Source organism: Podarcis bocagei (assembly GCF_964188305.1).
Source record: "Podarcis bocagei genome assembly, chromosome: 14".
NCBI classification, from domain to species: Eukaryota; Metazoa; Chordata; class Lepidosauria; order Squamata; family Lacertidae; genus Podarcis; species Podarcis bocagei.
This window is the reverse complement of record NC_138139.1, coordinates 47,056,579-47,316,578: the sequence shown is the minus strand read 5'-3', so window position 1 is coordinate 47,316,578 and position 260,000 is coordinate 47,056,579. Positions and strand designations below refer to the sequence as shown.

Below are 260,000 nucleotides of genomic sequence, written 5' to 3'. Positions count from 1 at the left end.
CTTGCGTCATTTTCCTTGTCTGCGCTTGGATACATCAGGTGGCTCCCCAAGGCAGGCTCCAACAACATGGAGAAGGCCTCTGGCTCCCAGCTCTTCCTGCATTCCTCGCCCTTGCCATCAGTCCCAGCTAGCATGGCCCATGGGCAAAGGATGATGGGAGATGTAGTCCGGCAACATCTGGAAGGCCACAAGTCATTGTCCTCCTGCCACACGGGGACCTCATCTGAACTATACGGAGAAAGCAGTTGTTGTTGGCATGCATCTGTCTCGAGAGACAATGGAGTGCGCTTCCGGGGGTGAAGTCAAACTGCTGTGTTAGCAGCCCCAAAGTGACCTCCCTGAGGCGCAAGCCTAGGCAGTGTTTATGGAGGTCCTGGTCTGCCCAGACAACAAGACCCCCTTCTCGGCCTTGCTGAGGTGGTCCAAAGGAAAGGAAAGCAAGAAGAAGAAGAAGAAGAGTAGTAGTAGTTTGGATTTGATATCCCACTTTATCACTGCCTGAAGGAGTCTCAAAGCGGCTAACATTCTCCTTTCTCTTCCTTCCCCACAACAAACACTCTGTGAGGTGAGTGGGGCTGAGAGACTTCAGAGAAGTGTGACTGGCCCAAGGTCACCCAGCAGCTGCATGTGGAGGAGCGGGGAAGCGAACCCAGTTCTCCAGATTACGAGTCCACCACTCTTAACCACTACACCACACTGATGTTTGGCACCAGCTTGGCTGTAGGAACTGCTGGAAGGAGGTGTACAAGGCACCACCCAACCGTCTTCAAGACTCCATTCCATATTGTGTAGGGTTTGCTCTTCAGACTTGTCTTCTTTCAAAGATATCCCACAAGGCACCAGAGATTTAGGATCTGAGTTTTGCTTCTTCTAGATGGGCTACCAGCCCCTCACTCCCCTCTACAGCACTTGGAGAAACCGCTTTCTTGACTGTTGGACCCACTCTTAGTCTTGTCCGCTTAATCCACCAGAGACTGTCTTCTCATGCAGGGCAAGTCCCTAACGCAGCGAGTGCTTGAGACCCATCAGCTACCCTCACCTGGTTTAGTTGGCCAGTCAAAGCCTTTCCCAGGGTGTGAAAACAGTATCATGCCACTTTAAACAGTCATGGCCTCCTCCCTCCAAAAGACTCCTGAGAAGTGTAGTTCATTAAGGGTGCCGAGAGTTGTTAGGAGACCCCTGTTCCCCTCACAGAGCTACACTTCCCATGATTCTTTGGGGGAACCAATGACTAAAGTGGTTCAATACTGCTTTAAATGTATAGTGGGGATGAGTTCAGGGGAAGGGCGGGGATGGAAGGCTAAAAATGAATAAAGCATGCTCCAAGTTGTGGAGGTGTTGAAGCTGAAATGAATAAGGGAGACGAGATTTAGCCGCTGGGGCAGGAGGGACGTTGAAGCCCTGAGAGGCACCTTTCTGCTGCTAGGAAACGTGGGCAACAAGGAGCCTTTTCCTTCAATCTATCCAGGTTAGGGTGGGGCAGGAGTTCTCCTTAATGAGAACTCCTTGATGAGTGTCTCCTTAATGAGCTTGGGAAACCCCAAGGAATGAAGAAATAAAATATTTCAAGGCACTCTGCCAGCATGGGAAGGAGGGTTAGCCTTCTCTGCCTGCCACCAGGGGCAGACTTTGGTCTTCCAAATTTCAGCGGAACCCTGTGCAAGGCCAACATTTACTACCCCCTGCCTCTTGCCTTCTGTTCTCCTCAATTCACTGCATCATAGAAGAGGAAGAGAAGAAGAGTTTGGATTTGATATCCCGCTTTATCACTACCTGAAGGAGTCTCAAAGCGGCTAACATTCTCCTTTCCCTTCCTCCCCCACAACAAACACTCTGTGAGGTGAGTGGGGCTGAGAGACTTCAGAGAAGTGTGACTGGCCCAAGGTCACTCAGCAGCTGCATGTGGAGGAGCGGGGAAGCGAACCCGGTTCACCAGATTACGGGACTACCGCTCTTAACCACTACACCACACTGGCTGTCCCCTCCGCTCGGCACCCAGTGCAAGTTTCAGGGGCTGGGCAGAGGAGGAGGAGTGGTGGAGACCGCCTCCCAATCCTGACCCTTCCAGGGAGGAGGAAGAGGAAGACAGTATAGATTTACAACGGGGGTTTGAGGGAGGTCACAGCTCAGAGGCCGATGAGGGGGAAAGTTGGGAAATAACGGGAGAGGAGGAGCAGGCAATGCCGTAGCAACATCTGGCTGACACGTCGTCACTAGAAAGCATTCCAGACCCTCCATCGCCCAGAACCTGGCAGGCCTTAAAAGTAGGAGAGCAAAGAGCTCAAAGACAGAGGGAACTTAGCAGCACCCATAGAGATGATGATGAATGAGAAGGTGGGAGAGACAGGGATGGAGATTCACCCAGGACAACAAAAAAAACACAATGGAGTGAAAGGAGGGGCTACCTAGAGGACTGTGTCTTAAAAACAACTAATGGAAAACAACATGGAATAAAAATTTTGCCACTTGCAGGTTAGCAGATATATGGACTTTGTTAAATAAGATAGTGAGTCATACACCAGTGGCTGATGGACAAGATAAGAATGGTTAAGATCGGAATGATGAAAGTGGAAAACAACAAGGAAGAAAAGCAGAAGACTAATGAAGAACATTATCTCTCAATATCCAGAACATGGGAAGCCCCCTTCTGGTTTTTGTTTTTAATTTGGAATGTTCAATTGGCTGTACTGTTTGTACAGTGGTACCTCGGGTTAAGAATTTAATTCGTTCCGGAGGTCCGTTCTTAACCTGAAACTGTTCTTAATCTGAAGCACCACTTTAGCTAATGGGGCTTCCCGCTACTGTCACGCCGCCAGAGCACGATTTCTGTTCTCATCCTGAGGTAAAGTTCTTAACCTGAGGTACTATTTCTGGGTTAGTGGAGTCTGTAACCTGAAGCTTCTGTAACCTGAGGTACCACTGTATTTTGATTTGGTAGGATTGGAATTGATTTTTTCATTAATTGGACGGTTTTTAATTGAAAATGAATAAAAATTATGTGTGGTTTTTTTGGTGTGTGTTTTTTAAATAAAGCTGTTGGATGAGAATATCTGAGAAGCCCTGATTGATCCAGCCAGTGTCCCATCTTCTTCTTCTTTTTTAAATATCTTTTTATTGCTTTTTCCAGATATAAATATAAAGTCAAATAGCAAAAGAAAAAAAGAAGAAAAGAAAAACAAAAGAAATCCAACTTTCCATTACATCTTTCCATAACCGACTGGACTTCCCCACGTCTCCCTCACCCTGCTTTCTTTACAATAAAAATATCAGCAAATTAATAGCTTGTTTCATGTGTTATTAATACTTTCAAATAATTCTCTTTTGGGTTCAAAATACTTATTATCAATTTACTTTTGCCCTAAAATAAACACAATATTATTTTAAACTTTAGTCCTTTCATAGTCATATCTTAATTTCCAATATACAAAATCTTATTGCTGGAGCTTAATTTTTCAATTCATGCAAATTATTGGCATTCATATAACTTATAATATTTTTGAAAATAGTCCTTAAATTTTTTCCAGTCCTCCTCCATTGTCTCTTCTCCCAAATCACGGATTCTGCCAGTCATTTCGGCCAGTTCCATATAGTCCATCAATTGCATATGCCACTCTTCCAGTGTGGGCAAATCTTGTGTCTTCCAGTGCTTTGTGATAAGTATTCTTGCTGCTGTTGTTGCATACATAAAAAATGTTCTATCCTTCTTTAACACATTCTGGCCGGCAATGCCCAAAAGGAAGGCCTCTGGTTTCTTGGGAAAGGTATACTTAAATACCTTTTTTAACTCATTGTAGATCATTTCCCAGAAGGCCTTCACCCTTGGACATGTCCACCAGAGGTGAAAGAATGTCCCTTCAGCCTCCTTACATTTCCAACATTTATTATCAGACAAATGGTATATTTTAGCAAGCTTGACTGGGGTCATGTACCACCTATATATCATTTTCATAATATTTTCTTTCAAGGCACTACATGCCGTGAATTTCATACCGGTGGTCCATAACCTTTCCCAGTCTTCAAACATGATGTTGTACCCAATGTCTTGAGCCCATTTTATCATGGCTGATTTAACAGTCTCATCCTGAGTGTTCCATTTAAGCAGCAAGTTGTACATTCTCGAAAGTACCTTAGTCTTTGGTTCTAACAGTTCTGTCTCTAATTTCGATTTTTCCACCTGGAATCCTGTTTTTTTGTCCAACTTAAAAACCTCTTGAATTTGAGCATAATGAAACCAGTCTTGCACCTTATGCTTTAATTTTTCATAGCTCTGTAACCTCCAATTGTCGCCTATTTTTTCTATTATTTCCCCATATTTCAGCCAACTGGCCTCCATATTGGGGGTTTTTCGGGCCTTGGCCTCCACTGGTGATAGCCACATCGGGGTCTTACTTTCTAGTAAGTCTTTGTATTTTGTCCAGACCATAAATATTGCTTTTCTGACAATATGGTTTTTGAACATTTTGTGAGTCTTTACCTTGTCGTACCACAGATATGCATGCCATCCTAGAGAGTTATTGAACCCTTCCAGATCTAGGACATCAGTGTTCTCTAAAAGTAACCAATCTTTCATCCAGCAGAAGGCTGCAGCTTCATAATATAACCTTAAGTCTGGCAGGGCAAACCCCCCTCTTTCTTTTGCATCAGTTAGTATTTTAAATTTTATTCGGGGCTTTTTGCCCTGCCAAACAAACTTCGAAATATCCTTCTGCCATTTACCAAAACATTCCACTCTGTCCACAATCTGAAGGGTTTGAAACAAGAACAACATCTTTGGCAATACATTCATTTTTACTGCTGCAATTCTACCCAACAAGGAAAGTTTCAATCTTGACCAAATTTCTAAATCCTTTTTAACTTCTAACCAACATTTTTCATAATTGTCCTTAAATAAATTCAAATTTTTGGAAGACAAATTGACCCCCAGGTATTTCACTTTTTTAACCACAGTTAATTCTGTTTCCTTCTGGAACTCATCTGTTTCTAAAGGTGTCAAGTTTTTACCCAGAACCTTGGTTTTTTGCTTATTCAACTTGAATCCCGCCACCCGACCAAACTCATTAATCAGTTCTAGAACTCTTTTTGTACTAGATTCTGGCTCCTGTAATGTTAAAACCAAATCATCTGCAAAAGCTTTCAGTTTATATTGTTTCGCTCCGACCTGTATTCCTTGTATCGACCGGTCCTCCCTTATCATACTCAAAAGCACCTCCAGGACTGAAATAAATAAAAGAGGGGATAAGGGACACCCCTGTCGTGTTCCTTTTTCAATTTTAAACTCATCTGTCACCACATTGTTCACTATCAGTTTAGCTTTTTGTTCTGAATAGATTGCTTCTATACCATTTTCGAACCCCTGTCCCACTCCCATCCCTTCCAAATTTTTCTTCATAAACTTCCAAGAAATGTTGTCAAAGGCCTTCTCCGCGTCAATAAAAATTAAAACTGCTTTTGTATTGATATTTGTTTGCAGAAGTTCCAAAATATCAATAATGTTCCTAGTGTTATCAAACAAATGTCTGCCTGGGAGAAAGCCTGCCTGGTCCTTGTGAATTACTTCATTTAACACTCTTTTAAGCCTGTTTGCCAAAATGTCTGCAAAGATTTTGTAATCCACATTTAGGAGTGAGATGGGACGGTAGTTCTTTAGTTGAGTCTCTTCAGTTTCCGATTTAGGAATCAATGTGATGAAAGCTTCTTTCCACGTTTCCGGTGCCTTCTTCCCCTCCATAATCTGGTTGCAAACCTCCATTAGTGGTTGTATCAAGTAATCTTTTAAAGTCTTATAGTACTTGGAGGTAAGTCCATCTGGGCCTGGAGATTTGCCTAGTTGCATATTCTGGATGGCACTCTCGATTTCCTGTTGTGTTATTCGATGATTTAAGATTGTTCTCTTTTCTTGAGATAGTTTTGGTAGTCCATTAGCTTTTAAAAATTGGTCTATCTCAGTCACTTCCCGAGGCCCTTGCGTATAAAGTTTTTTGAAATATTTCTGGAAACACTTTCTTATTTCTTCCGGTTTCTGTATATTTCTCCCTTCAACCTCCAGATTGGTAACAAAGTTCAATTTTTGTCTCCTTTTCAACTGCCATGCTAGCAGTTTTCCACATTTATTCGCCGATTCAAAAGATCTTTGTTTCATTTGTTTAATTTTCCATTCCACTTCCTGATTTATTAATTTCGCATATTGTGCTTGATAAAACTTGATTTCTCTCAGAATCTCTTTAGATTTTGGTTTTAGTCTCAATTTCTTCTCTCCATCTCTTATCTTCTCTAGTATCTTATCCTTTTTTCCATTCCAGAGTTTTTTCTTGATCGTGTTCTGTTGTATCAGAAACCCTCTCATTACTGCTTTACTTGCGTCCCAGATTATTCTCTTTTCCACCGAAGTGTTCAAATTTATTTCAAAATAGTCTTTTAAAGCTTTTTGGGCCTTTTTCACAATCTCTTGATCTCTTAGCAGAGTGTCATTCATTCTCCATCTGAAGGAACCAGCTGGAGTAAGTCTCAGTTCCACTTTCAAAGCGTTATGGTCGGAGCAGGTTTTTGGGCAGATTTCCAATTTTATAGTCTTAGGTGCCAATCCTCTAGATGTCCAAATTTGGTCTATTCTTGTCCATGACAAATGAGCCTCAGAAAAGAATGTTCCTTCTTTACCTAGGGGGTTCTTTGTCCTCCAAATGTCAATCAAATCCATACTGTCAGTCAGTTCAAAGAAAGTTTTAGGTAGCCTGCCATCTTTGGTTAAATTTTGGTTTTGCGACTTATCCATATACGTAGAGACCACCCCATTCATATCTCCCATCAAAATGATGTTAGAATAGTCCAAATAATCCAGCAATATCTCATGCAGCTTCTTCTAAAATTCTGACTTCCCTTCATTTGGTGCATAGATTCCTACTATCAAAAACTTTTCTCCTTGTGTTTGTATCTCAGTTGTCAAAATTCTTCCATGCTCATCTTTAAATAGAAATTTCGGTGACAGGTTCTCCTTTGCGTAAATCACAACGCCTCTTTTCTTAACTTTGTCTGATGAAATAAATTCTTGGCCTAGTCTTTTGTTAATTAATACTTTCCTATGGAGCCTAGTCACATGGGTTTCCTGCAAACAAATAATGTCCAATTTTTCTTTTTTCAATATGTGAAAGATCCTCCTTCTTTTTTCCAGGGAATTCCCGCCATTTATGTTCCAACTAAGAAGCTGCAGAGACATCCTGGATCAATCTAAGAATCCTCTTGGGGTAGGTCTTCCTTTTCGTCCAGACCCAGAGGTAGAACAGGTGTTGGTTCAGGCAAAGATACTGGCCCGGCGCCAGTGTCCCATCTTCGATCAGCATCCTGCTTTCCCAGTGGCCCACCAAGATACCCGTCGGAAGCCCACAAGCAAGACCTGAGTGCAAATCGTGCTTGCCCCACTTGCAATTCTGACCAACTGATCTCCAGAGGCACTTCTTGCCTCTGACAGTGGAGGTAGAACAAAGCCTTTGTTTCATTTCATTTCACATTTCATTTGCAATCCACCTTTCAATATTACCAAACGGGGTGGTTTGCAACAAAATAGACAGGAAAGATCAAACACATAATAACAATCTGATCCAATACAAAAAAGTCACGATAACTTTAACATAAACAACTTATACCAAATAAAGCAATATTCAGTAATCCATTAGAATATAATAGTAAACAGTAAAATTAAAGACCAGCAAATAATAATTAAACAGTTTGCACTTAGCAGTTGCAATAAAGAATTACTGAACTATAATCAATAAAAACAAGTCACAATGCGTAAAATAGCACAAAACGATGTAAAAGGGTCAAACTGAAGAACAAGGACTCACAGCTTATAATTGTATTTTATCTTTTAATATCCCTGAACTCCCTTCTCTCTTCCCAGCTGCTTCTGCTGTCCTAAAAGTCATGGTCTGGGAAAGGCTCCTAGGGCTGGAGAGAGGGGCAAGGCAGGTGGGAAAAGCCACTGCCTGGTGGCCAGCACAAAGTCTCCCTCCCCTCCCCTTGCGGTTAATAGCCGCTGACATACACACCCTTCATCAATTTGCCTAAACCTCTTTGAAAGCCATCCAAGCTGTTGGCCATCGCTCCATTGGGGATTCACTCCCGGTTGGGGCAGGGAGAGATGGGTCAGGATGACCCTAGATGCTGCCTGCGTGAGTCACTGCTCAGGGCTGGGTTCTTTGGAATTCAGAGCCTCGCTCCAAGCAGTAACTCATGCAGAGTCTCAAGGGGGTGAGTAAGTCTTACCTTTCCAAGATTACAAAAAGTTTAGGGGTCAAGACAGAACACTGTGCCTACTATCTTCGATGACTGAGGTGGCAGAAGTTTGTGACGTGGCAATCTGAAGTTTCAGGAAAAAACGTCTGTGATTCATTCTGAAAAGTTGAGTGTGAAAAACAGAGAGAGATGCAATTTCCAATTTCCACAGTTTTGTTCCGAAGAACTTGTTGTACTAGTTACTTGATACTTCAACACTCCTGGGACAAATGTATGAATTGGTCTCTTTCCCATGGAGATGCCTGGTATTTGTGTGCTGTTTGTACAATTCCCAGAAGCTCATTTGCACACAGTTCGGGTTTTTGACACCCTTCACTGACACCAGTTACCAAAATGGCTGCATTTGGACACCATTAGGGATGAAGGAGGGACTCGATTTGCATTGGGAGGTGAGCCTAGCGAACTCACATTTCCTGAAACAATACATGAACTGAAACCTTGCTACCTTTCAAAATTCGCACTTGTCTGAAATTTGCATTGCAGCCGTCCAGTTGCGTAATTTGTACGCAAATGCATATAATAGGATAAAGTGTGTGTAGAAATGTACCGTATTTTTCGCTCTATAAGACGCACCAGACCATAAGACGCACCTAGTTTTTGGAGGAGGAAAACAAGAAAAAAAAAAATCTGAATCCCAGAAGCCAGAACAACAAGAGGGATCGCTGCGCAGCAAAAGCAGCAATCCCTCTTGCTGTTCTGGCTTCTGGGATAGCTGCGCAGCCTGCATTCGCTTCATAAGACGCACACACATTTCCCCTTACTTTTTAGGAGGGAAAAAGTGAGTCTTATAGAGCAAAAAATACGGTATATGTTGGTGGAAAAAATAACCTGCAAAAATGTGTTACGTTAAGGACACTTGCTTTGTAAGAATGCGGACGTGAGGCAAAATTGTGTAAAATATATATACTGGGAGTAATTCACACCAAAATGCTGATGAATTTCTGTGAGGCAACTATTTTTTGCAACCTTGGTGTGGAAATGTGTAGAAGTGAACGAGAATGGAAAAATAAAAACCCTCAGAGAAACTGAAGCTGACAGATTCATGCGTCCCTAGATGTCATGATAACAGTTTTCAGCAAAAGTGGAGAATCTCAGACCTAGAGCCAGAATGTGGCCCTTGTTGCTCCTCTGTCTGGCCCCCAGGTGGAAGTATGGAACCTTATCATAGGAAGGCAAGAGTCTTGTTATTCTCCGACCCACTTTCCCCTCTGACCCACCACTGGCATGGAGTCCGTGAGGGGATTCAGTCCATGGGGCTGAAAATTGTTCCTCATCCTTGGTTAATCCTGACAGGAGGTAGCTTATAGTCTTCCCCACAGCTCACATGTCTTCTCTTCCCTCACCTCTTTGGCGCAGCTGGGATTCCACTTTCAATTTGACCACAGTTTAGCGTTACCTTTGAACCCTAAACTCTGGCTGATGGTTACTTGTAGCCGAGCGAAACAAGCCAGCTTTATCAAACATGGTTTGACATCCAACTTTCCCCCTCAACCATAAATAAGATTAACCACAGTTTGTCAGCTTCAGGCTACGCCAACAGCTGCAGTTCATCCGAAACAGAAGCAAAAAGTCCCCAAGCTCCTCTCACAGTTCTGTCCAAGGATCTGGTGCAGCATGGGACCACGCAAGGCCTGTTTCTTGTCCAAAGACAGTGTGTGTGGTGCAAGGCAGGAAGAGAACTTTAGGTCAAAGCTAGCAAATGTGGGAAATCTGGTTTCATATAGTTCCTAGAATTCCCTGGAAAGAGGGGCTGACTGTTAAGCCGCTCTGGAAATTGAAGCTCTGTGAGGAGAGTTCTCCTAACAACTGTCAGCACCCTTAACAAACTACAGCTCCCAGGATTCTTTGGGGCAAGCCACGGTCGTTCAAGTGGTTGTTGGCATCCGTCAGTCTCGAGAGACAACGGAGTCTGCCTCTGGGGGTGAAGCCAAACCACTGGAGAATCACAGCACCTGCTGTGGCTGCAGAGACCGGTAACTCATAATGGCTGCCTCCTGTCTTGTTTTTGCTGTGTTTACAGCACCAACGTGACCTCCCTGGGTTGCACGCCTGGGCGGTGTGTATGGAGGTCTTGGGCTGCCCAGATGACAAGACCCCCCCCTCCCTCTTGGCCTGCCTGATGGGGTCCAAAGGAAAGCAGAGCAAGATGTTTGGTACCAGCTTGGCTGCAGGAGTTGCTGGAAGGAGGCGCGCGCACACACACACACAACAGTCTTAGGGTCTCCACTCTGGAGTTGTGTAGAATTTACTCCTGAGCCTTTTATTCTCCAGAAGAAGTGCTTTAAAGACACAATGGGGCTGTGACCTTGGTAGAGTCAAGGCCCTGCAGCCTGAACCTCCTTTAATGTCCTGGTGCAATCAGCGGAAATGCTAGAGATTTCCTTACTGTTGCGTTGAACTGGAGATATGCAAAAAGGTCCCGTCTATTTCCCCCAATAAAACCTTCACTCGCCGTGATCTTGGAAATGAGCCCGTGCAGCAGAGTCACCACCCTGAATTCTGTTTGCTTGAGCCTTTTTTTTTGGTCCACCACCTCCTTTTGCAATTAACTCTGCATAACTGTTTTAGCAAGGAAAGCTTATGCTGGTTTTGGAATTTGCTTTGCAGAAGTGGGCATAGCTGGTTCTTCGGTGTTCTTGCAAGGAAGGCATTAGAGCGGTTACGGTTTGTTAAAATGGGTGTGTGTGTGTGCAAATTTCGAAACCATATGATGAATAGGGACAGAAGAAAAATTCAATTTGGCGCACATTCAAAGCCAAAATCTATCAAATCCACACTTCCTGAAACAGCACGAGAACCGGAACACAACCATTCTCCGAAATCTGCACTGATCCGAATTTTGTGATGGAGTTCTCCAAACAAAATGTGTCTATTAAGGGAAAGATGAGGATGTTAATGAACAGAACATACATAAATGCACGGTATGCACCCCCAAAAATGTGTTTATCGGGAGAAATTCACTCTAAAATATACTGGTGGGTTTTCATGAGGATTAAAAAAGCAAATTGCAAAATTGCTGGAAAATGTGGAGAACTGAAGCTTGAAAAATGCGAGGAAACCAAAAGTTGATAGATCTTCCCATCCCTAATAAGCCACAGAAGTGAATCTCGTTTCTGGAAATTCACCACATTTGATTCACAGTCAGAGCAAGCAAAACTATTCCTTGAGGCAGGAAAATGTGTTTAGAAGAGGCAGGAGTCTTTTTGAAGTATAGCTTCTCAGTCTTCCTTCCCTGCAAGAAAGCCAATATCCAAGTGCCTTAGAAAATGGACTTCTGCCTGTTGAAGGGGATCTGATTCTAAGATTTCTTCCTGAGACCCACTGCTGGTCAGAGTCCAGCACAGAGACCCAGAATCTGTGTCACACTCTGGGTGGTTGTTGGACCCCGACTCCCATCCCCCCCTGACCATTGGCCACGCAGACTGGGGCTGATGGGAGTTGGAGTCAAAATGTGCAGGCTAGCCGGTGCCACCGATATAGAAAGTGACAGGGCAGTGTTCTGACCTGAGATAAGGCAGCCTGAACTACTCCGCAGGGTTGTTGTGTTGACAAAATGGGGGTCACGTCCATCTGTCCTGAGCTCCGTGAAAAACCTGTGAAATCAGAAAACTCCTACCCATTTGTTGCAGGTTTTGGCTTCGCTTATCAGCCTCCTTCTGCTGTATTACACCTACATCTGTTATCAGCTGGAATCTGACTCCTCTGGCTTTTCCTGAGAAAAGAGTTTTGTTTGTAGCTGGTGATAAGGGAGGCACATTCTGAGCTGGCCAAGTTACTGGGAAAAAGAGGATGCTGTTTGCTTAGATTTCCTGTCTACTGTTGAACAAGTGCGGCTAGTTCTGGGGCAGCTGTTAGAGCTTGGAGTGATTCTGCCGTTCTCTGTTGTGTGTGTGTCCTGAGGTCAACTCATTTCTGAAGGCAGAGGCCGCTAGAGGGTGGAGCAATTTCAACTCCTGATGGGTTACTTTTTAACCCATTACCCATTAACCCATTACACATACCATACCATTAAAGCACATTCCCTTCTTTAAAAAAAGTTAAAGACTTATATTGCAGACTTATAATTTGCCATGAAATTTGGACTGTTTGGTCGTACTATAATTTGGAATGGTTTTAATGTGGTTTAATTTGGACTGTTAAAATGGAAAATGTAATAAATATTATTATTTTTAAAATAAAAAATAAAAGAAGAAGGATCCTGGGAACTGTAGTTCGTCCCTCAGCAAGGATTGAAGGATTTGTCCATTTTTGTTCTCTCAATATCTCATTTTCCCAACATAAAATTAAGTTCTCTGCATTCTGTAGCGCTATGTGAATTGTTTGGTTTTTTTAAAAAAAATCTGCATGAAAATTCACCAGCATTTTTAGTGTGAATTTCTCCGAAAATAACACTTTTAGATGCAGCTTTGACTAAACCACATTTTTTTTTTTGCAATTTCCACAAATATTTTCATTTTTATGCACACTCTCTCCTAAAATATGCACATTTTTTTTTGCAAGTGTTGCTTATGCGGGCAACCGCTTTGCAAAATCCAGGCAGGTGTGAACTTCGAAGGATAGCTGTGTTTCAGTTTGCTTATTTGTTTCACAAGATCTATATACCACTTGATTGAAATGAAACCTCAGAGAGGTTTACCCCCCCCCAAAAAAAAAGACTATAAAATTATCAGTATGGTAAGTGGAAACTGCAGCTTTGATAGATTTGGTCTTAAATGCACCCTGAAATGGAATTTCTCACTCACCTCTGCTTCTCACAGAGCTACAGTTCTTAGCAACCTTAACAAACTACAGCTCCCGGGATTCAGGGTGTCTGTGTGTGTGCAGATGTACTTTCAATTAATGGTGACAAATCTATCCATTCTGGCTTCTCATTTTTCCAACCTGCATCAATTTGCAATTTCTTTTTTTCTTTATTTAAATTCCTTAGGAAAATTTTGTTGGCTTTCTTAGGCACATTTCTCCTAATATACATACGAACATTTTTGCACGTGGCACTTTTCTGATAAGCTGCATGTATACCATTTTGTTTATCATTTGCCTTTTGCTGCTGATAGCCTCTTCTGGAGCCAGTTGTATGGGAGCCAGTTGTATACCGTCTAGAATCATAGAATTGTAGAGTTGAAAGGTATCCCCAGAGTTCTCTGGTCCAATGCAGGAATCTCAGCTAAAACATCCATGCCAGATGCCCATCCAGTTGTTATAAGAATTCTAAGGTCTCAAATATAGAATAAATGTTCATAAATGCACAAGGTAAACACACATGTCTAAACCACATGACTCAAAGGACCTCAAATATTTATCTGCAGAAAGCCAGTGTGGTGTAGTGGTTAAGAGCGGTAGTCTCGTAATCTGGGGAACCGGGTTTGCTTCCCCGCTCCTCCACATGCAGCTGCTGGGTGACCTTGGGCCAGTCACACTTCCCTGAAGTCTCTCAGCCCCACTCACCTCACAGAGTGTTTGGTGTGGGGGAGGAAGGGAAAGGAGAATGTTAGCTGCTTTGAGATTCCTTAAAGAGAGTGAAAGGCAGGATATCAAATCCAAACTCTTCTTCTTCTTCTTCTTCTTCTTCTTCTTCTTCTTCAGTAGGAGGAAAGAAATGGGGAGAGCTTCCCAATTGTCTTTTCACTTGCAAATCCAGTTAATAAAATGGCCTGAAATGTAGGGGCTTACACCTCCCTGCAAATCCAGTCTGGCAAGTATCTGTTAGGCTGAGGAGACTATCAATACAGTCGGTGCAAGTTTGTAAATAAGAGATTCAGGAACTAAAGTATTTACCATCTTGAGGGAATGAACGTGCTACCCAGACAAGTGAGTCCGTAAATGACTTTGGTTTACTGAATATTTACAGATAAATTGTAAACAGATAAGTACATTGGCAGGATTATTGTAATAACCTGCAGTTCTATAAGAGTATATATTTAAAGTAGATGAATAAATGAGCAAATTAAGTCAATTTGGATATGCAGAAGACATCTGAAGGCAGGGAAGCTTGTAATGTTTAACAGACCACTGTATTTTAATATTTTGTTGGAAGCAGCCCAGAGTGGCTGGGGAAACCCAGCCAGATGGGCCGGGTATAAATAATATATTGTTGTTGATGTTAATAATAATAAATTTAAGGAACCATAGAAAGAGGGGGAAGGAAGTCAAGTTTTGAAATGTTAAAATGATTGTAAAATTAAGGAAATGAAAAACCTGAAAAGGATAAATAATTTATTTTATTTTTAAAAAGAGGATTGGCAACAATTGTATCATCCTCTTGGCAATAGCAGGTTGCCCAAACTTTACCCATCCACCCCGTCTCAGCCCCACAAAATTTTCCCTGCTGCGAAAAAAGTGGGTTGTGAAAGAGCTTCACCAATAACATGACACGCCGGTTGTGCGAGGGTCTTTTGTGCTGGGTTTCCCAGGTCTCCCTTCCGCATAAGAGTTGGCCGTTTATAACGGATCCTGGAAGCGGGAAGAGGATCACCTTGGGATCAAAAGTTCACAAGGCCACTTTGCTTCGGGAGCCAGACCACAAAATGTAATCAAGAAGCAGTCGATGTGTACAGAGAAGCCCTGCTTTGGGCTTAGTCACAAGAGTCCCTCTTCTCGCTGTCACGGTGGCTTTACAGAGAAGAGCATGCGAGGGAACATTGGGTCATCTTCTGCAGGCCCCCTTCCATGGCTCATCTCTGGAGAATAGGAAGCTGATTCATGCATAGTAAGGGAGCATTGACCACTCAGGACAGTTCTGGCTAACTGTGGCTCTGCAAGGTCCCTGGCTAAGCTCACTCCCTGACTTATGGCTTCAGATTCTTTGGAAATGGGGACATCAGGAGTTGAACCCGGGGCCTTATGGGACATAGGAAGGTCATGCTGTTTACCAGGCATGGGCAGGGCCAGATTTAGGTTTGATGAGGCCCTAAGCTACTGAAGGTAATGGGGCCCTTTCTATGTCCAGCTGTCCTTTGTCAACAACAATTTGTCACTGTTTTTTTGTCTTGAATATATGCTATACAGTAATTTATGGACCTAATAGGTATCTAAAGCCATTTGTACATGTTGCTATGCAACCATTCCATGCAGAATGTTGTTGTTTAGTCGTGTCCGACTCTTCGTGACCCCATGGACCAGAGCACGCCTGTCTTCCACTGCCTCCCGCAGTTTGGTCAAACTCATGCTGGTAGCTTCGAGAACACTATCCAACCATCTCGTTCTCTATTGTCCCCTTCTCCTTGTGCCCTCCATCTTTCCCAACATCAGGGTCTTTTCCAGGGAGTCTTCTCTTCTCATGAGGTGGCCAAAGTATTGGAGCCTCAGCTTCAGGATCTGTCCTTCCAGTGAGCACTCAGGGCTGATTTCCTTCAGAATGGATAGCTTTGATCTTCTTGCAGTCCATGGGACTCTCAAGAGTCTCCTCCAGCACCATAATTCAAAAGCATCAATTCTTTGGTGATTAGCCTTCGTTATTTCTCATTTCCATACATCACTACTGGGAAAACCATAGCTTTAACTATACAGACCTTTGTTGGCAATGTGATGTCTCTGCTTTTTAAGATGCTGTCTAGGTTTGTCATCCCTTTTCTCCCAAGAAGCAGGTGTCTTTTAATTTCGTGGCTGCTGTCACCATCTGCAGTGATCATGGAGCCCAAGAAAGTATAATCTCTCACTGCCTCCATTTCTTCCCCTTCTATTTGCCAGGTGATGGGACCAATGGCCATGATCTCAGTTTTTTTGATGTTGAGCTTCAGACCATATTTTGTGCTCTCCTCTTTCACCCTCATTAAGAGGTTCTTTAATTCCTCCTCACTTTCTGTCATCAAAGTTGTGTCATCTGCATATCTGAGGTTGTTGATATTTCTTCTGGCAATCTTCATTCCGGTTTGGGATTCATCCAGTCCAGCCTTTGACATGATGAATTCTGCATATAAGTTAAATAAGCAGGGAGACAATATACAGGCTTGTTGTACTCCTCTCCCAATTTTGAACCAATCAGTTGTTCCATATCTAAACCAACTGAGCTATCGACCTGTGTTCCCTTCACAGAGCTATTATTCCCAGAGTTCCCTGCTAAAGCACTATGGAAATGATAGTTACAGTCCGAGTAGGCCGAGTTGCAAACTTAGTTGGTCTCTAAGGTGCTACTGGAAGGAATTTTTTTATTTTGTTTCGAAATGATAATTCTTTGAGGGGATTAGGGGTCATGTAACAACTCTCAGCTGACTGGATGATGGCTGGAGAGGGCGGCTGACTGCCAGATGAGGGCAAAGCTTTGCAAAGAGAAGTGTTGTGCCGTCCAACTTTTCCAAAGCATCTCCAAAGCTCCTGCTGCCGGCCATTTTCAGTTTCATTAACTGCTAGTCAGAGCAAGAGTGGCAGTGGGCCCAGCCAATCAGGCACCACCTAGGGTGTTGCCGGGCCAATGAGAACAGCAACCAATTGGTTTTGAGGCCTCCCCTCCCCTGATGTTAGCCATTTTAAAAAATTAAAATATCCAGCAGCTAGAACATCAGTGGCCAATGCAGCCCATCATTTTTAACATTTAATTTACACAGAGTGTTTGTTTATATCCTACTTTATATTCCCGAAAGGCTTTCAAAGCACAGTGTACAAGTCCTCCCTTTGTCCACTAAACTGTGGTTCAATACCTGAAGGGAGTAGGCCGAGTTAACAGAATGCATTTTTCTGCCAGTGGAAGCCTGTGGGGAAATTGCTCAACATAACACATGAAATCTCCAGGGGTAGGGGTGGAATCCGCCCATTTATTCCAGAACAGACAGCTCCCTTTTTAGGAATCTTGCTTGATCAGAACATCACACTTGACTGGGATGCAGGGAACCCAGTTAGGTCTTCCGTCCCAGAGAAGTTCCTCGCTTGCATCACAGCCAAAGCTTGAGCAATTTGCCAAGCTGGTTTCTGGAAGATTTGCACATTCTGGGGGTGGGGGTGGGGAGAAGGAGGAGAAGAAATAATTGCAACCCACCCCCATCCCAACCAATCAAATCTGCACACACATGATATGGTGTAATGCAGAACTGTGATGATTTCGACACTATTGAAGTAGCTGAGCATTAGGGAAGGAGGTGGGGAAGAGCCAGGAGTTCCCCATCACTAGGAAATCTCTAAATGTCTTCCTCCTCCTCTCCATTCTTCCCCAGAAAACCCCTACTGTGCAGGAAGCTGATGGGAGGAACGGGAAGCCACCAAGTTCCTCCCAGATCTTCACACTGACAGCTCTCCTTCTCAGGTTCTGCATGCTGTCTGCAGAGACCTCTTTGTTCTTGGCTTAAATGAGGGGCAAGGACCCTCTAGCTCAGGGGTCAGCAAACTTTTCCAGCAGGGGGCCAGTCCACTATCCCTCAGACCTTGTGGGGGGCTGGACTGTATTTTTTTAAAAAGAAAATGAATGAATTCCTATGCCCCACAAATAACCCAGAGATGCATTTTAAATCAAAGCACACATTCTACTCATGTCAAAACACGCTGATTCCCGGACTGTCCGTGGGCCAGATTTAGAAGGCAATTGGGCCAGATCCAGCCCCCAGGCCTTAGTTTGCCTACCCATGGTCTAGCTCTCCAGATGAGGAACAGTTGAGGGAGTTGTGTATGTATGTATGTATAGCCTGGGGGGAGGGGGAGGAGGAGGAGGAGGAGGAGGAGGAGGAGGAAGAAGAAGAAGAAGAAGAAGAAGAAGAAGAAGAAGAAGAAGAAGAAGAAGAAGAAGAAGAAGAATTTATACCCTGCCCAGCTGGGTTTTCCCATCCACTCTGGGCGGCTTCCAGCAAAATATTAAAAACACGATAAAACATCACACATCAAAAAATTCCCTAAACAGGGCTGCCTTCAGATGTCTTCTGAAAGTCAGATAGTTGTTTATTTCCTTGACATCTGATGGGAGATCATTCCACAGGGCAGGCACCACCACTGAGAAGTTCCTCTGCCTGGTTCCCTGTAACCTCACTTCTCACAGTGAGGAGACTGCCAGAAGGCCCTCTGCGCTGGACCTCAGTGTCCAGGCTGGACGATGGGGTGGAGACACTTCTTCAGGTATACAGGACTGAGGCCGGTTAGGGCTTTAAAGGTCAGCACCAACAATTGACTTGTGCCCGGAAACGTACTGGGAGCCAATGTAGGAGATTGAGAGGAGAAAGGCTAGCCATCTTCAACTATCTCAAGGGCTGTCACCTGGAAGAGGGAACAAGCTTGTTTTCTCCTGCTCCGGTGGGTAGGACACAAACCAACGGATTCAAGTTCCAAGGAAGGAGATTCTGACTAAACACCAGGAAGAACTTTCTGATAGTTAGAGCTGTTAGACAGTGGAACGGACTCTGTTGGGAAATGATGGACTCTCCTTCCTTGGAGGTCTTTAAGCAGAAGTTGGATGTCAGAAAGTTCTTGCCGACGTGCTTGCTGAAAAGCAGGATGAAAAGTCGCAGCTGAACCATTGAATTCTCCTGCAAGTATCATTTTGGTCCAGGGAGGAGAAGGCTTCACACTCCCGCTTTCTGGCTCCTGCGCTGTGGTTCAGCTGCGCTTGAGGGGACGCTGCTAGCGATGGGCCGTGGAAGCAATTATTGTGTGAACCTGTCTGTGTGTGCGTAAGGGAGACGAACGATGATGAAGCCTGTTTTAGTTCTATGTAACTAAAGCCTTGAAAGGTCTCTGGAGCCCCATCAGAGGCACTTTGAAATGAACAAACCAGGAGGAGTGCTGAGCTTTCGCGGCAAACCGACGCTCATTTTCCTTCCCCTCTTGCTTCTGCTGTGTTGAAAGCTAACCAAAATAATATTGACCGTTGCCTTTGAAATTGTAAGGAACATGGGAAGCTGCCTTATACCAAGTCAGGTCATTGCTCCATCTAGTTCAGTATTGTCAACACTGGCTGGCAGCTGCTCTCCAGGATTTTAGGCAGGGGTCTTTTTTCCAGCCCTACTTGGGGATGCTGAGGGTTGAGTCTAGGGTTCTTTGCATGCAGGCCTGATGCTCTGCCCCTGAGCTAAGGTCCTGTCTCTGAAAATGGAATAAGACTCTAGTCCTCAATAAAGGGCCAAATTTGAAAGGAAGTTTCCTTACACCAGTTCAGACCATGTATTGCTGTATTTGTTTATAAGAAATATTTATAGACCGCTATTCATAAAAGATATCTAAATTCCCTGGCAGGTTTTGATTGACCCCTGCATGACAGTAGGAAATTTTTACAAAACCAAGACAATTTGAGACAATTTAAGAGGCAATGAAAAGTGTGCAGTTGATAATATAACCCAGGAAACATGTTGGGGTGATAAGGGAATCTGTGATGTATGAATTTAATTTTTTCTTTTCTTTTTGTAATTTCTATTGATCTTGGATTCTGTTTTTTTTTTTTTTTTTTGCAAAATTAATAAAGCATTTTAAAAACATAAAAGATATCAGAGCGGTTTACAAATGTGCAATAAAACCATATTAAAATGTTTATTTAGTTACAGGTATTTCATAAAAAAATTACACCACTTGGATGTTAAGAAAACAATAAACCACACTCACAAAGCAACTTGCAAAGAAAACTTTACAAAGTGAAAATGAGAACTCTGCTAACTATTGCATGCGACAACCGCCAGCAGTCTTTTGCCGCAAGGTGGTTAGAAAGAGGGGTGTGTCTGTGTGCAAAGGTAAATGCTCCACCCACTTTTGCCTCTGGCCCCACCCCCATGGGCATGTGTCCCCCATAAGATAGCCCAGGAAGGAATAAAACCCCCATTTGGAAAAAGGCTCCCCACTCCCAGTGGCGTAGCATGGGGGAGCCAGAGGGGCAGTTGCCGTGAGCACAAAATTGTTAGGGGCGCAAAATTTCAGCACCCGGTGCTGCCTCAATACAGCTTCATGCTTCCATCGCTGGGCTCCATTGAAAACGGCTTCTCCATGCGAATCAGGAAGTGATCTCTCTAGACAATGGAACAAGTCTTCCTTTATGATCACTGCGGCTGAGATCTCCCGTATGACGTGGACACCATTAGGCAATTGAATACGCATGTCCATTTCCCTCCCTCCCACACTCCCTCTGGGCACTGGCAACCCATGCTATGCTACTGCCAGCTCCTGATTTATAGGGCCTTGTGAAAAGCAGAGAAGACTTGAAGCCTATTCTGTTGTTGATTTATCAATGCATGAGCTCAGCAGGGTGCAGGGACCAGACAGACTCCCAGATTAATTCCTCTTAAAGCAAATATGCGTTTGGAACCCCGTCAAGGCGGCTCATCACAAGCTATTTGTAAAAACTCGGCGGCTGCCTCTTCCTTTGCCGGTTTTTCATCAAACAACCAGCAGCTCTTGAGGCTCAGTCTTCTAGCCACCAGCACTGAGCAAAGGAGCACCTTTCGTTGCAAAAGCCTGGAGCAAGGGCCTTTTGTCTGTTGTGTTGCAACATGACACCCTTCTTCTCTGCCCATTTCTTTGGAAAGGAGTGCTGGGGCATCCATCACAGACTGTAGCATTCATATGCAGTCTCCCTTCCACCACCGTCCCTGCCAATGCACAGAGATAAACACATGAAAGTATGTTTTTCCCCATTGTAGATTTCTTAGGGAGAGGCTGGGGAAACAGCTGCCAATTTGGGAAGTGCGTTCCCTGAGAAGCAAGCTGATGCAGCAGCGTAATCCAAGTCATCTTTCCACTTCTCAGTACGGCAAAGGACGTCCTGTTGATGCATTGCAACGTTTTTTGTTTTTCCTTTTAATGCTTCCTAATCCTTAGTTTGTGACATCTTGAGCAAAGAACATATTGTCCAGAATGTTGGATTGGAAAAGAAAAACTTCAGAAACCTCAAAAGTCTTAGTTGGGGAAAGGAAATGAGTGTCGTTTGTGGCTCAGTCAGCACCCAACTCTCTAAAGTGCGGCCCTCCAGACCTCTCTACCTGGCCCTCAGAACCTTCCCAGGCCACACCCCTCTTCTTTGGCCATACCTCTCAAGGATCTGCTTTGTACCCCGAGTGATTTTGCCTGGCTGGACTTACTTCCTTGAATTTTGTAGGTTCATCTTTCATTACATGCGGTATAGAATCTCTCCAGCATCGCTGTTGTTAACTGGAGTGGAGGAGAAGATGACTCTTAAGCTCAGCTCTCCTTCAGCAAAGAACACATACTTCCGTCTCGCCTAGAAATATATTTGCTCAGCTCTGGGTATTTTTCTTCTGCTGCTGACATGCCTGGGAGGCATGAATTCCAGTTGACCCCAGGTAACCAATCCCAGGTCACCGCTGCCTGCCAACGCTGCTCCGTGATGGGTCCATTAAGCCCAGGCTCGTTGCCAGCAAAAATGTCAAACAGAGTCCTGGTGATGTTTCACTAGAGAGGTTGGCAGGATCTTGGAAAGAGAGCGGCTAGCCCCAGTCAAAACACATCTGTCTCCCATTGGAACTGGATGGTCTGTTGAATGACCTCAGAGTCACTTTCACCATGACACCTCTGATAGATTTGGAAGATAATTCGAGGGAGGCTAACCTTGCCGCCACCACCAAGATCTGAGGAGGAAACAGGCATTTTCCTGCCTTTTCCTAACATGTCTAAAATGTTTAGATGATGTGAGCACAGACGTGACTTTGTAGACTACAAGTTGCCACCTTGTTTTACCTAACTCGCTCCCAAGCTTTTTGAGTCAGGGTGGTACAGTGGTTAGAGTGTCGGACTAGGACCAGGGAAAAGAGACGGCAGAAGAAGATTGGAAGAAATTTAAGAATTATCTTAAGAAATATTGTAAAATTTATGAATTTTAGAATGATGTCGTTTTTAAAATCAAATGGAGTACACCTGTAAAGATTAAGTGAAAGGAAAGTGAGGATAATAACTAGATAAAATTAAGGGAGAGGATTTGCTGAACTAAATTTTTGAAATGGGAATGCAGAAAGGGGAGGTATGAGGAGGTCGGTGAAATAAGTTTTAAGAAAATAAGGTATTGAAATTATACTTAGGTTTTTTTTCTTTTTCTTTTCTTTTTGTTTGTGTTTGTATGTATTGATATGTTTGTTATAATTTATAAAACCTTAATAAATATTTCTTTTTAAAAAAATAGAGTGTCGGACTAGGACATGGGAGACCAGGGTTCAAATAATAATAATAATAATAATAATAATAATAATAATAATAAAATTATTTATACCCTGCCCATCTGGCTGAGTTTCCCCAGCCACTCTAGGCGGCTCCCAATCAAGTGTTAAAAGCAATACAGCATTAAACACTAAAAACTTCCCTAAACAGGGCTGCCTTCAGATGTCTTTTAAAGATAGGATAGCTGCTTATTTCCTTCACATCTGAAGGGAGGGCGTTCCACAGGGCGGGTGCCACTACCGAGAAGGCCCTCTGCCTGGTTCCCTGAAACCTCACTTCTCGCAATGAGGGAACCGCCAGAAGGCCCTCGGCGCTGGATCTCAGTGTCCGGGCTGAACGATGGGGGTGGAGATGCTCCTTCAGGTATACAGGACCGAGGCTGTTTAGGGCTTTAATCCGTGTTGGGCCATGAATGAAACTCGCTGGGCGGCCTTGGGCCAGTCACTGCCTCTCCGCCTAACCTACCTCACAGGGTTGTTGTGGAGATTAAATGAGGAGAATCACAGAAACCACCTTGAGCTCTTTGGAGAAAAAAGTATGAGACATAAATGCACGAACCAAACACCAACCAAACACCCAAGGAATTAAGCAGGAAGACAGACACACACTCCTCGCTTTATCTCCATACTGGGAAAAGCAGCGTCTGCAAAATGACTGCGGTCTTAAAAGGTGAAGGAGCGGGACAAGTGAAAGTGGGGGTGGGGTGGGGAGTTGGCAACCGTGTCGCCAGGTGTACAGCTGGCACACAAGGCAGGGACTGGGCTGGCGCCAGGCTGAACAAGGGGGATATTTATTTTCGTAGTCTTCAAAGGATATGCTGCCTGTTCCACAATCGCAGAAAGTACACAAGAAAATCAAGACACGGCAGCAATAACTACAAACAGCTAAAACCTGGTGAAAGGCAGTGTGATAAATTTATCAAGAGAAGCTTTCATGTTATTTAATTTTTTTTCCTATTTGCATTTTGAGCTCTGCAGAGTATAGGCAGCCCTGTTTAGGGAAGCTTTTAATATTTGATGAATCATTGTATTTTAATATGGGGAAACCCAGCCAGATGGGTAGGATATAAATAAATTATTATTATTATTATTATTATTATTATTATTATTATTATTATTACTATTAGGGCTGTACACCAAAGGACCTTCAGATGTGCATCTCCAGGAGCCACATATCCAGACAGGTAGGGCTGCAATGCTGAATCAATTACTCTGCAGCAGCCAATGGGATGCCCTCCAGACATGGTTGGATACAACTCACAACCTGACTACTAACTATGGCAACTGGGACTGATAGGATTGGGAGTCCAATATTGACTGGAGCACACCAGGTCACTAACCCAAACTAATCAGTCAGATGAATGGCTTTTAAACACTTTTTGCCATCTCAAAACATTCACTTATTAATGCACATCGGATTTTTTTTAAAAAAGTTATTATATAAGAACATATTAAAACTGGCGAGGGAAAAGTGCCATCATTTTTCGGCCCTGCACATGGGCTACTTCAGATATTGGTGTCTGATAACGGGCCACATTAATCTAAAAACTGGCTCAGATGTTGGTGGTGATGACAAAAATGAGGCAAGTCAAAGTAGACTCGGCACTGAGGTGGGCAGAGAGATTTGTGCGTGTGCCAAGGTGTATAGGGTGGGTAGTGACACCCACTTTTGCCATGTGGCCCCTAGAGCATGGGTCGGCAAACTAAGGTCTGTGGGTCGGATCAGGCCCAACTGCTTTCTGGATCCAGCCCACGGACAGTCCAGGAATCTCCACGTGGATCGCCAGCGTGCGCATTCTTGTTGAGATTTCCATTCCACCTTAAGGAGCAGACGTGTGGAACTGTTACGTGTCACAGGTCTGTTTACATTCCAGCACAGCTTGCTGGGAACTTCCGTTGTGTATAGCTTTTGCTTTTCCTGTTCTCTCTGAAAAGACGAGAGAGAGAGAGAGAGAGAGAGAGAGATGATATGTTTCTTTATCCTGATTTATGATTAATAAATCTGTGGTTGTAGTATGCTTCCACAAGCCTCATGCCTATTCTGTGTGCGCAGTTTGCTCTGCTGATAGTGTGCCCTGGTTCTGAAGCCCGGGTCACTGATTTATGTCAGAGCAGAGGTCGATGGAAGGAGTCGGCCAAACTGGGGCTTGCCAGCTGGCCTCCCAGCCCTCTGCATGTCAACAGTTCTTTCCCTCTCCCTCCCTTGGCGCCACCGCTTCCTCCCTCCCTCCTCCTGGCTTCTCCCCGCCCTGCCTAGAGGAAGGGGGCTGGGCTTTGTTGGTGTCAGCAGCAGGCCTCTCCGGAGCCCTTTCACATGTCGCTCATCGTCCCTCCGCCGCCGCCAGTCCCTGCCGCTCACAAGTCACAGATAAGCAGCGACCGGGGCTCGTGGTGCTCTTGCATCTCCCCTCCCCCCCCCAAAAATAGTCTGGCCCCCCACAAGGTCTGAGGGACAGTGGACCGGCCCCCTGCTGAAAAAGTTTGCTGGCCCCTGCCCTAGAGGGTTAGCCAAGGGTGATTCTGACCTTCAGGGGGGGGGGGAAATGGTTAGTCAACCTCGCGCTACAGTCTTACGAACTGCCACTGTCTAGGGATGGGTGAATCTGGGCTTCTCTCTGCTTCTAATTTTTCCAGCCTTAAATTCAATTCGCCACAATTCTCCACCAGCTTGATAATTCTTTCTAAAGCCCCTGTGGAAACTGCCCAGCGTTTCCGTGCAAATTTCTGCGGACATGCACATCTTTACGAAATGACTATCCCTTTCTCGTGTCCCTCGACTTCTAGATCTTGCTGCTGAGCCTGTACTGATATTAAGCCCAAACAGAGATTTCTGTTAGAATTCCTGCTCCGTGATTGCAGTCATGGGATTGTTATCTATCGCATGACAGTATATGTTTTGACTCCACAGAGTGGGAAGTGACGGAGACAGGATGTTTGTGTTACTGTGTTCCGTGAAATGGGACTATTGTTCTTTGTTCTTTTTGCTGTCTGATGCTAGAGAGAGAGGGAGCCATATTGCAGTGCTCTCTGTGTGTTTATATGTAAATAAAGTAGATTAGCCAAAATGCTGAGTTGCTGAGGTCTGTTACGCAAGCTGCGAAGACTCTGCAGATCCCTAGGTGTGCCGATGTCTGTTGGCATTGGTCGCTGTGATGTTCGGGCTGAAGAAAGCTTTTGAAGCTCCCAAACGATCGACCAGGAGGAAGAGAACATGCTAGTCGGGCATGTGTCTCTGCCAGGGTCCTACTTGAGTGTAGGCTGAACTCCTGACAATCTCCTCCTAACTTTCAAGTCCGAGTCGCTGCTGTGGTTTGGGGGCAGGCTGGTGGCATTTAAAAGAACATAACCTTACTGTGGTTACAGAGGAACTTGAAGCGGGTCCATGGGTGCAGATCAGACAGAATAGTGCCAGGAACACTTTCTGAGTAATGCTGACATGTGTGATCAATGATACTATAATGCTGTCGGTGGAAGGAGAAGGAGGATGTATGACTAGCAGATTGTTGTTGATCTTAAGTTGATGACTAACTGGTGAGGTTAGTCAATTAGCTGGCCAAGGAGCCAGGAGCCTGCTCCACAGAGAGCCCCCCTGCAGTGCTGCAAACGCTATATTTACTGCTGAATAAACAAGGCTGTTTTTCAGAAGCCTGTCTTATTTACAGGGAACTCAGCGCACCACCAGCAAAGCTGCAGTCATCTCGTTCATCTGCGAAGCAACTTGCTGCTCTTAGCTCAGTGACGGCCAAACTTGGCCCTCCAGCTGTTTTGGGACTACAATTCCCATCATCCCTGACCACTGGTCCTGTTTGCTAGGGATGATGGGAGTTGTAGTCCCAAAACAGCTGGAGGGCCAAGTCTGGCCATCACTGTCTTAGCTCAACACCTCTCTACAATCTATCTCCTGTAATCATCCATCCATCGTTCCCACACAGCAAATCCAGTGCTGGTCTTACGCAGGGGTCTCCAAAGTGGTGCCCTTCCGCCTTTGGGGAGGGGACTGGAGATGGTCCCTGCATAGGATGAAGTGAGCAGCACTGGGGGGCTGTGGATGGGCCTTTTCAGTGGTGGCCCCACATCTGCAAAACAAGAGGTGTCTTCCTGCAAGCGTTGTTTTCTTTCAGGAAGCAAGCAAAGACCTTCCTCTTCCAGCATTCTTCTGGATGAGGATATCAGTGACTGAACTAATCAGTGGATCTTTCGACAATGCCGCTTATTGCGATTTGCATTTTAGCTTTTACATTTTATGGAGATTTTGCTTGTTCATTTCACCAAATCGATCGCCTGCTTGATTGGAGGAGCAACCCGAAACAGTTTACAAAAATATAAAACAAAACTTGAAAGTTCCCGATCAAAAGAAAAACCATTTAAAAACAAGTATGCAAAAACATTCAAGAGACTAGTTGTAGTTTAAAAAGTAGCTTAAAACATAGGTAATCTCTGCATAGGCATCAGGTTTAGTAATAACTGGGCTACAGTAAGAAGCATCAGTGCCTTCCACCTTCTAATAATAATAATATAATAATAGCAATAATTTATTATTTATACCCCGCCCATCTGGCTGGGTTTCCCCAGCCACTCTGGGCGGCTCCCAACAGAATTAATGAGAATAAAAATAAAAAAGCAATACATTAAAAACTTCCCTAATAACATAAACTAGAGGGGATGCTAAACTGTGGCCTTTGAGAACTTGCTGGACTACAACTCCCATCAGCCTCCAGCCAGCATGGCTGATAATCTGGGGTGGTGGGAGTTGTAGTTCAGCGACACCTGGAGGGACACAGTTTTCATACCTCTGATATAAATACACATTAAATTGTACCAGAGCCAGGCTCTGCAATTGAGGCTTACAGATCCATTTGTCCTGGGTCTGCAGTGGGTGGCGGGCAGCAACCCTGCTACCTAGCTTAGCAGTGTGGTTAAGGCCAGAGGTGCAAGGACACATATTTTGATGGGGAAGAGCCCAGCTCTCTCAGACTTCACCCAGAGGTTGTTGTTGTTTAGTCATTTAGTCGTGTCTGACTCTTCGTGACCCCCTGGACCATAGCACACCAGGCACTCCTGTCTTCCACTGCCTCCCGCAGTTTGCTCAAACTCATGCTGGTAGCTTCGAGAACACTGTCCAGCCATCTTGTCCTCTGTCGTCCCCTTCTCCTTGTGCCCTCCATCTTTCCCAACATCAGGGTCTTTTCCAGGGAGTTTTCTCTTCTCATGAGGTGGCCAAAGTATTGGAGCCTCAGCTTCAGGATCTGTCCTTCCAGTGAGCGCTCAGGGCTGACTTCCTTCAGAATGGAGAGGTTTGATCTTCTTGCGGTCCATGGGACTCTCAAGAGTCTCCTCCAGCACCATAATTGTACTCCAGCACCATAATTCAAATTCACCCAGAGGTAGCAGAAGGGAAATACCTTCCCCCTGAGTCATTTGCGGTGTCCAGTTTCTGAGTGTTTTTTCGTTGGCAATTCTTAGCTTTCGTTTGCTCCGAAAACTTTGGTGAGTAAGATTGCTGGAGAGAAGGGGGAGGGGGAGAAGAAATTTGGCTGGTTTGAACACCCCAAAACGGAGCCTGGTTAGCTTTCTTTTTCCTGGAAAAGGGGAGTCAGTAAGCAAACTCAAAAGCCTGTGGTCAACTTCAAGAGCAAAGGATTATCAGCTGTGCCCCAGCTGATTGTTGGGTTTAGGGTCTCGGTAGAGATGGCAGGATCTCTCAGTTTCGATTCTTTCGCTTTCTCGTTTTCCCAACCTTGATTTCTCCAGCAACTAGAGGTTCCCTTTTAAAGCCCTGGCAATAATTCATCAGTGTTTCAACACAGGCTTCTCTGAATGTGCCCATTGTTACGAAGCAACTGCCTCACCACCCTCTTTGATAATGCATTTTGGGAAGTTGTTTCCACTAAACCATGCATTTATATGCACAATTTTCTGCGGTGTGTGCATTTGAATACCCATGACTCTTCTGGAGAACTGCGCTGCAAAAATTAGGAGAAGTGCAAATTTCAAAGGGCAGCTGTGTTTCGATCTGAACACTGTTTCAAATTTGCAAAGTGCAAATTATATAAATAATCATTTGAATGCGAACTGGGTTGTTTTCTTTTTTAAAAAAAACAACCAAAAACCCTTCATGAACATTATTCAGCATTTAAATATGAATTCCTCCTGATAAATTTATCACAGGATCTGGGTCAGTTCATATGGGGAGAAATGGTCTTTGAGGTATTGGGGCCCTGAGCCGCAGAAGGCTTAATGTTAAATCTTACCTTAAATTTTGTTCTCTCCATCTCCCTCTCAGTAAAGGTAAAGGGACCCCTGACCATTAGGTCCAGTCGTGACCGACTCTGGGGTTGCAGCGCTCATCTTGCTTTACCGGCCGAGGGAGCCAGCGTACAGCTTCCAGGTCATGTGGCCAGCATGACTAAGCCGCTTCTAGTGAAACCAGAGCAGTGCACGGAAACACCGTTTACCTTCCTGCTGGAGCGGTACCTATTTATCTACTTGCACTTTGACGTGCTTTCGAACTGCTAGGTTGGCAGGAGCAGGGACCGAGCAACGGGAGCTCACCTCATCGCGGGATTCAAACTGCCAACCTTCTGATCGGCAAGTCCTAGGCTCTGTGGTTTAACCCACAGTGCCACCCGCATCCCGTCCTCCCTCTCAGTACGTGATTTCAAAAAGAAAAGAAAAGAAAATGAAAAACTGCATGAATATTCATGTTCATTTCCCTATGCAATCTTGCCTAATGCCCACAATTCTTTGGCAAGAAAGTCCCCCTAAGAAAATGCATGCTTGTGCATTATTTTCAGGAACACGAGAAACTGCCTTATCCTTAGTCAGACCAATGACCTGTCCAGCTCATGTTTGTGTGCACTGACTAGCTAGAGATGTCAGGCATTGAACCTGGGCAGGGTCGTAGTGGGGAGGGGGAGGGGATGAGGGCCCTAGGCATATTTTTCTGGAGTGCTGCTCACACTGCCCTGCCAGCCCTGCAAATTATTCAGATCAGATCAGATGCCAGCATTGCAAAGCAAAGCAGCTCAGGGCTGGCATCACTCTGGTGGCATCGACAGCAAGGACCGGGCTGGCGCAGTGGGCTCCATTCACCCTCCATGCCCCGTCCCTCTGGCACATGCCCAGTCCCTCTGGCACCCACCCCGGGCACCAGCAAACCACGCTACGCCACTGAACCCGGGACCTCCTGCATTTCAAACAGGTCCTCCCTGGCCCTTCCTCTCATTTTCACGGATGCACACACTTTTTTGTGCACTCCTTGTTTGGGGCATGCATTATTATTTTTTTGCTTGGAGAACTGCATAGCAACATTTGGAGAAGTGCAAATATCCAAAAGCTAGTTGGGTTTCAGTCCATACATTGTGGTGCCGATGAGACAGGTTTGCATTTGGATGAGGACTGAACGAATTTCTTCCTCTTGTGACCTGCTGTGCCAGGAGGTGAGCAAGCTACCGTATTTTTCGTCCCATAGGACGCTCCATCCCATAGGACGCACCTACTTTTGGGGGGGGAAAATAAAGGGGGGAAATTTCCTTTATTTCCCCCCAAAAAAACCAGGTCGGGGAACAGTGGGATGGCGGTGCTGCGCCTCCCCGCTGTCCCCCGAGCTTGTGGGGCTGGCCGATGACTGCCCGGCGCAAGGGGCGCTCTGCTTCAGGGCGCCTAACACGCCGGGCGGCAGGCTGCGAACACCTGCGCGAAGCACGGGGCGTCCTCTGGAGGGCGCCCCTTGCTCCGCGCTGCAGGCTTGCGGACACCTGCGTGAAGCACAGGGCGTCCTCCGGGGGGGCGCCCCGTGCTCTGCGCTGCAGGCTGCTGCCTGCAAGCCTTGCGTGCCCGGGGGAACTCCCCCCGGGTGCGCAAGGCTTGCGGTTAGCTTCCTGGAGCCTGGAGAGCGAGAAGTGTCGACGCGCACCGACGCCTCTCGCTCTCCAGGCTTCAGCGAAAGCCTGCATTCGCCCCATAGGACGCACACACATTTCCCCTTCATTTTTGGAGGGGAAAAGGTGTGTCCTATAGGGCGAAAAATACGGTAGCTTATGGGGCTCTCAGGGGTATCTGCTGCCCTGCTCTCCCCCATCACCTGCTGTCAGAGCCGGGTGTCAGTCATGCCCAAGCAGCCTTAAGCAACTTAGATTTCTGAAGTGTGGGCTTGCATCCAGCATTCTATGCACGAGACGCTTCACAAGCAGCTTTCGTTTCCCTTCAAGTCTCCCCAGCTCCCAACGATCTCTTCTGTTTTGAAATTTTAGGCTGGCAAATACACAAGGGGGTGTGTACAAACAGCTCCAATCCCCGGACTTAGCTAGGATGGGCAAGTCACCTCCTCAACAAATCCTGTTATGCCAAAGGCTCTGTTCTCGACGAGCCTGGGAACTTCTGTGAACACGTTAAGTTTCACTTTCGGGTTCCTGGAACTCCTTGCGTTGAACAACCGCAGCTTACAAGGACAAAACAGCTGCCGGGACAAAGATATCTGTGGCATTCCCTTTCAAATGGTGCACGGGTACCAAGATCTGCAGGAAAAATACTGATCTCCTTTAAATATGAGATCATAGAACTATGCTATGAACTCCAACATTGTTCATCCTCATCCCTTCTTTAATCGTTTGGCAAAAACGCTGCATTTTGAGCACGCGTTTCTCTTAAAATACACATTTTGCTGTGCAATGTTTTTGCAAGCACTTTCCTTTAACATAATGCAACCTTGTATTTTTTTTAATGCACATATGCATTTTTGCACGTGCCTTTGAAAATGATAATTTCCTTTAATTTTGATAAAATATGAACCGAACCAAATTTCTTCCTCATTCCCTCCATCCATCTAATGGAAAAGGACTAGGAAAACTTTGCTCTCCTTTTCTGCACTTTTGGCAGGATCTTATAAGCTCGCATTTAGCTTGCAGGATTTCATCTGGCGGCCTTCAACTACTTACAGGTGAAATCTTGCCAGTTAAATGCACATAAGATGCGATCGTGCTGTATCTATTTTGCAAAGTGGTTTGCCTTTCTGTCCAAGTGTATGCTACAGGTTCAGCCGCCTCTTGAGATCTCGTTGCCAAATTTGGCACGAGGGTCCCTGAGGTGGGTGCGTCAATTTTCATCATTGTTGGGATGCTCAGCAGCGGGTAGGCTTGAAGCGCCAGGTGAGCAATGCACGCAGCTTGTGCATGCAGCTTGCATGCGCCAACCTAGCAAGAGGGGGCTGCAAATTACAGTCATACCTCGAGTTGAATGTGCTTCGGGTTGAGCGCGTTCGAGTTGCGCTCCGCGGCAAACCGGAAGTAATGGAGCGTGTTACTTCTGGGTTTCACTGCTTACACATGCGCAGACGCTCAAAATGACATCACGTGCATGCGCGGAAGCAGCGAAACACGACCCGTGCACGCACAGATGCACTGTTGCGTTCCATTCGGGATGCGAACGGGGCTCTGGAATGGATCCCTGTTCACATCCCAAGGTATCACTGTATAGCATGCACAACTGGGGGGCAGGAACCTGCCTTCCTCCCCTTTCCCAATTAACCTCCGTCTCCAGGGGCTGCCCCATGACATCATCAGGAGGCAACCCTAGGTCTCAGGTTTGGGCCCTGAAATCTCAGGGTCTAGGGTGCTCCTGACCTGACAACCCTAAGCATGTCTACTGTGCCCCCCTTTTTTACCACTGTTTCTTAAACTGATGCACATTTGGGCAGGCATAAAAATTGGCTGTGTTGGGGGCACATCAAGCCCTCTGGGCATGGGGTTTGCCACCTCTGCTCTGTTGAATCAGGGCCCTACTCAAACATTAAAAACTGCACAATGAAGGATGGCAACATTTGCTTAGGTTTGGGGCAAAGATGAGAGGGAGCCACCCTTTTGCCCTTCGCTGGAATTCTATTTTGAAACCGTTCTTGCTTAAACCTGCCTGGGTATACAGTGGGCATGGACTTTGGGGCGTGCCCCAAACAGCGGGAGTTGAAGGCAACTCCCTGGCCCTCTGTGCCCACATCTCTGCGTGGTTATAAATAACCCCACGATTTCTGTGAAAAGGAAATGTTTGTTTTTCTTTTTGCTCTCTGGCAGAAGGCCATAGAGAGACACACACCCTTCTGGCTGACAGCCAACTTTCCTTAGACATCCTTGAGATCCGATTCAGGGATTGGCGTTGGGCAAAAAGGCAAGATTGTGCCTGGCATTCTGGGTAGGAAAGAAAGAGGAAAAGAACCAGGGAGCTAAAAAAAAGCTAAAGGAAGAAAGAAGATAAGCCAGAAACAAGATAAGCTGAAGATATCAAACTGGGGTGAGGCATGGATGAGAGATTCAAGACAGTTTGCAAAGGCAAAAATACCTGATCTGCACCTTCTGAAACAACCTGCGAGCCAAAATGCACCCACACTCTGGCATTTCAGCTTCTCTGAATTTTGCAGTGATGCTCTTCAGCCAAGCACTGCGTGCAAAAATGCACCACGCACTGGGGTAAATTGTGCATAAAAATGCATATTTTGATGCAATGCAATTTGTAAAGCTGCGTTATATGGAGGAAAATATGCTTTACAGAAAGGTGCCCATTAGGCAAAAATGCACACACAAATGTGTGCACATTTGGGGAAATTTGCAGCAAAATGCAGGTGAATTTTCATAGGGATTAAAACTATATATATATATCTCAAACGGATGTGAAAATGTGGAGAACTGAAGAGTGGGGAAAAATAAGAAATCAGGAAAAACAGATTTGCCCATCCCTATGGCTAAAAGCAAAGGGGGAGCAGATTCCACCCCAATTCACTTTCTCTTGCACTCAGTTGCAGGTCAGTTCCATCCCATCCCATGCAGATTTTCCAAATGAAAGCACAGAATGTTGCATTTAAGTCATATGCCTGGTTACAAGCATTTTATTGCGTTTGTGTATTTCTTTAAATAGAGATTCCCCCCCCAAAAAAATCCTTTATATTGTACTCTATGTGCAATATAAAAAATGATATCCAGTAAAACAAATTTGTTGTTGTTGAGTCGTTTAGTCGTGTCCGACTCTTCGTGACCCCATGGACCAGAGCACGCCAGGCACTCCTGTCTTCCACTGCCTCCCGCAGTTTGCTCAAACTCATGCTGGTAGCTTCGAGAACACTATCCAACCATCTCGTCCTCTGTCATCCCCTTCTCCTTGTGCCCTCCATCTTTCCCAACATCAGGGTCTTTTCCAGGGAGTTTTCTCTTCTCATGAGGTGGCCAAAGTCTTGGTGCCTCAGCTTCAGGATCTGTCCTTCCAGTGAGCGCTCAGGGCTGACTTCCTTCAGAATGGAGAGGTTTGATCTTCTTGCGGTCCATGGGACTCTCAAGATTCTCCCTCCAGCACCATAATTGTACTCCAGCACCATAATTCAAATTCACCCAGAGGTAGCAGAAGGGAAATACCTTCCCCCTGAGTCATTTGCAGTGTCCAGTTTCTGAGTGTTTTTTCGTTGGCAATTCTTAGCTTTCGTTTGCTCCGAAAACTTTGGTGAGTAAGATTGCTGGAGAGAAGGGGGAGGGGGAGAAGAAATTTGGCTGGTTTGAACACCCCAAAACGGAGCCTGGTTAGCTTTCTTTTTCCTGGAAAAGGGGAGTCAGTAAGCAAACTCAAAAGCCTGTGGTCAACTTCCAGAGCAAAGGATTGTCAGCTGTGCCCCAGCTGACGGAGGGTTTAGGGTCTCGGTAGAGATGGCAGGATCTCTCAGTTTCGATTCTTTCGCTTTCTCGTTTTCCCAACCTTGATTTCTCCAGCAACTAGAGATTCCCTTTTAAAGCCCTGGCAATAATTCATCAGTGTTTCAACACAGGATTCGCGAACACTGTCCAGCCATCTCGTCCTCTGTCATCACCTTCTCCTTGTGCCCTCATTCTTTCCCAACATCAGGGTCTTTTCCAGGGAGTCTTCTCTTCTCATGAGGTGGCCAAAGTATTGGAGCCTCAGCTTCAGGATCTGTCCTTCCAGTGAACAGTCAGGGCTGATTTCCTTCAGAATTGAGAGGTTTGATCTTCTTGCAGTCCATGGGACTCTCAAGAGTCTCCTCCAGCACCAGAATTCAAAAACACCAATTCTTCGGCGATCAGCCTTCTTTATGGTCCAGCTCTCACTTCCATACATCACTACTGGGAAAACCATGGCTTTAACTATACGGACCTAAAATCAGCAAAACAGCATTATAAAAGCTTATATAAGCAAAACAACATCAAAGATTGGGAGATTCTCTAAGACATTAAATCAGGCTCCAATCTTAAGGGCCAGGGAAAGCCTGGGCAAAAAGATAAGCCTTTACAAGACGATTGAACTATGAAGCAACTGATTGGATTACTGCTTGAGGTATTGCAGAGAGCAAGGTCTTCCATAATGCTGGGTAAGAATAGAAAATGCCTATTGCCCCAAGTTCCCCCAAATATGCATTTTCAATGCGTTTCAATGCCTTGCTATTGAGCATACAGTTTGCATAAGCACTTAAGCAATCGAAATAAAATTTATGCCCCGAAAACCTTTGGCACAAAGTCCAGGCCTAACCCTGTAGTTTCTTTCCATTTCTCTTGGCAAGTTCTGGACGACTGACCTGAGTCAGTCCACTGTGAAAAGCAGACCCAATGAATTTCTCCTCTTTTCCTGCTGAGAACAACCTGTCTTTCTCTTTCTGTTTATAGAGAAGTTTTGGAATAGCTTGACTTCGCTTCCACAGAATAGTTTAATACGCAGACAGAATGTCGGAGGAATCCCAGCCAAGTGATACTAAACACGTCTTTCCTGAGGCTAAGCAGATTTGGGATCTGGTCAGTGTCTGCATAAGAGGCCGCCTAAGCAATCCAGACCAAGTTGTTGCCTTGGAATTCCATGGAAATGGCAGGAGGGCAAGATGTGATTGCAATACCATAAATAAGGCGAGCTGCCAGTCAGCCATCGTCACCTTGATTTGACTAGCCCAGGGTTTTGCAGCTTATCAAGCTGTCATCAAACCCAACCCGAATTCTTAGGAACTGAGATGAAACAAAACTTAATTGGTTAAATTGTTTAAGTCATGGTTTAAAAAGTGAAACTCTGCACCTGAGAATCCTAGTGTACAGTGGTTACCTTGGTTCTGGAATGGCTTGGCTTCCAAACAAATCGGCTCCCGAATGCCGCAAACCCGAAGTGTTCCGGTTTGCGGACGTTTTTTGGAAGCCAGACGTCCGCTTCGGCTATCGCCATTGCTTCCGGGGCCAATCAGCCGATTGGAAGCCGAGCCTTGGTTTGCGAATGTTTTGGAAGTCAAACGGACTTCCAGAACGGATTGAGTTTGGGAACCAAGGTACCACCGTATTGTGGAATCATCTTATTAAATGCAGAGGTTCCTCACTGGCAATGGAGGTGCCCTCTGCCCATGCCTTGATTTCTAAAATCCGTAGTGCAGTTTTTCGCTCCATAAGAATCTTTCCCACCCCTTTTGGTCCCCCTTTTGACCTCCACCCTAGACCTTTATTCACTCTCAGCACAGTCCCATCAGGCCCAGGGGGTCATAAAAACACAAGAAAAGCACTGCAGGATCAGGCCGATAACCGGTCTGGTGGGGCATCGTGTTCTCGCAGTGGCCGGACTTAATGCTCCAATGAGAAACTAGCCAGCAGGACCTGAGCACCAGAGGCCTCTTGTCTCTTGTGGTCTCCAGCAACTGTGGAAAGCTGGCTTCAGGCATCAGACCAACTCTGCATTGCAAAGATGCCTGCAAACGAGACAGGAAGGCTGGCAATATCAACCCTGCCACGTGGGAACCTCTTGCAGACAACCACACTGCTGGGAGACAGACAGTCAGGTTGTGCATCCATAGCAGTGACAAGAGAAGGAATGACAGCTGAGAGGAGTACAGAGAGAAGACACTCCGTGGTGCATCTGCAGCAGCCTTCATTCCAACATTTCTCCGATGAAAATAAGCGGTGAAAGATGGAGGGCTCAAGGAGAAGGGGACGACAGAGGACGAGATGGTTGGACAGTGTTCTCAAAGCTACAAGCATGAGTTTGACCAAACTGCGGGAGGCAGTGGAAGACAGGAGTGCCTGGCGTGCTCTGGTCCATGGGGTCATGAAGAGTCGGACACAACTAAATGACTAAACAACAACAAACGGTCAGGGGTCCCTTTTTATCTAGCTGTTATACTCAGGGTAGACTGACTGAAATGGATGGACCTGAGTAACTGAAGTCCACCGACTTCTGTGGCTATACTCTGCAAGTTGCGTATATTCCAAGTTGGCGTTCTTCTTTGGATGGGACCTCGCTCATTTTCCATTTCAGATGCTCCCAGCTCTTGACCTGTTGGTACAATTCTCTATTTCTCAAAATCAATTCAATAACAACAACAACAACAACAACAACAACAACAACAACAACCCTCCTAATACAAAAATCCATTACAGTTACTACCACCCTGAAAACTTCATTCATTTCAGCAACGTAATGGGGGAATTGCTGTTACACAATTTTATACAGTTTTGTCAGTGATAAATCCTGGCTGATCTTCAAATTTCCCAGACATCTGAGGCTGGATCCCAATCTGCCTACCCCCCCTTGCCCTGTGCTAACTATCCCAAATGATATTTCAATTTCTCCAAGTTTCTTTGCAGCATCAGCTTAGAAGGCTCTTCTATTGGACGCCGGGGAGGGGGAGGACGCAAGCATTCTTGATTGGAACAAGATGTTAAAGGCTAAACAAACCGTTTCGCAATAATGTTCCCCTTTTAGTTACACACTCCATCTGGCTCAAGTTACAAAAATATCACTGGGAGAGGGGAACCTGTTTGCATTCGTCACACCGACATCGCAAGAGGCATGATTTGCAAGAGTCGTTCAAGAGGGGCGGCGCTGTGTAGTGGTTAGAGCGCTAGCCTAGGACCTAGGAGACCGAACTTCAGCCATGAAGCTCACTTGGGTGACCCTGGGCCAGCCACTCACTCTCAGCTTAGCCTGTCTCGCAGGGTTTTTCTGAGCATAAAACCAGGTGGGGTGGAGCACTATGCATGCCCCCTGGAGCTTTCCTTGGAGGAAAGGTGGAACATAGATGCAGGCTTACATCCCTCAGAAGCGGACATGGAGTTGGTGTTATTTACGATGTGCTGAAAGGGGCATTGTTGCTTTCGTACGAGGCTCAACGGCTCAGGGACTTCTCCATTTCCCATGCCACAGAAATGAAAACATTGGCACAAGGCTGATGAAGTTGGCCGGGGGGCCTTAGCCAGAGCTGCTCGATGGGCAGGCAGTGATTCAAGCGCATTGCAAAAGCATTTCCTGACCCCTTTTTCTTGGCTTTTCCTGTGGGTCAGCTGCAGGGCACACTCGTTGCATAACGGGGATGCCTTCCTGCCTTATGAAACGGCCGTACCTCGCATCCATTTAACACCTGAAGGGTTGCAAAGCCTCTGCGAAGCTTACCACGGCCTCGGCATTCAGCAGCAGCCATGTGAAGGGACAGCGAACTCCGTACGGGTGGAGAAGCGTTTTGGACTCAAGGGGTGCATTCCCTTATAAGCAGCCTTTTGGAAGTGCAACAGCAGGGATCATTCAGTTTGCAACCTAAGGGTTAATTCTGCTATAACCAGGCAATGGGGAAACAGAAGCAGGAGAGTGGAATGAGGGAGGAGGCCAAGAAGCATGAGATGAGTCCGGCTGGTGAAGATTCACAGGTGTCTCCCTCTACTGCTGCGACAAGCTCCCTTCCCTCCTGGTCTCCCAGAACCAGAAGAGGCATGAAAAGGACGGAGGATAGGTTGGTTGGCTGCATGCAGGCATAGTCTTCTATTGCCTGGGGAAAGCCCTGGTGAAGAGGGGGCTTAAATAGCTGTGTGGAGGCGGGGACCTTCAATCTCAGCAACTGATTTCATGAAGCAAGACCCACCAGGTCTGCGAAGATCGTGTTTTTGCTAACCAAGTGTTAATTCCAGCTTCGAGCAGTGTGATTTACTGCTGGCTCGCTCTTTGACGCCAGAGCTGGACCCATAACAGCTAGCCAAAACCCCTCAAAGAGAACAAGAAGCAAGGGCAGTGAGGGCTGTGGCCTGGTGACAGTTCCAAGGGCCAGATATATAAGCCTAAGGGGCCACATTCAGCTCCTGGGGGCTGAAGTTCCCCACCCCTGAAACAGCCCTTGGGCCTAATCCAGAGCAGCAAATCTTGTTCTGGCATACTGTTTAGGGGCTTGGGTTGGGAGAGGAGGTTGTTGTTGCTGCTGCTGTTAGCTTTTTGTATCTTTGTTTTGGATCTTATGATTCATGTGGACATTGTTCAATTTGGTTGTGATTTTTTTGGATGTTTTGTCTATGACTACTTTTATTATGTTTGTAGTTATGTATTTTTTTCTGTCGCAAGCCGCTTTGAGCATGGTTTTAAAAATGTTCCCAGGCAACTTCCTTGGAAGAGCTTAACGAGATTGTCTCTACCCATTAAACAGTTCAGTAACTTTGGACAGCCATTAAATGTTCTGAGGAAAGAACACGGATATAAAACAGGGGCTGGGCCATGTGCCCTTCCTGCCCGTGGCGCATGTCAGCGCATGTTGAGCTCTCCAGCTCTGAAACCATTTATTAGATTCCACCATTCCTGTAAGGCCCCATCTTGAATTCCCAGAGGATTCTGGGAACTCTAGGAACTGACAGACCTCAGCGCCCTTCATAAACTACACTTCCCATAATCCCTTTGGGGAAGCCGTGGCTGTTTAAGGTGGTATGGCGTCCAGATGAGGCCTGAGTCACAACCCCTCCAGCAACTGCCAGGGTGGAGAACCTTTTCTGAGGGCCTCATGCCAGAAGTGGGTGTGGTCAAAGTGGGCATGGCCAACACACATACCTACATACTCAACCCAGATATAGAGTAGACACTGGCAGAGGAAGAGGAGTGCGGGGGGAGCACACCACCCCCGGCAGCGCGATCCCGGTGGGGTGCCATTGCGGCTGCCCCCCGCCCGTATTGGGCACCGCGCCCCTGCAGGCTGCACACCCCGCCCCCGCCTGCTCTCCACACACACACACACCCCGGTGCCGGAGCATGAAGCTCCGCTACTGAGTGGACATGCCAACACTGGAGGTGTTGCCTAGCAACCAGTCAGAACGGCACAGCCCTTGCTGAGGCAACTAGTGCTCTGATTGGCTGCGTAGTCCTGAGGAAATTTCCCCCTGTACGCTTGGTTGCTGCGTCTTTCCCTGCTATGAACAAGTCCTGACCTAAGGAAGAAAGGCAAAACCTCATGGTTTGTTTCTCAAGTTATGCGCTGTTCTTGTTCATTTTGCTGAGCAAAGTATTATCAGTTTCTTTTCTCTCTGGACTGCATCCATGCTATCAAAGCGACCTCTCTAATGGCAAGCCTGCTTAAGTGACCATTTCACCCTTATCTTCTGTGGACCTTCAATTACAGGACTAAGATGAAGGGGTTCTGCTAACCGCACTCTAGGCTCTGCAGTCAATACATTGTCAGTGGCTGATGGTTGCTGTAAGTTCTGAAGCCTGTGCAATAGGTCTGTCCTAACTGAGAAACACCTCTGGACACCGGGCAGTCAGCCACCCCACTAAAGCTGCAGCAATCGAAAAAGGTGAATTCATTGCTGCCATCCCCGATGGCCACTCCACTGAAAATTAGAAGGGCGATCCATACTGTACTTGGACCGAAGAAAACCCAACACTATTGAGAAGGCCTATAGCAGGGGTCGACAAACTTTTTCAGCAGAGGGCTGGTTCACTGTCCCTCAGACCTTGTGAGGTGCCGGATTGTATTTTTTGGGGGGGTGGAATGAACGAATTCCCACAAATAACCCAGAGATGTATTTTAAATAAAAGCACGTGTTCTACTCATGTAAAAACGCCAGGCAGGCCCCACAAATAACCCAGAGATGCATTTTAAATAAAAGCACGTGCTCTACTCATGTAAAAACGCCAGGCAGGCCCCACAAATAACCCAGAGATGCATTTTAAATAAAAGGACACATTCTACTCATGTAAAAACACGCTGATTCCTGGACCGTCTGTGGGCCGGATTTAGAAGGCGATTGGGCCGGATCCAGGGATCCAGCCCCCGGGCCTTAGTTTGCCTACCCATGGCTCAGTCCAAGGCTGACTGGTGCTGAAACAACATCCAGATCCTGCTTCCAGCTTAAGCTTTGAATGGAGCTGTCCAGGGCGCTTGGACCTCTTTCCTGGCTGGAACCAAGACCAAAGTTGTCTAACTGGTGGCCTTCCAGGTGCTATTGTACGCCCCACTCCCATCAGCATCACCAATGGTCAGGGATGATGGGAGTTGTAGTTCATCAGTCTATGGAGGGCCACAGGTGTGGCTGCTGCTCAGGTGTGCACCTCTTGGGAAAAGGTACATGTACAATCTGTGATAAGTGATCCAGAGCCCATCCAAATACTGAAGGGATTTGAGGAGGCGGGTGTCTCAGGGTGCCCCATTATCGCCCGGAGCCACCGCTTGGCTGGCTTGAGCTTCTGCACTGGCGCTGAGCATCCAGACCGTCTGGAGCCTAGTCAACCTGCTTTATCAGCTGGGATCTCATGTTAGCCTAAAACTCCACGCTCTCTACCTGAAGCTGTCGCAGACATTAGTTTGTTCTGCAGCTTACTAAGCAGGTTGGTGGCGGTTTCCTTCAGGTGCGCGACGGATTCTGGCTGCAGCTACTCCTCAAACATTGTTTTCCTTGGTAAAGCTGCTATATTGCTTCATCTGCTGTTTCCAGCTATGTTTACCTCCGTTTTCTTTCGATAATCACTTTCTTTTCTTTTAAGGGATTAACCTTGCACCAGGAGGGAGGGGAGGGGAAATAGGATCCGTTTGGTATTGTTTACATCAGCTGCGGCACGCAATGCGAGCTACGCTGACATTCGCTTGAGCTTGCCAAACTTGCATCGCCTGTCCTAGAGGTCTTGCACCGACTTGCAAGGCCCTGAGCACGGCTGATCTGAGCATTTGCAGGAAATGTTTCTCTTTTGCTTGGAGAAAAGAGGAAGGAAGGAATAGGGGACGTGACAGGTCTGCAAAACTGGGTGGATAAAGAGAAAATTTTCTTCCTAGGGAATTGGAACATGGGATCTTCTGCACGCAGAACAGATGGTTTGCAACCAAATTATGGCCCTTTCCATCTGCTGAGGGCTGGGCCAGATGAGCAAGGCGTGATTTGCTCTATGCATGGAAAGACATTAACTAAAGCAGTTGTCCTTTTTGTTTGCGGATATATTTGAAACACGCCATTGCTATAATTGTGCAATGCACAACATTGGTTGGTACCTTGTTGCAGACTGCAATGGTGCAGTTCCTCCTGGAGCAACAACATTGCGCCACAGTGATCCTATATTATTTTTATTTCCCTGCTTGCAATCAAAAGAATTCACAGGGCAGTTGTTATGGAGAATAAATCCTACAAGGAAAGGTTGCAGGAAGAGAGCATGTTTAACTAGGAGAAGAGACTTTAAATCAAAGGTGGGGAACCTTTGGCTTTCCAGACATTGCTGAACTATAACTCCCAACATCCCCAGCCAGCATGAGCAATGGCCAGGGGTTATGAGAGCTGTAGTTCCTCACACCTGCTTTAAACATCTCAAAGGATGTAGAAGAGGGCAAAGACTTGTTGTCCGCTCCCCCAGAAAGCAGGATGAGATTGAATGGGTCTACACTACAGGAGAGTAGATTTGGGTCAAATATATTTTGTACAGGAGGACAAATTTGGGGTGAACATTAGGAGACAAGAACGACGAGGCTGGGTAAGGGTGAAAAAGGTAGCTTACTGCTGCTAAAATACTGTAAACAAATGAACTTTTGTGCTATGAGGGAGAAACCCTACCCAGTTTTCACTGCACAAAATAAAAACACAGTCATCCTTCGGAGTTCTGGATTCTGCAATGCAGCTCTCTGACCAAGCAGTGCGCACAAAAACACATATACTAAGGGAAGATATGCAATGAAATGCATTTGTTAGTTAAAATAGCACCCAAAAATGCATTACAGTCATACCTCTGGTTACAGACGCTTCAGGGTGCGTTTTTTCGGGTTACGGACCTGCTGAAACCCGGAAGTACCAGAACGGATTACTTCCGGGTTTCGGGGGTCACGCATGCGCAGAAGCACTAAATTGCGCTTTGTGCATGTGCAGAAGTGCCAAATTGCAACCTGCATGTGCACAGATGCGGCGCTGTGGGTTGCGGACACTGCGGGTTGTGAATGTGCATCCCGCACGGATCACGTTCACAACCTGAGCGTCTAGTGAATATGAATGTCCAAGAGGACTTTAAAGCGAAGAAGAAGAAGAAGAAGAAGAAGAAGAAGAAGAAGAAGAAGAAGAAGAAGAAGAAGAAGAAGAAGAATTATTATTCAAAGACTGATACAGAAACATGGAAAATTGAGCTCTGGGTTGGAAAAAGGAGAAACTAAATTGGATATCCGTAGCAACCACACCATGATTTCACCCAGCCTCTGGGTCTGCAGAAAACAGCCGAGACCACATCCCGTAGGCCCCTGAGCAACCCTGACTCGCAATTAATTTTTCTTCAGAGTTTCTCAGGGACCCTTAAGAACCGTAAAACACTTTCATTACAGGGCGGGGGAGGAGGATGTGGGGAAGGATGAAGCGAAAACGGGGCTGACCAATATTTTCCACACCGCTCTGAATGCAAACGGTGCCTGAGGGTCTTCTTCCCACTTGGTGAGAAAATATCTGACTGTACCTGTGAATGTGTGGTGCAGGGTATGCAAAACGGGGAGGGGGGAGGCTGCCGCTGGGAAACCAGTCAACACAGCAGATTCCTGGTGTGGCTAGCCATTCGCACAACCCTACATGTGTTGTGGTTTGTGCTGTTTCCAATGTGGTGGGTTCCTCCGGATGTTGGGGAGGGAGATCATTGAGCCTGCAATCCCCTTTAGATCTTTCCGAGCGCAGTGGGACTTATTTCTGAGTGAAAATGTGCCAAAACAGATTATACATTTCAAGGAGTATCCTATCATGGCTTCCCCCCAAAGGATCCTGGGAAGTTTCATTTCCTTAAGGGCGCTGAAATTTGTTAGGAGATTCCCAGTGCTTTTTTCTGAGGATACACAGGGGTATGCATTCCCCGGAACATTTGGGGAATCTAAGTTTAGCCTCGTTGAGGGGCAGTATTTCAATATGAGTAGGAAAATGAGAGTACCCCAAACTTTTTTTTTTTTTTAGAAAACAAAGCACTGGTTATTCCCGTCACAGAGCTACAAATCACAGGGTGGATTACTAAACCACACAGGGAATTATATGCCTGTGAGAGGAATTGGGGTTTCTAACAACTCTCCATTCTTAAGGAAATCAGCCCTGAGTGCTCACTGGAAGGACAGATCATGAAGCTGAGGCTCCAAGACTTTGGCCACCTCATGAGAAGAGAAGACTCCCTGGAAAAGACCCTGATGTTGGGAAAGATGGAGGGCCAAGGAGAAGGGGACGGCAGAGGATGAGAGGACAAGATGGTTGGACAGTGTTCTCGAAGCTACAAACATGTTTGATCAAACTGCGGGAGGCAGTGGAAGACAGGAGTGCCTGGCGTGCTCTGGTCCATGGGGTCACAAAATCGGACACGACTAAACGACTAAACAACAACAACTCTCATCACCTTCAGAAAACTGCAGTTCTCAGGATTCCTTGGGGGAAGCTATAGCTGTTAAAGTGGTTTAAGGGTGCTTCAAATGCATAGAGAGGATGTGGCCTGTATCTGGTCAGAACACGGAATGGGAGTGGGGCGCCATCTTGTTCTTTCCCTCAGGCGATGAAAAGTCTTGGCCCTGAGGAAAAGGAGGGTGAAAAGTCAGAGGCCATTGAGGAGAGGGTGGCCTGAGGAGAAAATAGAAGTAGAAAATAGAATCTGAGGGCCAGATAGAAGCCCAAAGGCCCCCACTGAGCCATTAAGGTTCTCCATCTCCGCTGAACAGGATGAGATAACCTCAAAAGCTTTGTCATCCTCAGAAATGGTTTATTTGTATGAAATTGTTACAAAACCAAAATGCACAGGGTGCAGCAGAGAAATTGGAAAGCAGGAACATGTCCCAAAAAAGGATTCATGCAAAAAGTAATGGTGATGATATTTATACGTACTAAGTGCTCAAGAAGCTTCACATTAGCTCAGCAATCCATGCAACAGTCCTGTAAGGAAGGCCAGAAATATCATCTTCCACATCCATTTCGTGTTTCTCTGCATTTCTGGGGCACATTGTGGTGAGAGCCAGGATGGTGTAGGGGTCAGTGTGTTGGATTAGGACCCAGGAAAGACCTGGGTTCAAATCCCCACCTGGTCATGAAGCTCACTGTGTATAACCTCAGGGTCAGTTTCTGCCTTTCTCAGCCTGGCCTACCTTGCAGGGGCAAAAGAGGAGGGGGAAGAACCATGCATGGCACCTCGAGCTCCTTGGAGAAAAAAGCGGGATAGATATGCAGTAAAAATAATAAAGATATTTAAAACACAGAAGGGCAAAGACACCCCTTTCCGTGTTCTCTTCTCCCTTTTTAATGGGATCAGTTCTGATGCAGAAAAGACCTGCAAGGAAATAGCTGTGCAAAGCAACTTCAGAATAAACAAGGGAGGTTTAAGCAGCCTGGGAAAAGTTAGAATCCTTGTATGAGCTGATGAAACACCAGCCGGTTCTTTGAAAGTGGTGGTGAGGCGAGATTTGGCCACCCAGCAGAGTGTGCTAATTTCTGGGCAGGGCGAGCTTTTCCAGCGAATTTTCGCAGAGCCTCTTAATTGACAAGAAGCCATTTTATCTGTTTACCTATCCAGAAGAGGGCCAAGGGCATCTCACCTTCCAACACCTGGATATTTAATATTGGCTTTCTGTGTGAAGCTCGTTGTGGCTCGTCCCATCTCAGAGGTCACATAGGGCGGCAGTTTGTTCACAGGCATTGGTGCGCATAGTAGGGAGCATGGAAAAAGGCGTATCTAATTCAGCACACTGTTCTCAACAGTGGCCAGCCTGTAGGAATCCGGGGCAGGGGGGGGGGAACACACCATTGGCGTCAACACACTATTTGAATAGCAATGCCCATCACCTTTTGGGGGGCCTAGTAAGGTAAAGGTAAAGGGACCCCTGACCATTAGGTCCAGTCGTGGCCGATTCTGGGGTTGCGGCGCTCATCTCGCTTTACTGGCCGAGGGAGCCGGCGTACAGCTTCCGTGTCATGTGGCCAGCATGACTAAGCCACTTCTGGTGAACCAGAGCAGCGCACGGATTTCCGTCACGGTGTTCTGTTGCGCCAGAAGCGGTTTAGTCCTGCTGTCCACATGACCCGGAAAGCTGTGTGTGGACAAACGCTGGCTCCCTCGGCCTGAAAGTGAGATGAGCGCTGCAACCCCAGAGTCTCCTTTGACTGGACTTAACCGTCTAGGGGTCCTTTACCTTTTTACTAGAAAAGCTAACAAACAAACTGAAAATAGCACAGGGTCAAACAAAGGAGGATGCCTTCACCCTGGTGTGGCTCCCCTTTTTTTACATATACAGCTTACAAGACAATTACCAATTCCCCCCAACAGCATACGAATCGACGAGGCTAATCTGACTCAATAATAACCCCCACTCTCACACACAAATAAAAATAACCGGCTGCAACCAACCATGCCCTGGGCCCTCTGGCCTATTCCACCACCAGCAAAATCAAGATTCCTATTCATGCAATGCTGACACAGAAAGCTCTGCTCACACACTGTGTAAATAATTGTTTACTGTCTCCCTCCTGCTTCTTCTTCCTCCCCTCTGTCTCCCCACTTCTCTTTTCCCATCCCATCCTGCATAACAGCAGCAATGTCTCACACTGTAGAAAGGACTCTATGATCTGTAAACAGAGGCACTGGATGTACTTTTGTTACCCCAAAAAAATCTTCTAATAAAAACATGGTTTTGATATTATTATTATTATTATTATTATTATTATTATTATTATTATTATTATTTATTTTTAAAAGCCCCAAATGCTGCAACCTTTCCTTCTAGAGTTGTTCCATCCCCATGATCATTCCGGCTGCCCATTTCTTGAAGCCTTGGGAAAGACAAGCATTTCCCACAAATCCCTAAGTTCAAATCCATTTTTTAAACTCCTCGGTGATTACTTGCAGCCATTGTTTCTCCTCTTTGTTGATTTACATATGGCTGGAATTGAGCCTCCTGTACAAAAGTAAGATTTACATCCATCACTCCTTCACTCTCTGTGGTGGGCATGAGGCCCCCAAAAGTCTCCTGTGGGAGGAATGTGGCCCTCACTCTGCTCCCGGCCCCTGGGATAAATGCACAAGAGGAACCCAGCTGCGTTGTACCAAATACACCCAACTCATTTCCCATGGAAAGCTCCAAAAACCTCCTACTTTCTTTGTTCCTTGGCAACTGATAATTGAGGTAGATGATGTCTGAACTTGGAGGCTCCATTCAGTCATAGTGGGGCAGTGCCCAGTTTGCCCTAATGGACTGCCCCCCACTGCTCTGAATGTAGCAATGCTGGGAACAACCAGCTGCAAATACCAACACTCGCACAACCACTTTTTTTGTCACTGCTTCATGGGGAAAGGATCGTCTGGGATGATCACACCCGCATTTGGCCGCAGCCACCAGTGGCACGTAGATTCCAGGAGGTTGCCCATGAGCAGAACGCAGCCCTCAAGCTAAAATTAAAAAAGAATGTTCTTGCTATATGAATAGAAATGTAAGACTGTCGTCACGCAGCCCCCGTTGGAGGACTTGCTGTGCCGCATCACAATCGGGGATTTGCCTGAAATCAAAGCACACACACCCCATTGGAGGACTTGTGGTGCCGCACCACAATCCTGGATTCATGAAGTCAGGGGACAGGAGTAAAAGAGAAGGCAGGTTTCGAAATGGGAGTTTTAAACAACAGCAGATGTTTGAGTGTAGCAAGAATGGAGGGGCACAGAGGGGCTATGGGTGTGCTGAAAGAGTTGCGAGGATATGGGTGGGTCTTGAAGGAGCTGAGGGGGCTTGGGTGCAGTGTGAATGGAGGAGGTGGGGGTAGGCATGGAGGGGTGAAGGTAGGCAGGGTTGATGAGCAACACAAGCAGCGGTGGGAGCGCCTAGTCGGCGTCACTGAACTAAATGGACAAAGTGCCAAACTCCGCTGCCTATGACTCTGTGGCTTCCTGGCTTATTTCCTAGAAAGGAGCCCCTTGCAGAGAAAACACAGCGCCCTGCTCCAGAGATGAGAGATTAGATGGCCTTCCCAGAATGCTTTTCTTTCAGAGAAAAGGGCTGTGAAACTCTTATCTGGTTAGAACGCAGAAGGGAGGGGGAAAGGTTTGATAAACAGAAAAGCTAAATGGGGACAGGGTGACTAGGAGGGAGCACAGAGGAGAAAGCGAAAGCTACCGAGGGGAGGAGAAAAGGGACCGTTTATAGCAAACAGCTGCAGAGTGAAACAGAAAGCAACCCTGTCTTGCAGTCACACACACACACAAAGACAGAGGTCATCTCAAGGAGAGTCGCATTTGAGTCCATTAAAGGGAGAAGCTAGCAGCAAAACTCTTTTTATTTTTTAATGCATTTGTGGAGGAACTGCAGGAAAAGCAAAGTGAACATCAAGAAAGAAAGAGAGAGAGAGAGAGAGAGAGAGAGAGAGAGAGAGAGAGAGAGAGCCCACATTGTTGTCCAAAGAGTTCTGCTGGTTTAAATGGCTTGGCCACGCCAACCATTTCCATGTTACAGCTTGAAATTATTTATCTGATTGCAAGTTCCCTGAGTAGCTTATCTGACCGGCCGGCCTGTGATATATCTCCATTGTGAAATACCACATATTGATTCCAAGAAACACCCTCCCCCCATTTTCCCAGTTTGCTTGTCAATAGAGGCTCTTGCCCTGTGATGCTTTGGGAGGAAAAATATGGACGTGAAGACAGAGCTGAATAGCTATTATTGAGGAGGCTGGTTTTATTTGCTCCTGGGGATGCTGTTGTGGCTGACATCATTTTCTGGAACATGGGCTGGAGGAGTCTCAGTGTCTGGTTCTCTGGGAAATGGGCTGTGTTTCACCCCTTGACCCCTGGGATGGGGGTTCAGTGGCCAGGAGTGCCCACCTTATTGAGCGCATCCAGGCAGGGAGATGGGACCCATTAGTCACGTTATTTATTATAATTTAGTGCTCGCTCTTGATCTTTCCCCTTCTGATGTATAAAACTCACATAATGCCAATGGAGCAAAGAAACAAGGCAAGCGATAAAATCACTGGAACCAAGTCGTGCAACTCAGCAGAAACAATGGGCCTAAAATTAAAATTAAAGAAATATAAGACGCGAGTGATGAAGGAGATAAGAAATGGAAAAGGGAGAGCAAGTCCCCGGAAGGACGAACTCAGAGATGTGAAGGACGATGGTGAACAGCCAGATTACTAAAAAAAACCTGACCCTCTACAGCATAACTTCATCCCCTCCGACATTTCTCCAATGAAAGTAGGGACATCCTAAGGAAAAGTGGGACATTCTGGGATCAAATTACAAAAACTGGGACGGCTTCTGTAAATCTGGGACTGTTCATGGAAAACAGGGACACTCGGAGGGTCTGGTTGTGAAACTCTGATCTGGTTAGAATGCAAAAGGGAGGCGGAAAGGTTTGATAAAGCAAAAAAGCTAACTGGGGGGGCAGGTCGTGGTGGGTCAGTAGGAGGGAGCACAGAGGAGAAAGCAAAAGCCGTCAAAGGGCGGCTGTTTACAGCAAACAGCTGCAGAGTGGAACAGAAAGCAACAGTGTCTTACAGACACACACACACAAACACACAGGTCGTCTCAAGGAGAGTTGCATTTGAGTCCGTTCAAGGGAGCAGCTAGCAGCAAAATTCTTTTTAATTCTTTTTTTTTTAACACACCCTTATGACATCTTTTGCCTAACAATAGGAGCGGCCCTGCCTGTTTATGAACCGACCCGGAGACTTCAGTCATCATCTGAGGCCCTTGCTTCCTCCATGAGATGTCCGGAGGGTGGCAACACAATAACAGGGCCTTTTCTGCAGTGGCTCCTCATTTGTGGAATGCTCTCCCCTGGGAGGTTCGCCTGGTGCCTTCGCTACATATCTTTGGGTGCCAGGCAAAAATGACCAGGGAGGCCTTTGGCCTTTAACTACCTGTGGCTTTTAGAAGTATTTCTATTTTCCTTTCGATTTTAATGTATTTTGGGGGTGGGGGTTGTCTGTCTGTTGTAAGCTGCTTTGGGTTGCCCTGGGAAAGGTAAAGTGACTAGCAAATAATATTAATATTAATATTAATATTAATATTAATATTAATATTAATATTAATATTAATATGTAGAAAGGATGTGGCAACGCTGAGAGTGTTGAAAATCCCTTGCTGCTCCACATGTACCCTATAGCTGACACAACAGTGGCAAATGGCTATTACTGGAATTCAGTGGTCCGAAAATATGATGGATTATAGCAAAAGGGCCCTTTGCCGATCTGCCTTTGGAGTGAACCTGGCCAGTTTTGAGTTATAATCAGATTTTTTTGAGTCCTTCGGGGCAGGAGAGTGGAGCGTTGCTGCTCAAAACAGCCCTCCGAATTTGTCTGAAGCCTCCTACACTTGGCCAAGTCCACCCCCAGTTTCTAAGAATACTTTGTGGTACTTTCAGCTTTTCCGTCTCTGTCTCTCCAGGAAATATTTTGGTGGCTTAATACACCAGCCAACATCTTTGAAGTGTGAATCTCTCGTCAAAAGGTGTCTCTTTCTCTGTGACGCCTCGGAGGGCAAGGCCTCACAAACGCAAAAAATAGCATTAGCGATGAGAGATGCCGTTTCACCTCGAGATTACACTTCACCCCACACCACCTCACTCATTTCGGAATTCTCTTTCTCCTCTTTATCTGACAGCTGCGGCCTTCCCTAATGCTTTGCCCAGAGAGACAGTGTGGTGCAGTGGTTAGAGTGTCAGGCTAGGACCTGCGAGAGGCTAGGGTTCGAATCCCCACTGGGTGGCCTTGGGGACCAACCACTGCTTTTCTCAGAAGAAGAAGAGTTTGGATTTGATATCCCGCCTTTCACTCCCCTTCAGGAGTCTCAAAGCGGCTCACAATCTCCTTTCCCTTCCTCCCCCACAACAAACCCTCTGTGAGGTGAGTGGGGCTGAGAGACTTCAAAGAAGTGTGACTGGCCCAAGGTCACCCAGCAGCTGCATGTGGAGGAGCGGAGACGCGAACCCGGTTCCCCAGATTACGAGACTACCGCTCTTAACCACTACACCGCTCTGGCTCTCAGCCTAACCTACCTCACAGGGTTGTGGTGGCGATTAAATGCAGAGGGTGAGAACCATATGCAACCCCTCAAACCTCTTGGACGAAAAGGTGAGATATAAATGCAATAAATAAAACAAAGATAACATTCTAAAGCACTGTTCCTCAGCCTGGTGCCCTGCAGACGTTTTGACTCTGCCAGTTTTGGTTTCTCTCTCACACACACACCCCAATCTTAACTTTAATTCTCCACCTTTCCTCACCAAATCAACCTAATAAGCACATTTTTGCAAATCAATTTCCCCTCATATAGTGCACGGTTACATGCTTATTTTACTAATATATTATTATTTTACTAGTATAATATGAGCAGCTTTGTACATGTTGCTTGGCTGGAGAAGGGCACTGTAAAATTCAGAGACCCGCAAGTCTTGAAGGATGGCTCTGTTTCGGTTTTCTTCTTGTTTCAGAAAGTGAGACTTAGTACAGTGGTACCTCAGGTTACATACGCTTCAGGTTACAGACTCTGCTAACCCAGAAATAGTGCTTCAGGTTAAGAACTTTGCTTCAGGATGAGAACAGAAATCATGCTCCGGTGGAGCAGCAGCAGCAGGAGGCCCCATTATCTAAAGTGGTGCTTCAGGTTACGGACAGTTTCAGGTTAAGTACGGACCTCCAGAACGAATTAAGTACTTAACCCGAGGTACCACTGTAAAGGCTAACTGAATAAACTTTCTCCTACCTTGCTAACTACAGCACTCATCAGTCCCAGGCCCACACATCTTGCCGTGTGCTTGTGTGTTATCCTGGGCACATTCTCCAGGATTTCCTCCAAGTAATCGGAGACTGTGCCTGCATTTAGCCAACCTCTCCTCCGCCCTTTTCATGCCTCTTCTGGTTCTGGGAGACAAGCGGGGAGGGGAGCTTGTCGCAGCAAGAGGAAGAGACACCTGTGACTCTTCACCAGCCTGACTCCTCTCTGCCTCTTGACCTCCCTCCTCTCCCGCTTCAGCTTCCACCTCTGATTCTGGACTGCTCTCTGCTACAGACTCTCCCCGCTCACTAAGTCCTGTTATCCCTTCAGCTTCCGACACCTCCTCCTCCCAGTCTTCTCCCTCTGACCACTCGCCATCGTCCCACCACCACTCCCCAGGCTCTGAGCCTTCTACCCTTGGGGGTTCCCCAGCTGGTTCCTCCCACCATTCCTCTGCGTCCAACCAGTCCATGACAGATGAGAGGCGGGGAAGAGGGATTTGAGCATTGCACCGGGTGCCACTGAAATTTGAACCACCAAGGTCCACCATTGCTAGATGGACCCGATGGCCTAGCTCAGTATAAGACAGCTTCCTATGTTCCTAGTATTTGTTGTTGTTGTTGTTTAGTCGTTTAGTTGTGTCCAACTCTCCGTGACCCCATGGACCAGAGCACGCCAGGCACTCCTGTCTTCCACTGCCTCCCGCAGTTTGGTCAAACTCATGTTCATAGCTTCCAGAACACTGTCCAACCATCTCGTCCTCTGCTGTCCCCTTCTCCTTGTGCCTTCAATCTTTCCCAGCATCAGGGTCTTTTCCAGGGAGTCTTCTCTTCTCATGAGGTGGCCAAAGTATTGGAGCCTCAGCTTCAGGATCTGTCCTTCCAGTGAGCACTCAGGGCTGATTTCCTTCAGAATGGATAGGTTTGATCTTCTTGCGGTCCACGGGACTCTCAAGAGTCTCCTCCAGCATCATAATTCAAAAGCATCAATTCTTCGGCCTTCTTTATGGTCCAGCTCTTACTTCCATACATCACTACTGATGTATGGTTAGCTTTAACTATACTATAGCTTTAACTATATGGACCTTTGTTGGCAAGGTGATGTCTCCTGCTTTTTAAGATGCTGTCTAGGTTTGTCATTGCTTTTCTCCCAAGAAGCAGGCGTCTTTTAATTTCGTGACTGCTGTCACCATCTGCAGTGATCATGGAGCCCAAAAAAGTATAATCTCTCACTGCCTCCATTTATTCCCCTTCTATTTGCCAGGAGGTGATGGGACCAGTGGCCGTGACCTTAAGTTTTTTTGTTCCTAGTATAGGAAAGGGTCATCATTCAGCGGCAGAGCATCTCTCTACAGGCAGACCTTTGCTGTGTCCAGGCTTGTGAAGAAAGATGGAAATGATCCCGTTTTACAGTCAGGAAGACTGAGGCGCATAGAGAACATGTTGACCCAAGGACATGCATAGCAAGTCCATGGCAGAAGTGAGGTCAGCCCTTTCCCCAACTCCCCAGCCATCTTTGCCCATCTGCTACATTACAACCTCTGGAATTTACCGAAGAAGGAAGTGCGATTCTTGCTAGCCAATGAATCAGAGAAGTGAAGTTGAGTTAGTAATAGTAGCCAGACAATTCATTGCAAAAGAAGAATTTGGGAGAAGTGAGGTAGGGAGTTTCCACCTTTTGCTTTCTTCCCGTCTGTCAATGTGATACAACCATCAATGGTGTATTCATAAGAAAATGGATGTTTCCCCCCACTCCTATTGTTCCTATAACAGTAAAAGAGAAATGAAAGGCTGAACCAGACCCGTTTCTGGCTAAAGGGGTGTTATTTTTAAAAGGAAACCAACCAATTTGGTTGAATTTTGAGATCCTCTAAGTCACCGCCGCCTCAAGACGTGTGACCCTCAGCATGTGTCTGGGGGTGGAGGGTGTTCTGACTCCCAGGCCTTCATCTTGGGACAAGAGTGCCGCAGGCTGAGTCGTGTCAGGTCCAAAACAAAGGCTGCTTTCTAAGCTTGGAGACAGAGCTTTCCTGTCAAGAACATGAAATGTCATTGTTTGGGGAAGGGCTGTGGCTCTGTGGAAAGACGAAAGGGTTTTCCGTTTTTCGATGCGCTTCGCAAGACGAATTTCCCTATGGGCTTGCTTCGCAAGACGAAAATGTCTTGCGAGTCTTGCGATTTTTTTCGCTCCCCCCCTTTTTCTAAGCCGCTAAGCCGCTAATAGCCTTTTAGCCGCTAATCCGCTAAGCCTTTAATAGCTGCTAAACCGCTAATAGCGCTAATCCGCTAAGCCGCTAATAGGGTTGCTTCTAAAGAAGAAAAAACCGCTAGACGAAGAGACTCGCGGAACGGATTGTTTTCGTCTTGCGAGGCACCACTGTAAGAGCCGCCTGCATCAGGCCAGTGGCCAACTGAGTCTGGTACCCTGCCCTTCCAGTGGTCAGCAAGATGCCCTTTGCAAAGCCCAAAAGCAGGACGTGGCAGCCTCTTCGACTGTGATTCCTAGATATTCAGAGGTTTCTTGCCCCGGAAAGAGGATAAAATGGGAAGAGGGAGAAGGGCAGCTGGCCATGACTGCTTTCTTCTGTTGCTGTTTAAAAAACCCTCATACCGTTTCAACAAGATGGGGGCAGCGAGTGCTTATTCAACTTATTGCCAGTTTCCGTTTTGGTGGGCGACCTCCTGTCATGAGAGGGAGAGGCGGAAACCCCTCTGTTCATGGGATTCTTCGACAAGGGAAAGTGGAAGATCCAATTCTGAGCACCTTTCTCCAGAGATGAGGAAGTGAGCTCAACAAGGGGAAGCCTACTTTTCCGGGAAAGTCTTGCAGCCCAGTGGTAGAGCAGATTATGAAATTCCTGGGTTCAGTCTCCAGCATCACCTGTGTTATGTACTGAGTTGAATAGGATCCAAAAGGCAGCAGTCTGATTGGTCCTAGAACAATAGGGTCCAGAATGCAGCAGTCTGATTGGTCCACAGGAGCCACCCAATCCAGCTCCAGGTGGAAGTGAATCCGCAACCTGATTGGCCTACAGGTGAATCCCGGAATTAGCCAATCACGTGGGGCCCATTGTGTAAATAATGTATGTAAAGCAGACATTCTGGGGGAACTTCCATTCCTCCTCACCACTATGAGCTGAATAAAGAGCATGAAATCCACTCTCGACTCTGAGTATATTTCAAGCAGTTAAAAAGAGCAGGTAGCACAAGGCAGTGAGCCTCAGGCCTGGGTGGACCCAATGCGGCCCTCCAAGTCTCCCTTTCTGGCCCTCGGGACTCTCCGCAGACCATACCCCTCACTGGCCCTCCGCCGCTCCCTCCTTGAATGTTTATGCCTAGCTGCAATGTGTCCTTGAGCTCTGTTAACACCTCTTGCTTGCCTAAACGGAGCATCGGGGAAAGTGTGTGTGAAAGGGAAGCCACCACAAAAAAGGCCCCGTTCTCATGTTGACATACTGGTGTCGGACTGTTTCCTGGACTTATTTCTGGATCATGTTTTGCAGCTCGGCTGATTCTGCGTACTTGACTTTGGGTTGAATGCTCCTCTCTTGTGGGGAGGGGGCAACTTCCTCACCTTGGAAGAGAAAGACCCAGTTTGCTTGAAGACCCTGAAGCCCTGTCACCAATCAGAAGAGACAACGCTGGGCCAGACAGGCCAATGGCAGCTTCCCAGGCGTACTCTCCAGCTAGGCCCTATGCAGGGTAGACCCACTGAAACCAATGAGCCCAACTTAGTCATGCCTGTTAACTTCAATAGGTCTACTCTGAGTAGGGCTAACATTAGATAACAGCACTACCATTCAGTTTCTCGACACCCCACGGTGCACAGAAGCTTCCAACCTTTCCTTGGCACGAAAATTCCTTTGATCGTTTCTCTTTCTCTTTTCAGAACTTTGCCCACTTCTCTTAAATCCATATCTGAAAGCCAAATTACGCAATAGTCTAAAGTGTGTGGTGGCAATCACCGTGTCCTGGTTCTTTTATTGCTTTTATTTTTATACAACAGTCCTGCTGTGCAGGTTCCTAACTTCCTTCTGCCTCGCCAGCACTGCAGCCCCAACTAAAAAACAACACACACACACACAAACACACACAAATACACCCTGCTCTTTGCAATGGGGGGGGGAATCTTAATGGCCCCAGTCCCCCGATCCCAGGGAAGAAAACAGGAGCAAAACACTAAGGGGCGGTGATTTAGCAGGACTAAGAAACAAAGACTCAGAGCTAATGATTTTGGTGTCAATAAAATGTACCCTATTTTTCTTTGTATAAGACGATGCTTTTTGCTATAAAAAAAATTACGCAAAAATTGGGTGTCGTCTTATACACGGATAGTGAATGCAGGGGAGGATGTGTGATTCATGGCAGCAGCAAGCAGGAAATTGGCAGCAGTGATTGGGCAGGTGATTGGTGGCTGCGGCAATTGAGCAGGCGATTGGCGGCTGTGGCAAGGTGTGTGATCGGCAGTGGCTGTGACAAGCAATCAGCAGCGGTGGGCAGGCAGGTGAGAGACTGGTGGGAGTGACCTCCCCACCCCCCAAAAAAGCTAAACAACTTAATTTGGGGTTTAAAAAAATAAGGGTCATCTTATACATGGGGGTGTCTTATACACGGAAAAATACGGTAATTTGCAGATTGTCTTCAAGACACTTTTGAAAAGCCCTGGGTCAGAAAAAGACCGTTTGTTGTTGATTTAAGATGACAATGCAAAGTAAACAGCAGAGCTGGGTAGAAAGCGAAAATGACTGTTTTACTGGAAAACATTAAGGGTTTTTCCAGCCTTATGGACTTTTGTGGCAAGGCAGGAGAGATACCGGAGCCCAAGTCTGACTAGGGGGTGTAGGACAGCACAGCAGGGTTTTGCTTTTGGCGGAGTTGCCAGATGACCGTCATCTGAGCAAATTGGGTCAAGCTCATAGCTGTCAACTTTTCCCTTTTCTTGCGAGGAATCCTATCGGAAGAAGGGAATTTCCGCTAACCCAGAAATAGTGCTTTAGGTTAAGAACTTTGCTTCAGGATGAGAACAGAAATCGTGCTCTGGCGGCGCGGCAGCAGCAGGAGGCCCCATTAGCTAAAGTGGTGCTTCAGGTTAAGAACAGTTTCAGGTTAAGTACGGACCTCCGGAACGAATTAAGTACTTAACCCGAGGTACCACTCTATCTATCTATCTATCTATCTATCTATCTATCTATCTATCTATCTATCTACAGTGGTGCCCCGCAAGACGAATGCCTCGCAAGACGGAAAACTCGCTAGACGAAAGAGTTTTCCGTTTTGGAGGTGCTTCGCAAAACAAATTTCCTATGGACTTGCTTCGCAAGACGACAATGTCTTGCGAGTTCCTGCTGGTTCCCCCCCCCCTTTTCTAAGCTGCTAAGCCACTTATCAGCTGATCCGATCAGCAGATAAGCCGCTAAAAGCTGCTAAAAGCCGCTAATAGCGCTAATCCTTCAATGGGCTTGCTTCGCAAGACAAAAAAACCGCTAGACGAAGAGAATCACAGAACGGATTCTTTTCGTCTTGCGAGGCACCACTGTATCTATCTATCTATCATCTATCAATTCAGGGTTCTTGTAAAAGCTGCCTAAATTCTACCAGTGCATTTGAGAGTGAAGAAGGGCTGTTTCCCAGGAAGAGAGAACTGAGTCACAACAGCCTTCACTTCCTCTGGAGTTTTGGGGGAATGTGCAACCTCAGAGGTGAAATATGTCCTCCTCCTGAATGTCAAATATGTAGGGATTTTAGGGAGGCAGGAGAGGATATATTATTTTATGATATCCTTCCTAACTTGTGTCAGCAAGTTCTATGACTCAGCAGAGTTGTTAAACAATCCCCCTTTTAAATTACACAGCGGTTAACTAGTTGCAGGCTCGTCTCACTATTTAGGATTCCTGCTTTCCCTTTTTATATCCCTCCTAAAAGAATAGACACGACCGTCTGGTTAAAGTTAACATAAAACTAGTTTACTTACAATCCTCCAGTTCACAACAAGATCCCTGAAGGCAGACTTAATTTACAGAAGAACATATAACTATGTGAACTGTGCCATAAGGGAAATAGTCTCAAGTGACTGCAACTCAGCAGTCACTTCTCCTAACTCTTAGGAACACAAAATGGAGAACACACAGAGCAGAACATGGAGGCCATGTGCTCCTCTGTCCAAGAAGAGGCCATACCCACATTAAATCACCTGCAAAGGAGGTCTGTCCCAGCTCAGGAGGAACTAGGAAGTTTTCTCCTGAGTGATACAAAGCATTCCCCAGCATGTGCATTGTAGGAATGTTGTATTTGACTGCAATGCGTTTTTACATCCCACAGGATAAGCTCCCAGAACGATGTTCTCCACACCATTCCTGTCCCTACTGGGTGTGGGGAGGTGTCCACAGCCACCAATAGCCATGTATTTGCTATCACAGAGATGGGGGACAGAAATTTTGTTCCTTGGGATGTTGAAAGAGTGGAAATATAGCAAGAGGAGGAGGAAGGGGATACTCTGCATTTATGAAACATAGGGGCAGAAGGTGGGGAGAGAGACTGTTCTCCATGGTTGGGCCCATGTAGGAGGGCCAGAGGTGGTCCACCATTTTTCCTGCGTTCCAAGGGTCACGGTTTAGTTATGGGGGCTCAGGAAAAGGTACATGGGACACACACAGCTCTGTCCTCCATCAGAAGGATATAGGAGGAGGAACCAAGGGGGTGCCCCAGCACCTGCCACCTGAGGAAGTCACCTCAAGCTGCCCAATGATAGGACTAGGCCATGCATTTAAGTGTTGGGTGAATCCTCTATTTCTATTTCAATTCCGCTTCCGGTTAAAATTTCCTGAAGAGCAAGGGCTGGGTGGAAAGGTCCATCAGAGGTCGCCGAGCTGTTTCGGCCACTGAGCGGATTTGGAATTTCAAGGTAGCGTCATGGGCGCCAGCCGCAAAATGGCTGCCGCAGGGTCTGTGGCATGGTACAAAATGGCCGCCACATCTAAAAGAGCAGAATCAGAGAACAGGGCCACGGATTGGTGCGTTGACATGCTCCTTGCATCTCCCCCCTTCAGTGGGGCAGGAGGAGTCAACCCTCACACTTTGAACTTCTGGCCTACTCAGAACCAGAAAGAAGAAGGATGCCCAGTCCTGTCACACAGTGAAATGTGGGCATGTTTATAGGGATGCATTCAATTCAGGAGAGGCCAAGACACTGCAAGCAGGAGCTAAGCAGGAAGACCCAAACAGTCTTTTTGTGCATGGTGGATTTTTGAGGAGTTATTTACTGATGGTACTGGTAGATACATTGAATGCATGTGGGCACCACATTGCCAACCCCTGTCGGGCCTAGTAAGCCTCCTGGATTCCCTGCAACAGAAGTGGAACTGCAGTGCATAAATAACAGCTTTTTTGAGTGAAACCAAAAATTCTTTGGAAAGACCAGGGGAGGGAATGTGTTAGGAGCGGTTCCAGAGAAACCCCGATGCTTTCTGCTTTATTTATGCAGTATGGCTTCTGTTCTCCTCTGGCCAGCGTACAAACAGGATCTGGCACACATCCTACAGCTGCCTTCTTCCCCCGACATGCCAAAGGCAATGAAAGGAATTTCCTTTTACCAGAAAGGAAAAACTGTTTCAGGAACAGATTGCTGTGCAAACCGGAATGAGTGAACAGCCACAGCGCAGGGGCTGGCTGGTGCCCATTGAGATGGGCAGAGCAGAAGGAGGTGGCTCTGGAACCAAGGAAAGGCAAAGCTGGGATGAGACCAAGAAGGAGGAAGTTGGCAGTCAGTGGGCCAAGGCTCTACTAAGAAGTAGGGTTTTCACACCAGCAGCATCCCAGACCCTGAGATTTCAGAGCCCAAACCTGAGACTCTGAGGAGGCCCCTGGTGATGTTACAGAGAAATCCCCTGGAGACAGAGGTTAATTGGGAGAGGGGAGTGTAAGAGGGCAGAACCCACTCTGGAGGGTCTATGCTATAATTTGAAGCCGGCTCCTGCCAGGCTGAAGCATGCAAGCTGCATGCACAGTCTTCTGAATAATTCTTAAAATTAAAGGCTTCTGCCCGTCACCTGGAGGGGGCCATGCAAACCTGGAGGCTTCAGGTCAGACCTAGAGGTCCGACAGTCCTAGTGGGAAGGCAGATAGGTGGGGGCTGGCTGAGGACCAGCTGAAGCAACTCCTACTGGTTATAGAACCAACTCCGACTAGTTATAGGCCAGGGCAGGGGAATCTGGTGGCCTCCAGATGTTGGATTCCTCCACCACCCCATCAGTCCCTCCCCAGCCAGCATGGCCAATGGCCAGGGATGATGTGCGTTGTAGTCCTGTGGAGCTTTCCATCAAAACTGATAAGGTTCCCTGAACAGCAGAGGGCTTGTTTGTCTCCAGGGATACCTTCTATGGAAAAGTCACTTTGCCGAAACTGTGAGCTTTCAAACGACGCATCGGTGCAAGCGAGCAATTAAAGGCCTCTCCAAATAACCGGTTTACCCCCTTATTCATTTATTTTTAAGCATAACATTTTTTGGGTTTTCAAAAAAAACCACCCAGCATGCAAACAATAAAGAAGCAAAGCATGACAACTGTGTGGAGCACATTATGGCAGCTGGAATAAAACGAACAGAAGGCTTGGTCGGCTTCTGCAAACGTCATAATAAAACAGAGTTTTGGAAGTCAGAGCACATATCAATAAGGTAGCGTCGCCACATAGAGGCAGGTGTTGTTGGGGCCTATGAAGTGTGCTGTTTTTATTTATGAAGCATGCAAATGGGTATCAAAACGGTCTTGTTTTCAAACACCACCATGAAGTCTCCTGTGAAGCTCAGTCGAATGCTCAGCCAAGGCCATGCCCCACACTAACCCAAACCATCCATCCCTAGAAGAGCTTAATATGGGCTTCCAATTAGAGGTGCCAAGTTGCAGAGAAGATTGGGGGGGACAATGTTGTTGGGGTGTTGTGCAGCGTCAGGGTGTTGGGAGGAGCCAGGGGGCAGAGCCGAACGTGGCAGCAGCAGCACTTCGGCAGCTCAAAAATAAATATTGGGGGGCAAAAGTGCTGCTCCCCTAGGAGTTGGTGCCTTTGCTTCCATCTTTAGGCAATGTTGCACCTGGCTGCAGCCAGCAGCAGAGCTAGCAGCTCCTTGCGAACCAAGTGAGGTATCTCAGTTGCTTTCAATAGTCAGGAGAGCTAATGCTGGAACAGGGTTTAAAGACTGCAGAAAGGTCTGTGAATATAGTCAGCCGATAAGCTGTTATTTTTTCCTTACTGTATTTATCAGAGTATTCCTCTACTGCCTTGTCATAAACCCATCAAGGCGGCGCAGAATGTTAAAACATAATTCTGCCTTAAAAAAAATAGAAATACAGATAGTCATTAAGGTCACCGGGTGATCAAAAATGCCAATTAAATCAGATACAAAGGCTTGTCAGCATAGAAGGATTTCCAAGAGACTCCTGAAGGTCAAAAGTGACAATGCCTTTCTGTTGCGCAACCCTTTTGTACTCATACAAAACCCTGCAGAGGTGGGAATATAGCCAGTCTAGCTGAGCAGATTGTTCAGATTTGCTTGTGGGGAAGGTTATACAAGGATAAAATCCTGCAGTCATCCTGATTTCCCAATGGGTTGTTTATACTGTACATCGCCCCATTAATTATTCCTTCACCCCCCACTTTCCTAACTGCAAACACACCCTGTTTCTTTGTTTAAGTAGATTTGTTGCAACGAGGTGTCAGGCCGCTTTTATTGCACAAACCTAAATTTCGTGATATGTGCTTGAATCCCTCCCGCACAATGCAGACAGACCACATTGCTTTCAAAAGCATACAATGCAGCAGGTGTTTCCTTTGAGGCACAGTGAAGAAGACGTGGAAATCAAGCGTGCCAGAAGCGCTGTAAGAAAGGGATTGACTCAGCGAGGGCCTGCCCTGCCATTAGGCAAAGGGAGGCAGCTGCTTCAGGCGGCAAACTATTTGTGGCAGGGAGAGTTGGCGAAACCTTGGAGGACAGAGCTGGGTGGCCGTCCAGTCTGTTCTGCACTGCTGGCTTCAGGTGTGTCTGAGGCCACCAGCGTGGAAGTAAAGCCCAGTCTGTAACAGAAAGCCCCATCTATAACGTCAAACAGTATGGCTTTCCCCAAGGAATTCTGGGAACTATAGTTTCTAAAGGGTGCTGAGGCTTGTTAGGAAATCTCTATTCCCCTCATGGGAATAGGAGTTTCCTAATAGCTCTCAGCACTCTTAACAAACTATAGTTCCCAGAATCCTTTGCAGGAAGCCATTGCTGTTTAAAGTGGTGTGACTCTATTTTAAATCTCTACCGCAGATGGGGCCTAGGATTTGACAGCCAATCTGGTGGCTTCTGTACACAGAACTATGGATTGGGGCGGGGGGCGACTTCTTGTCCTTTGCCTCGGGCAGCATAATGTCTTGAGCAGCTGCCAGTCAGTGTCAATAATACTAAGGTAGATTCCTTTGTCAGATCCGGCCCATTATGCAGGCATGACTGAATCAGAGAGCCAGCATTCACCTTCTTGGCCATTTTCCCGTTTGTTGTTGGCAGGATGTCTCCCCTTGGAAAGCTCAGAAGCTAGTCTGGAGGTTTATTAATCGAAGAACTGGGTCAAACTCCAGATTTATCTGGATCACTCTCTGAAAGGGGCTATGAGGTAAAATCTCTCTGAAAGCATAAAAAGGAAGGAAAGAATTGCCGTCTTAAAACAGCCCGAGCCCTTTCACTCTCATCACATCTGGGCTTGCCATTAAACAAATGATTTCTTGTTACAGCTGAAATAACCCGTCCCAGATTTCATTTGTCAGAGAAGTTCTTTGGGGTTATTTTTTCCTCCTGCCAATGCAGAGCAACAGTGAGATTGAAGCAACGTGATTTCAAGACCAGGAACCGTTTCATCAAGGGACCGTGGGCCTTGGTACACAGGGCCTGATCCTGATAATGTTCAGCACTTCTAAGGCTGGCTGTGGTCGCAGCCACACAACACCTTTGAAACACTCTTATACCATTATAGAACTTTACTCAGTCATGGATTCCTCCAAGGAACGGCTAGCAGTGGGAATCATTAGATTCAGGGTCAGTGCACAGTGACATTCGCACCATGATGGTGCTACCTTAAATAACCATAGTTTCCCCCAAAGAATTATGGGAGCTGCAAAGGTCTGGTTGGCCGCAGGGAGATGGTGTTAGGAAGCAGCTGGGGAACCAGCAAGGGAAGAAGGCTCAAAGCCCAAGGAGTGGTGATGGGGCAACAATGAGTGGTCAGAGGGAGAAGACTAGGAGGAGGAGGTGTTGGAAACGGAAGAGGTATCAGGGTTTAGTGGGCAGGGAGAGTCTATGGCAGAGAGCCGTCCAGAATCAGAGGCAGAAGCTGAAGCAGGAAAGGAGGGAGGCCAAGAGGCAGAGATGAGTCTGGCGGGTGAAAAGTCACCGGTGTTTCCACCTCCTGCTGCAACCATCTCCCCTACCTGCTGGTCTCCCAGAACCAGAAGAGGGCTGAAACAGGTGGAGCAGACTGCACATAGGCATAGTCTCTGATTGCTTGGGGAAATCCCTAGCGAGGAGGGGAGTTAGTAAAAGAAACATAGTGCCCCTAGGTTGCACTTCTGACATAGGTTACTTCCAGACCTGTTTATTGAGCCTTCGCCCAGATCTGTTTGCACAAAGTTAGCTGGGAGGTGAGCTGGTGTTACATGAAGCCAATGTTGTCCTGTCCTTCCCGGTGCAATCTTCCTGTCACTTTCCTTACTGCAAGGAGTCTATTGCTGCTGTTGGTTCGGAGTGCTGGTGGAAGGGGTTTGCTGCACAAGATTGCCACATCCATTTGAATTGCGCAACCTGAATTTCCTAGCAATTAATTGAATTCTACCGAAAATAGCAACTGTCTGGGGAGGCCTCATAATCATACTGTCATTTCCTGGCTGCCAAATTGCAACATTTTGTTGTTGTTGGAAAAGGGCAATTGCTGAGAGTCCCCTGCCCTGTCTGTGGTGCTGCACTTGGCGCTGGGTGAAAGGTGATTGACTTAGGATAGCCTTCGTCTGGAGGATGCTGAGGACAATGACTTGTATCAGTCCCAGGCAGCACAATCATCAAGGCTTTAGGGGTCCTGTTTCTCAACCCCCTTCCCAAGTGCCATTTGGTAAAACTCTTGGAAACCATAGGCATTTATATATACTTTACCTTCTTTGGCTCCATGATCACTGCAGATGGTGACAGCAGTCACGAAATTAAAAGACGCCTGCTTCTTGGGAGAAAAGCAATGACAAACCTAGACAGCATCTTAAAAAGCAGAGACATCACCTTGCCAACAAAGGCCCGTATAATTAAAGCTATGGTTTTCCCAGTAGTGATATATGGAAGTGAGAACTGGACCATAAAGAAGGCTGGTCGCCAAAGAATTGATGCTTTTGAATTATGGTGCTGGAGGAGACTCTTGAGAGTCCCATGGACTGCAAGAAGATCAAACCTCTCCATTCTGAAGGAAATCAGCCCTGAGCGCTCACTGGAAGGACAGATCCTGAAGCTGAGGTGCCAATACTTTGGCCACCTCATGAGAAGAGAAGACTCCCCGGAAAAGACCCTGATGTTGGGAAAGATGGAGGGCACAAGGAGAAGGGGACGGCAGAGGACGAGATGGTTGGACAGTGTTCTCGAAGCTACCAGCATGAGTTTGACCAAACTGTGGGAGGCAGTGGAAGACAGGAGTGCCTGGTGTGCTCTGGTCCATGGGGTCACGAAGAGTCAGACACAACTAAACAACAACAACAACTTTTTATTAATATATTTGTATGTTTGTGTCCACCTCACTCCCATGTTTCCGCGTCGGAGGAGCCTTGCTCAATCACGCAAAGCAGATGCCTCGAAGGGAAGCCTGAAAATAGGATCTGAGCACAAAAGCACACTCCCCATTTGTGATTCCCAGCGCCTGGTACTCAGACAGAGACACACCTGCTGCAGAGAGAATCAGGGTGCTGGCCCCTTGGTTCTCAATACTTTTCTCTTGTTCTGAGTCATAGAGTTGGCAGGGACCCTGAGGGTCATCTAGTCCAACCCCCTGAAATGCAGGAATCCTTTTGTCCAATGCTGGGCTCGAACCCACCACCCTGAGAGTGAGAGCCTCATACTGTTAGGGACTGGCCCCCAAGGTCACCCAGTGAGCTTCATGGCCAAGTGAGGATTCAAACTCTGGACTCCCAGGTCCTGGTCCAACACTCTAACCACTACGCAACGCTTCCTCTCCATTAGAATTCTCCACTCTGAGAAACCCAGAGCTCCCACAGATGACCTATTTATTCAGCATTTCTCCTTCCACAAAGCTTACACGGAGGTTAGACTATGTCCAGTTTGCATTGAGCGGTTGTTCTGCTTTGCTGGCAGAGAAATTATATGAGAAAACAAGTATCCATCTTAATTTGCTAGCGGTACATGTGTACATCTTCCCATTAATCATTTGCCCGTCCCACACCTTTTGATGCATTTCCTCATTCCTATCCTAATCACGAAAGGTCTGTTTCTTTTTTCAAAAGTGGATTTGTTGCGATCGGAGACAGAACATTTTAATACTGTTTAATTGTGCAGTTCAAATTTCCCTGTGTTCCTAGAATCATAGAATCATAGAGTTGGAAGAGACCACAAGGGCCATCGAGTCCAACCCCCTGCCAAGCAGGAAACACCATCAGAGCACTGCTGACATATGGTTGTCAAGCCTCTGTTTAAAGACCTCCAAAGACGGAGACTCCATCACACTCCTTGGCAGCAAATTCCACTGTCGAACAGCTCTTACTGTCAGGAAGTTCTTCCTAATGTTTAGGTGGAATCTTCTTTCTTGTAGTTTGGATCCATTGCTCCGTGTCCGCTTCTCTGGAGCAGCAGAAAACAACCTTTCTCCCTCCTCTATGTGACATCCTTTTATATATTTGAACATGGCTATCATATCACCCCTTAACCTCCTCTTCTCCAGGCTAAACATGCCCAGCTCCCTTAGCCGTTCCTCATAAGGCATCGTTTCCAGGCCTTTGACCATTTTGGTTGCCCTCCTCTGGACACGTTCCAGTTTGTCAGTGTCCTTCTTGAACTGTATCCCTCTGGCAAAAGGCCATCAATCTGAAGACCGACCCCACCCAGCGTCATAAAAATTTTGTAGTTGCGATGGAGAGTTTTGGTTTTTGTGTGTGTCTGGATTGGGTGTGACTGGATTGGGTGGCTCCTGTGGACCAATCAGACTGCTGCATTCTGAATCCTATTCTGGGACCAATCAGACTGCTGCCTTTTGGATCCTATTCAACTCAGTACATAACAGTGGCAATCAAATTTTATGAGAGTAATGAAATACTATTTGGCTTCTTAAAGTCTGCAATGTCAGTGTTTGAAAAAGGAAAAAGGCTCTTGCCTCCTTTGCCTGGTCCTCGGACCCTAGTCGGCACAAAGAAAGAAAGAATACTTTGCAGAATGCTGCTTTTATTCTTAAAATCTTCTTCTCCAACCACGATCGACAGCTTTTACACACACCAAACTCAGCCAACTTTCAACCATCCCAACCCACACACAGTCAATGACCACTCTATGTCAGGTATATGTAAGTAAAAGGTTGCATGAGTCATTCAGGCTTTACCAATTAATTGTAGGCCGCTGACTCATGCTGACTCAGTTCCTTTTGTATTAAAGAAACAGCAGCTAATTTTAAGCCGTGATACCCCTTCTGTTTCTTAAATGCAAAAACATATACAGTTATACCTCTTGTTGCGTTTGCTTTACGTTGCGGCTTTTCGGATTGCGAACACGGCAAACCCGGAAGTGTATACTTCTGGGTTTCGGCGCGCGCATGCGCAAAATTGTTCTACATGCTTTGTGCATGCACAGAAGCGCTCTATCACGCTCCGTGCTTGCACAGAAGCGCTGCTTTAGTTGTGGACTTTTCAGGGTGCAAACAGCACCCCAAAATGGATCGTGTCTGCGACTAGAGGTACCATTGTATACACTATTTACATGAACCCAGTTTTGTCATCAATTCGTTATGACATGTTGCTGACAAAGGCTTGGTAAACAAATCAGCTATATTATCTTGTGATTGACAATATTCCAGTTTGATTACCCCATTCTGTACACAATCTCTAACATTTGCATGACGAATAGCAATATGTTTCATTATTTCCGAGCTCGCTAATACAATGCACGATTGACTATCTTCGTACACTTGGATGGGCAAATCCACTTTACAATCTAGGTCTTTTAGTATCTGGACAAACCACATGATTTCATTACATGCTAGCGACAGACTCCCATATTCTGCCTCACAGGATGAGGCTCCGACAAATCCCTGTTTCTTTGACCTCCATCCTATTATGGAATTGGTAAACATCATTACTATCCCGCTTGTGGATTTTCTGGTAGCTACGCAACTCCCCCAGTCCGCATCAACAAATACTTCTAGCCTCACATCTTGTGTACTAGATATCTTTAAACATAGAGGTCCCTTTTAGATATCTGATAAGCCTTTTTAGAACACCAATCGGCAGTACTGGGTTTAGATACACGTTGGCTCAGAACATTTGTAGCACACGCAATGTCTGGCCTTGACCACTGGCTCAAATACAACAATGATCCTATTTTTGAGTGGTACAACGTAAATTATTACGTTATTTTCTGCATTGTTTTTGACTTTCCTTGCACTGAAATTAATTATGTCATTAACTGCGGTTGCAATCAGGCATAAGCAGACAGCCAGACAAATAGCATGGGGTTTAGCAGAAGCCGAAATGGAGCTGAATGGAAACAGTGCCAGCTGTGATAAATAGAGAGTGGGACTGAAATCGCTGCCTCCTTACATCTGTAGGTGTCGTGGACTAGTTGGATGCAGGGAAATGGTGTTAGGAAGCAGCTGGGGAACCAGCAAGGGAAGAAGGCTCAGAGCCCGGGAAGTGGTGGTGGGACAATGGTGAGTGGTCAAAGGGAGAAGACTGTCAAAAACTGAAGAGGTAACAGGACTTAATGAGCAGGGGGAGTCTGTAGCAGAGAGCAGTCCAGAATCAGAGGCAGAAGCTAAAGCAGGAGAAGAAGGAGGCGAAGAGGCAGAGATGAGTCCAGCTGGTGAAGAGTCATGGGTGTCTCCCCATCCTGCTGCAACAAACTCCATTCCTCCCTTGTCTCCCAGAACCAGAAGAGAGCATGAAAAGGGCAGAGAAGAGGGTGTCTGCATGAAGGCGCAGTCTCTTTTTGCTTGGGGAAAGCCCTGGAGAGGAGGAGTCTTAGGCAGCTGTGAAGTGGCGAGGACTTTCAGTCTTGGCAGCTGGTTTTCATGGTGGAAGACCGTCAGGAACGAGCTGCTCTGCTCATAAGGCATGACCCTCAGCCAAGCTTGTGGAGTTCATGCTTTTGCTAATAAAAAAGGTCTACTGACTTTTAAATCAGAACCAGTGAAGGCGGTAAAGGTCCTGTGTGAGTGTCTGGAGGCGGTTGGAGGATGGATGGCAGCTAACAGATTGAGATTGAATCCTGACAAGACAGAAGTACTGTTTTGGGGGGACAGGAGGCAGGCGGGTGTGGAGGACTCCCTGGTCCTGAATGGGGTAAGTGTGCCCCTGAAGGACCAGGTATGCATCCTGGGAGTCATTTTGGACTCACAACTGTCCATGGAGGCGCAGGTCAGTTCTGTGTCCAGGGCAGCTGTTTACCAGCTCCATCTGGTACGCAGGATGAGACCCTACTTGCCCACAGACTGTCTCGCCAGAGTGGTGCATGCTCTGGTTATCTCCCGCTTGGACTACTGCAATGCGCTCTACGTGGGGCTACCTTTGAAGGTGACCAGGAAACTACAACTAATCCAGAATGCGACAGCTAGACTGTGACTGGGAGCGGCCGCCGAGACCACATAACACCGGTCTTGAAAGACCTACATTGGCTCCCAGTACGTTTCCAAGCACAATTCAGAGTGTTGGTGCTGACCTTTAAAGGCCTAAATGGCCTTGACCCAGTATACCTGAAGGAACGTCTCCGCCCCCATCATTCTGCCCGGACACTGAGGTCCAGCACCGAGGGCCTTCTGGCAGTTCCTTCACTGCGAGAAGCCAAGTTACAGGGAACCAGGCAGAGGGTTTTCTTGGTGGTGGCGCCCGCCCTGTGGAACGCCCTCCCACCAGATGTCAAAGAGAACAACAACTACCAGGCTTTTAGAAGACCTCTGAAGGCAGCCCTATTTAGGGAAGCTTTTAATGTTTGATGCATTACTGTATTTTAATATTTTGTTGGAAGCCGCCCAGAGTGGCTGGGGAACCCCAGCCAGATGGGCGGGGTATAAATAATAAATTATTATTATTATTATTATTATTATTATTATTATTATTATTATTATTATTATTTATTTTAACTCCATTCTTTGAACTGTGTGATTGCTGGCTGGCACACTCCTGTGACAGCAATCCTCATTACACATTCTTATATGCACTAATAAGACAATCAGTGGTCCAGTAGCAAGCCAATGCATGAAATTTTCTTAATTTCAGTCCCAAGAGAGGCCCACGTTAGGCAGGGGTGTGTTTGCGTGTGTGCAAGTGTATCTTGCACACCAGGTGCTTGGACGAACCCTGTCGCCCCAGGAGAACCCATCGTTCCACCCGGGTGCCTAAACAGAGAGACGCTTCCTCCATTTACATACCACACCAGGAAGACTCGTCATAACCCTCTTAGAAATTGATTTTTGTGTAAATGCAAACAGCTGGGGGATTGCTAATGAGGATGCACATTCAGCAGCAGCCCTGACTAAGCAGCAGGTGGTTTGGATGAACTGAACCATGCAGATCCGGGAAACTGAAAGTACACAGCAGGGAGAGGAAGGTCTGGGCTGCATTCAGACAGCACTTAATTTTCCTGACATTTAAGGACCTGGCCATTCCTGTGTTTTGCGTGACCCTTCTTCGTGGGATGCAAAAGAATCAAAAACCACTTCTGGAAACTCAGCGGAATGTCGTTGAAATTTGGCGCTCCTTTCCATGTCATTTGCTTGTGGGAAAAGAAATCCATTTGCAACGCTGTCAGTCCGAAAAACCGCAGGGAGTTTTGTGTTGCAATTTCATGTTGTGAAATTTGGACCGGTATCCTAGCAGACGGTCCTTTCCTGCCATTTTTATTTTGGTGTGATGAGGCGGTGTATCGATCAAAAAAGCCACAGTTCCGTAATGCAACTGGTAAAGCCATATTACCAGTTATCATTTGGGATAGAAGAGCTAGCATTATAATCAGGAAATCCCATGCAGTAATCCCCACGTCTGAATGTATCACTAAAGTCAGCCCCTTCCCTCCTTGCAATGTGGCTTGTAGCCATGATGGCTATGGTCTGACCTGATGATCAGAGCCAGTGTGGTGTAGTGGTTAAGAGCGGTGGACTCGTAACCTGGTGAACGGGGTTCGATTCCCCGCTCCTCCACATGCAGCTGCTGGGTGACCACTTCTGTGAAGTCTCTCAGCCCCACTCACCTCACAGAGTGTTTGTTGTGGGGGAGGAAGGGAAAGGAGAATGTTAGCCGCTTTGAGACTCCTTAGGGTAGTGATAAAGCGGGATAGCAGATCCAAACTCTTCTTCCTCTTCTTCTGAATACTGGTTGCTAGGAACCATGGGAGGACAGAGAGCTCTTGTGTTCAGATCTTGCTTGCCAGTTCCTCACAGGCATCTCGTTAGCCACTGTGAGATCAGGATAGGTGGGCCATTGGCCTGATCCATCAAACCTCTCCTTGTGTTCTTAGGATCCTAGTTTCTTTTCCCATCCGAGCAGTGCAGCAATAGCTCAAATTAAGCATTCAAGTGTTTTGGAAGAATCCAGCTCTTCCATTTCACACGGGATCTCAGTGGTCTAGAGAAAGCTGTACACAGCACTGTGCAGATGGTTTTGTAATTACAGCATCAGAAAGACAGGCATTGCTTTCCTCTCCCTTTATTTACTGGGATGGCTTGTGGTCAGAGTGAGGAAAACACACTTTTTTTTTTTTTTTACGAGACGGTTCTCTGCTGCCAGCGAAGCTCTGAGAAAGATCTGAATTCTAACACTGGTGGAACAATAGGTGTGTGTGTGTGCGTGCGTGCGTGTGTGCGTGCGTGCAGAATTGTTCTGGAGCCTCTCTCTCTCTCTCTCTCTCTCTCTCTCTCTCACACACACACACACACACACACACTGTATTGGTTGCTTCCCGGTTCACAACAATTCAGATAATACGTGTTAAGTTTGGGTAAGGATGTCAGCACAGGACCAAAGACTGCTGCCTTCTCCTGAGTCAGAGCATTGGTCGGCTAGCTCAGTATTAGTCTACATTGTCTGTCCCCGGATCTTTGGGATTTCAGGCACAGAACATTTCCAGCCCAGAGAAACCAGGGATTGAACCTGAGGCCTCACCTATGCAAGGCAGATGCTGGACCACTGAGCTACAGGACGTGCTTCAAAATCCAAGGTACATGTAGCAAGATGGGCTGGTTGGGACGAAGGTTGTATCTAATGCTAATCCTACTCAGAGAAGGCCCATTGAAACGAATGGACATGGCTAACTTATCTCCAGTCATTTCAGTGTAGGATTAGCACTGGATACCAACCCAGAGTCGTCTTCTCTGTAGGGTAAATATGAGATGGAGTCGAGGGCTTGAATTAGGGTTCCAAGAAGCCAGGTTCTGACCTCCTGCATGCCATGCGCCAAGCCTACCAGACTGAACTCTACAGTTGGGGGTACCACCAAGGCTGCAGTGCCTACTTGAACATTCTGTCAGCTGATTCCCAAGAGCCAATCCTTGCCCACTAGGCTCTATAAAACCCCAACCTCATCCCTTGCTCTTCAGTTTGAGGAGCTCATCTCTGGTGTGAGGGCACTGCCTAAACTCTTGCAGTGCTGATGTGGCACCTCTGGATGCCATAGTGCTGTTGACATTTCCAACAAAGCCTTTTTTATATAAAAAAAACCTGCCAACACACATGCACCACCTGCTTGGTCACGAGTTGGTGAAGGTGGTGGTGTTTCACCTCCTCTCTTAAAAACTACATAGAGTTGAAGGAGGAAGTTGGAAGTGTGACTCTCTCTCCCACTTCCTCTTCCAGCTCTATGTGCTTTTCGGGGCTCAGATTAGCTCTGTGAGGTCCAACTTGTACCCAGATCCCTTGAAAATGCAAAATGTGTGCACGGGCATGCAACTTTTCTCAGTCTCTTGAGGTGATGGAGACGTGACCAGACAAGTCATGGACTCATGGACTCAAGGGCATCCTGATCAAATCTGCAGATGACACCAAACTGGGAGGGGTGGCTAACACCCCCAGAGGACAGGATCACACTTCCAAACGACCTTGACAGATTAGAGAACTGGGCCCAAACAAACAAGATGAATTTTAACAGGGAGAAATGTAAAGCATTGCACTTGGGCAAAAAAAATGAGAGGCACAAATACAAGATGGGTGACACCTGGCTTGAGAGCAGTACATGTGAAAAGGATCTAGGAGTCTTGGTTGACCACAAACTTGACATGAGCCAACAGTGTGACGCGGCAGCTAAAAAAGCCAATGCAATTCTGGGCTGCATCAATAGGAGTATAGCATCTAGATCAAGGGAAGTAATAGTGCCACTGTATTCTGCTCTGGTCAGACCTCAGCTGGAGTACTGTGCCCAGTTCTGGGCACCACAGTTCAAGAAGGACACTGACAAACTGGAACGTGTCCAGAGGAGGGCAACCAAAATGGTCAAAGGCCTGGAAACGATGCCTTATGAGGAACGGCTAAGGGAGCTGGGCATGTTTAGCCTGGAGAAGAGGAGGTTAAGGGGTGATATGATAGCCATGTTCAAATATATAAAAGGATGTCACATAGAGGAGGGAGAAAGGTTGTTTTCTGCTGCTCCAGAGAAGCGGACACGGAGCAATGGATCCAAACTACAAGAAAGAAGATTCCACCTAAACATTAGGAAGAACTTCCTGACAGTAAGAGCTGTTCGACAGTGGAATTTGCTGCCAAGGAGTGTGGTGGAGTCTCCTACTTTGGAGGTCTTTAAGCAGAGGCTTGACAACCATATGTCAGGAGTGCTCTGATGGTGTTTCCTGCTTGGCAGGGGGTTGGACTCGATGGCCCTTGTGGTCTCTTCCAACTCTATGATTCTATGATTCTAAGTTGGTACCCACAACACTCGTTCAGAAATCCAAACATCCCTGTGGGGCCGAGGAGGAGGATAGTGGCCCCGGCTTTAGTGAATTGCTGGTGTGGAGTTTAACCCCTCAGAGGCAGATTTAAGGGAGTGTAGCCAGTTCTTCCACACTGGGTGCTGAGCCAAGAAGGTGCCCACAGGAGACATTTTAACAATGTTGCAGAACGGAAGGCGGCAGGTTGTGGGGGCAACAAATTCTGGCGCCGCTGAAATTTGAAGGGCGAAAGTCCACCACTGCTGACTCCTGCCTGCCTGGTTTTACTGGATTTGATTTCTTTTCTTTACTTCATAACCTGCCTCCACTCTACTAGGATGGACTTTCTACTCCAAAATCCTACGGCCTGGAGCTTGGCTCCGGCTGAGGCCTGGTGTTCTGTTGGGGAAGCATCTTTTCAGCAACAACCTCTGGGCAGCGTAAGGAGGGAGGGAGGGCATCCTGGGGGGGAGGGCAGCAAAGCCAGTCCCTTCCCCCGCCTACCCCTCATCATATATACTTCCCCCCCTTCACCCCTCAGCTGTCTCTTGCTTCTCAGAAGGTTTATAGTTACTTATCTCCTTGGCTTGAGGGAATAAAATAACTCCATCCCCTCCGGCATTTCTCCAATGAAAATAGGGATGCCCTAATATACCCTCCAAAATTTCATTGATGAAAATAGGGACGCAGGTGGCACTGTGGGTTAAACCACAGAGCCTAGGGCTTGCCAATCAGAAGGTCGGCGATTCAAATCCCCGCGACAGGGTGAGCTCCCGTTGCTCGGTCCCTGCTCCTGCCAACCTAGCAGTTCGAAAGCACGTCAAAGTGCAAGTAGATAAATAGGTACCGCTCCGGCGGGAAGGTAAACGGCGTTTCCGTGCGCTGCTCTGGTTCGCCAGAAGCGGCTTAGTCATGCTGGCCACATGACCCGGAAGCTGTACGGCGGCTCCCTCGGCTAATAAAACGAGATGAGCGCCGCAACCCCAGAGTCGTCAGCGACTGGACCTGTCAGGGGTCCCTTTACCTTTACCTTTTTACCATACCCTCCAAAATTTCACTGATGAAGACAGGGATATCCTAAGGAAAAGGGCGACATTCAGTTTCTGAGAAGCGAGAAACGGCAGAAGGGTGAATGGGGAGAGCATGTGTGTTGAATTCAGGGGCATTTGGAAAGGGGACTGGCGTAAACTGCCTCTGCCTATGTAAGGAGGGCATCCGGGGGGGTTATCAATGCCGTTCGGCGGCAGATGCTTTTAAGGTACATGCTGGCGTTTTTTATTACCGCAAGTGGGCTGAAAACCAGATCGTATGGGATGTGAGTGAACTGAGAGAGGATTAAATACTTGCTGACGGGTATTGATGGCTAGGTACGGTCAGTGTGTGTGTGTGTGTGTGTGTGTGTGTGTGTGTGTGTGTGTGTGCATGTACTGTCTGACAGAATGTGCTTCTCTCTCTATTTTAACTAGAGAAAGAAAGAAAGAAAGAAAGAAAGAAAGAAAGAAAGAAAGAAAGAAAGAAAGAAAGAAAGAAAGAACAGCAGCATCATTCGCAGGAACTGCAAACTCAATTCTTGTAAATGACCTCAGTCATAACAGGATTACTAAGACCACAGGTTTGAACCAGCAAAGGAAACTCATTTTCTTTGCACAGCAGCTTTTATGAGGGATGCGAAACTGCCATGGTTTGGCTGAGGACAGAGGCGGCCAACGGGTGGCCCACAAGGACCACCTCCATTTCCCCCTTTCTCCTTTCGTCACCTCCCTGCAGGCAGGGCTGACACCCTCAAGTGGTTGCTTGTTTTCTTCCCTAGCGAGGATCCGATGGCAACCTCAGGCAGAGGTTTGACGGGCAAAGTGTTTTCCATGGCTGTGCCTCTGTGCTTGCAAAAGCTTTCCTTCCTGAGTTCCTGCCTCCCACAGAGCCTTGGTGGACACGGGCATCTTGCCAGGGGAGCAAAACGGTGATAGTCGTATCAGAGATGTTCCCCACGCTTAACACTAAATATGGCACATGGTTTCAAAAGTGCAAAGGTCACAGGGTCAGCCTGGAGATCCGTTATAGAGAGGCTTTTTCAGTGTGGGTGGGGCCACAGACAAAAGCAAGTGGGGAAATTAATGTAAATTCTACCTTGGTAGAGTAGGCTAGTTTCTGCACTTATCCACACACCCCTTTCTAGCCTCCAAAGCAAAGAATATGCATTCTTATTCTGATTACCACTACTACTATTATTTCATCTCCCACATAAAATTGAATTGAATTTTATTGTTACGGTCACAGACCAGTTCCGGCTCACTTACAATATCAGGAAAATCATAAAACACAACAGGAATGCATTGAATCGCAATTGGGTATAACAGAGACAATTCAGATATAGCGGCAGTTAAAAATATATATCAATAAAATATAACCTAAAGTTGTCATTTAAAACCTTAATCATTTTGGTAGTACAGCTTGTTCCCTAAGTTTTATGGCAGTCGCACAGAATTTGGCCACCCTTAGTGTGATCTCTAGATCCTTGTCCTCTACCAGGAGTTTTAGACATAAAATTGTTGTTGTTATCTTTATCATCTTTATCTTTATCATCTTTATCTTTATCTTTATACTACACCCGTCTGGCTGGGTTGCCCAGCCACTCTTGGGGGCTTCCAACACATATAAAAGCATAATATACTGTATTTTTCCATGTATAAGATGTATAAGATTCATCTGATGGGAGGGCGTTCTACAGGGCGGGTGCCATCATCGAGAAGGCCCTCTGCCTGGTTCCCTGTAACCTTACTTCTCGCAGTGAGGGAACCACCAGAAGGCCCTCAGAGCTGGACCTCAGTGTCCGGGCTGAACGATGAGGGGTTCAGAGGCTCCTTCAGGTATATAACTCCCATTATCTCTGGCCTTTGGGCAAGGGCTGATGGGAGACATCTAATGATGGAGGACTGCAGGTGGGAATGGGGTAGAGATTTGATCCAGTTCACATTCAAAGGTGACCATTCCCCATTCGCACTGTGCAAAACAATACGAAATGTGAGTCGTCCTTCAAAATTTCACACTTCTCCAAATTTTGCAATGGAGTTCTTCAGCCAATCGATGCACACAGAAATCCATATACAGGGGTAAAGTGTGCACTGAAATGCATATGGAAAATAACATAGAAAAATGCAATATATTGGGGACAGTTGTTGCAACAACAACAAAAAGTGTATATTAGGCCAAATTGCATACACAAATATGCAATTTGTATTAGGCGAATTTTGTACCCAAATGCTGATGAATTTTTGTGAGTTGTAATCAAATAGCATCCAATAGCAACATTCAAATATCTCAAGGGCTTTCACATGGAAGAGGGAGCCAGGGGCGTACGAAGTGGGGTGCGGAGGGGGCGGTCAGCCCCGGGTGCCACTCGGAGGGGGTGAAAAGATGGGCCCTGCCTCCCCCCAGTTGTAGAGCAGCCAAGGGTGTGTGCAGTCAGCATGGGCACCGCTCATGCCACATCTGTACAGGCTGCTGCTCTTACGCACCATCCATATGGGCTGCCTCTCACACATGCCACACATGCGCAGTCCGTACGGTTGTCGTGCAAGCGGTAGCCCATACAGACGTCGCACGTGCGCCACCGGGCAGTTCGCCCTGCCCCTCGGTTTCCCGCCCCGGGTGCTGGAGAGGGTTCCTATGCCACTGAGGGAACAAGCTTGTCTTCTCCTGCTCCTTTGGGTAGGACACAAACCAATGGATTCAAATGGTAAGAAATATGTTTCCAACTACATTGGTCCCTCTGGTTGCGAACGGGATCCGTTCTGGAGGCCCATTCACAACATGAAAAGTCCGCAACCTGAAGCGCCGTATCTGCGCAGGTGCGCAGCATGATTTGGTGCTTGTGCGCATGCGCGAAGCACGATTTAGCACTACTGCACATGCACAAGCAGCGAAACCCGGAAGTAACCCTTTCCGGGTCGCCATGGGACACAACCTGAAAAAACGTAACATGAAGCAAACGTAACATGAGGTATCACTGTAGACATTTGGAAGAAATATCTGACAGTTAGGGATACGGGTGGCACTGTGGGTTAAACCACAGAGCCTAGGACTTGCTGATCAGAAGGTCGGCGGTTCGAATCCCCGCCACAGGGTGAGCTCCCGTTGCTCAGTCCCTGCTCCTGCCCACCTAGCGGTTTGAAAGCATGTCCAAGTGCAAGTAGATAAATAGGTACAGCTCCGGCGGGAAGGTAAACGGCGTTTCCGTGCGCTGCTCTGGTTCGCCAGAAGTGGCTTAGTCATGCTGGCCACATGACCCGGAAGCTGTACGCCGGCTCCCTCGGCCAGTAAAGCGAGATGAGCGCCGCAACCCCAGAGTCGGCCATGACTGGACCCAATGGTCAGGGGTCCCTTTACCTTTACCTTTTTATCTGACAATTAGAGCTGTTCGACAGTGGAATGGTCTCCCTCGGAAGTTGGTGAACTCTCCTTCCTTGGAGGTTTTTAAGCAGAGATAGGATGGCCATCTGTCGTTGATGCTTTAGCTGTGATTCCTGCGTTGCAGGGGGTTGGACTTGATGACCCCAGGGGTCCCTTCCAACTCTACAATTCTATGATGCTATGGTTCTACTTGGGAGTCATAAGCAGGGCAGCCGGGGAAGTGAAGGGCAAATTACATTTGGCCCCTTTCTGTACTCTTCCAAACTTCCCAAAGTTCTGATTACGCTTCCCCAGCTCGGTGTGAACCGAAAAGGTTGAGGAAAGAAAGAGGGGGTTAATCCATACCAGTGGCAATGCACAGTTTTGCAATTAGGCTAATATACTGAACATGGTGGAAGAGGGCACTGCGATTAAGTAGACTCCCAGGGAAGGAAGTGGCTTTTTATCACCCAGATCAGAATATTTATGGACCTTTCTTCGCCTCTCATGAAGTTATTGTATCTCAGGTAAGGCGAAAAGCAAGGCTTGCTTTCCCGGCCATGATTTATAACAAGGACGGGAGGGGTTTCCGTGTCGCTGGCGGAGCAGGCCTTGCCTCTGCCAGAGGAAACATCTTTACAGTTCGGGAGGGGTCAGTCGCGCACGTGGAACAAAGGAAGCTGAATCAGACCATGGGACTTCAGTGCCAGGCGGTGTCTCTCCAAGGCAGGAGACTCTCCAAGCCATGGCTGCAGTTGCTGGAGACTGAGGCTGGGATCATCTGAGAAGATGCTCCACCACCTTCCTCTAAAATTAAAGTAAGGTTCTAGTCCTCATGGTTCTGTGTAAACAGCTACTTTTGGCAAGGCCACAGAGAGCTGCTTTGCTCCCAAGTCAGACCGTTGGATCCATCTTAGCTTAGTATTGTCAACACTGACCGGCAGCGTCTCTCCAGGGTTTTGAGCAGGACATCTTTTCCAGCCCTGTCTGGAGTTGCCATTGGGGATTCGAACCTGGAACCTTCTGTATGCAAGGCAGGTGGTCTTCCCTGCTCATGTGGTTGCTCAGGACATCTGCTTTTTTAGGGGCACAGCAGTGATGCAATGTGCAGTCAAAAGGGAGTGCGGCCTGGCAATGTCACAGAGGATCTCATGCGCTCATGTGCAGACTTGAGATTTAAATTACTTACAGGTGCTGCTGGCCGGCTCAATCAATTTCCTTTTCTCTCTGTTTCTCATTTTTCCAGTCTTAAGTCTCCCACATTTCCACATCAGTTTGCATATTTATTACAAAGTCCTCCTCAAAATTCATCAAAGAATGCCTCCTAATATATGCCGTATTGCCCAATATACAGATCTTTTTACAAAGTGAATTTCTCTAATATAATGCCATTTAAAAAGAATTTCCACTCATATATACATTTTTATGAATAGTTTAACCTGGTCTAATGCATTTCCATACACGTGACTTGGCCGGAGAACCACGCTGCAAAATTCAGAGAAGTGTGAATTTGAAGGATGACTGTGTTATTGGTTTGTGTGTTGTTTTGGAAATTATATTAGGATAAAATGCTTTGCAAAATTATTCAGTCAAAAATGCATATGTGTGCTTATCAGGAGAAAGTTGCTGGTGAATTTTCACGAGGACCAATTATTCTAAAGTCACAAATGGATGTGGAAATTAACAGAAATTAAGACAGGGAGAGTGAGAAAAGGGAGGCGGACTGAAATGGATAGATAGGCTCATCACTAGATCAGAGCGAAGGATCGTCTAGTCAGCATCAGGGTCAGATGGGCAGAAAACGCATTTGAGGCTGTCAACACCCTTTTCTTTGGCTAGGAATGTGTGGCGTCTGTGTCAGCCAGCAGTTTAAGCACGGGAACTCCTCCAAACGGATCCCAAAATGGGATCCCAAAAAAGGGAGGCATCTCATTTGTCTCCCTAACTGCATTCTGACAACCGGTCGTGCCCCAGGAATGAACTTAGGTGACTGACAGGTCATTTTCGCTGATGACACTAAAAGGCTCATTTGGGCTCCTTGCCTCTTTTAATGGGAGCGTAAAAGACACACCGTGCCTTTGATTTAAGACTTGCCTCCCCCCCCCCCCACCCGTCCGCTTTCTCCTGTGTGTTAATGACATTCTCTCGGCCACAAATGAAAAGTTCAAAAGTTCTCTGGATCTCCAGGGAGGAAGTGCCCTGAAGGCTCCAACACAGCCTATATTTCACCTGAATTTTCCAAACAAGAATTTCATAGAATCACAGAACTGTAGGGTTGGGAGGGACCCTGAGGGTCATCTAGTCCAACCCCCTGCAATGCAGGGATCTTAGCTGACACATCCATGACAGATGGCCATCTAACCTCTGCTTAAAAACCTCCAAGAAAAAGAGAGTCCACAACCTCAAGAGGGAGACCGTTGGCTTCAAAGGAACCGACATCGCAGGTGGACTCACTCCATCAGACTGGGCTTCACTGCTAAATAAATTCTAGGTTTTCACGAAACCTCTTTTTAAAAAAATATTCATTTTTCTTTTTCATTCATTACATACATTTCAAATTCTTAATGTTATTATATATTCCTCCCTCCCTCCCCTCCTAGGCTTCCCACAACTTCTGGTTTGTTTCTCTTTTCACCCGTTTTGCTATCTCTTAACAGAATAAGTTATTACAGTGGTACCTCGGGTTACATACGCTTCAGGTTACAGACTCCACTAACCCAGAAATAGTACCTCAGGTTAAGAACTTTGCTTCAGGATGAGAACAGAAATCGTGCTCCGGCGGTGCGGTGGCAGCAGGAGGCCCCATTAGCTAAAGTGGTGCTTCAGGTTAAGAACAGTTGCAGGTTAAAAACGGACCTCCAGAATAAATTAAGTACTTAACCTGAGGTACCACTGTAATAACATAGAGGCTCCAATACTTTGGCCACCTCCTGAGAAGAGAAGACTCCCTTGAAAAGACCCTGATGTTGGGGAAGATGGAGGGCACAAGGAGAAGGGGACGACAGAGGACGAGATGGTTGGACAGTGTTCTCGAAGCTACCAGCATGAGTTTGACCAAACTGCGGGAGGCAGCGGAAGACAGGAGGGCCTGGCGTGCTCTGGTCCACGGGGTCACGAAGAGTCAGACACGACTAAACGACTCAACAACAACAAAACCTCAAGACATTAAAATAACAGTAAATACACCATCATCTTTCACTATCTACTAAACATTTTCTGATGCTAATAATGTGAATGGTACTGGGCATGGAGTCCTCAGAGGATGAATTGGACTCCTTACAGGTTGAGGATTTTGAGGCGCTGTCAGTCAGAGGCGGAGCTAGCTGCTCTGGCACCCGGAGTGGCACACATGCTGTGCACCCCGGGGCTGGGCGAGCTGCCCACAAGGGCTGGGTGAACATCCCAGGGGCAGGGCTAGCCACCTGCGGGTGCAGGACTAGCCACCCACGGGGGGGGGGGCGTGGCAAGCATCCCAGGAGGCGTGGCAAGCGTCCCAGGGGGCGTGGCAAGCGTCCCAGAGGTCGCCACCTGCAGTGAGCAACGAGCGTCCCAGGGGGCGACTCCCACATCAAGCATCCCAGAAGGGTGGGGCAGCGATGTCACCCCCCTCAGGGATGACACCTGGGGCGGACTGCACCTCCCGCACCCCCTTCCTCCACCAGTGGGCAGTGTCCTCTGGAACCTGCGCTTAAAATCCCCTTCAGGAGCCCTCTGGCTGGCAGGAGACCTGACAAAGAATGCTTGGAGTTGTGGAGCCACCACCACCCAGACCCCGAGAACAGCAACGCTCAAAGGTCTGGGTTGAAGAGCGATGAGATGGCGTGCATTGACAAACCCAGTTTGTGAGTAAAGGGTCTCCTCAAGAGTAAAGGTAGGGTCTAGGGCCAGCCTTCCTCAACCTTGGCTCTGAAGCTATGGTTGGACTACAACTCCCAACATCCCTAGCTGGCAGCTCAGGGGTGATGGGAGTTGTAGTCCGACCATAGCTACAGATCCAAGGTTGAGAGTCCTACATTGCAGGGGGTGGGGATGGATGACCTTTGGGGTTCCTCCCAACAGGCCTGGAGTTCATAAGTTCTCCTTCAGGAGCTATCTAATTGCAGGAAACATCAGACATAATCCAAACCCCACTGAGACACGAGTAGATACGGATGAATTGATTAATAACCAATGAATAGATAAATGAGTAACAACATTGCTCTTTAGCCCATCTTTGCAAACCCAGAATGTTTGTGCAGGAAGGAACAGGATGCACACATTAGCGATCTCCGGCCCTGGACTTTTCCAGTTCCAGGGTCTTTGGCTCCCGGGTAACTGATTGAGCCGAATTCCTAGGAAATGTTGCATAATAGAAAGCTGGAGGGCATTCGTTGTCTCCAGATCTCATTATAGTTGGTTGGTGCGAGGCAGTGGGGGGGTGGGGTAGATCTTAATGTTTATTTTGTTAAAAGGCTGGCCGTGGTCCCAGTGGGGCTTATGGAAGAAAAGGGGGGGAAACCTCCTGGTATTTCATTTTACGCTTTTGCTATTGGAGCATGGGAAGCAGCTTCAAATGGAGCCAAACCATTGGTCCATTGAGATGAGTGTTGTCTTTACAGGTGGGTCTCCAGGTTGTGGGTCTTTCCCAGCCTTACCTGGTGATGCAGGGGAACGAACCTGGGACATTCTGCATGCATAGCAGGTGCTCTACTGCCGAACTACACCCCTTCTCTGCTGCAATGGGAGTTTCGTTTCTCCCATCATTTCAGAAGATGCCGATTTGACAGATGCGCCTTTAAATGCAAGCTGATTTGAATTTCTCCTCTTGCAGCCCTCTTCTTCCAAAACAAGCAGCGGAGGGAAACTTTAGCAGGATTTTAGACACATTGGAAAAGGAAGTTTCAAATTTGAATGGTACGCTGGCTGGGTCAGCGGAGACAGGAATTCCGACTGTAGCCCCGCAGGTGGACCTGCCAGCAAAGAAACTGAAACTGGTGATGGTTTGGAGGTACAGTGGTACCTCGGGTTAAGTACTTAATTCGTTCCAGAGGTCCGTTCTTAACCTGAAACTGTTCTTAACCTGAGGTACCACTTTAGCTAATGGGGCCTCCCACTGCTACCACATGATTTCTGTTCTCATCCTGAAGCAAACTTCTTAACCCGAGGTACTATTTCTGGGTAGCGGAGTCTGTAACCCGAAGTGTATGTAACCTGAAGCATATGGAACCTGAGGTACCACTGTACATCAAGACAATGGTAGGTCTGAACTCGCAAAGTTCCAGTCGGATTCAGTAGCTAAACAATTATCAAGGTTGGAAATTGAGCTCAGAGTCCTCCTTTCGCACCAGTACGGATGCTCATTTCGCATTCGTGACCTAGGCTTCAGATCCAAGGCTACTGGTGGATATGCCGATAATCTGCTTGCTACCTTCCAAGGAATTGATCTTGGGTGTGCGTGGAGGGGGGGAACCCTGTATCCCCTTCGTTGTTCCCCAATTAACTCCTTGACCCTGAACTCTTGCTACACAGGGAGCTAGCTGCCTGCTTTGCCTCTTGGGCCAGACCAGCACTAAATTAAAAGCCAGTGACTTATGATGCTGGCAAGACAACAGACTCTCTGGAAGTGGGATGCGGAAAGCAAAATGACCCAAAGGCTACAATGCGCTCGCCAATTCCGGTGCTCTCAGTTGTGTGTGGAACAAAGTGCAGGAAGCTAACATCTTTGCTTATTTGTTACTTTTTACAAGCCGACTGTCCTCCAAAGACATTTGGAGCAGCAAACAGGGCCTTCTGCTACCTGCACGACGACCCTGCGAGGTAGGTAAGGCTGAGAGGAGGCAACAGGCCCCCCTGGTCGCGCAGAAGGTTTTTCAAGCAGGGATAATAATAATAATAATAATAATTTATTATTTATACCCCGCCCATCTGGCTGGGTTCCCCCAGCCACTCTGGGCGGCTTCCAACAGAATATTAAAATACAGTGGTCTGTTAAACATTAAAAACTTCCCTATGCCGCTAGGATTCTTGTGGCCCAAAAATGGAAAACCCAGGAGATTCCAACTTTAACGAAGTGGCAGACGAAATTGTTTGAATATGTAGAATTGGCGAAAATGACTTACAAAATTCGACACCAAAAAGTAACAAAGTTTGAAGAGGAGCGGAGTAAATTTGTTGTGTACATACGGAATAACTGTAGAAGTTTAAAAACTGTAGCAGGGCTAATATAAATCTTGTGACGTGGATAGAGTGTGTAAATAAGAATCTGTAAGAGAGGATGTAAATTGTGAAAACCGAAGCGGGGAAGGAAGGAAGTCCGGGCGCGAAATTGCGCAGGGTACATAAGAAGATACAAAAATGTTGAATGTATAAGTTTACGTTTGATTTAATTTTGTTTTAGAAAATCAATAAAAAGCATTATATAAAAAAATAAAACATTGAAAGCTTCCCTAAACAGGGCTGCCTTCAGATGTCTTCTAAAAGTCTGGTAGTCACCACCCCACAGCCTCTCCATCCTTTATCCAAGCAAGCAATGGACATTAACACAGTTCAAGCACACCTTCCAGCCAAGATGGAGCATGAAAGGAGAATGCAGAGGTGTGTCCTGCAGAGAATCCTGGCGGGCAGCATTTGACACACACACCCCAAATCTGAGACTCCCCACTCCTGGATAAGGTGGTGCAACCGCTTGCTCTCCCTCCCACCCACCCCCAGTGCGTCAGAATGGAAGCCACAGGCTGTTAATTCATTGCTGGGAAGTTAAATCTGCTCTGTGGTTTCGGCTGCCCTTATTCTTTAAATGCACAGCTGACGGCGGTGCAGTTCTGTGCATTTTGCAACCCGTGTGCTTATGTCCACGTTAATGGGCAGAGAAACCCAAGCAGCTGCCTAATACTGAACCAGGCCACTGGTCCATCCAGTCCAGGATTCCTTGCACTGACTGGCAGCCTCTCTCTACCCGGAGATGCCCAGGATTCGATCCCAGGACCTTTTGTGTGCAAAGCAAGTGTTCTTCCTAGCTGTGTAGGTGGGCAATGCAGCAGAGCTCACTGGTTCTGAAACTGGCAGCCTGTCTCCACCAGGTAGATGAGGGGAGATTCAGCCATTCCTCCTCCTGAACCCTACGCAAATTTCCATTATGCTTTTAAAAAAAACAAAAATACACTTTGGTGTGCTGCTATTTTGTTCTTTTTTATTTTGCATTTGTTGCATTTTGTTGATCAGCCAGCTTCCCTTAGCCACTCCGAGCATCTCTGTAAAACGTGGATTTTGTATTTTGTTATAAAATGAAAATAATTATAGAGAGAGGTTTGCAAGGCTGCACACACAGAAACAAGCACAAATGCCGTGGAGAGACCTTCTATTCAGGGGTACTGTGGGCCTGGAATGCTTGCAGGTTCTAGACTGCAGGCTCCTCCCAATGTTTTTTGCTCTGTGCAACCTGCGGCCTCCCAGAAGGTCTTGGACTCCACCTCCCATGAGCCCTTGCCAGCGGTCCGGGATGATGTCACCAGAGCAGGTCCCTCGCCCCTGGTGCAGTGGAAGGATGGCCAGCCCCTTTCCCTTGCCCTCTGCAACTTGAACTGGCAAATGTCTGTTCCCAACGGCCTCTGCCCTGAGCCACGCCCTGCCTGTCTCCTTGGAAAGCCCTCCAAGGTTGCAATCCTGACCCCACTCACCTGAGAGTACGCCCCACTGAATGCAACATTACTTCTGGGTAGATGTGGCCAGGCTTGCACAGTACGCTACTAAAAGTCACTGCATCCAGTGGCAGCGAGTTCCGCAGGCGAATGGTGTGAACATGCCCTTCCTGGGGGAAAGGGCAGTAGCTACTAAAAGTCACTGCATCCAGTGGCAGTGAGTTCCGCAGGCGAACGGTGTGAACGTGCCCTTCCTGGGGGAAAGGGCAGTAGCTACTAAAAGTCACTGCATCCAGTGGCAGTGAGTTCCGCAGGCGAATGGTGTGAACGTGTCCTTCCTGGGGGATGGGGCAGTAGCTCAGAGGTTAGAGAATCTGCTTTGACTGCAGGAAGTCGCAGGTTCAATCCCTGGCACCTCCAAGTAGTGGCTGGGAAAGATTAAAAGCCTGGAGAGCTGCTGCGAGTCAGTGTAGACAATACTGAGCTAGGTGGACCCAACTGTCTGATTTGCAGTGTCCTTATTAATTTGTGCCTTTTACACAGAACCATGAAGACTGGAATCTTACTTTGATTTTAGAGAAAGGACCATAGTGCAGTGACAGAGCACCTATCTGCTTTCCAGGCAGAAGGTTCCCCTGTGACATCCCCACATAGGGCCTGAAGTCCCGGGGAGCTGCTGCCAGTCAGTGCGGCCAGCTCCATGCTGGATGAAGCACTGGTCTGACTTCCTTTGTTCCTCTGTAACATCAATCATGGGGGCTGCCCTACTTTCCCTGCATCTTTTCCAGATGTGCATTGTGCAGTGACTATTTGCAGTATTCCTAGCACAGCCACAGCACGGATTTAAATAACAGCACGACGACACTGGCAAGTTTTATTTCCCACCCCTTCCTTAAGGATTCCTAATATGGCCTTCGCCTGTTACAGGACTGAGTCAACAATTCCCTTTCCTGGCCAATGACCACCAGCTCAGACCCCCCCCCCAGTAGTGTACATACCAAGTTAGGCAAATTTGGGTTTCGTTTCGTTTCTCCCTTCTTCTCCATTCAGAGTTTAGAGGGGGGGGTGGAAACCAAGCTTTTTGGAGCAGATTGCAGCCAGCTTGGGAGTTTGAAAACACCCACTTCTCGGATGGGTGAAAACTCTGGTGGCTTAGGGAAGCTTTTAATGTTTGATGTTTTATCGCTTTTTTACTGATAATATTCTGTTGGGAGCCACCCAGAATGGCTGGGGAAACCCAGCCAGATCAGCGGGGTATAAATAAATCATCATCATCATCATTATCTTACAAAGCGCCCTAAGGGGGATCTCTCTTTTTCTCTCTCTCTAAAGTGGGTATATAGGGAACAAAAACTTATATAGGGAAAATAGGGAACAATTCTTAATCTTTTGTTGGAAGTCGCCTAGAGTGGCTGGCAAAACCCAGCCAGATGGGCAGGGTAAAAATAATAAATTTATTAGTATTACAGTGGTACCTCGGGTTAAGTACTTAGTTCCAGAGGTCCGTTCTTAACCTGAAACTGTTCTTAACCTGAAGCACCACTTTAGCTAATGGGGCCTCCTGCTGCTGCCGCGCCGCTGGAGCACGATTTCTGTTCTTATCCTGAAGCAAAGTTCTTAACCTGAAGCACTATTTCTGGGTTAGCAGAGTCTGTAACCTGAAGTGTATGTAACCTGAAGCGAATGTAACCTGAGGTACCACTGTATTCAATGCAGGGTGATAGTAGTGAGAGGGAACGTTATCGCCAATGTCTCCTTCCCTTATGGAAACAGACAGCAAACTCTCTGGAACTGTATGAGGTACCCTCTGGAACTGTATGCTCAGCGCAAAACCGCATGCATGGAGTTATCCCGCTGCCAAGTTCCTCGCTCTCTTCCCAAGACTGAGCGTGCCCAGCCAGCCACAGCAGAGGCCATGCACCCTGCGACTGATGGGACCATTGGAAGCTGTTTTGCCCCAAGCCAGGTGGTTCACCCATCTAACTCAGCTGGCAGCAGCAGAGGCAGCTCTTTCCTACCCCTTGGGCTTCTGGTCCTTTGAACTGGAGAGGAACCAAGGGCCTTCTGCAAGCGAAGCAGGTGTCCTGCCACTGAGCTAAGAGCCCTCTTCCCCTCCATGCTTCCCACAGGGTCTTTCCAGCACTGTTAGCGCAATTCTACAACTGGAGGTGTCAGGAATTGGACCTGGGAATCTTCCGCATTCTGGGCTCTTATCATACGTTAGGCATGGGGAACCTTTGGCCCGCCGGATGTTGCTGAACTACAACTCCCATCAGCCCCAACGAGCCCAGCCAATGGCAAGGCACGATGAGAGCTGGGGTTCAGAAACATCCCATGGGCCAAACGTTTGCCCCACAACTGCTTTAGGTGCTCTGAACTTTGCCTCTTTGAATAAACCTTCTCCACCAAAACGTGGTTAGACGGCACCTCGCATCATCCCTGAGCATCCATCACAGCGCTTGTGAGCGATGGGAGCTGGAACCCAAAATACCCAGCAGGTCAGGAAAAGCCTCTCTAAATATTTTGCATCGCCAGGTCTTCACCGAAGGGGAGACGATGGTGTCAAGATACACCTTGAGATCTGCGTCAAAATAACATCACCTGCAAACCCACATCCTGCCAGCTTGAGACTGTTGTGGAAACTAGCTACATAAAAAGGACCCTCGGGTTGTTTTGTTATGCGTTCTACCATTCGCACATCCCCAAATGGGAATTTATTAGCATTCCACCTTGTTGCTGTTTTTGCAAAGAGTGGGAAGGAAGACCTGGAAGCGCATTGGACGTGTGGAAAAGCTGCTGCATCTATCTGTGCCTGGGGCTTCTGGGGGCATTTCAGAGGTCTTCTCCACATGGTGGATGTAGCACTGAGAAGCTGCCCCCAGGAGCCATTGCGTTTGTCCTTTGGACCGTGGCCAACCTGCTCTCTGCTTGTTATTTGCCATAGATGACCAAGATAGAAGACTTCCAGGTCTCCACCAAACATTACCCTTCCAATACATGGAGAGAGCAGTCAATGGAATGTCAACATGGCTCTGTACTGCAGTGTCGGCCATGAATTTAGAAGGAGCCTCCGGACACGGAGCAATGGATCCAAACTACAAGAAAGAAGATTCCACCTAAACATTAGGAAGAACTTCCTGACAGTAAGAGCTGTTTGACAGTGGAATTTGCTGCCAAGGAGTGTGGTGGAGTCTCCTTCTTTGGAGGTCTTTAAGCAGAGGCTTGACAACCATATGTCAGGACTGCTCTGATGGTGTTTCCTGCTTGGCAGGGGGTTGGACTCGATGGCCCTTGTGGTCTCTTCCAACTCTATGATTCTATGATTCTATGTTTCTAGAGCAGAGCTTCCCAACCTTGGGTCTCCAGCTGTTTTGGGACTACAACTCCCATCACCCCTGACCACTGGTCCTGCTAGCTAGGGATGATGGGAGTTGTAACAGCTGGAGAAACTCTTGCTTTAGAGCACGGGTTGTTAAGAGAACTACATGGGGCCACCATAGCTTTCAGAGCACCATCTCCTTTATGAGACCACACTGACCACCAAGCAATGTCCTGCAAGGAGTTCCGTTCTTTGCGGAAGCAAGATACTCCTAGTACATTCCGCCTGAAGCTGAGATAGGGCAGCCACCTAAGCAGGGATGCTGTGGAAGTGGTTTGACTTCACCCCCAGAGGCGCACTCCATTGTCTCTTGAGACAGGTGGGTGCCAACAAACAGCAGCTTTCAAGCACTGGTTGTGGGCTGGACTAGATGAGGGATTTCCAGGACCCACTTTGGACCCAAACATGCATTTGGGGACCCATTTCTTAATCTCTTGCCATCTATTTCCACGGTGGCAGTGCTCCTGCTTCACTGTTGCTCCTGTTAAACCACCTTGGACCTACTCATGGATCCCAGCCCACGAATTGAAGACCAGTAGACTAGATTACCTGGGAGGTCCCTTCTCTCTCTCTAGGATTTTTGTTATCCATGAGCAGGGCCTTATCTCCAGGGTCTTAGACAAGATCCAGTTGGCTAGGTCCAATTTCAACTTTCAGAAAAGACCTTTGGCAGCTTTCTAACACCCCCATGCAGAGTCAGTGGACCTTATTATAGAATCATAGATAATGGTTGAGTTAGAAGAGAACCCCCATGCAACACAGGAATCTTTTGCCCAGAATGGGGCTCGAACACACAACCCGGAGATTAAGAGGCTCACGCTCTATCGACTGAGCTACATCCCAGGCGTTGTTCTTTTCAGGGGTCAATGTATTATGCTGCTTTAATGTGCAACTCTCAAGTAAGCCCAAAAGGGAGTCACAAATGAAGCCAGAAGCAGATAATGTAGCCCTAGAGAACCTCTGGGTCCCAGAAGTTGCTGAACTACAACTCCCAACATTCCTGGCCATTGGTCATGCTGGTTAGAGCTGAAGGAAACTAACTCAGCGACAATGGGAGGGCCAAAAGTTCCCCAAATCCTGCCCAAATCTGTGGCCTTGCAAAAACTAAATACCCAGAGCCCACAAAGAAACTAGAGTTGTGGGTTTTTTTGCAAAAACGTTTAGAATAAGGTTTATTACCCCGTTTAAAAAAATAGATATAAAATAACAGCACGTTCTGCCCAGCAGAAAACATTATTGTCAAGACTTTCCCGTAGCCTCACTTTGTGCAAACAGTTTTTCAGTTATGAGTTATGTAAACATTAGAAGTCAAGTGTTCAAGTTCCACCCCTCCTCGACATACAGTAGAACTGCTACAAAAATAGATATGTTCACGACTGACACGTTCCCAAAAATCCCGACATCTGCCTGCGTCGTTGCAATCCGCATATCCCAACAGTCACTGCGCCAAAGCCACTCCAAGCTTTCCGTCACAACCGCCTCTTCACCCTGAACAGGGCTCTCCGCGAGCGAGCGGATCGCTTCCGCCCGGCCCTCAAGGTCATAGCTGCGCGCTATTTTAAAAGCGGCAACAGATCAGAGCGACCTCTGGGGACTTGGTTTCCTCCCCCGTCATCGCCTTTCTCCCAGCCGCACTGGCCGATTTAATGCAAACCCTTTACAACTTGAAAGGGAACGATTCCAAGTAATCCTTTAAGACCGGGTTGAGAGGGATGCGCCTTAAGTTCTCTCTGCCGTACGTCGCCACGATGTTTTTCCGGCAGAGTTCCTGCAAGGACCGCATGCGCTCCTTGCGCAGCGGGGCGACCAGGGCTTTCCGCGGGGAGCTGACATAATGCTCCAGCAGCTGGAAGAGACAGTCAAATACCTCTTTGCTGCCGTCCAGGCTGAAGCGGCCAGCCTGGAAGACCACGCGGATGCTTGTGGGTCCCGTGGCAGTCTTAACGCTAATGGTGAAGAAACAGTTCTTCTGCCGGCTGTCCCGGATGAGGAACGTCCCCAGCGACTCGCCTTTGAGTTTCTCATGGGCCGCGTTGACCGACAACGGTCCCCAATAAAACCCGCACTCATCCAGCAAGGCGCTGGTGCGAATGATGGTGCTGAAGTCCGCCTGCGAGCGAAAGGTGTGGAAGTGGGTGTCCCGGGGCGCGGCGCTGGCACAGCCGAGAGCGTGAGGGACTCGGGCTTGCAGGGCGTCCCGCAGCGGCGGCTCAAGTCGACACCTCAGGCCTGTGGCGATCCCATTCTCAGGCGTCACGCTGCTATGTGCTACCATCCTACAGACTGGGTCCGCCGGTGTGGTCTTCCATAGCCTCCGGGGCCTGGGAAGCGCTACTGCGATGGAGCTCTCCTGCAAGGCAAAAGAAAGAAGCCACAAATCAGGAGGAGGTCTACTGGGAAGGAACAGCTTCTTGAGAAAAACCACAAAGCTTTGGCTGATCTGCCCTAAGTAAAGACAACACTCCTGTCTGAGCGAGCTCATTCATGTCGTCCTCCTCCCTCTCTCTCTCGTTTGAAAAGGGAAAAAAGAGCTAAGTAACGTTTACACATGCTCGCAAGTGGTTTCCTCTCCTCAGCCGCAGAATGCATCAGAGGCCCGCTGATGGGAACCGCCGGTTCAGAAGCCCGCCTTTCCCATCAGTTGATTAAACCCGATAGCGCTGTTACTTACACGGCGCTAGAATTTATCTCCAAGGCTGCTCTCCGTCCAGGAACAAACTCACCCCACACACAGAAAAGGTGTCACTTCCGAGTAAATTATTTCACCCCTCCTGCCCCACCGTAGTAAGATGATGCAGTCCACGCTCTCCCTTTTATTTTTTCCAGACCCCCTTTGGTTTTGCTCTGAATGTTTATGAAGAGAAAGAGGAGGAGTTTTCAGAGAATTTTATATATGTCTCTTTCTGAATGAATAAACGCAGGGCTCTAGACGCAGCAGTTCTCAACCTGTGGGTCCCCAGATGTTGTTGGACTACAACTCCCATCATCCCTGAGCTCTGGCCTTGCTAGCTAGGGGTGATGGGAGTTGTAGTTCAACATCTGGGGACCCACAGGTTGAGAAAGGCTGCTCTAGAAGAAGGGGCTTTGGCTTACTGGAGCAGCTGTATGCTGCAGTGGGGAGGAGAGTTGGAATCATATAATTGTTGGAAGGACACCCCAGGGTCATCTAGTCCAACCCCCTGCAACGCAGGAATCAGTGTGGAGTTATGCAAGAGAAATGTCCCTGCGGATCATGCCCCACCATTCCTGCTCTTGCCACAGCCTTTGCTGGCCTGGGACTCCCCCCCTCCAGATGTTTCTGGAGCGCATCTCCCATCCACACTGCTTTGATGGCCGAGGCTGGTGGGAGTTGCTAGCCCCAAACATCTGGAAGCCCCCAGGTCAGCAAAGGGTGTGTTTCGAAGCATGGGAACTCAGGAAAGAGTGGGGTTTCTCCAGTTTGGGAACCAAATCCCCCAGAGCAGAACACAGCTTGCCAATATGAATAGATTCCTTTGTGCAAACCAAAAATAATAATAACGTGCGGTTTGCCTGCTTGCCAAATCACTGAGTAATCCTAGATCGCCTTCTTGAAGAAGTGCTCCGCTCCCCCCCCCCCGCTTCGCAGCCCCCCCCATCTCATGGGATCTTAAGGCTATAATCTCCCCATGCACACACAAATCACCCCCTGTGAACTTGTAAAGCATTATTCCACTTGCTCTTAGACTCGCTCTCCCTCCCTCTTTTTTAAAAAGAAGAATTGCTTTAAGTGGTCCAGTTTAAATGGCTTCCTATTATTGATATATCTTCAGCATCCACCGGTGGGGAGGCAGGCAAAGCCTTTCCCCAGCCGAAACTGCTCGTAACTGCCAGGGATGAGTTCCTAGCCCCCAGCATCCACTAACCCCTGACAGCTCATGGGTCGATACATCTCCTTCACCTGCCTTGACCTTCCTGGCAAGCATAGATTTTAGGATTTATCCCCCCCCCCGGTCAGTTTATAGATCTCGGTTGGCACGTCACTGAGAATGCACAATGCATTCTCAGAAATCGAGCCTCCCAGGTACGCCTGGAGGTCTGCAGCCGGTCAGATTCTGAGTCGTCCGCAACATGACACAGACTCTCTAATTGCTTCCAAGTTGAGGGGAAGCAACAGCTGGCATCTGTAAAGGCTCCATAAAGTGCAGGATTCGGATCTTGCTGCAAGACGGGTGTCAGCAACTACCACTGCCAGGCAGCGATGAATAATATTAGCAGTCATGAAAATTTTACGGGACCTCACGAACGGGAAATGACTGATCTGACAAGGCGCTGAGTTGGCAGCTGGTTGCTGGACCACCGTAGGCTCAAATAGGATGGAGCAGGAAAAGAACCGGGGGGGGGGGCTTATCTCAACCCTCTCCACCTCGCTTTTCAGCACCCAACATGCTATCTCAAGCAAAGCGATCTGGATCATGTGTTGTGATGCTACCATAAAGGTCTCCCATCCATGCCCTCCAATTCTGCAACATTCTTTCTTCTCCAAAGAGCCTTGTGCAACTCCAAAGCTTGCTTCCCTTAACCTGCCCACAAAGGAGCCCTGTGTCACTCAAAAGCTTGCTACTTTGCTCCTGGAAACGGCCTGTGTGGTTTTATTTTATTATATAGTATTGCAATAAATCTGTAAAAGGCCTTGCCTTTGAAAGAGGGCACAGGGAATATTTGGGGCAAGGCAAACACGGATAGGTTATACTGCAGGAGGTGGTTCTTACGCATGACAGGTACATCACTGTAATCCAAATACTAATCCTTTTCTGGACAAGCTTTGAAGAGAACATTTAACTGCCATATAGTTCATCTACATACTGAGGATGAGGTTGCCTGTTCCTCCAGAATTTTAAGGGTTTGGGGGAGGGAGGGGGGAAGGATAAAAGGAGCGAGCCATATCTACCAACACCTCATTAAATCTGCAATAAGACTTCTACAGAAGTTTGGCACAAACTTCCTAAACAAGGAAATCTTCAGGCGAAGGGCCAAAGGAAAGGGAAAAGCAGTTTGGGAAGAGCTTTGTTTTCGTAAAAACAAACGAAGGCGCCCTCCTCAAAAGACCTCTCCCTCTCTCTCGCCGTCGCTCTTTTCCCCACCAACCTCCGTTTGGGAGGAACCGCGGGCCGCTTGCGTTTCAAAGCCGTCACCCTAACGCAAGCAGACGCGAGAGAGAAGACCGAAAGAGAGACGTTTCAAGGCGGCGCCTTTTGAAGCGGCGCTCCAGATCTCCGCGGCTGCTCCGCTCCACATTTGCTAAAGGTCGCTGCGATCCGTTTCGAGTTGGCTTTTTGTGTGCGTTTTTTTTTTTTAAGTGAGCCTGTTTTTTCCCCCCTCTCCAAGCTGCAATTCTGCGCTTTGGGGAGGGGGGCGCGTTTCCTTCCACGCAAAGCATTTTATTTCTATCTGTTTTTTATTTTCTATTTTTTTTGTGCCCGCTCCCTAAAATACCCCGGCACCTAACTTCGCCCTCCCCGCACCAAAATGTCTCCAGAATCCTGCTCTGCCTCCCCCCCGGGAGTTGGAGGAGAGAATCGGCATCTCTGCCTGGCGCAACCCGGAGCGTCCGCCTTACCTCGGGGACGCGCCGCTGCTTCTTAACCCGAGGGGACCGGCACTCCTGAGAAGGGTGGCCGTCGCCGCCTCCGCCGCAGTCGCTGCTGTCGCCTTCCAGCGCCCGGCCGTGGCACCGCCTCCGCTCCGAGCTGCTGCTGCTGCTACCCTGCCGGGACTCGGCAGCCGCATCATCCGCTCGGGCCGCCGCGAAGCCACGTCGAGGGGCGCTGCTGCGCGGGACCGAGGCTGCTGTTCCTGTCGAGGCCGCGGCCGTCTCTCCTGATCGCCGCAGCTGATGGCTTTTTAACCCGCCTCCCTCCCTCCCTCCTCCTCGGTGCTAGCACCGCCCTCCCTCCCTCCCTCCCTCCCGCGGTTCTGCGAAAACACGTGCCTGCGCCTCTTCGCCGAACACTTTCGCTTTCCGTCCCGGCCACATCAAAGGCGCCTCTGGAGGGGAGGGAGCTGGAGGTGGCGCGGACGCGCCCTCGGCGCCCGCTGCCGGGGCAGGGCTGCAACCCACCTTTACCTGCAAGCTGCGAGTGCCGGATTTACGGATAAGCTAAACAAGCTATAGCTTAGGGCCCCACTCTCTTGGGGGCCCCCAAAAAAAATTAAAGGAAAAAAAAACTGGAGGTACCTTTACAAAATATAAAATAAATATAAGATAAAAAACAAAGTAAAACCTGCGTACAGCAACAGTGGCAGATGGCTTATCTATTAGGTCCATAAATTGCCATATATTGCATATATTCAACACAAAAAAACAGCGGCAATCTGTTGTTGTCAAAGGACAGCTGGACATATAAAGGGCCCCATAACCTTCAGTAGCTTAGGGCCTCACCAGACCTAAATCCGGCCCTGCCTGCAACCCCAGGGGTGCAAACCTTAATGAAATTTGGGGGTGGGGGGAGCAGGGCAGGTAAGCCCTGCCCCACACAATCGATCGCACGTCGCACTATTTGAATGGCATTGTCTATCGACAGAGTTGGCTCCTATGCGCGCGCCCCCCCCCACTCCTGTTTCTCCCCGGCGCGCCCAGCCCAGAATTCAGGATCCGGCGCGAGGGCTCCTGAGCGCGTGCAGAGTGCGTTCCCTCACCTCCGCGGAGAAGCTGCTGCAAGCGGGCTGGCACCTCCGGCACGGCACCGGTCCATGGCACGCGCGAATCCCCGCAGCCCTTTCCCGTCCCCCGAGAGGTGCGCACTTACTCGGGAGTAATCCCCGTTGCACTCGGCGAGACATGCCTCGGGTGGATTTGTCGTGTTTGTTTAGTAGGGGGCTCTGAGCTGCGACTGCAGCCCTCAGAAGAGGGAACAGGTTCTCCTGGCCGAAGGGGGACTTGCTCCCGAGTAAAACCTACTCCGGGTTTGGGCTACTTGGGTTATAAATAGAGAGTGTTTCCAGCGCCGCCAGGCGCCGGTGCGCATCTTTCTGGCGTTGTGCGGCGTAAGAACAGGTTGAGAGGGGCTCTGAGTACGTGCAGAGTGCGTTCCTTGAATTCAGAGAGCCGCAGCCACTCCTCCCGGGGAAGTGTCATAGAAATGCACTGAAATGTGCAGGAGAAATGAATGGTGGCCAAGATGCATGATAGCTCAGTTGGTTAGAATGCAGTGCGGATAATGTCAAGGTTGCAGGTTTGATTCCCCTATGGGACAGCTGCATATTTGGGGTGGACTGAGATGATCCTCAGGGTCCCTTCCAATTCTACGAATAAAGAGAGGCACCATCTGACCTCCGCATAAGCAAATCAGGAGGACGAATGTTCAATAAATAAATTTAATCTACTTTTTAAAAAAATGTTATGGAAAGAGATTGTTTTTAATTTCTGTAAAAGGAGGGTCTCGTGAAGAAGGCGGCTTTCTGTTTGAATCTGGAAGTTCTCCCAGTTAGGGAAGGACTTCTCTGCAGTTTTCAAGGAGCAAGAGGAAATGCACTTTGCACATGCACAGAGAGGTCCTTTCAAGTGTTCATGCTGCACATGCATAGAGAGGTCCTTTCAAGTGTCTCGCCAGAGTGGTGCATGCTCTGGTTATCTCCCGCTTGGACTACTGCAATGCGCTCTACGTGGGGCTACCTTTGAAGGTGACTCGGAAACTACAACTAATCCAGAATGCGGCAGCTAGACTGGTGACTGGGGGCGGCCGCCGAGACCACATAACACCGGTCTTGAAAGACCTACATTGGCTCCCAGTACATTTCCGAGCACAATTCAAAGTGCTGGTGTTGACCTTTAAAGCCCTAAACGGCCTCGGCCCAGTATACCTGAAGGAGCGTCTCCACCCCCATCGTTCTGCCCGGACACTGAGGTCCAGCGCCGAAGGCCTTCTGGCAGTTCCCTCATTGCAAGAAGCAAAGCTACAGGGAACCAGGCAGAGGGCCTTCTCAGTAGTGGCGCCCGCCCTGTGGAACGCCCTCCCATTAGATGTCAAAGCGATAAATAACTACCTGACATTTAGAAGACATCTTAAGGCAGCCCTGTTCAGGGAAGTTTTTAATCTGTGATATTTTACTGTATTTTTGGAAGCCGCCCAGAGTGGCTGGGGAAACCCAGCCAGATGGGCGGGGTACAAATAAATTATTATTATTATTATTATTATTATTATTATTATTATTATTATTATTATTAAAAATACGTGTGTGGTGTTGTTGTCCTTGAAGAGAAAACTACTCCAGGGTGGTTTCTAGAAAAGCACAAGCCAATTTGTTCATAATAAAACATCACCAGGCTAGCGATTAATAATATAAATGGCCTGAGATTACTAACGCCTGGCAAAACCAGCCTCTGAGCAAGTGATGTGCAAGACAATGAGGGGAGTCTGTTGTCTTCATGGCCCAAAGTGGACCATCAATTCTGCTGGGCTGGGATTCAGAAGCAGGCCCCCCAGGATCCTCAAGGTAGCCCTCATGAGGACTAATAGCAGTTTATATATCTTTCTCATAGCGTTTTTATTAGGTCTCCAACAATATTTCAAAGCATTTCTCATCATGTACAGTTTTTTTAAGCGTACAATTTTCTTGACTTCCCAGCCCACCTTTCCTGATATTTTTGCTCCTTTTTATCAGCTGTTTTATAACATAGAAAAGGTAAAAGGTAAAGGACCCCTGGACGGTTAAGCACAGTTGAGTTTGACTTTGGGGTGTGGCACTCATCTTCACCTTCAGGCGGAAGGAGCCGGTGTGTCTGCACACAGCTTTCCGGGTCATGTGGCCAGCATGGTTAAACTGTTTTTAACGGGACACTGTGACGGAAGCCAGAGTGCACGGAAATGCCGTATACCTTCCCACCACAGCAGTACCCATTTATCTACTTGCACTGGCATGCTTTCGAATTGCTAGGTTTGCAGGAGCTGGGGCAAAGCAACGGAAGCTCACCCCGTTGCGGGGATTCGAACTGCCAACCTTCTGATCAGCAAGCCCAAGAGGCTCGGTGGTTTAGGCCACAGCATGCATTTTTATTATCTAAACCCCGCTAATGTTAAATCTTTCAGTAATCAACTGCTTATATTTCAAATCCTGCCTGCGATTTCATATGTTGGTGATAATTGGATGGGTAATCCATCTGCATTCCTCCTTAAACACTTCGTCATTTTGCCCTCTTAATTTGGCAGTTAATTTCGCCATTACAGCATATTCCATCCATTTCATAAGCCATTCCTCCTTAGTTGGTAATCCTTTCTATTTCCACTCGACCAGTAGCCATTTATAGACCTTGTGGTTGGCATCCGTCTGTCTCGAGAGACAATGGAGTGTGCCTCCAAGGGTGAAGCCAAACGGCTATGTTAGCAGCACCGAAGTGACCTGCCTGGGGCACAAGCCGGGGCAGTGTGTCTGGAGCTCTTAGGGTGCCCCCAGGACAAGACCCCCCCTGTCGGCCTCACCGATGGCAGGCAGCATCAGAGGAAAGCAGAGCAATGGATTTGGCCCCAGCTGGGGTGCAGGAGTTGCCAGAAGAAAGCGTACATCCAGCTGTCTTAGGCACACACTGGAAACTTAAAAAGGTAAAGGACCCATGACAGTTAAGTTAAGTTATGAACATCTCTGGGGTTGCGGCGCTCATCTCACTTTACTGGCCAAGGGAGCCGGCATTTCTCTGCAGACAGTTTTTCCGGGTCACGTGGCCAGCATGACTAAGCCGCTTCTGGCGAAACCAGAGCAGCGCACGGAAACGCTGTTCACCTTCCCGCCAAAGCGGTACCTATTTATCTACTTGCACTTTGACATGCTAGGTTGACAGCAGCAGAGACTGAGCAACGGGAGCTCACCCCGTCACAGGAATTCGAACCGCCGACCTTCTGATCGGCAAACCCTGGGATCAGTGGTTTAGCAACTTAGGTTGGTGCGATTAACATGGATTTTTACGTTCCATTTTCCTAGTGCAACAAATCAGCGTTATGAACGAAATTGGGTTTCTTGCTGTTAGGAAAGTGACAAGGAAAAATTCAATATGAATGGATATTTAACGGGATGGTGCTCGTTCCCTGCAAACAAATTGGATTCAGTGCTCCCCACTCTCACTTCCGTGTATAAGTTTTGTGAAGGATGAATGCCCAAGAAACGGGTTGTGTGATGGAGCCCTTGTTTCCACCAACAGGGCCCTTTTTCTGTTGTTCTCAATGGACTGCAGATGCTTCCATGGGCTTTGGATCAATGAGCAGCTATTAACAAAGACATCCGAGAATGAAACCTCTGCATCCAGTGGCAGCCTACCTCTGAACGCCAGGTGTTGGGGACAAGCCGCAGGGAAGTGATGTTGCCTCGACATCCCGTTTGCTGGCTTCCTATCTGGCTGGGGGTTTTTTGGAAATCAGAATGCTGCCTTTGATCCAGAAAAGCAATTATTAACCACCACTAAAAAAGGACAGGGCAACTTTCTGCTTAGTGGAAAGGGGGGGGGGAGATCTGCCCCTTTCTGTCTAATTGTGCCCTTCAAGCATCACTTTCTGTTCTACAGAACTAAGGACCCGATAAGTCCAATATAGATCCAAGAAACCAGATAGAGGCAAAGAAAAGGAAAGCGAAACCAGGTCAATTTATGCTCAGAACTGCAGATTCTTGGAAAGCTTTGAGCCATTCAAAACTATCCTATCAGCCCCTGCTGGCAAATGTCATATTTTTTCTCTCTTTCTGTTCATGCAGGAGCACCAGCTTGGTCCCACGACTGGGGGTGACCTGGCGGTGGGTGCCAGGCAGCGTGTGTGGCCCTGGTGCTGCAATTTGTGGGTGCCCGGCCCCTTCATGAGGAATTTTGTGGGTGCTTGGGCACCTAGGGCCCTAGGGAGCCAGCACCTATGTATTCATGCATTATTTTTCCTTGGCAGTGAGAGAGGTTGTGGGGCAAGGGCACTGTCGGTTGTCTTTATTTGACTGCAGTGAGAGTTGTTTGCGTGTGAGAGGGGGAGAGATTGTTGGGTCAATTTAGCCATATTGATTTGTATGTTTTCGGTGGGTACTTGTTGTTGTCCTGTCAGGCTGCGTATGCAATAAAAGGGAGCCACACCGGGTGAAGGAATCTTCTTTTATATGTCCCCATATCAGTTTCAGTCTGTTGATTAGATTATTTAGCAAGGCTCTTTCCCATATGATTTGGTACCAGTGATATGTCTGTCGAAGGTGGGAGAATGTTTGTACAGTGGTAGCTCGGGTTAAGTTCAAATGTGGTACCTTGGGCAGTTCGAAAGCACGTCAAAGTGCAAGTAGATAAATAGGTACCGCTCCAGTGGGAAGGTAAACGGCGTTTCTGTGCGCTGCTCTGGTTGGCCAGAAACGGCTTAGTCACGCTGGCCACATGACCTGGAAGCTGTATGCTGGCTCCCTTGGCCAGTAAAGCGAGATGAGCACCGCAACCCCAGAGTCGGCCACAACTGGACCTAATGGTCAGGGGTCCCTTTACCTTTACTACCTTGGGTTAAGTACTTAATTCATTCCGGAGGTCCGTTCTTAACCTGAAACTGTTCTTAACCTGAAGCACCACTTTAGCTAATGGGGCCTCCTGCTGCTGCCGCGCCGCTGGAGCACAATTTCTGTTCTCATCCTGAAGCAAAGTTCTTAACCCGAGGTAATATTTCTGGGTTAGCGGAGTCTGTAACCTGAAGCGTCTGTAACCCGAGATACCACTGTATTATTCTTAGTCCTTCTGAAAAAGCAACACTTTCTAGGGCAGCGGCTGGCCTGACAGCATGAGCTGTGTGTTCGGCCACTTATCAAATGCAGAAAAAGTGTGTTTGGCTATTTTAGCAGCCTAAGCATATCGGCTTCTGCTTATTCTTTAGAAGCAAGTTCCTAGTCCATAAGGATGCCCAGATAGGCTTGTAAATCTGTGAGCTTTGCTTGGAGAAGAAAAATCGAGAGCCAAGGCGAAGGGCTTAGCAGCACGGTGTTCATTGACCAGGTGACCTGAATGCCCCACATAGTTCTCCTGCGTGGCAAGTTATGCAACGAAAACCTAATATCTAAATCTGGATGTCAGTCCCTCTAATAGCCAACTCAGAAAGCAAGTGCCGGCCGCTGGTGGTGCAAGCACTGAGCCGCTGGGAAACAAAACCCAAACCGTGGAGTCGGTAATGAAACAACAGGGCAAAAAGGAGAAGGTGAGGGTTCGCTGCAGCTTTGTGTTGCAGTTTGCACTTTCTGTTACTGCCGCAGGACACAGAACTTGACTTCTCTGCGTGCAGAAGGAGGGCTGCCTCCCAGGGCTTATAGAAAAAGAGGGTCTGGCGCAGCAGTGTGGCTCCAATGAAACAAAACACCTGGGAATTATTTCCTGGGTGTCCCATAGCACGGCCTGCGTGTAACTAGTGTATATGGTCCAGAATAGCACTTTCCGTCTTTGGAAGCCTAACCACTTGCCAGCTCCTTTGAACAGTTTGATCTGACCATCAGATGCCTTGCTGGGAAAAGCGAATCGGGGAACAGCTGCATGGCAGATCCTGTTAAGAGAGTATGCTCTGGTGAGAACATCTCGGTAACCATAAAAGGCTCAGAAGTAGGCAGATACCGTGTCCGTTGTGATCAGGTGTGCCAAGCAGAAACTGAGATTGAAAGTGTTTCTGCTAAGAGAGTTTAGATGAGAGGAAATGTGCTTCAGCAGATGAGAAGTGAGGCCATTCATTCCCAGCACTTGGTGCGTTGAATCCTAGAAGAGAAAATGAGAGAAAGGCATTAAGTGGGGAACCTCAAGCTCAGTAGCCTAAAATCATAAAATTGTAGTCCAACCCCTTGCAATGCAGGAATCTCAGGTAAAGCATCCTTGACAGATGGCCTTCCAACCTCTGTTTAATTATCTGTTTTAGGATTTTTCCTGGCAGCAGCATCAAGTTGACTGGTCAGCAGTAACCTGGGTCTCCCCCCGCCTTTTGAAGATAACATTTGACCACCGTCAGTCGGCAGGCACCTCACCTGCTCCCCAAGAATTCTCAAATATTAGAGACAGAAGCTCTGAGTTTACATCTGCAAGCTCTTTCAGCTTGGATGCAGCTGGTCAGGCCCTGGAGATCTAAATTCATTTAAAGTAGCCAGGTGTCCCCTCCCCGTCCCCCCCACCATTTTTCCTTACCGTGGGCTCCTTGCATCATTTATTCTGTTATCACCAGGTTGAGCACTGCTTTTGGGTGAAGGCAAAGGCAAAGTAGGTGTTCTCTGTCCCTCAGTAGCACTTATCCACTTCGAACATAGCCAAAGAAACCTGTTGTTATTACAGTGGTGCCTCAGGTTAAGTACTTAATTCATTCCGGAGGTCCGTTCTTAACCTGAAACTGTTCTTAACCTGAAGCACCACTTTAGCTAATGGGGCCTCCTGCTGCAGACCGCGAGAGCACGATTTCTGTTCTCATCCTGAAGCAAATTTCTTAACCCGAGGTACTATTTCTGGGTTAGCGGAGTCTGTAACCTGAAGCGTCTGTAACCTGGAGCGTCTGTAACCCGAGGTACCACTGTATTTCTAACATCTCTTGCAAGCCTGAGTTCATTCTGAGCTTTAGCCCTCCTGACCCTCTCCCTGCAACTGCTGGCTACTCGTGTATACTCCTCCTTTGTGATTTCCCCTTTCTTCCATTTCTTATACTTGCCATTCTTAAATCTCAGCTCATCTGCAAGCCATACCAGTTTCCTTAGATGCCTCCCGCTTTTCTTTCTTGTTGGTATTGTCTGCATTTGGGCCTTCAATAGTCCACCTTCAAGAAACGCTCATCCATCTTTGTCCCCATCTTTTTGGGTGTTTCTGACCATGAGATCTCTCCCAGTAGCTCCTCAAGCTTTTTGAAACCAACCTCCTTAAAGTCCAGAGTGCACGTCCAACTGCACTCAGCTTTCCCTTGCCTCTGCGTCATGAAACCCAAGTAGTGTGGTACTAAATTCAGAAGTGATGGGTCCCTTCTAAGATTATTCAGTGCTGTTATAATTATACAGTTATGCAATAATAATAATTATGGATACTTGACTCATGCACATCTTCATGTCTTGCCTTTCAGCTAGATCTTTTTTCTCTCTCTTTCTCTCTCTCTCTCACACACACAGTTTTATTGCAGTCCATAGACACAAAATACACAGTACAGCAATTCATTCATTCAGTAGTATATACCAACAGTTATTAAGGTGCAAGAGCGGTCTTACTAGCTGACAGAGGAGCATAAGCCTAGGGTTGTCATATTTCAAAAAGTAAAAACCAGGACACCCCCGAAAGTTTTTTTTAGACAAATCCCAAAATTGTTGAGCGTTTCCCCCCCAAAAATGCAAAAAACAAACAAACCCGTGATTTTTATATTGACCTGCCTAAGATCCAACACAAGGTGCAGCCTTTCGGAAATTTCCCCCGGATGTCAATTCCGCCATTCAAATCCTGGTAATGTCCGGGAAAATCTGGACGTATGGCCGCCCTACTTTAGCCTGCACATATTGATTTCTGATTCTTACTGCCTCCGAGAGGAATTTTGCGGCAGCCAGTATCGAGCTAATCCTCAAGAAGAACATGGTCAAATGACTTGGTGCATTTCAACATCTTTCTGAGTGATTTGTGCCTTCTGTGAAACTTCATGGTCCATAGCAGAACTTGCATGCCATTCTCTTGAAACTTGAAGCATTTTGTGTTTTTAAGTGTTCCTAAATGCTTGAACAAACTCCTTCTCCACAGTGACCCTAGGACCCCATCCTCAGTGACTCGGCTCTCTTCACCCTGATTATTGGGATACTTCTCAATGGCTAAAAGGCTCCCCTTTGAGAACCAGTGTGGTGTAGTGGTTAAGAGCGGTGGACTCGTAATCTGGTGAACCGGGTTCGCTTCCCCGCTCCTCCACATGCAGCTGCTGGGTGACCTTGGGCTAGTCACACTTCTGTGAAGTCTCTCAGCCTCACTCACCTCACAGAGTGTTTGTTGTGGGGGAGGAAGGGAAAGGAGAATGTTAGCCGCTTTGAGACTCCTTCGGGTAGTGATAAAGCGGGATATCAAATCCAAACTCCTCCTCCTCCTCTTCTTCGATGCTCTCGGATGCTGGAGGAAGGGACGCTGTTGCAAAAATGATATTGGGACTTTGATCCCCCACACCTCTGGACCGCTACACCACTGTTCTCCAGGCCGCAACCCTCTCCCCAGCCCACACCCCTCACCATCCTTGCTTCCCATCCTCTCCAAGCGGATTTTCCTGGCTGTAATGGTTCCTTGAGCTCTTATAATGACTCTTGCTTGCCTGAATAGAGGGCAGGGAGCAGGGTGTGGAGTAGAAACTTAGCCTGCTATGCAATTTACATTATTGGTTACTGCACCCACTTTTGTCACTGACCCCCACCCACCTCTTCTGTGTGGCCCCCAGAAGGGTCTGTGGCCCTCGAGCTGGAAAAGTTGACGTAGAGCATTGGGTGACGGATGTTCAGAAATTACTTTCAGCAGCCAGAAGCATCATAGCCAGACACTGGAGAGACCTGTCAGGAGTAAGCATGGACCAATGGTACCAAATAGTATGGGAAACAGCCCTACTAGAAAAAGTAACCAATAAACTGAAACTGACACGGGGACAAATAGAAGAAGACACACCCCAGTATGGTTCCCCTTTATCACAGCCCAACAAGACAATGACAGTAATCCACCAACAGCATACAAATCAATATGGCTAACCTGATCCAAAACACCCACCCACCCCACTCACACATGAAAACAAAGACCACCACAGCCAACCACAAATGAACAACTGTACCCTAGGCCAACCCCAACCTCTCTCACCACCAAAGGAACACAAGCGAACAGCAAAGAACCTGCACAAGCCACGCTGACACCAAACCCTACATATAGTAAGTGAAATAGAAACATCCATAGGCGCCGACTCCATGGGGCCTGAGGGGGCCCGAGCCCCCTCAAAAATTCGTTTGGGGGGGCTCTGCCCCCCCAATAATCTCGGGCGCCCCTCCAGCATTAATCCCCACGCCCGCGCTGCCAGCCCCCGGCGGGCGCCCCCTCCCCGGCTTGCCAGCTCCGCGCGCGCTCCGCCTCGCCTGCCAGCTCGGCTCCCTCCTTCCCTCGCGCAGCTTGTTTTGAAATTCCCCTTCCAGCTCCGCCGCGGCTCGCCCGCTCCCTCCGCCCTCGCCGCCGCTGCCTCCTCCTCCTCCAGTCCCCTCCCCTCGGCTGTCCCCGGCACAGGCTGCCTCACATACGCGGCTGCAGACAGCCCCCGGAATGGAGTCCCCGCACGCGGAAGGGAGTGGTGGGCGCGCAAAAGGAGAGAAAGCCGCCGGCGCGCGGAAGGGGCCGGTGGATGGATGGACCGGTGGGCGGCGGAGTCACCTGGCTGGAGGGAGGTGGCGTGCAGCGGAGCTTCCAGGAGCGGCGGCAAGCATAGGCGCCGACTCCATGGGCCCTGAGGGGGCCCGAGCCCCCTCAAAAAATTCATTTGGGGGGGCTCCGCCCCAATAATCTCGGGCGCCCCTCCAGCAGAGCGCCACCGCCGCCCCTCCCCCAGCCCAAAATGCACAGGGTCGGGCTGCATGCCTCCTGCCCTCCCTCCCTCCCGAGCAAAAGCTCCACCCAATTTCCTTCGGAGCTGATTAATAGGCGCAGCACGCTCTCCCCTATTCGCTCACGAGGAGGCGGCGCCACTTTATCTGCATATTCATGAGCTTATTTATTATTCATGAGCTTTCGCGGGCTCCCCCAATGTTTTTTATAAGTCGGCGCCCCTGGAAACATCGCCACCCCACCCCCACCCATCTTCCCACCCTCCTCCACCTCTTTCCCCCTTTTCTTCCTAATGTCTCAACAAATGAAACTGATTTGTAAAAATGTTACATGGGGGGGGGGGAATACGAGAGAAAGACATTGCAAACACTTTTGTAAATCAAGAAAATCTTTCATAAAAGAAGAAAAGAAATGCGTGGCATCGTTGCGCCGGTGGAAGAGGTACTGCTGTTTCGATAGGAAAAACAGCAAATAGTGAATGGGAGGAAGGCGAGGCAAAAACAGGTGAGTTGATAAGCGAGTGGGACTTTTCAAAACTTCTGGCAACCAGATAAGATACTGGGCAGGGCACAGACAATAGCTGAGCTGGAACGGCTATAAGGAACATGTCCAAATCTCAGGGAAAAGAGGGGAAAACCTCAGGGCATAGGCACGATCCTGGCATCTGAGTCATGGGATCTAAGCTCTTCCCAGGTGCAATCGAGTTTCACCCTCTTAGGTATTTTTGCAGGGGACTCCCCCATCTCATAATTGTCCTTTGCGACACTTGCTGAGTCAATCAACTTATTTGAATCAGCTTGACCGAAATTGAGGGCTTGATTTATCTGATCTATCGCTTATCTGGCTGGGGAAGGGCCCAGGGCTCAGAGCTCAAGCTCTGAGTGCAGGTCCTGCCCCCAGCCAGCAGGTGAGAGCCTCAAACCTCTCTTAATCAACGTTTGTCTTGTATTGTAAGCTAAAGGGAGGCTTTCAAGCTGCAAATCTCCAGTGGGGGGCTGGCATGGAGGCAAGGGGTGCAATTTACTCCCTGATGGATATACATTTCCAAAATGCCCCCCTGCCCAGGTGTTTTTAGTCCCATGACTATTGATGGAAGAATCTCTCAATTTGGGCTCTCTCAGTTTCTCATGTTCCCAATCTTAAATTCACTTCTCCACATGTTGCAGAAATCTACAATATTAAAATCCTTGCAAAAACCCTTCTGCATTTAGTGTAGATTTCTCCAAATAAACACAATTTTATGTGCATTTTTGACATAATGCACGCATTTTGGCAAGCAATTTCCCCGAATAGAATGCATGTTTTGTTGTGTGTGTGTGTTTTTTAAACCTAATATCTTTAATTTAATGCACACTATCCCCAATATAGTCATTTTTGCAAACATTGTTCAGCGGGGGGGGGGGGACTGTTGCAAAATTCATGTAATGGTGAATTATGGAGGAAAGCTGTTTTTCAGTTCTCATACTATGGAGCTACCTTTGAAGGTGACTGAGAAACTACAACTAATCCAGAATGCGGCAGCTAGACTGGTGACTGGAAGTGACCTCTGGCACCATATTACACTGGTCCTGAAGGATCTACATTGGCTCCCAGTACATTTCTGAGCACAATTCAAAGTGTTGGTGCTGACCTTTAAAGCCCTAAACGGCCTCGGTCCAGTATACCTGAAGGAGCGTCTCCACCCCCATCGTTCTGCCTGGACACTGAGGTCCAGCTCCAAGGGCCTCCTGGCAGTTCCCTCCCTGCAAGAAGTGAGGTTACAGGGAACCAGGCAGAGGGCCTTCTCGGTAGTAGTAGTAGTAGTAGTAGTAGTAGTAGTAGTAGTAGTAATTTATTTATACCCCATCCATCTGGCTGCGTTTCCCCAGCTACTCTGGGCAGCGTCCAACAAAATATTAAAATACAATAGCCTGTAGAACATCCTCTTGTCAGATATCAAGGAGATAAAGAACTATTTGACTTTCAGAAGATATCTGAAGCAGCCCTCTGTTGGGTGGTGTTGAATGTTTTACTGTGGTTTTATAATTTGTTGGAAGCGGTCCAGAGTGGCTGGGGCAAACGAGTCAGATGGGTGGGGTACAAATAATAAAACTGCTGCTGTTGTTGTTATTATATGCATAGGCAATCACATCTGTAGAGAAGGACAAATTCATACCATCCTTGCTCCAGGCAAGTAAGAGGTGCCTGGGCTTGCCTACACATTAGGTCCTCAAGCCTAAGATTCCCCACTGCTGGTTTAAAAAGAAAGATCTCCAAGGAGGCTTTGACATTGCGCACCAGCAGCTTGCATCTGTATAGTGAACTAAGAAGGTCGGCAGGTCACCTGCTGGCAGCCTTCCACATAATGGTGAGACGCACTGCATGTCAACATGTGCAAACATCGTGCAAATCTGCACCTTCATTTCCCCTCCGTCTTGGGGGTGGGTAACATGGCCACTTCAGTGGGGCCGGTCTCCTGACCTTGCATAACGCACCTCCCTATGCCGAGCCCTCTGCCGCCCCCCCCCCCAAACTACCAAAGGTCCTTTCCTATTAATGTGCCCTGTGCTCAGCAAAAGGTTCAGATCTGTTTACCCTTGCAATTCCCAGAAAGCATGTGCTCTCGTTGCAGTGGTTCAATCTCTGCAAAGGTTTCGCTTTTGCTTTCCGCCTGAGCTCTCAAGAGGACAAACAAAGATTTCACAGGCAGCATTTAATAGCAGAGATGGCACGAGCTGCGTTTTCCCCATCTGACACCTGGCAGCAGCTATTCATTCCCTTCGGACTGCAGAAAGAGGCAAAAAGAAGTCCATAACATCACCTTTCAGCTCTCCCTCTCCTTGAACTGTTTCCATCCTGGCTTCTTATTAAGAACTCAACTCAGCTTTAAGAAGCGACACCTGGTTTGGCTGCTTTTCCTCTTCCCTCCCCCTCCCTTTTTTCCTTTCATGCTGTGTCTTTTAGATTGTATTCCTGAAGGCAGAGTCTCATCTTGTTTTCAACTGATCTTACATCTCTGGGAGGGCTTTTTGGCTAAAAAGCTCACATTTGCATGTGTTGGTGCTTCAAATAAATAAACACCCCCTCGGTCAAAGAGCTAGGTGCTAAGATTCACACCATCTGCCTGCCATCATTAGACCCTCCCTGCCAGCAGCAGAAATTGAAAGATGCCCTTATAAAGGGGAGAACACCCAGGATTTTAGCATAGCTTGCTCTTGTCGTTCTCTTTTCTTATTGGGTGCCCTTTGCGGCTCTTCAAACCGAGAGGCGCAGGAGTACACCCATGTCTTTTTGGGGAGTTGACCTCAGATTCCCTCCCTTGCATTCGATGTTTCCAAGGAAGATGGTTTGTTTACAATGCAAACAACTGGGCCACAGGTTACTCATCCGGTCTGTGGAATCTGGATCTCTTCCTTTCTAAGAACAACGTGTTGCATTGACTAAAAGATGCCGTTGCACCCTCCCCAAACACCCTCCCACCTTTGCACCCAACATAATGGCATAATTTATTTGGGCTGTCCTAGAGTTTTGTAAGGACCTATTGACTAGCGCCAGTAACATCACAGGTGAATAGCCGCACTCCTCTCCATAGGCCTGCTCCCTACTGAGGACCCTTTTTTTGTGCAAGGAGAAGCTGTTGGGGGAAGGAACATCCTCAGCTTCTGTCCTTGAGATCAGTGGCCACTGAAACAAACCAGAAATCCAGCTGCAGGCAGAAATCTCTTGCTAGAGACATGTTTCTTGAGCAGCCGTTCTGATTTGTTCAAATGCAAATGGGCGCTTTTCTGAAGAACTGTTTCCCAAGAGGCGCCTCTGGTAAAAGAGGCTGCAGAAAACCAGCTTCCCCCTCGACCAGTTACAAAGAATGGGCAGGCCTGGAATGCAAAAGTCCTTTATCAACTGCTGTGCATGATATCAGTTCCAGATAGCTGTCACCATCTTGAATTCTAACGAAAGCCCTTTTTGGGTGGAAACGGCTTATCAAAAAGCCCAGGGAGATGCGGAGTGATAGATCATTTGAGAAGGAAAGGGGAGGGTTTGGGTCTTGTGGTCGTTCCTGGAAGAAGGTTTCTCTGGCTGCAGGTCTGGGCACTCCTGCTGGGAAGAAAGGCCCCGTTGAACCCTGCAGGACTCCTTTCCAAGCAATCGTGCACCAGCTCTTGCATCTTCAAAGAGGGCTTGTTCAAGGCAGCCCCGGCAGACATGGACCTGCTTCCCTGTGCAAAACAGGCAGCGGAGCTCTCAGCCCTTCTAGGTTAAGACAGGAAGGATTTCAACAGGTCGTCTCTTCCAGGCATTGATGCAACTTGCATTCTGAGAAATCTCAGGCCATAACAGCCCAGCAGGATCAGGCCTAGTCCAGCATCCTGTTTTCGCAGCGAGCACAAAGATGTCCCAATGGGAAACCCGCAAGCAAAATCTGAGTGCAACAGCACTGTCCCCACTGGCGATTTCCACCAACTGATATTCAGAGCGTGCTGCCTTTGTTATCCTCTTTTAAAGCCATCCAAGATGGCGGCAAACCGGCAGCTGTTTGGAGCGAATTGGACAAGGCTGGGTTTCGGGGTGATAGCCAGGACCCCGGTTTTAATATCAATTGCTCCATTTGTGGGGTGCTGCAAAACTCTTGCCAAACTTTGGACGCTCTTGGGTTTGGGGGCATCAACTACGAACCCCGGGTTTGAGGTATCAGTTGCTCGGTTTGTGGGGCGTTGCAAAACACGGGGTTTTTGCTGCAAAGTGCTGAAAAACCACCCCTAACATGGGATATACCTTTTTGCAGCTGCCACACACTGGGTCAATAACTTAACTGAGCAATCCACTGCAACCCCAAAGTCTCGTTCCCAGTCACCTACCACCAGATCAGCCACTATTAGCCTATATATGTGAAATTAGGATTTTGTGTCCCAGCATGCAACGCTGCAAACCTCTCTACGCTGAACTGCATTTGCCGACGTAGTGTAGCGGTTAGAGCAGGGGTAGGCAACCTAAGGCCCATGGGCTGGATGTGGCCCAATCGCCTTCTAAATCCAGCCCGTGGGTGCAGTGGCGTAGCATGGGGGGTGCCAGGGGTGCCGGCCGCACTGGGCGCAACATCTGGGGGGGGCGAGTCCAGAGGGAAGGGACAAGTTCCTTCCTCCGCCGGGCTCCCCGCCGCCACTGCCAGCCTTGCGCCCTAGCGCGCGCGCAACCCCCACTGCCGCTGCGGCTGCGCTCCACTCACTGCTCGCAGGAGGAGCAGCCGCTGCAGCAGCGCCGCCACCGCCACCGACACCTGGCTGGGCACGGGCAGCCTCCGCACCCCGACGCCGACGCCATCCCCTCGGCCCAGCCACAGGCGGCAGCTGCTTCTGCCGACTGGGAGGGAGGAGAGCTCCGAGGGGCCTCGCCGCGCCCTGCGCTCCCCAAAACCCTCCGAGAGGAAGCCGGCGGGCGGGCGAGGGTCTCCCGGCAGAAGGGGGCGCCGCTGGCTCCGGCTCTCAGCGCAAGTCTCAGCCGCGGGGGGGGGGGCGAGGACAGAGCACGGCTGGAAGCCCCCAGACCCGGCCGGGAGGAGGAGAGGCGCTCGCCAAGCCCGGATCTGGAGCTCCACCTACAGCCCAAGGAGAGGAGGGGGCGGGGAGGCGCCCGAGGGGAGGGGGCTTCGGCTGCCTCGGCCCGCGGGGGCTCCGCAAATAATAAATTTAATAAATTCCTGCTGAGCCTTTGGGGGGGTCCTTGGCTCCTTCGCTCGCCCCCAGCCCCAGTGGCGTAGCGTGGGGGGCGCAGGGGGGCCGGGCGCAACATCTGGGGGGCGCGCTCGCACTCAAGTGCTAAAATCCACGGGTTAGGGGGCGCAAATTACTTGCCTTGCCCCGGGTGCTGACAACCCACGCTACGCCACTGCGCGGGTGGTCCAGGAGTCAACGTGTTTTTACATGAGTAGAATGTGTCCTTTTATTTAAAATGCATCTCTGGGTTATTTGTGGGGCATAGGAATTCATTCATTCCCCCCCAAAAAATAAATAGTCCAGCCCACCACATGGTCTGAGGGACGGTGGACCGGCCCACAGATGAAAAAGGTTGCTGACCCCTGGCTTAGAGTGTTGGGCTGCGGCCTGGGAGATCTGGGTTCAAATCCCCACTCAACTATAAAGCTCACTGGTTGACCTTGGACCAATCACTCACTCTCACCCTAACCTACCTAACAGGGTTGTTGTGCGAAGAGAGAACTATGTACACCTCCTTGAGCTTCTGGAATGAATAGGTGAAATATAAATAACGATAATGATTCATCATCATCATCATCATAATGCTAAAGCCCATTCACCTTATTTGGATAAATCTGTTGGGAGCACCCCACAATCACTTTTTGTTTCAACCGTCCAGAAACCAGCACCTGTTGAATTTTTGCCTGCTCTGCAGATGTTGTCGACGCAGAGCCCCTGCCCGCAGATAGGCGCCGGAAGATCTGGGACAGATTGTTCCAGTGCAGCAGACCGGATCGCGGTGCAGGTTTTCTGGCCCCTGATTGGCTGCGGCGGTTGTGTGTTCTTTCCTCCGACATATCGCCTCCTTTTTCTCAAGGAAGGTCTGCTTAATAAATATCTCTACTTCCAGTGACTCTTGCCATCAAAGCTGTTTCCTGAACTTGGTTTCTGATCCTCTTGAGAGATTGAAACTGTGGTTTCTGACTTTTTCTGAAAAAGTTGATTTCGGGGAAATTGAACTACACGCATATGAAACTGCAGAATATCAGCTCTGCCCATGGACCGCCAAGAGGGGTCCCTGATTCCTCCCAACTCCCAGTTTCTCAGTAGAGACAGAGACGGGAACAACTTGTTCATGTTCTGTTGATGCTGTTGCTTAGGGTTAAAGCAGCTCAAAGGAAAGTCTAGGTCTCTGTTGGGTATCCCCTGAGATAACATATATCACTCATTTAAATCACTCTTACATCACTTTTAACAGTCATGAATTCCCCCCAAAGAATGCTGGGAATGGTAGTTTGTTAAGGGTGCTGGTATACCATTGTAATAAATGAAATAAAATAAGACTGCAAAGCGATGGCGGCCAATAGACATTGGGGCTGGTAGGGTTAAGCAGTGTTAGAAACTGAGATATGCAAGTTAGGTGCCAAACGGCTCTTTAAACCAGGGTTATAGTCGCCAAAACTGAATGCCTGGTTGCCATTTTGGGGCCAGATGGCTCAAAAGTTGTATTTTTCAATACGACTTTTTGGTTCCCGATATTCGTTCTGATGGCTCAGATAAAATATCGCTGATAGAATTCTACAGGATGTGTTGCTGGTGGGTGAAAACAGTCAAGGTCCAAGGATCCCCGGTTGGCGGAGATATCGAGCACCATCCTGGCACCCGGGCACCTTCACTGGGTCACAAGTTGCCCATAAAAGGTAAAGGGACCCCTGACCATCAGGCCCAGTTGTGGCAGAGACTGGGGTTGCAGCGCTCATCTTCCTTTATTGGCCGAGGGAGCCAGCGTACAGCTTCCTGGTCATGTGGCCAGCATGACTAAGCCACTTTTGGCGAACCAGAGCAGCGCACGGAAACGCCGTTTACCTTCCCGCCTGAGCGGTACCTGTTTATCTACTTGCACTTTGATGTGCTTTCGAACTGCTAGGTTGGCAGGAGCAGGGACCGAGCAACGGGAGCTCACCCCGTCGCGGAGATTTGAACCGCCGACCTTCTGATTGGCAAGTCCTAGGCTCTGTGGTTTAACCCACAGCGCCACCCGCGTCCCTACACACAGCCATAGGTTTGCCATATTTCAAAAAGTGAAAATCCGGACACTAAAGTTGTTGAGCTTTCTCTCTCTCCCTCCCCCTTCCCACCCAAGTTGGTTTTTGAGCTATTTTTTAGCAAATTCGCCAAAAAAAAAGAGCAACACTTCCAACTTGGGTTGCCATACACCCCGGTTTCCCCAGACATTTTAACTGGTTTGTGAAAATTCCACCCAGACGCTGTTTCTGGCAGATGATTTCCAGATATGTCCGGGAGATTCTGGGTGTATGGCATCCCTACACAACCATAGTTTAGCCTGTTTTTGGAATTCTCTGCCTGGGCGGAAGCAAAGCCCACGCTGCCCTAAACCGCCGCAGATTCGACAGGAAGAGCTCAATACAGTGGTACCTTGGGTTACATACGCTTCAGGTTACAGACGCTTCAGGTTACAGACTCCGCTAACCCAGAAATAGTGCTTCAGGTTAAGAACTTTGCTTCAGGAGGAGAACAGAAATCGTGCTCCGGCGGCGCAGCAGCAGCAGGAGGCCCCATTAGCTAAAGTGGTGCTTCAGGTTAAGAACAGTTTCAGGTTAAGAACAGACCTCCGGAACGAATTAAGTTCTTAACCTGAGGTAGCACTGTACTAACATGGCTCAAATTTTTAGAGCACGAGGTTCTTAATCTCAGGGTTGTGGGTTCGAGCCCCACACTGGGCAAAAAAATTCCTGCATTTCAGGGGGTTCAGCTAGATGACCCCTGGGGTCCCTTCCAGCTCTACAGTTCTATGCTTCTGTTATTCTACTCTTGTGTGTTTTGTGCCCCAATGAAGTGGGCAAGCAGGTTGTGCACGCATGCACCAGCACACAGCTGCAGCTGTTGCACCACATACAAATGCGGGGAGCGCCGGCAGTTGCAAATCACCTTTGCCACACATTTTTGGCCCAGCCGAGCGACGGCCCGTGCAGTCATCACAGCAGAAATATGCAAAGCAAGCGTGATGAGCGATGAGGCAGAGATTTCCTCCCCTGGCTTTGCCCTCTCCCTGCCCCCCCCCCCCCCCGCTTGGGAAACAGAGAAGCAGCCCATCTGAATCGATTTGCTTATTTCTGGGGCTTGTCTTCCGAGGAAGCGCTGCTTTTATCTGCAGTGCTTTGCAAAAGTTCCCATAATTAGATACTTTGGTATTACTCAGCTTCCAAAGAAACACACACAGACGTGGTTTTGTAAGAAGTGGCAGGCAAAGGAGGCCCGTTCCCCTCTTGCCATCTGCTGGACGGAAGTCTTGTACGCCAGAAGCTCACTTTTTCTATTTTTTTAAAATAATTTTTATTCATTTTAAAACATATTAATTGTCATACATACCACAAAATTTCACATCTTATACAATTTTTTGGGCTTCCATCAGCACCTCTGATGATCCCCCATTTTTATGATTTCTTCTGCATTTCTTAAATTCATATTGCCTTTAATTATCTTAACTAACGTCGTCCTTTTCATCCAATTATGCAATAATTCAAATTATTCACCTCACAAAACTTCCTGCAAACCTACAAATGTAATCTGATCATCACAATTACTTTTCAGATAGTCCGTAAATTTACGTCAAGCTTCTGTGAATCTCTGGTCCCGCCGGTTTCGAATTCTTTCCGTTAGTTTATCTAATTCTGCATAGTCCATCAATTTCATCCTCCAATCTTCTTTCATTGGTAATTCTTCTTGCTTCCATTTTTGTGCCAGTAATATTCTTGCTGCCATCATTGCAGTTCACTTTTTCTAAAAAGAGTGGGGGGCAGGGAATGAAATGCTAGTTTCTTTGAAGGGAACTGTTTTATAAATAGAGTTAACATTCCCTGAGTTTCCCAGGAATTGGTTGCTAAACCACTCTGAGCATTGCAGCTCTGGGAGGGGAAACGGGGATCTCCTAACAGCTCTCAGCACCCTTAACAAACTACAGTTCCCAGGAAACATAGGAGCCAAGTCCTGGTTGGCATCTGTCAGTCTTGAGAGACAATGGAGTGCACTTCTGGGGGTAAAGTCAAACCACTGTGTTAGCAGAACCAAACTGACCTCCCCGGGACACAAGCCTGGGCAGTGGTCAGGGATGAGGGGAGTTGTAGTCCAGCCTTGGGGGGGCGCAGGTTCCTCAGCCCCAGTCGACCCTCGACTGGTCAGAAGCTGGTAAATGCTTTTTTTTGTTTAGTCGTGTCCGACTCTTCGTGACCCCATGGACCAGAGCACGCCAGGCACTCCTGTCTTCCACTGCCTCCCACAGTTTGGTCAAACTCATGCTGGTAGCTTTGAGAACACTATCCAACCATCTTGTAGTCTGTTGTCCCCTTCTCCTTGTGCCCTCCATCTTTCCCAACATCAGGGTCTTTTCCAGGCAGTCTTCTCTTCTCACGAGGTGGCCAAAGTACTGGAGTCTCAGCTTCACGATCTGTCCTTCCAGTGAGCACTCAGGGTTGATTTCCTTCAGAATGGAGAGGTTTGATCTTCTTGCAGTCCATGGGACTCTCAAGAGTCTCCTCCAGCACCATAGTTCAAAAGCATCAATTCTTCGGCAATGAGCCTTCTTTATGGTCCAGCTCTCACTTCCATACATCACTACTGGGAAAACCATAGCTTTAACTATACGGACCTTTGTTGGCAAGGCGATGTCTCTACTTTTTAAGATGCTGTCTAGGTTTGTCATTGCTTTTCTCCCAAGAAGCAGGTGTCTTTTAATTTCGTGGCTTCTGTCACCATCTGCAGTGATCATGGAGCCCAAGAAAGTAAAATCTCTCACTGCCTCCATTTCTTCCCCTTCTATTTGCCGGGGGTGATGGGACCAGTGGCCATGATCTTAGGTTTTTTGATGTTGAGCTTCAGACCATATTTTGCGCTTTCCCCTTTCACCTTCATTAAGAGGTTCTTTAATTCCTCCTCACTTTCTGCCATCAAGGTTGTGTCATCTGCATATCTGAGGTTGTTGATATTTCTTCCAGCAATCTTAATTCTGGCTTGGGATTCATCCAGCCCAGCCTTTCGCATGATGAATTCTGCATATAAGTTAAACAAGCAGGGAGTCAATATACAGCCTTGTTGTACTCATTTCCCAATTTTGTGATCCGCAATAATAGTGGACACGATGAACATGTGTCATCTGTTGCTTTCAGTTCCTCTCATTTCCACATCGGTTTGCAATGATTAAAAATAACAAAGCCCTCATAAAAATTCATCAGCATTTATTTGCTATATATATACATACATACTATGCTTGACCCACACATTTTTGCAAAGCAATTTCCCCATCCACCAATATACATTTTTATGCACACTTTACTCTATCCGCTGCATTTTTTGCACACATGACCCGGGCTGGAAAGCTGTGCTGCAAAATTAAGATGTGCGTGCATTTCAAAGGATGGCTCTGTTTCGGCTCACATACTTGTTTCAGGAGGTGCAAATGACGTCGCTTCACCTTTCCGTATGATTGGAATAAAATATCTCCCCGAGAGGATGCTTCGAACAATCCCCAGTGTGCTCAAACACCCCTAAGCTGTAGGGATTCTCCATAGGTTGGCTCCCAGAGCTGTAGCGTCTCCTTGTGCTGGTGAGGGGGCACTCCAGGCTGCGCACTGCATTGGCTCTGGTCCACAAAAACACATACTGTAATGGATATGAGTTACTCGTGCGTAAACTGGTGCCTTTCTCGGTTAATTTGCCTTGTTAAAACTTTCTGACTGCGCAGCCCCTTCTCATGGTGGCTGCCTCAGCCACTGGCAGAATCCGTCAGTGGGCGTTTCTTGAACCTCTTCCAACATAAAAGTTGTTTGACACCCAGTCTCCTCCTCCTCTCACTGCGCGGGAGTCTTCTGCGCAGGGAAGGCGTGGGTAGTGGAGTACCTGGGCTCTTCTCACTGATGTCCAGTGAAGAGTCCTGGAGCCCTCTCTCCACTTCCCCCGTCTGCCTCCCTTTATCCCCTGTGTTGCGCTGATTGGCTTCCCCCTCTACTGAGCTGTTTCTCCCCCTACTGCTGGGTCCTTTGCCAGCATCATCTGGGAGCCTCCCCTTCGCCTCTCGCTCCGATGTCAGTTCCCTGACACATACACTGCTTTGAGTGTGTTTTTGTGGCTGGAACAAGCTATTAAATTGTGCTTACGCATCTTGGCGGCCTGGCTGGAGAGATGGGGCACGCACAGGTGTGTATTGAAACCTCTGGCTTTTGAGCGCTCGAATGTGATTTGCCCAAAGATGGAAGGAAGAAAAGGTCTCAACGAAAGAGGAATGGCAACAGGTACTATTGGACTATGCAGAAATGACAGAGCTTACCAGAAGAACAGGAAATCGTTTATTGACTACAGTCATAAAAAGGTAAAGGGACCCATGACCACTAGGTCCAGTCGCAGACGACTCTGGGGTTGCGGCGCTCATCTTGCTTTATTGGCTGAGGGAGCCGGCGTACAGCTTCCGTGTCATGTGGCCAGCATGACTAAGCCACTTCTGGTGAACCAGAGCAGCGCACAGAAACGCCGTTTACCTTCCTGCCGGAGCGGTACCTATTTATCTACTTGCATTTTGACGTGCTTTCGAACTGCTAGGTTGGCAGGAGCAGGGACCAAGCAATGGGAGCTCACCCCGTCACGGGGATTCGAACCGCCAACCTTCTGATCAGCAAGTCCTAGGCTCTGTGGTTTAACTCACAGCGCCACCCGCGTCCCATACTTGCCTCTTACCTTTGCACAAAAGGGATGCATTCCATGATGAGAAGCCAGAGGTTTCTCATATATATAATATTTTTTATTTATAATAAGTAATAATAATTGTATTTATAATTATAATTATAAAATTATAAATAATCTTAAAATAATTTTATTTATAATGTTCATTTTACAACAAACAAAAAGCAAAAAACAAAACCAAAACCCCCCTCTTAAAAATCAAGTTATTACATACAGTGGAACCTTGGTTCTCGAACATCTTGGTACTTGAACATTCCAACTCCCGGCGGGAAGGTAAACGGCGTTTCCATGCACTGCTCTGGTTCGCCAGAAGCGGCTTAGTCATGCTGGCCACATGACCCGGAAGCTGTACGCCGGCTCCCTCGGCCAATAAAGCGAGATGAGCACGGCAACCCCAGAGTCGTCTGCGACTGGACCTAATGGTCAGGGGTCCCTTTACCTTTAAGAGGCAAGTTTGTTGCTTTGCCTGTTCTGCCTCTGGCACAGTCCTCCCCTGGCATGTGCCCAAGTTAACCATTCCCACCCTCCGAACCGAAGGACGGGGCAACGGCAGTGATGAATGGTGGCAGTTAAGGTTGTCAGTTTAATATTCTGTGTCCTCCACCCTTGCTTTTCAGTTGCCAATGAAAACAGAGCGAGGCTGGAAAGATCCCGAGACCTCAAGGCAAAGTCCTGCAGTTGCAAAAAGGTGACTTTTATTATTTTTGCGCAGTTACCTTTTGCAAAGATGCAAAAATCCATCTGTGGGGGGGGGGGGAATCAAAACTAAAAACAACCCCGGCTGTGACATTTGGAAGGGGGAGGGGTCTGCAAAATTCTGCACTGTTTGAAAAATTGTTCAAAGTGCCTTGTTAAATTAAGCTCTGAGAAAGAGAAAGAGGGAGGGTGGTTAAGACTCATGAGTGGGCTTCATGCTAATAAATCCATTTTTAAGTGTTTTAATGTAATTATATTTCAGGCAGGGATGTGAACTCATTAAAGTTGCCTGTAATATACTGTGAGAACAGTGTGTATCCTCCAGAGGTTAAATGAGCATTTAATCTTAATTACAACTTCCATTGAAGGGTAAAATTACAGAGGGTCCTGCAGCCAGTTTAGCTCTGTGCAACGTGGAAAAGCAGGCTAGGATTTTGAGACGTGGAACATGGGCTGTTTGAACTGGGCTTAGCATCGCCCTCTTAAATTGTTTTCAAACAAATCTGTTAACTTTTTTGTTTCAGCCCACCAGAATGTGTTGTCTGTGAGTCCCTGAATGTTCAAAACCCTGTCCTAGCCTCTGGGCTGTCTCGCCGCTGGGTTTCTTCAGAAATCGTAGAATGGTATTTACACTTCCCAAAAGGCAACACATAGCCAGCCACTGAAATTCACTCTCCTCCAAACTTTGTGATTTAGTTCTCCGGCAAGATGGTGCATATGAAAATGCACAAACAGTTGCACCTTGGTTCTTGAATAGAATGTGTTCCGGGAGTCGGTTCAACTTCCGGAATTTTTCAAAAACCAAGGCGTGGCTTCTGATTGGCTGCAGGAGCGTCCTGCAGCCAATCGGAAGCTGCACTGGACGTGCGGCTTCCGAAAACCGTTCGAAAACACTCACTACGAGTTCCAAGGCGTTCGGCAACCGAGGTACGACTGTACAGTCATACCTCATGTTACATTTGCTTCATGTTACGTTTTTTCAGTCATACCTCATGTTACGTTTGCTTCATGTTACGTTTTTTCAGGTTGCGTCCTGCGGCAACCTGGAAGTACTGGAAAGGGTTACTTCTGGGTTTCGCTGCTTGTGCATGTGCAGTAGCACTAAATCGCGCTTCGCACATGCGCACAAGCACCAAATCACGCTGCACACCTGTGCAGATACAGCACTTCAGGTTGTGGGATTTTCATGTTGCAAATGGGCCTCTGGAACAGATCCCGTTCGCAACCAGAGATACCACTGTATATGGGAAAGTGCAAAATAATTGTGCCTGTTGTTGAAAACAAACCGCATTACGTTATGGCAAATTGCATGTGAAAATGTGCATGGATCGGGCAAAACTGCATAGAAAAATGTGTGCATTGAGGAGAAATGAGCATGAAACTGTTGGCAAATTTTCATGGGGACGATATATATATAATTATAATAATAATAATAACTGTGTCTCCGCTTTCAATTCACAGAGTCTTTTCCACGGTTTGTTGACATTCGGTATGAATTCGGTTTACATTCGGTCATAGACATTGGGGCATAGCTGTCAAGGTTTCCCTTTTTTAAGGGAAATTCCCTTATTCCGAATAGGATTCCTCGCAAGAAAAGGGAAAAGTTGACAGCTATGCGTTGGGGAGGGTGGGGTGAGGGAGAGGGGAGGGATAATGATCTCCCCTCATTTTCAAAACAAATTCTTTTTATGAAAGAATTTTGGGGTGACAAAGGGACATACAGCGTCCCTGCTTTCAGTTCTGCAGATCATTCATATTCAATGTGAGGCACTAATGTTAGAGACAGCATAAAGTGACGGGGGAGGGGGGAGAGAGAAGGGGGAGGAACCCTAAGAGCTTCATTAAAGTACCAAGGGTATTAAAATCCAAGGCCAAAAGGGTATTAAAATCCAAAATCCAAATGAAAAGTTGTGCTTGGGCGCCCCCTCTCTGCAATGCCATGAATTGCACTGGAAAAGGAAAAGGAAACAGGACCGTGCTGAATGTAAGAAAAGAAACCTCAAAATAGAGCTTTCCAAACTGTGTGCTGCAACACGTTAGTATGTCGGCTGCAGTTTGTAGGTGCGTCGCGCGAACGCTCCTCCTGGGGCTGGAAAGAGGTTAGTTTAACCTCTGGTTTAATAGTAAAGCTGGGTTACTGTGTCGCCGCATGTCTAAAAAGTGCGTCACCAGCATGAAAAGTTTGGAAAGCTCTGCCTTCAAAGATCCCTGGTTCCTTTAGGGATGAGTAGAATTTGTGGACTCCGATTCCCACAATCCCTTCTCATTGTTCATCCTGGCTGGGGCTGAAGGGAGCTGGAGTCCCAAGAACATCTGCAGGGCCACAGATTCCTCACCCGGTGACTTAGCTTTGCAGTTTCCAAGGGCCTTTCGAGACTGAATTTTTAGTGCTGTTGCAGGAATTTATGTATAGGTTGGGGGGGTTGCCCCTCCAGCAGATATTATGCACATGCAGCCCACTACCAAAATCAGCACAATCCGTTTTGTGACTTTTGTGATTTGTCCCCACAAAACACTTCATCACAGTTTCTTCCTATCTATTCAAAGGGCCTTTGATACCAAATTTAGCAATTCACTGATAAATGTATCTATGTACTGGCTCACTGGTAAAACTTCAGAAATTCATATAGACATGTGAGCTCAGCTACTCAGCAGCCCCTCTGCCTGAGTGATGATCCCTGGCATCCTGATACCTGAGTGCCAGACAGGTAGCCATCCCAGAAACAACAAACCCAGATGAAGACAAAAGGGTGTGATTAACGTGGCTGGGAAACAGGGAAATGTAAATATCTCTTTTGTTACACTTGATGGGTGTTTGCTGGAGGGCAAGGGGAACCATGGGGCAGGGTCCAGGATGCTCAGATTACTGCCACCAGACCTCCCCTTTCACGATGTACCCATGATGTATTAGTGATGTAGTTGGGGGGGGGGGAATGTAGCATGGGGATGAGCAGCTAATAAAAGTTTGGGTTCTCCTTTGTTCGGGGCTTCCATCTTGTTCCACCTGGTGGCAGGTGGGAGTCCTGTGGCGACAGTCTTCAATAAAGACCAAGCCTACTGGCTGCTGTTTTGCTCTGGTATTCCTGGCTGGTGTCCTTGTTTTTTGTCCAAGGGAGCCCTCAGATTTCTCCGTTAACAGTGTGCACAAAATGTGCCGAGGGAGCATAGCCCTGCTGAGCTAGAAACCGTTAGATGGATTCAGAGGGTAGCCTGCTGATCTTTGCATGAAGGGCGTTATACAAATTTCATAGAATCTTAGAAGAGACAGAAGGGACCCAAGGGTCATCTAATCCAACCCACTGCAATGCAGGGAAATTTAATAAATTTAATAAATAATAAATAAAATAGAGCATGTCAAGGTAGGGCTGGGAATACCCCCTTCCTTGGGTTAAGAACTTAATTCGTTCCGGAGGTCTGTTCTTAACCTGAAACTGTTCTTAACCTGAGGTACCACTTTAGCTAATAGGGACTCCTGCTGCCGCCGTGCGATTTCTGTTCTCATCCTGAAGCAAAGTTCTTAACCCGAGGTACTATTTCTGGGTTAGAGGAGTCTGTAACCTGAAGCATATGTAACCTGAAGCATCTGTAACCTGAGGTACCACTGTACTCCACTGCCCTCCTTTCTAACCACCATCAATGGCCTTCCCCTCCATAACTCTGTCCAATCCTTTTTTGAAACCATCCAAGTTGGTGGTTCATGTTCTATGGCGGATTTCTCCACGTAAGCCTGAGTTCTCTCATTATGAGAGAATCATTCGTTCTCTCTCTCTCACACACACACATCTCTTCTTACCACCCACAATTTTAACATTATAATTTAAGACAACAAAGGCTGTCACTAGGTGTGTCTGGCGCCTGCTTCCTGAATTAGATGCCCACATGAGCACAAATTACTAGCTTTGAAGCATGAGCCACCTGTCTCTAATGAATGGGGGAAAGCTGTCATTGGCCGCCGCATAGCCTTGTTATCAGTCATTTGCCTTCTCCCTCATGCAAATCAGCCGGTTGGACGAGATGCTCCCAGGATAGATACTCCTGGCAGGAATTCTGAGATTGCCAGGAAGCTCCCGCCAATCTGTATGACGCAGAACTGATCATGGAAGTCCCATCCAGGGCCATGCAAGTTAACACCAATCAAAGGGTGATGAATTGCTTTTCTTTGAAATCTAAGCAAACACTTGCATTAGCAGACAGTCAAATGTATTTATTTTGCCCCACGTTGGGCAAAAGATCCCTGGTTGGACCAGACCTTCGTAGTCCTTTCCAGTTTTACAATTCTATGATTCTGTGAAGTTTTTGATTCTATCAACATCATCATTTTATTATTTATACCTCGCCCATCTGGCTGGCTTGCCCCAGCCACTCTAGCCAGCTTCCAACACATATAAAAAACATAATAAAACATCAAACAGTGTCCTGATACAAGGCTGCCTTCAGATGTCTTCTAAAAGTTGTGTAGGACCCAGGGCAGCAGACACACTAGCAATAAAACATCTAAAAATTATTTTAATGCAGGTGCAGACTGGGAACGGTCTGCTCTTAAGAGACTGATTGAAAGAGGAAAGTCTTCAGGAACCACTGAGAAATACAAAAGAAATTGTGTCTGTCTAATATTCCAGAAGAAGGTATTCCACAGGCTTGAGGTGCCGCAACACTAAAGGCCCATTTCCCATATTGTGGGGAACAGACCTCTTATAAGATGGTATCTATAAGAGACCCTCACCTGCAGAGCACAGGGATATATAGAAGACAGAGATTACCGGTATATTTCAGCTGTATGTATATAGATATAGATATATTGTTAGGGTTGCCAAAATCTGCACTTCCGACGTGGGTTGCTATTCGTCCGGATTTCCCAGACATTTCAGTGATTTCTGCCCAGACACTGTTTCCAATGGTTGAATCCCAGCAATGTCTGGGAAATTCCAGACGTATGGTAACCCTATTGTAAGGAGTTTAAGGGCCCAGTCTGGGCTATTATTATTATTATTTAATTATATATATATATATATATATATATATATATATATATATATATATATATATATATATATGTAGGTTTTGGTGTCTTCGGGTGTCTTCCCGTGTAAGAGTTGGGGTGTCTAGGCGACGTTTCGACGAGGTCTCACTCGTCATCTTCAGGCTGGTGCTTTCGGCTTCTTGTTACTAGAACAGAGCAGGATCTCAGTGTTTGAGTTCCTATAAATACTGTTGAGGGGGTGTGGTGTATAGCCTCCAACGTTCTGGGCAGATAGGAAGTTCCTAGGTTAATGTGCCTTTTCTTCTTTTGTTCATTAATTACTTGAGGGATATCTTGAGTGATTACTTGAGTGATATTCTGAGTACCACTTAGGAGGGTCATTAGGTGTGGATTAGTTGCTAAAGCTTTCGTGTCTTGACCTCTTGACCTTGTGAAGAGTTTTTCTGAGAAGATGGCTGTACTGCACTTAGTTGTGCTCTGGCTTGGCTTCGTGTATAGGGGCGAGCTGTGGTTTTGTGCCCTGTGCCAGCCAGATCTGTGTAGGGATTGCAGGGGGGTGCAGCATCCGGAGGTGCCACTATGGTTTGGCTACTGGATGGTGTCTGTAATTTATCTGTGGAGAGGGTCTGGGTTTGGGTCTGGTGTGGTTGATTGGAGATGGCGTTCTGTGTGCCTCTGGTTCTGGTGTCGGTTTTTGTGGGGAGGGCTAATTTCCAGATGTCTGGCAGGCGGGACGTGTCGTCACGCTTGTTCATGTTGTGAGGGTGTTTCTCTATCTCGATGGCTTCCATGATTATTCTCTTGTGGTGATGTTCCATGTTAAAGAGCAATTTGGAATCTGCAAAATTAATTTCGTGTCCTGTTTCTTTCATGTGTTGGTAAAGAGAGGAAGTTTTTTCTTCTTTTTTGACGGCATTCTTGTGTTCTGCGATACGTGCATTTATTCGTCTGTTTGTTTGTCCAATGTACGTGGCTGGGCAGACTTTGCAGGGTATTTCATAGACCCCTTGGTTTTCTAACTGGATTTTATCTTTTGGGTTTCTGAGGATATTGGCTATTTTTTGGTTGGTGCAAAAGGCTGTTTTGATATTGTGTTTATGGAGGATTTTGCTAATTTTATCTGTAGTGCCCTTGATATAAGGAAGGAGGGCCATGCCATTGTTTTCTTCTGTGTCTTGGTTTTTGGGGGGTGTTTCTTTTTGGATTAGCTTCGTAACCCTGTTTTGCTGGTATCCGTTGGCGATTAACACATTTGAGAGATTCTGTAACTCAGTTGTCAAGTGGTCTTTGTCAGCCAGGCGTTTGGTTCTGGAGATGAGAGTCTTGGCTACGGAGTTTATTTGTGCAGGGTGGTGGTGTGATTGTGCATGTAAGTAGCGGTTGGTGTGTGTTTTTTTCCGGTAGATAGTGTGTCCTAGGGAGCCATCAGGTTTTTTGTAGATTAGGACGTCAAGGAAGGGAAGTTGGTTGTTGGCTTCTATTTCCATAGTGAATTGTATTTTGGGGTGTAGGCTGTTGAGATGTGTGAGGAAGCTATCTAGTTTTTCCTTCCCGTGTGGCCAAATTACAAAGGTGTCGTCAACATATCTGAGCCAAAGTTTGGGTTTGTGTTCTGACTTGTCTAAAGCATTGGTTTCAAAGTGTTCCATGTACAGATTTGCGATGACCGGTGAGAGGGGTGATCCCATAGGTGCTCCTTCTATCTGTTTGTATCTTTGTCCATTGTGGATGAAGTACGTGTTGGTTAGGCAGTGGTTGGTCAGGTCCAGGATGTATTCGGGGGGATTGTATTTGTTTTGAATGGCTGTCAAGGCTTCATTAATGGGCACTTGTGTGAAGAGAGATACAACATCGAAGCTCACAAGTAGGTCATCGGGATGTAGGTTTTGCTTCTTTATTGTTTCTATGAACTGGAAGGAGTTTGTAACGTGTGAAGCGATAGATTCTGCATAGGGCTGAAGTTGCTTAGCGAGAAATTCAGCCCTATGCAGAATCTATCGCTTCACACGTTACAAACCAACCACTGCCTAACCAACACGTACTTCATCCACAATGGACAAAGATACAAACAGATAGAAGGAGCACCTATGGGATCACCCCTCTCACCGGTCATCGCAAATCTGTACATGGAACACTTTGAAACCAATGCTTTAGACAAGTCAGAACACAAACCCAAACTTTGGCTCAGATATGTTGACGACACCTTTGTAATTTGGCCACACGGGAAGGAAAAACTAGATAGCTTCCTCACACATCTCAACAGCCTACACCCCAAAATACAATTCACTATGGAAATAGAAGCCAACAACCAACTTCCCTTCCTTGACGTCCTAATCTACAAAAAACCTGATGGCTCCCTAGGACACACTATCTACCGGAAAAAAACACACACCAACCGCTACTTACATGCACAATCACACCACCACCCTGCACAAATAAACTCCGTAGCCAAGACTCTCATCTCCAGAACCAAACGCCTGGCTGACAAAGACCACTTGACAACTGAGTTACAGAATCTCTCAAATGTGTTAATCGCCAACGGATACCAGCAAAACAGGGTTACGAAGCTAATCCAAAAAGAAACACCCCCCAAAAACCAAGACACAGAAGAAAACAATGGCATGGCCCTCCTTCCTTATATCAAGGGCACTACAGATAAAATTAACAAAATCCTCCATAAACACAATATCAAAACAGCCTTTTGCACCAACCAAAAAATAGCCAATATCCTCAGAAACCCAAAAGATAAAATCCAGTTAGAAAACCAAGGGGTCTATGAAATACCCTGCAAAGTCTGCCCAGCCACGTACATTGGACAAACAAACAGACGAATAAATGCACGTATCGCAGAACACAAGAATGCCGTCAAAAAAGAAGAAAAAACTTCCTCTCTTTACCAACACATGAAAGAAACAGGACACGAAATTAATTTTGCAGATTCCAAATTGCTCTTTAACATGGAACATCACCACAAGAGAATAATCATGGAAGCCATCGAGATAGAGAAACACCCTCACAACATGAACAAGCGTGACGACACGTCCCGCCTGCCAGACATCTGGAAATTAGCCCTCCCCACAAAAACCGACACCAGAACCAGAGGCACACAGAACGCCATCTCCAATCAACCACACCAGACCCAAACCCAGACCCTCTCCACAGATAAATTACAGACACCATCCAGTAGCCAAACCATAGTGGCACCTCCGGATGCTGCACCCCCCTGCAATCCCTACACAGATCTGGCTGGCACAGGGCACAAAACCACAGCTCGCCCCTATACACGAAGCCAAGCCAGAGCACAACTAAGTGCAGTACAGCCATCTTCTCAGAAAAACTCTTCACAAGCTCAAGAGGTCAAGACACGAAAGCTTTAGCAACTAATCCACACCTAATGACCCTCCTAAGTGGTACTCAGAATATCACTCAAGTAATCACTCAAGATATCCCTCAAGTAATTAATGAACCAAAGAAGAAAAGGCACATTAACCTAGGAACTTCCTATCTGCCCAGAACGTTGGAGGCTATACACCACACCCCCTCAACAGTATTTATAGGAACTCAAACACTGAGATCCTGCTCTGTTCTAGTAACAAGAAGCCGAAAGCACCAGCCTGAAGATGACGAGTGAGACCTCGTCGAAACGTCGCCTAGACACCCCAACTCTTACACGGGAAGACACCCGAAGACACCAAAACCTACATTCCTGTACCCGTGGAAATCTACGAAAGCATATATATATATGGGTTTCCCCAGCCACTCTGGGCGGCTTCCAACAGAATATTAAAATACAATAATCTATTAAACATTAAAAGCTACCCTAAAAAGGGCCGCCTTCAGGTGTCTTCTAAAAGTCTGGTACAGTGGTACCTCGGGTTAAGTACTTAATTTGTTCCAGAGGTCCGTTCTTAACCTGAAACTGTTCTTAACCTGAAGCACCACTTTAGCTAATGGGGCCTCCAGCTGCCGTCATGCCGCCGGAGCACAATTTCTGTTCTCATCCTGAAGTAAAGTTCTTAACCCAAGGTACTATTTCTACAGCGGAGTCTGTAACCTGAAGCGTCTGTAACCTGCGGTACCACTGTAATTGTTTTCCTCTTTGACATCTGGTGGGAGGGTGTTCCACAGGGCAGGTGCCACCACCGAGAAGGCCCTCTGCCTGGCCCTCTTTAGTCTTTAGGTCCCTTCCATCCTGTATCTGTGAGGGTGGAATGTTTAGGAGGGAGCCTGAGGAACCAGTCAAGCTAGTTCCTTTGTTAAGATAATGGTTTTGGCTGGCTAGTTAAGTGCCCTGATTTAACATATCCAAAGGAGCTGCTCTGTTGCCGTGGAGACAAATGGGAGGACCTTTCCTCACCTCACCTGGCACCCTAGGGTGCAGAACGAAAGGCCAAGGGATAGCTGGGTTCGGGAGAGTTGTGTGTGTGAGTTGGGCTGAAGCTGGAAGCTTGAGAGACAGAGACTGACGGCTGCCCCGCCAACTTGTAACTAGATGTACCTGAAAAATAACCTCCCCTTTATTCCTACTTGCCTTTTCTCTGAACCGAAGTTCCAAATGCTGCAAACTTTCCCAGAGTTCCTCTGTCCCTGCCTTCAGCAAGCAACCCATTTCTCTGAGACTCCTTCCCGTTTATTTATAAGTGATTGGTTCACTGCGTTGTTGCAATAGCCGGCTAAAGTACGTGAAGTTCTCTACTGGCAAAAGGTTATATTCCCCTTCCCTGCTTTTGCTCAGGAATCTGTTCACAAAAGCAACTGAATACAGTTGAAATGCGAGCATTGCCCCTATTATTTTAACAATTCTGAAGTGCCGTGTAAGTGCTAAATGGTGGAATCTACAAACATATAAGAAACACTGTGAAAATGCTTTTTTAAAAAACGTTTTGAAAAATAAAGTGAATTTTGCATAGCTCACTGTCGCCATCTTGTGTCACATTTGCATATTGCACTTCGCAACACATTTGGGACGTTTTATCTGCAGCTGTCCAGTGTTTTTGCTGTGGCTTCTGTGAGTTCGTTGCTGTGCTGGTCCCGGGGAGAAGGTTACCGTTGGCGTGGTCAAAGTCCGGTCCTGGGTCACAAGTCTGGAAACAGTTCACAAAGAGTGAGGCGGGGTCCGAAGCAGGAAGCTGGGTGGGGACGGGAACTCTGGAAGGACAGATCTGGGTCTGGGCAGAAGCAGGTATTCAATGACGCTACTCCCGCAACCTGGGACTTGGCTGACTGGCCTTTATCTTCTCTGAGGCCAGGGGCGGTCCCGGCCCCCAGGTGATCCGCCTCTTCTGGCCTTAAGATGAGCACTCCTCCTGAGAGAACCCAGTTCCCTCCGCCTCTCTGCCCTGAGCCTCTGCAGCTCAGGAGAGGCTGGAGGGTTACTGGACCCAGGGAGAGAGGTTGTGTGTGGCTCACCTTCCCCTGACAGGGCTGGGAGAGGCGCACCTGTAGGCACTGTGTCCTCAATCACCTCCGGAGCCAGAGTGGAATCACCTGGTGCCTGCTCCTAAGGATCCGGCACAGGTGCAGGCGCTTCAGAATCAAGGCCCTGCCCCAGCTCAGCCGGCCCTGGAGGCGGGGACTCCTGTGCAGGCTGGGGTTCCTCCGGTTCAGCCTCTGAATCGGATTCCCAGGCCATCACAGTTGCTGTTTTTAAGTGCATTTATTCTGATTTGTTTTTACATTGTACACCACCCAGAGAGCCCCATTATAGAAGAGTGGCTTACAAATCTGCTCAATAAATAAACAGGAAAGAGCAGGTAATGGTGTCCAAAACCTTTCATTCACAAAGAAGTGTGCAAATGAAAATCAGTTAGAACATCTGTGGTTTCTACTGCTGCAAATGTTTCTGTAGCTTCAGGCTGGAAGAGAAGCATATGGGATTTGTCTGTCATGATTTATTTACTAAATATATATTGAAATTATTTTTATCCCACTCTTCAGCCAAAACAGTATCCGAGGACAGATTACAAATCATTACAGGCAAGCAGGGTGGATAAACATCAATTTTTTTAATTTATTTAAATCAGATTTTTAAAATTATTTAAACTGGACTTTTAAAAAATAAAATGCTTTTGGAGGAAAAAAATCTTTCTAAAGATAGTTTTCTATTTAAGTTACATTATAGTCCAAATGCTATTCATCTGGAAATAAGGGTTTGTGGGGCCAGCACAGTCTTTAGCATATGCTAAAGATCTGCCCAGTGCCCCCAAATTTAGTTTCTTTGTTGTTGTTTAGTCGTGTCCGATTCTTCGTGACCCTGTGGACCAGAGCATGCCAGACACTTCTGTCTTCCACTGCCTCCCGCAGTTTGGTCAGACTCATGTTTGTAGCTTCGGAGACACTATCCAACCATCTCGTCCTCTGTCCTCCCCTTCTCCTTGTGCCCTCCATCTTTCCCAACATCAGGGTCTTTTCCAGGAAGTCTTCTCTTCTCATGAGGTGGCCAAAGTATTGGAGCCTCAACTTCAGGATCTGTCCTTCCAGTGAGCACTCAGGGCTGATTTCCTTCAGAATGGAGAGGTCTGATTTTCTTGCAGTCCATGGGACTCTCAAGAGTGGCTGCTGTCACCATCTGCAGTGATCATGGAGCCCAAGAAAGTAAAATCTCTCACTGCCTCCATTTCTTCTCCTTCTATTTGCCAGGAGGTGATGGGACCAGTGGCCATGATCTTCGTTTTTTTGATGTTGAGCTTCAGACCATATTTTGCGCTCTCCTCTTTCACCCTCAATAAAAGGTTCTTTAATTCCTCCTCACTTTCTGCCATCAAGGAATTTAGTTTCTAGCTTGATCAAAATTATTTGCATTTCATAACAGGTAGATAGCTAAGAGCTTAGGCGGCTTCAGCAGTGGGTGCCGGGCGCCCCCCAGAATTCGGCGCTCGGTGCCCCGCACCCCTTGCGCCCCCGGGGAAAGACGGCCCTGGATACGGCACAGTGAAACGAAAACACTTGTGGAGGGTGAAGGCAAAACTGGTAAGGGGTGTGGCCTGAGAAAAGGTTGTGTGTGGCTGGGGAGGTTCGCAAGGACTGGAGAATAGAGGCTTGGCTCCTGCGTCCGAGGTTCCCCACCCTGGAATAAATGATGCCACACTCCCTTATTATTTAACAACTAGCCAGAGGCTCTTAGGCCTTAGGCGGTGCACAAACCATACATTAAAGTGCATGACTTTTCCCCAAATAATCCTGGGGACTGTAGTTTAAGGGTGCTGGGAACTGTAGTTCTTTGTGGGGCAAGCTACAGTTCCCAGGATTCTCTGGGGGAAAGTCAACTGCTTTAAGGAAGATTTAAATATGTGTGTGCAGCCTTATATATAAGAGCAATTGGGGTTATCATTTGGGATAGAAGAGCTAGCATTATAATCAGGAAATCCCATGCAGTAATCCCCACATCTGAATGCACCGCTAAAGTCAGCCCCTTCTCTCCTTGCAATGTGGCTTCTAGCCATGATGGCTATGGTCTGACCTGATGATCAGAGCCAGTGTGGTGTAGTGGTTAAGAGCGGTGGACTCATAATCTGGTGAACCGGGTTCGATTCCCCGCTCCTCCACATGCAGCTGCTGGGTGACCTTGGGCCAGTCACACTTCTCTGAAGTCTCTCAGCCCCACTCACCTCACAGAGTGTTTGTTGTGGGGGAGGAAGGGAAAAGGAGATTGCTAGCCGCTTTGAGACTCCTTAGGGTAGTGATAAAGCGGGATATCAGATCCAAACTCTTCTTCACCCTAGACTGATCAAATTACTTATTTTACCAGAGGCAGAAATTCCCATATGTGGCCTCCCTGGCAGTAAAAATGCTGTGGTAATAAACTGAATGACTAACAATTTGCTTTTATTTTGTGACACCTAAAAGCAGCTGCCTGAGTAAGCCCATCTGCCTAATGACAGGGCAGACCCTGAATAGAGGCCTACCCTGCACGGTTGTTGTAAGGTTTCTTGAATCCATGTGGAGTTTTTCTTTTTATGTAAAATACCGTTGTGAGTTGTGGGGTGTGTGTGTGTATGTGTGTGTAGCCTACATGATGCCCGAGTCTCTTCCAATTCCTGCGGCCCTCAATCCAACAAGGCTTAAAATCAACGCTGGAGAGGTCCTGCACACGTTTACTCAGAATTAAGGCCTGCAATGTTCAATGAGGCTTGTTGTTGTTGTTTAGTCGTGTCCGACTCTTCGTGACCCTCAAGAGTCTCCTCCAGCACCAGAATTCAAAAGCATCAATTCTTCGGCGACAAGCCTTCTTTATGGCCAATGAGGCTTACTCCCGTGTAACTGTGTTGAAGTGTGTGCAGCCAAGCTGGGCTGGAAGTCATTCGCGTCCTGTCGGGTACACGACGCTTTAGAACCGCTCAACTAACGTCAGCAGTTTTGATCGAGAAAAGTAAAGGCGGGAGAAGGACAGAATTCGGATTATACTGCCCCGATTCCTCCTGCTCTTTTCTTCAATGATCTGGGCCGTTTCCCAAGTCCCGCCCCCCACACACACGTCATTCAAAACATTCCATTGAGAGGGAGGGAAGGAGGGAGGAATCAAAAGGGAAGAGAAGAGACACAAAACTTTCAACGTTCCAAGAGCCGCGTTCCACCGGCGCTGATTGGAGGAGCCCGGCGGAGCCGCGTGACCCGGCAGCCAATGGGAGTCCGCGCAGAGCCTGGTTGTAATGTTTCGGATCGGGCAAACGGGGCGAGCCGGTGCGAGGACTTTGCAGCCTGTTTTTTTGTTTTGTTTTTTGATCCGGAGCGGAACCGGAGCAGGAAGGCGGGCGGAGGCTGTTGCTGCCGGCGCGACTCTGCTTAAGTGGGGGAAAAAAGAAAATACAAGGTGAGCCAAGGGCTGGCTGGAGCTTTTGCCCGCAATCGCTTGGACCTCCCCCCCGAAAGAGCAGGCGAAAAGGGAAGTTGAGAGGGGAACAGAAACCTCGCGGGGGGGGGGGTCCCTTAAAGACCGAGAGGAAGCCAGCAAAGCTCTCCCCCCCCCCGCTGCCGCCTTTCACTATGGATCCACTTTCTGAGCCACTCTTGTAACCTCTGAGAGCTCCCAGTTGTTGGGGTTTTTTTTTGGGGGGGGGACCTTTAAAGATAAAAGAAAGAAGCCTCGCTTTCACCTCTGCCCCCGCCCTCGGGGGGGGGGTCTTTCCCCACTGCCATTTGTACGCCCCGCTGGAATGAATTCTTAATTGTTTTGCATTTATTTCTCACCATTTCCCCGCTTCCAAGAAGCCCAAGGGTGGCGTACGTGACCCCCCCCCCCAATATCTGTTCCCCACAACAGCCCTGCGAGGTAGGTGAGGCTGAGAGGCAGGTGCTGCCCCCCCCCCCCAAGGTCACAACTCACTGGGAGAGCTTCATGGCCCAGAAAGGTCCGGACCCTGAGGAGTCCCATTCTCTAACCCAGCCTTTCTCAACCTTGAATTCCCAGATGGGTTTTTGGGACTACAGTTTCCATCATGACCTAGTGAGAGGAGCCAGCAGTCAGGGATGATGGGAGTTGTAGTCTCAACAATATCTGGGGACTCCGGGTGGAGAAAGACTGCTCTAACCACTACACCATACTGCTGTAGAGCAGCTTTCTCTGTGGTCATTTGCACTTGGAGAGGATCGGCGCACTGCCTCTCCCCATAAGTGTGTAGTTTTGCTTGTGAACATAGTTTGGATGCAATTGACCTGCTGTATGTGAGATGAAAATTTTCACTTTGAATGATTTCCTTTACTCTTCTCCTCCTGCATCTCATAATAATAATAATAATAATACTTTATCACTATCCCAGAAATAGCTTTGATCGCTGCATAAATTAAAATAGGGGCTCTTCCCTCCCACCAAAAAAAAATAACCCTCCCCAGTTATGTCTAGCAAAAAGTTCTGTATAACTGGGGAGTCTTTACATCGAAGGCATCCATCCACAGATGTCAACAATATCCTCCCCAGAGCATCTTTTAATATTGCATGCTGGGCGACCTCTGATGAAATGCAGAGTAGATTTTTGGCCTTGTCTGCCCTGTATGTTTAAAGCAGTATCATGCCATTTTAAGCAGCCCCCAAAGGATTCTGGGAGCTGTAGTTGTTATGGGTGCTGGAAGTTGAGAGACCCTTGTTCCCCTCCAAGAGTTTCCTAGGAAGAGGAATGGACTGGGAGTTGTAGTTTTGGGAAGGGAACAGGGGTCTCCTAACAACCCTTGGCATCCATACCAAACTGCAGCTGCCAAGATTATTATTTGGGGGGAGGTACAGCCATGAGTGTTTTAAGTGGTATGATACCATTTTGCATATATGGAGGCATTGAAGTAAAAGTGGGCCACATTTTGGGGGATGACAACAAGGGACCCTATAACCTGTTGGTGGGCTTCTGAACGGAAATTATTATAGACTACCCTTTTAAGCACCTCACAGGGATTGAAGCTGGCAGATTTACAAGAAAAAGCAAACCCCCTCACAGTGCAAAACTACCCCCACACTGCTGGAGGCCTCTAAATATCACTTTGGGGGATAGCAGGTGAGATAGATTCTGCGCTCTGTTTGCAGGCTTCCACTGGGAGAACAGAATGCTTGGCTTGATGGGCCACTGGTCTGATCCAGAATTCAGTCTCTTCTTATGTTCTTAACGCCATTGTAAAATTGCAAATTGGTTTCATAGAACTGTAGATGCGCTCTACGTGGGGCTACCTTTGAAGGTGACTCGGAAACTGCAATTAATCCAGAATGCGGTAGCTAGACTGGGAGTGGCCACCGAGACCACATAACACCGGTCCTGAAAGACCTTCATTGGCTCCCAGGACGTTTCCGAGCACAATTCAAAGTGTTGGTGCTGACCTTGAAAGCTCTAAGCGGCCTCGGTCCTGTATACCTGAAGGAGCGTCTCCACCTCCATCGTTCTACCCGGACACTGAGGTCCAGCGCTGAGGGCCTTCTGGCGGTTCCCTCACGGCGAGAAGCCAAGTTACAGGGAACCAGGCAGAGGGCCTTCTCGGTGGTGGCACCCGTCCTGTGGAACACCCTCCCACCAGATGTCAAGGAAATAACCAACTACAGTGGTACCTCGGGTTAATAACTTAATTCGTTCTGGAGGTCCATTCTTAACCTGAAACTGTTCTTAACCTGAGGTACCACTTTAGCTAATGGGGCCTCCTGCTGCCGCCGTTCAATTTCTGTTCTCATCCTGAAGCAAAGTTCTTAACCCAAGGTACTGTTTCTGGGTTAGCAGAGTCTGTAACCTGAAGCGTCTGTAACCCGAGGTACCACTGTATTTTACTTTTAAAAGACAGTTGAAGGTGGCCCTGTTTAGGGAAGTTTTTTAATGTCTGATGCTGTATTGTTTTTAATATTTGGTTGGAAGCCGCCCAGAGTGCCTGGGGAAACCCAGCCAGATGGGCGGGGTATAAATAAATTATTATTATTATTATTATTATTATTATTATTATTATTATTATTATTATTTGGAGGGGACTCATGGGGTCCTCCAGTCCAACCCCCTGCAATACAGGAATCTCCATTAAAGCATCCATGGCAGACAGCCATCCAGCCTCTGCTTAAAAACCTCCAAGAAAGGAGAGTTCGCAACCTCCCGGGGGAGGCCGTTCCACTGTCGAACAGCTCTTGCTGCCAGAAAGTCCTTCCTGATGTTTAGTCAGAATCTTCTTTCTTGTAACTTGAAACTATTGGCTTGGGAAATATACTAGGAATATACAGGTAGAAACAAATAACGGACTTTTAAAAATGTTGGGGTGGGATTTGCTGTTCCGATGATGTCTGTCGCCAAACATTTTCCCCAAACTACGACTCGTACCGGACCCATGGAATTTAATGAGCCTAAGTTGATTATGTTCATTAGCTGCAATGGGTCTACAGCGAGTAGGGCTAGCATTGGCTCCAATCCTAAACGTCCCTGTTGTGTAGGGCGCTTTTGAAAAGCGCTCAGCAAATATTTAAAAAGTAATTGTTTGGGAGAGGAAGTTGGTTTGGAGAAGTCCAGAGTTGCTTAGTGGGATGTAGAAAGCAAGCTGACGTTTTTTCTCTCCCTGCACCTACTGACTTGCGGTCTCCACCCACCAAAACTTCCAGTTCCTCTGTGACTCAGGCTTTGTTTTGTAATGTTTATGACCAGCTGTTCTACTTAAAGGAAGGAAGGTCCTCCTGGCCGTCTGCCTCCTGGATCCGTCTGCGTCTGAGTCTTTTTACGTTGGTGCCAATAGCAGAAGTTACTTGGTGTTTGTTGTGGGTCGATTGCCATTTTTGTTTGGAACATTTTGTCACATTCGTACCATACAGAGGTAGCTTGGTTCTCAAACGCCTTGGTAGTCAAACAACTTGGAACCCAAACACTGCAAACCCAGAAGTAAGTGTTCCAGTTTGTGAACTATTTTCGGAAGCCAAACATTCTCTATTTCGAGTGTTACGCTTCCAATTTGAGTGCCACACTTCCGCTTGTTTTGAAAAGTCTGGAACGGATTAACCCAGTTTGCATTACTTTCTATGGGAAAGTGTGCCTTGGTTTTGGAACAGACTTCCGGAACGGATTAAGTTTGAGAACCAAGGTACCACTGTACACTTAAAGCAGGTGGAGTATAAATTTACAAAATAAATGCATTTGTAAAGAATTGTCCTGTTCCCACCAGGGGTTTTCGCCACTGCTGTGCCCCATTACCTTTGCAACAACCCTGCGAGGTGGTCCAGGCTGAGTGGGGATTTGCAGCAGGGCCTTAATGTGCAGACTGTAAGCTGCTGCTGCCGCCTGGATTAGCACAGTTGGAGAGAGCCAAGCCTCTGTCAACTAAATTGCAAAGGGAACTCGTAATTGGATTTGGGAGAATCCATGGGTCTCCTTTGGAAGATTCTTGCCAGCACTGCTGGGTTGGCGTTGGTTGAGTTGGGCCCTTCGCACGCTCTCCGTGGTCCTTCTGCGTGTCTGTGGCAGCCACATGTTCTTGCTTTCTATTTTTAACCTATGGTGTTTATTTTAAGTGTTGTTGGGGGGGGGAGTTTTATTTTTAGAAATATCCAAGACGTCCTTTAATCTTGCAAGGCAGCGACTTTGGGCGGGGGGGGGGCATATTGTTACTCTCTTTGTTATTGTGGTATGTGTTCTGCTTTTTTATGCTGCGATCCTCAGGATATAAATTTAATAAATAAAATGACTATATACATAAGGTTAAATGGCCAAAAGTGAATGAGAGAGAGAGAGAGAGAGAGAGAGTGTGTGCGTGTGCTTTTTATTAGTTTTCTTACTTAAGAAACACACACAATGAATTAACAAAAATAACAAAATATTAACAACAGAAAAAACATACATGCATCCATAAATCCCTTCAGCCTTTCTCAACCTGTGGGTCCCCAGATGTTGTTGAACTACAACTCCCATCACCCCTAGCTAGCAAGGCCAGAGCTCAGGGATGATGGGAGTTGTAGTCCAACAACATCTGGGGACCCACAGGTTGAGAACCATGGCAAGTTAAATGGCCAAAAATGAATTTAGTTTAGTGGCTTTTTTTCTCCACTCTGAAGTTTATTCGGAAATAACATAGCTATACAGGGGTAGCTCAGTCGGTAGAGCATGTGACTCTTAATCTCAGGGTCGTGGGTTCAAGCCCCAAGTTGGGCAAAAGATTCCTGCCTTGCAGGGGTTGGACTGGATGACCCTCAGAGGTCCCTTCCAGTGCTACTCTTCTGTGATTTTATAGCAACAGAGGAAGCTGCTTTATATAGAGGCAGATCATTGGTCCATCAGATTGGTGTCAGACCGAAGTCTCTCCCAGCCCAACTTTGAGATGTCGGGGATTTGAACCTGGGGGCTTTGGCGTGCAAGGCAGATTCTTTGCCCCTGAGCTACGGCTCTCCCCCAAGAAGTCTCATTCAGTTCTGTAGGTCTTGCTCCTTTTGGGATTGCTGCGTAAAGCTCTGCAATGATTATCTACATGCATAAATAAATAAATAAAATAATAATAATAATAATACTACAGTAGTGCCTCGGATTACAAACGCTTCAGGTTACATACCCTTCAGGTTACAGACTCCGCTAACCCAGAAATATTACCTCGGGTAAAGAACTTTGCTTCAGGATGAGAAGAGAAATCGTGCTCCAGCGGCGTGGCGGCAGCGGGAGGCCCCATTAGCTAAAGTGGTGCTTCAGGTTAAGAACAGTTTCTGGTTAAGAACGGATCTCCGGAACGAATTAAGTACGTAACCAGAGGTACCACTGTAATAATAATAATTATTATTATTATAACTTTTTATTTATACCCCGCCCTTCCCGGTTCAAAAACTGGGCTCAGCAAATTTAACAACAAATTTAAAACATTTAATTGTAAAAGCAGCATAAAATACATTATAAAAACATGAATAAGAATAAAATTCAAAATTCAGAAATCAATTTAGGGGAAATAAGCATTAGATAATCCCCAGGCCCAGTATCTTTCGTTTATGCCGGCAACTGGGCATTGCATGAAGATTCGGTCAGCTATAGAAAAGTCTTTGGGCAGGGGCAAAAATTCTCATTCCTGTCTTCTACCCCTGCACCCCCCCCCCTTTGTAGGAAACGATGCTTGAGAGCCTCTACGATGAACGACGCTGAAAGGAAACAGTTTGGCTCAGTGGAAGAAGAAAGGAACCACTGGAAGGAGCTGGCTGCGAAATACAAGCAGTGGTAAAGCATTTAGATGTCCTTCTAAAGGGCAAGGTGGGGGGCTTTGCAGCCCCAAAATGCTCACTTCTGTGCCATTGCTGAAATTGTAAGCCCCTCAGGGCAGGGACCAGTTTCCTGATTATCACCTGATTCCCTGACCGCAGCAGCTTAGGCCCCAACTGCATTATACATTTACAAGACGCAAGACGAAAAGAATCCGTTCCGCGAGTCTCTTCGTCTAGTGGTTTTTTCGTCTTGCGAAGCAACCCGATTAGCGGTTTAGCGGCTATTAAAGGCTTAGCGGCTAAAGGGCTATTAGCGGCTTAGAAATGGGGGGGAGCGAAAAAAATCGCAAGGCGTTTTCGTCTTGCGAAGCAAGCCCACAGGGAAATTCGTCTTGCGAAGCGCATCGAAAATCGGAAAACCCTTTCGTCTAGCGGGTTTTTCGTCTTGCGAGGCATTCGTCTTGCGGGGCACCACTGTATTATGCCGCTTTAAGCAGTCATGGCTTCCCGTGTAGAATTTTGGGAACTGTAGTTTGCTTGAGGGTGCAAAGAGTTGTTAGGAGAAACCCTCTTTCTCCTCATAGTGCTACAGTTCCTGGAATGGTTAGCGATCAATCCCTCTTTTCCAGGCCAGTGGCTGGAACCAAACTGAACTTGGCTTGCCTGTATGTCAGGAACCCAGAGGGGAAGTGAACCCTTTAAATTTGAAATTAGCAAGTTCTTGCGCCCCCCCCCCCCCGTGGAAATAAAGACACATGACACAATTAAGGTTAATGGGCTAAAACAGGCCACAACATTATTGGTTACCGGTGATGAGCGGTATTGGCTTAGGCACTGGTCCTAACCAACTACCGTATTTTTTGCACCATAACACTCACTTTTTTCCTCCTAAAAAGTAAGGGGAAATGTCTGTGCGTGTTATGGAGGGAATGCCTACGGGTGGCATGCCTACGGATTTTCCTCCTCTAAAAACTACGTGTGTGTTATGGTCGGGTGCGTGTTATAGAGCGAAAAATACGGTATATCCGGCTTCAGCCCGTCTGCTGGAAGTCCAGGAAGGGTTAACCACCAGTAGGGGGAGTCCTGCTGATGCACATCAACTAGGAACTCTCCCGGGATCACTGATAGGGGGCTTGCCTTAGGCCCTCACCTCCCTAGGCTTCAGACAGGGCCACGCCCCCCCCAAATCCTTTATCGGACTACCCTTCAATATGTGGGGCAGGTGATGGTGCTTCCTCCTCTCTTCCATCTACAAAACAATACCAATACCTAATACCCAGAAATGCCAATACCCAGAAAGTTGTGACGATTTGCTACGAGGTAGGCGAAAACCAAGTGGCTGGTGCCAATTTGCCAAGTGGGAAAATTCCTACCAGGCCCCTCAATGGCAACCAGCCAAGGTCCATAGCAAGGTCAAGGAATGAAAACCTTATAGGGCGGGAGGGTGGGAAAAGCAGGAACAGATGGCAGGTGGGAAAGAGGGAAATCCCTGGCCATGTCCTGGTTTAAATAGGGCAGGCCACACCCCCAGAGCCAGCCGATTGGCTGGCCAGGAGGTGACGCGACCGGGAATCCCCCCAATCGCGTGTTGGCTGGGTTCCAGCCGTCGCGCGCGTGGCGGGGCCGTGAAGCCCGCAATCCCACCTCCTCTGCAGGGCGGAAGTGGCTTTGCGGGATTTGTAGCGGCGAGGAGGGTGCTGACTCTGAGCCTGGCTTTGTCGCCCCCTCCAGCGCAGAGAACGCCCAGGAGGAGCTTCGCGAGTTTCAGGAAGGGAGCCGCGAGTATGAGGCCGAACTTGAGGCGCAGCTGCAGCAGGTGGAGTCGCGGAACAAAGACCTCCTCTCGGAAAACAGCAGGCTGAGGATGGAGATCGAGTTGGTCAAGGTGAGCCTCCGGGCTTAGCAGCAGTTATACCACTGCGTACCGGTTTTCGGGGGGCCAGAAACAACGAGGGTGTGTGTGTGTGTATGGATTCCTGCCTTCCTACGGACGTCCGTGTGGCGTCAGATTTCGTTCTCTAGTGGGGAGCATGATGCTGATTTAGCCAGACCTTCAGTCTTGAGTTATGTTAGCTCAGTTGGTTAGAGCATGATGCTGATAGTGCCAAGGTTGCAGGTTCGACCCTTCCTTGGATCAAATCTACGCTTCCAGGTGCCATAAGAAAGCTGCAGAGATAGCGCAGGATAGTGCGCACCCCGGAAATGATCTCTTTCAGCTTCTGCCTTCTGGAAGAAAGTACAGGGTTATAAAGACTAGGACTAGCCGCCTGAGAAACAGTTTCTATCCAAATGCGATTTTGGTTTTAAACGCAGTGTAAGGTAGTCTCTATGGGAGTATATTGTATTTAATTATGGGGTATCAGAGTTTCTAGGGGGTTAACCAGGCTGGGATAGCTGGGATAGCAGGCTTGTTGGTTTTTGAATGTCTGATGTAGATTTTTCCAATTTCGTTGTTCTGTATGGGACAATGACAATAAAGATGATCGTATCGTATTGATCCCTACACGGGGCAGCTGCATATTCCTGCATTGCAGGAAGTGATAGTCCTCAGGGTCCCTTTCAACTCTAGATTTCCATGAGTCTATGAACCTGCAAAGGGACGCGGGTGGCGCTGTGGGTTAAACCACAGAGCCTAGGACTTGCCGATCAGAAGGTCGGTGGTTCGAATCCCCGCCACGGAGTGAGCTCCCATTGCTCAGCCCCTGCTCCTGCCAACCTAGCAGTTCGAAAGCACGTTAATGTGCAAGTAGATAAATAGGTACCACTCCAGCGGGAAGGTAAAAGGCGTTTCCGTGCGCTGCTCTGGTTTGCCAGAAGTGGCTTAGTCATGCTGGCCACATGACCTGGAAGCTGTACGCTGGCTCCCTCGGCCTATAGAGAGAGATGAGCGTTGCAACCCCAGAGTCGGCCACGACTGGACCTAATGGTCAGGGGTCCCTTTACCTTTAGTGAATGCAGATATTTTTTAGGGGGGCTGAGCTCTGTGTGGGGTTCGGAGTGTGAGTTTGGTCCTGCCAGGTCCCTGACCCTCCTGCTTTGGGGCCGACCTGCTATAATAAGAGACAGACATTACAGCGTAGGGGTTAGAGTGTTGGACTAGGACCCAGGAGAGACCAGGGTTCAAATTTTCTCTTAGCCTCAGGCCAGTTGCTGCCTCTCAGCCTGACATACCGCACAGGGTTGCTCTTTGGGTAAATCCTGCACATCTCCTTGAACTCCTCAGAGAAAAACAGTGGGTCAGGAATGCAATAAATAGACGAAAGCCCAGGGTGGGGTGGGGCTGAATGGATGTGGTTTATCCCCGCCTTGCCCCAAGGCCTTTTGGCAGAAATGCTTTTCCGCAGGAGGCAAAACACTGCTGACAATTGGCTCATTCATCCATCTGAGCCAAAGAACAGCATCATCGCCCAGGAAGGGAAAGGACAGAGGGGCTATTGACGTTCCAACCAGCTGGTGGCCGGTTCCAGCTGGGTGGTGGCAGAGCAGGCCAGGTGCCGGGTGCGAATCCCATGTTCAAGGGTCGGCCTTCTCCAGCAACGGGCTCTGAGGACGCCAGCCAGAATCTGCGTAGCCACCCGAGAGCTTGCCAGGCCACCCAAGTGTGTGCGTTTCTCAGGACTGACCGCAGAGTTTGCAGCAAGAGGAGTATGGGGCAAAGGAGCAATTTTCCTGCAGAAATCCCCATGTCATCACGTAGGGACTCGCTGTTGGGCAGGGCCGAGCCAGCCCTCCATAAACTGCATCAGTCGGGCTCAAAACAGAGAGCCTTCCCCACTTTGTTGTTTTCTGTGTTTATGTGAGGCTGAGGGTTTTGGGGTTTTTGACTTGGAAGAAACTGTAAATTCCTTTTTGGCGATAAAATTAATTTGCCTGTTGCTCATTACCTTCCATTTCCTACAGGTATTGCAAAAGGTGTTGCATTTGGCTCAATCTAAAAAGCACAATGGGTTGAAAATGTTGTCAACATTAAGATAACTTAAATAGTGTAAATAAGTTTTGGTGGATGTAATAATGGAACACCAAATGGTTCAGTTTTGTAAAATACAGTGGTACCTCGGTTTATGAACTTAATCCGCTCCGGAAGTCCGTTCTTAAACCGGAACCGTTCTTAAAGCAAGGCGCGCTTTCCCTAATGAGGCCTCCCGCCACCGGTGCCCTTCCCCCGTTCGGATTCCGTTTTTAGACCGAGGTAAAGTACGCAAACAAAGACACTACATCAGGTTTTGCAGAGTTCGTAAACCGAATCGTTCGTAAACAGGACTGTTCTTAAACCGAGGGGAAAGGGTATGCAGGGATTTATGAAATGCAAAATAAGAAGGGAAGTCATTGATGTATAAAGGAGTACAGTGGTACCTCTGGTTGCGAACGGGATCCATTCCGGAGGCCTGTTTGCAACATGAAAAGGCCACAACCTGAAGCGCCGTATCTGCGCAGGTGCGCGGCGTGATTTGGCGTTTGTGCGAGTGGCAAAACCCAGAATTAACCCTTTCTGGTACTTCCGGGTTGCCGCGGGACTCAACCTGAAAAAACGTTACATGAAGCAAACGTAACATGAGGTATGACTGTACTTTCAATTGTAAAACAGAAAATACAATAAAAAACTATCTGTCCGTCTATCTGTCTATGAAATTCCCTCTGCATTTTCTTGCAGAGGACTTTCTGGGAGCTAGCAAGGGCCGCGCTGGAGCCCAGGTTCCCGCAGTGCTCTTACATTTGCTAAAGCTAAGCAGGATCTGGCGTGGTTTCAGATTGGAAGGGGGACCCAGGCGTTGAGATTCCTGCATCGAAAGGGGGTTGGGCTAGATGACCCTCGGACCCCTCCCAACTGTGCCAACTCTGTGATTCTGCAATTAGGAGAAGATCACGACCCAGCACTCCCAGGGCTACCAGCAGATCTCCACCCTGGAAGAAGAGCTCGCCCAGACCAGGGCTGTCAAAGACCACCTGCAGAAATACATCCGGGAGCTGGAGCAAGCCAACGATGACCTGGAAAGAGCAAAGAGGTACTGACCCAAAGGGGGTTGTTCCCTTGTGGTGGAGGGCAAAGCCCAGCCCCCCCCCAGGGTTTGGACAGGACCTTTCTTAGCCCGGGGGCCGCATTCCCTTGTCGGGGACTTTCTGGGGGCCGGGTGCGAGGTGATTCAAAGCAAAAGCTGGCAGCTTGCCGGATTGGAATTTGAGCCCAAGTCTACTCAGCCCTGACCTCGGTTCCTTTATTAGATTGCTGAGTTTGCCCGTTCTAGCACCGTATTTCTCCTTTTCTGCAGAGCCACAATAATGTCTCTGGAAGACTTTGAGCAGCGCATGAACCAGGCCATTGAACGCAACGCCTTCCTGGAGAGCGAGCTGGACGAGAAGGAAAATCTCTTGGAATCGGTGCAGCGGCTAAAAGATGAAGCCAGAGGTTAGGAAAGGGCTGGGTGGTCGTTCGCCTCCTCTTTTTTTCCTTTTCTTTTTAAATGAAATTTATTTGGTTTTTCAGATTGAAGTTTTGCAATCACATATCCAACATACAACATAAAAACTAGATTCCAAGGAATCTCCTGATGTTCCCTCCTCTGCTTTGTGGGTCCTAACTGTTAATCATTTCCTCCTGCATCTTTTATAATACAGTGGTACCTCAGGTTACAGATGCTTCAGGTCACAGACTCCACTAACCCAGAAATAGTACCTGGGGTTAAGAACTTTGCTTCAGGATGAGAACAGAAATCGTGCTCTGGCAGCGCGGCAGCAACAGGAGGCCCCATTAGCTAAAGTGGTGCTTCAGGTTAAGAATAGTTTCAGGTTAAGAACAGACCTCCGGAACGAATTAAGTACTTAACCCGAGGTACCACTGTAATATTCACCCTTAAGCTACAAGTGATATTCCAACCCTACTAACAATTTTAACTGTTTACAATGGTCCTTAGGATAAGTTTCCCCCAACCCTCTCCTTGGCTTAAGGCAAAAAAAATTCATCGCAAACCGCTTTCTCCCGAGTCGCACCATTGGTCTGTCCAGCTCAGGGTTGCCTGCACTGACTCGCAACCCTCTCTCCCGGGTTCCAGGCAGAGAGTCTCTTCCCAGCCCTGCTGGGAGTTGAACCTGCTGCCTGCAAAGCAGACTCTCTGCCTGCACTTCCATTTTTATCCCACCTTTTCGTGCTGCCTAGTAGCACAAGGGGGCGGCCGTGGGTCTCCCCTACCCCCCCCAATCCCTGTTTCATCATCGCAACAACCCTGTGAGGCAGGTTAGGCTGAGAGACACTGGCGGCCCAAGGCCACACGGCGACCTGCGCAGCTGAGCGGGGATTCGAACCCAGGTCCTAGTCCGACACTCGAACCCTTTGCTTGCTCTCCTTTGCGCTTGGGAGTGAAGAGGCTCCTAGGGGACCCCTTTCCACCCTAAAGGGATGGATCCTTCAAAAAGAACTGCCGTTGCTGTTCATTTCCCCCCTTACAACGCAGCAGCTAAAAAAGCCAATGCAATTCTAGGCTGCATCAATAGGAGTATAGCATCTAGATCAAGGGAAGTAATAGTGCCACTGTATTCTGCTCTGGTCAGACCTCACCTGGAGTACTGTGTCCAGTTCTGGGCACCACAATTCAAGAAGGACACTGACAAACTGGAACGTGTCCAGAGGAGGGCAACCAAAATGGTCAAAGGCCTGGAAACGATGCCTTATGAGGAACGGCTAAGGGAGCTGGGCATGTTTAGCCTGGAGAAGAGGAGGTTAAGGGGTGATATGATAGCCATGTTCAAATATATAAAAGGATGTCACATAGAGGAGGGAGAAAGGTTGTTTTCTGCTGCTCCAGAGAAGCGGATACGGAGCAATGGATCCAAACTACAAGAAAGAAGATTCCACCTAAAGATTAGGAAGAACTTCCTGACAGTAAGAGCTGTTCGACAGTGGAATTTGCTGCCAAGGAGTGTGGTGGAGTCTCCTACTTTGGAGGTCTTTAAGCAGAGGCTTGACAACCATATGTCAGGAGTGCTCTGATGGTGTTTCCTGCTTGGCAGGGGGTTGGACTCGATGGCCCTTGTGGTCTCTTCCAACTCTATGATTCTATGATTCTACAAGAGAGGAAAGCCTTCAGGTGCAACCATCAGATTTGTGAGTTAGGGGTGTCCCCCTTTTTTAACCTAACTGTGCCAAACGAATGGGAAGAGAACAGCGGCTATCGCTGTCCATCATGCCCCTCTCCTCTTCCCTTCCAGACTTACGCCAAGAGCTGGCTGTGCAGCAGAAGGAGAAACCACGGGCCTCTGTAGAAGATTCTGTGGAAGTAGATCGGATGGACACAGCCGTCCAGGCCACGTCCTCTGTGCCTTCCACCCCTGTAGGCCATCGGGGGCTTAGCACTGGAATGAGCACCCCAGGAACACCCAGAAGAGGTATGTTTTGTTATCATTATTTAATTTATATACCCAGTTTTAAGACAAAACTCCCTTTTTAGCCATCTAATATGAGGGCCAAGTTGTGCAACAGCTCCCCCTTGTGGGCACTTGAAGCAGCAGCTGCACAGTACGTTTCAGTATACTTTAATGTGGCCCAATTAACTCTACAGTCGTACCTTGGAAGTCGAACGGAATCCATTCTGGAAGTCCGTTCGACTTCCAAAACGTTCGGAAACCAAAGCTCGGCTTCCGATTGGCTGCAGGAGCCAACCTGAAGCCGAGCAGGACATTCAGCTTCCGATTTTTTTGGGAGCCCAAGGAGTTTGAGATTCAAGGTGCAACTGTAATAAGGCTGGGAATTAGGCCAGGGTGTGTAAACGGTTGCTGAAGAAACAATGCAGATTGGGGAGTGGAAAGGAAGTAAGATTTCACCTGGATCCGTTCCTTCAACTCCTTCTAAGTCGGGGATAAGGATGTTGTGGCCCTCCAGATTCTGTTGGGGGTCCAATGGTGCTTTCACGTCTTCTGAAAAGAGGATTCTTGGTGTGTTAGCTGTCAGCAAGAGGAGAATGGCTTCTGAGCCTTCTTACACTTGAAAACCTATACCTGCACACCCTTGTGCAAATTAATTGAAACAAACAATGTATTTTATTGTACAAAACTCACATATACACATACAAAACTCATGTATACATATATTAGTAACGGATATGACCTCCGCTGTTTTTAAGCAGCATTTGAACACAGTTTGGCATCAAGTCTACTAGTTTCGAACAGTCACTGTTGATTTTCAGATCCCTGTACAGTGGTACCTCGGATTACATACGCTTCAGGTTACAGACTCTGCTAACCCAGAAATAGTGCTTCAGGTTAAGAACTTTGCTTCAGGATGAGAACAGAAATCTTGCTGCGGCAGCAGGAGGCCCCCATTAGCTAAAGTGGTGCTTCAGGTTAAGAACAGTTTCAGGTTCAGACCTCCGAAATGAATTAAGTACTTAACCCGAGGTACCACTGTACCACACTTGAATCAGCGCCTGAATGAGCTTCTCCATAGTCGTACAGTCTAGAGCACAGAGGCGACTTTTGCATATAGCCCACAAATTCTCAACGGGATTTACGTCCGGGGGAATCCCTAGCCAATCAAGTACCTGTATTTGCTGCTCTGTCACGAATTTCTTCACCACTTTCGATGTGTGACAGGGGGCTAGGTCCTGCTGCAATATCTCAGTACCATCAGGATACCTCTTTTCCAGCTCTGGAATAACTCTCTTTCGTAGAACCTCAATATATTGTGGCGAGCGCATCATTCCTTCTGTTGGCTGCAGGCTTCCAACACAATAATGATCAACTGACTTTCCATGTTTGTTTTGAGTGCAGGATTGCTATGTTTCAATTAATTTGCACAAGGGTGTAACGTTGAGGGCTTGTCACTTGCTGAGTCAGCTTACGTTCCAAGGGTGTGGAATTTCTGCCTGGCGCTACTTGTACTATTTGTGTAAATGAAGATCTCCTTTCCTAAAGGTCTTGAGGACAGCTACAGCGCAACTCCGCTTACACCAGCTGCCCGAATATCCGTGCTAAACATTGTGGGAGATCTCCTCCGGAAAGTTGGGGTGAGTACTTGGGGCCCGTTTGCCCTGGCCCCGTTTGGAATACAGGGCCTAGTGAAAGTTGTAGGATGAAGGACATTTTAAGAAATCAACCCGGCCCTTCCAAGATCACTGTGTAATTATTTTTTGGAATTATACCCCACCTTTTATCCCCTCCAGGGAGATCAAGGTAGCACACTTCTTTTTCTTCCTTGCCCTCTATAAGCCCTGGTCAGCAACTAGATTTGAATCAACAGCTCTTTTTTTCCCCTTTTTAATAATAATAATAATTTATTTATACCCCGCCCATCTGGCTGGGTTTCCCCAGCCACTCTGGGCAGCTCCCAACAGAATATTAAAATAACCTAAACATTAAAAGCTTCCCTGAACAGGGCTGCCTTCAGATGTCTTCTAAAAGTCTGGTAGTTGTTCTTCTCTTTGACATCTGGTAGGAGGGCATTCCACAGGGCAGGTGCCACTACCAAGAAGGCCCTCTGCCTGGTTCCCTGTAACCTCACTTCTCGCAATGAGGGAACCACCAGAAGGCCCTCGGCGCTGGATCTCAGTGTCCGGGCTGAACGATGGGGGTGGAGACGCTCCTTCAGGTATACTGGGCCGAGGCTGTTTAGGGCTTTAAAGGTCAGCACCAACACTTTGAATGGTGCTTGGAAACGTACTGGGAGCCAGTGTAGGTCTTTCAAGACCGGTGTTATATGGTCTTGGCGGCCGCCCAAAGTCACCAGTCTAGCTGCCGCATTCTGGATTAGTTGTAGTTTCTTGGTCACCTTAAAAAATGAGAATGTTGCTGGGACCGCCACGGGTCTGTTTTGTGGGGCGAAAGCTGGCAGATCCCTTCCCCCGGTATGAGATTCCAATGTACTCACCTTCCATGTCCCCCCCCCCAAAAAAAACCTCCAGTGTTCTCGGATAGCTCAGTCAAGGGTCGAGGGTTTGAGCCCCACATTGGGCAAAAGACATTGTCAGGGTTTGGAGTCGATGATGCTTAGAGTCCCTTCCAAGTCTGCAGTTCTGTGAAAACGGATTTGCTTGTGAGCCATTCAGACCTGTTTCCCTACCTGACCTGGTCCATGCCAGATAACGGATATGCTCTCTGCCTCCCCCTCTCTCTTTCCTTGGGCTTCCAAACTGAAACCAACTTTGCCTTTTCTTCTAGGCTCTGGAATCCAAGCTGGCTTCATGTCAGAACTTGGTGTACGACCGGGCTCCGTACCGAAGCCCCGCGCCCCCCCAGGTCCACATGGTACATGATAGGCGGCTGAGTGGCCCCTACGGACCCCCGGGGTGAGTGTTTGCTTTCACGTCTTTGGAGAGTCTTAAGCCAGGGCTTGACAGGGGGTGGCGGGTTCGAGAGAGATGGTCAACGTGATTTGTCCGGTTGTGGGGTCGAGGTTGCAGGGAAACGGCTGAGAGCTCGATAAGCTGGGAGGGGAAGACCGTGGGAGGTTCAAGACAGGCAGAAGGAAGTCCTCTGTGCAGCGTGGAGTTTAGCTGTGGAACTCCCTGCCACAGGAGGCCACAAGGGCCGTCAACCTAAATGGCTTGAAAAGAGGATTAGGCAGATTAGCGGTGGGAAGGCTGTCAGTTACTACTGGGCACAGAGACTATAGTGTACCTCTGTTGCTGGAGGCAGAAGTGCTCCTGAATATCAGTCGCTAGAAGCCACAGGAACAGGAGAGAGCTCCTGCGTTCAAATCCTGCTTGCCTAGGCTGGATGGGTGGGATCCAACAGGCTCTTTTTAAGTTCCTAGGGTTTAGCAGAGCATCTATTGTGTTCACGAGTGGAGGCTGGCACCCATTAGGGACTAGTCAGGTTGCAGGCAGGGACGCCCTGGTCTCCCAGTTCTCCCAGTACATGGCAACCACACTGGTGCTCACGCAGGGGAAAGAGAAAAGGGAAGGCTGTGTTTTCAGCCAGTCTGCACATAGGCTATCGAAAGCCCTTTTAAATGTGTTGTGGAACTGGGAATTAATTCTATCTTTTATTCTATATTTTGTCTTTTGTATATTGTCGTTTTATGTTGTGAACTGCCCTGAGATTTACGGGTATGGGGTACAGAATACAGAATTTAATAATAATAATAATAATAAGAAGAAGAAGAAGAAGAAGAAGAAGAAGCAGCTGTGGAAGTGCCGTGGTAGCTGCTGAGATAAATTTGCACCTTGGAGGTGTGTTTGCCGTGGCAGCTTATTCCTGGAATTACCTCTACAGAGGGGTGTGGGTTATCTGGTATTTTGAGCTTTAGCCAGCAATAGTTTAGTATTTTAACTTGCTTTTGGATGAGCTGCGGTTTATAGCTGTGGCCCCCTCGGCTCAGGTGGGGAGGGGAATATACCATGCGGAGGATTCTGGGACAGGTTGACTCTCCTTATCTGCAGCTGGAATTTGGAAGTGGTAAACCAAAAAGCTTTAAACTTGCTTGCTTGCCTTTGCATAATTTTCACTCTTCCCGGTGCAAGCCTTGGGCCTGGATCTGTCCAGCAAAGGGTGTCCATCCAGGTGATACAGGCCGAGAGTTGCTTGTTTTGCTCACTTGCTCATGTCAGCAGAAGAGAAGGCAGTGTTATGTAACTGGGCTGGGCCCGTTTTTAAATGTTTTGGCGCATTACCTAACCTAAATTGCCCAAGCTTCCTCTCCAGTTTGGCTGAAATCTCCAACACATCTACTTGCCTGAATACTTGGTGGCGCTGTGGGTTAAACCACAGAGCCTAGGACTTGCCAATCAGAAGGTCAGCGGTTCGAATCCCCGCAACGGGGTGAGCTCCCGTTGCTCGGTCCCTGCTCCTGCCAACCTAGCAGTTTGAAAGCAGGCCAGTGCAAGTAGATAAGTAGGTACCGCTCCGGCGGGAAGGTAAATGGCGTTTCCGTGCGCTGCTCTGGTTCGCCAGAAGCGGCTGAGTCATGCTGGCCACATGACCCGGAAGCTGTACACCGGCTCCCTCGGCTAATAAAGCGAGATGAGCGCCGCAACCCCAGAGTCGGCCATGACTGGACCTAATGGTCAGGGGTCCCTTTACCTTTACCTAGGCAAGGGGGTCGGATGGCACCTGTGGGTGCAACGACGCCTTTGAGGTCTTCTCCTGGTACCCCTAACACATTTGGGGCCCCTTTGGCCATGGGGTGGCAAGCTTGTGAGGACCCCTTTTCTGCCTTGGAAAGGACATAGAGCCGAAGGAGGGAGATCGAAGAAGGACGCTCTTTCCCACTTCCTTTTTCAGCTCTATATCCTTGTCAAGGTTCAGCTTGCTTCTCCCAGATTCAACTTTTCCCCAGATTCCTTGGGGAAGCCGAGTTTGTGTGCATATTTTTCTCTCTTTCTGATTCTTGGGGAAAGGAGAGAGGAAAGTGATCCGAGACAGCCCACAGCACTCGCCCAAAAATCCAAATGTGCCCATAGACCTAAAAGGGTTGGTGGGGACCCCTGACCTGGCCAATTCCAACATTTAATATTGGACATTTAATATTAGCTAATTAGAGCCTCCATGTTGGGGTACAGTCTATCTGCAAAAGAGCAAACCTGTTGGCACACACAGCAGAGGTGGGGGGTCTTTCCTTCAGGTTCTGCCTGGTGGCGGTTGGAAATGGGGTGCTAGATTAGATGGGACCTCCGATGAAGCTGAGCCTTTCCCAGGCTCTGTCCCCCTCCAGATATTTGGTGGACGACACTTCCCATCATCGCTGACCACTGACCACGCGGGCTGCCGTTTCTGGGAGTTGGAAGTCCACAATATCTGGAGGTCCACAGGCTGGGAAGGGTTGCTGGGCTGCTTTAGTATTGTGTGTGTTTGTGAAGCAAGGCTAAAACTCATTCCTGCTTGATCAGTTGCTATTGCCATCAAAACAATGAGGACTACCAGCTTGGCTGTTGGAACCTAATATTTCCTCCTACCCTTCACAAATTCTGGTGCTTCCTTTCTGTGTTTTTCCCGGCTGCCATAAGTCATAACCCCTCTTGCATTTGTATGCTTCATGCCTTTCCCTTCCCTCCACCCCACCCCTGTTTCAACAGGATGGTTAAGAGGCTGGATTTAGGGACATGGCCATCAAATCTTGCAAGGCCAATGGGCCTTCCTCCGCAAGGAGTAGTTCAGGTGCTTCTCTGAGGAACCGCCAGCCCAGAGTGCCGCCCTCCTGTGTGGTGGAAACTTTGGTTTCTTTTCCTGTGTTTAATGGGAATACTAACAATCGCTTTTGGCCACTCACTTGAGATAGGAGACTTGTAGAAATGCAGTTGTACCCAGAGACCATTAACTGCATCTTGTTCCACCAGACTGGGGCTCGTCCCCACCCCACAAGCCTGGCGGTTTCTGTGATGCAGGAGATCCACACACAGAAGACTTGCTTGGAAGATCCATCACAAAGACCTGCGTTGAGGCGCTGGCTGGGATGAATGACACCAGGAACTGTAAGGCCCAGAACGTTGGATGGAGCCACGTCCCATTGCACCGATGGAAAGATGAACTGAACTCCTTCAAGCTAGCACATAAAGCTGTGTCTTCTGCTAGATGATGGATGGTATCTGTGTTGCATCAGAGCCAATCTTCCAGCGGAACGCAGCGTTGCTGGGCCATAAATCTTAATAACAAATCCAGCTGGTGAAGGAAAACGGCTGCTTAGGAGAAGATTTCTGAAGGGGGCAAGATGTTTCCATTCTTTTTTGTCTGCCCATACTTGGTCCTGAAGTAATGTGAGGCTGTGCTTAGCTGGGAGAACCCCACCAGGAACCATTTTCCTTGACTAGAGGATTTTAAGCTTGGTTTGACAGCCGAGCCATCTCAGCTCGTCAAACGCCTTTTGTTAAGTGCTTCCTGCAATTGGAGCAAAGTCACACCACCTCTTACTTTGCCAGCGGTGGTTGGGGACGGTGGTATTTTTTAAAAAAACACCCGCACACAGCCCTTAAAGCCAGCTGCACATTTGGAAGAGGAAATAAGAGGTCCTGCATTTTTAGGGGGGAAACGTGCTTAAGAATTTGAAATCTCATCCATTGATGTTGCATCGTTGTTTATAAAGTTTTGGAATTCAAGGTCTCGGTTGTGTTTGTAAAGAAGCATTGCATGGAATCTGGGGGGGGGGGGACCGACATGGTTGGGTTAAAATTTCCCATTAGTCTTTGGTCCACTAACTGAACTCATTGACAGATGTGCAACCCACATCTTTTCGGGAGCCTTGGGTTTTGGGGCTGTGGAGAGAAATCTCAGATTCTACCCTTGAAATATGCAATATTGTTGACTGCAGAATTTAAAACATGTCGGAAAGTCCTTTGGGTGATGGGGACTGGCTGGTGTTTTATGCCATTGGAGGGGTAAAAATTTAACAACTTATTGTTCCTTTTCATTTTGCCCCCTGTGTGTTCCCAGCCCTCCCCTGCTATGGCATTCCACCACCAGTTAGAGCCTCTTAAATCTTCCGGAAACTTAATTTGGGAAACAGTTATTTTTGTTCTTTTGAAGGAGGTGGAGTACACATTTTACAGTTTAGTGTTCAGTTGGCAACACTGCGCTGTCAGAAGCTCACCCGAGAAACACCAGTCAGAATTGGGATCCATACTGGGAGCACGCTTGCCCCATGAGGTTTCCTGTGGCTGTTTTAAAACAGAGCAATTCTCTCGTCCTCTTTGCAGACAGCATAAAAGTTTCCTGCCTAAAGCTGGGGAACTCTGCTTAAGCCTAGTACCTTTCCCTCTGCTCATATCAGGCCGACACAACTCGAGAGCAGCCCCAGTGATTTTATAAACCTTTATTAGTGTGTATTTAAGCACAAAATCCATCTAGAACAATAACAGTTGATTTAGTACTCTTCGTCTCCCCCCCCAAAAAAAAGTGATGAAGAAAGGCACTTTGATCTTGTGAACTGGGTGGAGGGAGTTAGAAGAGTGGGGGTGCGCAATCTGGGTGGGGGGAACAGTACCTGAAACTTTACCAAGGAGAAGAAAGGGACAGGTAGCGAGATTAGGGAAGAGGCCAGAGGCCCAACAGATTTTTGCCTTGCTGTTGTTCTATAATAAAAGGGGGTGTTTTTGGTCGCCCCGCCCTGTTGCGTTAGTCCCTCGGTGAAGTACATTCACTCTGGAATGATGCCCGGCAGCGGGCAAAAGAACAGCAATTCTGCAACAGCTAGGAGGGTTGGTGTGTACATTGGAGTAAAAGGCAGCTGTGCTCTCATCAAGGCCTCGAGGGAGGTGTCAGTATGTCTTTGGGTTCAATAAAGCAGCATACAGTGCTACAATTACCCCTCTTTTATACCCCCCGTTTGTTTTTTTGGTGCAGAGTTAAAATCAGCAAGCGTGTATTTTAAAACAATTTTTTAAAAAAATCATTATTATTCACTGGCTTTTGTTCCGTTGAAATCCCCATCCCGGGCGTCCGCTTCATCTTCCGACCCATCGGCGTTTTCGATCACACGACGGCCGCCGCCACCCCCAGATCGGCGCGAGGGGGCGAAGGAGGACGGCTCGTTTCCGCGCCTGCGGTTAAAGGAATGCGAAAAAAGAAGGGAGGAAGAAATGGGAATCTAGCAGTTCGTTGGAACTTTTCCACTACCCCTGGCCCTTAGAAGCAGGGAAAGGTTGAAGGTATAAGCCAGGGGTTGCCAACCTGGTGCCCGTGCGCGAACAAGATGTCTGGAAGATTGCCCTCCCTCTCCCCGCCCCCCGTAATGATGCTTGAAAGCAGCAGTCTGTGATGGTGTGTTTCCCCCGGTTTGCAAATGCACCCAAAAGTTGGCAACCCCTGCTTTTAGCAGGCTATAGTTTGCAAAGCAGCTCTACCCACTAGGTCAGTCTGCTCCCTGGTGGGGGGGTGGAGGGTTAGTTGGTTGGCTGCGAACAGGATTAAAAAGCATCGTTCTTGGATCAGGTGTGGGGCTACGTGCTCAACTTTTATTCTGACATAGAGGGGTGGGGTGCAGCTACAAGTGATTCAGGTTGTTATAAAAGACCATGAGGACAATCAACTTTCTGCTTGGAGTGATGATGCCAGAGGACTAGGCGAAGCTGAGAATGGGGTGCGGTGGGGGCTGAAGGCAAAACTATACCTTCCTTTTCTGATGGCAGACCACCTCTGACTCCAGAATTTTTTTTCTATCCTTTCTCAGCTTCGAAACAAAGCTGCCCCCCAACATCATTTGGGGGTTTTTAAGCAGTGGTTGGACGGCCATTTGTCACGGAAGCTTTAGTTAAGATTCCAGCATTGCAGGGGGTTGGAAGGGACCCCCCCTCCAATTATGCCATCTTGCAGCAGACAGTTCCATAAATCCATTATGCATTTTGTGAATCTACCGCAAGCCAGTTTAATTTCGATGACCCACACTGTTCTAGCACTGCTCTTTTATCTGCTTTCTCCCAGATATTCCTCATTCTTTAAAACCTCCACTGAGTCACCCCTTTGTCAACCTCCCCCCACTGCAAAAAAAAAAAAACACCCTACAGAACCCCAAATGTTACATAGCCTGTTCTTAGGTTGGAGCAAGTTTTCAAATGCCATGAGCATGTCAGTTACATTTTGTCCCAGCCTTACAATATATACAGGGAGGGTGGGATGGGTGCGAATGAATGGTTATGTCCACACCCCTGTGCCTATTGGGAAGAGGAAGAGGACGGGGACCAGAATCTGTGTGGCAACAGCTAAGCAAAGCACGATTGGTTTCCTTGCAAAAAGAGAACCTACAAATATTACAGAATGCAAGTGGTTTTCCCGGGCTTTCCGTCAATGATTGGCAGCAGAAGGAGCTCAGGACACCTGAGCAAGTTCCAACATTGAGCAGCTCAATACTGCTAAGACGGTCCCTGGCTGTGGTTGGGGGTGTGCATATCCCTAGCTCAGTGCTTCGCCGTTTTCCGTGCAGAAAGGGTGCAGATGACACACAACACACAACTCAGCGGTGAGTTTCTAGCCTTCAAGGCAGGACAGTGCATTTTGTTTTGGTGCCAAGTGAATGCACACGGCGGTCAGTTAACAGTACAGTGGTGCCCCGCAAGACGAATGCCTCGCAAGACGGAAAACTCGCTAGACGAAAGAGTTTTCCGTTTTGGAGGTGCTTCGCAAAACGAATTTCCTATGGGCTTGCTTCGCAAGACGACAATGTCTTGCGAGTTCCTGCTGGTTTTTCCCCCTCCCCCCCCTTTTTCTAAGCCGCTAAGCCACTTATCAGCTGATCCGATCAGCAGATAAGCCGCTAAAAGCCGCTAATAGCGCTAATCCGCTAATCCTTCAATGGGCTTGCTTCGCAAGACGAAAAAAGCGTGAGACGAAGAGAATCACAGAACGGATTCTTTTTGTCTTGCGAGGCACCACTGTACTGCACCCCCCAGTTCTCAGGCAGTTCCTACAGAAAAGCAGCCCAGAGGCAGTATGCTCAGGCATTGTGATACATGACTGTTGCCTGGAATGCAGTGCGCCATTCTGCTCACACCGGCAGAGGGCTGGTGCTTATGGTTTTGCAAAGGCAGCGAGCATTAAACACGATCGAGAGAAGAGAAAGTTGGGAAGGAAGGCTATGCCAAACTCTTAGCATTTTGTGAAACGGAGCACAGATTTGCAGATGTTCACGAAAGAAGGGAGGGAGGGAGGCAACGAAGCAAAAATCTGTAATATTTGTCTCTTTTGCTACAAGACATTGACATCTAGATATCCAAGCCTTCAGAGTTTGCAGAAATCTCACATGGGTTTTATTCGGGACAAAAAGAAAAGAGGGTGGGGGACTGGGATTTGATTTGATTTGATTTTTTTTACAAAACACAAGGGGACTGCAAAGATGAAGGCATGGTACCTGCTCAGTCACTGCGAAGGTTCTGGGTTCCCTCTGAAAGAGAGAAGGTATCCCAAGCAGTTAGCTGAAGGAGACACTCAACATCTGTTTGCAGGAAGGGTTATTTCCAAGTCATTTATTGGTTTTTGTTTTTTTAAAAAAAACACTCTGTTCATGCTCTGCCGGAACTGCAGTCGGGAGCCTCTGGTCCACAGGCCTAATTAGCCTGATTAGGAATCCTAGTTTGGGCCTCTCCAAGCCACCCCTACCCATCCCACGTCATATGAAGTCATGTGAGGGTCATGTGAAGAGACAGGTGCAAAGGAGCAAGCAAGGGTCTTAAAAGGCACTCCCAATTTGCCCATGGGAAGCAGAGTTTCTATACAGGGCCATTTAAATAGGAATTTACTCCTGGGGGGAGCTGATCCCTGCTGATACTGAGCCCAGCCGTTCGGTGCTAACCTCCAGCCGCGCTCAGAGCAGCTGAGATCTTCCTTTGCACCAAGGCTTGAGCTCAAGCAATGCTACTATGGAGAAGAAGTTCACCTGCAGTCCAGGTGATTGGCAGGGGTCGTACAGCCACATTAAAGTGGCTTGCTGGGAGAGCTTAGGGATCAAGTCTGCTGCCTGGAAAAGGTTTCTCCACCCCAATGCTAGATGGTAAACCTTTCTCTCTGTGTGTTTTGTGTGCTGCTCTCTTAATTGCAGGAGGGGGTGGAAGGGTCTGCCCATTTTGTTTCTCCCACTTTCTCATTTTTCTCCCATCTTAAACTCGGTGCTGCGCATTTTGCAGCAATTTCCATTTTATTTTAAAAAAAAAAACCTCGTGAAAACTCATCAGCGTTCAAGCGCAAATTTCTCCCAATAAACACATTTTAAATATGAAATTTTGACAAGCCGTCTCCCTTAATATAATAAATTTTCCCTGCTATCTTCGTTTTTACGCACGCTTCCCTCTAATAGATGCATTTTGGGTAAATGCTGCATTGCAAAATTTGGATACGTGCAAATTTTGAAGGCTAGCTGTGTTCCGGTTTGCATGCTGCTTCAGAAAATGCAGACTGGGTAGATTCAGCTTTGAATGTACATAGAATTGGGATTTCTCTTTGCTAAATGCAAGAGAAAACAGGCAGCAGAGAGGAAGAAGGTAGCTGGGGCCCTAGGATACTGCCTTCTACGAATCAGACAACTGGTTTTGCAGAGGCCTGCCGAGCTCACAGGTTGATGTCTTTCACAGCCTTGCCTGAAAATGCTTGGGACTGAACCTATGACTTTTTGCTTGCAAAACGGGGGCCTGACCCCTGAGCTATGGCCCTTCATAAATGACCCCCATCCACTCCCACAGCCAGGGCAGAGAGGAGCCACAGGCTGTGGCATCCTAACTGAGCCTTACAGACCAGCTCTCTCATATGTGCCAAGCTCACTCTGTGGGCAGGGAACAGAACATACAGAGGAGCATTGACAAACTCTCAAGTGGGCAATTCCATACACCAGAGTCGACACCCATCAGCGAGGCAGGACCTTTTTCAGGCAGAGGGCTGTGTTCCCACATGCGCAACCTTTGGGGGGGTGTATGTCAATGGTGCATTCTCCCCTCTGCTCTATGGCGCTACCGCAAACGGGAGAAGGTTGTGGCAGAGAGCACTCACCTGAGTTTGTTCTTCAAGGCGGTCACCTCCCGTCCCATGGCCTCGTTGCTCTCGGTGGCTTCGTCCAGCTCCCGCTGAAGTTTCCTGCGGTTTGCGTTGATGCGCTGGGACTCCTCCTCGGCCTCCTCCAACTGCCTTTTCAGCTGCTTGACGCGAGTGCTGGCCTTGTCAGCCTAAAGGAAGACACCAAGGCAAGGAGGGCGTTGGATGGGAGCCCAGAGTTGGCGCCCTCAGCCAGCCTTTTGGCTGCTCAATCTTTCCTATATACCTGAAGCCCTAGGACCCTCGTACCTACGGGACCGCCTCTCCTGGTATGCCCCACGGAGGACCTTAAGGTCCACAAATGACAACACTTTAGAAGTCCCAAGTTGCAAGGTGGTTAGATTGGTCCCAACGAGGGCCAGGGCCTTTTCAGGACTGGCCCCGACTTGGTGGAACGCTCTGTCACAAGAGATCAGGGCCCTGCGAGACTTGAGATCTTTCTGCCGGGCCTGCAAGACAGACCTGTTCCGCCTGGCCTTTGGGTTGAACTCAGTCTGACCCTTATGTTTTCCCTCCCCTTACGGTTTTGATCCATGGGCTACTTTTAAAATGAGGCTGCATTTTAAATTGCATTTTAACCTGCATTTTAAATTGGCCTCCCCCTTATGTTTTTATTGTCATTTTACTGGTGTTAGCCGCCCTGAGCCAGGCTCTGGCCGGGGAGGGCGGGGTATAAATAGAATTTTATTATTATTATTTATTATTATATACCTAAAGGAGCATCTCCACCCCCCATCATTCAGCCCTGATGCTGAGGTCCAGCTCTGAGGGCCTTGTGGAGGTTCTCTCACTGGGAAAAGTGAGGTTACAGGGAACCAGGCAGAGGGCCTTCTCGGTAGTGGCACCCGCCTTGTGTAACGCCCTCCGGTCAGATGTCAAACAGATAAACACCTATATAACTTTCAGAAGACATCTGAAAGCAGCCCTGTACCAGGAAGTTTTTAAGCGTTGGTCTTTTACCATGTTTTTATATTCTGCTGGAAGCTGCCCAGAGTGGCTGGGGCCACACAGTCAGATAGCTAGGGTACAAATAATGACACTCATCATCACCATCATATTTAATGCAATGCGCACCTTTTTGGGCCAAATTACATCATGAAAATTAGGGTGCATTTACACTTGCCAGAAAATACTTTTTTTTGGTTTCAGGGTTTTGAAAATTGAGATGCGTTTGGATTGATATAAAAGATGCAGGAGGAAAAGGTTAAATTTATAAGGACCCACAAAGGGGACGGGGGAAGTTCAGGACGTTCTTTGGAATCTTGTTTTTATGGTGGTTGTTGGATAATTGATTGTAAAATTTTAAAGCCTGAAAAACTAAATTTTCAAAAAAGAAAGAAAGAAAATTGAGATGTGCATTAGATTTGATGGCACATTAGATTCGCAAAAATATGGTATTGTTCCCTTTCATTCTCTCCCCCCCCCCCCCAATAATCTTTATTAGTTTTCCGGTTGCATACTCCACATACGCATAATGTGTTGCATTTTAAATTTACATTATACTTTCTCCTAAGCGCTGACTTCCCTCCTTCCTTCTTCTGGTTTTTTATATCACATATAATTTTATCGCATTATTTTCATCCATTTTGTATATTGTTATTCATTTTCCATATTTGTCCATGGTATATCCATAAACAAATAAATCCTCCTGTTTATACAATTCTTGTTGTCTGTCTGTATTCATTTACAATGAATGTTAGTTATATTAATCTCCTTTTGCTTCTTATTATTTTCACTATCCATCGCTTTCCCATTATGAGGTTTATTTCCAATTCTCCTGGTTTCACTATTTCATCTTATCTTTCCTATATACGACATACATTTCCCCCATTCTTTTTGAAATGTTCCCTCGCCCTGTTGTCTAATTTCCCCTGTCAATTTGGCAATTTCTGCATATTCCATTACCTTCTGTCGCCATTCTTCTACTGTTGGTATTTGCTGTTGTTTCCAGACCTGGGCTAGCAGTAACCTCGCCGCTGTTGTTGCATATAGAAACAATTTGTTCCCTTTCAGCCTTCCAGCAAATCCTTCAGATCAAGCCCTCTTCCCACACTGCCTTCTGGTTTGACTTCTCGGCTAGCCCACGCCACGTGACACATCAACACACCTGGTCTTTGTACTGTTCTGCTTGCTTCCTTTCATCCTCAACCTGAAGCAGGACTTCCTTCAGCTTCTTATCTTTCTGGCGCAGGGTCTTCACTGCTGTTTGCTTTTCTCTGTGGAGAAATGGAATTGAACGGGAAGGTTAAAGGTACTAGTTCTCATGAAGGAAAGTTGTGCCTGGGAAGATGCACATGTGGTGAAGGAAGTCAGAGGGAAACTGAGCAGGATTCAAGGGCAGAAAATGCAGTTCTCTGTTAAAATCTTTTCAGCTTCTCTAAGGGATGAAATTGCTTTGGATTTCAGCTTGGACTGTGGAATATCAGTAACTGATTCTGCAAAGAAGCCCTCCCAGTAATGTCTAAAGGAAAGGGGAAAGGGCACACCACAATTTGCACTCCTGCAGGAATATTTTTTAAAAAATAATAATAAATAAAATAAAATAATGTTTTAAAATAATAATATAATATAATAAATGGTGGGGAAACTCCCCACAAAGTATGTTTATGTATGTGTGCACACACATATATGGTAATGCACAAAGAATTTCTTTTTTAACCATTTTGGATATATTTATAAAATCATTCAAAAGTATTTCCCAGAAGTTAAAGCAGTTCATGTTGTTTAAAAGCACACTGCTTATATTTGCATATTTTAAATTTCATGCAGATATTCACAAGCACACCTCCTGAGCAATAACAGATTATGACATATTTACGTCCAATTCCAGCACGCACCCCTCCTCTCAGCAACTGCCTGCTGGGAACTTTTGTCCCTCTATAACAGGGAAGGGGCAGCCTAGTTGTAGCTAGACTACAACTCCCCTCATCCCAGACTATTGGGCCAAGCTGGCTGTGGCTGATGGGAGTTGGAATCTGACTAACCTCAGCTGCTTGTGTCCAAATCAAAATCCCTCATCCCAGAAACCTGTATTCTAGGGTTACCAGACATCCCCAGTTCCCGGGGATAGTCCCTGGATTTGCAAATCTGTCCCCGGGAAACGTGGCAGCGGCAGCCTCAGCAGCCCGGAGCCAGCCTGGTAGCGCAGTTGGCTCTGGCTGGCTTCAGGAGCTGCTCACTGCTTGCTGCCACTGCCGAGGGGGAAACCGGGGATGTCTGGTGGCACAGATTTCCTGCCCCCTTCCTCCTTTGTTTTGACAGATCGGGGGAGACTCGGGAGTTGCGGGCGGGTGGGCGGCCGTTGCCCAGGAGGGGTGCAAGGCGCACGGTTTCTCTGCAAGGCAAGGCGCAGAGCCCTTTTGCACCCTGTGAAACATAAATGCACAGTTTTTTAAAAAACTGGGCAACGGCCAGCCGCCCGCGACTCCCAAGCCTCCCCCGATCATTCAAAACAAAGGGGGCAGGGGGCAGGAGATTGGGGAAGGCTCAGGAGTCACGGGCGTGTGGCGCGCCGTTGCCCAGTTTTTTAAAAACTGTGCATTTATGTTTCACAGGGTGCAAAAGGACTTAGCACCTTTATACAATATGCATGTGTGCTTGGGCCCAGGGTCTTTTGCCTCACTACTGACTCCCTGTTGCTACTCAGCTTCCCCCCCCCAAAAAAAAAGTGTCCCCGGATTCATTGAAAAAAATCTGGTAACCATACTGTATTCTCCAATATGTGGGTGAGCCTTTCCCCCCCCCCTGGGAGTAAGTTTTTTATTTGTTTCAGCTACAGTATTACAACAGAATTTTGCAACTAAACCTTAAATATATTATTTAACTTTAAAAAAATAATAATCATTTTTTCAATACAAACAACAACAACAAAAATACAACAAAAACCACAATAACACTGATAACACAATTTAACAATTCAGATTTGAGTACTGATATACCTATAACTACACCTTTTTAACAATATTTCCCCACCTCTCCTCCCCCTACTTCCCACCCCTGTCCGCCTTGTCACTTAAGTATTCCTTCCAGATTTCTTCATATTTATCCATTCTTAATTTGCGTTGATATGCAATTCGTTCGTAGGTCTGTCCATATTGTCAATCCATGTGCTCAATGGGATATTTTTGCGGCTCTTCCAATTCATCAAGACAAGTTTTACGTCCATTTTTTTTGACCCCTTGTAATCTCCCACGTTTCCGGTATATAATTTAGAATTAAATTCAAATCCCCTAAATAACCATTTCTTTTTATTACTCTAGCCTATTATTTTTGAGCATGTGCTCTGGGACAGGATTTGGGATGCAGAATCCCACAACTGCCAGTACCTGGATTCCTGTTCCAGCTGTTCTTCCAGCTGCCCAATCTTGGCTTCCAGGGCTGTGATCGTGGCCTTGAACTTGGATTTGACGGCTCCCTCCATCTCCTGCAGTTTGGATTTCAGTTCCTTGTTCTGCCTCTCCAGCTGCTGCCGGGCGCTTTCGTTCTTCTGCGCCGCGGTGCGCTCGGAGGCCAGCTCGTTGTTCAGCTGCTCGGACTGGAACCGATAGATGGGAAAGATCAATCAAAGTGGGGCGGGGAAAACAGGTCTGATTAGGGGTGGCCAAGCCTGTCTTGTTCAGCTGCTCTCTGGCCCCGTCTGCGCCAAACATTTAAAGCAGTATCACACCACTTTAAGCAGCCATCAAAAATCCATGGGAACTGTAGTTTGTTAAAGGTGCTGAGAACCTTTAGGAGATGCTTCCAGAGCTACAGTTCCCAAACTTCCCAGGGAAAAGGGATTGTCTGAGAACTGCAACTGTGAGGGGAGTATAGGGGCCTCTTAACAACTCTCAGCCCCCTTCAAAAAACTACATCTCCCAGGATTCTTAGAGGGGAAACCATGGCTGCTTAAAGTGGTATGATGCTGCTTTAGTGCAGGTGAGAACTCGGTTTCCCATTTTCCCAATCTTTTGCTCCATTTCCATAAGAGACCGCACGAAATTTCTTAGCAATCTTTGTGCGAATTTCTCCAAACACACCTGCTTTTACAAGCAAGTGAGCAAAACTGCATGCAATGGGATAAGTGCACACACCAAACTGCTTGCAAATCTTCAGGGGGCCTCCCTTATATCATTAACCCCAGTTGGTGCATATACAGGCATACCCTGGGAGATCATTGCGGGTTCGGTTCCAGACGGCTGCAATAAAGCGAACAATGCGACAAACCGAGTTGCATAATTCTTTTGGTTTCCCAGTGCATAATCAAAGTTATGTTTGCGCTATACTATAGCCTGTTAACCCGCATCCCCACAAGGAGCAATATCTGTGGGGTGCAATAAAGCAAAGCGCAATAAAACAGGGTATGCATGTATTGGATTTGAACTAGGTTTTAACTACATAATCATTTTAACTGTGTATATGTTTGCAATATTCATATGTATGTTTTTTACTGAGTTGTGAAATCGTTTTTGAGAGGCTTCATGGGAAGCGGTTCACATATGAAATAAACGTCTATAGATTATATATTAAAGACATTTTTCTAGTACGTTATTTTCACCAATCTGCAAATTTTTGTGCATGCTTTCCTCTCCTATGTGCTTTATTGAAGTATGCATTCTTTTGGATTGAGAAATGCATTGCAAAATGTGCAGAGAAGCATGGATTTTGAAGGATAGCTGCATTTTGGTTTGGGAAGTTGCTGAGTGGGGAATCTGTTCTATTTCTCGTTTGAAGGAGCTGTGAATAGCAAGCAAAATTATTTTTTGCTTACTTTTCTTGCAATTCCCATCCTCCTTGCAGAAATCAAGGTGTCTGCAACATACCTGCTGGACAGCCTTGCGGAAGCGGTCGCTCATAGCTTCCATGTTGCTCTGCTCCTCTTCCAGCTCCTCCTCTAGCTGGGAGATCCTTGCTTCAAGGCGCCGCTTCTCATCCTGGAGGCTGGTCCTACAATCATACGGTGTCAGGGGCTGGTCAGAATCGGACGCCAGAGACTGCTCTGACTCCGAAGATGGGGGAATGCAGACACAGACAGAGCAGTCTCTAACAGAGAATGGAGAATTTGCCCCCCTCTTCCTTCAACGTTCCCAGCAGCCAATTCAAAGTCAGACTGCAAAGTCAGGGGAAGAGTTGGACAGCTTTGAGATAGTAGCTAGGCAACCAGGAGGGAGGGAGCATTTGGGAGACACTTCATTCAAGAGTGGTGGGTAATTCCCTCCCCTTGAACTCAGAGGTCTGAAAGGGTTAAGGAACAACAGAAGCACAGGGGAGGGAGAGCTGGCCGTTGGTGCACTTCTTGCTGTGGAAGGGGAGGTGATTCAGAATGAACAGCTGATATCCTGATGGAGGGTGGCCCAAGGCTGCTCTCTGTATATCGTTGTAAATAAAGGACTATAAACCTGTCAGAAGCTTGTTAATTCTTATCAGAAGCTCCCAGAGAGAAGGGGAAACTCCCGTGCCTGCCAAAAGATGCACCAAGTCCTCTATTTAATTTTCATTTCTTTGAAATTTTGACACCAACTTTTCATCCCCAAAGACCCAGTCAAATAAGCAAGGTATAATAATAATAATAATCACCATTGTCATATTTGGCGAGGGTGCTGTGTAAGGCACCTTTTATACTTCTCGTGTGGACAAAATAGCAGCAGTGAGTGGAATTGGGCACATGGTTCTAGTAGCCTCCAAATCCTGGCCAGGAACTTACCTCCCAGTAGCAGAACTTGCCAGCTCTTCAGCCAGATCGTCCTTCTCCTGCTCGGCTTGTTTCCGTGCCCGTTCCGCAGCTGCCAAATCCTGGCAAAGGAGGCAAAATTGAGCCCCTCACTCGACAAAGCAAACATGGCTACTCTAGGTTCCAAGGCTGGGCGGAAGTTAGATCTACTCATATACCTCTGGGAGATTTGCAGTAGATCGGCAAGAGTTTCCAACTTGCAAATAGCAACTAGCAATAGCAAAAACTAAAATAAGTTCTACCCATATTAGATTAAAGGTAAAGGGACCCCTGACCGTTAAGTCCAGTTGCGAACGACTCTGGGGTTGCGGCGCTCATCTTGCTTTATTGGCCGAGGGAGCCGGCGTACAGCTTCCGGGTCATGTGGCCAGCATGACTAAGCCGTTTCTGGCGAACCAGAGCAGCGCACGGAAACGCCGTTTACCTTCCCGCCAGAGTGGTACCTATTTATCTACTTGCACTTTAACGTGCTTTCAAACTGCTAGGCTGGCAGGAGCAGGGACTGAGCAACAGGAGCTCACCCCGTCACAGGGATTTGACCACCAACCTTCTGATCGGCAAGCCCTAGGCTCTGTGGTTTAGAACACTTGGCGGGGGACAGAAACCAGGAGTGGCTTTTTATCGTGGTACGGGTCACAATTCCCTGGCTGAACAAGTGTTCCCCTGTTCCTTAGAGCAGGAGAGGTCACACATGTAACAATTGGTTGTCCTCATAACTTGGGTGTTTTTTTTACATGTGGTGAACTCTGGATGAATGTATGAAACACAGTTCCCTGGGCCGCATCAAATGTTCTCTGCTCACTAGCGCAAGGGCCCGTCTGCTAGCAGATGGCAGTGCTTAAACGTTTGCAACAAAGAAATCCAGTGCAACAGTTGTGTTAGTGGAAGTCTGCTGGTTCCCGTTGTGCAATCTGTTGCACAACCTTCGGTAAGGCACTTGTGTTTTTCCTTCTGCAACAACCTTCCGCAAGTGCAAGTTTAAAGGGCCTTTAACTTAGCAGAGTGTGGCGTTTGCCCTCATATGTGTGTGATATCATACTGGGTTCATAGGGAAAGTCATTGTAAAATGACTAACCAATTGGAACCCAGGGAGCAGAGTTAACTGTGTATAAGGTTGAAGCACAGAGGGTTTTTTAGGAGAGTTAGAGTTGTTGAGAAGACAGTCTGGAGTTACAAGAGACAGATAAGAAAAGTCTGTGGGTTGGGGTAGTCCGGGGGGAGAGAGTGAGAGAATTTGTTAAGAGAAGCCAGTCAAACAGTTGAGATAATCAGCCAAAAGGTATTAGGAAGGTATAGGCCAGTAAAGAAAATAAAGTTAAGATATTGACAGGAATATTATCTGAGAAGCCATAAACTTGTTAATGTTTGTAAAATAAACTTGTTTTTTTGGTTCACTTTTAACAACAGACTGGACTCAGTGTTTTACCAGAGAGTAAATGGTTGGTGGCAGCGGGGAAGCGAGCACAGTGGTGGCACAGGGATCAATAGACCGTTAAACGTCCGGAGACCCTGTGTGATCGCCACACAGAGCTACATTAGATACACGCCATGTTTTGAGAATATACCTGTGATAGGAATTTTGAGGTCTTAGATATATGGTAATGTTCATAAGTGTACCAACCAAGCCCGTACATAGATCAGCACAGGAAGACCGACCTGGAACCATTTTGATTCCTAAACTGAGCAAATGTTTTCTCTGCAAGGTCAAAGTGGGAAACCTCCCCATTGTCTCTTTCCTCACAAATCTCGTCTTAAGGGCACATTTAAGATATGAATAGGGTGTGAGCCTGTGACCTGGCCCAGAAACTAAGTATTTATCACTACAAAAGAATGGCCAGGCTCCCCAGGCAATCCAATCAAGTAACCTGCCAGACAGGAGATAAACAAGGACAGGCGAAAAACAACATTCAAATTTCTGTTTTAGACCACCTTTTCTGTGATGTAGGTATGATGTATCTGGGGGGTGGTCTTAGGTTACACCCCTTCTGTGATGTATGCATGATGTTTCTGGGGGTGGTCTTGATCTACAGGATGGTAATTTCAAAAGTCTTTATAAGGCCTTGCACGCCATTGTTCTAGGTTCCTCCTTCTCCCCTGCGGGTGAGGGGAGCACCCTGTTGCAACAGATCAATAAAGATCAGGCTTACTAGCTTCTTTGCTTCTCAATATTCTCTGGTTGGCCTCTGTTATTTTCTCCTACCGATAGGGAACATACGTAAGGACTCTATGTGGGCTCTTGGATACCCCATAAGGGAAAAGGGCAATTTTTGTTTACAACAACAAAATTTGCTGCCAAGGAGTGTGGTGGAGTCTCCTTCTTTGGAGGTCTTTAAGCAGAGGCTTGACAACCATATGTCAGGAGTGCTCTGATGGTGTTTCCTGCTTGGCAGGGGGTTGGACTCGATGGCCCTTGTGGTCTCTTCCAACTCTATGATTCTACGATTCTAACCCTTAACTGTAGCCCTTGGGCAGACGCTGAGCTACTCCCTCCCTCGAGTTCTAGCCAGGACCCAGATTCTCCAGTTTACCTCTTGAACCTGCATCAGCTCAGCCTCCAAATTTTTGGCTTTCTTCTCGTTTTCTCGGGCTGTTGCAAAGACTTCTTCCCGGGCAGCCCGGGCATCGTCCAGTTCACGCTGGAAGTCCTTCATCTGAGCCTGAGTGAGAAGAGACACTGGTTTAGGATGGAGCCTCATCCGCATTCAGGTTCAAATCTTTCTCAGCGTCGCCCTCCACCTGATGGGATGTTTCAAGGACCAAAGAAGAGCGTCTGAAGTTGAAGAAATAGGTGATGAGGGTGCAGGGGGGGGGGGCATGATAATAGTTTATAAAAGGATGTGCGGTGTTGAGTTGGGATCACACCAATCTATCCAGTTCTCTCAATTTCTGCAGAAATATGCAATTTATTTTAAAAAGTCCTCATGAAAATTCAGCATTTTGGATACGATTTCTTTTAAAATATGCATTTGTGTGCTATTTCCCCTCCAGATCTACACATTTGTCGCAAAGAGATCTAATATAACACTTTTTTAGTACAGTCGTACCTCGGATCCTGAACACCTCGACTCTTGAACAAATCGGCTCCTGAACGGTTGAAACCCAGAAGTGAGTGTTCCGTTTTTTGAACGATTTTCGGAAGCTGAACGTCTGGCGCAGCTTCCGATTGCTACCTGAAGCTGAGCTTTGGTTTCCAAACGTTTTGGAAGTCGAACGGACTTCCGGAACGGATTCAGTTCAACTTCCAAGGTACAACCATACATTATTACTACTAATATGTGCATTTTGATGCACACTTAATCCTGGCACATGCATTTGTGGCGCACATTACTTGGCTGAAGAACTGCATTGCAAAAATTTGGAGAAATGAGAATTTCAAAAGGTGGCTGCGTTTCGGTCCATGCATCATTTCGGAAAGCAAGAATTAGACAGGCTCGATTTAAAAGGCAAACCGAACTGAATTTCTCCCCCATCTCACTAGGTTTGGAGGGCCCTTCGGCAAGACACCCTCCAGCTCCCCCCTGCCTCAGAGAGTCTCTCTCTCCTCACTGCAGTGGATCTAGGAGGCTCTTGTCCTTTGGGCAAGAGTCTCCACCCCCATCGTTCTGCCCAGACACTGAGATCCAGCTCCGAGGGCCTTCTGGCTATGAGAAGCCAAGTTACAGGGAACTAGGCAGAGGGCCTTCTCAGTAGTGGCACCCGCCCTGTGGAACACCCTACCATCAGATGTCAAGGAGAAAAATAACTACCTGACATTCAGAAGACACCTGAAGGCAGGCCTGTTTAGGGAAGTTTTTAATGTGTGACATTTTGATGTATTTTTAATCTTTGTTGGAAACCGCCCAGAGTGGCTGGAGAAACCCAGCCAGATGGGCGGGGTACAAATAAATTATTATTATTATTATTATTATTATTATTATTATTATTATTATTATTATTATTATTATGCCCCTGGCAGACGCCCAACCCTCCTGGGTGAAAGCAAGTGATATAAATAAAATTTATTATTATTATTATTATTATTATTATTAAGTGGGTTGCCCTGACCTGGAGCTTCCGCAGCTGCTTGATGGCTTCGTCCCGGGACTTGTTGGCAAAGTCCAGCTGGCCCTCCATGTCCTTGATGTCCACCTCCAGTTTCTTCTTGGCGGCGGCAGCCAAGCCCCGTTGCTTGCGCTCGTCTTCCAGTTCCACTTCCATCTCGTGGAGCTAAGTAGCAGCAGGGAAGCAATTGGAAAAGGTTTAGACGTGCAAAGTGGGTTGGTCTAGATGACCCTCGGGGTCCCTTCCCACTCTGCAGTTCTACAATTCTGTGAAAGGCATTGCTCAGTTACTTGCAGCTAAATAGGAAACGGGGCGTCTGGTAACCTTAATTTAAGTGGCTTTTATAATGCTGAGCTTGGATGGAAACATTTTTTTTAAAAAAAGCAGTTCTTAGGAGCTGCAAAACTGCATCCGCCTGTTTGTTTTGCTGGTTGAGTCCATGCTGCAAAACTATGCTGTCCTCCCCTGTCCACACACACTTCCATATTGAGTTCTGCTCAGTAGGTAGTAGCTATCAGAAGCCATTCATGTTCAGATATCTTCCAGCCATCAACTGGAGGAGGCACGTTTAGGTATTGGCCAACCCAGCGCCTAGATTCTACGCTGGCCTTCCTCAAGCTGGTGCCCTCCAGCTGTGGTCCAAAACTCTAGAATACCCCATGCCCTGTGGGGAAAAGGTCTCCTTACCCCCTGAGGCTACGAGAAGATAGGTGGTGAATTGGAAGCTCATACCTGCTTCTGCAGCTGCCTCCTCTTCTCTTCGTTCTGCTCATCCCTGGCTTGCAGGTCTCTTTCGAACTGTCCTTTCAGCGCTTGCATGTTCACCTCCAGCCTCAGCTTTGCATCCTCCGTTGCCTGGAGCTCGTCCTCCAGCTCCTCCAACTGGGTCTTCATCTCTTCCACCTGCTGCTCCAAGGCCCGTTTGGATTTCTCCAGGTCATGGACCTGTTCGGAGCAGGAGGCAAAAAGGCAGGCCGAGTGACGAGAGAGGATCGAGGGGGGAAACTCACCAGCGGTGAATGAATAAATAAGGCAAAAGCAAAACCTGGAAATGTGATGAGTGGGCTCACTTGGAAAGAAAAGCCACTGCAAACTGATAATCAACTGGCAAATAAATGCACGTGTGTTTTTACAAGATGCATGTACTGTATTTTTCGCTCCATAAGACACACTTTTTTCCTCCTAAAAAGTAAGGGGAAATGTCTGTGCGTCTTATGGAGTGAATGTGCAGTCGTTCACTGGCTCCCTTTCTGGCCCCGGCCCCTTGCCCAAGCCTCCATTGTTGAATGTTCTGCAGACGGAGGCTGTTTGTTTCCCCAGCGACATGTGACTGGCTGATTAGATTATCTGTCTGGAAACTGTAGAAACGGCTCCCTTTCCTTTCCTAAAAAAGCTGCAGAACTGTGAGTTGAACCCCATAAAAACAGGATTTTCCCCCTTTGCAAAATAAGCTCAACAACTTTGAGCTGATGCTCAAAAAAAGGAGCTTTTCCCCTTTGCAAAAAAAAAGCTGCACAACTGTGAGCTGATCCTCAAAAAAACGGGGCTTTCCCCCTTTCCTCCTCTAAAAACTAGGTGCGTCTTATGGTCAGGTGCGTCTTATGGAGCGAAAAATACGGTAAACGAATTGTATCAGGCAGATCATGAGACCCTTCAAGGGAACTTACGTTCTTGCCGACATCATCTTTGGAGCTCACAAGATCTTCCATCTCCGCTTTCAACAGCTTGTTGGTTCGCTCAAGTTCTTCCTTTGCTTCCAGGGCCTCCTCCAGAGCCCGGGAGAGAGACAGGGCCTTCGTCTCCTTCTCCCGAGCTTCAGCCTCTGCGCGGTCTCTTTCTTCGGCGTATTTGGAAGAGATGTTCTTCTCCTCTGCTAGCATCTGCCAAGGAACAAGATGCTGGTGAGCTTCGGGTCTCAGCAAGGAGGCCATCATTTTGATTCAGGGGCAAGAGGGCTTTCCAACAGCAAAACAGCTCAGAGAAGTTGACTGCTTAAGGGGCAAAATAAAGAAGGAAATCATCATCAAAGCCCAAGCTGCACTGGACAAGAAGCAATAAAGGAAAGCTGCCAGGAGGAAGCATTTAATTAACATTGTGGGGGGATTTCCTAAACAGGACCTATATGTTAAGTGAATAACATGGAAGGGTTTGTTGTCTTGGAAACAGGCACTGCTGGCTAAGACAGCACTATATTAAGTGCTGTGCAAAACCTCAGTAAGCAATAAAGGCAACAAAAGCTGCAAGGAGGAAGCATTTAATTAACATTGCAGGGCTCCCTTTCCTAAACAGGACCTGTTTGTGAGTGAACAATATGGGAGGGATTTTGCTGTGGGAAACGTTATTGCTGGATAAGGGGCACATCAATGGCTACCCAATCCTATTAACATTTCGGTCATTCTGGGCACAGTGGACAGCACAGAAAGAGAGCATGCAGGGAGCTGGGCTGTGATGGCCTGGGAATCTGATTCAGAAGCTGAACCTGAGGAGTCCCAGCCTGCACAGGAGTCTCCTGAGCCGGGGCAGGGGCTTGGATTTGAAGGGCCTGCACCTGTGCCGAGTCCTCAGGAGCAGACACCAAATGTATCCACTCTGGCTCCGGAGGTGATTGAGGACCCATTGCCTGCAGGTGCTCCTCTCCCAGCCCTGTCAGGGGGAGGTGAAGCTGCCCCTGGGTCCAGTAACCCTCCAGCCTCTCCTGAGCTGCAGAGGCTCAGGGCAGAGAGGCGGAGGGAACTAAGTGCTCTCAGGAGGAGTCCTCGCCTTAAGGCCAGGAGAGACGGGTCACCTGTGGGCCGGGGCCACCCCTGGCCTCAGAGGAGATAAAGGCCAGTCAGCCCAGTCCCAGGTTGGAAACCTGTTTCTGCCAGCACCCAGAGACCTGTTCTTCCAGAGTTCCTGACCACGCCCGGCTTCTTACTTTGGACCCCGCTTCCCCCTTGGTGGACAATCTCCAGACCCTCGGCTCAGGACTGGACTTTGACCACGCCTCAGGGTACCCCCCCCCGGGACCAGCACATGGACTCTTGCCTGGTCGAACTTCTTCTGCTTCTTCTCCAAGTTGGAGACCAGCTGGCGCTGGTTGTCCAAGTCGACCACCAGGTCGTCCAGCTCCTGCTGAAGCCGGTTCTTTGTTTTTTCCAGTTTGTCGTACGAAGCTGCTTTCTCCTCGAACTCCTGCGTCAGGCCTTCGATTTCCTTCTGGAGCTTCTTCTTCCCTTCCTCCATGCCCTCGATGGTGCTGACGTACTCCTGGAGCTTCCGCTTGGAGTCGGAGAGCTGCAGTTTGGGGTTCAGAGAAAGGTAAGGCCTCGTGACACCCAGCGCCCCAACCAACGCAGGTGCAAGCACCTTCCCCGTGAATGGGCGGAATCAGCTGATCCAACAGTATTGTGGGAATGTAGAGATGGGCCCCATGAACCCATCCTGCTCCCTCTTACTGGCCCTCTGTTTGGGGTTTCTAACAAAGACGGGGAAGCTGTGGCTCTCCAGAAGTTGTTGGACTACAGTTCCCATCATCCCTGATCACTGGGCTCCCATTATTGCCGAGAGCATGATAAAAGTCATGGATCCCGGTTGTCGTCGTAAGGGGCATACCTAGGGGGTTGGCAATGGGCGACGTGAATGTGAGCCCAACCTTGCCTTGGGTTTTCTGCGCAGTGAGCCGTGATCTTTCAACCTGGAAAATGGGAATTTACAACAGCCTGCCGCACAGCGGGTGTGCACAGTAAGAACCGGAAGGGGTTCTGTTTTTGTTTTTAACATCCAAAGTGGATAAATTCAGCGCAACTACTGCAATATGCTCTACGTGGGGCTACCTTTGAAGGTGACCTGGAAACTACAACTAATCCAGAATGCGGCAGCTAGACTGGTGACGGGGGGCGGCCACCGAGACCACATAACACTGGTCCTGAAAGACCTACATTGGCTCCCAGTTCGTTTCCGAGCAAAATTCAAAATGTTGCTTTAAAGCCCTAAACGGCCTCGGTCCAGAATACCTGAAGGAGCGTCTCCACCCCCATCATTCAGCCTGGACACTGAGGTCCAGTGCCGAGGGCCTTCTGGTGGTTCCCTCACTGCGAGAAGCCAAGTTACAGGGAAGCAGGCAGAGGGCCTTCTCAGTAGTGGCGCCCTCCCTGTGGAACGCCCTCCCACCAGATGTCAAAGAGAGCAACAACTACCAGACTTTTAGAAGACATCTGAAGGCAGTCCTGTTTAGGGAAGCTTTTAATGTTTGATGTATTACGGTATTTTAATATTTTGTTGGAAGCCGCCCAGAGTGGCTAGATGGCCAGCCAGATGGGCGGGGTATAAATAATAAATTACTATTATTATATAGTAATGGTCAGAACCTGCACGGTCAACGTTGAAATGTGCCTCTCCAGGTTCTGCTTCGCTTCCATCTCTTCCTCCAGCTGGTCCTGGATGCTGTTCTTCTCGTCCTCCATCTGGCGAAGCTTTGTGGACAAGTTGAGCTTCTGGCGGGTTTCCTCCTGGAGCAACTCCTGGGGGCAGCAAGAAAGCAGAAGCCCTTGCTGGTGAGTCTTCCCCAAGAACCTCTCTGAAAACCTCAGTTTGGCTTGCGGTGGTACTTACCTGAGTGTCCTGCAGCTGAGACCCCAGAGTCGCCACGTCCTTCGTCAGCTTGATGGTCTTGCCCTCTGCTTCGTTCAGCAGCCCCGTCACGTTCTCAACCTCCACCTGGAATGGAGGTAAAGGTAAAGGGACCCCTGACCATTAGGTCCAGTCGTGACCACCTCTGGGGTTGCGGTGCTCAACTTGCTTTACTGGCTGAGGGAACTAGCATACAGCTTCCGGGTCATGTGGCCAGCATGACTAAGCCACTTCTGGCAAACCAGAGCAGTGCACGGAAACGCCACTTGCCTTCCCACCAGAGTGGTACCTATTTATCTACTTGCACTTTGACGTGCCTTTGAACTGCTAGGTTGGCAGGAGCAGGGACCGAGCAACAGCAGCTCACCCCGTCGCGGGGATTCGAACCACTGACCTTCTGATCAGCAAGTCCTAGGCTCTGTGGTTTAACCCACAGCGCCACCCTTACTTGGAAGGGAGACAAAGAGCAAAACAAAGCAGTGTTTGGATTAGCCTGATCAGCACTCTTCTAACAGAAAATAATAATAATAATAATAATAATAATAATAATAATAATAATAATAATAATAATTTGCTAGGCTCCTGCATCCTTTTTTATTTTTTAAAAAACTACAGAAATGGAAAAAGGGACACTGCATTGTCACCTGCAGCTTGTGGACTTTTTCGTTCAGCTCTGTCCGGACGCGCTCCCCGTCTGAAAACTTGGACTGCAGTTCCTGCAGCTGCACTTCCAGCTTCTTCTTCTTGTTCTCCACCTCCTGCTTGGCCTGGTTGAGCGACCGGACCTCGCTGCTCAGGTCGGCGTTGTCCTTCTCCAGAGTCTGCTTGGTCTTGTCCAGATTGGCTTTGGCCTGAAAGCACAGAGGATGTTCGGTGTTTACGTACCCAAGAAGGGACCCAGAGTTGACAAGTCTTCCAGCAGTGTGACAGCCACAGATCTCTTGTATACGTCAATTTCACCACCGTCCGATCACACTTCTTTAATCTGACACGCTGGGTCAGTGCGTCTGGCTATAAAGCAGAAGGCTGGTGGTTCAAGCCCATCCTATGGGCAGGATTCTTGCAGGGGTCCCTTCAAACGCAACAATTCTATGATTATATGAATGTTTTGGGGACCCGTCCTATTCGTGTGACCTGGGTTTGTTTTAGACTATTTAAATACAGTCGTATCTTGGTTCTGGAATGCCTTGTGACTCAGACATTTTGGCTTCCGAACACTCCAAACCCAGAAATGAGTGTTCCGGTTTGTGAACGTTTTCTGGAAGCCGAACGTCCGACGCGACTTCTGCAGCTTCTGCTTGAGTGCAGGAAGCTCCTGCAGCCAATCGGAAGCCACGCCTTGGTTTTCGAACGTTTTCAGAAGTTGAACAGACTTCTGGAATGGATACTGTTCAAGAACCAAGGTACGGCTGTATGGTGTTTTAAATTGTTCAAACCTTCCTGGGGATTATATGGCGAAGAAAGGGTATGGAATAATATATCAGCAGCAGGTTTGTTTGTTTTTTTGACATCCAATATCTTTAACGCTCACACCTGAGACAAAAACGTGCAGTGTAAAGTAAGCTAAAGCATGCATAGATTATGTTGTTATCAAACCCGTGACCAGAAACGTTTTGGAATTATGTCTGCCTATTCATTCTGTCTGTCCTGAATTCTGCAGCATTCAGGACACTTCTGCATTTAAAGAATGCTTAGATTGCAGCGGGCACTGAGAGTTGCTAGGAGACACATGCCCACACTCCTCACAGAACTACAATTCCCAGAGTTCCATGGGAAGAAGGGTTGATTGCTCAACCACTCTGGGACAAAAGGGTGCATTAAAATGCACAGTGCGAGTGTGAGCTCCGTTGCATTGGGTGGCCCTGAGTTCTAGTCTCCTTGCAGGAGTCCGAGCAGTTCGCAAATCCTGGCTCTGAAAGGGCACAGCCATCCCCAAAGCAATGCCCTGAGTTTGTTTATATATTCGCTCGCTTGCTTGTTACCCGTTTGAATTGTTCCAGCTGTTCCGTCAGCTCCTCCACAGCTTGCGTGTGTTTCTGCCTCATCTCCTGGACCTGAGCCTCGTGGGTGCGGGTCTCCTCGTCCAAGGCTCTCTTCAGGATGGTCACCTCCTGCTCCCGCTTCGCTCTGAAAACAACAGCACAGACGTGATTTTTGTTTGCCATCCCAAACCACATTATTTAGGGATACAGCCAGCTCTGCCGTCGCCTCCTGGCTGGGAGGGTTGCAAATGCATTCCAGGAAATCCTTTCTATGTGGCCCTCGGAACTTCCCCCTGGCTACGAACGTCACTGGCCTCACTTTGCACCTAGAATGGTGAGTCATTTTGGACTCACAGCTGTCCAGGGAGGCACAGGTCAATTCTGTTTCCAGCTGTCTACCAGCTCCATCTGGTATGCAGGATGAGACCCTACCTGCCGGCAGACTGTCTCACCAGAGTGGTGCATGCTCTGGTTATCTCCTGCTTGGACTACTGCAATGCGCTCTACGTGGGGCTACCTTTGAAGGTGACCCGGAAACGGCAATTAATCGAGAATGCGGCAGCTAGACTGGTGACTGGAAGTGACCACCAAGACCATATAACAGCCGGTCCTGAAAGACCTACATTGGCTCCCAGTACGTTTCTGAGTACAATTCAAAGTGTCGGTGCTGACCTTTAAAGCCCTAAACGCCTTGGTCCAGTATACCTGAAGGAGCATCTCCACTCCCATTGTTCAGCCCAGAGGTCCTGAGGTGCAACCCCAAGGGCCTTCTGGTGGTTCCCTTCCTGCGAGAAGTGAGATTCCAAGGAACCAGGCAGAGGGCCTTCTCGGTGGTGGTGCCCTCCCATCAGATGTCAAGGAAATAAACAACTAGAAGACATCTGAAGGCAGCCCTGATTAGAGAAGTTTTTAATGTTTGATGTTCTGTTGTGTTTTTAATATTCCGTTGGGAGCTGCCCAGAGTGGCTGGGGTATAAATAATATATTATTATGATTATATGATTATTATTAGCTGGCAGAAAGCAGACTGAACTTGACGGGGAAGCCCCCCAGTTGGCCTGCCATGCACCAGCTTTCACCGCAGGGATGGTCTCCACTTTCCGCTCCTCTCCTGTCCTCACCTGAGCTCCTGCTGGGTGGCAGTGCTGTCCAGGGTATCTTCCAGCTCTGTCTTGAGAGCCTCCAGTTCCTCACCCAAGTCCCGCTTCTGCTTCTCGGCTTTGTTCCTTGCGGCACGCTCAGAATCCAGGTCCTCCTGGAGGTCAGAGATGTGTGCTTCCAGCTCGCGGATTTTCTTCAGGGCGTTGTTTTTCTGGCCCGTTTCGTCTTCAAGCCTGGGAGGGTGGGATTTTTAGAAGACTTTTTTTAAAACAAAAAAATTAAAGGAACCAACTTACTTAGCGGTAGATAGTTTGTCATTAAAGGCACAGATTGCTCAATCCGGTCACTACAAACTCCCCCATCTCCACATATCTCCCAGAACCAGAAGAGGCATGAAAAGGGCAGAGAAAAGGTTGGCAATGTGCAGGCCCAGTCTCCAATTGCCGGGGGGGGGGGGGACGTGGAGAGGAAGGGACTTAGGCAGCTGTGGGGGAGGCAGGAACCTTCAGTCTCAGCAACTGATTAATGGGGCAAGACCTACCAGAGATGAGTTGCTGTGCTCATTAGGCCCGACACTCCTGTACAGAACATGTTTTTGCTAATACAGTGGTACCTTGGTTCTCAAACGCCTTGGTACTCAAACAACTTGGAACCCAAATACAGTACTGCAAACCCGGAAGTGTTTGCTAACTTTCTTCGGAAGCTGAACGTGCTCCGTTTTCAGCGTTATGCTTCCGTTTTGAGTGTTACGCTTCCGATTTGAGTGTTACGCTGAGGTCTGCTTTTGTTACTTATTTTGCATTTTGGTTTTTGCGGCTCTTTTGGTTTCGTTTTTGTGACTGTGCGGAACCCAGTTCAGCTACTGACTGATTGAATGTGTGACTGCGGTACGTTCTTTATTGCTTTCATTTTATGGATCCATGGTCTCGTTCGAGAGTAAAATTCATGTTAAATTCCTGTTTTAGGGGATGTTTTCAAAAAGTCTGGAACGGATTAATCCATTTTGCATTACTTTCTATGGGAAAGCGCACATTGGTTTTGGAAGGCTTTGGTTTTGGAACGGACTTGAGAACCAAGGTACCACTGTAAAGAGTTAACTCCAACTTGCACGGTGTGATTTACTGCTGGCTTGCTCCTGACAATGTGGCCTTCGGGAGGAATAAAAGATTTCGCACCCCAGACTTAACTACAGACACCAGCGGTCTAACCCGGGACTTTCTAGATACAAAGGAGATACACCACTGCCCCTGAGCTATTGCAGGAGTGTGAATCACGCTCCTAGGGGCTCGTTTTGCTTTTTTCCCAGGAGGGCAACAGAAGCATGCAGTGGTTTCAGCAGAGGATCGTGTGTCCCACCAGCAACAGCAAATCCTTTGTCATGCAAACATGTTCCATGAAGAAATAAAGAAAATATTAAGAATAGCCTATAGTAAAATGCCAGAGGCATTCCTTTTAGGAATTTTAAATGATGATATTCCAAAAGACAAAACTTATTTTTTCTTATACACAACGTCGGCAGCAAGAATCCTGGTGGCTAAGTACTGGAAAGGGAATCAGTTACCCACTAGGGGAGACAGGCTATGTAAGCTCTCAGAATACTTAGAATTAGCCAAATTGACAGACATAATAAGACAAAAACCAAAAAGTGAAGTAAAAAAGAATGGGAGTGCCTAAATGAATACCTCAAAAGTCAAAGTTTTGAGGGCAGAAATCTGGCTGAGTCTGTTATAACCTTGTGAAGTGAAAGGATATGAAAGAAGGATTTATATCTAGATGTTAGGATAGAGAGGATAAAGAAAACAGGAAGACAGGAAGACAGAATGAGAGATAATGGAGGTGCTGTGGGATTGGTGGAAGTCAATGTCTTGTTGTTGTTTTAGTGTTTATATTATTAACTTGGAAGATATGGATTATTTGTTGTTGTTGTTTTAGTTTTCAAATGTTGATTTTTGTGTATTGTTATTTTTTTATATCTTTCGTATTGTTGTTGTTGCGTGGAAAATACTAATAAAATTCAATTTATTTTTTTTTAAAAAATCCTTTGTCATGTAACCACAGTCCTAAAGTACCAGCCATCATCTGGGGTGCCTCAAGGACTTGTCCCCACCTAGCCAGGGCTGCTTGGAGCTCCTCTTCCTTTTTGGCCAGTTGCATCTTCAGCTCCGCAATCTGGGCTTGGAGATCTGCGATCTGCTCGTGGAGGTCGCTCGAGTCGCCCTCCAGCTTCCTCTTCATCTTCTCCAGTTCTTGCCGGCATTTCTCTTCTTTCTTCAGGCGGACTTCCAGTTCCGAGATCATCGACTCGTGCTTGTTCTTCAGCTTGGTCAGGTTCTTGGCTTTCTCTTCCTCTTCTGCAAGGTTGGTGGTCAAGTCGCTTATCCTCTCCTCGAGAAGTTTCCTTTCCTATGGAGGAGAAGAGAGGGAGGCACACACAAAAACAATCAGAAATTGCATTTAGTTTGCATGAACTTACTTGGGGGAAAAACTGGCATTGCTAAATGTGCCACATAAAACTCATTCTGCATTTGTGAGAATTCACTGTCTTTTAACATCAGACAGCCACTTCTGCTGTACTCTTTTCAGCACCTGCTTAAAACCATTTTGTTTAGGCAAGTCTATCCAGACATGGATGCCTCTATCCATCCATTAGACCTCTCAGTACGTTTCCGAGCACAATTCAAAGTGTTGGTGTTGACCTTTAAAGCCCTAAACGGCCTCGGCCCAGTATACCTGAAGGAGCGTCTTCACCCCCATCATTCTGCCCGAACACTGAGGTCCGGCTCTGAGGGCCTTCTGGTGGTTCCCTCACTGCCAGAAGCGAAGTTACAGGGAACCAGGCAGAGGGCCTTCTCGGTAGTGGCGCCCTCCCTGTGGAACGCCCTCCCACCAGATGTCAAAGATATAAACAACTACCTGACATTTAGAAGACATCTGAAGGCAGTCCTGTTCAGGGAAGTTTTTAATGTTTGATGTATTACGGTATTTTAATATTTTGTTGGAAGCCGCCCAGGGTGGCTGGGGAAACCCAGCCAGATGGGTGGGGTACAAATAATAAATTATTATACTATTATTTATTTATTTAAGATATTGTCTCACACGTCTTCACCACAAAATCGCAGGGTGGGTTGCAGCCAGACATATCGCACAATATGAAAACCCTCATTTCAATCAAACCAAACAGCACTGTGTCAGACAGCAGAGGTGATCTCGCAAAAACGATATGCAAATCTTAACTGTCGAAGGCCGAAGAGGAGCTTCTTCAGCAAAAGGGCGGGAACTACGGTTGGTATTCAACGAATCTGTACTTCTGGCTGTGCGACAGAACATCACCGCCTTCTCCTCCCCCCCTAAATCTTCTCTCAAAGGTTGGGGTGGACCCTCTACAAATTTAGGAGTTGCACAGTGAGGGGAAGTACTGGGCAGCCCAGAGTGCTTGCACTTGCAGAACCTTTAAGCTGGATACAACTCTTTGTAATGAAGGTGCTAGGCAAGCCTCTGCAGGGAGGGAGTTCCACATTTTGGGAGCTGGCACAGAGAACGCCCTCTCCCAGTCTGCCAGCCCCCATGTTTCTGTGGCTGGCAGAACCACCAAGAGGGCACCCTCTGCCCCTCTCAGTTTCTTAGGATTTCAGCAGGTCTTTCCCTCACCGCCACCTCTGCACTGGCTCCGAAGAGCAGGGCGTGGTTTGCTCAGCAGCACGGACCTTTGTGAGTTTGTTGTTCTGGTCGTCCATCACCAAGATGTCGTCTTCCATCTTTTTGATCTTGGCCTCCGCAGTTACTTTCTCCAGCTGCAGCTTCTGTCTGGCAGCTTCCTCTTCTTCCAGCTGATCCTCAAGTTCCTGTTTGGGGGTTCATGGGAGGTGGAAGGTAAAAAAAGGGGGGATGTGAAGTTTATGCATTCATTTGCTTCTTCAGATACAGTGGTATCTCGGGTTAAGAACTTAATTCATTCTGGAGGTCCGTTCTTAACCTGAAACTGTTCTTAACCTGAGGTACCACTTTAACTAATGGGGCCTCCCGCTGCTGCCGCACGATTTCTGTTCTCATCCTGAAGCAAAGTTCTTAACCCGAGGTACTATTTCTGGGTTAGTGGAGTCTGTAACCTGAAGTGTCTGTAACCTGAGGTACCACTGTATTTTAAGCACCACCTGTTAGGCTAGCATGTGAACCGTATGGCAACTGGGGCTGGATTAAGACCCTTGTATTGAAAATACTACATATATATATACATATATATATATATATATATATATATATATATATATATATATATGGTGAGTGTTTTAAAAGAAGCCCCGTGGAACATGTGTACTCTGTACCCACAGGACTTCTTTTAAAGGACTCACTGTGTGTGTGTGTGTATTAAGCTGAAATTAAAAGTAGCTTCTTTCTAGATTCGCTAGATGACTACTTTGATAGGTTGGGTTTTTATTTGAAATATCAAAATCTTTCTATATATTTTGTTTGCGTGTGTTCCTGCTTTACTAGAGCTTAGTCTGCCTATTGAGTCATCCAGCCCTGAAACTACTACCATAAAATCCAGCGCGCACACACAATATACAAACAGAATTAGAATCAAGCCCAGCAAGTAGTTGTTCAATCAAGGACTTGGCACAGCGTTGAGGGGAAAGCAACCTTCCAGTCCTCATTGGTGTGAAAATAAATTTGCAAGTGTGCCTTCACTGTATGCGGAAGGGACTGTCTCCAGGCCACCCTCCCACTCAGTGGGTAGAGAGCATGAGACTCTTAATCTCAAGGTGGTGGGTTTCAGCCCCACGCTGGGCAAAAAGACTCCTGCGTCAGAGGGGGTTGGACTAGGTGACCCTGGTGTTCCCCTCCAAGGCTACAATTCTATGATTCTACGTTTCTACATCTCTCCCTTCCCTGCCCCTCAGCAGCCCGCTCTTCCTCTCCGTTCTCCAGCCAAGCCCATTTCCTTGCAGCAATGCTTTTAAGTCTCCCTCTGATCTCCCAGCATGAAAACCCAGTGGTGGTGTAATGGTTAGAGTGCCAGACTAGGGCCTGGGAGAGACCAGGGTTCAAATCCCTGCTCAATTCGGTCTCTACAAACTCACCCCTCCCCACATGTCTCCCGGAACCAGAAGAGGCATGAAAAGGACGGAGGTTGGCAGTGAGCAGGCCCAGTCTCCAATTGCTGGGTGGGGGCACGGATGGACGTGGAGAGGAGAGGACTTAGGCAGCTGTGGGGAGGCGGGGACCTTCAGTCTCGGCAACCGATTAATGGGACAAATCCCTTCACTTGGCCATGAAGCTCACCAGATGACCTTGAGGGCCAACCTACCTCACAGGGTTGTTGTGGGGGATTAAATGAGGGGAGGTCCATGCATACCACTCTTGAGCTCCATGGAAAGGGGGAAAGGTGTGATATAAATAAATATATAAATGGTGGTGATGATGATGATGATCATAAATTCATAGCTCGGGTACCAGCATTTGCTGCTGCATCTTCTTCTTCTCGGCCTGCAGCTGCTGCCCACGTTCTTCCTCCTCCTCGATTCTGGCCTCCATCTCATGGAGAATCTCCTCCAGCTCCTGCTTCTTGGCGGCCAGTCGAATACGCATCTCTTCGGCTTCTGCGTAGAGCTCCGTCTCGGCCTGGAGCTGCTCCTGAAGTTGGTTCTTTTCTTCAGACAGCTGGCAAAGGACAACAGCAAATGTTAAAATTCGGGCATAGTGGTTTCTTTACCCGAAGGCAAACTCGTTTTTATCCCAAACTAGGCGTCATGCACCCAGCGTTGCTCAGGAATTTGAAGGGGAGGAAAAAATTAGCAGAGTTTGGAAATAAGTGGTTAAATTTTGAAAGCCTCAGTGCACTATCTTGCTTCAAAATGGCTATCCAGGAAAAGGCAAAAATGGCTCCTTGATCTCAGAAACCATCACACACCATTGGGCTGAAATCAGGGCAGGTGTGAAAGGTTCAATCCATCGTCTTGATTCGAACCTCTGCTTGCATTTGCCTGTCCTAGGGAGCAACACCAGTTCTGGGCACCACAATTTAAGAAGGATATTGATAAGCTGGAATGGGAGCAGAGGAGGGCAGCCAAGAAAATCAAAGGTCTGCAAACCAAGCCTTATGATGGACAGCCTAGGGAGTCGGGTTTGTTTAGCCTGGATAAGAGGAGACTGAGAGAAGGTATGTTAGCCATCTTCAAACATCTAAAGGGCTGTCACAAGGAAGATGGAGCAAGCTTGTTTTCTCCTGCTCTGGAGGGTAGGATCAGAGCCGATGGCTTCACATTACAAGGAAGGAGATTCCAATTCAACATCTGGAAGAACTTTGTGACAGTAGGAGCTGTTTGACGGGGGAACAGACTCCCTCAGGAGGTGGTGGATTCTCCTTTCTTGGAGGTTTTTAAGCAGAGCTTGGATGGCCATCTGTCATGGATGCTTTGGCTGAGATTCCTGCATTGCAGGGGGTTGGACTAGACGATCCTTTCCAACGCTATGATTACATGAGCACCTAACCTGACAAGGAAGGATCCGGGCGCTTTGGGTGGAAAGGTCAAGGCACCCTGCAAGCTCACCTGGCTGTGCTTTTGTTCCAGTTCTTTCAACTCGCTCTCGGCTTTGATCTGCCTTTCCTTCACCGCCTTGAGCTCTTCATCTTTCGCCTGCATCTCTTCCTCTTGGCGGGTGACCTGTAGCAGCGGCTTCACCTGAAAGAAGAGAATTTCTATGGTCACTCCGGGAAACACGCTGCCTGACCCCTCCACACACACCCCCCCCCGAAAAAGAACATAGCCGCCTTTCCTAGTCTTTCCCCCAGGGAACCTTTTAATGGGAGCAGGCTAGGAGATATAGTCCCCAGAGAGCAGCTGTTGCGTGGCGAGTTCCCGCCCCCCCCAGTGGAAATAATTACACACGACACAATTATTAAGGTTAATGGGCTAAATAAGGCCAAAATGTTATTGGTTACAGGTGATGAGCGGTATTGGCTTAGGCATTGGTCCTAACCAACTATATCCGACTTCAGTCCATCCACTTTAAGTCCAGGAAGGGATAACCACTAGTAGGGGGAGTCCTGCTGATGCACATCAACTAGGAACTCCCCCGGGGTCATCGCTAGGGGGCGTGCCTTAGGCCCTCACCTCCATAGGCTTTGGACAGGGCCACGCCCCCCGGAATCCTTTATCAGACTACCCTTCAATATGTGGGGAAGGTGATGGCGCTTCCTCCCCTCTTCCATCTAAAGAACAATACCAATGACTAACCACCAATACCCAGCAAGTTGTGGCGATTTGCTACGAGGTAGGCAAAAACCAAGTGGCTGGTGCCAATTTGCCAAGTGGGAAAATTCCTACCAGGCCCCTCAATGGCGACCAGCCAAGGTCCATAGCAAGGTCAAGGAACACAAACCTTAAAGGGCAGGAGGGTGGGAAAAACAGGAACAGATGGCAGGCAAGGAAAGAGGGAGATCCCCGGCCGCGTCCTGGTTTAAATAAGGCAAGCCACACCCCCAGAGCCAACCGATTGGCTGGCCAGGAGGTGACGCAGCCAGGAATCCCCCCAATCACGAGTTGGCTGAGTTCCAGCCGCCACGTGCGTGGTGGGGCCGTGACGCCCGCAACTCCACCTCCTCCAAAGGGCGGAAGTGGCTTTCTAGAGCACCTGGCCAGGGCAACCCTAGGAAGGGGCAGCCAAGGAAGGCACCTACTTTGGTGAAGAGTCTCCACCACTGCCAGTTCCTCAACTTCAGGTAAGCAGCACAATTCCTTTGGATGACCTTCATGGCGGTTAACTGCTGCTGCCTCTTGGCAAAAGCCCTGATCAGAAAGAGAGAAATATACAGTCATACCTCAATTTTTGAACGTATCCGTTGACATACATTCCGGTTTTCGAACATCGCAAACCCGGAAGTAAATGCTTCAGTTTTCGAACATTTTTCAGAACCCGAACATGCGATGCAGCTTCCGCTGGTCTCAGGAGCTTCCGCTGAGTGCAAGATCCCAAGGCCTAGCGGGGCACCTGCACATCCCGGAGGTGATATTTAGGCTTATTTGGGCTAGCTTTTTTGGGGTGGTGGTGGTTTATTTGGAGTTCTCTTGCAACCAGTTTGATTTTTGTGACTGTGCGGAAGCCAGCGCTGAGTGAAATGGATAAAAGTTCCAAAGCCAAGGGAATGGTTAATAATAATAATAATAATAATAATAATAATAATAATAATAATAATATATTTATACCCCGCCCATCTGGCTGGGTTTCCCCAGCCACTCTGGGCGGCTTCCAACAAAATATTAAAATACAGTGGACTGTTAAACATTAAAAGCTTCCCTAAACAGGGCTGCCTTCAGATGTGTTCTAAAAGTCTGGTAGTTGTTCTTCTCTTTGACATCTGGTGGAAGGGCGTTCCACGGGGCACAACTACCGAGAAGGCCCTCTGCCTGGTTCCCTGTAAGTTCACTTCTTGCAGTGAGGGAACCGCCAGAAGGCCCTCAGAGCTGGACCTCAGTGTCTGGGCAGAACGATGGGGGTGGAGACACTCCTTCAGGTATACTGGACCAAGGCCGTTTGGGGCTTTAAAGGTCAGCACCAACACTTTGAATTGTGCTCGGAAACGTACTGGGAGTCAATGAAGGTATTTCAAGACCGGTGTTATGTGGTCTCGGTGGCCGCTCCCAGAACATTAGATAGTATCATTAGATAGTAAAAATTGCTGTTTTAGGGGTTGGTTTTAAAGGCCTGGAACTACTTAATCCATTTTGCATTACTTTCTAAGGGAAATCACACCTCAGCAACTGGTACAACATGTGCATGCAAGATATCTGTTATACCCTCACGAAAGCATGTTGGCATGGGACAGTCTTAGTGTTGTGTCTAATGCAGTTCTGCTCAAAGGAAACTCCCCAGATTAATGGACCAATGTCCATTCATTTCAGTGGATCTGCTCTGAAGATGACTAGCATTGAATACAACCCTTCACCATCCGTGTAAAACACCCCACCCAGCTGCGTATAAAGATAAAGGTAAAGGGACCCCTGACAGTTAGGTCCAGTCGTGACCGACTCTGGGGTTGTGGCGCTCATCTCGCTTTATTGGCCGAGGGAGCCAGCATACAGCTTCCGGGTCATGTGGCCAGCATGACTAAGCCGCTTCTGGCGAACCAGAGCAGCACACGGAAACGCCGTTTACCTTTCTGCTGGAGCGGTACCTATTTATCTACTTGCACTTTGACATGCTTTCAAACTGCTAGGTTGGCAGGAGCAGGGACCGAGCAACGGGAGCTCACCCCGTCATGGGGATTCGAACCGCCGACCTTCTGATTGGCAAGTCCTAGGCTCTGCGGTTTAACCCACAGCGCCACCTGCGTCCCAAGGAAGAGCAATTTTGATCAGCAAAATGTCCAGTAAAGGGGAATTTACTTGGGGCTTCTGGTTACAGGAACACACCCACCAGGAGTCTGCAAATGCAATGTGCAAACAGTCTGCCCTGGAGCAGGAGCTGAAGTGGGAGGTGTCTGGTAGTTTTGCAGACTCTCCCTTCTGACAATGCCCTGCCCTTTGCAGGCTGGCTTGCTTGCATGAGTTGTTCAAAAGCTCTCTGTCCTTTCGGTGGGCCCATTACACAGGGCACCTGGTCCAGCAAAGTCACACCACTTGTGGGAGTGACCATGCTTGATGCTTGTGATCCTGCACCTCCCACCCATCCTAAGTTTTTTGGGTTTTTGGTTGCTCCTTGGGAAACAACCGTACTTTCTTGCCAGGTAGCCTCGGGATTGAGCCTGGAAAGTGATGATGACGTCTGTGATCTTCAGGTCCCTCTCTTCTTCCAAATGAGCCAAGACGCCGGTTCTGAAGAAGATCTTGCTCTGCCCGATCCTGTACAGGTTGGGGTCAAGTTCCAAGGCTTTGATCTATAGGGGTGGGAAGAGACACCAACTTGTACTGTTCAATTAAAAACCAGATATAAGCTAACCCTCCACGTAAGCTTTGTGCAAACGAATCGGGACGAATGCTCAACAAACGGATCATCTGGGGGAAGCCGCAGAGCAACTCAGTGTGTGTGTTTTTTTAAACGGCATGTATTTATTTATACAGTATTAGAGCACCACTGTATAAATGAATTCTGGAATACGGGGTATATTTAAAAGATACGTTCCAAAACACAGAGTTGGTCCGGAGTGGAGAAAATGAAACATCTTAAGGGAAACCCTGGAATGCAGAGAAAAAGTAGAAAGAAAGCAAAGGAGAAGAGGTGAAAGGAAGTCCGGTCATGTTGGAACGTGGAGCAGGAAAGTAACAGAAAACAAGAGTCATGCAAACAGGGACATATAGCAAAGGGTGAAAAGGCTTTGCTCACCATAAGTATACATGCTTGCTTTCCATCCATAAATCCTTTCGGAATGGCATTTGCAGCAAGAATTTCATAGCTATGGGCAAAGCACATTGAAAATAGCACTGAATTCTGCAACATCTGAATATAGGCGTGATCCAAATCATGTAAATCCTTGGGTATGAAACATGTGGCATGGCATAAAATGTATAGTCTCTCTCGCTTCTGAATTACAATTTATCCGTGAACCTATTAATGTCCATAATTTGATATTTATTTCTTGGCACATTTTTGGGGAGAATCCCTGCTAATTTACTTCTTCCATTAGTTTGCGATTTATCTAGTTTGGGTTTTGCAATTCCATTCATATATCCAGCCGATATAAGAGAAATGCAGATTAGGTAAAAAGTTAATCAAAGTACCGTATTTTTTGCACCATAACACTCACTTTTTTCCTCCTAAAAAGTAAGGGGAAATGTCTGTGTGTGTTATGGAGGGAATGCCTACGGGTGGCATGCCTACGGATTTTACTCCTCTAAAAACTACGTGCGTGCTATGGTCGGGTGCGTGTTATAGAGCAAAAAATACGGTATATTAGACAAAAATGGGTAAACTGGGAGAAAAGCACACTAAAATGCTGATGAATTCTTAATAAAATAAAAAAAGGAAAAACGTGGAGAACTGAAGATTGGGAAAAGGAGAAATTGAGGGAAACAAAAACTGTCAGATTTGCCTGTTCCTAATTAAATCCTTTGATAACAATCCTGAGCTCCGATCCATGGAACAAACTGATAGCAACAGTGCTCTTGCACAATTCCCATTCCTTTCAAAAGAGTTGATCTTGGTGAATTGAAGCCTACAGTTTCATTTTGAGACCATCCATACTCCTGTAGCTTTGTCATGCTACAGGAAACCAAGCAATTTGCTCCTGCTCATGTTCAAGTCATGCAGCCCAGTCACTGAGATGCCTAGACCCAGGTCTGATTTGGGGAACTCTTGCACAATATCTCCCCCCGCCAAAAAACAGAATCCTCAATGCTCCTTGCAAGCCTCTTACCGCTGGCGGAATTCCTGGAAGACGATTCTGTTAGGGAAGCCCTGGCGGCAGATTCGGATCCCTTCCAAAACACCGTTGCACCTTAGTTGCTCCAAGACCAAGTGAGCATCTAGCTTCCCGGACTGTAAAACAGGGAGACGTTCTTTTATCATTCCATCACCCAGCATAGGAAAGGGGGAAGGAGGGGTTTGCGAGATGCCCATTTTTACACTTCTGGAATATATAAGTGAATAAGCTTCAAAACCAGAGCAGAGAATTCTGTCTAGAGGCTTTTCTACACTAAAAACTAGTGGCTCTGAAGGAGCAATTATGTGAACCATAGTTTGGTAAAATGATGGGATTCCTCCATTAAAGATTCTCAGCTTCACATGCACAGTAGAAACTAGTCCATTAGGGCAGGGGTGGAGAATGTCTGGCCACAAGGCTGTTCTCCCTAAACTGCACACTTGTTCCACACCTGGCATCACACGGGGCATCGAGTGCATGAGCTCCTGACTGTCCCTTTCCTAGAGTAAAACTTGCTTGCTAATGGGCAAGCATTACTTTGTTCCAATAGCAACAATTGGTTTCCAACTGAAACTGCTGCTAAAGTGGAGAGTTACTCCCCAGGTCTCTCCCCAGAGAAGTTTCCCGACTCCAAAGGCCACATCCTCTCACTGGTCCTAATCTGTACCCTCCCCTCAAGTGGGGAAACCCAGCCAGATGGATAGGGTATTCTCCTTATTATTATTAGGCTTCAGGTTTCATTTTTATTTTGGCGAATTACATGGCTGCTTTCTAGTTGCTGTCTTTTCCATTGTGAAAACAGTTTGGTTTAATATTATCGTTGTGGTTTCAGCTTCTTGTTCTCATATTGCTCTGGGGGCTTTTCTGAAGCATAAACAAATACAGTGATACCTCTGTTTTCGAATGTCTCCGTTGATGAACATTTCGGTTTTTGAACACCGTAAGTAAATGCTTTGGTTTTCGTACAGACCTCAGAAGTCGGACATGCCACGCGGCTTCTGCTGAGTGCAAGAGCCTAAGGCCTAGCTGTTGGCTATTGAGTTTTCAGTTTTTGAACGTTTCAGAACTCCAATCGTCTTCTGGAACGGATTACAGTGATACCTTGGTTCATGAACTTAATCCGTTCCAGGAGTCCATCCAACTCCCGAAACTGCTCGAAAACCAAGGCACAGCTTCCGATTGGCTGCAGGAGCTTCCTGCACTCAAGTGGAAGCCATGTCAGACGTTCAGCTTCCGAAAAACGTTCGCAAACCAGAACACTCACTTCCGGGTTTGTGGTGTTCGGGAGCTGATTTGTTCGGGAGCCAAGCCGTTTGAGTACCAAGGTACCACTGTAAGTTCGAAAACTGAGGTACCACTGTACTTGGAAAAGGAGTGGATGTGCTCGCTCTCAGTACCAGAAGAGTACCGACCCTTTTTTCGTGATTCGGGATGATGCAGCGGACAAAGTTGGGGCTGGTGTTCCTCAAGGTGGTCATGAGCTTCGTCAGCTGCTCCTTATACAGCTGCCCAACTGTCCGGAACATGCCCTTCTTCGTCTTGGAAGCGCTCGGGAGGGAACTCTCCGTCATCTTGGCCATCTGGTCCAGCCCCACGATGCGGTCCACTGAAACAAAGCCGAGACTATAAATTCAGCCTTTCGAGGAAGCCTATAGTGGCAGAGCAGCTGCTTGGCGTGAAGAAGGGCCTATGCTCAATGGACGGCATTGCATGCTTCATGTCCTTACCATCTTTCCAGAGATCTGCCACAAACTTCTCGGAGGACTGGTTCAGTAAGGACGTCACGTTGTCATTCAAGGGATCCATGTTCTTGGTCAGCCAGGAGGTGGCGTTGTAGTTAACCTTCCAGGAAAAACAAAAACCCAGCATGTGTGAGTCACTGCAAGTTGTCACTTGGCAACTTCCAGCAGGGGCAGATCTGGGTAATATGGCACCCTGTAAAAGGCGAAAATTGGCGCTGTGGGTTAAACCACAGAGACTAGGACTTGCCGATCAGAAGGTCGGCAGTTCAAATCCCCGCGACGGGGTGAGCTCCCGTTGCTCGGTCCCTGCTTCTGCCAACCTAGCAGTTCGAAATCAAAGTGCAAGTAGATAAATAGGTACCGCTCCGGTGGGAAGGTAAACGGCATTTCCGTGCGCTGCTCTGGTTTGCCAGAAGCGGCTTAGTCATGCTGGCCACATGACTCAGAAGCTGTACGCCGGCTCCCTCGGCCAATAAAGCGAGATGAGCGTCGCAACCCCAGAGTCAGCCACGATATGGTCAGGGGTCCCTATACCTTTTACCAGCCCTCCCTCTGTGAGTCTACCTCAGAGGTCAGCAACCTAAGGCCCATGGGCCAGAAACAGCCCATGAGGGTCACTTAACCGGCCGATGAGCCTGTTGACATTTCCATTCCACCTTAAGGAACAGGCATAAGATTGTTGCGTGACACATGTCTGTTTACATTCCAGCACAGTATGCTGGGAACTTCCATTTGTGTATAGCTTTTGCTTTTCTCTCTGAGACGACATGAGAGAGAGACATGTTTCTTTGTTCTGATTTATGTTTAATAAATCTGTAGTTAGAGCATGACTTCACAAGCCTCACACCTATTCTGTGTGCGCAGTACACTCTGCTAATAGCGTGCCCTGGCTTTTGAAGTCCGGGTCACTGATTTACGTCAAGCATGGGCCGATGGAAGGAGACGGCACAGCTGGGGCTTATCAGCTGGCCTCCCAGCCCTCTGCATGTCAACAGAGCCACCCCCGAACCGAGCCGCCCACTCGGCAAGTCCCATGCGCTGCGCTAAACCAGCACAGCGCGGTGCAGGGACTCTCTTCTGCGGCTCCAGAAATCGCTTCTGCACATGCCCAGACACTGGAAATCACATCTGCACATGTCCGCGGTGCTGAAAATCACTTCTGCGCATGCCCAGATGCCAGAAATCGCTTCTGCGCAGGTGCGATTTTCAATGTCTGGGCATGCGCAGAAGTGATTTCCGGCATTGCACTGCACCGGTCCGGCCCACGAAGGATCTCTGCAGGAGTGATCCAGCCCACACCCGGTAAGCCTTGCAGACCCCTGGTCTACCTCCTCTTTGCCATTGTTGCCAACGGCTGATGCTTCTCTGTCCCATCACTGCTACCAGACAGAGTCATTGAGCAAGCAGGCAGCAGGAGTTGACTCTTCCGCCTTCTCACCTCTGCCGTTATTTGCTTGCTCATTACCCTCCAGGCCAGAGCAAGAGGTAGGTGAACAAGCAAGTTGCAACAGTGAAGAGGAAGAGCAGGTGTAGGGGAGTTGTGGGGGGGGGGGCACAGCAATGGCCTGCCCATGCCAACCCTTTGCGCTGTCCCTGAGTGCTTCAGCCTGCGGGCAGGGAGGGGGCAGCATGTGTAGGGCTGCCATATGTCCGGGTTTCCCCTGACACATCCGGGAAACGCTCAGCAAAATGAAGTCCAGGCGGATTTTTGCTGAATTAGCAAAATGTCTGGGGAAACACAGACCTATGGCAAGTAGGGCTATTTCCCCCCAAAAAAAATCAAAGGAAAGCAACCCTAAGTATGTGGACTGTTAAGAAATTGTCACAAAAGATGATTGGATATGAAATTTAAGCGAATTTATAGAATTAGCAAGGTTAACAGCAGCCCTAAGACTTCAGACAAATAAAAAATTAAGATTAGAATGGCAATGTTTCGAGGAATATATGGAAAAACACTGCTCTAAAGGAATATGTTGATATGCATGGATTAAGTATGTAAAGTATAAATGAGAACAATAATTAGAAAGGGTTATAAAGTGGTGCTTCAGGTTAAGAACAGTTTCAGGTTAAGAACGGACCTCCAGAATGAATTAAGTACATAACCAGAGGTACCACTGTAGAGACTTGAAAACACAAAACCGGTTGAAGGGATGGAGGGAAGTCATGAGCTCGGGAGAGCAAAGAGGTTTTTTTGTTATTTGTTATTGTAATGTTGGAAATATTGTGTTAAAAAAGAAATTAATAAAAATTATATGGAAAAACAGACAATATTCAAATTTGAACCAAAGGAAGTTGAGTAGCGGTGGAGGGAAGTCACAGGGGTATGTAGGGTTTGTGTCTGTAGTCTAGGGGTATATGTATTTTTACTTTTTGTATCAGTACATGTTAGTTTATTTTATTTTCATTTTTTGTATCATTTATTAAGAATAAACAAAATTAAAAAAAATAAAAAAGAAAGAAATTGTCTATTCGGATGCCCCTGTCCTGCTCCTTACCTTTCCTGCGTAATGAATGATAGAGAACTCTGTTTTGTCCTTGAGTTGCTTCTGCTTTTGGAACTTGGGGTGGTTGCCTTGTTCGTTACCCAGCTTCTCCACAAAGGAGGTGTCCGTGGCCTTGGGGAACCAGCACTCTTCATCCAGCAAGGCCAAGACACCAGGGGGGTTATTCTGAAATGGAGAAGAACAGAACGTCATCAGATCACCTCTCGGGAGAGACCTTCCCAACATACTGGGCGTTGACTGCTGAAATTTACTGTCGTGCTGGTGTCCATTTGGTAAAGAGCTGGAAAGAAAATGGTGTTCATTTGTTTAGAGGAGGAGTGGGGAGTCTTGGGGGGGGGGACAGATCATTGTCTCCTCAAGCCCTAGCAGGTCAAATTTGACAGGTGGGCAGGGTTGCCATTTATCACTGATATCAGGTGATGATGTGCTTTGTAGCCCCGATTGTTGAGACCTCAAAGTGCAACGCAGGGCTGTTTGAAAGCCCTTTTGCAAACAGTCCTGCACTGCTCTTTGAACCTCCTAAACCAGCTGGTTTTAGGATGGTTAAAGAGCAGCGTGGGGTTGTTTGCAATAGGTCTTTCAAACAGGCCCACACTGTGCCTAGAAACTCCAGTTTTAGAGGTTCAAAGAGCAGCATAGGGCTGTTAGAAAGTCCTTTTGCAAACAGCCCTGCGCTGCTCTTTAAACTCGGGTTCTGTTAAACCATGGCCACAGAGATAAAAATTAACGTAGGAAATTAAGAGCAGCCCTCCTGGGTGAGGTGAAAGGCCCATCTAGTCCAGCATTCTGTTCTCACCACTGCCAAACAGATGGCTCTGGAAAATTTGCCATAACTGATTAAAATTAGCCTCTGGATGCCAAATGCTTCCATTGATCAATTGATGGCTTATACCCAAGGTAGCCAATCCTCTGTGATACAATGCTAAGGTGTCAGTGTGGTATAGTGGTTAGAGAGGTGGAATAGTGCCTGGAGAGCAGCACTGTCCCTTAGCCCAACCTACCTCAAAGGGCTGTTGTGAGGACAAAATGGGGAGAGGGGAAGAACCTTGTATCCCACCTTAGGCACTTTGAGGGAAAGGTGGGATATACATTTTGTGTGTCTGTGTGTTAAAAATAAGAAGTCAAATTTAATACTGAGAAATTTAGCAAGTCACACTTGATGCAATAGTTTAAATTTAATGAATTGCTTAATTTAATTTAATTTAATTTAATTTAGACCTGACCAGACTGTAAGAAATTCTGAAGAGTTTGGATTTGATATCCCGCTTTATCACTACCCTAAGGAGTCTCAAAGTGGCTCACAACCTCCTTTCCCTTCCTCCCCGACAACAGACACTCTGTGAGGTGAGTGAGGCTGAGAGACTTCAGAGAAGTGTGACTGGCCCAAGGTCACCCAGCAGCTGCATGTGGAGGAGCGGGGAAGCGAACCCGGTTCCCCAGATTACGAGACTACCGCTCTTAACCACTACACCACACTGGCTCTGTGAAGATGGTTGTAATGGGTGAATGTTCAACCAGATGTTCTAGACAAAGCAATCTTACTGGTCTTTCGATCAGCTCAATGCAGGGCTGCAGGTCCAGTCCAAAATCAATGAAGTTCCACTCGATGCCCTCCCTCTGGTACTCTTCTTGCTCAAGGATGAACATTGTGTGGTTGAAGAGCTGCTGGAGCTTCTCGTTGGTGTAATTGATGCACAGCTGCTCAAAAGAATTGACCTGTGGGGGGGGGGAGAAAGCAGGGGTGAAGCAGCAGCCATATACAGCGTTAATTTTCTTAAATCAAGGTAAGACCAAAACAATTGGAGCTTTTAAACCTTAATAAACGAAGACTACTCGTCTTTTTTTAAGGGACGTGGGTAGCGCTGTGGGTTAAACCACTGAGCCTATGACCTGCCCGATCAGAAGGTCAGCGGTTCGCATCCCCGTGACGGGGTGAGCTCCCGTTGCTCGGTCCCTGCTCCTGCCCATCTAGCAGTTCGAAAGCACAACGTGCAAGTAGATAAATAGGTACCGCTCCGGCGGGAAGGTAAACGGCGTTTCCATGTGCTGCTCTGGTATATGGTAATTTGTGGACCTAATAGGTATCTAAAGCCATTTGCACATGTGGCCATGCAACCAGTGCATGCAGAATGTAGGCACCCTATATATAGAAATGAGCAAACCAGTGATATTTTAGGAGCAGGCTAGCAGGCGGCGCCCATTACTTACATCATAGGAGCCTACACAACACAAAACACTCTTGCTGTATGTAGGTTCTATTTTATTTGTTTTTTTATGTTATATTTTGGAAATGTACATCCAGGTGTTTTAAAAATTTGGGGGGCCCCCAAGAGAGTGGGGCCCTAAGCTATAGCTTGTTTAGCTTATATGTAAATCTGGCACTGACCATGGAACACAAGAAAATGAGCTGGCCTTGATTGAGGTCAGCTGCTCTGGTCACCTTGGGCTGAATAAAGGGGGCATACCTCAAAAATCTCAAACCCAGCAATGTCGAGGATTCCCAGGAAGGATGCTCCCTGTCTCTTGGTCTTGTCCAGGGCTTTGTTCACCCGGCTCAGAATCCAAAGGAAAAGGCGTTCATACGTTGCTTTGGCTAAGGCCTCTATTGCAAAATCAGCCTGTTGAAAAAGTTAAATGGAAGCAAGACCAAAATCAATGAAGGAACCACAGCCAGCTTTTATCGCATGGCAATCATTGGTTTCTGGGCTTGGGGAAATTCCCATTGTCTGGGTGCTGGATCTTTTGAAGACCAGGACCAGAACTGAGGAAACAAGGGAAAGAAGGCCATCATTACCTGTTCCTTGGTCTGAGCTTTCTGAACAACATCTCGGCCAACCTTGATTCTTGGGGTGAGTATTGACCGGGTGAAATCTGTCACATTGATACCCATAAGGTGGCACACTTTCTGTGCAGCTGGAACAGAAGAAGAAGAGGAGTTTGGATTTGATATCACTACCCTAAGGAGTCTCAAAGCGGCTAACATTCTCCTTTCCCTTCCTCCCCCACAACAAACACTCTGTGAGGTGAGTGGAGCTGAGAAACTTCAAAGAAGTGTGACTAGCCCAAGGTCACCCAGCAGCTGCATGTGGAAGAGCGGGGAATTGAACCCGGTTCACCAGATTACGAGTCCACCACTCTTAACCACTACACCACACTGGCTCTCAGAAGAGATTTGAAATCTCATTTTATACTAGGGTTGCATGGAGAAATTCAATTTTGGTTGCATTTGAACAAGAAGCTACCTAATTTGCACTTTTCCAACCAACGTGGGGACGAAAACGCAACTATCCTTCAAAATCTGCCGTGCCCTGAATTTTGCAATGCAGTTCCTCCAACCAACATGTACAAAAGTTGCACATATTGGTGAAAACAACATAGCAAGATGCATTATATTTGGAAAACCTGTTTGTGAAAATGTGTAAGTCGGTCAAAACTCCATACAAAAATGTGTTTGTTAGGGGAAGTTCTCACCCAAATTCTGGTGAATTTTCAGGAGGGTTCTTTATAAACAAAACCCCCCACACCAAAACTGCTGCAGAAATGTGGAGAAAGGAATTTAAGACTGGGGTGGGGGGAATGGGAAATGTGGAGAAACCAAAACTGACTGATTTGTGCACCCACTATTTCATACAGCATCTTTCCCCCATTTGAGTTGCAAGTAAGAGATGTCAGATGTACCATCAGAAAAGCAGAGTTTTGTTTTCCATGAAAAGCTGAATATTGATATACAAGTTTCTTCTGTTGGGTACAGGCCATGTGTGCATGGCTGCTTGTAAGCTATACATGGTCCATTTTTGCAGGGGGCAGGACTCACAGCAAGGGCAGGAATCTGAATCCTGCACAGTCCTCTGTCATACCTGTGTTGTCTGGCATTGAAGCTTGGTCTGTGTTCCTCTCTTTCTTGAAGACGATGTTACCAAGCTGGAGAACGGATGAGACGACTCTCAGCATCGCTGCGTGGGTGTAAAGGAGACATCTTTAAGAAGCTGGAACATATATACAGATTCGTACTCCGCTCAGTCAACAAGGGGGTTCAGAAAAGAGTTTTAGCCCCACCACAGTCTGATGGAAAGGTCTGTTTTACATTTCGTACCCAGGATGAACCCCTAAGCTTCCAAGTCCCAAAGATGAGCGAGAGCCAATTGGGTGCATCTCTCTCATACTCAGAATTCCAGGTTACAACCCTATGGCCGGTTAAATGCTGTGCATTATGTTTTTATTATTATACTGTCTAAATTATGTTCATAATGTTGCACACCACCCTGGAATCTTTGGATAAAGGGTGATATATAACTGAAGAAATACTTAAGAATAATACTAATAATACTATGTTTACACGTAAAATTAGTTTATGTTCGGGTTCCTCTATTTCAGAATGTAAAAACCAGGACACCCCAAAAGTTGTTGAACTTTCTTTAGACAACCCCCAAATTTGTTGAGCTTAAGCCCAGAGTTCGCCCTGCCCACAATTTATTTCTGAGATGTTTACTCTCGCATCTTTTATCTCAAGATCGGTTGCACAGACTTTAAAATCTGTCTGGAGGATAATGCAGACAGCAGTAAAATTTCTGGGCCAGTAGGTGTCACCAGACTGAAAAACTACAGACACCGTGTTCCCTTAGGCACCAAATGCAGTTAGAGAGCCTTAAAGGAAAGGGGAAGAGCATTTGGAAAAACAACCACGGCAAACAATTCATCTGACTGATGTCTCCTCTTCTTCAAGTCATAAAACATTTTCAACACAGCTGCCGCTTCTCTTTATTTACAAAAATAAAAAAATAAATCCCAATCCGAACTCCCGATCTCCTTGCAGCTCTCTGCTTGGACGTCAGTGCTTGGAGGCCCCCTAAATCCTAGCTTTAAATGGTCATCTGTCTGGTACTTCCTGGCTGAAGTTCAAATCCCTTCTGCTGAGTTTGTGCAGAGTCCTGTCACAGGAATGCTTAAAAAGTTTATCTTTCCCTCGCTGCATCTCAAACATTCAGAGCCCAGGTTTCCAGCTACTGCTCTGTGCTGGAAAATTCATCAATGGTGTTGAATCTGCAGAAACGCTGCCTTTGAAAAAACAACAAAAATTCTAATTCATTCTTGATGGTGATCGTACATGATCCAGGTAGGGCTGGGAGAGGCCCAAACCCTGCAGAGCTGCTGCCAGTCTGTGTAAAGGTAAAGGGACCCCTGACCATTAGGTCCAGTCGTGACCAACTCTGGGGTTACGGCACTCAACTCGCTTTACTGGCCGAGGGAGCCGGCATACAGCTTTAGGGTTATGTGGCCAGCATGACTAAGCCGCTTCTGGCGAACCAGAGCAGCGCACGGAAAAGCCGTTTACCTTCCCGCCGGAGCGGTACCTATTTATCTACTTGCACTTTGATGTGCTTTCGAACTGCTAGGTTGGCAGGAGCAGGGACTGAGCAACGGTAGCTCACCCCGTCGTCGGGATTCGAACCGCCAACCTTCTGATCGGCAAGTCCTAGGCTCTGTGGTTTAACCCACAGTGCCACCTGCGTCCCTTACCAGTCGGTGTAGACAATACCAAGTTAGATGGGTCAACAGTCCAACATGTTCTGTGGCAGCGTCCTATGTTCAAAAAACTCATTCATTCGGCACAAGTTACTGATCAGAGCTGCGCAAATGATCAGCAGTAGATGAGAAATCAATGACAATTGAATTTGTTTCTCATTTGCAATCTAATAACAACAACAACAACAATAATAATAATATATTATTTATACCCCGCCCATCTGGCTGGGTTTCCTCAGCCACTCTGGGTGGCTTCCAACAAAATATTAAAATACAATAGTCTGTAATCGTAATAGTCTGTAATGTAATCTAATGCACAGATGCAGATCATAAGTTTCTGATGTGACTGAGTGGTAAAGGAAACAGTTTCTGAGTTCTAGACATTTGAAGCTTGGCGCTGTGGTCTAAACCACCGAGCCCCTTGGGCTTACTAATCGGAAGGTTCGAATCCCCGCGGTGGGGTGAGCTCCCGTTGCTCTGTCCCAGCTTCTGCCAACCTAGCCGTTCGAAAGCACGCCAGTGCAAGTAGATAAATAAGTACCACTGTGACACGAAGGTAAACGGTCTTTCCGTATGCTCTGGCACCTGTCACGGTCCTCCATGCGCCGGTAGCGATTTATTCATGCTGGCCACATGACCTAGAAAACTGTCTGTGGAGAAACGCCAGCTCCCTCGGCCCAAAAGTGAGATGAGCGCCACAACCCCATAGTCACCTTTGAGTGGACTTAACTGTCCAGGAGTCCTTTATCTTTTACTTTACCTCGACCAGGTCAGGCCATCAGTTCATCTAGCACAGGGATGGGGAATGGGATAGTCCTCTAGACCAGTGCCATAGCAGGGGGAGAAGGGGCGGTTGCCCAAGGCACAAAATTTCAGTGCCTAGTGATGCCTCAATACAGCTGTGTGCTTATGTCTCTGGGCTCCATTGAAAATGGCTTCTCCATGCGAACCAGGAAATAACCTCTCCAGACAATGGAACAACTCTTATTTTCTTACCTCTGTGGCTGTGATCTCTTGGGTGATGCAGACGCCATTAGGCAGTTGAATGCACATGTGTACTCTGTCCGTTTCCCTCCCACACGGCCCTGGGTGCTGGTAACCCCTGCTATGACACTGCTCCAGATATTGTTGACCTTCAGCTACCATCAACCCCTGCCTGCATCGTGGATAGATGGGGATGATGGGAGTTGTGTCTGACAACATCTGGAAAGCCACGTACTTCCCATCCCTGATCTAACCCAGTATTTTCTGTGCCAGATATAGCCAATCTGTTGCCCTCCCAATGATAGTGGACCACAAGTCCTATCCCTGTCCCCCGGTCTTTGGCCATGCTCGCGGAAGCAATGTCTAAAAGGCACTATGTCTTTGGTCCTCATCCCTTGGGTCGAAACCCATTGATATGAGCTGGGTTGTGACTATCACCAAGTGAATAGATGGTAAAATATAGAGAAGCCAGTTTCCAGATCTGGGTTAAAGTTGGGTCCCATATCTGAAAAGGATGAGGTCTAGGCTGATTAGTAGCACGTCTTCAGGAGAAGTCTTTAAAATCACCACTTAAAACTTTTCCAGCTTTTGCAAGGAGCATATGTCTTCCGAGGCAATTCCCCTTCTGCTTTCAGCTTCTTGCAACAGGCCTTTCTGCAGAAGGCGCTGCCATTGCACACTTCATACATCATCAATGCCCTTTCCCCTTCCTTCTAAATAGCAGATAATCAGGAAGAAGAAACCCAGAGGCTCTGTGGAATCCAGTTGCAGACCCCACCCATTTGTGGGTTAGTGGTTCTTCCCCTCCCTAATCTAGGCCTCCATTAACAAAATCATCTCCCATATTGCACACACCATCCAATTCCACGCTACCCACAAACCATCCAACATTTCACAGGTGAAAACAGGGACATGGTTATAATAGAGAAGGCAGTAAATTGCAAGCATAATTCTGGTGAACAAAAATCCCCCCAACAGTTACTAGAATAGTTGCTAAAATAAACACTCTCAGGCATTGAAGAAGTGCAGAGGAGGCTTGAGATGGTAAAAATAAAGACTACAAGCCTAACGTTGGAAATCACGATCCTTTCTCTTCAATTTTGCTTCAAGGTATCTGAAACTAATCCTACAGCAAAGCTAATTTAAGCCTGGAAGCTCAATGCATATAACTGGACCGCTCTCAATATCAGCTTTGCTGAAAGGCTCTTTTCAAATACCTTCATGCAAAACCTGGATCCAAATGCCACTATTCCCATGAAATACAAGACCCCCCCCCCAAAAAAAGATGCAGTTCACCAGACTAAATCAGGATAGTTTTAAACATCCATCACCACTCACTTAAATATCCATCCTCCACTGGGTGACAGATTGTTGTTGTTTTCGGCATACAGAAAGAAAAGAAATGGATAAAGAGCATTTGCTTTTTGCTTTCTTCCTTACCAACTTGCTCTTCCTCATTGAAGCCCATAATACCCATAGCTTCCAGCGTCTCCTGGAACATCTCATCGTCTTGCTGAGAGGGAATGGGCACGTAGCCATTAGACAGGAAAGTGTAGTTGTTGAAACCTTCGAGCAGCAGGTCATCTAGAGAGTGAACAGTAGCAGAATTGAGACGAGCCAGTGCTATAAAAGAAAACTGCAGGGTTTTAGGCCTCTTATAACAAATTCTGCACGTTTTAATGTAATTAATGTCCTTCCCACCATACTGCAAGCGGCTTTGTGTGGGTTATAACCTCAAAAGGCAGCCCATGAAGCACATGCAGAAATGAAGGGTTGTAGCCAACTCAGTCCTGCTCAGAGTAGAGCCATTGAAACGAATGAACCTAACATGGTCCCTTTGGCCCAATATATGCTCCTGTAACATTCACCCTCTAGCCCAACCTTTCCCAACCGGGTAGCCCCCACCCCAAAGCCCGCCCTGCCCCATTATGCCCCTGCCCTGCCCCCTTTCCCGGCCACTTCTGGGTTGCTGCAATGCGCGCATGTGCGGTTTCATGTCAATTGGATGCGCGTTAATCAGTTGTTGCCTGCACCAAGTCAGAACCAATCTTCCACCCAGCTTAGTATTTTCTGCACTGACTGGCAGAGTCTCCCCAGGGGTCCAGGCAGGGAGTTTTCCCCAGTCTTGCTTACGGATGCCGCTGGGAACTTCTGCGTGCAAAGGAAAAGTTCTACCACTGAGATACAGCCCCTCCCCGATGGTTTGAAACAGAAGCTTTCACTGCCAGTCCTTACTCTTCATTTGTTCCGTGGCTCCAGCGAGCAGGTAATAAAATATGTGGAAGGTCCTTTCATCTCGGGCTTGCCGGATGGCCCGGGACTTTTCCAGCAAATCTGTCGGCAAATGTTAAGCAAGCAAGCAAAAAAGCGAAACTTTGGGTGCTTTTAAATATTGGCTCTGGAGTTTTCACTACTTGCCATAGTATCTCTTGCATAGGTTCTAAATGGTTTCAATTGTGCAAAGCAATTGGATTGCTTTGTTGTTGTTGTTGTTGTTGTCGTCATCAGATCTCCACCTTAAGTGCTAATTTAATACAGTGGTACCTTGGTTCTCAAACTTAATCCGTTCCGGAAGTCTGTTCCAAAACCAAAGCATTCCAAAACCAAGGCGCGCTTTCCCATAGAAAGTAATGCAAAATGGATTAATCCGTTCCAGACTTTTGAAAACAACCCCTAAAACAGCAATTTAACCTGATTTTTACTATCTAACAAGACCATTGATCCATAAAATGAAAGCAATAGACAATGTACTGCAGTCACACAATCAATCAATCAGTAGCTGAACTGCACAGTCACAAAAACAAAACAAAAAGAGACGCAAAAACAAAAACGCAAAATAAATAACAAAAACAGACAGACCTCAGAGTAACACTCAAAACGGAATTGTAACACTCAAAATGGAGCACATTCAGCTTCTGAAAAAAGTTTGCAACTGAAACACTTACTTCTGGGTTTGCAGTGTTTGCGTTCCAAGTTGTTTGAGTACCAAGGCGTTTGGGAGCCAAGGTACCACTGTAGTGGAAAGTTGGGATATGTAACCTAATAAAGTTGTTTTAATAAAGAGCCCCATGGCAGGCCAGCCGCATCTGGCCTCCTCTCCCCTCAGCTGTCAACTGGGGGCAGCCATTACATCAGACCATCTCAGTGGGAGAGTTGGGAAGCAGAAGACTCACTCCATCACTTTCCCCCCAAAAGCCCATCTCCATCTGGCACCTCCCGGTCCCTGAACTGTGACAGCTGTGTCATTATAAGAACTGCTTTAAGAATTGCTGCCTGAGTTTGATTTCTCCACCTCCTCTTTCCTCCCTGACCCCTTTCCTTGTGCGCCATGTTTGTTTAGACCAGGGTTTTCCCAAACTTGGGTCTCCAGCTGCTTGGGGACTACAACTCCCATCATCCCTAGGTAGCAGGACCAGCGGTCAAGGATGATGGGAAGTGTAGTCCAAAAACAGTTGGAGACCCAAGTTTGGGAAACCCTGGTCTACACTGTGGGCGAGGACTGTATTAATGGGTTGTATGTGGGAGCTCCTTTTGACTCAAGAGCAAGGTATAAATGCTTATATATATATATATATATATATTATAGCAGCATCAAATTATGATGCTGGAGGAGACTCTTGAGAGTCCCATGGACTACAAGAAGATCAAACTATCCATTCTGAAGGAAATCAGCCCTGAGTGCTCACTGGAAGGACAGATCCTGAAGCTGAGGCTCCAATACTTTGGCCACCTCATGAGAAGAGAAGACTCCCTGGAAAAGACCCTGATGTTGAGAAAGATGGAGGGCACAAGTAGAAGGGGATGACAGAGGACGAGATGGTTGGACAGTGTTCTTGAAGCTACCAACATGAGTTTGACCAAACTGCGGGAGGCAGTGGAAGACAGGAGTGCCTGGTGTGCTCTGGTCCATGGGGTCATGAAGAGTCGGACACGGCTAAACGACTAAACAACATCATCTGGGAGTTCCTTTTGACTCAAGAGCAAGGTATAAATGCTCTCTAATATATATATATTATAGCAGCATCTTTCAGAATCTAAGCCAGAGAGAGAGATTTCCCATTCGTGCCAACCTGAATTTATTTTAATTGAATGTCCCTGGGGCTGAACACAGGACCATCCGTATGGGAAGAGGGAGCCATTCCCCCTGTGACATTCCCCCTCCTTTTCTGAACACATACCCTGCATGGATTTAGCAAGACCACTTAAAAGTCCTTTCTGGGGATGTCATTGGCAGGAGTGGAGAACCTCGATATATGGCCCTTGGGACTTTCCCAAAGCCATATCCCTCATCAACTCTGCTCCACGCTCTGCTCCTTAAGCACTTTTGCCTTGCTGGGATGTGCCTCTTTCTTGCCAAGATAGCGGATGGAGAGGGTGGGGGTGAGCTTATCTGGTTTTTACATGGCTGGAGTCTCATCTACTGACCTCCTACATTTGTCTCTGGCCATGCCCAGCACCCATAAGTTTCCCCATGACAGAATGCAGCCCTCAGGTTCCCTGGTCTATGGCAACATCTTGTAGCAATGAGTTCCACAGGTGAGATGTTGGCCCTGCTTCTGGCTTTCTGCTTCGCTTCAGCTGCAATGAAGTTAATGAGTTTCTCCCCGATGTTCCTCCTTTTCTTCCGTCTCCCCACTGCAGATATTTAAGCTTTCCTGTATAAGGGAGGTGCTCCTTTCCTGTGTCTCCTCCAGCTCCACAGAAGTTTCGGCTTTGCCAATGACTTCACTCATTTGGTTTCGATATTTATGCAGAGGATGACTACAGGGTTGAATCTGCTCATTTGTTTGTTTCTCTGTTTAAACAAAGCGCTTTTGCACAAACACCGCCCCAAGGAAAAACGCTGCTGGCAGCCACTCCGGCACGAAAAGCAATTTTTTGCTGGAGATGTTGACATTTCAGCTTGGTTACTGGGAGAGACCACAGAGACCACATAACACTGGTCTTGAAAGACCTACATTGGCTCCCAGTACATTTCCGAGCACAATTCAAAGTGTTGGTGCTGACCTTGAAAGCCCTAAACCAGGGGTCAGCAACCTAAGGCCCACGGGCCACAAGCAGCCCATGGGGGTCATTTAACCAGCCCACGGACCCCCGCCGCCCGCTCAGCTCCTGTGCGCCGCACTAAACCAGCACGGAACAGAGCAGGAACCGCCTTCCGGATCAGGCCCAATTGCCTTCTGGATCCAGCCTGCGGACAGTCCAGGAATCGCCAGGTGAATCGCTAGCGCATGTTCTTTTCCTCTCCCTCCCTTGGCGGCGGTGGCAGTGCCTCCTCCCTCCCTCCTCCTGGTTTCTCCCCGCCCTGCCTAGAGGAGGAAGGGGGCTGGGCTTTGTTGGTGCCAGCAGCAGCAGCGCTTGAGCGGCCGCCATTTTAAGCAGCCCCTCTCTGGAGCCCTTTTGCACACCACTCATCGTCCCTCCACTGCTGCCGCCACCAGTCCCTGCTGTTAGCAAGACACAGGTAAGCAGCCACCGGGGCTCCCAGGGCTCTTGCATTATTTTTCCCCCAAAATATAGTCCGCCCCCCCCCACAAGGTCTGAGGGACAGTGGACCGGCCCCCTGATGAAAAAGTTTGCTAACCCCTGTCCTAGCCTATTCTCTCCTGTGGCTTAGTGCCCCCACTCTGGGTGGCCAGAAGGGGCTATTGCTGCTCCTCTGGAGTCAGCTGACCTGAGGAACCACGCTGGGTCCAACACCTGGGCCTGCAGCTTTTGGAGTGCCTCTTCTTCCTGATCTGGGGATGAGGAAGAAATTAGGCATTTTGATTCACACTTTCATGAGAACCTAGCACATTCTTGCCCTCCCCAAAGCGACGCACAAACTCAACCGGCAGCCATTCGAGATCTGCACCATGAACGAAGGCAGCAAAGCTGCCAGGATCAGCCCCAAACAGAGCCACCCACATCAGCCTCCTGCCTCCTCTCCCCACCCGGCCTTGGAAATGTTTGCCTTTCTCAGGCACAACTCTGAGCTCTGATTACAACTTTCTCGTACTCCTCCAAGTTCCATCCCACGTGCCAAAAAAAGGATACAGGTTTCTATGTTTGCTCCCACGATGTAGCCGGTTACGTCAAAGTTGATGCGGATGAATTTGCCCTGTCGGTGATAAGAGAAGACGGCTTTTGATACCCGCTAGCACAACATGAGAATTATAGGCTTCCCCAGTCTAACTTAACCAGAATGAAATTGGGAGGGGGTTAGCTGGAAGGGACTCTGCACAGAGATATACAGTGGTGCCTTTGGTTGCGAACGGGTCCATTCCAGAAGCTCGTTCACAACATGAAAAGAACATGTCTGCGCACATGCGATTCACCACTTCTGTGCATATGCGTGATGTCATTTTGCATGTCTGCACATGCGCGAGCGGCGAAACCCGGAAGTAACCCTTTCCGGTATTTCCAGGTCGCCGCGGGACACAACCTGAAAAAACATAACATGAAGCAAACGTAACATGAGGTATGACTAGTTCTAAAACCATTTTTGGACACATGGGCGGATCTGAATTTTTGAGGGCCACCCCCTCTGGTCACTCCGCTTGCCCTCTCCTAGATCAGCTCCCCCAGCTGCCCAGATAGAGAGAACATGTGCACATGCAGAGTTCGGTTTTCCCCGAGGGATCTGCGTAAAAGTTGGATCCAGTGGAACTGAGCCTCAAAAATTACATCGAGCTGAAAGAGGAAGAGAATTCTTCCGATTCTCCCTTCAGCTCTATGTACTTTCTGAGCGAGAAATGGGTAACTCTCACCACCTCATGACCAAGAGGGCACTGAAGGCCCCCCCTGGTTTTGTGGGTACCAGAGGAAGACCTTAAGGGGGCCATTGCACTGGGGGGTCACACTGGTAACCCCTCGCTTGGCTGATGAGAATTGTGATTGCCGTTGTTTTTCTGGATTCAAGCAGGGATCTCCAGCTCCAATTGTGCATATTTTCCAGAGGCTGTCCCAGATTTACAGAAGCCATCCCAATTTCTGATTTGAGACAGGAACATCCAGCTTTTACTTAGGTAAAGGTAAAGGGACCCCTGACCATTAGGTCCAGCATGACTAAGCCGCTTCTGGCAAACCAGAGCAGCACACGGAAATGCCGTTTACCTTCCTGCCGGAGCAGTACCTATTTATCTACTTGCACTTTGACATGCTTTCGAACTGCTAGGTTGGCAGGAGCAGGGACCGAGCAACAGGAGCTCACTCCGTCGCAGGGATTTGAACCGCCAACCTTCTGATTGGCAAGACCTAGGCTGTGTGGTTTAACCCACAGCGCCACCCGCATCCCTAGCTTTTACTTAGGACATCCCTATTTTCATCGGATAAATGCCGGAGGGTATGGGACAATGGATATGCTTTCAAGCACTGTGTCATTGAGATCCATACACCTTGTAGCTTAGTTTCCCAGAAGCAAATGAATGTACTGGGCCCAGTGCATTCTTGTTGGCACCCCATAGCTCATAGTCAAGTCCCACTTGGTCTATAACATTCAAAGCAGTATTATATCACTTCCAACTTACGAATCGGGAAGAGTTGTCGTTCTTCACGGTTTTGGCATTCCCGAAAGCTTCGAGGATGGGGTTCGCCTGCAGCAGCTGTTTCTCCAGCTCACCCTAAAACAGATTCAAACACCATTATCATCAGAAAGAGGACAAGTCTCTCCGCTGTAAACAGACACACACAAGATGCATACAGAGGCTTCGGCCAAGGCAGGTCCAGCCTTGATTCCCTCCCCTGCAGATAATCTCTTATTTTTAAAAAAATGCATGTATACTGTAATGCACGCCGGGCAGGGCTTTCTTTTGCTATGGGCACCCCAGTCAGCATTCTACTACAACACACACAGCGTAAAGAGGTGGGAACCACAGCACTGGGTATTTTATACCAGTCTAGCCCTCCATACATTGCTGGACTACAATTCCCATCATCCCTGGCTATTGGGGCTGATGGGAGTTGAAGTCCAAGAACATCTGGGGAGGCCATGAGTGTCCTGTCCTTTGCACATTCCAGTCTACAAGCATTTTGGAGATTATCTCTGCAAGGGATGCGAATGAGAAGCCTGAAGCGGCCTGCAGTAAATGTTGAGCTCTCTGTTTCTTCCTGCCCCTTGTTTAGCCCGGTGCTGTCCATCAAGCCTCCTCTGGATGGACAAGGCAGCTGGTTGCTGCAGATGAAATCCTTTCTTCGGATGGCCACAACGGAGGGCAACACAACTCTTTTCACTGTGTGTCCAATGCTCCATCAAAAGCTGGCCGTGATGTTTCTGGAATGGCCTGCTAAGAACTCCTCCCTTCCCCTCAAACCCCGGACCTAGAGTGTCGAAGCGTTTACTCAGCAAGGGGACAATGCTGTAAATTAGGCAAGGGAAAGAAATGGCCAAAAAATAAAAACCTGAAAGGTAATGCAGCACAAAGCAGATTACGCCGCATCTATTAATCATGTTAAATGCAGGGCTTTTGAAAAGGTTGAATATGACAATGCATTATTTTGGGTTTTTTTAAATATCCAGATTCCCCAACCCCTGTGCAAATGCATGCATGCAGTTACACACGGATGATGATGATGAACACACACACACACACCATGCAATGTATCCAGGCAAACGCTAATTAAGCAGATTCTGAAAGCAATGACAACAGGCCAGTTAATGGATTTAGGTCAAAGAAAGAGGAAGGCGGAATATCGGAGGCGAATCCACAAGAGGCATACTTTGCTTTGGGCTTCTAAACGGTCTCCTCCACTCATCACCTGTGGTGATTATGAATCAGCTCCAGGTGACTAGATAGCAAAACTTCCGTGAACTGGAAGAGAACGGTTTCCTTTTTTTCCTTTCAAGCTGTCAATATGGGCGAATAACTACGTTTCATTTCTTCGCCACTAGGCCAGTTGTTTGGGGAGGAGTGGACAGAGGGACAAGTAACATCTGTAGACTTAGCTGCCAAACTATGCTGTGCATAACAGCTGTTCAATTGGCACTTCGCTTCTGGAGTTTTAGTCAAGTCATTCTCTGCCAAAAGCTGAAGGAATACTGGATCATTTATGAAACCAGAACTGAACTTTCAAAATTACTGATGGACAAGGAGCCCCACATGTGAGGTTTCCATTGTCCTTGAGGGGGGGGTGCTTTGTGAAAGCACCAATAAAAAAGGCCTCTGAAACCTTGGAGATCAGAACTAGGGTTGCGTCCACACCATACATTTAAAGCACACACATTTTCCCAAAAAGAATTCAGGGAACTGTAGTTTGTTGAGGATGCAAAGGGCTACCATTGCCAGAACCCTTAACAGACTACCATTCTCAGGGTTCTTTTGCAGGGCAGGGAATACACTTCAAATGTGCCCTAAATGTATGGTTTGTACACAAACTAGAGGTCTCTGCCATGTCTCACTCGGCTGCTCTTTCCCGCATAATTGGCGCCTATCGCTGCTGCAAAACTGCCAAGTCTGTATTAAATAAATTCCCAAAGTTTAAAGCTTAATGCTTTTGCATGGCGATTGTTATGACCTGGCCACTTTGAAGGCATGCGGAAGGAGGTTTGTTGCAGGTGTAGCACAGGGCAGGCAGCAAGCAATGTCAAAAAACGAACAGCGTGCAAGCAGACCGGGATGATGTCAATCAACTACCACACTGTGATCCTTGGGGAGAGTAAGGCACTCTTTCAAAAGCGGTCCAGTTTGAAGTGCATCACCGCTCGGGGCTGCTTCCTCTCGAAACGAAACTTCTGGCCACAAGTTTGCTCTTCCGAGATGTGTTGGAAAGAGGAAACGATTCCAGTGTGCAAAACCGAGCAGTGCTACTAGGAAAAGCAACTCTCGTGGCCTCAGTTCTCATGAAGACTGTGATTCTGGGAACAAGACCAGCTGAAACCCAGACCGCTAACTCTGACGATGGTGTGTTTAAGTTCAGGGCATTGGGAAAACATACACGTGAACACTATTGTTGCCCTGAGCCATGAGGGATCTTGTCACATCGAACCATTGGGTGATTTCTTCTAGAAGGTGGAGTGCAAAAACACCATGCAGATCTACACTCCGTGCCTTTGTATATATACACACACACACACCAAATAATCCAGGTTACTCACGTAAGCAAAAGATGGACCTTGCTGCAGTCAGATAACACGGCATAAAACAGTTGTCAGTATCATTCCTGTCACATCCCGAAATACTTTTCTTTAAAAAAGGTGTTTCCACCTGAATTCACAATCCACAGCGGCAGGTGTTTATATGTATGTATGCATGTATATTATATATGTAAACAGACACACAACACACCTCCTCAAGGAAAATAAAGGCAGAAGGACCAACCTGTGGATCTGCACTGGTACGTTTAGATATGACCTAGATCCAAACAAATAAATGTTTTGCTCGGGGGCGGGGGGCGGGGAGGAAATATAGGTGGTAGATTAGTCTTAAATTGAGCTCTCCACTTTTTCACATCAACCTGCCATTTTTCTTTTAAGCCCTCGTGAAAATTCATCAGAATCTGAGTGCGGATTTCTTCTAACAGGTGCATTAAAAAAAAATCACTTCTGCCAAATGCAACATATGCTGGGATCTTACTGTCACCAATATTGGCATATATTGCATGTTTTACGTTTATGGAATGCATTGCTGCACACAGGAGCTGGCTAGGGAGCCACACTGCAAAAATTTGGGGAAGTGCAGATTTTGGAAGGCACCTGGTTCGCATCTTGTTTCGGAAAGGGAAGATTGGGCAGGTCCATGTTAAAATACGCAAGCTGAATTGAATTTCTACGCTGTCCCTAACTCCCAACTCCCATCTCCCCTGACCATTGGCCATATTGGCTGGGGACTGATGGGATGATGGCATCATCCAGAGAGCCACAAGTCCCCCACCCACCCTGCAGGCCTGATGGAAGGTAAGGATCCAGCCCTGTCTCACCCATAAGCTTTAAAGATGGGGAGCGACTTCCACATTTCCCCAGCATCAGCAACTCCCCAGAGGAGGAGCCGCATATGGAAAGCTATGCGCTCTTCTCCCGCTTGCCTGCGCGTAAGGAGGGGATGTCAAACAAAGAGCCCTTTTTCCATAAACACACAGGGGTTGCGACATAACTGCGTCCTCTCAGTAATATGTCAGCAATTTGGCAACGAAAGGGATGCTGAAAACGGCCTAAGCTGCAAAGCGGCCGGCCTGGTCCAGGTACCATCATTCGCTAAAGACTATCCCAGTGCTCCCCTAGGAGACATTCGCGTTGTTTTTGTTTGTCGAGACAGAACAGGCTGCTCCAGAAAATCCTTACCGTGATGCTGGTGTCCTTCTTGCCCTTGTGAGAGGAGGCCACGACAGCCAGATACTGAATGACTTTCTTGGTGTTTTCCGTTTTGCCGGCACCAGATTCCCCTCTAAGGAGGAAAGGAGAGGAGAGAGGGAAGGTAGAATTGCATTTCTCTCCCACCACTCAACAATCAGGGAAAGGGAAAAGGTAAAGGACCCCTGGACAGTTAAGTCCAGTCAGAGGTGACTATGGGGTTGTGGCGCTCATCTCGCTTTCAGGCCGAGGGAGCTGGCGTTTGTCCACAGACAGCTTGCCAGATCATGTGGCCAGCAGAACTAAACTGCTTCTGGAGCAACAGAACACCGTGACAGAAACCAGAGTGCACGGAAACACCGTTTACCTTCCCACCACGGTGGTACCTATTTATCTACTTGCACTGGTGTGCTTTTGAACTGCTAGGTTGGCAGGAGCTGGGACAGAGCAACAGGAGCTCACCACATCACGGGGATTTGAACTGCCGATCTTCTGATCGGCAAGCCCAAGAGGCTCAGTGGTTTAGACCACAGCGCCACAAGCTGAGTGTTATTCTGCTTCCACTAGGGGAGAGGGAAGGAGGGAGGGAGGGAGGGAGAGAGAGACAGACCCAGCCAAGACGAAGCCCATTCATTCTGATGTCTGCTGGCCCCCAGAGAATGACCACTCCCCATATTAAATGGGGGACGCCCTTTGTGTGGTCGCATGCAGCCCCCTGGACCCTATGCGGCACCATTAGCACAGGCTTGGCTTCGCCTTCCCCAGGTGGGATACCTGGAGGTCTCCGCCTACCTCAGCCAGTTGCCCAATCCCGCCTGGGGAGGCGTTGCCACGATGATCAGGCCAGGTAGGGGGAGGGACCACCTGCCCACACAATAGGGGGAGGATCTTACCTGGGAATCGTCAGTTGGCTCCAAAGCTTCTCCCACCCTACCCATGCTCAGTTAAGACTTATTTGCAGGTTAACCTTTTCTCCACAGGTACGTGGGCGCTGGTTGAAGGGCCGGAAAGGAATTCTCCTGCATTGGCAGGTTTGCCTTTACCGTAGCAAAACGTCACAACTTTGGCAGTATCAGGCCTTGGGTGGAATCCTTAGTCTATCTTCCCTAAATGGGGGAGGGCGTTCAGTGGTGACCCACGCCCCCCTCCTCTTTGCGGTGGCAATACCAGGGTTCCCTTTAAAAGGGTTATTTGAGGGGAGGCTTTGGGCGTGCGCCTAGAGGTTGTCATTGCTCTCCCCTGCGACGGTGGCGTAATGGGGACAGGCTCGCTCTGCTTGAACATATGTTCAGCCCACCCCCACCCCCATAACCCTGATGTTCCCCAGATCCCCGGTGGGGGACTGGGAGGGATAAACGCCCACTGCCTGAGCCAAGGTCTACCCACATCGGAAACATAATCAAGTTGTAGCCAATTTTAATCCCATAGCACGTTGTCTTGAGTCTTTATTCCACAGGGGGGCCGCCCAGGGTTTGGGGGACTCCGCCTGTCCATGCAAATGCTAGATTAAACACACATACTTAATTTTATTACATTTGCTGTACTCAATGGAGTCAACCATTACTTTAGGTTGTTCATATTTATGAGTTTGCAAGATGAGAAGGGCTGTTTAGGGCAGCCCTGTTTAGGGAAGCTTTTAATGTTTAATAGACGGTTGTATTTTAATATTTTGTTGGAAGCCGCCCAGAGAGGCTGAGGAAACCCAGCCAGATGGGCAGGGTATAAATAAATTATTATTATTATTATTATTATTATTATTATTATTATTATTATCATCATCATCATCAACCCTGCTGCTCTCCATTTTATCCTCCCAGCAACCCTGCAAGGTAGGGTAGACTGTGAGACAGCAGCTGCCCCAGAGTCACCCAGTGGACTTTGTGGCTAAGCAAGGATTTGAACCCTTTTCTCCCAGGACCTAGTTTAGCACTCTAACCACTATTCCACACTGGCTTTCATACTGCTTGCCACTTATCCAATATTAAACTGAGAGGAGTAAGGTGTCCGAAAGGGCTGGAGAGCTTTTTGCCTTGGTTCCAAGTTCCTTCAGTCTTGAATGCACATCTTTTAAAATATTGGGGGAAGGATGTGGAAACAACACGAAGACATAGATAGCTATCGCAGGAGTGGATAACCAAGCCTTAAAGCTTACTCATTTGTCTGGGATGTCGTCCAGGGGTTTGGAAATATCCACAGCTGGGTGTTTGGGCTTACAAATGTTATTTCACATTATCTCTAACCTGGCCCTCAGTCCCTGCCTGGCCCTTGATTCTCTCCCTAGGGCTACATACCCTTCACTGGCCCTGCTCTGCACCTTCCTTAAATGTTTTTGCCTGACTGGAATGTGCCCTTCGACTTTGAAAATGTCTCTCGCTTGCCTGGACGGAGGACCGAGGGTGTATAGAAAGTAGCCAACTGTACAAAGGCAACATTTACATTTGTTGCTCTCCTTCAGGGGTAGGCAACCTAGGGCCCATGGGCCGCAAGCAGCACATGGGGGTTGTTTAACCGGCCCACGAGCCGTCCCTGAACCAAGCTACCGGCTCGGTGAGTCCCCGTGCGCTGCACTAAACTGGCGCAGCACGGCGCAGAGACTTGCTTCCGCGGCACCGGAAATCGCATCTGCGCAGATACCGGAAATCACAGGGATCTCCACTGGAGTGAACTGGCCCAGGCGAGGCGAACCTTGCCAATCCCTGCGTCTCCTTGCTCCTGCCTCGGACTCCGCCCACCATTGCCATGTGGCCCCCAGAAGCTTTCACAGAAGGGTTTGTGGCCCTCAGTCTGGAAAAAAGTTCCCCGTTCCCGTCGGAACAGTAACTAAGAGCAGGGACTAGATGGTTCCATCCGGGAGAATGGTCCCCAATTAATCTGCCTCCCCAACATCCTCTTGTATTCCTGAAGTGAAGACACAAACGCATCAAGGAAGCAAGGGAACTGATGCATTTTCTTTCTTTTAAAAAAGAAGGACATTTGCAGAGGAGTTAAGAGTGGGTCTGCCTGAGGTTCCTTTGATCTTGGAGCTGTTCCACCGACTTCGCTCTGCTCAATTCCTTTTCCTAATTAGGAGGTGCCTCTTCTCAAACGCCGGCCCACAGATAAATGTCCATGCGACAGCCCCACATGCGCACCCGAAAGGAGGAAGGTAGGAGGGTGCTTGGCGTTGGCACCAAGCCTTAAGAAGGCTAGACGCTGTTTCTTCCTAGGGTGCTGTTCCGTGGGGGAAGCCACGACAGTTTTAAAGTGCTGCAAGACTACTTTAAGGGCAGTTTGTTAAGGGTGCCGAAAGTTGTCAGGAGACCCTTTACAAAGCTACAATTCCCAGAGCTCCTAGGGAAGGAGGGCAGACGGTTAAACCACTGTGGGAATTGTAGCTCTGTAGCAAACCACAGTCCCTAGTAGGAAAGCTGTGACTTCTAAATATATGGTATGTTGCTTAAAAGGAACGCAGGTGGTGCTGTGGGTTAAATCACAGAGCCTAGGACTTGCCGATCAGAAGGTAGGCAGTTTGAATCCCCGCGACGGGGTGAGCTCCCGTTGCTCGGTCCCCGCTCCTGCCAACCTAGCAGTTCGAAAGCACGTCAAAGTCCAAGTAGATAAATAGGTACCACTCTGGCAGGAAGGTAAACGGCGTTTCCGTGTGCTGCTCTGGTTCACCAGAAGCGGCTTAAGTCATGCTGGCCACATGACCCAGAAGCTGTACACCGGCTCCCTCAGCCAATAAAGCGAGATGAGCGCCGCAACCGCAGAGTCGGCCACGACTGGACCTAACGGTCAGGGGTCCCTTTACCTTTATGTTGCTTAACTGGTGCCTGGCTACAGCATCCCCATTCCTCTCAAACAAACTAAGGAAAATGCCCACAACACTAAACAGGTTCACACAGACCTTGCTTAAAGGAAGGAGAAGTAGGTAAACTGTCCCTGACCCCATCCCCACTAATTCCCCTGGGACACTACCCATTATTCCACCACGCAGCACAAAACCTCCCGATAAAAACCTGGCAAGCCAAAGGCTTATACAGTGGAAGCTCGGGTCGCGAACGTGATCCATGCGGGAGGCACATTCGCAACCTGCAGCATCCGGAATCCTCAGCGCCATGTCTGCGCACATGCGGGTTGCGATTTGGTGCTTCTGCGCATGCACAAAGTGTGACTTAGTGTTTGTGTGCATGCGCGAGCACGGAATCCCGGAAGTAACCTGTTCCTGTACTTTCGGGTTCGGCACGATGCGCAACCCGAAGACACACAACCTGAAGCTTCAGTAACCCAAGGTATGACTGTACTGCCTAGCAGACTTCTACAAAAATAGCAAAGCCATATCAACACATCGCCGAAGAATTGATGCTTTTGAACTATGGTGCTGGAGGAGACTCTTGAGAGTCCCATGGACTGCAAGAAGATCAAACCTATCCATTCTGAAGGAAATCAGCCCTGAGTGCTCACTGGAAGGACAGATCCTGAAGCTGAGGCGCCAATACTTTGGCCACCTCATGAGAAGAGAAGACTCCCTGGAAAAGACCCTGATGTTGGGAAAGATGGAGGGCACAAGGAGAAGGGGACGACAGAGATGGTTGGATAGTGTTCTCGAAGCTACCAGCATGAGTTTGACTAAACTGCGGGAGGCAGTGGAAGACAGGAGTGCCTGGCGTGCTCTGGTCCATGGGGTCACGAAGAGTCGGACACGACTAAACGACTCAACAGCAACAACAACAGCACAAAGAGATACAAGACAAACTAGGGGGCACCCAAATGCCCTGGCTAACACACCACCAACTGGTGCCTGGCTGTCGCTGGTAATGAGGCCAGAAGGACCATTGGTCAGATCCGGCAAGGCAATGCTCCTGTGTTCTTAAGACAGGACTTGTGAGCTCTCTGCCCAGGCCCCTCTGAAGTGAACAGCTCCGGAGAAGGATAAACTCTGCCTAAGGACCCAGCCTCTTTCTTCAAATGGATTCTTTGGGGGGGATGATGAACCCTGATCTCGCACTGTTCCAAGTCTGCCTGCAGCTTCACATGGGGCCCGAAGCTGAAATATGTGCATGTTTTATTGATAAAAATTAAGTGTTCTGGGAACGGCTCCAGACTAAACATGCCAGTTTGAAGACATTTGCGTAAAAGGCTTTCACATAAATCTACTTTACATCCTTGCTTTTGGGAAGACCAAAAGCGTGCTTTAAAAAAAATTAAAAAATACATTAACTTCACTTATTATACTTTAGCCATCCTTCCTCTTCCACTGAATTTCCTTTGCCCGAGGGCAGGAACGGTTTGCCGGAGACCCTATTTTTCCCTCCCCCAGTTTTGAAATCAGAAATCTGCTAGGCAGACTGCCGCATCACAGCAAGGATCCCCTTGTTGGATCCCCCTGAAAGGGCCCATCTAATCCAGTATCCTGTTTCTCAAGGGGGGGGGGGAGGACAACAACTAGATACCTCTAGCAAAACCAACAAGCATGGCATGAGAGCATGTATTTTAATATTCTGCTGGAAGCCACCCAGAGTGGCCGGGGAAACCCAGCCAGATGGGCAGGGTATAAATAATAAATTTATTTATTTATTTGTTGTTGTTGTTGTTGTTGTTGTTGTTGTTGTTGTTGTTGTTGTTGCCAGCCAAGCAACTGCTGCTCAGATATAAACTGCCTTTAAACATGGAGGCTCCACAGCCAATCGCTTACAGACTGCTGCTATTTCCGAGTGACGTTATGGCCTATTCAAATTGCACAATCATGGTTGACAAGCCAACATTCCCACTCCCCCCCCCAACCCAGACTTTTTGCAGTAAGGAAAGTGATGCAGAAAATGTGTGGAATGAAGCTTACTTTGCACAGTGCCCTCCAGCCTCCCAGCAAACAAATCAAGGTGAATGCTTAGCAAACAGGTAACCTGGGAGAGGCTGGTATCTTAAAATCTCCACGTGGCTGCTAGAGAGGTTGGCCACTGCCCCTCTGAGTGAGTCAGTACTCTGGTCTATCCAAAAACACACCCAGACTCAGCGCTTCTTTTCTGGGGTACACATACCCCTAAACATTTTGTGAATCTTTGTCCATTTACTGTATTTATTTTTCCCAATTTGAACTATAAAACAGGGATTTTCTTAAGTACAGTGGTACCTCAGGTTACATACGCTTCAGGTTACATATGCTTCAGGTTACATACGCTTCAGGTTACAGACTCCGCTAGCCCAGAAATAATGCTTCAGGTTAAGAACTTTGCTTCAGGATGAGAACAGAAATCGGGCTCCGGCGGCGTGGTGGCAGCGGGAGGCCCCATTAGCTAAAGTGGTGCTTCAGGTTAAGAACAGTTTCAGGTTAAGTACGGACCTCCAGAACGAATTAAGTACTTAACCTGAGGTACTACTGTACCTCTAAACATTTTTTTCTAGAAAAAAAAGCACTGGCCAGACTGCAGGCTCACAGAGAAAACGCTCCTTTGAAAGCAGATGTTTCCTTTAAAACAAAAACGAAAAAACAACCTACTACTACTACTGAATCTACTTTTAGCTGCAAGAGTGAGGAAGTGGAGGTGCCTCCCATTTTAGTTCCCAAACATCAAAGCGCCTTGGAGTTTGGAGCAGCTGGCGCTGAGAATTTCTGGCAAGCTATACCTGGAGCTTGTGGTCAACTGCTTGGCAGCAAAGGGTTTGCTATCCAACATGTAATAAAATCTTTCCATGCTCACTGATATTGCCCCAGACGGCAGCGTCACCCTGCACACCTCCCAATCACAGTCCATTAAAACGGAAGGTAAACACAGGGCATGGATGAATCTGTCAATACTGGCGTCTCAATTTTTCAGTCTTAAATTCAGTTTTCTACATTTCCACATCAGCTTGCATTTTTAAAATAAAGAAAGTCACCATGAAAATTCATCAGAGTCTTAGTGGGGTTTTCTCCTAATATCTTCCTATAGACATAAAAACGCAATGCTGTCATCAGGCAGCCTCCCCTGGAGGATGTGTAGTGCCACATCAGTCTTGGATTAGCATGAAGTCAGAGCACAGCCCCTGTTGGAGGATTTGTAATGTAGTTCCCAGAGTTTTTTAACAGTCAATCCCTCTCCCCACAGAACTCTGGGAATTGTAGCTCAGTGATGGGGAACAGGGGTCTCCTGACAACTCTCAGCACCCTGAACAAACTACAGCTCCCAGAACTTTTTGGGAGAAGCCACAGCTGCCTAAAGTAAGATTACCAGACGTCCCCGTTTCCCGGGGACAGTCCCCGGATTTACAAATCAGTCCCCTGACAAAATCCATCTATTTAGGAGGAAGTTGAAACGTGTCCCCGGATTCATTGAAAAAAATCTGGTAACCGTAGTCTAAAGTAGCCTGGTACTTTGAACGTATAGGGCAAATACACACACTGCACACATATTTTGCAGAGGGCCTTCTCGGTAGTGGCACCCGCCCTGTGGAACGCCCTCCCACCAGATGTCAAAGAGAAAAATAACTACCAGACTTTTAGAAGACGTCTGAAGCAGCCCTGTTTAGGGAAGCTTTTAATGTTTAATAGGTTATTGTATGTTAGTGTTTTATTGGAAGCAGCCCAGAGTGGCTGGGGAAACCCAGCCAGATGGGCGGGGTATAAATAAATTATTATTATTATTATTATTATTATTATTATTATTATTATTATTATTATTATTATTATTATTATATCATCATCCATCCAGGCAAGCAGGGGGCAATATCACCATTCGACGACAAATTCCAGCCAGGGAAAAAGTATTCAAGGATGGCGAGAAGTGCCTGGGAGCGGTTGTAGCCAGGGGAGCATCCTGATGGCGAGTCAGAGAAGATGGAAGAACAACATTTAGTAACTGACCTGCAGTTCCCCACCTCTGTTTTAGTGCCATCAGAGTGCCCAGTGCCACACACTTAGCAGCTATGCAAAAAAGGAAGCAATTTTTCAAAAGCATGGGGGGGGAATTAACAAGCTCCCACAAAATGCAGCTTACAAGCTTAAAATGGGAAAGACAACAAAGGGAGGTGAGTTGGGTAGACAGACAGCTCAGGGCGCCTTTAAAAACAATTCCAAACCTAAAGGTTTTGGTCCAGAACATGCTATTCAGTCTAAGAGCTACACATATGTCAACTGATAATATTGGTTGTACTCTCTGCAAGTGAAAATGTGAGCAGAAATCGAAAGGTGTGCATGATCAAACTGGTTCTACTTACGTGCAAAGAATGGACTGGTCTTCTCGATCTGCAGATAAAGAGAAAACAGGTATTAAGTCTGGGATATTCAAGAGTATGGTGAGTTATTTTGGCTTGGTGTATAGAGTACCTACCATTTCATATAGAAACGAGATCTGAGTCACAGGAATGCAGCAATCTTCAAAAGAGTTTATTAAACATCTACTAGCAACATCATACTGGGCATTGCTTAGGAATTCAAAGGAACTTTTTTTTAAAAGTGCATTTTTGAAAAGTTCAGCCCACCATCTTCATTCAAAATGGCATCCCACTGTATCCAAGCAGAGGCCAAATCTTGCTCCTTGATCTCAAGAGCCACCACACCAAACTTGACCGCAATGTCTTAAGAGGTGCCAAAATGCATAGCAAGCAAACACCTTTCCAAAATATACCACTGCTTATTTGTTACACAGAAGCAGAAAGAAAGCCATTCTGGCCAAACCATGCCCACGTGCCCTATATGCAACATCACATATGATGTGTGGTGCAGGTAAAGAGAAGGCTGGGCTAAAGGGATTTACAGGTACACCGATGGTTTCTGGCACTTTAAAAAACCTCCCTGCGCTGCGCTTTGTAAGCAACAATCAACTGAGTGCCCGTGATGTCATTGTGGCATCTGGTGATTGGCATGTGGGCAGCCACGCCCACCTGTCAAACTTGGCCCAGGGGGGACGGATGGGAGAGATAAGGATTCCGATCCAATCCCCCACCCCTGTGCTAAGTGGAGATGCCAAGAGCGGAACTGAATACCTTCTAGCACCCATTGGGACTGTTAGGGCAAAAAGCAGGGAGGTCAACAGTAGGTGGCACCAGAGAGCCCACGACAAGCAGAGCCATCTGATTCTAGTTCTGTTCCGATCTTCCTCTCTGCTGAGTTCTACAAGTGGCAACACTGAGACTAAAGAGGAAGAGGAGGAAGCTGAGAAGCAGGGGCACTCCTGGACCAGTTGGAAGTCGGGTGGCAGGCAAGAGGGAGCTTTTGGTAGGTGACACATTTGTCCTAATGCACCAGCCATCATGGGCAAAGCCAGTGACCTAGCACTGAGTTTCTGCTTCTCATGACTTCTGAGCATCCGGACAAGTCTCTGTATCACTTGCCAATCCTGTGCATTGGGGGATCAGCAGAAAACCAGAGGCGCCCACACTGCACGCACAATACTTTTATTTTTATCACACTCCCTAGGTTAGCAACAATGGACTTCTTGGTTTTTGTCCTCTGGGACAACATTGAAGACAAAAGGTTAAAGATTCACGTTGTTTCTATTTCAAAAATAGAAACGGACAAGTTCCCAATAGAACGGTGGTTCTTTAAACATGGGTCCACAACGGATGTGATGTTTTTGGACAGTTCCCGGGGCTGCCACAAAAACCAAGAGAGAAGAAACTGACGTAACAGCGATGTAGGCCAGACTGCAATCCCTCTCTCCTCCTAAACTCTGGGGTTGCATATACACCATACATTTAAAGCACATTCTCCCCTGCCCCCAAGGATCATGGGAACTGTAGTTTACCTCTCACACAATCCACAGCATCTTCATTTTAAAAAACCTACAGTTCCCAGGATTCTTTGCAGGTGAGGGGGTGTGTTCTAAAAGTATGCAGCCGGAATGGCCAAGCACGGAACACAGAGCAAAAGGGGAAGCGTCGTTTTGTAGCAGAAAGGTGTTTACCGCATCTATCAACTGACAAACTTCATAAGAGCATAGAGCACACACAGATCTGGTTATATATCTTCAGAACACATCCAAAGCTCTCTATGTTTCTGGAAGGAAATCTCTGTGATCAAACTACAGTCGTATCTTGGTTTTTGAACAGCTTAATTCTCGAACGTTTTGGCTCCCGAACGCTGCAAAACCGAAAGTGACTGTTTGCGAACTATTTTTGGAAGCCAAACATCTGATTGGGCTTCCACAGCTTCTGATTGGCTGCAGGAGCTTCCTGCAGCCAATCCGAAGCCGCGCTTTGGTTTCTGAATGTTTTGGAAGCCAAACGGACTTCCAGAACAGATTCTGTTCGACTTCCAAGGTATGACTGTACAGTGGTACCTCTGCTTGCAAACGGGATCCTTTCCGAAGCCCCGGTCGCAACCTGAGCAGAACGCAACCCACGTCTGCACATGCGCGGATCGCGATTCGCCGCTTCTGCGCATGTGCGTGATGTCATTTTGAGCATGGAAGTAACCCGTTCCATTAATTCCAGGTCGCCACAGGACGCAACCTGAAAACGCTCAACCTGAAGCAAATACAACATGAGGTATGACTGTACAGTGGTATCTCGGGTTAAGTACTTAATTCGTTCTGGAGGTCCGTTCTTAACCTGAAACTGTACTTAACCTGAAGCCACTGTAGCTAATGGGGCCTCCTGCTGCTGCCGCGCCACTGGAGCACGATTTCTGTTCTCAACCTGAAGCAAAGTTCTTAACCCAAGGTATTATTTCTGGGTTAGCGGAGTCTGTAACCTGAAGCGTATGTAACCCAAGGTACCACTCTATAAGTTTTTGCACAAGCTTGAATTTACCCCAGCTGGCAGCCTCAGAGAGAGTCTTCATTAAACCTTTCCTCAGTTCCAGGCTCAAAGTTCTGCTCCCTCCTTTTAATCCTGCTAATCACCCCTGCTGACAAATTTAATTGGGTGCACTTAGCAGAGAACGAATTCCACTCGGGCTGAGCTACGCCAACAGTCAACGCTAGAAAGGAGAACAGCCCGGGAAATTAAGCAGGGGCATGTCAAAAGTTCTGACAACACAGTTGGGGGACGGGGACAAAAGGCATGGCAGTCCCTTCTCCTCCACGGTCTTCTTCTTGGGTGCCCCACAAGTGTTTTATGCACCCCATGATTCAGGATCTGCTTGCTGCTTGCTCCATCATGTGACATTCTTGGGTGGACATTTTGGGGGGGGGGTCCTGGGCTGGACCTCAGCCCCAAATGACTATCTATACAGCAGAGGAGACATCCAGCGCAGCCTCTTTTTCCTCCCTAGGTGATGACTGAGTTAAATGGTACCACTTTGAAAGCGCAAGCTTTTCCCCAGCATCCCACGCTTCCTTCTTCGAAAACAACATCGTTCTTTTGGACCACCCCCTCCTCCTCCTCCTCCAGCCTCTGTTTGCGCCCCCGCTTCCCTCCCGGAGGACCAGCTTGCTCTGCTTAATCGCAGCCTGGAATCGGATGGTTTATCACAAGGAAGCGACTCTGAGCTGGCAGCTTGACCATAAAAGGAGAAAGCAACAGAATCGGGCATCCTGGCCTGCAGCTTCTTGAGATTTTATTATGGGCTGGTCTCCCTGAAGGGTTTCTGCATGTTTCCAGCGCAGTTGGAGAGAGAGAGAGAGAGAGAGAGAGAGAGAGAGAGAGAGAGAGAGAGGACGGCAGGAAGAAGACCTCTTACGGCTGCTGCCAGTTGACTACCAACCAGGGATAGATGGACCCGTCAATTTCGGGCCCTATCAGCCTCTCTGATCTTAAGTTTGGTTCTCCATGTTTCCCCAGTTAACAGCTTTTGCATTTTGTGAAAAGTCATTACGAAAAATTCACAAGCATTTAGTCAAATTTATCCAAATGTACAGGCGTTTGTAAACAACTTTGTCTCATATACAAATGCATGCAAAGCCATTTTACTAGCCCCAATGCATTTTTATTTTTTTTACGTTACCTTCACTAATATATGCATTTTTAGGCACACTTCACTGCGGGATGTGTACTTTTACACCCCTTACTTGGCCGGAGAGCCATATTAGAATATACAGAAAAGTGTCCATTTCGAAGGATGGCTGTTTCTTGAGTCCACATATTGTTTTGTGAAGTGCAATTAGGTCAGGTTCACCTTTAAATTGAATTTCTGCCGCATCCCGGCTTACCATGTCAACAGTGGGATGGAGAGGGAAGAAGGAAATGGACAGGAGCACAAGGGAGTCTCCAGGTTCTTTTTGTTTTCCGGTGGGATTCAACCACACACCAGCATTTCAGGTTGCCCAATAAAAGCTGAGCGGTGCTCTTGAGCAAAAATTCCACTTCCCCTCCCCACCCTCTCCCAAAAATCATTTTTCCCCCAATAAAGAAAGTTATGGGAAAATGCACTAGGAAGCAGGTGGTCGCAACCGTGTGGCACAACGTCATGTAATTTTCCCGCAAACAAATCAGAATGAATGCTCCAAAGATAGCCAAAGTTGTTTAATCTCTGGGCAAATGAATTAGGATGAGCAAATGAGCACACCAGTCTGATATTTTTATGGGAGAGAAATACGTCTATACATAAATAAATCTGGAAGGCCATCTAAAATAGTCCTAAAAGCATTGGGCAGTGGCTGGGGGCAGGGTTCAAGGGTATACCATAAATTTTGGTTGGGCAATTAAAATCTGTGCTCTTTTGAGCCTGTATGACAAATCCACCTTGTTGTGGTTTGGAAAGTGACAGGTATAGGAATTGCAAAGCATGGCATGGAAGATTAACAGAAAGACGTATAAACTCTGCGCAAGCAAATTGGGACTAATGTTTGTTGTTGCATGACCTCCCCAGAAAGAAATCTGAACGAATAAAGGCTATAGTCTAACTTCTGCCTAAGCTTTGTGCAGGCGAATCAGGATGAACCCTGAATAAACAATCTGCCTGGAAGAAAGACAGCCTCTGTAAATTCGTCTAATCCTCTCTTAAAGCTGTTTGAATTGTTGGCATTCAAAACATTTTGTGAGAGCAAATCCCATAGTTTAACTACATGCTGGGTGAAGATGTCTGTCCCAAGTCTCCCATCATTCTGCTCTTATTGGATGGTCCCACTGGGTACTGGGATTATGAGAGAAGGAATTTCTGAAGCTGGTTGGAGGCTAACAGATTGAGGTTGAATCCTGATAAGACACAAGTACTGCTCTTGGGTGACAGGGGCGGGCAGGTGTGGAGGACTCCCTGGTCCTGAATAGGGTAACTATGCCCCTGAAGGACCAGGTGTGCAGCCCGGGAGTCATTTTGGACTCACAGCTGTCCATGGAGGTGCAGGTCAATTCTGCAACCAGGGCAGCTGTCTACCAGCTCCATTTGGTATGCTGGCTGAGACCCTACCTGCCTGCAGACTGTCTTGCCAGAGTGGTACACGCTCTGGTTATCTCCCGCTTGGACTACTGAAACGCGCTCTATGTGGGGTTACCATTGAAGGTGACCTGGAAATTACAACTAATCCAGAATGCGGCAGCTAGACTGGTGACTGGGAGTGGCCGCCGAGACCATATAACACTGGTCCTAAAAGATCTTCACTGGCTCCCAGTACTAGATTCAGGTAGGTAGCTGTGTTGGTCTGATGCAGTAGAAATATATTTTTAAAATTAAAAAATTGTCCAGTAGCACCTTAGAGACCAACTAAGTTTGTTCTTCATATGAACTTTTGTATGTATGCACACTTCTTCAGATATATTTCTACTGGCTCCCAGCACGTTTCTGAGCACAATTCAAAGCATTGGTGCTGACCTTTAAAACCCTAAACAGCCTCAGCCCAGTATACCTGAAGGAGCGTCTCCATCCCTATCGCTCAGCCTGGACACTGAGGTCGAGCTCTGAGGGTCTTCTGGTGGGTCCCTCACTGCAAGAAATGAGGTTACAGGGAACCAGGCAGAGGGCCTTCTTGGTAGTGGCACCCTCCCTGTGGAGGGTGATAAAGAACTATCTGAAGGAGATAAAGAACTATCTGAAGGCAGCCCTGTATCAGGAGGTTTTCAACACTTGATGTTTTTATTATATTTTTAGATATGCTGTAAGCTGCCCAGAGTGGCTGGGGAAACCCAACCAGATGGGCGGGGTATAATTATCATCATCAGCGTTCTCCTTTCTCCACACCTAAGATAATTTTAGACACCTCTACCATGTCCATCCCCATTGCTCACTTCCCCCCCCAAAAAAAACTAAAAAAAACCCCAAGTGATTTCCTCATAAGGCAGCTGTTCTAGACCAGTGGTATAGCATGGTGGGGTGGGTCACAGGCCACGCTACACCACTTCTCCAGACCCCTGATCCTTTGAATCTAAGCATTTCCTGTATTCTACAGCATCCTTTTATGAGCAGAACTGTACCCAGTATTCCAAATGTGGGTACATCATATAGGTAAAAAGGTAAAAGACCCCTGGATGGTTAAGTCCAGTCAAAGGCGACTATGGGGTTACGGCGCTCAATTTGCTTTCAGGCTGAGGAAGCTGGCGTTTGTCCACAGACAGCTTTCCAGGTCATGTAGGCAGCAGGACTAAACCACTTCTGGCGCAACGGAACACAGCAGTACCTACTTACCTACTTGCACTGGTGTGCTTTTTAACTGATTGGTTGGTAGGAGCTGGGACAGAGCAACGGGAGCTCACCCTGTCGCGGGGATTCGAACTGCCGACCTTCTGATCAACAAGTCCAAGAGGCTCAGTGGTTTAGACCACAGCGCCACTCGCATCCCATCACATATTACATCCAGAGCAATAGTCCCCATTTGCCTGGATCCCTCCCTTCCTGCAGTTCCAGATTAAGAACATGCAGATATAGAAAGCTGCCTTATGCTTGGCCAGGCCATTGGTCAATTTAACTTAGTACTGTTTACACTGACTGGCAGCAATGGCTGCCCAGGGTTTCAGGAGGGAACTTCCCAATCCTATCTGGAGATGTTGGGGACTGAATCTGGAACATGCAAGGAGGATGCTCTACTGTTAAGCTACACTCCTTCCCCAACTGCTCTCTGGAGGCAAAGAGGCTGTGTTCAACACACAAACTCCAGAGACCACTTTAACTGGGAGGAAGTTACATGTTTACTCACGGAGCAGCTGCATTTGCTGCGTCTGAACAAAAGGACGTAACTTTAAGCAATGCTTCTGAGCATCGTGCTAGAGACTCACACAGCTGTATATTTTTAGCTGCTTAATTAGACTTCTGTGTTTTATACGCATTCGGATCCTTTAAAACCTTCCAGTTGTATATAGCAGTTGTTAGTATATCTTGGCAGTAAATCTATGTGAAGGATAGCAGCCGAAACAAAAAATAAAAATTAAACCGAGTGAAAATTACAACCGTAATTCAGACACTCAGAGGAGGGAGCTAGGCAGAGGAAGCAAAACAGCCCCAGTTCGGAAGCTCAAATGTGCTCAACCTGTTTGTCTGTTTTGAAGCGCCCGAATGCTGACAAATGATGAAACAATCCAGATGTAGGCAGGGAAAGAAGGGACAAAGCAGAGAGCAGGGGGGGGGAGTGGAAGATGGAGATGGACAGAAGCAAAACAGAGACTGCCCATTTTTTGGCAAGCTTATTTCCTCTTGGCCAAATCAGGACCCATTCTATAGAAGTTTCCCAAACATCCAAAAGATGAAACGCATTTGCTGTTGTGAATGTTGCCTGCACTTGGAGGTGGGATTGGGGGAGAAATACGGTTTCGGTTGCATTTTAACGAGAAACGGCCTAATTTGCACTTCTTGAACTAATACATGAGCCAAAACACAGTGTGCATGCACACGAAAGCTCATACCAAGAACTAACTTAGTTGGTCTTTAAGGTGCTACTGGAAGGAATTTTTTTATTTTGACTATGGCAGACCAACACTGCTACCTATCTGTAACAGCTCTCCTTTGACATTCACAATTCTCCAGGTGACACAGAGATGCATTAGGGGAAATTCGCTGCAAAAAAACCCCAAGTATCTCAGTTAAAATTGCATGCAATGTCTTCATCAGAAGAAACTTGCGAGAAAACTCTGACAATTTTTCATGAAGATGTTTTTTATTTTTAAAAACCAATTGCACAATGCTGCAGAAATGTGGAGAACTGGATTTAAGGTGCGGGTGGTGGAAATGAGACAAACTGAAATGGACATCTTCATCCTTCCCCAGTCGGAGGGAGAATTACTTGCAGAAATATGTACATTAGTCAAAACGGCATAGGAGAAATTTGCCATTTTTCTAAACTGAAAAAGCCCCATATGTTGTAGCACAGGGCTAGGCAACCTAAGGCCCGTGGGCCAGATCCTGCTCAATCGCCTTCTAAATCTGGCCCATGGACAGTCCAGGAATCAGCGTGTTTTTACATGAGTAGAATGTGTGCTTTTATTTAAAATGCATCTCTGGGTTATTTCTGGGGCATAGGAATTTGTTCATTTTTTTTTCAAAATATAGTCCGGCCCCCCACAAGGTATGAGGGACACTGGACCGGCCCATGGCTGAAAAAGGTTGCTGACCCCTGCATGTAGCATTTCCTCAATGGGAAGTAGCTCCACCCCCACCCCACCGATCGTTTGGGCTGCCCTTTTCCAAACATTATTCCAGCTCTGCAGCATCCCTTCTGAGATGAGGCCGTATGCAGCACTCTAAACGCGGCCATGTGATAGATTTGTACACAACGATGGCAACGTTCAACTATATATACTTAGGTGCAGTTTGAGTAAAAGGTAAAGGTAAAGGGACCCCTGACCATTAGGTCCAGTCGTGGCCGACTCTGGGGTTGCGGCGCTCATCTCGCTTTACTGGCCAAGGGAGCCGGCGTACAGCTTCCGGGTCATGTGGCCAGCATGACTAAGCCGCTTCTGGCGAACCAGAGCAGCGCACGGAAACGCCATTTACCTTCCTGCCTGAGCGGTGCCTATTTATCTACTTGCACTTTGACGTGCTTTCGAACTGCTAGGTTGGCAGGAGCTGGGACCGAGCAACGGGAGCTCACCTCGCCGCGGGGATTCGAACTGCCGACCTTCTGATCGGCAAGTCTTTTGCAATTCATCAGGGAGTCACATAAGAAGGAAACACTCTCTTGGGAACCTCAGCAGCAACCTGGGCGCCAGATGCTACAGTCCCGATGGCTCATGTTCTGGACTTTGTCATCCCTGCAGCCCAGCACTGGCAGCTCTGACTGGCAGCAGCTGCCTTATATGTTGGGCAGGAGTCTAGAAAGATGAAATTCACAAACGCACCAGAGGCAAGGCCGACAAATGTGTGGATCCTGCAGACTTCTAGCTACTGGGAAAGGCCAGTTCAGTGGCAGAGCATCTGGTCTGCATGCAGAAGATCCCAGGTTCATTCCCCGACACCTCTGGTCTGAAACCCTGGATGATTGCTGCCAGTCGGAGTGGGCAATATGGAGCTTGATGGGCCAATGGTCTTGACTCAGTATAAGACAGCGTCTGATACTCCCATGTTCCCAGACGGCAGAGTGGCTGCCTCCACCAGTCCACGGGGAGCACCTCTCCATGCCCCTATTTGCCAAAAGTATTTGCGAAGCATTTGACCCTGCCCACACGCCTGGCCCAGACGGGCAAAGGGAGAGGAGCGTTCCCTTTTTGAGTCAGATGGTGGATGGCAGACAGTGCCAAAGGATTCCTAGGAATGTTTTTGCAAGCCCGCCTTGCCCCCAAGTCATGAAGCAAAGACAGGAGCTAGGGCTGGCCCCTTACGGTGCTCTGGGTGGAAAAGGCAAACCTCAGGAACTGGCGCAAGGACTAGGCATAGACGGATCTGGCAATTTCAGTTTCTCCGTTTTCCAGTCCTAAATTCAGTTCTCCACATTGCTACACCTGCTTCCAGTTTCTTTTTAAAAAAACAAAACAGCTCAGGAAAAATTTTCAGCATTCACGTTTTCTCTAATATTCAGATTTTTGCAAGCAATTTCTGCTAATATAGTGCATTTCCTGGGTTACTATCAATGATACATGCACTTTCCAAGAATATACACATTTTGCTCACTTTACCAGTACCGTCAGACCTTGCAAGTCGAACGGAATCCGTTCCAGAAGTCCATTCAACTTCCAAAATGTTTGAAAACCAAATCGTGGCTTCTGATTGGCTGCAGGAAGCTCCTGCAGCCAATCAGAAGCCACGGAAGCCCTGTCAGACATTCGGGATCCAAAAGAACGTTCACAAACCGAAACAATCACTTCCAGATTTGCAACATTCAGGAGCCAAAACGTCCAAGTTCAAGGGCGTTCAGGATCCAAGCTATGGCTGTATTGTTTATTCCAATTGGCAACAGGCTGAGAGAGATCCTTTCCAACTCTGCTACCTCCTGAGATCCCTTTCAAGGTGATCATCGGCAGAGGCCCTTCCCCATGTGCTACCTCCAAGGGAGGCCTGGAGGGTGGCAATTTGTGCATGGGCTTTTTAGTGGTGGCTCCCCATTTGTGGATTGCTCTTTCCAGGGAAGCATACCTGCCACCATCATAGTCAGCTTTTAGGGATGAAACTAAGACATTCTTGTCTGTCCAGGTTTTTCCTCCTTAACTTGGAGGAAAACAGGTGTGATTTCTGGCCTGTTTTGTGGCGGTTATATTTACCTGAGCGCAGGATTTGTCCTTGTTATGGTTGGATGAGCACTTTTTAGGAAATTTGCGGTGCTATATTTTCCTGATGTATTTCGAGGTTCTTTTTTTATTAATGATTGGCAAGCTGTTTCGTATTCCGTGGGCTCGTAAGTCCCTTTGAGCCATCATCTTGCAGAAAGCGAGCAATAAATGCAAATAATCATGGAACCTGGAACTTTCTGAATGTAAGGCATGTTCTCTATGACTATGCTATGGGTCCATTGGTGTCAGAGACCTTATACCACAGCTAGACCACTGCTCCATGTAGCCCAGCGCTGTCTGCTCTGACTGGCAGCGTCTCCCCTAGAGAGAAGGACCTCTGGCGATGCCAAAAACTGAACCCAAGACCCTCTCTGCAGGGGCTCCACCAAAGTGCTATATCGCCCATCACTTTCTGGGGCCTACTTTTGGCCAGATAAAGTTGGCACAACATTTTCCACGGGGTATTTATTTTTGTGACACTTAGAAACAAGTTGCCCAGCCTTACCTTGCATCATACTCCTGTAGGCTGTGTCGGCAATGGCATAAATATGTGGGGGCATCTCGTGACGTTTCTTCCCTTTGTACATGTCGATAATCTTCTCTGAATAGATCGGCAGTTGCTTGTATGGGTTCACCACCACGCAGAAGAGACCTGAGTAAGTCTGTAAAGGGAGTAAACGTACCAACAATGTGACGTGGGTTTTGTTTTTTTAGAAGCTCCCTACATTCCCTTACGTGGGTGGTGCTGTGGTCTAAACCACTAAGCCTAGGGCTTGCCAATCGGAAGGTTGGCGGTTCGAATCCCCTCTATGGGGTGAGCTCCCGTTGCTCGGTCCCTGCTCCTGCCAACCTAGCAGCTCGAAAGCACACCAGTGCAAGTAGATAAATAGGTACCGTTGTGGCAGGAAGGTAAACGGCATTTCCGTGCGCTGCTCTGGTTTCTCCAGAAGCAGCTTAGTCATGCTGGCCACATGACCCAGAAAAACTGTCTCCGGACAAACACCAGCTCCCTCGGCCACTAAAGCGAGATGAGCACTGCAACCCCAGAGTCATTCACGACTGGACTTAACTGTCAGGGGTCCCTTTACCTTTACCCTTAATAGTCCTTTCCTTTCCCCCCTCAACAGAGCTGCAGTTTTGTGAGGGGAGGTAAAGAATCGCTAGCAACATTCTCAACCAAATTACAGTACCCAGAATCCTTTGGGGGGGAAGCCATGACAGTTCAAGGGATATGAAACTGGTCTGAGTTAAGAGTGTGTGGGGTCAACCAAAATGATCAAGAGGATGGAACAACGAAGGTTGCAGTGTTGGGGGACGTTTTAGTTTAGAGGAAAGGTGTGTAAGATGTAATGTGAAAGGTGTGTAAGATGTAATGTGAAAGAGGATGGAACAACGAAGGTTGCAGTGTTGGGGGACGTTTTAGTTTAGAGGAAAGGTGTGTAAGATGTAATGTGAAAGTGGATCCTCCAAGTGTCCCTATTTTCCAGGGACATTCCTGGATTTACAGAAGCCGTCCCAGTTTCTGATTTTACCTCAGAATGTTCGTTTTTACTTAGGATGTCCCTATTTTCATTGGAGAAATGATGGAGGATATGGAGTTATGCAACCCCCGAGCCAAGGAGATAAGTAACTCTCCAACTTTTAGGAGACAACCGAAGGCAGCCCTGTTTAGGGAAGTTTCTTAATGTTTAATATCTTACTGTGTTTTTATATGTGTTGGAAGCCGCCCAGAGTGGCTGCGGCAATCCAGTCAGATGGGAGGGGAAGAAGAAGAAAGAAGAAAGAAGAAAGAAGAAAGAAGAAAGAAGAAAGAAGAAGAAGAAGAAGAAGAAGAAGAAGAAGAAGAAGAAGAAGAAGAAGAAGTAGAAGTTGTCCCTATTTTCATCAGAGAAACATTGGAAGGAACGTTATATAAATTTATAAAATTATGCATGATGCAAGAAAAGAAAGTTTTCTCCCTCTGTCATAACACTAGACCTCAGGGGCATCCAATAAAGCATAGCTGTCAAGTGTCCCTTATTTGAAGGGACAGTCCCTTATTCCAGCGCCATGTCCCGCTGCTGTCCCTTATTGATGGATGTCCCTTAAATGTCCCTTAAATTTCAAAGGAAGCAGCTCCTCTTCCTCCCTCCCTGCCGGCCAGGGAGGAGGGAGGCTCCAACTGTGTTGCTTGGCTGTGTTGCTCACCCAATAAGAAGTCTAAGAACGACTGGGGGATGGAGCTTGCATGCCTCGTGTGTGGCTAGTTAATGCAAGCTGAGGGGTTTTTTGAATGCTGGACGCCATTTTGTTGCACATGCTGCTGCAAACTTTGCAGTGCAAAGCCAGGCCGGGGAGCCATCTTAAGTTGAGGCTGCATAGGCCTTGTGGTGCATGTGATTCAGATTCTATTCAGTTGAACCTCTGGTTACAAAGTTGGTTGGACTTTGTTCTCGAAGCTACCAGCATGAGTTTGACCAGACTGCAGGAGGACAGGAAGACTGGAGTGCCTGGAACAGGTGAGGCTGCAGGTCCCTTATTTTGGCTGCTGGTCCCTTATTTGCAAGGCTGCTGGTCCCTTATTTTCAAATCTGTAAGTTGACAGCTATGCCAATAAAGCAATAAAGCAGAATGTTGGAAGATTCGGGACAAAGATTACTTTTTCACACACTTCATAGTTAAACGATGGTAGGGTTGCCATATGTCCAGGAAAACCTGATCATGTCCTCTTTTGGGGAGGCAACATGCCCATCCAGACGGATTTTTACATTTTAAAGGAAATGTCCATTTTGGGGGGCTCAGGCTCGGCCTGCGCGGCCACACCTGCATCCACACGCCTATTTCCACAGCTCAAGCTAGCAGCGGCTGGGGCTGTCCTATTTTTTGCTCTTCAAGATAGGGCAACCCTATTTATGGAACTCTCACCTGCAGGAGGCAACAAGGGCCACGACCCTGGCTGACTTTTAAAAAGGACTGGTCAAATGCATGGAGAATAAGCAATCGGTGGCTGGTAGCCAGTTTGGCTAAACTTTGCCTCCACCAACAGAGGTGTGATGCTTCTGAATAGCAGTTATTGGAAACCACAGGAGGGGAGACTTCGTCTTGTGTTCGAATCCTGGATGTGGGTTTCCCACGGGCATCTGCTTGGACACTGTGGGAAGAGGAGGCTGGAACAGACGGACCATTGGCCTGATCCAGGAGACCTCTCCATGTGTGTGTATTTGACTGAGTTGACAATCGCATTGTCGCCCACTTACTGCAGTCCAGTCAGCAAAGGACTCTTGCAGCTAAATAAACCTCTTTCATTTCTTTTGTATCACAGCAATTATGCACAGCGGCAAACAACTTGATACCCGCACCTACAAGATATAGGGGTAGCCAAGCAGTGGCCCCTCCAAAGGTTCTTGGGCTCAAACTCCCAGCAGCTCCAGCCAGCAGTGCCAATGGTCAGGGATGATGGGAACCGTAGCCTAACAATATCTAGAGTGCACAGGTTAGCCAGCAATGCTTAAGAACATAACAAAGGCCTGTCCCGCAACTACAGTTCTCTTTTCCCATGGCTCCGTTTAGACACCACGGCTAGCCTTGCCCTCGGTAAATTTGTCTGATCCCCCTACTAAAATGGGCTGCCGCCATCACTATTTCTTGTGGCAGTGAGTTCCATAGTTCAACTACATGAAGCGGTGTCTGTCCTGAATTTCCTATCGTTCAGCTTCGTTGGAGGAGCCCAGTGGGTTCCAGGGAGGGAGTTCGACCATGTCTTTCTCCCACAGTAGAATTTTACCATCACACATGTCAGGAACAACAAAGGCCTGTGTTGCAACATGAGAAGCTTAAGATCATTGCCAACAGTAAGAGCACAGATACTGTTCTAGGATAACCATGCAGGTTTTTTTTTTATTATGCACTACTTCACACATTTTTTTCAGGGGTGACCCCTGACATATATTTCCCCCACATCTTCCTCCCTTCTCTCTCTCTTCTTCCCCGAGCATCTGTGCAAAATTTGGGGTCAAGGCACCTGGTTCAGGCACCCACTGAGGGCATTTCTGCAACAACTCCAATTCTCTCCACCGCCACCCCCAGTTTTCTTAATCTCTTATTAAAGCTCCCAAGTATGTAATTATACAAAAACCATCCGAGGCTGACCTTTTAAATCAACTCACTATGTCCTTCAGCACAGATTTGAAGCCTGGGGTTTCCCTTTCTTGACCATATTAGGAGACGGCCCAAACTTTTCACACAAACTAAACACTTTATATGGCATGAAAGCAAATGCAGAAATATCTGTTGGCAGCGCTGAGGACCAGAACAGCTAAGATGCCCTGGGGTGAACTGCATAGGTTCAGTAAGTCCGTAGCAACTCATTCTTCAGGGCTCTGTTTTGGCTCTGAAGGGGGGTTTGCTTTTTTTTCCCCTCTCCAGAACAGCAGAGTACATCCTACCTTCAAGGACTGTCAGCCTACGCTGGGCCTGTTTACAGAATCAATCCAGCCTGGGCAATTGTCACAGCTAAATCCACAACGGCAGGTGATGAGGGCTTTAGCTCGCCTTACTTGCAAGCATCCCAGAAATATCTTGCTGGCTCCTCCGACTACACTAAACAAACCTCTTGGTCCAATCCACAGAGGGCTGCACTAGATGATCCTCAGGTCCCTTCCAACTCTACAATTCTGTGATGGTTGGATACTCACATTCTATGTGTATAATAATAAATTATTAGACAGCATCTTAAAAAGCAGAGGCATCACCTTGCCGACAAAGGTCCGTATAGTTAAAGCTATGGTTTTCCCAGTAGTGATGTATGGAAGTGAGAGCTGGACCATAAAGAAGGCTGATCACTGAAGAATTGATGCTTTTGAATTATGGTGCTGGAGGAGACTCTTGAGAGTCCCATGGACTGCGAGAAGATCAAACCTCTCCATTCTGAAGGAAATCAGCCCTGAGTGCTCACTGGAAGGACAGATCCTGAAGCTGAGGCTCCAATACTTTGGCCATCTCATGAGAAGAGAAGACTCCCTGGAAAAGACCCTGATGTTGGGAAAGATGGAGGGCACAAGGAGAAGGGGACAACAGAGGATGAGATGGTTGGACAGTGTTCTCGAAGCTACCAGTATGAGTCTGACCAAACTGCGGGAGGCAGTGGAAGACAGAAGTGCCTGGCGTGCTCTGGTCCATGGGGTCACGAAGAGTCGGACACGACTAAACAACAACAAATTGTTATTATTATTGCACAGCCTCAGTCTGGCCTCAGGCACAGTTTTAGCACTGAAACAGACTTGGTTGCCCTGCCTGGTGACCTTAACAGGGAGAGAGACAGGGTTACACAAAGGCTTTTAACATCATTGAACATCACAGGTTTTGGATACGGGGTGTGTGTGTGTGTGTGGTGTGTGTGTAATTTTACTGCTTTGCTGTTTGCCGACCAGAGGAAGGGCATGATAGGTGTTTAATTAACAAATAAAACAAAACCCAGCAGCTCCCAGTCACCAACTGAAAGGCAAAAGCCTTTGGATCCAATTCAAGGTGCTCACTTTAGTATTTCGAGCCCTATACAGCTCCGGCATCAAATTTGTGAAACAGCACTCCTTTCTCTACAGACCCTCTTGGGTGCTAATACTGGTCAAGTGGTACTTCCACCGGCCTCCGAAGCTCAGAGGGGGGTGGCCTGGGAAAAGTTAATTCTCTGTGGCAGCCCCTAAGATATGGCAGCCATCTTGAAATATCTGAAGAGCCATCACATGGAAGAGGGGGAAAGTTTTCTTTTGAAGGGTAGGACTCGAACCAGTGACTACGAGAAAGGAGATTCCAACTCAACATCAGGAAGAACTTTCTGAAAGTAAGAACTGCCCAACAGTGGAACTATCTCCCTCAGGAGGTTGTAGGCTCTCCTTCCTTGGAGGACTTCAAGCAGAGGTTGGAGGGCCATCTGTCATGGATGCTTTGGTTTAAATTCCTGCATTGCAGGGGGTTGGACTGGATGACCCCTGGGGTCCCTTCAAACCCTACGAACCCTAAGGCCTTCTCGGTGGTGGCACCCGCTGTGTGGAACACCCTCCCACCAGATGTCAAAGAGAACAACAACTACCAAACTCTCTGCATGCAGAACAGGTCTCCACTGCTGAGCTATAGCCCATCCCCTTTTAAGCCCGACTGGGCTCAATGGGGCTTGGACTACTGCAATGCGCTCTACGTGGGGCTACCTTTGAAGGTGACCTGGAAACTACTACTAATCCAGAATGTGGCAGCTAGACAGGTGACTGGGAGCGGCCACTGAGATCATATAACACTGTTCTTGAAAGACCTACACTGGCTTCCAGTACGTTTCCGAGCACAATTCAAAGTGTTGGTGCTGACCTTTAAAGCCCTAAATGGCCTCGGTCCAGTATATCTGAAGGAGCGTCCCCATCGTTCTGCCCGGACACTGAGGTCCAGCTCCGAGGGCCTTCTGGCAGTTCCCTCACTGCGAGAAGCCAAGTTACAGGGAACCAGGCAGAGGGCCTTCTCTGTAGTGGCACCCGCCCTGTGGAACGCCTTTCCCATCAGATGTCAAAGAGTAGAACAACTATCTGACTTCTAGAAGACATCTGAAGGCAGCCCTGTTTAGGGAAGCTTTTAATGTTTGATGCATTACTGTATTTTAATATTTGGTTGGAAACCACCCAGAGTGGCTGGAGAAGCCCAGCCAGATGGCCGGGGTATAAATAATATTTTTTAAATAATAATAATAATAATAATAATAATAATAATAATAATAATAATAATAATAATAATTATTATTATTATTATTATTATTATTATTATTATTATTATTCTAGGATTCTATTATTGTAAGCTGTGGGTTCCCTCCCCAGAGAGGTCCTCTTGGCACCTTCACTACACATCTTCTGGCTACTGGGTGAAGACACACCTCTTTTTGACACTTGAGATCTGTATTTTCGGGACCCACCTCACCTTTATGATTTAAAGCTGTTTTAAACTGTTTTAGATACCGTGTTGTGATGTTGTGACAAATCGCCACCACAACAGGTGGTGCCTGCAGCCCACGGACCAAACGCAGACTTACGTAAATGAGTCCAGAGAAGTATCTCTCTCTGAGGTTGTGCAGGACGGAGGCTTCGTTGAGGCAGGTCAGCTCGGCCATGTCTTCCACCTTGGAGAACTTGGGGGGGTTCATCTTCTGGATATCATCCTTGCTGCAAGTCACCTTCCTCCCATTCTCCGCTAGCTCCACCAGCACCTCGTCCCCTTTCTCCTCCTTGATGCTCGCCGCCTCGAACCCATGCTTCTCGGATGGGATCCACACGAGCTTTTTGGCCGACCAGTCCGCCTGCGCCACCGTGCTGTTGATGATGTTCTTGTCCACAAAGAGGAACTTCTCGTCATCGCTCAGCTGGCCTTTCTGTGCCATTTTGACTTAATGGGCACCTGAGAGAAATAGTTTAAAAAAAAGGTTTTAAAATTATTGTTATTATTATTATTATTAATTGAATTTATATACAGTGGTACCTTGGGTTAAGTACTTAATTTGTTTTTTTAAAGAAATAATTTTTTTATTGGTTTTACAACATTTTTTAAACAACACAAACAAAAAAAAAGACAAACAAACATGTATAATTTCATAACCTTTTTTTCATATCCCTCACTTCTCGGACTCCCCCATACCTCCCCTTTCTGCATTCCAATTTCCAAAATTATTTCAGCAGCTTCTAAATAATATTATCAAATATATGTCCTGTTAGTCTTTTCTTCAACTTAATCTTATGTCACTGTAATCCCTTTTTCTTTCTCAACACCTCGACATTTTAGCATTCATCAATTTAAGTACTTAATTTGTTCTAGAGGTCCGTTCTTAACCTGAAACTGTTCTTAACCTGAAGCACCACTTTAGCTAATGGGGCCTCCTGCTGCCGCCGCGCCGCCGGAGCCCGATTTCTGTTCTTATCCTGAAGCAAAGTTCTTAACCTGAAGCACTATTTCTGGGTTAGCGGAGTGTGCAACCTGAAGCGTATGTAACCCGAGGTACCACTGTACTGCCCTATACCGGGGGTCTCAGGGCAGTTCACAGAATAAAATCAAGATATAAAACCACAAAATACATAATGAAAATAAAAACAACCCAATAGGCCCCCCCCAAAGAAGAACATATTTTAAAAGGGCATAGGATGTAAATCGGATCAACCAAAGGCCTGGTTTAAAAGGAATGTTATTGCCTGGGGCCTTAAGGTATGTAATGAAGGGACCAGGCAAACACTCCTGGGGAGAGCATGCCACAGATGGGGAGCCACTGCAGAGAAGGCCCCGTTCTCGTGTTGTCACCCTCCGGACCTCTCGAGGAGGAGACACACGAAGAAGGGCCTCAGAAGATCATCTCAAGGGCCGGGTAGGTTCATATGGGACAAGGCGGTCCTTGAGGTATGGCGGTCCTGAGCTTTTTAAGGCTTTATAGGTCAAAACCAGTACTTTGAACTGGGCCCAGAAACTAATTGGTAGCCAGTGCAGTCGGACCAGGATCGGTGTAATATGCTCAAACAAAAAATAATTTTGCACAACTTAGTTCACCAACCTGGTGCACACTCCAGGTGCTTATGACTACAAGCCCCATTACTGCAGCTGGGATGGCTCCATCGGCAGAGCATGAGTCTCTTAATCTCAGGGTCGTGGGTTTGAGCCCCAGGTTGGGCAAAAGATTCCTGCATTACAGGGGGGTTGGTCTAGATGACTCTGGTGGTCCCTTTCAGTTCTATGATATTCTTCTTTTCTGTTTATTAAGTGTTTGGGGGGGAAACCTAATAAACTTTTCAAGTCCATCAGGACGGAAAACAATCACAATGAACTATGGAGGAGCATTAAGATATTTAACATGGATATTTCAAACCATTCAATCTCTCCAAAGGTTTCTGTGTATTTGTGAGCTTGGTCCTCTCTGTACAAGAGGAAAAGGTTGCCAAGAGGCAACAGAAGGATAATGGGTCGAATTTCTCTTTGGCGGCACGTAAATGAGACGTCTGTTTTTCTGCTAGTCCAACCGTTCAAACACCGGCATGGCCATCTTAAGTCTTTATGAGATACCCGCTTCTTTTTGAGATAGCAACACATTGTTGAGAGGGAGGGTGTCTTGTGCGATGTGGCCTTCACAACCACGAGCGCCACTTCAGCATATTTTGAAATTTATTTGCTTTATTAATTAAATCTGCAGCCTGCGCTTGGGGTTTTCTCTTTTGAAAGTAGGACCTACGCCACACAAACTGTCGCTGAACGGAGTGGGAGGGGGGGGTGGCCGAAAGAGATTGCCCAGCCGCCTTCCTTTTAAACTGACCGAGCTTCAAAGGCGAACCCAGATCCCCGTAACTAAAGAGTCCAAGTCGTTTGCAAAGCTCCCTGGATCTGTTTGCAAGAGGTCCACGTAGGCTACCATATATGGGCATGTTCTGCTCATTACTAGCCGATCGGCCAAAAAAGAAAAAAAGGAAATCCAACGATAACAAGTTCAAAACAAATACCTTTTAGGGAATAACGAAGTCCTTTGCCATGTCGGGCAATTAAAAAAATGGTACCGTTCGTGTCTGAGACAGCATGGCTGATGAGTCTAATCAGACAAGTCGATATTTTGAGGAGGACAGGACCTGAGGGGGCCACCGTCAAGAAGACACTGGGAATTAACGCGTCTCTCAAAACCTCGACTTGCATGTTTGGTGCCGAGTTAGCGAAAGAGAGGCGTTTTTCGGACAGATGGTTTTTTCCCTCAGTGTTTTTTGAGGTTCTTTTCTCTCACAGATCTGTCCTCCCTTGCAGGGTGGATTTTGCTAGCCGCTTCAAGCAAGCACCTGGTTTGGGGGGGGGGGTGCTCCTGAGGCAAATTTGCATATGCTAAGTTATGCTAATTTGCCTCTGGGCAAATTAAGATGGCAGGCAGCTGGGGTCTTGCCAGCTTTGCAAGTGCACCCGACCGCCCTGTAAACGAAGTAATAAAAAAAGAGAGAGAGTTTTTACAAAAGAGAGGGGAAAGAGAAGGAGAACATGCCTCTGATGTACTCCCTGACAATGCTCCTGTTCTGAGGCACTGTTTAATAACGGGCACATCGGCCATTATGCAACGTATTTAAAGGAATATCCTAGCATTTGAATAGTTATGGTTTCCCCAGCCCAAAGGATCCTGGGAACTGTAGTTTGTTGTGGGTGCTGAGAGTTGATTGGAGGCCTCCTATTCCATGCACATCCCAGCTACAAAATCCACAGTGTTTTCACAATTAATCCCTCTTCGAGGGGAACACGGGGAACTGTAGCATTGTGAGAGGAATAGGAATCTCCCAACAATTCTCAGCGCCCTTAACAAACTACAGCTCCCAGGTTTCTTTGTGGGAGGCCATGACAGTTAAAGTGGCATCACAGAGCTTCAAGTGTTTAGTGTGGATGTGGCGGAGGATTGCACAAAATGAATCTTTTAGGTGTGCTTCAGGTGCTACACTTTTCAAGTGTGCAACCTAAAAAGAATTTAATGAATGAAGGAGAAAAACACACACCAGTTTGTTTCTGGGCCCAATCCAAGGTGCTCATGTTAGCCTTTAAAGCCCCAAGCAGCTCAGGCCCTGAATACCTGAAAGACATACCCTCCAACATTTCTCTGATGAAAATAGGGAAGTCCCATTCCCTAATGATAATTTATACCCTGCACATCTTAATGGGTTGCCCCAAGCCACACTGGGCAGCTTCCAACATATATAAAAGCATAAAACATAAATGAAAACAACAACAACAACTTCCCTAAACAGTACTGCCTTCAGACGGCTCGGGGGTTGGATAACTCCACACCCTCCAACATTTTTCCAATGAAAATAGGGACGCCCTAAGGAAAAGCAGGACATTTTGGGATCAAATCAGAAACCGGGACGGCTTCTCTAAATCAGGGACGTTCCTGGAAAATAGGGATACTTGGAAGGTCTGCCTAAAAGACTACATCCTTCCCTACAGAAACCTGAAATGTATATTTTTAAGACCCACCCTAGTCCGATTGTAAATGACTTTATCTAATTTCAGTCTCGCATTTTTATATTGCTGTAACCTGACTGTGGAGGAGGAGGAGGACAAAGATGATGATGATGATGATGATGACAAGAATAAGAATATAGCCACAGCACTGGAAGACACAGGATTTGCCCACTCTGGAAGAATGGCAGACGCAACTGATAGACTACATGGAATTGGCTGAAATGACTGGCAGAATTCGAGACCTGGGAGAAGAGACGGTGGAAGAGGACTGGAAAAAATTTAAAGACTATCTACAAAAGCATTATAAGCTGTATGAATGCTAAGAGAATGCATGATAGAAAACAACACGGCATCAGTAATTTAGTTGTAAGATATATGAATAAGTGATGTTTAAGAAAATGATGAAATTTGAAGTAATATTATGTTTAAGTTAAGCAGTTCAGTATATGATAAAAATATTCAAAGTTCGGGACATAATATTCGAGAACTATAAAATAAGAATTGAAATAAGTTAATAAATTGCTGCTTATAATTATATGACTGAGAACGCAGGAAAGGGTGATGTGAGGAAGTCCAAAGATTATGAAAATATGATTTATGGATAATTGATTTTGTTGTACTTTTTTTTTCATTCTATGTCTATTTTCTAAATTTTCTCTGCTTTTTTTGTTTTGTTGGATGGTGATGGTATTGTATATGTTTGGTGGTTTGTTTTTTGTTTAAAATCTGCAATAAATATATTTTTTTTTAAAAAAAAGAATATAGCCACAGAGCTAAGAGGGAGACCTGGGGAGTTCAAATCCCCACTCAGCCATGAAGCTCCCTGGGTGACCAGTCACTGTGCCTCTCAGCCTGCCCTGCCTGACAGGGTTGTTGTGGGGGTTATATGAGGGGGGCCACATAGGCCCCCTTGAGTGCCCCCTTGAGCAAAAGGAGAGCCATCAATGCAGTAAATATATAACAAAGAGTGGAGTGGCTGCAGCTTCTTGTCAATGGGGACCTCAGCTGCAAGCCCTGTTGTGGCCATGTAACAGCGTGTGGAGTCGCCCTTGGGTCGAGCGCATAGGCGGCTTGTGAGCATCATCTGCTACGACCCCCAAGGCTGTCGCTTTCCTTTACTGCCATCTACTGACTTTCCCCTTACTTTGATTTGAAGCTTTAAGACTTTCTTTTGCCTTATTTGTCCTTCTGAGGATGAAACAAAACAAACCAGGAACCAAATGTCACCAGAAAAAAAAGAACGCCCTTAGAGCTGCCTCAGCTCCTTCGGGACAGATCTGACTTTTTAACCTTTTAAAAACCAAAAGAAAAAAAAGAAAAAACCAGGTTTTTCCTTGACTGTGACCACCTCTCCTGTAAGGTAGGGCCTTATCACGCATGACAACGAAGGGATGGGGTGAAGGGGGGGGGGAGAAAGAAAGCCAATTCAGTTTACGTTTAAAGGCGACCTTGACAAATGCACATCTGCAGTGCAGTCTTCCAACCAAGCAGTGTTAGGATAAAGTATGCACCTATTAGTGAATATTATGTGTATATTTGTCAACGCTGCATGCAAGAAATGTGTTTATTCTGAAAAATCAGCACAAAAACGCTGAGGATTTTTTGGGGGGCTGCAAATTGTTGCAGAGGCACAGAGAACTGAATTTAGGGGGGAAATGAGAAACTAAGAAAACTGAAAATTGATAGATACTCTCATGCCTGCTGACAGCCTTCCCCAACTTGTTGCCTGCCAGATTTTATTGGACTCCAACTCCCACCGGTCCCAGCCTTCATGTCCGGTGGTTAAGGAGGCTGGGAGTTGTAGTCCAACAAACTCTGGAGAGTGACAGGTCAAGGAAAAGCTGGTATTTATGCCGCAATCCAAGATCAAATGAGTAGATGGCTTGAGTACAGTTGCACCAAGATCTCCGATTCATTAGGGGAATTTGAACCATCCATGGGACTCATTCATCACTGTAATAACTGGCAACAAATCCTTTCTCATGTCAGTAGCTTGTTAAAAGGCAATTTGCCAAGATGAAAAATGTCAAAATTCAGTTACCTGCCATGAATGATTTCTCAGCATATGTTTTCTTTTTAAGAAAGCTGCAGCTGAATCTCTGCTTCTTAAAGCCTCGTATAACATAATTAACTCTGCAAAGATTTTCATTCTTAACTTTGTTCCTATACATGAATGGCACACTTTACACACCTTGCCTCGGAGTGGTTTTGGTAAGAACAATTACTTAGCCATTTAAGAATATTACACCCTTCCTCCTTACAAATTGCATTTGTTAAAATAAAATAAAAAACCACCCTAAAAAAAAGCAGTAGCAAATCTCCAGGAAGCTCAGCACACTGGGAACCCACCTGCTAAGAAAGTTCTATATGTCAAGCCATGGCGGTTTCTACATCTGCCCCAAAGGAAACTTCCTAACTGCATCTTACAAAGAGGAGCAATTAATTTCAGGCTGATAGCAGAGCTCGCTTTGAACTCACAGCAGCGCTGGCTTAAGCAGGAGAATTCATTTGCTGTCAAAAAGAGTACTTACAGGGGTCCAATTGGGAAAGCAGAAAATGTCTTGGGAGAGTCCGGAACTGATACTGCTAACAGCTGGGGCAGACCAAGGCTGCTCTCCCTCTGCAATCTCCCTATATAGAGGCGGACTGACTCCCATGGGGAGGGTCCCCAGAGACCGCCCCCTGCTGGAAAACCCTGACAGTACCTGGGGGGGGGCTAACAAATAAAGAAACTGTCTGTACATTCTTAGGTTCAGTTTTAAGCTGTGGCTAAAACAGATCTCATTACCACCTCCCAATAAATTGGGGTTTCTGTCTTTTGTTCGTCGTGGCTTGCGGGAGAAGTTTGTGTGATGTCTCAGAAATTATCAGACTCCTCTCTCACGCTCACTTTTTAATAAGCCATTTCCCAGAAATAATGGGGGGGGGGGGTTATTTGGTCTGCAAAGCAGCAATATGACCCTTCTCAACCCCTTCTTGATTTCTCATGTCTCTGGGTTTACAGCAAAAGTAGGAGAGAGAGAGAGAAAAAGAAGCATCAGTTAGGAAGGATTAAGAGTGGAGACTCCCAAATTTTCTCCCTTGCCATAAAAACAGTGTTATCTCTCATCGGCCTTTTGATGTCCGGCTCAAAACATAAGAGCAAAGTATGCTCATTTCCATGAGAAGGGTCTCTTCCATGGAAGTGGGAGGGGGAGACAAAGGTCCCTCTTCCCAAGCCAAGCCAAGCCCTGGAAGGAGGTCTCCCCACATCTCCCACGTGTTTATGTAACATTTGGGAACCTTGGGCCGTTTTAAGCCCGGCCTGTCTCTGGGGAGCGAAAGGGTCGTTTTTTTCCCAGCTCCTGCCCCAACCAGCTCTCCACCGAAGCGGCTGTTTTGCAGGGAATCCCAGCCTCCTGAGAAAGTACTGCACATAATTTATATATATAAATACCTCCCTCTGTCCTTAAATGGGAAAAGATAACTGTTAAATGGCTTGTGGCATTGGAGTGTGGGGGGAGCAGGGGGGAAAGAGGGAGGGAGGGATGGAGGGAGGATGGAATGGGTGCCTCCGGTGTTGTGGAAAGAAGAAGAGGCAGGCAGGACCAGCTGGCAGAGGAGGAATGAAGGACAGAGGTGCCTGCAGCCAGCTTTGGGGAGAGAGGAATCTGGTCCTCATCAAGGCCGGCAGAAGTTTCAAAAACAAAACAAAATTCTATGCGTTCAGACTTCCAAACTCTCTCTCTCTCCCTCTCTCTGTGCGTCTCCCTTGCCTGGGCCTGGGCTTCTCAGACATCCCAAAAAGGGAACGCGAGGATCCTCCAGGAATTCCCATCAACATACCGGATACAAAATGCCCCACTTGCAGCAGCAGCAGCCTAAATATGGAGCCCCATGTCAAAAGCAGAGGACCGATGGACCGGGGTGGGCGGGCAAGGAGACGCAAAGAGTTTTGCAGGAACCAAAGGTGGAGGAGTTCTTGAGACGCAGCAAGGCTTGCTAACTTATGCAGGAAGTTGCCGTGGACCACCAGGCCAGGACTGCGTCTGCATTGAGCAGAAGCGGTTCCTGAGTTTTCACAGCAAAGGATCTTTCCCAAGTCCTACCTGTAGGTAATCCCTTGGTCCATCTGGGACAAGTCACTTGATCTATACTCACCTGGGCCCAAAGAAACACAACCATAACCCTTCTCTTCCCCATTTGACCCTGAACAATTTCTCAACGTCACCACAGCCATCCACAGCAATGTTACTGATAACCACCATGGACCTATGCCTTTGCTTTTCTGTTAATGCCTTTGCAAAATGTTTTGTTTTGAAACTATTCACAAAAAGTATTTTGGAAAGAGTCCATCTAGCTCAGTACTGTCCACACGGACTGGCAGCAGCTCTCCAGGCAGAGAATCTGAGCTGGAGAGATCAGGGAATGAAGCTGGTACCTTTGGCGTGCAAAGCAGGGGCTCTGACACTCCCTCCCAAAATAAAGGAAGATTCTAGTCTTCCTTGTGCAGACTTAAATAGAGCAGAGTTAAATAGGAATACAGTTGTACCTCTGGTTAAGAACTTAATTCGTTCCAGAGGTCCGTTCTTAATCTGAAACTGTTCTTAACCTGAGGTACCACTTTAGCTAATGGTGCCTCCCGCTGCTGCCACATGAATTCTGTTCTCATCCTGAAGCAAAGTTCTTAACCCGAGGTCTATTTCTGGATTAGCGGAGTCTGTAACCTGAAGCGTCTGTAACCCGAGGTACCACTGTATAGGAGGAGCTATCTTTCACCAAGTTGGAAAATAATCATAGAGTTGTAGAGTTGGAAGGTAACCCCAGGGGTCATCCAGTCCAACCCCCTGAAATGCAGGAATCTTGGCTAAAGCATCCATGACAGATGGCCATCCAACCTCTGCTTAAAAACTGCCGAGGAGAGTCTACCACCTCCGGAGGGACTCTGTTCCACTGTCAAACGGCTCTTAGTCAGAACCTCCTTTCTTGCAACTTGAATCCATTGTTTTCTCGGGTCCTACCCTGGTCCAGAGAGACCAGGGTTACGTAGACCTGGATTGGCAGCATGGTGCCTAGAGACACCACCAGGTGTTCCCAGGGCCCCTTCCTCTCTACACATACACACGCTGAAATTAGGCATGGGATAAAAGCCTTCCATTGTCTCCAACTCCAGGCTTTTCTCAAGCCTAACAGATGCGGAGAGGTGAGACTGGCCTTCCTGCAATTCTCGCATTTCGCCTATGCTTTCCAAGTAGCTCATTCCCCCTCCCAACCTTAGGGTTTTGAAAACCACTTTTTCCAAACGCAATAGCTGGCCAGGGATGGAGTGTGAGCATGTACATGCAGGGTTGCTGCACATGAACAATGCCCATAACACTCCCTTTGGTTTTCAGGTTTGTTCATGGGCCCCGCAAAAGGTTGAAGACCCCTAATCCACACTGACTCACTTCAACCCTTCGGGTTTTCAGACTGAGGTTTTTCCCTGGAGATGCCAGGGCTCTGGAGCCAATGTTCTCTGCCACTGAGCTATGGGCCATTCTGTTCCGTGGTGCTACCCTCAACGATGGCTAATGGAAGGTCCTTCCCAAGGCCAGAGAGCTCTGCTGTCCTAGTCTTCTCTTCCTAAAAGATGCCAGGTATTTGGAGGTGATGGACATCACTGCTGAGACACACTGCCAGGAAGGATGTACGAAACTGGGCTGGGTGGAATCACAGAATTGATTGGAAGGGTCATCTGGTTCAACACTCTACAATGCAGGAATATGCAGGTGGCCCATATGGGAATCGAACCCGTGACCTTGGGGTTATCAGCACCACGCTTTCACCAACTGAGCTAACTGGCTCCACACTGCATCTTCTGAAGCAGTTTTGGATGTCGCAAAAGCCCAGAACTGCAAAGAGAAACGAGGGACTCAAAAAACAACCCTCCATTTATGCAAACTAGGAGAAAGCACCTTCTGGCCAAGTTTTCAAGTTATTGCTTTGTGAAGCTGAATGCCCCCTTCGAAAAAGCACACAACCCGACTGTAGCAACCACCTTAAAAAAAGGCTCTGTGGTGCTCTCCCTGGAAGAGTTATAAAGCTTGTTTCGTAACTATCTGCACCTCTCAATGGTCGTAGCTTAAAAAGGAGTGGAAATTATTTCCCATTCTTTGCGTTCACGTACATCCAGAGGCTGCTGGCAGACAAGTGCGCCTAACAGAACAAAGAGTGGCAGATGATTTATGGGGCGATACGGAGCTGAGCTGGAAAGCTTGAGGGCGATTAATTGCAGAGGCTGAGGGCATGCAGGTCCACAATGAAAGAGAAGCGGAACGCAAGTGTGTTAAATAAAAATCAACACATCCAGCCGTGGCCTGGAAGCTGAGCTCACTTACCTGCGTGTGGACCCTCTAGTTGATGCTGGAGTCTACAGGACTAGGACGGCTTCAAGTTTGAGTCGGGCAGCTTAGGGAGATGGCGAGCTGTGCCATCAGAGCAGAACACCAAGCAGAGCCGAGTAGCAATTGCCAAGGTCAAGTGATTCCGCCCTCAGATGCCAGCTCTGTTCAGATGGGCAGCTGAAAAGTGCGGCTGGGCGATTTGAAAGCATCACGTGTCAATGCTTGACTGAGGCTTGCCGAAATCTCTCAGAAGAGGGCCTCTCGCTGCTGGCATCAGAGGGGAAACCCCTTGCCCAGTTCTACAGACAAGATGGTGCAGAGAACAGGCTGGTGGTGTTCCTCCTCACCAGGTCTGCACAGATCCTAGATGGTGGGTGGGCAAGTACAAAGGGCTTCTGTAGACCAGTGTTCTTCAACAGATGCTGTTGGGCTAAACCAGGCATAGGCAAACTCTGGCCCTCCAGATGTTTGGGACTACAATTCCCATCATCCCTAGCTAACAGGACCAGTGGTCAGGGATGATGGGAACTGTTGTCCCAAACATCTGGAGGGCTGGAGTTTCCCTATGCCTGGACTAAACCAAAAGTATTGTTCTGCTTCCCTTTGGGCCACATCAGTGAGGCAAAGGGAGGGTCTTGTCATCTGGGCAGCCCAGGACCTCCAGACACATTGCCCAGGCTTGCACCCTGGGGAGGTCACTTCAGCACTGCTAACACAGTAGTTTGACTTCACCCCCAGAGGCGCACTCCACTGTCTCTCAAGACAGACAGATGCCAACAGCAATTCCCATCAGCCCCAGCCAGCTTAGCCATTGATGAGGGATGATGGGAGTTGTAGTCCAACAGCATCTGACTGCAGACCCAAGGTTGGGGAACTCTAAAACTTAAAACCCCAACTACTCATGACATCAGCTACTGTAGCATGGGGTGGCTCCTCCTGAACAATCCCCTCCTGGCAATTATGACATTCATATCACATCCTTCCACCAAGGCTGGCACACGTGGTCCTTATCCTCCCACCTGATTTTATGTTGCAACAAACCAGGGAGGCCAAGATACAGGGGAGCCTCCTGGGGAGATTCAGGGCTGAGTGAGGATTTGAATCCAGAACTCCCAGTTTGCAACGTGAAGCGAAAGACAAGGTAGCCCTCCTTCCTAATTCAGTCTACAGAAGCCAGCCTGACTGGCAGCTGAAACTTAACTTTTAACACTGGCAATAGGACAGTGTCCTCTGAGGGCAGCAAGCTAGCTTTAGGGGGCAAGGGGCAAGCACTGCAAGACACACAGAGTTTCCCTTTGGCAGACAGGCTCCACCAGGCCTCCTTTCCTTCAACAGCCATTCCATCAGACTGCCAGGGGCGGTGGGAGAGAGATGGGATTCAGAAGGCTCCACCAGGCATCTCCTTACCCCTGCACTATGCAAGTTGGTTGTTTTAGAAACCACCACTTAATAATTAGTGCCCAAGTTTGCATTTCCCCCCCTCTTCCCTCCCCATCCCTTTTCCCTTCTGTGCCATGGGTTGTTTTGGTTTCTTTAGATTGGAAGCCTATATGCCGCAGGCACCCACAGGATCAGAGCAGGTTCGAAGAAGAGCAAAGTGGAGCAGTCTCAAAGGAGGATTCCTAACAAAATGGAACAGCATCCTGAGCAGCTGGCTGAACTGGAGACAATCCCAGAGCAGTCTTGTTACAGCTGGTAAAACACCTTGGCAGAAGACCAATCCGGGGAAGGACTGGGGGTGAGGCAGGGGTGTCCAGTTATAGGAAAGAATATTCCTGATGAGTACAGTGGACGCTCAGGTTGCAAACACGATCCATGCAGGATGCACATCTGCAACAGTGCACCTGCACAGTGCATCTGCGCACGTGGCGGGTTGCAATTCGGCACTTCTGCACATGTGCAACCGCCAAAACCCGGAAGTAACCCGTTCCGGTACTTCCAGGTTTTGGCGGTCCGCAACGTGAAAAAACGCAACCTGAAGCGTCTGTGACCCGAGGTATGACTGTATTAGCTCTGACACCAAAGGGTGCTCTCTTTAAAGAAAGGGCTGGGCAGAAGGAACAGTAGAACATGAATTCAAATAGCAAGTTGTTACACACATAATCAATGCAAGTTTCCTGCCAGAGAGTGGCAGGGAGGTCATGAGCTGTTTCTGGAAAATCAGGACTTGCCATCAGCTGACTAAGGTGTTCCTCCTAGAGAAAGATGGAGAGGTTTCTCAGGAAATGAACGTTGATCCAATTCCTCAGGGGAGATGCTTGCTGGAGGCTGCCTCCACTCCTGTCTCAAGTTCATTAATGCTAAATAAGGTTGTCTGCTTGCATTAGATATGGTTGGGAGTTCTGGAGACCAATTAGGCTTGCACCCATCAATCTGCATAATAGGGTCATATTACTGTGAGGACATTCCCCTGAACCGCAGCTACCACGGGAGAGGATATTTGGCATGAACCAGTGAGGTTTCCTCTGACACTTAGGTTGAACTACAGTAGCTTTCTCCAATTCCTTGCAATGGTGTCGCCCTCACTGCTTGAAGAAAAGCAAAATATCTTGGGGCATATGCAGAGTGCCAGTTGCAACAGAGATTCTTGGTAACACAAGGGGGGCTGGTGTTACCCACAACATAGAGAAACGATACCATTGCTAGCTGAGACTTGCAGATAAGCTTACACAAGAAATAGTACTTTCCAGGCTCAAAGTGTAGAATCTAACCTGAGTTTCTGTGCCCCCGCCTCCCAGAAAATACAGCAGTGTCAAGTGGAATGCCCGCTTCACTTGTTCTGCAAAACAGACATCATAACTTTGTTGCAGGCTCAAGTTTCTATCTAGCCACTGAACTCCAACCATCTGAGCACTGAAGGTCAGTTTTCCCAGCCATTCAGACCCAAAAGCACATCTCATGAAAGGGGCTTTTGTAAAGCAATAAATGATATCGGGGGACAATCATCCTTCAGCCAGGCAAGCAGAAAAAAAGAAGGAAGAAAGATTACTACATGTTCAGTGTTATTGCTTAAAAGCAGACTGATGCAATATGAAATGCAGTATGCCAACTTTCTAGCCTCTAAGGAAAAAAAGTGTATGTGTAAGAAAAAGAAACTATTGTGCCTAAAACTGCACAGATCCTTGTGGGGCCAGGGAGGGGGCACACTTTCCTAGAAAGTAAGTGACAACATAGTTTTAGGCCTCAATCCTAGACAGCCATAGCCTGAGTGAGGAAAAGCATGTATGAGGACCAAAGTTTTTTGAAAGTTCCAGCTTCATGGGAATGGCAAGCTGCTGTTCCATTTTGAAGCGGGTCAGTTTGATGATGGTGGTGATAAAATTATATTATTATTATTATTATTATTATTATTATTATTATTATTATTATTATTATTATTATTTGTACCCTGCCCATCCGACTGGGTTGCTCCAGCCACTCCAGCTTCAGTAAAAACCCATGAAATGCCCCTTCCGTTGTGTACAGAAAACTTCCCCTTGTCCAGAACTAGTCTGATACAGGTTTCCTTTGCGTGTGTCTCTTAAATTATTCCTGTGAGCATGCCAGATCAGATAGCTAAGCTAAGTACTTCACTAAAGCACAGGCAGCTGCAGCTACTGTAACTCACAACAGAACAGAAGAAATGTTATATATGGGTTGGATTTGATCTGGCTAGCCATCATTAATCTACACCCTGTCTGAGGGCGTTTCCTAACCCAACCTTACATTTTACTCCCCTCTAAAGTGACAATTCCCCCCCAAAGAAGCCTGAATGTTTGTGAGCATTCCATGACATCGCAGCATTTGCTCAGCCAAGGGTGGCTTGGGAGAGCTGTTAGCTGATCACTGTATTCTTCCTATTTTACATACAGATCTTAATTTTTATCCTCTTTTCTGATTGCAAATTTTGCCAAATGAGAAGAAGAAGAAGAAGAAGAAGAAGAAGAAGAAGAAGAGGAGGAGGAGGAGGAGTTTGGATTTGATATCCCGCCTTTCACTGCCTTTAAGGAGTCTCAAAGCGGCTAACATTCTCCTTTCCCTTCCTCCCCCACAACAAACACTCTGTGAGGTGAGTGGGGCTGAGAGACTTCAAAGAAGTATGACTGGCCCAAGGTCACCCAGCAGCTGCATGTGGAGGAGCGGAGACACAAACCCGGTTCACCAGATTACGAGTCTACCGCTCTTAACCACTACACCACACTGGCTCTCAGTGTGAGACCAGGGAGAGCAACCTGCCCTCAATCATAACACTGCACTGCTGCTCCAATGAGGAGAAGCAGCTAGGAGCTCAAGTCTTTTATCCTACTGCACCCAAAATTTCAATATCGGCTTGTAGGCAGTGCTTAAACCAGTGTTTCCTAGTTTGGATGTCACAGGAAACTGTGGTTAGGAAATCAGGAAGTCTCTACTCAATCAGGGCATGAGAAGAGGAAGGAAAGCAGAGCACATAAGCTCAACAGCATTACATCTGCACCAAACCCCTAGCTTGGTCCTAAATCTATATAACATCCTTAGCTGAAGATTAACACTGTTCTTTGCTGAACACCGGGAAACACTTCAGGCTTGCAGGGAAGGCTGAAACATTTCCTAAAATAACATGATCCCATTCCTGTAATTGCTAACATCAATTATTGTGGAAAGTCCCTATCGTTGTTGTGAAAAGTCCCTATTTCCACCACATAAGGATTCAATTATCGGACACCCTCGCAAGTCAAAGTTTAAGGCAAATTATATTTTATTCATGTACAAAGAACGAAAAATAGAATTCAGTATGACACTGAGCTGAAATGCTGGATGCTTTTAATTTTTAGACCCCGGACCCACCTATAGCCCAAACCTGCTCCCCCCCCCCTTTATTTACTATTTATCATGCCATGAAAATAAATGGATTCTGACCCACCAAGAGAAGATTGATGCTGTAAAACTGTCACAGTTTCTTATGTTTCCACACTAACATATCCCTCCTTTTACCAACAATATACCTTGAACTAGAACTGTAGAGGAAACCACAGCACAAAGCTGATTAGAAATGTCACATCTACAAAATAGTCCTTACCCATTTTACCAATCAATTTTGAGAACTTTGCACAGTAACAAATAAACACCTGCTCTGCATTAAAGACACGTGATGGTTTATTTCATCTTTTTAGGCCCCGTGAACTCAACATATCTTCAAGCTTTGGGCCGGCTATGCATCCTGGTTCCGCAGCAGCGCCTGAGAATTAAAACAAAGACAGTGTGTTGCATTTCAACATGGGATGGCTATGTGGCAGGGAGAAAGGTAAGTAATGCCAGCTCTTGAGTGGATTGTTCACAGTAATCGTATTTTCTTATGAGATCTACTTGGGATGAGCTGAACCTACAGATCACATCACTGGCCAACTACTTTTCCTGCATGGAGGCCAAAATCCTGCTTGGAAAATTGCTTTCAAGTTGCAGAAGAGTCATACTATGCTCTTGCACAACTCCTGCTCATTTAAGCTAGGCTTGTGCAAGTTATCTTTCCAGTGAATGGCACCTCTCATCCACTGTTTCCAGACAGGATAATGGCAAGTCTTGTGCCTTTGCTTCTGCAGCCCTGTGCACGCTTACTTGAAAACAAGTCCCACTGAATTCAGGAGGACTCACTTTGAGCATAGAATCACGCTGCCAGCAGCTCTTGCAATACTAATTTGGGTGAACTGCGTAGCAGATCTCCTCTGTGACCAATGTTACCCAAACATCCCAATCAATAATATGTCATTCTTCAATACAGATTCTCAGAACAGTTTCCAATATAAACCAAACAAGTAACTACAGCACCAAGACGCAACAGCAACCTGCACAGGTTAAAAGCCAAAGTAAGAGAAGAAATCCAGAATGCACTTAAAAGATAATAAACTTGGCACCAGGCAAACCACTCGAGGGAGGAAGTTGCAAAGCCCAGGAGGCTCTCTCTCCAGTTGCCATTGACATTGACTCCAACAATGATGGGAGCCAGTTTTGAACCTCCAAAGCAAATCTTAACATGGTCAATTCATGTAGGACTGGGGTGTTTTATGTCCCTCCATACATAAGCTGGACTACAACTCCCATTGTCCTTTGCTGGCTGGGACTGATGGAAGTGAAAATCCAACATCTGGAGAGCATCAGATTCGCCATCTTAATGCAGGAGGAAGTAGAGCCCAAGGTGGCCAGGTTTTACGTTTGGTTATGTCTCAGTACCAAGGACAATGTGTGCCAGTGTCAGAACAGTAAAACTTCTCTTTTCCTTGAAAGTAAAGTTTATTTGCAAGCCCCTCTCGGGGTGGCAAACCTGTGGTTCAGAATTTTTTTGGTCTTCCAACTCCAATCAGACTTTGCTGGCACAGCCCAGGGATTATGGGAGTTGTAGTCCAACAACATTTGGAGGACTATAGGTTAAACACTCCTGCATTATATATACTCCCACACACCCTAACCAAACCATACCCATTTGACTCCTTTCGTTGGTTGGTTCGAAACCTGTAATGAAGGTGCTCTGGGGAATGTATTGCAGACCTTTTCTTCATTACCATGTAACAGCTGGTTTATAATTCCATACAAAAGGGGCCTGTTAAAAAATGGGGAAAAAATGTTGAGTAGAGAGAGCTGAAGAAACAAGGGGCAAAGGATTTTTAGCCACTCCCATTTACTTCAGTGGAACTTGCACAGGGGGAATCTTTGCTGGACTATGCTTGCAGATTTTCAGCAAAGAACAAACAATTGCCATATGATCGTAACTCAGAAGCAAGGCCCTCTGGGTCCAAGGAAATTGACTTCTTTGTAAGCACTCTTTGGAGGCACACTTACAGCATAATCTTATCTACTCAGAAGTAGGCTTATTGAATTCCACGGGACTTTATTCCTAGGTAAGTATATATAAGATTATAGCTTTAGCAATTTACCATAGAGCCCCTGAAGTGTAGGGAAAACATTATATGTGTTGTCCTGCACATATATGATTAAGAATGTATTCATCATATATCAACACTTAAGGCATTCAAAATCCAGAGGGAGTTTATAGAACGAGAAGATATGGACTATGTCATCTTACACTGATCTGCTGTTTGGATCTTCAACTATATTTAATTCATTAACAAGAAATTCTCTGTCCAACGGAACTTCAGGCTGGCCAGATTCTGAAAAACAGAACATGTGAACATTAAATCTTTCCAATCCTTTCTGAACTCAGATTCATAGAATCATAGAATTGTAAAAGTTAAAAGGGACCCCAAGGGTCATCTAGTCCAACCCCCTGCAATGCAGGAATTGTATGTACCTAGCTATTTTAGTAACCCCCATCACACATAGCTCGCAAACAAATCACTATTCACCAGCCACAAATCTCCATCCACCCAGAGACACATTTCTGTAGGACTGTAACTTCTGTGATTTCCATTTCCATATTCATTATTTATTGGACAGTATCCATGCAACAGAGAAAAGGAAATAGGAAAAAGGCTCACCTGCTGTTAGAACAGATGAAGCATATTTGTATTTGTTGAACTCCAAGTATTCACGGATCAGTTCGTTGATTAAAAGGTTCTCATGGGACAACGATGGCCGTGGCTCGCTTTGGTCATCCAGCGCGTTGAAAACTTCAGCTCTGATCCTTGCTTTGATCTGTCCCAGTGTACCTCTCTTCTCTAGCGTGTCTGTTAAAACTAAGGAGTACAAAACCAGGCAGCTTTTCTATTAACTAGAAACCCAGTTGTAGCTGTTCCAAGTGCGAAAACAAACAAACATATCCCCCCCCCCCAAAAGAAAGAACAACCAACAATAGCTAAGCCTTTAGCTGGACATTTAAAAAATTGCAAATTAACAAAGAAGAATTGGATTTTCGTCTTTTTGTAAAGCAGACAGAATTAAATATGCTTCCTTGTTGGCATGATAAAACGTCTCCCCATCAAGTCCATGACAGGCAGCCAGCCAACGGGTGCAGAACCCCACAACAGAATAGCAGCTGCACCAGGTGAACTTCCACCTGCTATGCATCTCTTAAAGGCTAAGACGCAGAGCTGGAGGAGGGCAGACACCCCCCAGTGAAAAATAAGTTTAAAACAAGTGCCCCCCCTCCTCCGCGCCCCAAGACAAATGAAAAAGAATATTCCCACTTCCCTTTACCTGCTTTCAACTCTGTTATGGTCGCCATCTTGGAAGGGGCAACCGGAGGCGGAAGTGGGAAGGGAGAAATAACCGAAAGTTCCCGGATATAAACAAACCGGCTTCTCGGTCTCTAAGGCAACCTCAGACGCAAAGCACGCGTGCGCATTAGGGACTGAGGAGCGGACGCCTCCCTCCCCCCGGCGGCGTTATCTACTCCCCACTGGCTGCGCGCTCAGCCAATAAGCTCATCGGGAACCGTTAACCCTTTCCTTTCCTCGGGCTTGGACTTTTTCCTTGGCGTGGAAAATAAATTGCTGGTTTACTAGTGAATGCTAATAAATTCTTCCCTCCTTGCCCAACAGCATCCGTTGCTGCATGGAAGGCAGATGCTCAACAGGTGATGCTGTGCCCACCTTCCTTGCAGCTCCACGCTGGAAATAAATTCTCTACCTGTTGGACTTCTTACTTGTCCTGCAACCATTAAGGCTTAGATGCCTTAATGCGTGTCCTGGTTTGCAACCTTTTTTTGGATTACAACCCATTTTGGGGGGGATTACGAACAAATTTTATTTGGAGGCCCCATTGGCGAAAGCGCGCCTTGGGTTACAAACTGTTTTGGTTTACAAACGGACCTCCGGAATGGATTATGGTTGTAAACCAAGGTCTCACTGAAGAAGAGTTTGGATTTGATATCCCGCTTTATCACTACCCGAAGGAGTCTCAAAGCGGCTAACATTCTCCTTTCCCTTCCTCCCCCACAACAAACACTCTGTGAGGTGAGTGGGGCTGAGAGACTTCAAAGAAGTGTGACTGGCCCAAGGTCACCCAGCAGCTGCATGTGGAGGAGCGGGGAATCGAACCCGGTTCCCCAGATTACAAGTCCACCGCTCTTAACCACTACACCACACTGGCTCTAGACCAGTTAAATGCTGATGAGTTTAATTACTGTATTAACTTTTGACAGTTCCCAGTTCACATCTACGTTAGCCATAGGCCAGTGGTTTTCAACCAGTGCACTGTGGCACCCTGGGGTGCCTTACATGATAGTCAGGGGTGCTGCAGGCAACATTGCCCTCGGTCCCTCTTTCCCTCCCTCCTCGGATGCCCTCTCGCATCTCTGCCTCCCAAAGGTTTGTGCGGCTGCTTGCTTTGCGTTCACAATTTGGGCAGTCGGGCCACTAAGTCTGGGGGCATCCTTTTTCCAGGACCCTGTGGGGTGACGTGAGGAGGCACTTTTGGGGGGGGGGGTGGCGGGCAGGCAGGCAGTGGATCAGAGATCGTGTTGTCGGCAGCTGCTGCCTTGAGAGCTCCCAAGGAGAAGGGGGAAGAGGAGAGGAGGCTGAGGGAACACTCCACAAGGGAGGGTGTTTTGCAGGCAAGGGGTGACATAACTGGGATTCTGAGGCTCGGAGCACGTTTTCCCACAGGGGAGCCACAGAAAGTTGGTCAAGGGAGCAGTGCACTCAAAGAGGTTGAAAACCTCTGCCCTAGGCAGCTGTTTTCTATGTTGTACACTAGAGGGCAATGGTACATGCATGTGTTTATTATTGGCACGTTTTTTTTGTTAGCCATAGTCCTGAACATCCCATCTTCTACCTGTAACTATATCTTCTTCTTCTTCTTCTTCTTCTTCTTCTTCTTCTTCTTCTTCTTCTTCTTCTTCTTCTTCTTCTTCTTTGGCTGGCTTGGCAAATAAAAAAGAAGAAAATCCCAAAATACAATCAATAAAATAATATCGGAAGGAAAAAAAGTAGAGAATCTGAAAGAAATTAGAAAAGGCTTTGTAAACTTTTATAAACAGTTATACAAAAAAACTGGAAAGGAAAATATAGATATAATAGAGGAATTTTTGAAGCAAAAGGGAGTGCAACAAATTCCGACAGAAAAGAAAGAGCGACTGAATGAACTAATAGAAATGGAAGATACTCCATTTATTTTATGTCAGGCAGGGGAATTACAATTACAAGAGCTCGGGACCAAAAAATGAGCATCCTAATTTAGATCAGCAGGATGTTGGCAGGCATGCACTACAGTGTGATCCTAGGTAATGACCAAAAGCCTTGTCAACATCCTTCTTAAATTATGGCGCCCAGGATTGGACAAACAAGAATGTCTTAGTCTCATGCTTAAAAGCTGACTATGATGGTGCCAGGTGTGCTTCCCTGGGGAAAGCATTCCACAAACAGGGAGTATGATCTCTGAGTCAGGACCTGACAGCCCTGCTGAAGGGATGCAAAAGGTTACTTAGAGTGTAATCTTAAAGGTATGCCAATTTTTTTTTTAAATCCCTTTTAAAAGCTTATGGAGGCGCTACATTTTTTCTTTATTATGCCAATTTAGCAGGGGCAGCTTTTCCTACTTTTTCCTGCAGGCATCCCTGCATTAAGAATGCTTGCATGAGGACAGTTCAAGAAGCATCTGGGAAGCCTATGGTCCTCCAGATATTGTTGGACTCCAGTTCCCATCATCCCTGCTCATTGGTGATGCTGGTTGGGTTTGATGGGAGTTGGAGTTCTGGAGGGCCATGTGTTGCCCATCTCTGCCTTATGCCAAGGAACCTAGCAAATTGTCTTAGTTTAAGCAGGAGTGCTTCACTTGTTTTCCTCAACTCTTAGAATCATAGAATTGAAGAGTTGGAAGGGATGCCAAGGGTCATCTAGTCCAATGCAGGAAACTACAGCATCCATGACAGGTGGCCAGCCAACCTCTGCTTAAAATCCTCCAAGGAAGGAGAGTCCACAACCAGCCAGCGTTGATGTAGTGGTTAAGAGCGGTGGACTCGTAATCTGGTGAACCGGGTTCGCTTCCCCGCTCCTCCACATGCAGCTGCTGGGTGACCTTGGGCTAGTCACAGTTCTCTGAAGTCTCTCAGCCTCACTCACCTCACAGAGTGTTTGTTGTGGGGGAGGAAGGCAAAGGAGATTGTGAGCCACTTTGAGACTCCTTAGGGTAGTGATAAAGCGGGATATCAAATCCAAACTCCTCCTCCTCCCCTTCTTCTTCTTCTTCTTCTTCTTCTTCTTCTTCTTCTTCTTCTTCTTCCAGATACTTGATCATCTTGGTTGCCCTCCTCTGCACACGTTCCAGCTTGTCAACATACTTCTTAAATTGTGGCGCCCAGGATTGGACACGGTATTCCAGCAAATCTGGACTCGCCAAGTCCCAATTTGCAGCGAGGGTATCTTTAAATGAAAAAGAAGGAAGTGATCATCTTGCATATGTCGAAGAGAGTGAAAGTTGCTGATTAACCACAAATGCAATTCTGGTTTGTCAGAAGCTGCCTTAACATCCGGGTTCAGATACGTAACATCTGTTACTAAGGTGGGGGGGCATTAATATATGATACTGTTCCAAATCTGGGGTAGTAGAGTTTGCGGGGTGCAAGGGCACCCATCACTGCAAGAGTTAGTGAAAGTTATCCATGGCAGAGTTTAGATAATATTTGGGGGTAATGAAGGGAAGATTCCGGGCCAGTGAAAAATACAGGATGAACCAGTTCTCCTGTTCAGGAGATCGCTTATCATGATGCAATTAAAAGCACAAGGAGAACAATTGACCATGTGAATGCTGCCCTTCCCTCTGACCAGCTCAGTGTTAGTTAAAGGTAAAGGGACCCCTGACAATTAAGTCTAGTCGCAAACGACTCTCAAGTTGCCGTGCTCATCTCGCTTTACAGGCCGAGGGAGCCGGCGTTTGTCTGCTTCCGCAGTCAGTTTTTCCAGGTCATGTGGCCAGCATGACTAAGCTGCTTCTGGCGAAGCAAGAGCAGCGCACGGAAATGCCGTTTACCTTCCCGCTGGGGCGGTACCTATTTATCTACTTGCACTTTGACGTGCTTTCGAACTGCTAGGTGGGCAGGAGCTGGGACCAAACAACGGGAGCTCACCCCGTCACGGGGATTCGAACCGCCGACCTTCTGATCGGCAAGCCCAAGCGGCACAGTGGTTAGCAGAAGACAACAGCAGAATTGAGAGGGGATGGGGTTGCTAGGGTAATGGAGGTGCATGATGAAACACAGGAAGAAAATGTGCCCTTTGGAAATTTAGAGATTGGGGAAGAATGAGGATGACTGGATGAGCTGATGAGGAGGCCAGAACCATCTTGATAGGCTAGGACACTGGTATGGAAATGGTGTGCAGTTTGCCCTGTATTCCAGTGTTCCCCTGCTGTGGGGAACAAGCCCCTCTTAACAGGGGTGCCAACTTCAATACAATATTGGGGGATCCAACTAAGCTCTGCATAATCAATCAAATGGTGCACAGACACCATTTGAAAGACGATGCTCATTAACTTGGGGGATTAGCCTCCTCAAATATTTTTTTGGGGGGGACTGAAACCCCCTCCATCGGCTCCTAAGACTCTTAAGATGTCATGCTCTGAACTCTCTCCAAAGTTAGACCCAGGTGTAAACACCGGTACAAGAAACTGTATTTCTTAAAGACACTAGTCTCCGCAGTGCCTTGATTTCCCAATGTAAACCTAACCATTGGTGAGCACCTGGGACCCCCTGGAATCTTGCTACTCCTAGGCAGAGATGGGGTGTTGTGCAACCTCTGTAACAATACTTAGTGAGCATGGAAACATGGTAGGAAAAATGAGCATTCCTTGTAAATTAATGGTGGACCAGCAGTCAAATCCAGGTGCCGCCCTCAGAAATCTCTCTAAGCCACACAGACCTGCTAGCCCTGTTGTTGTTTTTTTCATGGCTGAAATGTGTCTTTGAACTCTGCCAATGCCTCTTGCTTGCCTGGAAAAAGAGGGTATTGGAGTGTAGAAACAAGCCTACTGTACAAAGATAACATCTGCATTCATTGTATTGCCCACTTTTGTCTCTGGCCCTTGGGCCCCAGAAGACTGCCAGAGCAGGAGGAAATAAGCTTGCTCCCTCTTCCATGTGACAGTCCTCGAAATACCTGGCAGATGGCTATCATTTTTCCTCTCTGTTTCCTCTTTTCCAGGCTAAACATACCTAACTCCCTCAAGCGTTCTTCATAAGGCTTGGTTTCCAGGCCCCTGATCATCTTAGCCGTCCTCCTCTGCACATGTTTCGACTTGTCAATATCCTTCATAAATTGTGGCGCCCAGAACTGGACACCACATCCCCACAGTATTCCTGATGAGCCACAACAATTCCCCATTACTATTACTATCCATTTTAATTTGCTTAATCTCTTTTTAAATCGATTGAAGCTAGTGCCCATCAACACATAAGATGTTCCATAGAGTAAACCTATGCCATGTCAAATGCTGTCTGTTCTGAATCTGCTGCCAAATTATTCACTAAAGGATCCTAAGTTAGCATAGGGCAGAATGCTTTTCACACACATTTGTGTCTACACTGATCTCATCAGCATATGTTGCCTAATAATAGGGCTGGCTAGTGCCTTTTTTGGTAAAAAATGTGGTGCTGGTACTCATATCTTGATAAAAGATATTGCCAAAATGGCTGCCATGGGCAACAAAAAAAGAGAGGACAGTACTTTGTACTGTTGAGTACCATCGAGGAAAAGAAACACAGGGGGTGGCATATTTTAATGGCTTGTCATGAATTCCAAGTCTGTGTTATTTTACTGGTATGCTGGAAATTGCTTTGTGATGAAAAGCTGTCAGAAAAATAAAACAAGCCACTCAAATCTCAAGAATTCTTTTCTGAGAACTTGCTGCTAAGGGGTGACACTTAGGAAACGTGTTGAGGATTGAGGTGACACCTAAAAAGCTGTTTTGTGTCCACCTCAGGAACCCAAAGCAGCGTACGAACGCCAGCCTGTGGAAAATTTATTTTCCCGTAAATGGTGCCCTGTGGAAACTCTGTGAGCTATGTTTGTTGGAAAATGTCAAAGAATGGATGGCTTTGTTTAGGAGTCTTGATCCGTTTGATGTTAATCGCACTTGATCCATTCCCGCCGCTCTGACTCTGTTCCTCAGCTTTCCCTTGGAAAAGCCGTTATTGTTCGTCAAGTTTATTGTTGAATTGGCAGCTGGCCTCTTTGGCGTAATGGTTTCCTTGTAAAACTTGTTTTCTGTGAGCACCGAGTTCATCTTCGGATTGAATTTGGCTTGTATAACTTATTGTATGGGCAGAGTTGGTAAGGTGAGGCAAAGGTGTGCCTCAGGAGGCCGATTTGGGGAAAAGAACTGGGTGGATAGAACTGGACTGCGAATGCTGGTGGCGGTTCTCCTCTGTAACCCCACAGATATGGATGAGAGATGTGCAAAAGGAAAACTGGGCTATATTCAACATAGCTACACTGGAGCCTGGCAGCACTCCTGGCTGCAGTTAAATTCTTACCAAGCCTGTTTAAGGCTTTAGAAATTGGCATATTATGGGGCACAATCCCCACTGAAACTAGGAGGATTCTGCTCTGGGTATCATCTCCCACGTCACCGGCTTTAAACCCTGAGGTTCATTATGATGTTCATATTGTTCACCAGCCATCCTGAAGCCTTGGATGATGCCTTCCTAGAGCAAATTACCAAACATTCAAAAAAGGAGAGCTATAGTAGTCATGGGAGACTTCAACTTCCCCGATATCTGCTGGAACTCAAACTCTGCCAAGAATGTAAGGTCCAACAAATTCTTCAGCTGCCTTGCTGACAATTTCATTTTCCCAGAAGGTGGAAGAAGCAACAAGGGGGTGGATCATCTATCTTGGACCTGGTCTTCACCAACAGGAAGGAACTGGTCGACAAAGTGGAAGTACTTGGGAAATTGGGAGGAAGTGATCGTGTCTTCCTGGGTTTCATGATACAGAGGCAAGGGAAACCTGAGTGTAGTCAAACATGCACTCTTGACTTTAAGATTGGCAATTTCAAAAAGCTTAAGGAGCTACTGGGAGAGATCCCATGGTCAGAAATACTCAGAGAGAAGGGAGTGCAAAATGGATGAGAGTTCCTTAAACGTGAAATATTGAAGGCACAAATGCAGACATTTCCAACAAGAAGGAAGTGGCGTCTAAAGAAATCACTGTGGCTGCATAAGGAGCTTACAGATGAGCTGAGATTTAAGAAGGGAATGTATAAGAAATGGAAGAAAGGAGAAATCACAAAGGAGTATACACAAGTTGCAGGGAGAAGGTTAGGAGGGCTAAAGCTCAGAATGGGCTCAGGTTTGCAAGAGAGGTTAAAAATAAAAATAGAAATATTTATTTGGCTATGTTTGAAGCAAGAGAAGAACAGGCAAGTAGTAGGTCCTCTGAATCGAGAAGATGGATAAATGCTACTGAGTGACAGAGAGAAGGCAGAACTACTCAACACCTGCTTTGCCTGCCTTTATCCAAAAAGAAAGCAGTGCTGAACCTGGTGATAACAAAATAAACCATGCAATGAGGGAGCTGCAGCCCAAGATAGGAAAAGAGGAGGTAAGGGAACACCTAGCTACTTTTAATTAATTTAGATCTCCAGGGCCTGGTGAGCTACCCCCAATGGTACAAAGGATCTTGCTGATGTAATCTCTTTTTATTTAATCCCCCGCACCCCAAGAATAACATTCAGTGCCACAAGATGCAGGTGATCTTCTAAGCACTCTTATTCAAGCAAGACCCAATAATTTCGATGACACTTTCAATCAGTGCTATTTTTCTAGAAAAAGGGGTGTTGGAACTCACCATAAACACCCCCCTTGTTCTCTTCTAATAGCAATGGCATTCACCTGAGAGGTGCTGGGACTGAGTTCTTGTGAGTTCCAGCTGAAAAAAAGCCCTGCTTTCAAATATTATTATTATTATTAGTAGTAGTTGTAGTAATAGTGGTAGTGATACCACTATTTTCATTCTACTTTCCCAGATGCATCTGAAACAGCTCACACAACACAAGTCATTGTATGCATACTTGGGAATAAGCCCTGTTGAACAAGATTTTTTTAAAACTATTCTATTTCAATATAAACAGACATATCTGAGGATAAATG

At 47.3% G+C, this 260,000-nt stretch overlaps 4 protein-coding genes across 7 annotated transcripts; 1 reads left to right on the top strand and 3 right to left on the bottom strand.

The window, feature by feature from the left end:
- Nucleotides 1–88,920: 88,920 nt before the first annotated feature.
- Nucleotides 88,921–93,610, bottom strand: SOCS1 (suppressor of cytokine signaling 1). Its single transcript, XM_081169768.1, has 2 exons — nucleotides 93,356–93,610; nucleotides 88,921–90,127 (listed from the first exon to the last, which is right to left on the bottom strand). Exon 2 carries the CDS (start codon nucleotides 90,050–90,052, stop codon nucleotides 89,435–89,437), a length of 618 nt encoding a protein of 205 aa, XP_081025894.1. The 5' UTR covers nucleotides 90,053–90,127; nucleotides 93,356–93,610; the 3' UTR covers nucleotides 88,921–89,434.
- A 37,390-nt stretch (nucleotides 93,611–131,000) lies between these two features.
- On the top strand, nucleotides 131,001–150,988 carry NDE1 (nudE neurodevelopment protein 1). Of its 3 annotated transcripts, none has more exons than XM_081169667.1 (9): nucleotides 131,001–131,177; nucleotides 136,879–136,989; nucleotides 138,705–138,858; nucleotides 141,828–141,976; nucleotides 142,241–142,377; nucleotides 144,174–144,350; nucleotides 145,875–145,966; nucleotides 147,117–147,244; nucleotides 149,972–150,226. In XM_081169667.1, the coding sequence occupies exons 1-9, from the start codon at nucleotides 131,017–131,019 to the stop codon at nucleotides 150,063–150,065; spliced, it is 1,203 nt and encodes a 400-aa protein (XP_081025793.1). In that variant the 5' UTR covers nucleotides 131,001–131,016; the 3' UTR covers nucleotides 150,066–150,226. The 3 variants fall into 3 exon arrangements, with proteins under 3 accessions (XP_081025793.1, XP_081025791.1, XP_081025792.1); XM_081169665.1 differs by lacking the exon at nucleotides 149,972–150,226 and adding an exon at nucleotides 150,233–150,988 and having other exon boundaries at nucleotides 131,002–131,177; XM_081169666.1 differs by lacking the exons at nucleotides 131,001–131,177; nucleotides 149,972–150,226 and adding exons at nucleotides 134,483–134,685; nucleotides 150,233–150,988.
- Nucleotides 150,989–151,686: 698 nt separating this feature from the next.
- On the bottom strand, nucleotides 151,687–240,300 carry MYH11 (myosin heavy chain 11). 2 transcript variants are annotated; one of them, XM_081169358.1, is made up of 41 exons: nucleotides 240,179–240,300; nucleotides 233,725–234,086; nucleotides 227,185–227,341; nucleotides 216,390–216,417; nucleotides 208,209–208,311; nucleotides 207,027–207,047; nucleotides 204,463–204,555; nucleotides 202,991–203,054; nucleotides 199,190–199,288; nucleotides 198,395–198,538; nucleotides 194,305–194,400; nucleotides 193,242–193,360; nucleotides 192,913–193,065; nucleotides 191,990–192,163; nucleotides 190,439–190,612; nucleotides 187,929–188,043; nucleotides 187,614–187,807; nucleotides 186,196–186,317; nucleotides 185,166–185,235; nucleotides 184,559–184,719; nucleotides 182,524–182,632; nucleotides 181,394–181,525; nucleotides 180,297–180,503; nucleotides 178,550–178,687; nucleotides 176,953–177,248; nucleotides 174,866–175,078; nucleotides 173,745–173,889; nucleotides 172,407–172,613; nucleotides 171,745–171,849; nucleotides 171,501–171,653; nucleotides 170,179–170,427; nucleotides 168,819–169,031; nucleotides 167,884–168,096; nucleotides 167,155–167,316; nucleotides 165,639–165,767; nucleotides 163,084–163,172; nucleotides 162,203–162,326; nucleotides 160,727–160,935; nucleotides 158,509–158,617; nucleotides 156,360–156,532; nucleotides 151,687–152,428 (listed from the first exon to the last, which is right to left on the bottom strand). In XM_081169358.1, exons 2-41 carry the CDS (start codon nucleotides 234,067–234,069, stop codon nucleotides 152,284–152,286), a joined length of 5,952 nt encoding a protein of 1,983 aa, XP_081025484.1. In that variant the 5' UTR covers nucleotides 234,070–234,086; nucleotides 240,179–240,300; the 3' UTR covers nucleotides 151,687–152,283. The 2 variants fall into 2 exon arrangements, with proteins under 2 accessions (XP_081025484.1, XP_081025485.1); XM_081169359.1 differs by lacking the exon at nucleotides 207,027–207,047.
- An 8,803-nt stretch (nucleotides 240,301–249,103) lies between these two features.
- Nucleotides 249,104–252,238, bottom strand: CEP20 (centrosomal protein 20). The gene is made up of 5 exons (XM_081170369.1): nucleotides 252,113–252,238; nucleotides 251,455–251,652; nucleotides 251,043–251,127; nucleotides 250,439–250,559; nucleotides 249,104–249,203 (listed from the first exon to the last, which is right to left on the bottom strand). Exons 1-5 carry the CDS (start codon nucleotides 252,138–252,140, stop codon nucleotides 249,177–249,179), a joined length of 459 nt encoding a protein of 152 aa, XP_081026495.1. The 5' UTR covers nucleotides 252,141–252,238; the 3' UTR covers nucleotides 249,104–249,176.
- Nucleotides 252,239–260,000: the final 7,762 nt, after the last annotated feature.

Excerpts from the sequence above, each read along its gene's own strand:
- SOCS1 (XM_081169768.1), bottom strand. The coding sequence starts at position 90,052 with ATGGTAGCACATAGCAGCGTGACGCCTGAGAATGGGATCGCCACAGGC.
- NDE1 (XM_081169667.1), top strand. The coding sequence starts at position 131,017 with ATGTTTCGGATCGGGCAAACGGGGCGAGCCGGTGCGAGGACTTTGCAG. Across the intron at positions 131,178-136,878 it reads GGGAAAAAAGAAAATACAAG|GAAACGATGCTTGAGAGCCT; the intron begins GTGAGCCAAGGG and ends CCCCCTTTGTAG. Across the intron at positions 141,977-142,240 it reads GACCTGGAAAGAGCAAAGAG|AGCCACAATAATGTCTCTGG; the intron begins GTACTGACCCAA and ends CCTTTTCTGCAG.
- MYH11 (XM_081169358.1), bottom strand. The coding sequence starts at position 234,069 with ATGGCACAGAAAGGCCAGCTGAGCGATGACGAGAAGTTCCTCTTTGTG. Across the intron at positions 204,556-207,026 it reads AAGGTCCATCTTTTGCTTAC|GGTGAGCTGGAGAAACAGCT; the intron begins GTGAGTAACCTG and ends AATCTGTTTTAG. Across the intron at positions 171,654-171,744 it reads CTCAGCTGCAGGACACTCAG|GAGTTGCTCCAGGAGGAAAC; the intron begins GTAAGTACCACC and ends TGCTGCCCCCAG.
- CEP20 (XM_081170369.1), bottom strand. The coding sequence starts at position 252,140 with ATGGCGACCATAACAGAGTTGAAAGCAG. Across the intron at positions 251,653-252,112 it reads CATAACAGAGTTGAAAGCAG|TTTTAACAGACACGCTAGAG; the intron begins GTAAAGGGAAGT and ends TGTACTCCTTAG. Across the intron at positions 250,560-251,042 it reads GATCCAAACAGCAGATCAGT|GCCCCTTTTGTATGGAATTA; the intron begins GTAAGATGACAT and ends ATTTTTTAACAG.